At 36.4% G+C, this 269,149-nt stretch overlaps 1 protein-coding gene across 1 annotated transcript; it reads left to right on the top strand.

Annotated features, from left to right (window-relative positions):
* The first annotated feature begins 91,944 nt into the window (after positions 1-91,944).
* On the top strand, positions 91,945-211,411 carry LOC145688224 (F-box only protein 30-like). Its single transcript, XM_081762134.1, has 7 exons — positions 91,945-92,233; positions 160,647-161,170; positions 174,236-174,463; positions 188,930-190,007; positions 192,468-192,603; positions 197,188-197,288; positions 201,893-211,411. Exons 2-7 carry the CDS (start codon positions 160,747-160,749, stop codon positions 202,002-202,004), a joined length of 2,079 nt encoding a protein of 692 aa, XP_081618260.1. The 5' UTR covers positions 91,945-92,233; positions 160,647-160,746; the 3' UTR covers positions 202,005-211,411.
* The last annotated feature ends 57,738 nt before the right edge of the window (positions 211,412-269,149 follow it).

Raw genomic sequence — 269,149 nt, 5'->3', positions numbered from 1 at the left:
GTACATGATAACTTGAGAGAAATTATTCGAAATACATGTTGAAAATCTGAAATTCTTTCAATAAATGTCTTCAAACCTCTGTAAATGATGTGCACCAGGTAATAAACTTACTTCAATTAAACACAGCTGAAGTTGAAGAAGAACCAATAAGCATGACTACAAACATGAGCGATTTCGAAGAAGAATTACCCACAGGCCTATTCGTAACGATTGAGTTTGCGATAATCAGCACAGTAGTATAATTACAGTAGTAATGGCGTCACCCTAATTTTAGCGCCCTCGGATTGTGGCGCTAAAGCGTCCAGGTCAATGACCTAAGGGTACCTTGGACCATCCCCTCTAGATTTTGGCAGGGGTATCTTGGCCCACCCCCTAATATTTGGCAGAAGTTCATAGAACCACCTCCTTAAATTTTGGAAATTGTGAAATCTAAAAATTTGGTATGGTAGCCTAGGACCAGGGTATGTACACCTATAAGGTTCGGGGGTCCATCTCGTTCCCTTTTATGGCTAAAAAATTGTCAGAAACTCAAATTTCGGAGATTTTTGACCCAATTTATCCCATTTGATGAGGTCTCATTATCATATATGGTTATATGGGCGCATACAGGGGTCCATTTTCTTTCCTAAGACATGAATATGTTGTGCACACTTCTTAAAATTTGGGAGGGGTACATCGACCCACCCCTTAAATTTTGGAAATTGCAAAATTTAGAAATTTGGTATAGTACTATAATACCCTAATATATACCACTATAAATTTGGGTGGTCCATCTCGTTCCCTATCATGGACTTTAAATTGCTAAAATATAAACGTAAGCAACACGTTTTATCACGTGGAAGGCGTTCCATTGATATAATTTTATCTTCTTTGATGAGGTCATATTATCTTATATAGGGTCCAATTTCCTTTCATAAGGCATGGGTGTTTCCTTGGGAGAGGTACCTAGAACCACCCATGTTAATTTGGGAATTGTCCAATAAACTTGGATGTCAAATGTTAATACGGTCACGTGATCGATAATTTGACTTTTAATAAGCGAGTATGGAGATCCATTCTCTTTGATACGACCAGGGTACATTGTTGGGACCATCTCTGGTCATAAAACAATAAAACAATAATGTTCTCTACGACATTTGTTATGAGTCAAGTGGAAATTTTGAACAAGGTTCGTGACATTTAAAAAATGTTTTCACTGAATGAATAAAGTTACAAATAAAAACTTTTGAAACTAAAAAAATTGAAACCAAAATTTTCAAACAAATAGAAATATGAGTTTAAATTGTTTGTACTTGGTGTTGTTTAAAAATGCACGTGATAAGTCAAAAATCAAGCTTATGAGTTATCAAATTATGCCTGCGCATCCACTGTTTCTAAAAGAAAGTTACGCAGACGCAAGGAGAAATCTACATGGCTATTTACTAATTGATCTTTCAGATACATTCGATGAAATGCGATTTGGTACAAATATTCTTCCCGACGATTTATATCATTACGTTTACGTACCAAGAAAACATGTTTTAATTGCTGTGCATGTGAAAAGGATGATTTAATCTATTGTGACGTCTCCTACAGTGAAATACACTGAACTGCTAAGTGCTCTGCACAAAGCTAAACCGAGATTGCGTAGTATTATTATTCTCAATGCAAACGCTTCATTAATTTATAGTATTTGTGAATGTTGTTATAACGTCTTAAAAGGCAAAGTTCCTCTGACAAGTGCGCAGAAAGCAAGATTAAAACGCTAGAAGAACACGCTCCGTTCTTGGACAATACAAAATCATTGAATAATAAGAAGAAACATTTAGCCTAGAACGAAGATTCTTACCTGCGCTACTTGCACCTGTTGTAGGAAGTGTGTTATCCAATATTATGTTTAAACAATAATCATTTTGGAACATAGCAAGAAAATGGTTTTAGTACCATCAGAAATGCTTCAACGGACCATGCATCATCATCCAGTGCGAGTGAAAAACGTGAATCTAATCTCGATCGTGAAATGCAACAAATATTGAATACACCGTATTCAAGTGATGAAGAAAAATGGAATCTGTACAATAGAATATTACAGAAATATCTTTATGTTATACATAAACAAGAAGAACCAATACCACTTACAATTACATCAACTTAATCTGATGATGACGTTCCGAATGTTGATGAAAGCGCGAAACATAAAATTTAACCTGCCATACCACAGATATATAGTAGTAGGGACCGACGTTGGCGCGAATGACTCATTCTCACTCTCTTTTATGACCGGGATTTTTGAAATTCGTTCCCTTTTACGACTAAGATGAGTGCTTTGGTACCTCGATTCTGATTGGCTGAGAGAGGTCACGTGACTTTAGGCCCCGCCCACGCGGGAAATTCAAATTTCCAGGTCACGTGGTATGACGTCATGAGTCACCCTGCGGGGAAATCCCTCACCAGGGATTTTTGAAATTCGTTCCCTTTTACAGGTAAGATGAGTGCTTTGATACTTGATTCTGATTGGTTGACAAATGTCACGTGATCTTAGAGCCCGGGATATTTGAAATTCGTTCCCTTTTATGGGTAATATGAGTGCTTTGGTACCACGATGGTGATTGGTTGACAGAGGTCACGTGATCTTAGGCCCTGGGATTTTTGAAATTCGTTCCCTTTTATGGGTAAGATGAGTCCTTTGATACCTGATTCTGATTGGTTGACAGAGGTCACATGATCTTAGATCCAGAGATATTTGAAATTCGTTTCCTTTTACGGGTAAGATGAATGCTTTGGTACCATGATGCTGCTTGATTGATAGAGGTCACGTGATCTTAGGCTCTGGGATTTTAAAAAATCGTTCCCTTTTACGGATATTTTCTCTGATGAGTACTTTGGTATCACGATACTGATTGGCTGATAGAGGTCACATGATTTTAGACCCGCCACACAGTGAACAGGTTACATGGTATAATGTGGGGAAATTCCTCACTTTGATTTTTTGAAATTCGTTTTATTTTATGTGTAAGATGAGTGTTTTGGTACCTCAATTTTGATTGGTGGATAGAAGTCACATGATCTTAGCCCCCCCCAGTCCATGAGGGAAATACAGAGCGATATGACGGCGATCCATCCTAGACCGGGATTTTAGAATTTTGTTCCCTTTTTATGGTTATACGTAAAGTTCCCATGGAGGGTTCAACCTCCTCCTTAAATAACCCTTTTTGGTATCATGATATTGTACTGAAGTTTACCTTAAATATTATCATTCTCTTTGACAGATAAGATGATTACCAGTTTTCTTACCTTGAGGGAGAGACAGCTTGCCTTATATGTTTACGTATGGAGATCATGTCCATTAATTAGTTGCCTATGCCTCTGAAATTATACATTTATTTTAACAATGGTGAAAGAGGGGTCCATCCTTGTCGCTTGTAGATTTCTTATAACACATTGTTGTGAGTTTAAGAGATTTTTTTTAAACGCTCAGCGTTTTATTGCTCAGTAAACGCTTCATTAATGGAAACAGTGTGGCCAGATTTTTTCTTACCTAAACTGCTCCGATTCTTTTCGAAACGGTTCCGCAGAGTGCAAGAAATTTTAAACTAAAATTTTTTCGAACTAAAAAAAATTGTAACAAAAATTTTAAACAAAAATTTTCAAACAAAAAATTTTCGAACTAAAAATTTTGAAACAAAAATTTCAAAAAAATTTCGAACTAAAAATTTTGAAACAAAAATTTCAAAAAAATTTCGAACTAAAAAATTTAAACAAATTTTTCGAAAAAAATTTTTAAACAAAACTTTCGAACTAAATTTTCAAATCAAAAAATTTTCGAACTAAAAAATTTCAAAAAAATTTCGAACTAAAAAATTGAAACAAAATTTTGTCGAACTAAAACATTTTTTAAAAACAAAAGTTTCGAACTAAAGATGTAAATTACATCTAAAAATTTTCAAATCAAACTTTTTATCGAACTAAACTTTTGAAATTTTCGAACTAGAAATTTAAACCAAGTTTTAGAAAAATCCTAATAAATGTTTCTCCAGGAATCGAACTCAGGTCTTTCAAACCAATGATGTGTATGCTAACCGCTTAAATGAGATTGGATTTAATCATGCTTGGTGGGTTTCGAACCATGGTTCTTGAAAAGGATGCACTTATACTTTAAGGAAATAAATCTGGCAGGGTAACGCTTCCGTTCGTGGATTAAAATAAAATGCTGATAGACTTCTTTGTGTGTTGACATAGAAGCACATATGATTGAAAATGCAAACTTCAGCCGATCGTATTACTTTAGTTTTACTACGAACGTGTCAGCATGATTCATGAAAAAAGCAAACATTGACATTCTCGTATGGAATATGAGGAAAATGAAATGTCGTCACAGTTACGACAGGTAGTGACATGATCCTGACAGAAGGCATTTGGGATGATGTCATGATCGGAATTGCGATACTAGATGTTGTAACTATTGAGAAACGTGAATGACGTCACGATCGATTGTTACACATCGTTTTGGTTCGTGATTCATGACAAAAGCAGCGAGCGTTTTGATTGGTTCGTTGTGATGTCATTTTATAAATTTCCTCGTTTCTGATTGGTTGATGACATCGTTTTCACAGCGACCTAAATAAAAATCTAAATTTAATTTTGAAATCCTACACCGCTCTCAACTGTCAAGTGAGAAGGTCTACTTTTAAAAGTGTCTTCATTTAAGTTTTACTGCACCGACTTTTTGTTCATTGAATTTGAGGTAAGTTCAGTGAGATTTTATTTTTCACACAAGATTCGAAAAATCATTTTTATTTTATATTTGTGGGCGGATCACTAATACACTGTTTTACTTTTAGTACGAAATATTTAGACTATGTGGAATTAGTGGAATGGGAAAGTGGGAGTACGAATCAGGAACCCCCACACATTAAAACTAAGCACGAGAAATGATATGGTTTAGCGTCCCTTCAGCTTAATGTTGAATGTGAACTCCCGTCGGGAATTGAACCATGGTCAAAGATGTGTGTGCTTAGTTTTGAAAAGAATGCATTACAAAATTTCAGAAACTATGCCTGAGAATAATATTGTTCGATACCCTTTGAAACATTGTTTTAGTTTAGCGTCCTTTCAGGTTAACGTGATATTCGAGCAACCGCCCTGGATTGAACCAGGGCCAGAGGTGTGTACGTCAACCACTTAGCTTAGTTTTGAAAAGAATGTATGATAACGCGTGAGAATATTAAATTTCAGAAAAGGCTTGACAGCGATCCGATGTGAAAAGCAAAACCCACCGAGGATTGAACCAGGGCCTTCCACGTTAGAAAGCATGTACGCTAACCGCTTAAATAAAAAAAAGAGTGAATGAATATTTGGTTAAAAGATTTACGCTATACAGATTTTGTTTTGACAATTATGTATGTGTATCGTTAATGCTTGGTGAATCTCTTCAACTTGCAAACGCATCATTTAAAGGTCGTTGTGAGTAGAAAAAATGCTAACGCGTGCTTTATCACATCTCAGTACTGTTGAAACATTCATTCATGCATTCTTTTTATCACTATAGAATGGTAGGTCAGTTACATGCTGATGCAATGGTCTCGAGTATGACAGCAATAAAACACTCATTTCAGTAACATAATTATTTTTTTAAAAAACTTTAATTTCTAGTACACGTGTTTTCATAATGAGATTCTGAACGCCACCGCCAGGAATCAAACTCAGGACCTTTACATGAATTACTTAGTTAAGAATTTATCATGAATGTTATGATTTCCTGTTTATCAGATGATTAAGATTTTTCTTTCTTCTTTTCTTTTGTAGTAAATTCACGCTGCACAATTCCTTTTTTCCCATTACATATTTGTTTTACCGTACCTGTTTGTTTGTTTTCATTTTTAACCATGGCCGAATCGGGTTTTACTGTTCGCAATGAAATCACTCGTCATTATAGACGATTTAACATTGAGGGCAGAATGCTCGAAATTCAATTCAACGCACCGCCCGTAGGAACCGATATTATCCAATACGTGCATAATAGTTTCCAAGCAATGCTGGACCATTTGTTAGCCAATGTCGACGATGAGGCGATGGTTGGTTTATCAGTAATATCGCCACGCAACACCAATAAGCCATTTTGGGTGAGTTTTCGCCAAGCACGAAACCTAACACTGGAAACGATGTGGGCCTCGTTCGAAAGAGTTTTACAAAGTAACAATGCATTTCTCCTGCACAAACCATTCACCGTGCATTTTCATCGTGTCGATATTCCACGTGGCTATGGCGGTTTGCGGCAAGGAGTACTTCAAAATGAAGAATTATTACGAAGCAAGCGAGGGATTGTACGTGTAAGAAATCAAGATTCAAAATGTCTAGCGTACGCCCTTGTTATTGCTATTGGCCTGAAGGCATACAAGAATGTAGATATGCAACGATATTGGCAATATAAACGCCAATCGAAATGTGTTGTGGACGATGAAGTGAATGCGTTATGTTCAAATGCAGGAGTCACTTTGGATCATGGTGCCAGTGTAAATGAAATACGACAATTCCAGTCATACCTCAAAGAATATAAAATTACAGTGTATACCAGTTTCACAGGTCATGACATCATGTACGAGGGGCCCAACGATGAAAATCGCACTCCCATAAATTTGATTTGTTTGGCTGGCCATTTTGACATCCAATCCTTAACTGCTTGTTTTGCAACCAATTTCTACTGTGAATCGTGCCATAAAAAGTATAGTAAACGTAACAGACATGTGAAAAATTGTCCTGTAACTTGCTCCAAATGTTTACAAAGACCACTATGCGACAAGAATCAAACGCTGGTGCTGTGCAACGACTGCAATCGTCAATTTTACGGCGAAGAATGTTTTAATAATCATCGTAATGCTCCATATCATCAAGGGGAACCTGTATGCAAAATGGTGAAACAATGTACTAAATGTTACAGAGTATATTCTTTTGTACGAAGTGGACAACGCATTCATGATTGTAATGAGATCTTTTGCAATGTTTGTTAGAAGATTGTTCCAGGATCACATCAATGTTTTATGCTTCCCGATCGACAATGCTTGAAACCTGGTGTTCCTTCACTCATGCACGCAAAGAAAGCCTTGTTGATTTTCTACGATATAGAATCTATGCAGGACACGAATATTGGCGATAATACGTATGTACACGTTCCGAATTTATTGGTTGCACAACAAGTATGTTATGCATGTGTTGAAAACGATAATATCAAGCAGTCTTGCAGTACGTGTGGTCAGCGCCAGCATATTTTCCAAGGAGAGGATCCAGCTTATGATTTTCTCCAGTACTTGCGGGAACGTCGTCCCAATATAAATAGGATTTTCTGTCTCGCTCACAACTCGAAGGGCTACGATGGACATTTTATTCTAAAGACCATGGTCGAACAATGCCAATGGAGACCTGACGTCATATTAAATGGGACCAAGATATTGAGTTTAACGTTGAATAATCTGACGTTTATTGACTCGTTGAACTTCCTGCCTATGGCATTAAGCAAATTGTCAAAAGCGTTCAATTTACCCGCAACCAAAGGCTACTTCCCGCATTTCTTCAACACCAAAGAAAATCAATCATATATTGGACCACTTCCAGAAACGAAGTATTATGGTGCAAATGAAATGGCCGTCGAAGACAGGAACAAGTTCATGCAGTGGTACAACGATCATCGTAATGACACGTTTGATTTCCAGAAAGAAATTCTCAAGTATTGTATTCAAGATGTCAATGTACTGCGACAAGCATGTGTTTCATTTATGACGTCATTTGAAGCAGAAACCAAAGTAAATCCCTTCTTGGAGACGATCACGATTGCCAGTGCTTCCAATTTAGTATTCCGCCGGAATTTCCTCAAACCCAACACCATTGGAATTCTACCGGCACATGGCTATCGATGGAGAAGTACGCAATCGATCGCTGCAATGCAATGGCTGGCCTACATTGAAAAAACCGAAGGAAAACAAATCTTACATGCGGCCCGACAAAAAGAAGTGTTTATTGCGGGATTCCATGTTGATGGCTACTACCAAGATCCTGAGACGTTAGAGAAGCACGTCTACGAGCATGCCGGCTGTTTTTATCACGGGTGTAAAGTATGTATTACTACAGGCCGTAATCAGCCCATCTACGGCAATCCAGAAGACACCATGGAATTCCGTTATGAACGAACGCAACGAAAAAATGCAAGACTGCGTGAATTGGGGTACATTGTACATGAAATGTGGGAGTGCGAATTTAATCAGTTCTTAAAACAAAATCCAGCAATGGCGACGTATCTGAAGAATCACCCGTACATGAACCGTAGACCATTAAATCCAAGAGATAGCTTTTTTGGAGGAAGGACCAATTGTGTGAAATTGTACCACCAAGTCGACGAAAAAGCAGGAGAAAAAATAAAACATTTCGATATTGTCTCGCTTTATCCTTACATAAATAAGTGTGCTAAATACCCTGTAGGTCATCCTAGAATTTATCTACAGGGTGACGAAAATATACCACCAATAAATAAAGTCAATGGTCTGATCAAAATGACGATATTACCAAGTCGCCATCTTTATCATGGTCTCCTGCCTTACCGATGTAACAAGAAATTACTGTTTCCACTGTGTGCTGCTTGTGCCGAAGAAATGAACCCAGACCCTACAACAACGTGTACGCACAACGATCAGGAGCGGTGCCTCACTGGAACATGGGTATCATATGAAATACAGAAAGCAATAGAATTGGGATATCAACCGGTGGAGATCTTTGAAATTTGGGATTATGACATTGAACAATATGATCCCATCACGAAAACAGGTGGCTTGTTCACGGAATACATCAATACGTTTTTGAAATCGAAAATGGAAGCGTCTAGCTGGCCCAGTTCCTGTGTCACCGAAGAAGACAAAACAAAATTTATACAAACCGTCCTGGAGCGTGAAGGTATTGCATTGGATCCGACCAAAATTGAAAATAATCCTGCACGAAGAAGTTTATCTAAGCTTTGTGTTAACTCTCTATGGGGAAAACTTTCGCAGCGTTCAAACTTTAGCCAGACCACAATTATTGATCGGCCGGAAGAATTTTATGAAAAACTCACTTCCCCCGACATTAAACTCCATCAAATTGTACCCATCAATGATACGATGTTATATGCGTTCTGGGAGTACAATGAACATGTGCCTGTTCAAAACCGAAACACCAATGTCGTGTTAGGTGCATTTACAACATGTCAGGCACGTCTGGAACTGTACAAGTACCTGGAAATGTTGCAGGAACGTGTTTTATATTTCGACACGGATTCTGTGATATTTACAGAAAAGCCTGGAGAGCCAACCATTGAACCTTCAACGTACTTGGGATGCTTATCGGATGAGATGGAGTCTTATGGACAACGAGCATACATCAAGACATTTGTTAGTGGAGGGCCAAAAAATTACAGCTTAGAAATATACAATCCAGACACCAACATCACCAGCTACATATGTAAAATTAGAGGATTTACATTAAACTACAATGTAGGACAACAATTAAATTTCAACACGCTAAAAGAAATGATTACAAATCAATGCCGTGGACAAGTCACCATTACCATCCCCCATAAAATATGCAGGACCAAAGGACACCATTACCATCGTCACACGCAAAGAAGAAAAAATGTACAGCATCCAGTACACAAAACGTCGATTTAAAGAACTCAATTCCTATGATACGGTTCCGTACGGGTACGTTAAAAAACAGAAGTTGGAACTGGAAAAAGAAGAAGATGAAGAAAAAACTGTAAACACCCAATAAGACCGCCATTTCTTTTTTCCTTTTCCTTTTTTCCACTCCTTAATCACAAAGCAGTAACACCAAGAAGAAAAAAACGCAGTACCCAGAAGAGTTCATAAACCACCAACACCATCAGTGGAAGAAATGTAGTCATCTAGTACCGAAGGAGGAATCTTGACCATAAAGCAGCAACACCAAGAAAAATGCAGTACCCAGAAGAGTTCATAAACCACCAACACCACCATCAGTGGAAGAAATGTAGTCATCTCGTACCTAAGGGGACCTGGTCCCCGAGGAGGAAGATGAGCCTAAACAGATCCATCATTTACGAGTAAGTTTTATTTCTCTCTTATCAATATTTACTCGTTTTTATTGTTTCAGGAAAAAAACAAATTCATAAAGTAATCCATTGTTTCTTCTTTTTCTTTACAGGATACGTCTACAAGATTCGAAGATGATGACACGTCCAAAATATTCATTAACTAGATCCTGTATTTATTATGTTAATAAAATTTTATGAGAAGAGCACATACCTTTTGTTAAAATAGAAGCTAAAAAAAATTGTTTTATTATTTCTTGAAATCCTGAACACTTGTTTTCAAATAATGGTAATCTTGAAAATTTAAGGTGGAAAATATATCTAAGATTTGGATTAAATGATTTTGCTCGAAAAATTAAAGAATTTTTAGTGTCCAAAATTTGTTTTTTAATTTTTAGTTCGAAAAATGATTTGAAAAATTTTTAAACGTGGTTTACTTCTTTAGTTCGAGACTTGTTTTTAAAAATGGGTTTAGTTCGAAAATTTTTTGATTTGAAAATTTAGTTCGAAAGTTTTTAGTTTAAAATTTTTTGTTCGAAAAATTTGTTTAATTTTTTTTAGTTCGAAATTTTTTGAAATTTTTGTTTCAAAATTTTTAGTTCCAAAATTTTTTGTTTGAAAATTTTTGTTTAAAATTTTTTAGTTACAACTTTTTTTAGTTCGAAAAAATTTTAGTTTAAAATTTCTTGCACTCTGCGGAACCGTTTCGAAAAGAATCGGAGCAGTTTAGGTAAGAAAAATCTGGCAACACTGTTTCCATTAATGAATCGCTTACTGAGCGTTTAAAAAATCGCTTAAACTCACAACAATGTGTTATAAGAAATCTACAAGCGACAAGAATGGACCCCTATTTCACCACTGTTCCTTTCAGAGACATAGGCTACTAATTCCAGGACAGGATCTCCATACGTAAACATATAAGGTAAGAACCATCTTACCCATGAAAGAAAACGATAATATTTAAGGTGAACTTCAGTACATATCAATAAAAGGGAACGTAATTCTAAAATCCAGGTCAAGAGTGGATCGCCGTCATAGCACTCTGAATTTCTAGCATTGGGGTGTGGTTAAGATCATGTGACTTCTATCCTTCAATCAAAATCGAGGTACCAAAACATTCATCTTACACATAAAATGAAACGTATGAGTGAGGGATTTCCATGTAATCTGTTCATCATGTGGTGTGTCTAAATCATGTGACCTCTATCAGGCAATCAGTATCGTAGTACCAAGGTATACATCAAAGAGGATGCCTGAAAATCAAAAATCCTAGGACCTAAGATCACGTGACCTCAGGTACCAATGCACCCATCTTACCCGTAAAAGGAAACGAATTTCAAATATCTCTGGATCTAAGATCATATGACCTCTGTCAACCAATCAGAATCAGGTATCAAAGGACTCATCTTACCCATAAAAGGGAACGAATTTAAAAAATCCCAGGGCCTAAGATCACGTGACCTCTGTCAACCAATCATCATCGTGGTACCAAAGCACTCATGTTACCCATAAAAGGGAACGAATTTCAAATATCCCGGGGTCTAAGATCACGTGACATTTGTCAACCAATCATCATCGTGGTACCAAAGCACTCATGTTACCCATAAAAGGGAACGAATTTCAAATGTCCCGGGCTCTAAGATCACGTGACATTTGTCAACCAATCAGAATCAAGTATCAAAGCACTCATCTTACCCGTAAAAGGGAACGAATTTCAAAAATCCCTGGTGAGGGATTTCCCCGCAGGGTGACTCATGACGTCATACCACGTGACCTGGAAATTTGAATTTCCCGCGTGGGCGGGGCCTAAAGTCACGTGACCTCTCTCAGCCAATCAAAATCGAGGTACCAAAGCACTAAAAGGGAACGAATTTCAAAAATCCCGGTCATAAAAGAGAGTGAGAATGAGTCATTCGCGCCAACGTCGGTCCCTACTACTTATATCGTAAGAGAGCCGAATTACTATTTCATCGTTTAAAACAAGATGACTCACTTACGTGGGATCATAAAGGAACAGTGTACATCAAAGATAATAGCTACATGGATCCAATATCATAGATTTAATATGTGATGTGATTCGACCGAAGAAACATACAAATACACAAGGCATGGAATTGTTTTGCAACTACCTTGCATTGTCAAACACGCCTCAAGAATTGATTGGTAATCCACGAAGATTAAACTATATTGTAAAGCATAATAGTACAACAGCTTCTAAAGGATTAGTACCATCGAAAGTCCGCACCAGAATTGTTTTCTTCCGGAGAAGAAGAAAAAGATGATGATGATGTTTTAGAAGTCCGACCAAAAGAAAACTTATCGTTGCTCAATAGTCAATGTACAAACCATGAACAAAAAGTTGAAATCCATTTAGTATAATCCATCACATCCTGCATCATTTTCCACTGCAAAGAAATTGTGAGAAGCCAGAAGAAAATCTATACCTCTAGCAAAAATAAAACTTTGGTTAAACAAACAACCTACCTACACGTTACATCGTCCTGTATGTCGTCGTTTCCGAAGAGATTTTTATCTTGTCAATAATATTGATGATCAATGGAAATGTGATATAAATGATTTACAATCACTTCTTACAATAAATGACAATCACCGCTAAATGGATGTGTTTAGTCGGTACGGATGGGCTGTACCACTAAAATCAAAAATTTCGAGGATATAGTGAGTGCCTTTGAATTGATTTTCCAGGACAGAAAACAATTGTTGTACGTAGTGATCAAGGAACTGAATTTACCAACAAAACAGTACAAAAGTTTCTCAGGAAACACAACGTACAACATGTTACAACAAAGGATCCAGATATTAAAGCCAGTGTCGCAGAAAAAATAATTCAAACGTTGAAACATCGTATGTGGAAATCCTTTACAAAATATCAAATTAGATCAAATTAGATCAAAGTATTAGATCCAATTAGATCAAAGTATTACCTTTACTTCTAAAAACATACAATGAAAGTTGACATTTCAGTACTAAAATTGCACCTACAAACGTTTCTCAAGACAATTTACTGGACGTGTGGCATAACTTATACGACAAAAACTACAAGATACGAATTTACCTATTGGTGATACTGTTCGTATTAGTAAAACAAAACGTATCTTTGACAAGGGTCACCTCGAGAACTGGACATGGGAAATATTTAGAGTAAAAGTCACTGTGCCAAGAAACCCGCCAGTGCATCTACTAAAGGATTTAAATCATCAACTCATCGAGGTGTTTTCTACAGATAAGAAAGAATTACAACCAGTACCGCTCCCTTCCACGTTCCTCATCGATAAAATATTGCGTACAGGAACAAAAGGTCACAGAAAGGAGTATCTCGTTCAGTGAAAAAAGATATCCTATCTCATTCAATTCGTGGATCCTGCAGCTTCATTGAAGAAGAAAAATGGAACCTGATCAAGATTTTTACGTTACACTTCCCAGTAATAATTCCATGGATTATTTTCCAGAAAATACATTGATATCATACATTACGAAACTATAACGACGTGTGGAGTTTCGACAGAAATGGAATGTGGCAATTGTAGAGATTCATTCTCCACATTCTTTACTTAACAATAACAGTGAAAACAATAAAATATATTACAAACTATCGAGTAGTGATCAGGAACCTGGAGGGTTGTAACGATCCGTGTACGCTATTATAACAATATACGGGATCTTATTCATGCAATTAATACACATCATAAAGAAATCAAGTTATTTATATCTCATGATGCAAACTAATAATATATGTCTAATAAAACATTCCAATAACAATATCCATACTTCTGTACAATTATCACCAAGTGCTAGTTTAATGCTTGGATTTGAACCGAAAAGTGATTTAAAAGATATGCCAAGGGGACAATATACACCTGATGTACGATTAGGTTTACCATCACAAATGTACGTCTACTGTGATATTATTGAATCTGTCATTGTTGGAGATACAATGGTAACCTTGCTACGAATTGTCAACATGGATCCCGTGAATCATACCTTTGGAAGTCATGCAGTCAGTCTTTAATCCTGCGCATTATGTTCCGGTGGAAAAATGCATTTTTAGCAAATACAAATCGATATAAGGGATAGCACAGGTCATCGTATGCCATTCACCTTTGGTACGGTGTGTACAAAACTACATTTCCGTCGTCGTCGTCATAGCTGATCCGTATTTGAAATACTACCAAAAACGAGCGTTACCCGGTATCGGCAGCGTCTATGTGGGAAGTCCCTATCAAGTAGGACATGGCTTTGGAAGTTTCCTTGGTGGCTTATTTCGTTCAGTGTTACCACTTGTGAAGCAAGGAGCTAAAACTGTAGGAAAATAATTATTAAAATCAGTTGCCAATATGATTAATGATGTTGTGATGCCTAATCAACCGCTGGAAGAATCGTTTCATCAACGTATGCAAGAGGCAAAATTAAATTTACAAGAAAAATTTAAAAATAAGTTGAAAACGATGCTGGGAAGTTGATGTCATAAATGAAAGTGGAACGACTGCTCTCAGTTTGAGGTTGACCTTCCAACGATCAACAACTCCCCCAATCCTACTAAAAGACATAAAGTTTCACATAAGAAGAAGAAGAAGAGACCATTGACATCGTCACCAGATATTTTTTATTAATTCAACGACGGCTTTCTTGCATCATCAATCCGGTAAAATGTGTAAAGCATTAACTTCACATTTTTTCAACGTTACCCACGCAAACCAGTGTTCTGGACAATCGTATTATTGGCTACAAACCAATTAATTCAATAGCTGAAAATTCACCAATAGAATTTATAGTGAGTGGTAGCAGTGATGAATATATTGATTTACCACAAACCTTATTGTACATCCAAGCACAAATTTTAAAATCAGATGGTTCCTCCTTCACGGAAACGATTAAACCAATTGCACCTGTCAATTATTTTCTAAATGTCGTGTTTAGTGAAGTACAAATCTACTTGAACAATAAACTGATTTCATTTCCGTCACATAACCATCCATATCGTTTGTACCTGGAAAAACTGCTAAATTATAGTGATGGAGCTAAAAATACATATTTACAAACAGCAATGTCGTTTCAAGATACAGCTGGCCATATGAACGCAACCACCAGTGAGAACAAAGCATTTCAGCAACGCTATGAACTGACAAAACAAAGTATGAAATTCGATATGATTGGACATCTTCATTGTGACATTTTAAATCAGGATAAAATTTTAATTCGTGGAATGGAATTACGTGTGAAACTTATTCCTGCAAAACCAAACTTTTGTCTCATGGCCAGTGAAAGTGGTGTCAGTGCAAAAATCAATATTCTAGATGCATCGTTGCAAGTGAAAAAAAGTCAGCATTAGTCCTAGTGTCAAATTGGCACTCAGTAAAAATTTACAATCTACATCGGCAAAGTATCTACTGGCAAGAGGTCAAATGAAAGGATTTACCATTCCGAAAGTTATACAATCCAAAACTATTAATAACCTGATATGGGAATATTGCCAATATTGTAGGATTTATGTCGAATGAAGCATCCACTGGAACCATTACCAGCAATCCATTTGAATTTCAACATCTAAACATTAATTTCTTTACATTGTACATGGATGGAAATGCAGTACCTTCAAAACCATCGTAACCCAGCTTTGAAGAGAATCTCTACATTTCATCGTACCACAGTTTGTTCTTAAAGTCAGGCATACATTTTACCAATGCCGGAAATACAATTTCAAGAGCCGACTACAAGAATGGATATACATTGTTTAAATTTGACCTAACTCTCGATTCTTCTGCTGGAGATTGGCACTATTGGAATTTACGACATGGGACCATCGGATTGGAAGTTCATTTCCAAGCACCTGCAAACTGTATTGTGTATGTCGAGTTTTCCTCACTCCTAGAGATCGACCACAAGCGCAACATTATTCTGGACTTTTAAATAAGAAGGTACGTATACGTTATTTATCATTTCCAATCACGATGTTGAACACACTATAATTAGCTAGTGCCTTAAACGGTAGTCTATTATTCAGAAATCATTTTACCGTGGTATTTGCAAGCAATGATTTACCGTCTCAGATTTCTCTTCCTCTGGCAATCATTGTGAATACAGATTCATCAAAACACTAGGAAGCCACTGGATTGCAATTTATATTGATAATCGTGGTTATGGAAAATAGTCTGACAGCTACGGTCTTCCTCCTTATGTATCACAACACGTAACATTTTTAAAACTTCATTGTATGTATTATAAGTATAATAATAGTCAAATGCAAAGTCTTGGATCCTCGGCATGTGGCTATTATGCTAATTTTTATTTGCGCTGTAAAGCCCAAGGAAAATTCCTGCGGGAAATTCAATACTTGTTCACATCGGTACCCCAAGTCAATGATCGTAGACTGCTGCAATACACCTTTAAGGTAATTTTATCATATTTATCATTGAGAGTGCATTTTTACACGCTTTGTTTTATCTTAATCTATTTCTATAATAATAATATTTTCTCCTCGTTCTTTTTACAGAATTCACAATACGAAGCTTTGCAAACTAGTGCTATGCTGCATAACATGGAAACAAATAATTACAATCAAGAAGAAGGAGGAAGAGGAGGTCTAATCAAGAAAGCCGGCTCAATATGCAAAAATGTATATATGTAATGAAACAACATCTACAATATCTATAAACATTGTCAATACCTTAGTGTACCAAGAAAAAGGAACCAGTAAAATGAATAATATACAATTTATGCTTATCTGTGTGTTTTTATTTTTCATTCCATTTCAAATGTATACTATCAATATGGTACAGGAAACAAGGGGTCCTATTATTTTTTTTTTGTTTGGACAAGTCCTAAGGTGATAATAGGTACCCCTCCCAAGAAAATACCCATGCCTTATGAAAGGTAATTGGACCTCATCAAAGAAGATAAATTATGTCAATCGAACACCTTCCACAGGAATACTGAAACATGGAATTTTGGATAGGGTACATATAAGATTTTAAGTGAAGTGTTGACCCGACTACGGTAGGTTCCATAGTTTTGGAGCTATGGACCTTCAAAGTTCATATTTTCGTATTTTCGGCAGCCTTTAACTCCGAAAGGAAGCATTTGTTCACCCGAGTTGGTCTATACTTTTGTCTTATCTTGGTGTCAGGAATCACCTCCCAAACGTTGTCGGTGTTGTTTTGAAAGACCCTGTATATTTGTATATAAAATGTACTGTCGGCGTAAGACCCCTAGCACACCTAGGAGGAATGAGAGGGACTGAAATATTAAAATGATCGAAAACGGCCAATATTAGTGTCGAATCCAATATTAGTTTTCTGGGTCACTTAGATAAGTACTGACACTCTCGATGCCGTTTAAGTCCCATTTAAGCACTCATTAACACCCTGTAGGTGTTTTGAACTGTGATACGTAAAAATGATTGAAAATGACCGATGTTAGTGCCGAATCCATAGTTTTCGTGGTAAGTAAGTTCATTAGTGACAGTTTCAATGATCTGAAGGTTTAAATTCAGCCTCATGTAGTGGTGAGACCCCTATCACACTTAGGGAGAGTAGAAGGAGGCAACTTATATAATTATCGTAAACGACTGATATAAATGTAGGGTCCAAAGTGTTGGGGATCACTGATATAAATAGCGACACCCCTGATACCATTTAAATCCAAGTTCAATCCTATTAGTACAACCGGACGGAATGTTGAATTGAAAATAATAAACAAAAACGAAGGGGTAACTTACAAAAGAATTGAAATTTAACGATATTAGTATTGAATTCATAGTTCACGGGGTCTCTAAGGTGATTGGCGACACTTTTAATACCATTCAAGTCCACGTTTAACCCCCATTAGCACCCCTAGGGTGATGAGAAGGAGATGACATACAAAAATAATTGAAAAGGAGGAATATTAGTGGTTAATCCATAGTTCTCGATGTTGCTGAGATTAATAAAGAAACTCCCGATATCATTAAAGTTCAAATTCAGCACCCATGGGGGTAAGAAGAGGTGAAAAACAATATATATCAAATGATTGAAATTAGTGTTGAATCCATAGTTTGGGTATGTCAAGCTATTACGTTATAATAACGATGACATTTAATCCCAAGGTAAGGCATAAACGGGGCTGGATTGGGAATTTACAGGGGCAACACGAGGTGCTGCTCGCACATCTATGTATATATTAATACATTTGGATGAATAAATATTCCAGTAACTACGGAACGTGTGAGACAGTTTTAACTGAACTTGCTAGACGTACGACCTACAATGTAGAAAAAATACTATGGCAGTAAGACAATCCAAAAGGAGGGAATTGGAAGGAGTGACATGTAAAAATAATGCCATACAACTGATATTAGTTCGCAATCCGTTGTTTTCGTGATCGTTGAAATGGATAGTGATGCTCTTAATGAAACTTATATCCAAGTTCATCTTCATCAGTAGAGGGCGGAGAGGTGAAAAATGTATAAAATTACTGATTTTTGTGTGAAATTTATAGCTTCCGGGAATTCAGAAATCATTTGACCCGTTTTAAATGACTTTTGGAAGATATATAGTACCTGCTTGAAGCTGGATTTTTAATTATTTGAATTTAGGGACCTATTCTGTGGAGTAGGGTGTTTTAATATTTATGCCAAAAGTAAAGTTTTTTTATCATTACACTTTCAATGAAGTAAATATTCTAAGGGGAAGGGGATTCAAATATTTCCCGTAAACCTATTATTCTTCTACGAAGAATGGATATTTCAGCAAGTATTTAATTTAAAAAGTATATACAGTAAATTCTTTATAGGAATGAGGATCAAATAAACAATATTTAAATTATTTTAAAATGGAGTCTGCAACTTTGAATTATGGCCATTGAGACTTGGCAACATGGCGTAAGTCACAAAGCCTCATGTTACACTGTGTGCACGTGTTATCATTAGCATCATTTTCGCCTTAGCCTGCCTCAGAAAAGTCTCTTAAAAGCAGGCTCTTACATAGAAGGTATCGTAACGAAAAATGCTATCTTCCTTGATACGGCAGACGGGCCAAGACGAATTGGATGAGAGAGTGGAACCATTCAGCTCTGTGCTTGTTTTGCGAACTCCATACGATGAAGGTGAGGTAGGATAAAAGAAGTGCTGGTCACAGGAGAAAGAATTACTCATATTCTTTCAATGGCGACATAGCTTCACAGTTTGTTCTCGAAGAAGTGTTCTGATTTCTTTACAATGTTCATATTTAAATTATTATGAAGAAAAAAATAAAATGCATTCTTAGTCCATTTTATAGTTTCGGAATTTAATAACATATGATGTATGTTAACTTTTTTATACAGGGTGACTCTAAAGTAAGTATACAACCCATCAAAGTATGACATTTTAGTGTATTAAGATAATTATTTTATTTGCTTCTGTTTGTTCCAAGCTTAAGGTATGCGTGAAAAGAGATTAAGAACAAATAATAAAGAAACTAAGTCACTTTCTGAATGGATAACAATAAGAAAATTATATAAAATGTCATGAGCCCGTCAGTACGGTAGTGTACCTACATTTCGGCTACATTGAATTATTTTACTTCTTTTTGAAAAAAATAGAGAAGAAATTAATATTTATGAAATACATTTTATATTTTTTAAATTGATTTACCTTGAATCTAATTAAAACAAACAATTATATAATACCAATACAAAAAATAGCAGTAGTATGGAACCCATTTTGGGCGATTAGTCAGTATCAGCAACAATTTGTTGATCGCCTGGGGTCAATGACCTAAAAGGGTGGACCGGGATCAATAAACCTAGGGTTACATAGGACCAGTCCTCTAAATTATGACAATGGGTACCTTGGCCCATCCCTTAAATTTTGATGGATGTATAGGACTACCCACTTAAATTTTCGAAGTTGCCAAATTTAGAAATTTGGTATGTTAATATAGGCCAGGTTATGTACCTCTGTAAGTTTCGGTGATCTATCTCACTCCATTTTATGAAAAAATGCTAGAATGTACATTTTGGAGCTTTCTGACCTATTTTATCCCCTTTATTGAGGCTTTATTACCTGATATATTGTATGGGTGAACATAGGCGTCCACTCACTTCCATAGGATATGGGATCATCTCTTCAATTTTTATTGTCAAAAAACAAAATTGGACAAATGCTCTCTACTATTCGAAAATATATCTTTGTAAATTCGTATGATCCTGCTTATTCCTTTCTGGGACTAAAAAAATTGCCAATTATTTGTATTGTCATGTGTTAGCTATGGCAGAGTTGGTGTGATCCCCTTCTATCGGTAAAAAGTCGCCAAAATACAAACGTAAGCAAAACGTCTACCATATGGTAGGTATGGACTTAATTTATCTTTCTTGATGAGGCTTTATCACGATATGAGGTTATATGGTTGAATACAGGGTTCTCTTTTATTGAACATGAGTAGTTTCATGATATCATTTGAAAATTTGGAAGAGGTGATTTGACTACCCCTAAATTTAGGAATTGCCAAAAAACAAGATGTTCTCTAGAATTGGAATACGAATCTCTTTAGATTGGGGTCTTCCTGCTTGTTCCCTTCTATGGCTAAAATTGCGAAATATTAGTATTACCGGGTGTTTATCACGTGGTCGGTTATTGACCTTGTTTATCTTCTTAGATGAGATTTTATTACAATGGTTATGTGGTTGAGTACAGAGCTTTGTTATCTTTCATATGAGAAAACTACACTGAGCTATTCCTCTTAAATTTTGGGATGGGTTTACTGGCCCACCTTAAAATGAGGAACTGTCAAAATAAAATTTGATAAATGCTCTAAATGTCTTGAATATGAACATATGTAAATTTGAACAATACACTTTGAGTACTTCCATGATTAAAAAATGCCAGAAACATGCCTAAGTAACACTTTAAATTTTGGCAGGGTATTTGAATTTTAGATGGAAATTTGAGTTAGCAATAATCCGAATTTTCAACGTAGTGACCCACAGTTCACTAAAATGATGTATTATTGCAAGATGTGATCATATGAATAAGTATATTGGTTTTCTCTTTAATAGGACATGAGTACCATGATACACCTCTTTCAAGATTTGGAAAATACACTATTGAACTACCCTTAAATTTGAAACATTGTCAAAATTAGAAATTGGTAAATGGTCACTTGGACTAAGATATTTAATTTTGTAAATTTGGATTATCTATGTAGTTTCCTTCTATAGGTAAAAAATTGCCAAGAATTTAAATTTATGAGATCTGTGAACTAATTTATCTTAAATGATATAAATAAACACAGGATCTCATTTTAGTTCATTGGACATGAGTACCTGAAGACATCTTTCTTAATTTTAGAGAAGGGTACGTTTGGTCTGCCTTAAATTTAGGAATTGCCAAAAAAGATAAATATTCTCTATGACTTTGTTTGACATTTTTTGTAAATTCGAATGGTTCGCGTTGATATCTTACATGGATAAACCATTGTCAAACGTTTTGGGGAATTTTGACCTTATCTAAACTGAGAGATTTTACTATATCATATGATCATATGGATAAGTACAGGACACAATCTAAGATAGTTAGTGGAAAGTTATCTTGCTGAAATCTGATTGGTTGATCCCTACCTCTAATTCCAAATCCTGGGTTTGAAACCTGATAGGTACTTATTGTAACCTATTGAAATACATTAACAATTTCACACCTTGAATCTTGGGATTGTAGTTACGACTCATAGTCTGTCATTGATGAAAAAGATATTCTTCGTAAATGTGATTGGCTGATCACTTTCAGATCTTTTGTTTAATTTTTAAATATGTTACTAAAATTTTTTAAAATTATTTGATCACTGTTACGAAACTTTTTAATTTGAAAATTTTTGAATCTTAGTATTGTAATTACGATTAACAATCCAAGATCTTCGGTGAAAAAATTTAGAACTTCAAACGTATGTAATTATTAAAACTTATTGATATACAACAAAATTTTAAACTTTGGATTTAGGATTTCTAGATAAGATTCATATTTAAGATCATAGATGTAGTTGAATCATTGAAAACCGTTCATTTGTTAGTCGAATAGTTTAAAGCCATAAACACACTGACGATTAACCGTGAAACGTTTTTCTTATTACATGGTTTCTGATAGCAATGTCTGTTCTGTTAATGATGTATTTGAGTTTTTGGTAGTAGCTGATAGGTAATTATTAAAAACCATTGAAATGCAACAATAAGTTTGCAATTTTAACTTCACTTAGACCTCGTACTCTAATATAATTGGGGGAAATTATACTTGATGTAATCTGATTGTATGATCACTTTCACATTTTCTTTAAAATTTTTAAAATGTTCTAGGATGGTTTCGTTTAATTTCTTTAGTTTGAAAAATTATAAATCATTGTTTGTCTTTTTACTTTTTTTGAAAATTTTTGAACCTCAGTATTGTAATGAAGACTCATAGCCTAAGATAACTTGTGCAAAGTTATCTTTGGTGTAATTTGATTAGCTGATCATTTTTAAATCTATAAAATTTTTAAAAGGTTTGAAAATTTTTGGTCAAAATTTTTCAATCGCTATTTGATTTTTCAAATTTTTAGATTGAAAATTTTTAGTTTGACAGCTTTGGTTAAAAAATTAGTAGTTCAAAAATTTTGATTTGAAAATTTATAGTTTAAAAATTCTTGCTTGAAAAATTTTTGCTGAAAATTTTGGTTGGAGAAATATTAGTTTTAAAATGGTTTAAAATATTTGATCACTAGGGCAACTATAAAGTATAAAAAGCAGTAAAAGCATAATGGAATTTTTTACCTATGGTTGGAACCATATTTGTGATTGTGACCACTGTACATATCCAAATTTGCTTAGTTTATAAGCATAATAAAGCATAATTTACGGAAATAAAGCATAAAGGATAATGCTTAATGCTTTTTATTCCAGAACCATATGTATGTGTACAATAAAGAAAAATATGTTAATATATTTTGTACCAAAGGAAAAATGATCAAGAAAGGCTGTTATCAATGCCGCAAACAATAGAAATAAACTGCCAATTGCCTTTACGCGTAACAATGGAAAGTTCGAGTTCCCTCCTCATCGCATCTTCCGCTCAGAAGGATTTTCTTGATTCCTTACTTTGTGTTAAAAGGCAGGCAAGACTGGTTGTGCTTATTCCAAGATGCCAAGGTCAGAAGTATATGCAATCTCAGAGAGTATGAGAATTCCCAAGTGACTATTTCAAACTAGAAGGCGGTAATCTATTTTGTACTCTTTGTTCTGAATTCATTAAATATGAGAAGTCTACTGTGCAGCCACATGTTTCTTCTTCGAAACAGCGCTTAAGCACATCTGCACAAAATGTGGTAATATGCTGTATAGATGCAATTTTTACTGGGAAAATGAATAGCTTCGTTTATACATTTTTAATGCTTGTGTAATAAAAACGAGTAAAATAAAATAAATATGTAATAGAAATGGGTCAAAATGAAGTCAAGGAACAGCATATTAAATCATAATTATGAAAAAGGATAATGAAGCATAATGTAAGGAAAATTAAAGCATAATATACAGCTGTATAAAGCATAAAGTTAGTTGCCCTATTGATCATTGTTTGAATATTTTGTTTGAATATTCTTGTTTAAATTTTCAAATTTGAAAATTCTTGCACTGAGTGAAAGATGTTTGATTAAATTGTTTTTATTGACAATTGTTCGTAGTTGTTGAAAAGTATGAAAAGATTTTGATTAAAATTTTTAGTTTGAAAATTTTGTTTTAAATTTTTTGTTTTAAATTTGAAACCCAATGAAAAAAACTTTAGAAGTGTAAGAAAAGAATTGGAAAATCTTGAGTAAAGATGTCTGGCAATATTGTGTGCATTAATTTCTCGTCCTGATGCAATCATACACGACAAGTTTGTGTAATGTCAGTAGAATTGCATTACATCATGCATGTAGATTTTTGTTGCCCTAGTTAAGTATTGTTCAAACTAGTATTCATCATAACGTCATAATGAATACTTGTGTATAGTTTCTAAACACACGTGATGCGTTAAAAGTATTTAGGAAGATAACCAATTTAAACAGAATGTACACTCATGTCCAAAAATATTGTTGCATATCTATAAATATCTTGTTGAAGGAATATAATTTGATAACGAATTCGCCCTTTATTTCTTATAATGTTAGTGTGTGTATAATCGACAAAGACATGTATGTGGTAAATTTTATGTCAAAACAGCAGTAAATAAGAACAATAAAACGAAAATAAAACTTTCTTGTCCATTTAGCAACATTTTGTTTTACTCATTCTAATTTTCGTATTTATAATTGTTTTCCTATGAAATTTATAATAAATATACATTTCCCGATTATACACATAGTATCAGTATTAAAAAGCCCCTGCAAAATTATTATCAAAATATATTCTTACAAGAAGACAGTTATAGATATGCGACAATCATTTTGTACATGACTGTACCTTATAAAATTTTGTTTGGTCAAGTTATTGTTACAACGTTCGTACATTTCCTAGCGATTCTTGACGATTACATTATTTTTCGAGCATGATATGTATCTATGGAAGCACAGAATAAAAAAGAATTGTTAAGCTTCTAAAGCACCAGATCTGTACACTTATTCTACAAACGATTATTAGGAAGTTATCATTAATTACGGTTTAGTACACAATCCCATCAAAATGCCATTACTTTCAGTGTTTAGTGGGTCTGGTTTAGTGTTCATTAGGTCTTACAACGTTAGCAAGAATTCATTTCAATGACAGGGATATATATTTTACTACGTCAGCATGACACTATCAACATTGAAGTAAAAGCAATCTGGTTCATGATGAAGTCATTCTGGAGTAAGAGCATTCTGGTTGGAAAGATGTGCACCGATAACATTAAAGTTTACGAAGAATTGGTGTTTGATAAATATAGTAAATATATCAAAAACGAAGCATGTAACTCTTGCTATAATCGTTGTCTCATTTCAAACTATTATAAGGCTTGGCAAAGCAGAACTGTTTGGTGTGCAATGGGGCATTGAAGCGTTGCTTACTTTAGATGGCTATATTAGTGTGTATTTATTATTATAAATGAGACAACTTTGAAATTATTAGAGATATGCAATGAAGTGGTGCAACGTACAATAAAAGGAAGTCGACTTTTGTCGACAGAAACAAAATTTCCTTAACATGCGAATGTCGACTATAGTCGACGTGTTAAAATTTGTTTGTCCGTATCTTGGCTTTGTCGAGAGTAGTCGCCAAAGTTGTACCGTTCATTTTTTTGTGTTCTATTGTTTTCGATAAACAATAGAAATCACACAGAAAACCTTTGGCGACTACAATCGACAAAACCAAGATACAGACAAATTTTAACACGTCGACTATAATCGACATTCGCAGGTTAGGGAAATTTTTTTCCGTCGCCTTTCACAGTGAAAGGGTTAAGAAAACAATCATGCATATGCCTTCAAATATTTTATACGTGTCACAAACTGAGTGGAACAAAGTTAAAAGTGCTTTGGAATGTGAGAAACATTTTGTTGAGGAGTGTTGCAAGACAGGTAAATTTCTGGAAAAGTACACATGAATTGAAGACAGTTTCTTTGTGACAATATAGACATTGATTTTATATCTATAGATATTGCCATGGACTGAAGAAGATTTCAGTTCAAATTGAGATTTTACGCTTAAGGCAAACTGGTGCGAAAACTGCCAGTAGAACTGTATAAACATTATCGAAGTAATTTATCTGATGTGGATGAATATGGTTGACCAACCAGGGTCTACGTATTTTAAAAAAGTAACAATATAATTATAATTTTAATTATTTGGTGTTTTTTTATTTCTTATACAAGCAAAATACATCAAAATCAATTATAAGCGAATGTGGAGAGTTTCTGTTGACATTCCTTAAACTTATTCTGACACATATGATTGCATTATGATGACGAAATTCTTGTGAAGAGTATCGCCAGATGTCTTTATAATGAATTGTTCCGATTCTTATACTTGTAACTTTTTTGTCAAACTACAATTTTCAGGCAGTGAAATGTTTTTTGGACAAAACTTTCATACTCAGATTTTAACCAAAAATTTACAAAGATATTCAACAAATGCAAACAATTTTCTATCGAAAACATTTAAACAAAAAGTTTCAAATTAGCACAAAAATTTTCAAACGAAAAAATTCTAAAAATTTGTTCAGACAAAAATTTAAAACACTGATCGAAAAAGTTTTAAACCAGCATTTGTTTAAAATATTTTTTAAAAAATAAAAAGTTTTGAACAACAGTTTTCAAACTAATGTTTTCAAACTAAGAAATTTGTAAGAAAAATTTCAAACTCGGAATTCTCAAACAAAACTTCCTAACCATTTTAAAACTGATAATTTAAAAAATCAATTAACGCAAAAATAAGCAAAAATTTTAAAAACTTTTAAATAATTTAAACAAAGTAAACGTTATAAAAATTTTCGAGATGTAGGTATGGAGAAAGATGGAACAATATGCTGGAAAGATAAAATAAAAAATAAAGAAGTTGTGGAAATTGTGGATAAAGAAAGAAAAAAGAGGTAAATAACAAAATGGAAAAGAAATTGGTTGGGACACTGTCTAAGGATAAATTACCTTATAGGAGATACTTTGGAAGGATTGATTTCTGGAAGGAGAAAGAGGAGAAGAAGTTCCTGGAAAATATGAAGATCAAAACTTTTGATGCCTTAACAAAAAGTAAGGCTGAGTATAGAAATAAATAGAGAAATATTCGTTTGATGTAAGGATTTGTCAATGTGGCAAAACACTGATGATGATAGTAAGGTGCTCATATATGATAAGGTGATTGTGTCATGATGCTCATAATAAAATTCATAGGATTTTTTGTCTGCATTACAATGCATAGTAACATCCTTTCTTTGGGTAAAAGAATTAGGATTATTTGTGCGTTATATTGAAATTAAAAAATACACGTACGAATATAGTAAAGGATTGTCCTGATTTACGAATTTTGGTTGAATGGATATATAGAAAGTATTAGAAATGGCGAGAAATGAAGAGGAAAAATAGTCTTTAGAGGAATTCGAACCCTTAACTACTACTCTTCTTGACTGAAATCTGGTGTTTCAGACCATTGGGATATTTTTGAATGGCGAACAGCGGAATATAATAATATATTTTTTGTAGTGAGACGATGAGAAACAAATGTTCCAATAGAAATGATATTAAGTTGAAAATGTTCAGATCAAGCAATTACTAATAAGTATATTTTGCTTCCATATTATTATTAATAGTAGTGGTGGTAGTAGTAGTACTACTAGCAGTAGTTAATGCTGTTGAAATATAAGTGGTAGCAATGGTATTACTGGATGTTGTTACAGCATTTAGATAATAAGAATTTTAACGACCTGCTTGAGCAAATCGGGGTTATATGTTATGGGAATGTACAGTTTAAAAATATATTCTCGGGTATTTCTTTACAATTATATTATTTCATAAGGAACTAATATACATTATAGATTGTAATGTTTAGTGTTTTATATTGGAATCAAAATCTTGAGTATGGGGGAATCAAAATCTCAAGATCTGGCATGTTTAACCGTTGCCCGCCAAGCCGTGACGTGTGGCTCGCGCGCTCAAGCTTATGTTTTATATATATTATGTTTATTAAGTTATTTTGTAAGGGCACTTTTCTGAAATGCGAAAAACGAAGAATTATAATGTAAACAAACTGAAACTGAAGCCATTGGCTGTTACACCTCAAGAAAAGCTAAAATTATTTTTGAAATAAATAACACTTGTATTAACAATATCCATCATGGAAAAGTAAACGTTAAAGCACAAGATTATTTTCAAAGTTGTCACTTTTCCATATAAATAAAAAAGTAAAGTTTTAACTTCATATTAACAACTTATAACATTTAGCGTATATTTACAACTACAGAACTTCAGTTTTTTATATCTAATTTTTACACAAACGTTGACAAATCTTTAAAAATGGACTTTGTAAATGATGCTGTTTTTATAGGTGTTGGAAGTTGGCCCGCAAAAACGAGATAAAATTTAAAACTCTATATAGAACGATTGCCCATCGTTTGCCCATGTTTGCCCACCCAAAATTTTTGTTTGCCCACAAACAGAACCTAAGTTATACGTAAAAAACAATTTTAGGGCCAACTTCACACTGGCACAACAAAGTGTGAAAATAAAATATTGCAACATGCAAATCGATTGCCCATCGTTTGCCCATGTTTGCCCAACAAAAATTTTTGTTTGACCAAAAACAAACAAAAAGTTATAAACAAAAACTTTTTTACGCCTAATAAACATTACAAGCAAAATAAAAGATTTGTAAATATTTATATTCTTTCTACATTAAATATTAATTGCTCATATTTCTCTATCAAAACCAACAATTTTGTGCTACATAAACTGAAAATTATGGAACTGACTATGCATCCAATAGTAAAAATGACACAATCATATTACTGCATTTGTAGTATGCAAATTGTAATATTGCGGAATCTAACTTTTTTTCTATATGTGTAAGTACAAGAACTATCATTAAACAAACAAAAACATTTGCTGGGTAAACAAAATTATTTGCTGGACAAACTAAGGAAATCGTTGGGCAAGTCAAACAAGGGCAAACATAGGGCAATCAATATTTGTGATTAGAAACATTACCCGCTTGAATTATCACATGTAGTCTCAAAAACGTACGAAATTAGGTTCCAGCTTCTTTTCTATCGTTGGGCAAACAAAAACTAACGCTGTGCAAACAAGGGCAAACATAGGGCAAACAATATTTGTGATTGGAAACATAGCCCGCTTAAGTCTCAGAAACTTACGAAATTAGGTTCTGGCTTCTTTTCTATCGTTGGGCAAGCAAAATCTAGTGCTGAGCAAACGAAATCAAGTGCTGGGCAAACCGCTTTTGAGACTACATGTGAAAATTTAAGCGGGCTATGTTTCCAGTCACAAATATTGATTGCACTATGTGTGCCCTTGTTTGCGCAGTACTTGATTTCGTTTGCTTACCATTAGTTTTTGTTTGCCCAGCGATAGAAAAGCCTTAAATCGTACGTTTTCGAGATTACCTGTGAAAATTTAAGCGTGCTATGTTTCTAACCACAAATATTGATTGCCCTGTGTTTGCCCTTGTTTGCCCAGCACTTGATTTCGTTTGCCCAGCATTAGTTTTTGTTTGTCCAACGATAGAAAAAAAGCTGGAACCTAATTTTTTGCTTTTTGAGATTTAAACGGCCTATGTTTCTAATCACAAATATTGATTGCCCTATGTTTGCCCTTGTTTGCCCAGCACCTGATTTCGTTTGCCCAGCATAAGTTTCTCTTTGCAAAGCGATAGAAAAGCCTTAAATCGTACTTTTTCGAGATTGCATGTGAAAATTTAAGCGGGCTATGTTTCTAATCACAAATATTGATTGCCCTATGATTGCCCTTGTTTGCCCAGCACTTGATTTCGTTTGCCGAGCATTAGTTTTTGTTTGCCAAACATAGAAAAGAAGGTGGAACCTAGTTTCGTATATTTTTGGACTTAAGCGGGCTATCTTTCTAATCACAAATATTGATTTCCCTATGTTTGCCCTTGTTTCCACAGCACTTGATTTCGTTTGTCGAGCATTAGTTTTTGTTTTCCCTACGATAAAAAAGCCTTAAATCGTACGTTTTCGAGACTACATGTGAAAATTTAAGCGGACTACGTATTTAATCACAACTATTGATAGCCTTATGTTTGCCCTTGTTTGCCCAGCACTTGATTTCGTTAGCCCAGCATTAGTTTTTCTTTGCCCAACGATAGAAAAGAAGCTGGAACCTAATTTCCTACGTTTTAGAGACTTAAGCAGGCTATGTTTCTAATCACAAACATTGATTGCCCTATGTTTGCCCTTGTTTGCTCAGCACTTGATTTCGTTTGCCCAGCATTAGTTTTTGTTTGCCCAACCATAGACAAGAAGCTGCAACCTAATTTCCTACGTTTTAGAGACTTAAGCGGGCTATGTTTCTAATCACAAATATTGATTGCCCTATGTTTGCCCTTGTTACCCAGCACTTGATTTCGTTTGCCCAGCATTAGTTTTTGCTTGCCCTGCGATAGAAAAGCCTTAAATCGTACGTTTTCGAGACTACATGTGAAAATTTAAGCGGGCTACATTTCTAATCAAATATTGATTGCCATATATTTGCCTTTTTTTGGCGAGCACATGATTTCGTTTGCCCAGCATTAGTTTTTGTTTGCCTAACGATAGAAAAGAAGCTGGAACCTAATTTCGTACGTTTCTGAGACTACATGTGATAATTCAAGCGGGTTATGTTTCTAATCACAAATATTGATTGCCCTATGTTTGCCCTTGTTTGACTTGCCCAACAATTTCCTTAGTTTGTCCAGCAAATAATTTTGTTTACCCAGCAAATGTTTTTGTTTGTTTAATGATAGTTCTTGTATTTACACATATAGAAAAAAAGTTAGATTCCGCAATATTACAATTTGCATACTACAAATGCAGTAATATGATTGTGTCATTTTTACTATTGGATGCATAGTCAGTTCCATAATTTTCCGTCTATGTAGCGCAAAATGGTTGGTTTTGATAGAGAAATATGAGCAATTAATATTTAATGTAGAAAGAATATAAATATTTACAAATCTTTTATTTTGCTTGTGAATTTCATTAGGGGTAAAAAAAAGTTTTTGTTTATAACTTTTTGTTTGTTTGTGGGCAAACAAAAATTTTTGTTGGGCAAACATGGGCAAACGATGGGCAATCGATTTGCATGTTGCAATATTTTATTTTCACACTTTGTTGTGCCAGTGTGAAGTTGGCCCTAAAATTGTTTTTACGTATAACTTAGGTTCTGTTTGTGGGCAAACAAAAATTTTGGGTGGGCAAACATGGGCAAACGATGGACAATCGTTCTATATAGAGTTTTAAATTTTATCTCGATTTTGCGGGCCAACTTCACACAGGTTGTTTTTATCACTTTTCATTGTGACCCGCAACATTATGGATAACTGCTGAAGTGAGCCGATGGGTTCTAAACAATGTTGGGTATCCCTAATGTAGAGAGAGAGAGAGAGAGACGAAATTCATTGCCTTTTTATTTATACTTACATATATATAAACACACACACACACATTCAGACACACACACACACACACCTATATATATATATATATATATAAATTCGTTGTACAAAACGAAAAGGGTGATTCCTGGGAGCAAAACAAACAAAAAAGTTCCCATAAAGCGAGAAGCATGTTCTCTTACTAAACGCTGCCTAAAGGAAATCTCAATGCCTAGCAATAACACTAACGAGGAAGGTCCATAAACCGTGAGAGTTGAATTTTGATGAAAATTTGTGACAAGATTCAGTTCAAGTTGCTAAGTAACGTAGTAATAGTCACTCGATGCGCAAATGTTTCGTTGAGCTGCTACACCGACGCCATCTTGAAATCCAGTAGGCAATGTCCAAGAATACCCTTTTGGCACAAAAAAGAAAAAGCTTTTGATAGATCTGACTTCAGTATTGTAAACCAAGGTAGAGCATCTATATGTGGGAGTACTTCCAGTGCATGATCGCCATCTTGAAAGGCGCCATATTGAATCGCCGTTAAATATGATAATGGCAAGTGGGACATGTGGGGTATCAAATAGCACTGGAATTTTCTTCTGAATCCATTTCCGCAACCAAAGTTTACATATCTGTTTTCACTTCAGAGTTAAGTGCTCTCTTACCCACAGGAACATATAAAAACTGTGCGAGTTAGAGTTGTGTTATGAAACAGGGTCGTGCGAGCACTTGCAGGATTTTAACTAATGCAGTAGTCAGTGCAGTACAATAGCCACTATACTAATCAGATCTTGAGACTAGTAAGAGAATTGGTTTATTAAATTTAAATGCCTGTAGTGAAAAATGGAATAGCAGCATGCTACAAGTTATACCTATTTCAAAGTGCGATGGTTGATGATACACATGCCTAATAGTACTCACGAGCAGAGAATGCCAAGGGATTGTTCCGATATATATTAGAAAAGTGATATAAACCGATACATATTAGTTGAACCATCAAAATGGTTCAGATTCCACTATAATCAATAGGTCCACGTCTCCTTTAGCGTAGCAGGCATAAGTGTGGGACGTTAAACTGAATCGAACCAAAAATCTATTTTAGGCAATTTTACGTGGTCCATTTTAGTGTGTTAAGTTTTCTTCTCCAATCTTGAAACCTTACACAAAGACCATCATTGTTGCAAAATATTGCATTCTTTTCCTTGCATTCTCATACTCGACCATCAATAATTTACCCCGTATATTACGAAGTTAAAATACTTAATGTATTTATTGCCAGTTTGTCTAAATACAATCGATTTATTGCTGCCACATTGAACAATGAAGGTGATTTAAATATCAGTTCACAGCCAATTCTTAAAAGAAGATATACCTGGAAACTTAGAATTCACTTTTCTTGTGTCTGTTCTGCTATTAGTGATAAGAGAATGCATACACACCTGCTAAGGATAGATGGCAATAAAGATTATTACAAGATTCAATACCAAGTTGCAATCCATAAAACAAGCCTCTTTCTTGCTTTTTTCCTTCAATATTAAATAATTAAATATCTGCATCTTTCCACCTTTAACGATAAAACACTTGCTTATAATAAGGGCAAGACTAGTTTTCATATCAAGACTGTGATAAATAACTAATTGTAGCAGGTGTTCACTTGTTTGGTGTACAAGATATGGCAGAATTTTCATAAAGAAAATGCATTCTGTCTATGCATGGCAGATATGTGGGTACCGTAACAGGAGCAATAGTTGGTTCATTTACAAATGTTCTGGAGACTAGTAGAAAATAGTGTCTGTGATCATGAAGGTTGAGACGAAAGTGCATTTGTTAAGTGTTTGCACTACTCCATGATACTGTGTGCTAATCACTTCGATTTCGATCTCCATCATCACAACTGCAGAACAAAAGGTTAGTGGGTTAATATTTGCTTATGTGCACCAGTTTATATTATTTTCTAATAATTTTTCTATTATTTTTCTATTAATTTTCTAATAACTTCAAGACATATTCTTGTAAAGTCATATGTGCCGTTGCACTAACTTATATTACAGCATTTAAATGCTATGCATAATCGCAACACATATACTCATATATATAGCGCACTTTGAAATAGGTATAATTTGTTACAGTGCTGTTATTCCATTTTTGTACTACAGGCATTTCAATTTAATTAACGATTTCTCTCACTAGTCTCAAGATCTGATTGGTATAGTGGCTATTGTAGATCAAGTGACTACTACTGCATTAGTTAAAATCCTGCAAGTGTTCGCACGACCGCATTTCATAACAGAAAATTTACTAGTTCAGTTTTTATATGTTCCAGTGAGCGAGAGAGCTCTTAACTCTGAAGTGAAAACAGATACGTTAACTTTGGTTACGAATATGGATTTAGGAGTAAATTCCAGTGCTATTTGATACCCCACATGACCCCTTCTTATTTATCATATTTGACTGCAATTCAATCTGGCGCCTTTCAAGATGGCGGTCATGCACTGGAAGTACTCCCACATATAGATGATTTACCTTGGTTTACAATACTGAAGTCAGATCTATCAAAAGCTTTTTCATTTGTGTGCTAAAAGAGTATTCTTGGACATTGCCTACTGGATTTCAAGATGGCGCCGGTGTAGCAGCTCAACGAAGCATTTGCGCATCGAGTGACTATTACTACGTTACTTAGCAACTTGAACTGAATCTTGTCACAAATTTTCATTAAAATTCAACTCCCACGGTTTATGGACCTTCCTCGTAAGTGAAAAATCAATACTCATACACGCAGGTAAAAGATGCCGGATGAGGTAATAATCAATTTATGTGGTTGCATACTTCCTGAAAAAGATCTAGTAAAGGCTTACAAGAATTCATTGGAAATGTCAATGCAAAAATACGTACAACCCAAGAAGAATGTAATAAAAAAATAAAGAAATTCCGATTGCTGATCTGCTTATATTAACAACGTGTTACTACTGCTACTCTCGTTTGATTTATTTGTTTCTCAAATATACATACTCGTCTGTCATTCTCTCCAGTACTTTTGCAAGAAACAACGTAACTTGATATTTGTTTTGTTCTTTTGCTATTCCTTTTCTTTTGTCTATTGCACTATGCGTGCGCTTTAGTCATTGCACATGAGTGAATGAGCTGGTTTGTTCGTTGCGTGCGGAAGAACGAGGATCGACACTGTGGACAGTTAAGTGAATTCTCCTTGTTTAGTTCCTCTCGTGTGTTTATCATCAATGGTTTCATAAAATAAGAACTAGGTTTACCATGTCTGGTAAAAGATACGTTCGTTTATTTTGATTCATTAGAGATCATTGGACCTATAATTTGAATGTATTGTGTTGGGTGTGTTTCTTAATGATCGGAACTTGGTTTGAGACATTAAGTCTGCCTTAGAGGGCTATACGATATTTGTGAATGTGTGAAGGTACTACGTTTGTCGTACTAGTAGTGTATGCACTTTTCTGTCTTGGAATGTGGTATCTTCTCCGTCACGGTCTAGGTCTCGTATACACGACCCTAAAAGTGCATTACCACCTGCAATTCTCCTTTTCCTGCAATAGCAGGCAACTCAAAAAGCTCGGCGGTTGGGTTGGTTGCAAATTCGAAAGGCGTTGGACTAAACCTCAATTTTGTCACAAATATATCAGTGTGGCAAACTGCAAATAAGAGAATAAAACAAATTGTTAAGAATAACAATTTTATTATTGTGACGGACTTGGATGGCATCAAAAGTTACAAAATGACTTACTTAAGCAGTTCAAACAAGATGAATGGTAAGAAACAGATATAAGAAGAAAGCATTTCTCTCTTTCCCCTCTCCCCACCTAAAAAGAAACTCATAAAAAGAAAAAGTTGTATAATAAAAAGGTTTCATATAAAAGCCTTACAGCACAAAAACAAATAGCTAAACGAAACGAAAAAGAGACAAACACAGAATAGGGGACACCAGTGGCGTAGCAGACTTGCGGCTCTCCCATGCAAGACAAAGAAATGGGACCCTAGTTGTAAACCCCATTGTTATAATAATAATAATAATAATAATAATAATAATAATAATAATAACTATTATTATTATTAGTATTATTATTAAGAAGTTATTTCCTTTTCAAAATCTCTGATGCATATAGCAATCATGTGTGCACGTTTTGTCAAAGAGCGGTTCCAAAGGCCAAAAGGGGTGGAAATCTCCAAGAGAGAGAAATAAAAAACTTTCTTATGGTAAATTCTAGTTCAAAGTTCCAAGCACTTTCTTTTGCACGTGACTTTTTGTTACTTTTTTTAGGGAACAGAAAAGTTCTGGCGCCTAAGAAATTATACCATATAATATTGCAAATTTGCAAGTGGATGTATTTACATTGCAATTTGTGGTAATAAAGATATTATGATTAGAAAACAATACTGTAAAAAGTAAGTTTAATTTCTTCATCCATCGCAAGTCTTAGGGGTAACTTATACCTCGCCGCCCCCCGAATATCAATATCGAAAATTTAGAATGATATATTCATGTCCATATATTCGCGATATCGAATGTTGATATATGATAATAAAGATATCGACGATAGTGATGTATCGACATATCACAGGCCCAGGTCCGAGAAGTGATGCTTGAAATATACTGGAATCAACAATCAAATTCTAAATAAGTTTTCCATTTCCGTATTTAATGTTGAGGGGGAAGGGTGTGAATCCGAATAGAAATTTTAAGAAAAAGAAATGTTAAGATAAAAGTAGGTTTTCCGCCTCCCCTTGAATACAAAAATTAACAGAAAACTATTACTGTAATTTACCTTTTACGTCTGTCTCTGATTGTTATCACAAATCAGCGACAGTACACAAACTTTACATAATATAACAATACGCTCTATTACTTTTCACAACCCAGCAAGCCGGAAGATGAATTTCCTGTAATATTAAAGTGGAATGTTCTACAATATGTCATAATTCATTGGCCATATTTCTATCAGTACTTTGGTACGGACTAAGAGCTACAAGACTAACAGAACAAGAAATTAGAGATCTAATTCCTTTTTTCTCTCAGACTAAAAAGACTTCTGCATTTTCCTGAGATTTTCATTTTCTTAATATAAGTCCCCTATCCATGGCTAATTCTGGCTACCGCAGTTTCGAGGTAATCGGTAAAAGAAAAAGTAAATTTTGTCGACTATCAACTCTCGACAATTTGTGAGAAGATATTTCACAGTTCATGTTGTCATTTCTTCGTTACAAAAACACTTCTAGTTGACTCTATTCATGGTAAATTACTGAACTCATAAACACTTACAATTATTGAAAAATGAATAATTATTTTTAAACATAAACAGTCGTTACAGTTCAGCAGAATGCAGTAGTAGATGGAAGTGAAAGAAAATATTGTATATTTGTTGAGATGTCCAAACTGAATGTGAATAATACATGTTTCACATTCTCTTGTCCAGAGGCGGACCTACGATGGACTTCTGGGGGCTCGGTGGTTCATAATACTTCTACTTAGAGTTACTTTTAAGAGTTCCAAACTCTGGAATGGGTTTAATTTATATATAAAATAAGAAAGATTCCCATTCTGGGGGGCAATCGCCATGATTGCCCCGTAGAACCGCCCCTGCTCAAGTGTAGCAAAATTAAAGTGTTTAGTTTGTGTATGCCTCTGACGATGCTGATTAGGGATGGCCACATCTGGATAATTTTTTATTCTGATATTGCATAGAAACTTATCCGGATTTGCAATATCCGGTTGACGGATAACAAAACGGATTGCGGATAACAGATAATATCCGGATAACGGATGACGGATAATATGCAGCTGTTGGATAATATCCGCATAACGGATGACGGATAAGATCCGGATAACGAATGATATCCGGATGACGGATAACGGACAATATGTGAATGTCGGATAATATTCGGATAATGGATTTATCAGGATAATTTATAAAATTAAGATAGCGGATAATGTCTGGATAATAGAACATGCGGATAACTGATTACATCCGGATGACGAATAAAGGATAATATCCGGATAACGTATATGGTTTTAAAAAGACATAATAGGAGAGGGACGTATCAGTCTTTACTGCTCATGGAGTTATTAAAAGACGATCATCGGGCAGTGGTCTTACCATTGAAAAATATTGCTTCTTAAAATGTTTCCTAGTAACTTCCAATTTTCTTGTTCTTCTTATGGGGCACGGTGGCTCAATGGTAGACCGCTTACTCCGGTGCGTGTGGTCTTTATTGTTTCGACCCCGGACAAGTAAGTTTGCGGTGGACAAGATCGAATCCGTAGGTTCTCTCAGGGTACTCCCGCTTCTTGCCACTTGCATTCCATCAACTCTTCTATTATCGTTGCCTTGCTTTAATCATTGGGCGCGGTGGCTCAGTGGTAGAGCGCTTCCTCTCGTGCCTGGGGTCCTTAATTTTTCGAACCGCAGCCAAGTAAGATGTGTTAGGACAGCATCGAATAGTGGGTTTTCACAGGGAATTCCCGCTTCTTCCCGCTTTCCATTCAACCAATCCCTCTATTATCACTGACTTACTTTATTCATTGGGCACGGTGGCTCATTGGTAGAGCGCATCGTTTTGTGCGTGGGGTCCTTATTGTTTCGTTCCCCAGCCAAGTTGTGTGGTAAACATGATCGTATCCGCGGGTTTTCGCAGGGTACTGCCCCTTGTTCCCACATTTCATTCCACCAATTCCTCTATAATCATTGACTTGGTTTAATCATACGGCGCAGTGGCTCAGTGGTAAAGTGCTTCCTCTGGTGGACTGAGAAAGGATGTGGTGGACAAGATCGTATCCGTGGGTTTTCTCAGGGTACTCTCGCTTTTCACACTTATCACTCCACCAATTCCTCTATTATCATTGACTTGGTTTAATCATTGGGCGCGGTGGCTGAGTGGTAAAGCGCTTCCTCTGGAACGTGGGGTCCTTATTGTTTCCATCCCCGGCCAAGTAAGTTTGTGGGGGACAAGATCGTATCCATGGTTTTTTAGGCTACTCCCGCTTCCTCCCACATTTCATTCCACCAATTCATCTATTATCATTCACTTGCTTCAACCATTCGGCGCAGTGGCTCAGTGGTAGAGCGCTTTCTCTGGTGGGCCAATTAAGTTTGTAGTGGACAAGACCGTATGCATGGGTTTTCTTCAGGCTACTCCCGCTTCCTCCCACATTTCGTTCCACCAATTCCTCTATTATCATTGACTTGCTTCAATCACTGGGCCAGTGCCTCAGTGGTAGAGCGTTTCCTCTGGTGGGCTAATTAAGTTTGTGGTGGGCAAGATGATATCTGTGGGTTTATTTAAGGTACTCAGGTTTCTGCCTACTTTTCGTTTCACCAATTCCTGTTTATCATTGACTTGGTTTAATCATTGGGCGCGGTGGCTCAGTGGTAGAGCGCTTCCTCTCGTGGGCCAATTAAGTTGTGGTTTACAAGATAGTATCTGTGGGTTTTCTGAGGGTACTCCCGCTTTTCACACTTATCACTCCACCAATTCCACAATTATCATTGACTTGGTTTAATGATTGGGCACGGTGGCTCAGTGGTGGAGCGCTTCGTCTGGTGGGCCAAGTAAGTTTGTGGTTTACAAGATAGTATCCGTGGGTAATGTCAAGGTAGTCTCGATTACTCCCGCATTTTATTCCACCAATTCATTCCACGGTAAAGCGCTTCCTCTGGAACGTGGTGTCCTTATTGTTTCCATAACCCGGTCAAGTAAGTTTGTGGGGGACAAGATCGTATCCATGGGTTTTTCAGGCTACTCCCGCTTCGTCCCACATTTCATTCCACCAATTCATCTATTATCATTGACTTGCTCCAATCATTCGGCGCAGTGACTCAGTGGTAGAGCTCCTTTCTCTGGTGGGCCAATTAATTTTGTAGTGGACAAGATCGTATGCATGGTTTTTTAGGCTACTCCCGCTTCCTCCAACATTTCGTTCCACCAATTCCTCTATTATCATTGACTTGTTTCAATCATTTGGCGCAGTGGCGCAATGGTAGAGCGCTTTCCCTGGTGGGGCAATTAAAATTGTAGTGGACAAGATCGTATGCATGGGTTTTTTCAGGCTACTCCCGCTTCCTCCCACATTTCGTTCCACCAATTCCTCTATTATCATTGACTTGGTTTAATAATTGGGCGCGGTGGCTCAGTGGTGGAGCGCTTCGTCTGGTGGGCCAAGTAAGTTTGTGGTTTACAAGATAGTATCCGTGGGTAATGTCAAGGTAGTCTCGATTACTCCCGCATTTTATTCCACCAATTCATTTATTATCATTGACGTACTATAACCATTGCACGCGGTGGATTATTGGTAGATTGCTTCGTCTGGTGTGCCAAGTAAACTTGTAATGGAGAAGATCGTATCCGTGGGTTTCTTCACGGTATTCCCATTCTTTCAACTTTTCATTCCAGAAATTCCTCTATTATCATCGACCTATCTTAATCACTGGGCGCGATGGCTGAGTGGTTGAGCGCTTCCTTTGGTGGGCCAAGTACGTTTGTGGTGGATAAGATCGTATCCGTGGGTTTTGACTTGGTACTCCCGCTTCCTCGCACATTTCTTTCCACCAACTCTTCTATTATCATTGACTTGCTTCAATCATTAGGCGCACAGGCTATGCTAGAGCACTTCGTCTGGTGGGCTAATTAGTTCTGTGGTGGACAAGATTGTATCCGTAGATTTACATACGGTACTCCCGTTTCTTCCCAATTTTCATTCCACCAATTTCCCTATTATCATTCTCTCGGTTTAATCTTTGGGCGCGGTGGGTCAGTGGTAGAGTGCTTCTTCTGGTGGGCCAAGATCGCATCCGTGGGTTTTGTGAAGGTACTCTCGCTTCCTCCCACATTTCATTCCACCAATTTATTTATTATCATTGACATACTTAAATCATTGGACGCGGTTCCTCAGTGGTAGAGCGGTTCTTCTGGTGTGCCAAGTAAGTTTGTAATGGACAAGATCGTATAAGTGGGTTTTGTCAGGGAACTCCCGATATTTCCCACTTTTTATTCAACCAATTCCTCTATTATCATTGACTTGCTTCAATCACTGGGCGCGGTGGCTCAGTGGTGGAGCGCTTCCTCTGGTGGGCCAAGTAAGTTTGTGGTTTACAAGATAGTATCCGTGGGTTATGTCAAGATAGTCTCGATTACTCCCACATTTTATTCCGCCAATTCATCTATTATCATTGACGTACTTTAATCATTGGACGCGGTGGATTATTGGTAGAGTGCTTCGTCTGGTGTGCTAGGTAAGTTTGTAATGGAAAGATCGTATCCGTGGGTTTCTTCAGGGTACTACCATTCTTTCCATTTTCCATTCCAGAAATTCCTCTATTATCATCGACCTATCTTAATCACTGGGCGCGATGGCTGAATGGAAGAGTGCTTCCTTTGGTGGGCCAAGTACGTTTGTGGTTGATAAGATCGTATCCGTGGGTTTTTTAAGGTACTCCCGCTTCCTCGCACATTTCGTTCCACCAACACTTCTATTATCATTGACTCTCTAATAATTGGGCTCAATGGTTCACTAGTAGAGCGTTTCCTCTGGGGGCCAAGTACGTTTGTGGTGTACAAGATCGTATCCGTAGATTTACATACGGTACTCCCGTTTCTTCCCACTTTTCATTCCACCAATTTCTCTATTATCATTGTCTTGGTTTAATCTTTGGGCGCGGTGGGTCAGTGGTAGAGTTATTCTTCTGGTGGGCCAAGATCGTATCCGTGGGTTTTGTGAAGGTACTCTCGCTTCCTCCCACATTTCATTCCACCAATTTATTTATTATCATTGACTTACTTAAATCATTGGACGCGGTGCATCAGTGGTAGAGCGGTTCTTCTGGTGTGCCAAGTAAGTTTGTAATGGACAAGATCGTATCCGTGGGTTTTGTCAGGGAACACCCGATTTTACCCACCTTTTATTCCACCAATTCTTCTATTATTATTGACTTGCTTCAATAATTAGGCGCAATGGCTCAGTGCTAGAGCGCTTCGTCTGGTGGGCTAATTAAGTTTGTGGTGGACAAGTTTGTATCCGTAGATTTACATACGGTACTCCCGTTTCTTCCTACTTTTCATTCAACCATTTCCTCTATTATCATTCACTTGGTTTAATCATTGGGCGCGGTGGCTGAGTGGTTGAGTGCTTCTTCTGGTCAGCCAAGTAAGTTTGTGTTTTACAAGATCGTATCCGTGGGTTTTGTGAAGGTATTCTCGCTTACTCCCACATTTCATTCCACCAATTTATTTATTATCATTGACTTACTTAAAACATTGGACGCGGGGGCTCACTGGTAGAGCGCTTTCCCTGGTGTGCCAAGTAAGTTTGTAATGGACAAGATCGTATCCGTGGGTTTTGTCAGGGTACTCCCGATTTTCCCACTTTTTATTCCAACAATTCCTCTATTATCATTTACCTACCATAATCAATGGCCGCCGTGACTCAGTGGTAGAGCGCTTCCTCTGGTGGGTCAAGTAAGTTTGTGGTGTTCAAGATCGTATCCGTGGGTTTTCTCAGGGTACTCGTGCTTCTTCCCACATTTCATTCCACCAATTCCTCTATTATCATTGACTTTCTTGAATCATTGGGCGCAGTGGCTCAGTGCTAGAGCGCTTCTTCTGGTGGGCTAATTACCTTTGTGGTGGACAAGATTGTATCCGTGGGTTTACTTAGGGTACTTCCTTTTCTTTCCACTTTTCATTCCTCCAATTCCTCTATTATCATTGACTTCGTTTAATTATTTGGCGCGGTGGCTCAGTGGTAGAGCGCTTCGTCTTGTCTGCCAAGTAAGTTTGTAATGGACAAGATCGTATCCTTGGGTTTTTTCAGGGTACTCCCGATTTTCCCACTTTTTATTCCAACAATTCGTGTATCATTATTTACGTACCATAATCACTTGGCGCCGTGACTCAGTGGTAAAGCGCTTCCTCTGGTGGGTCAAGTAAGTTTTTGGTGTTCAAGGTCGTATCCGTGGGTTTTGTCAGGGTACTCGCACTTCTTCCCGCATTAAATTCCACCAATTCCTCTATTATCATTGACTTGCTTCAATCATTGAGCGCAGTGGCTCACTAGTAGGGCGTTTCCTCTGGTGGGCCAAGTAAGTTTGTGGTGTACAAGATCGTATCCATGGGTTTTGTCAGGGTACTCCCGCTTCCTCCCACATTTCATTCCACCAATTCTTCTATTATTACTGTCTTCCTTCAATCATTGGACGCAGTGGCTCAGTGCTAGAGCCCTTCTTCTGGTGGGCTAATTACGTTTGTGGTGGACAAGATTGTATCCGTGGGTTTACTTACGGTACTTCCGTTTCTTTCCACTTTTCATTCCACCAATTCCTCTATTATCATTGACTTGGTTTAATTATTTGGCGCGGTGGCTCAGTGATAGAGCGCTTCGTCTGGTGTGCCAAGTAAGTTTGTAATGGACAAGATCGTATCCGTGGGTTTTGTCAGGTAACTCCCGATTTTTCCCACTTTTTATTCCACCAATTCCTCTATTATCTGTGACCTAACGTAATCGCTGGGCGCCGTGGCACAGTGGTGGAGCGCTTCCTCTGGTGGAGCAAGTAAGTTTTTGGTGTCTTTGTCAGGGTACTCCCGCTTCCTCCCACATTTCATTCCACCAATTATTCTATTATTATTGAATTGGTTTAATCATTGGGCGCTGTGGGTCAGTGGTAGAGCGCTTTCTCTCTTGGGCTAAGTAAGTTTGTGGTGTACAAGATCGTATCCGTGGGTTTTCTCACGGTACTCCGGATTCTTCCCACTTTTCATTTCACCAATCTTTTTATTATCGTTGACTTTTTTCAATCATTGGGCACGGTGGCTCAGTGGTAGAACGCTTCATCTGGTGCGTGGGGTCCTTACTGTTTCGTTCCCCGGGCTAGTAAGTTTGTGGTTGGCAATATCGTATCCCTGGGATTTGTCAGAGTACTCCCCCTTCCTCCCACATCTCATTCCACCAATTTTTCTATTATCATTGACTTCGTTCAATCATTGGGCGCAGTGGCTCAGTGATAGGGCGCTTCCTCTGGTGGGCCAAGTAAGTTTGTGGTGGACAAGGTCGTATCCGTGGGTTTTATCAGGGTACTCCCGTTTCTTCTCACATATCATTCCACTAATTCCTCTATTATGTTTGACTTACTTTAATCATTGGGCGCGGTGGCTCAGTGGTAGAGCGCTTCCTCTGGTGGGCCAAATATGTTTGTGGTGGACAAGATCGTATCCGTCGCTTTTTTCAGGGTACTGCCGCTTCTTTTCACTTTACATTCCACCAATTCCTCTCTTATCATGTACTGGTTTTAATCATTGGGAGCGGTGGCTCAGTGGTAGAGCGCTTCTTCTGGTGGTGGTGGACAAGATCGTATTCGTGGGTTTTCTCAGCGTACTCCTGCTTCTTCCCACATTTCATTCCACCAATTTGTATATTATCATGAACGCTTTAATCATTGGGCGCGGTAGCTCAGTCTTAGAGCCCTTTCTCTGGAGCATGGGGACCTTATTGTTTCGATTCTCGGCTTAGTATGTTTGTGGTGGACAAGGTCGTATGCGTTGGTTTTCTCAGGGTACTCCGGTTTCCTCCCACATTTCATTCAACCAATTCTTCTACCATCATTTACTTGCTTTAATCATTGGAGAGGTCTTGTTCCCTTGAGCATTGCGGTGATGTCAGAAATCAGATACGGTTCCAAGAATTTGGGTTGTAATGTAAAACTTTCCTGTGTTTCTATCTCGGTATTTTATTACGCGAGATAAAAGCATTAATACAGCTATAAATGTTGTTCTATCTTGCGCAGCCAGGCATTGAGATTGAACCAATTCGGAAACACATTTCTGGCGCTTTGAGGCCAGGAACCAATTTCGGGCATTACGCTGTCCTCAAGCGACTAGGATCTTTCCAATGTTACCATCCGCGTCCAGCAACCCCATGTTTAAAAGGGGAATAGAAATGACCAGCATCTAAAACTTCGGGACCCAGTTTCTTAAGGTTCAAGGCTAGGGATCGATTTCTGACATCTCAATTGTGCTCAACGGATCAAAACCTTTCAAATGCAGCCAACGCCGTCCAGCAACTTCATCTTTAATAGGTGAATAGAAGGGACCCGAGCCCATAACGTCAGGACCCCATTCCTTGAGCTTCGTGGCCGGGGCCTGATTTCTGACATTACTACTGCACTCAAGGGAACCGGTCCTTTCCAACGCTACCACTCGCGTCCACCAACTCCATGTGTAACATGGTCCCCCTAACGTAGGAGAATCGACTCCATGCTTTTTTCATAATTATCTCAATGTTGATTTGTATACAAGGTAGTTTTGTCAAGTTTAGCAGCAGGTCTAAAATAAGCCTCTTGAGAGCGGCTCTTAATTGTTAAAGAATACATAACGATCGCTTTTGGCTGTTGCAATGGTCTGTCCAAGCACCTTAGTAAAATAAAAAAAATCAGCGTAGCAGCATAACAACAAAAAGGTGTTTCTCAGGATTTTATATGTTAAAAATAAAAACACAGAAAGGAAAAGTCAAAGCTTGGTAACGTGAGTGTCGGGGGACGCCGAATTCTACTTCGCCGCGGGCAACGAAATTTCTAGCTACGGCTCTGAGCTCCAAAACTTATCGGTCTTTCAAAGTCTTATCCCTTACCTACAACAACGTAGTTTGATTAACCTGTTATACTAAAACGTTTGGAAAGAACCTGCGAGTGTGACTTATTGATACCTATGCAATATAGTATTGACAGAATGTCAGTGTTCAGTTTAGCAACGAAATGCCCTTAGGCGATATATCACGTGGCTCTCTACTTTTGTCTGTGCCTTGTAAATCGTAACATTGTGTTTAAAGGCAAACAGAAACAAGGTCAGTTGTTTAGTACTTTGTAGAACAACTTGATAAGGCGTTCGTGTCTTTTATACAAATACTTTTTGCCAGATTGTTGTTTGAAGCCTTCTTGCATTATACACTATAAAACAACATATCCAGATTCAGAGAAGCACACAACAATGTTAAAGAAAGGTGAAAAATATCTTTATTATTCAGATGCTTTATTATTATTATTATTATCATTTACCAGAGTTAGTAGAAAAGCTTCTCTTTGTTGATAAAAATCGTAATTTGGCATTTATTAAAAGTAATATGACTGGGTCTAGAGACAGAAGAGAGGGGATCTTATTGCCAGATATAAAACTGAGAACTTTGTCCAACAGTGACTACGTATTAAATAAACAAACGTATTGATTGCACCTTTTTAAAAGAAAAATTAGTATAATTAGTAAAAAATGCATTCATTGAAAAACTCTGGGGTACCAAACGGTCACGTGCTAGCCACTAGACCAGCGGGGTGGACACCAACTCGCCCACATAGTTAGGTTAATTATTTCTGACATTACCATTGCCCCTGAGTGCAGTAGTAATGTCAGAAAAGAGGCCCAGGCAACGAAGCTCAAGGAATGGGGTCCTTGCGTTAGGGCCTCGGGTCCCTTCTATTAAACATGAAGTTGTTGGACGGCCTTGGCGTAATTTGAAAGATTTTGATCCGTTGAGCACAATTGTGATGTCAGAAATCGATCACTAGCCTTGAACCTCAAGAAACTGGGTCCCGAAATTTTAGACGCGGGTCATTTCTACTCCCTTTTAAACATGGGGTTGTTGGACGCGGATGGTAACATTGGAAATATCCTAGTCGTTTGAGGACAGCGAAATTGGTTCCTAACCTCAAAGCGCCAGAAACGGGGTTCCGAATTGGCTCAATCTCAATACCTGGCTGCACAAGATAGAAAACATTAATAGCTGTATGGATGTTTCTATCTCGCGTAATAAAATACTGAAATTGAACCACAGCTAAGGTTTACATCACAACCCAAATGATTGGAACCGTATCTGATTTCTGACATCACCGCAATGCTCAAGAGACCAAGACCTCTCCAATGATTAAAGCAAGTAAATGATGATAGAAGAATTGGTTCAATGAAATGTGGGAGGAAGCGGGAGTACCCTGAGCAAACCCACGGACACGACCTTGTCCACCACAAACTTACTAGGACAGGAATCGAAACAATACGGATCCCATGCTTCAGAGAATGGGCTTCACCACTGCCCTACCGCGCCCAAAGATTAAAGAGTCAATTATAATAGAAAAATTGGTGAAATAAAAGTGGGAAGAAGCGGGAGTACCCTGAGAAAACCCACGGATACGATCTTCTCCACCACAAACTTACTTGACCCACCCGAGGAAGCGCTCTACCACTGAGCCACCGCGCCCAATGATTAAAGCAAGTTAATGATAATAGAGGAATTGGTGAAATGACAATTGGGAAGCAGTACCCGGAGAAAACCCACAGATACGATCTTGTCAACCACAAACTTAATTAGATCACCAGAGGAAGCGCCCTACCATTGAGCCACTGCGCACAACGATTGAACCAAGTCAATGATAATAGAGGAATTGGTGGAATAAAACATGGGAAGAAGCGGGAGGACCCGCAGAAAACCCACGGATACGATCTTTTCCACCATAAACTTACTTGGCCCACCAGAGGAAGCTCTCTACCACTGAGACACTGCACCCAATGATTGAAGAAAGTCAATGATAAAAGAAGAATTGGTGGAGTGAAACGTGGGAAGAAGCGGGAGCACCCCGAGAAAACCCACGCGTACGATCTTTCCACCACAATCTTACTTAGCCCACCAGAGCAAGCGCTCAACCACTGAGCCACCGCGCCCAATGATTGAAGCAAGTCAATGATAATAGATAAATTGGTGGAATGAAGTGAGGGAGGAAGAGGGAGTACCCTGACAAAACCCACGGATACGATCTTCTAAACTACAAACTTAATTGGCCCACCAGAGGAAGCGCTCTACCACTAAGCCACAGCGCCCAATGATTAAACCAAATCAATAGTAATAGAAGAATTGGTGGAATGAAATTTGGAAGGAAGAGAGAATACCCTGAAGAAACCCACGGATACGATCTTATCCACCTCAAACATACTTGGCCCACCAGAGTAAACGCTCAACCACTGAGCCACCGCGCCCAATGATTGAAGCAGGTCAATAATAATACAAGAATTGTTGGAGTGAAATGTGCGAGGAAGCGTTAGTACCCTGTCAAAACCCACGAATGCGATCTTGTCCACCACAAACGTACTTGGCCCACAAGACGAAGCGCTCCACCACTGAACCACAGCGCCCAATGATTAAACCAATTTAATAAAAATAGAAGAATTGGTGGAATGAAATGTGGGAGGAAACAAGAGTACACTGACAAAACCCACGGATACAAATTTGTAAACCACAAACTTACTTGGCCCACCAGAGGAAGCGTTCTCCCAGTGAGCCACCACGCCCAATTATTATTGTAAGTCTATGATACTAGAGAATTGGAGGAATGAACACTGGGTAGAAGCGGGAGTACCCTCACAAAACCCACGGATCCGATCTTGTCCATCATAATCTTACTTGGCCCACCAGATGAAGCGCTTCACCACTGACCCACCGCGTTCAATGATTGAAGCAAGCCAATAATAATAGAAGAATTGGTGGAATGAAATGTTGGAGGACGCGGGAGTACTTGACAAAACACACGGATACAATCTTGTCCACCACAGACTTACTTAGCCCACTAGAGGAAGCGCTCTACCACTGAGCCAACGCGCCCCATGATTAAAACTGATTCAATGATAATACAGGAGTTGCTGGAATCAAAGGTGGGAAAAAGCAGGAGTACGCCGAGGAAACCCACGGATACGTTCTTGTCCAGCACAAATTTACTTGGCCCACCTGAGGAAGCGCTCTACCACTGAGCCAGTGCGCACAGTGATTGAAGCAAGTCAATAATAATAATAGGAGAATTGGTGGAATGAAATGTGGGAGGAAGCGGGAGTACCCTGACAAAACCCACGAATACGATCTTGAACACCCCAAATGTGCTTGGCCTACCAGAGCGAGCGCTCTACCGCTGAGCCAGTGCGCCCAATGATTGAAGCAAGTCAATAATAATAGAGGAATTGGTGGAATAAAAAATGGGAAGAATCGGGAATACCCTCACAAAACCCACGGATACGATCTTGTCCATTACAAACTTACTCGTCACATCAGACGAAGCGCTCTACCACTCAGCCACCGCGTCCAATGATTAAAGTAAGTTAATGAAAATAGAAGAATTGGTGGAATGAAATGTGGGAGGAAGCGAGAGTACCCTGACAAAACCCACGGATACAATTTTGTAAACCACAAACTTACTTGACCCACCAGAGGAAGCGGTCTACCACTGATCCACTGCTCCCAATGATTGAAGAAAGTCAATGATATTAGAGGAATTGGTGGAATGAAATGTGGGAGGAAGCGGGAATACTGTGAAAAAAAACATGGATACTGTCTTGCCCATTACAAATATAATTGGCCCACCAGAGGAAGCGCTCTACCAGTGAGCCACCGCGCCCAATGATTAATGTAAGTCAATGATAATAGAGGAATTGGTGGAATGTAATGTGGGAAGAAGCGGGAGTACCCTCGGAAAACCCACGGATGCAATCTTGTCCATCATACACTTACTTGGCCCACCAGAGGAAGCGCTTTACCAGTGACCCACTGCGCCCAATGATTAAAGTAAGTAGTTGACAATAGAAGAATTGGTGAAATTAAATGTGGGAGGAAGCGAGAGTACCCTGACAAAACCCACGTATACAATCTTGTAAACCACAAACTTACTTTACCCACCGGAGGAAGCGGTCTACCACTGATTCACTGCTCCCAATGACTGAAGCAAGTCAGTGATATTAGAGGAATTGGTGGAATGAAATGAGGCCGGAAGCGGGAGTACCCTCAAAAAACCATGGATACGATCTTGCCCACTACAAATTTAATTGCCCCACAAGAGGAAGCGCTCTACCAGTGAGCCACCGCGGCTAATGATTGAAGCAAGTCAATGATAAAAGAGGAATTGTTGTAGTGAAAAGTGGAGAGAAGCGGGAGTACCCTGACAAAACACACGGATACAATCTTGTAAAGCAGAAACATATTTGGTCCACCAGAGGAAGCACGCTACCACTGAGCAACCGCGCCCAATGTTTAAACCAAGTCAATGACGATAGAGGAATTGGTGGAATGAAAAGTGGGAAGAAACGGGAGTATCCTGAGTAAACCCAGGGATACGATCTTGTCAACCACAAACTTATTTAGGCAACAAAGGAAGCGCTTTATCACTCAGCCACCGCGCCCAATGATTAAACCAACTCAATGGTAATAGAGGAATTGGTGGAATGAAAAGTGGGAAGAATCGGGAATACCCTGACAAAAAGCACAGATACGATCTTGTCTATTACAACCTTACTTCGCACACCAGACGAAGCACTCTACCCTGAGCCACCGCGTCCAATGATTAAAGTAAGTCGATGATAAAAGAAGAATTGCTGGAATGAATTGTGGGAGGAAACCGAGAGTACCCTGACAAAACAAATGGATACGATCTTACCCACCTCAAACTTACTTGACCCACCAGACGAAGCACTCTACCACGGAGCCAGAGCACCCAATGATTAAACCAAGTCAATGATAATAGAGGAATTGCTGGAATGAAAAGTGGGAAGAAATGGGAGTACCCTGAGTAAACCCAGGGATACGATCTTGTCAACCACAAACTTCATTAGCCCACCAGAGGACGCGCTTTACCACTTAGCCACCGCGCCGAATGATTAAACCAAGTCAATGTTAATAGAGGTATTGGTGGAATGAGAAGTGGGAAGAGGTGGGAGTACCCTGAAAAAGACCACGGATACAATCTTGTCCACTACAAATTTACTTGGGTGGGGATCGAAACAATAAGGACCTCACGAACCAGAGGAAGCGCTCTACTACTGAGCCGCCGCCCCAATGATTAAAGCAAGTCAATGATAATAGAGGAATTGGTTGAATGTAGTGTAGGAACAAGCGGGAGTACCCTGAGAAAACCTACGGATAAGATCCTGTCCACCACACAACTTACTTGGATGGGGAACAAAACAATAGGGACCCCTTTTACGAGAGGAAGCGCTCTACCACTGAGCCACCGCGTCCAATGATTAAAACATATCAAAGATAATAGAGGAACTGGTGGAATGAAAAGGGGAAAGCGGGAGTACTCTGAGAAAATCCACGGGATACGATCCTGTCCACCACACAAATTACTTGGCTGGGGTTCGAAAAAATAAGGACCCCATGCAGGAGAGGAAGCGCTCTACCACTGAGCCACTGCGCTCAATGATTGAAGCAAGTCAATGATAATAGAGGAATTGGTGTAATGAAAAGGGGGAAGAAGCGGGAGTATCCTGAGAAAACACACGGGATACGATCTTTTCCACCACAAACTTACTTGGCCGGAGATCGAAACAATATGGACCCCACCCACTAGAGGAACCGCTCTGCCACTGAACCACCGCGCCCAATTTTTATAGCAAGTCAATTATAATAGAAGAATTGATGGAATGAAAAGTGGCAAGAAGTGGGAGTAGCCTGAGAGAACCTACGGATACGATCTTGTCCACCGCAAACTTACTTGCCGTGGATCGAAACAATAAGGGCCCCACGCACCAGAGTAAGCGGTCTACTATTGAGCCAGTGCGCCCCACAACAAGAACAAGAAAATTGGAAGTTACTAGGAAACATTTAAGAAACAATATCTTTCAATGGTAAAGACCACTGTCCAATGATCGTCTTTTAATAACTGCATGAGCAGGAAAGACTGATACGTCCCTTTCCTATTATGTCTTTTTAAAACCATATACGTTATCCGGATATTATCCTTTATTCGTCACCCGGATGTAATACGTTATCCGAACGTTGTATTATCCAGAAATTATCCGTTATCTTAATTTTATAAATGATCCGGATATTATCTGACATCCAGATATTATCCCTATCCGTCATCCGGATATCATTCTTTATTCTGATCGTATCCGTCATCCGTTATTAGGATCCTACCCGTCAGCCGGATATTATCCGTTATCCGTCATCTGTTTTGTTATCCGTCAACCGGATATTGCAAATCCGGATAAGTTTCTATGCAATATCAGAATAAGAAATTATCCAGATGTGGCCATCCCTAATCAGCATCGTCAGAAGCATACACGAACTAAATGTCTTCAAAGTCTGCTACACAAGAGCAGGGGCGGATCCTGGGGGCGATCATGGCGATTGCACCCCAGAATGGGAATCTTTCTTATTTTATATATAAATTAAACCCATTCCAGAGTTTGGAGCTCTTAAAAGTTGTTCTATGTAGGAGTATTATCAAGCCCCGGCCCCCAGAAGTCCATCGTAGATAAGCCTCTGGACAAGAGAATGGGAAATACTTATTATTCACATTCAGTTTGGACATCTCAAGAAATATACAATATTTTCTTTCACTTCCATCTACTACTGCATTCTACTAAACTGTAACGACTGTTTATGTTTAAAAATAATTATTCATTTTTTAATAATTGTAAATGTTTATAAGTTCAGTAATTTACCATGAATAGAGTCAACTAGAAGTGTTTTTGTAACGAAGAAATAACAACATGAACTGTGAAATATCTTCTCACAAACTGTCGAGAATTGATAGTCGACAATCTTTACTCTTTCGTTTACCGATTCCTCGAAACCGCGGTAGCCAGAATTAGCCCAGAATAGGGGACTCATATTAAGAAAATGAAAATCTCAGGAAAATGCAGAAGTCTTTTAGTCGGAGAGAAAAAAGGAATAAATCTCTAATTTCTAGTTCTGTTAATCTAGTAGCTCTTAGTCCGTACCAAAGTACTGATAGAAATATGGCCTATGAATTATGACATTTTGTAGAACATTCCACTTTAATATCAAGGAAATTCATCTTCCGGCTTAGTGGGTTGTGAAAAGTTATAGAGTGTATTGGTATACTATGTAAAATATGTGTACTGTCGCTGATCTGTGATAACAATCAGAAACAGAAGTAAAAGGTAAATTACAGTAATAGTTTTCTGTTAATTTTTGTATTCAAGGGGAGGCGGAAAACCTACTTTTATCTTAACATTTCTTTTTCTTAAAATTTCTGCAGGAAACGGAGAATTGCAGATAGTAATGCACTTTTGGAGTCGTGTATACATTTGCTAATCCTTACATATAAATATCGTCCTCTAACCTAGCAGTTGCACTAAGTTGCAATCTCGCTGTCTTCGACTTCGGACATCTGGAGGGAACATCTACCATTTCCGACTTTAATTTCACTTCACTTCATCGACATACGGTATGTGTGCTCAACGATTGTTGTTATAGATGTGATGGAACTGTAGACAAATGAGAAATTAGCAGATATTCTTCTAGCATACGGGAAAGGAGACGGTAATGGCCGTCTGGCACAAGGGTTCTACTGACAACAGTTTCCTAATAGTAGAATTCCACACCACGTAACTTTCCCCATTGCAAATTGAAGATTACGAGAGATAGAATTGCTGGAAGCACACAGGCCCAATGCTTAACGAAACAGAACTGTACGGACCATGTTATTTGAGGAGGACCTTTTTGCTTGGGTTCAGAGAAACCCGTCCACCAGCATACGGGTAGTAGCTGCTAAACTTAACGCCCATCACCGGCATTTTTGGAATGTGTTTCACGAAAATCAGATTTACCCTTTCCACGTCCAAAGAGTGCATACACTAAACGCCGCTGATTATCTACATAGGCGGGAGTTTGACCAGTGGCTAACTGAAAAACACGCTAATACAGCCCGCTTGATGTCTCGTGTTCTCTTCACAGATGAAGCTAAGTTTTCCTGTGATGGAGTGTTTAACACGCACATTTAATATTTGCAATCCGAGGCATACCCACATGAAATATCAACTCGTGCCTATCAGGAATGGTGTTCTGTAAATGTGTGAGCAGAAATCGTTGATAAATATTGCATCGGACGTACCTATTACCACAGCGCCTGACCTGGTTTGAGTATCGTATATTATTGGAAGAGACCTAAGAGAAATTGTGCCACTTTTCGTGGAAACATGTAATTTATGTACGACGGTGCTCCAGCACATTTTTCTGATGTTGTGCGAAATTGTCTTAACGCATCCTTTCCAAACAAATGAATCGGCAAAAAAAGGACCAGTATCGTGGTCAACTAGCTCACAAGACCTTAACCCCTCATATTTCTTTCTCTGGGGCCGTATGAAGTAACTAGTCCACGCGACGCCTGATCAATCACTGGAGGATATGGTTGCTCGAATTGTTTCTGCTGCCTGGAATATTCGTGAAACACGAGAAGTTTTTCAACGCATCCGCCTTTTCCATCGCTGCCGCAGTAACCTTTGCATTAAAGGGCTGGGATCATAGTGAACCTATCCTTTTGCACTGACTGTTCTGATAACTATCCATTTTTCATTTAAACAAAGACCCTTCTCCGTACCTTGGTCTCTACAAACTCTCTTCAGTATGCAGATCTGTTATACGAATTCGGAGCAGAAATGTTGCGCCCTGTTAAAGAGTGTTCTAACGTACTTTGCTGTTTGTCGAAGAAAAAATCGCAAGAATGGTAACATCTTGTAAGTGAGCGACTACGTGATTCAATTTCTGCCGATAGATGTCACCTCTACCTAGTAGAGGAGAGAGACAAGCCTAAAGCTGGTATGTTATTGTTAACACCTAAAAAATTTATCGCATCAAAATTTCAAATTGGTTTAACAATATTTTAAACTGAATAATGTCTTGGTGGTACGTATTGGCTTTAATTGTTTTGAAAAGGAGAAAGAAGGTCTAACATTGCATTTGACTGATATGAATATTGTTTGGAAGTATTTGAGAATAATTATTTTTTATTTGAAATGTTACGAGAGTGGTCGGAAGGCTGAGGTGCAGAAAATGATGATAATTCTTGTGCTGAGCGAGGAATGTTGGGATGTCGAAATTATTAACCTAATATGAGGTGAGGTGTAGCAGATTCTGAATTTATTTCGCTCTTCTATCATTCTTCGCTGGGCATACAAATTCCCCCGTGGGCTCTGATCCCAAAGTTAATTGAGCGCCTTTTGACTCATGAAAAATAATAGCCATAAATTAATGGGACATATTGAGTACATATTTATTAGAATTGTTAGAGCAATTGAAATTCATATATATATATATATATATATATATATATATATATATATATATATATATTGAGTTTTACGTCCCACGATTATGTCGGTGAGGCTAAAGGAGACAGTGATGATGACTAATGAATGAAATGGTTGAACGAAGAAAGTGGGAGGAAACGGGAGAATCCCGAAAAATCCCACGCACACGGTATTTGTCCACCACAAAAATACACACATACATACACACACGCAAAAACACACACACACACACACACATATATATATATATATATATATATATATATATATATATACAGTGAAACCTGTCTATGTTGGCCACCATCGGTTCCATTGAAAAGTGGCCAACTTAGACAGGTGGCCAACTTACAGAAAATATGTGTGATTGATGTATTTTTAAGATAGAACTTCTAGCATTACTTGATTGTAAAATTTTAATAAGCAATGGCAGCATAGCTACTTTTAAATAATGTATATAGAGTAATCATAACAATGTACAGTACTAGTAAAACTACTACAGTATGTTTAATATATGTACCTTTATCTTCTCGAAAACTAGTCTGGTACACTTAGTTATTCGGATTGAAAGCGCAATTACACAAACAACCATATAATAGAAACATACTCACGCAGTTTATTGAAATTGATATTGTAGCATACTGAGTTATTTAGATTGAAAACAGGAGCCGCAGTGGTTCAGTGATAGAGATTTCACTTCTGGTGCATGGGGTCCCTGGTTCGATCCCAGCTCGCGTCAAGTGAACTTGATACCGTGTGCGTGGGTTTCATCGGGGTTCTCCCGTTTCCTCCCATTTTCTTCTTTCCACCATTTTACTCATTTCTCGTTATCACCGTCTCCTTTAGCCTACCCGGCATAAACGTGGGACGTAAAGATTTAATTTCAGATTGGAAACAAGAAAAGCAAAATCATAAATTGAACAATTTATGCGTAGTTTATATGTCTTTTTTCGACAGTGACAAATATTTTCTGTAGATATCTTTCGAAAAAAATAGCAAATCAGTTATTATACAAATTTATTCATCATGGTTCATTCTAAACGTACTTCTTTTATTCTTTTTAGCGTTCTAATTATGTAGTTAACTAACTCTTGTTAATGAGCTACAAGTGTTTCCTCGTAGCAAAATATGTTTTAAGAAACTCTTATGGGAATTCATATATCAAAACTTCCCGTATCTTTCCACAAGCCGTCAGGTACCAATACTTGACAATTGGAACGGTTAGCTTTAACCTTGAGAATTTTTCGGAATTACTAAGCTCCCCACTGATGAAAGGAGCTGATATAGCTAGTGGTTTTCCAAAACAGACAGGGTAAACAAATACGTATAACGATTTCCTGAATTCCTGTACGTGCTTTTTCATATTCACCTCTTCCTTCTCCAACCCTTTATGAGGGTAGTGTTCTCGCCATTGACCTCCAAGAACAAATCGTGCGAATCCATGTTTCTTTGTGTCTAGTAACAAATACAGAACATCTGCCTCTCATATGGGAATAAGAAAGAGTTAAGAATAATAAAAAACGGTATTTTGCGTGGCCAAGATTCGCAGGTAAATTTATCATTATCATCATAGGACAAACATTGCTTCACTGATTCGAAGATAGACAGGTGGCCAACTTACAGAGTAATAAGTAACGAATGTCTTATGTGAAAATGCAAATTCAAGACGAACTAGGCCAAGATAAACAGGTGGCCAACTTAGAGAGGTGGCCAAGTTCACAGGTTTTACTGTATATATATATATATGCTGGGCCGTTCGTTGTAAATATACACTATCTAAAATTGGATAATAGCAGTGACACAGCAACACTTTTCGAAACTTTTTGCCACCATGTTTCCTTTTTGAGGCTTAAAAGAAAGTTCAACTTTGCAAAATCGATAGTTTAAGTTGATTTCCAAAAGGTTGAAGGAAAAGGATTCACCTCAGACAATCCTGGATCTGACCCTGTATGTATGTGTGTGTGTGTGTTTGGAAAAAATAGAATCTCAGAAATTACGTAAGTTACTTACGAATCACTTACCCAGTTTCGTATTGAGTAGTGTTACAAGAAAATGTCCGGATGTATAGAAATCGTAAATTCTATTGTTATATAACGCAAAAACAATGATACAAGGCTAAAATGGCTATATCACGCTATATAGCACCTATATTAGCCGTGATATATAAAAGAGACTAATAAAAATAGTGAATAAACAGCTTTGTAAATAAATTTGGGTCGTGTATGTGTTTTGTTCGTGTTCCGATTGTTATGACAATATTATTCTTTGATCCTTAGCGGTATTGAGCTCTATATAATTGTTATAATATTATGTAAGGGAATAATCAAAGTTATAGAAAAATATTTTAGGAAGAAACCAAATGGATAATGTACTTGGGTTGCCTGTACAACAATTGTTGAAATAATAATAACGCTGTTTCATGGTTACCGAGCGACCGAAATTGTAGAACCATATTGTGAAATTTCGCGTCCCTATATTGCTATGTAAGGCACAGCCGCACCAATTATATGAAAGTAACAGAATTGCATATATCACTTATGACTGTTTTGATGTTAGGCTTCAATACTGACTGCCTCTGGTGACTGGATTCTAGCAGTGAAGTAAAGAAAAAAGGATACAAATGGAGGTAAATTTAGGTTACCAAAAAGAAATTGTTATTTGTGTATGAAACACGTGTTGTTATTTAGAACGATACCAGCTGACCCGGTCTTTTCTTCAACCGCGAATCTTCCTTTATTTACATAAAGAAAACTAGATGGGATCATAGTGAACATACCTTTGTATTCATAGCTGATCTGAAATTTTTGCGGGAAAAATGAAACGCTATTTCTTGTTTTGCTGCTTTTTTGACGAAAGAACGTGAAGTAGTTTGCATTCATTGTTGACCCAGTTAAGAACCTCGAAATTGTTGCGAGATTGGGGGTGAATGCTCACTGAATAACTTGTTAGCCTACGTCCCGCCCCCTTCCCCGCGTTCCGTCCTGTTGCTTACCTTGAACCAGAGTTTTGTTTACCCCCCTCTCCTGGACATACATGTTTTTGGCACACAACTATCATTCTTTCTTTCTGTGCAAATATCACCCAACTCAATGCTGTTATTTCCATCTTCCCCTCTCTCACTTTCAAAACAGGATACGTTTGCTCGCTTTCTACCCCTGCACCTGTGAAGACTCACGAATGAAAATAGTAATGAATAAATAAATGTACAAATTTAATAATGTTGAGGAAAATGTATATATTTGGGGACTTGAAATAATAAAGAATTAATTTTGTTTCAGTATTTGTCCTGCCTTTTTGAATTTTGTGATTTCGTTTTGTGTGTTTATTAAGTTAGTTACTTAATTAGTTAAAAGAAGAGCAAATTGAATCCAATTGCGTAAGTAATTTGAATAACTATGTATTACGGATTGAAATTTAGGTGTCGTATTTCATTACAGTCAGTGTCAGACTTTGGTTTAAAGTATAGTTGATTTTATTGAAAGAAAAATGTCTCATCTCGTCTCGTGTGCAACATACTCGCATAACCTTATAAGACGCATTGAATCCGAACTACGTCTGAAGATACCGTTTTTTCCACTATATTTATACATACATTATTTGGTCAGTAAGCATTATTAAAATATTAGTATTATTAATATTATTGGCGATGGGATGTTGTACACACTAGAGTGCTAGTTTTGAAAAGTTGAGGATGAAAAGTAAACAAATGGAGAAGAAATTTATCTACAATAATTCTTATATACTGTGAGTTGGGATCAAACCCGGAACTGCTTGCATTGATCCATCGTGCTGCCGAGGAAACCAACGCACATGGCACTATAATTTATACAAGTCAAAAACATATTTTGTTATAAAATGTTAAAATAATTGTGGTGAGCCGAGGTTAAACCAAGCATCGCGTCGAAAGAGGGCAAAGCCGCTAGCAGTAAGCCAGTGTGTCCCGCAAATCATTTTCTGAACTTATTTTTCCGTTTGTTTGCGATCTATGAACGATCGGATATTGAAGGAATTAGAACTTGACATGACAGATATAATTATTGAATTATCGAACGGCAATTTTCTATTTTTTAAAAAAAACTAAACTATGAAAAATTTACTGACACGATTTTGTCCACCACAAAGCCGAACTGTTACGATCCAGGTGATGCTGAGTAATAATAGTTTTCAACCTAACATTTGTAGTTGATGAAACATGATAATTAAGGAACTTTTTAAAATTGAATGAACTAAATAGCTATGATGAAATTATTATTATTATTATTATTATTATCGGATATAGAGAGAGACCGAAAAAGAACACAGGTTTCAATGGCAAGAATAGAACGCGGAACAATTTTAACAATGCATGCACTTACTCACTTTATGTGTTTGCATTCCTATTTTAGTATTTAATTCTCTCACATATTCACACCCATACACACAATCAAAATCACAAACTCACACAGTAGATACTTTTTATTAAATTTTTATTAAAATTAACCTCTGCATATTTTTGACGTTCATTAGTTTACTTATGCACTTAACGTTCTTTTACACACTGCCTAGCGAACTAAGACAACGGGGTCGCGAAAAGCATATGCTTGTATGAAAGCGCGAATCTGATTGACTGCTAGCCTGCAACGCCAACCTGGTTGAGTAATGGATGGCTTCAGCTAGCACGTGTACGGAACAATAGCGTGGATTCTTTCTTGCTTTAAGAGAGAAACCAAAATAGCCGCAAATTGTAGGAAAGAAAATAAAACATTTTATGCTGTACTTATGAATAGATGAGATAAGACTATGCAAATACGCTAATTTTTTCTAACTTATAAATAATTCATTGAGCAATCATTGTTTTTGAAATTTTCATCCTTTTTTCTGTATATCAATACAGTTGATTCATACCAGAAGAAATACATGCATGTTTATTTTGGTTAATGATTGAATGGATGGAAGAGAGTTAAAATATACATACATACGACATAATAAAAATATACCTAAACAGGGGTTAAATCATATCTTACTTGTTGCTGTGGGGGGAGGGGGCACATTCTAGGTTGCTGGTTGGCGACTAAATGAACTTTTCATGTATATTTCTTTATAGAAAGCATTCATTGGATTCTCATTAACAGACGTTTATTGATTAATATTGAAAATTATTGAAAAATGCATTTTTATATGAAACGTGGCGGACAGGTGTAAATGTGAAAGAAAGTAAGACTTCGGGTAAAAAATAAACATCATAATAGAATTCGTGAGGTTCGATCATTAAAAGAGTCAAATAAAAAATAAAAAAATTGAATTTTCTCTTAGTAGGTATGTCGTAAAATGTACCCAAAGTGGTGACACCAAAAAATATCTATTGAGATCAAAGAGATAAAATTTCAAATGCTTTTTGGCTAAACTATACGCTATAGAGAGAAATAAATTCTAGCGTTCGACTTGTGTTATCGAAATCTATAGGCGTGCAAAGTTTGGTCGTTAGTTTTAAAAATTTGGTACTCATGATATTTTAACAGGGTATGTTATATATTTCAATGGTAATGCTAAACTATCATTCATAGAGAATACGGAAAGAAATTTTCGTGTTATGTTTGAACTAACCAATACTTTACTACATGTTAGATCACCATACCACCCATAAGAAAAATCATGTAATTAAAAAAATCATGAAAAACATGGCATTGATCATTTTTGGAAACTTTTTCATTTTACATAATTATTAATCCGTAATGTTAATTGAAATGGGGATATCAAGATTAAAATATTATTTTGAGTTACATATAATAATAAATTTGAATTAAAGTCTACTAATTTACTAAAATATGTTATATACATATCTTACTTGCAGTATATATGTATGTTAACTTAAAAGATAGATGTTTGTTTATATTCTGGTTTACTTGTAAACAAAAACTAAGGTTTTTTCTGAAGTCTTGTACGGAAGACTAAAGTTTAAACCATGTTATTGTTAGTGAAAAATCATAATGTAGGAACAACTAATATTGCAATGTTCACACGTAAACATTAACTTGTAATCTGATTAATTTCATTGCTTGACACAACCCAACTTATGGCGCTGAAGTCAACCAAATCTTTTACATACACCGTTTGGCGGCGCTAGTGTATCGCTACGAGTAACAGAGTAAATATGTACATTCCACTACCAGCAGAACGAATGGGGTGTTTAACGAAATTTCTGCCAGGTGGCAGGAAAAGTAGGTATTGATGTCAGAGAAGATGGTTTTAGCGTCCAATAAACTCAATTGATATCGAATTTCTTTCGTTAATTGTTGTGCGTTATTTTTCTTAGCAAAAGTTTTTTGATTATAACACTTTTTAAATAAATAAATCATTGTTTTAATATACTATTACAGTTGGTGAGTGATTTTGAGCGATATACCATTACAGTGATTTTAAGAGTGAGAGGCTGATTTCTACGATAAACAAGCGTCGAAGATTAAGGATTTTTCCACTGATTAAACAGAATTTGCAGATTATCTAGCAAGAAGAATGTAAGTTCTTTTATAATATAATTACATACTTGTTACGAAAGTAAGTTATTTTATAATATATTTACATACTTGTTAATTTATATTTCACGAATTAATTTTGAATTAATGATTTTTAGGTAACCTAATTTTAAATTTATACTTTATAAAATTTACTTTTACGTTTAGATCAAAGTGTTTTGTTTTGAAAATTGTACTTATTAGTTTCATATACGTACAAATCAAGTTTCGTTTTTCTTTAACATGCAACATGAATGAGAATTTAAAAATGCATTTCTATACATGTTTGTTACTTTAACGGTTTGCTTCCAATTTTTTCATTTTTGTACGTTCCATTATATGCAATTGTTTATACTTGCGTTTAACGAAAAATATTTAAACATGTCATATTATCATATGAATAATTCACATTTTTATTTCGTTTCATATTTTGTAAGTAATTAATTTATTAAAACTATTTTTTGACAATTATGAGTGACAACATTTTCTGACAAGTAAAACTATTTATTTATTTATCATTTACTGTTCAGTATTCTTATAGAATTTCACTGTTTTTATTTAATTGTTATAATTACTTTGACGATGTAAATAGCATTTTATGATATCGGAATTATTCCTTTTTTATTGCATATAATATTAGGTTTTGTTTTAACATACAAGAAACTTTCCAGTTGTAATTATTAATATGCACTTCAATACATGAAACTTTATTTGTAAAATATAACTTTGAAAAAAAATGTGTATTGTAAAAACATTAGCATTATGTTTTATATTTTGTGTTCATAGTTTATGTAGTTTTTAATATACTTAAAATTAATATTTATTTTCACAGATGGATTTCATCGGCGAATCATTCGTAAATGAATTCAACCAATTGGTCGAGATAGATTTAGCTGCAGTAATTGAAGGCCTGGATACCAAAGAGCGCGTGCTAGAGGCATGGTGGCGCATAATGGATAAGCAGCGTCAGGGACTGTGGGGAACAGAAAGGTATTATACCTTGCTACGTTCCCTTGTCCAAATTTATCATAATGAACAGCACCTCATATTGCAATATACCATGTCGACCGCTTATATCGTTGACTTGTTCGTGCATGGATTCTTCCGTGAACTAGTTACGTATAAGTGGGCGCATGATGAGAGTGGATTTAACTATTTTCAGCATGGAAATACTGATAGGATAAATGTGGCAGAGGTAGCCGATTTTAGCAATTATGATACGCGATTTCTTTCAATTAATATTGTGTGTCATCTGTTGCTCATAATCCTGTAACTTCTGCCCACCAAGAAATTCAACCCTTGGAAAAAACAGTTCAAGATGAAGATCTTAATTGATGAGATTATTAATGAGAAATTAATTTTAGATACAGATTGCTTACACATTAGACAAAATTCCGCTGTTGTTGTTAATCGTGATGAATTTGGAACATCTGATTATGTGGAGGCCTTGTTTAATGGGCAAAATCATGTCAAAATGGGCAACATCATATGAATGTTGTAAATGAAGTAGATTAAAGTGTAGAATGTTCACGAGACACTCGGTGTTACAGGAGGGTTTCTCCGCAATGTGGAACATCCGGCTATGTTCCTATTGCGCAACGTATCGTCACAGACATGTTCTAAGTACAGGGGAAGGTAACTTAGAAGTTGTACATGAAAGCAAAAAGAGTTTCGCTAAGTTTAACTTAGTGGAACAAGAAATTGCGGTAAGGCCAAGCAGAAATGAAGAAATCAGAAATCGTGGGGCCTTTATTGAAAACTTGATGAACTTCGCATTGAATAATGTATTTGGCGATGCGAGACCTAACGATTTTGTTGGAATGAACAGAGGAATAACAGTAGGAATATCAAAACAATGTATGCTCCATGGATACGCCGAAAAGATATATCTGCACAAACCATATTAGCTTCTATTACTAGAGTGTTAAATAGTAATGAAGACTTCCTGTTAAGTGATCCAGTCCTATTTCGTTTTCAACTAGTAAAATCGATGTTTGGTGCTGGAAGAAGTAAAGTAATAATACCTCAGTGAACAAATTTTTATCCCTGAAAGATTTTTTGGTTCAACATTTGGTAAAAGTTCCAGGAAGCGATACGGACAAGCTTTGTTTGCCCAAGAGTATTGGGGTATATCTAAGCATTGTGTTCCACGTCAAACGTTGGATTATATGTCAATTCCAAATTCTGATACATTAAAACATTTATACTATTGGCATCTGCACACGTGGGCCGCGTTAAAGGGAAAAATGGTCGCGATTCATATGATGTTGATTTATTTCAAAAGCATCTTAGTCCAAATTATGAAATTGTAAATTATGAAAGGGATCGTGAAGAAAATCGGAAATTTAGAATACGTTACCTAGAAACAAAAGAACAGCAAGTACCATCACACGAGCAAAGCCTATTTTTATTTAGTTAGATCAAAGCGACAACATTGGTCATTTTAGTCCAATTAGAACAATTACATTGTTTTAAGAAGTGAAAGTTAAAGCTTTGAATGTTTAATGGGTTTTAATGGACTTAAGCGGCTACATAAGTGTTAGTTAATGTGTTCATCCTGCAAGCATTTTCATGAAAAATTATCCATTTGGATAAGGTAAAATTTAATACATGCAACATATATTTTACTAGGGGTAATTGATTTGGCAACCACTTGAAGCGTAATAAAGCTTGTAACAATGTGTGTGAATATGTTAAACTTTGCAAACGGTAATGTTATGTATGATTTAAGAAAACGGAAATCGGATCATACATGTGGAGAATACTTTTGCAGTACATGTCGTGAACATGTACAAGATGACCGTTCATATCAACAGGTTTATTTATATTGTCTATGGTGCGGAAACAATGCTCAAATCGGAAAATGATCATAGGGAAAGAGAGCATGAGTTTTGCTTAGTATGCCTTTGACATGTATGTCATTCATGCATAAAGAAAGACATTGATGAGACCTGCAATACATGTGGTGATGAAAACTATAACTGCTTGTTTTCTTTTAAGACAATTTATGCATTTATTACGGATAACCTTTAGATAGACCTGTATTCAGCATGATTTGCGTAGTGGCGCATAATGGTTGTCGCTTTGATAACATCTTCCGTCTGAGATCTCTTATTGAGTCACAGCATATAATTCCAAACATTAATTCAGGGTCAATAAAATTTAAGTTTCTCTATTGCAAATAAAACCGTTATCAGAGATTATATTTTCCTCTGTGTTAAACTGACAAAACTCCAAAAGACTTAAGGCCTTAGTGAATTTATAGAACTGAGATTTCCCATATTTGTTTAGCACACATGAAAACCGAAGTTATGTAGTAGCATATCCCGAAATAGAGTACTATGATCCTGAATCGCGTAGTACAGAAAAACGACAGCGGTTGGATTCCTGGCACCAACAACGTGCGCCAGTGATGAGCAGTATATCCTGCAAAAGGAGATGATGGAATATTGTCGAAACAATGTTAAAACTTTAGCAGACTGTACCTAAATTTACAAGTATTATTGAAGAGAAAACAGGTTCATTCCAATGTTTTGTTATTTCGTCGACGATTGCAAGTTCAGTCATGCAAACGTATCGAACTTCATATCTTCCAGAGGAAAGTATCTCTATTATCCCACGGGGCGCGGTGGCTCAGTGGTAGAGCGTTCACCTCTGGTGCTTGGGGTCCCGGGTTCGATCCCAGCCCCCGCCAATGAACTTTGTGCTGCACAAACACCGTGCTCGTGGGTTTTCTTGGGGTTCTCCCGTTTCCTCCCAAATTCTTCACTCCAGGGTCCACCATTTCACTCATCTCTCATCATCGCCGTCTCCTTTAGCCTAACCGGCATAACCGTGGGACGTAAAACTCGAAGATTTCATTACATTTCATTTTCTCTATTATTCCACCTCTAGGGGTCCATCATAAAACAAAAATAAGTGGAAAAGCAACAAAATGGCAAACATATATGGAACACGAAATGGGTATAGAAATCCAGCATGCTGGACGGAATGGACAGCACTCTTTTGAAGAGTATAATGTTGACGGATACCACGTAGTGCTCAACGATGTCTTTAAATTCATAGGGTGTTACTGGCATGGCTGTAATATGTGTTCCCAAATAACCGTAATGGCGTACTGGATAATGCGCATGGTCCGTATACTACATTCAAAATTGGGAAGGAAAATACGGAACTCCGTCGTGAATATATAACGAAAATTTTACAAATGAATTTGTATGAGATATGGGAGTGTTCTTGGGATGATAAAGTACGCACAGATGTAGAGTTACATGAGTTCCTTAAAGAACATTGTACACTCTGTAAAGAAAAAATAGCGACACTCGCTCGGATATTGGTTTCGCAATATACTTTAATCAATATGATTTTTTACATGGATTCCTGATAATATTACAATACATATTCTTAATGAGAAGTTCATTCTTAATACTTGCGCCAGAGTTTCATGCCTTTGACATGAATTTAATGAATTTATATGCATATATAAGTAGCTATGTGTGTTTTGAGCAAAATCGTTTATAGGTAGAGCTATACATAAAACTGGAAAAGGTCAACAACAATAGCAGAAAACAAGAAATGGAATTCCTTAAGGGTAAGACATATTATGTGCAAACATCCGGAAGTACCATACACCAAACTAGTATTTTGTATGTGCACCATGGGCCTTCTGAAGTGCAGCGAATCATCGCAGCCCTTTGGTAACAAGGCTATTTCAAATGCAACCTCGATTTCACGGAATAACACCCGGATTATCTGTTCCTTGACTTCCATTCTGTTTGAGATAGTTGTCTATTGAATCTGCTGCTCATATTGATCCACAAAGTTTCAACTGGATTAATGTCAGGTGAGTTTGTAGACCACATGAGTCTCTAAATAGTCATATTCTTTCACCACGTATTAACGATTTTCGCTCGGTAACATGAAGTATTTTCGTCCTGGAAAAGGAAGTAGTCCAAATTTTCTTCAGAAAAGTCGTCTTTAGCTGTTGTAAGAACTTTACGTACCAGAATTTGAAGATATTTTCGTGCATCAAACGATCCTTCACATATATCCGTTGGTCTGATGTCTTTAACGGTGAACCAAGACCATACCAACACTCAGTAACTGAATATTTGCATCTCTTAAACAAAATCCTTGTCAAGTTCCGTGCTTGTTCGTATCCAAAACTTCACACCACCATCGTTTCCCTCTATTCTAAACTTCTTTTCAACGAAGAAAACGACGTGCTTCCAGTTATCATAAGTCCAAGTTGCATATCAACTCACAAAGCTACATGTTGAAGTCCTCTGTGTTTTGTCAATTTGAACTTTCTACGCGGTTTCTTCTTTGTAATATCCTCTTCATACAGTCAAGACAATACAGTTGTACGAGTAACTGCAGTTCCAAGATCATGTCAAACTACAGAATCGATTTTTGGGGAAATCACTCCTGAAATCGCCAGTGCTATTGATTTCATTTAGTAATCTGCTCTGGGTAATGCTTTCTTTCTTCTTGCACACTGTTGACGAAAGGACGATTTGTAATGCTGTTTCCACTTGTGGATTACTCTTCCTGCCGTAGAATCATGGATTTTCAGTATTCCATCTATTCTCTTAAAGATTTGCCTTAGCTGCGCAAAGCAATAATTATGTCTTGTTCTCATGGCAACAAATTTCATTTCTTACTCATCTTATTTGTTTACAGTCCACATGTAGCAACAATATCACACACAAACAACGCTGAACAACAACAATTTTGCCAATTGACACTGTTCAAACAATGAGAAAGCAAAGAACAATCATAAAATGCTATTTACCTCAGCCTATACATAACAAATGCAATGCAAAATTCTCACTACAATAATTTACGAGACGCACTCAGTGCCATCTAGCGACAATATTACTGATACACAAACAATTGGCAAGCGATGTCGTACACCACAGGTGTCACAGATAACGCAAATGAACTATCCCACTCTTCATTTCCTCCTATTCCTCTTCTAACGGGCTGCAACTATGGTTTTCTGTGTAAGTTAGCTTGAGAATTGAGGTGTCGCTATTTTTTCTTTACAGAGTGTACAACGGAGGACATACGAAAGTCTTTCGTTCGTATGTCAATTATACGGACGATGAGAAGATTTTTACTTTGATATTACATCGTTATATCTGCATGTTGTGGCAAGGAAACATCTTCCAGCGGAACCACCTAAGATACATAAGAGGCCGGACTTCCCAGGTGTATGAGGTATTCATGGTATTGTAAAATGTATTAACCTCCCCAAAACTTTTCTTTCCAGTTCTCCCGTCCGTGGCGCAAGGACGATTATTATTCTTTCTTTGCAGGTCATGTATGGAAGAAGAAGCTATTGTTGATTGCATACATTGCCATTCTGAACGTGCATTGAATGGAACTTTTTGTACACCAGAGCTTCACTGTGCTCTTGAAAACGGTTATCAAATCGTCAAAATATACGAAATTCGGGAATTGGAACTTATGGATTCTCAAGATCGGAATTAACCTAGTTTATTCCGTGACTATGTGAACACATTTCTTTAAATGAATGAGGAATCCTCAGGTTAACCTGCTTGGTGTAAAACTGGATAAGGCAGCAAACATACATTGACATTTATTATGCTCATGAAGGCATAAAATTAAAAAAAGAAAACAAAAGGACGAACCCCGGACTTAGGCAATGCGCGAAGTTATACCTAAATTCACTTTACGGTAAATGGGGACAATGTCTGTGTTTGTTTTTGTTGATAGTGGAACGAAATTTCATCGGTATCTTACAACACCGAGATATGAGGTTCAATGTGTTACTCCAGTGGTAAAAGTCCCCTTATTTTCACATATAAAGAATGGGCACTGAGAAGGTACCTTTGAAATTTTCCTATGTCATACTTGCTGGGTTTATTACCTCATGGGCCAGGCTACAATTATACGACTTGTTTGTAACTGTGGGAGCTGACGATGTTATTTACTATGACACACAATATCAAGTTTACGGAACCTGCCTGAAAGCTTGGAATCTATTTGGGCGATCTAACTGATGATTTAGATGAAGGGTGGTGTAACATTTATTGGGCTTGGGCAAAAAATTATTGTATGAGGCTTTAAAATGCCTCTGGGGAATTTAGGTATATTCACAAAATTAGGAGGATTATACTGAATGATATAACTTCTCAAAAATAAACTTTGAGAGCTTCTATGTCTTAGAGACTGGAGAAATTTATGCAACAAATATAGAAAATCCAAATAGTATCATGCGGAAACAGGGGTTCAGGATCTTTTCACGTAAGGAGACTAAAAACCAACAAGAGGTAAACAAAACGAAAGCGTGTTGACGACATGCATTATACTGCAACTACGCCAAAGACTCGAATATTAACTCATGGTTAAATACAACAACTTTAACCTGATCTATAAGTGGTAATGTGTGGGTGTTCTTTTGCTGCTTCGTTTCTTGTGGAAACTCTATAGTAGACTCTATTAGTGAGAATTATTAAAAATTAAGATATTCTTAATTTATTTTTATTCTTAATTTGTTGTCTTAATTTATTCTCTTAATTTATTTTATTAATTTATTCTCTCGGTTTTAAGGATATTTTCTTGGGAAACTCGTTGTTAAATATGTATCAATGTGTGAGTGTACGTATGTATATAAAGTAAAGTATTTGTTGTATGCATTCGTTTTCAAACAAGATGTTAAAATTTCAACATTCGTCTAACATTTTAATTGCTGGTCCTTCACGTGCAGGTAAAACCTGTTTTGAAAATCGCTTATTAAATAAACTTGATCAAATGTTTACTATAAAGTTTAAAGAAGTTGTTTGGTGCGATGGTGCAGTAATACCAAACTTAGATGCAAGTTTACAAATACGATTCGTCGAAGGTATTCCAGATATGAATAATTTTAAAATACAAAAAAAATTCATTATTAATAGTAGATAATTTAATTCTGAAACAAATGGTGATGTTGCGAATTTATTTGCAAATTGTGCACATCATAAACAATTAACTGTAATATACATTGTACAAAACTTATTTCCAAAAGGAAACCATGCACGTGAAATTAAGTTTAATTAAGTTTAATATTTAAAAATTCAAGTGATAAGTTGCAAATTCAATATTTATCTAGACAAATTATGCCACGTTATAGTAAACAAGTTGTGAATGTGTTCAATGATGTAACACGTAAACCTCACACTTATCTTTTATTTGATTTAACGCAAAAAAACAAATGATGCTTTGCGATTGCGTACAATTATTTTTATCCTGATGAAACACTGCATGTATATGCAAACGTAAAAGACAGTAATTTAGTCCTTTAGTATAGTTCAATATGTTGCAGGTGAAACAACACATTGATACTCTCCGAGCTTTGTGCCAATGTTTAAGTGCAAAGCGGAAACAAATACATGTACTATTATACGCCTTGCATCCGGTGATTTAACATGTACTATTTTACAAGTTTTTAAAAATAAAACAAAAGGAACATTGTGTTGAATTCGAGTCAGATGGAATGTTTACGTAGACATAAAAAATCTTGCGTGCTTTATCTGCTTAACGTACAGCATTTAGCAAGAAAAAAATATTACAAAAAGGTGGTGTGTTTTTACCAGTAATACTAGGACCATTACTTGGAGCAGTAGCAAGTAGTTTGTTTGGAAGGTCAGAATTTTTAAAAATGATTTTAATTCCTGAAAACGCAATGCAACATATGCATGCAAATATAAAATCTATAAATACAGATCAATCACGTTTAGATGAGGAAATGTATTGCACCTTAAATCTTAATTATCTTAGTATTGAAGAAAAATGGAATTTGTATCAGCAAGCATTACATCAATATTTAAATTCTACTTCACCAATTTCAAAACATCCAATTCCATTACCGATTATTGAAAAACAAGAACAAGAAACCGTATCTGAAGAAAATAAAAATAATTCTATTTTACACTTTGTATCGCACATTTTACAATCAGTACCAAAAGACATAGAAGGAAAACAGATCTATTATTAAAACGGATGACAATTTCAAATAAAATTCATTGGGATCGATCGGGAACTATACGTATTCAAGGAGAAACAACACCAGGCTTTAATATTATAGATCTAGTAAATGATGTTGTACGTACACGAAAATATTCCAGAAATCCAATACGTATTCATGAGTTTAAATGTTTATTAGATGAACTTAATGTTCCGAGCGAATTTATTTTTACACTGATAGTAAAATCACATGGTAAAATTAAAAAATCAAGAAGTCTTTCAGTAGTAGCAAATATATTTAAAAACTGGAAAGAATAAAAAATGTAAAAATGGTAAAATTATTAAAATTATAATATGGTTTTACGAATCCTCCTTCTTTATCATGTATTAAAACATTACAATAGAAAACAAAATAATCAAAATTAAAAATTAAAGATCCGTTACCATCTCATGATGCATATGCATTACATGGACCGACACGTAGAGTGTTTGAACGTAAACAATATAATGTTAGTGCACCGAATGAAACATTACAAATGGATTTAGCAGATATGCAAAATATTGCAATGTAAAACAAAAATTATCAATATATTTTATGTCGTATAGATTTTTTTACGGTACGCGTATTGTGCTGTTTTAAAAACAAAAACTGGTCCTGAAATGGTTAAAGCAATCACAAATCTTTAAAAAATTTAAACTACCCGTGCTTAATGTAAAAACTGATTTAGGTACGGAAGCTTATATTCAAGATGTACAACGTTAATTTAAAGAATATGAAATTAGTCATTACATTCTACATTCTGATAGTAAATGTGCGTTAGCAGAACGATTTATAAGAACACTAAAAGAAAAATTGTATCGCTATTTTACTGCTAAAAATACATATCGTTATATTGATGTTTTAGATTAAGTTGTAAAAAATTATAATTACATTTATCATAATGGCATTAAAATGGCACCTGCAGATGTAAGTGATTCTGATATCGATCAGGTCTGGAATAAGTTGTAAGGTGATAAAATAGGTGATAAAAAGTAATTAACATGCAAATTTAATCCTGGTTATTATGTATGTGTAAGTAAATATAAACATAAGTTAGAAAAAGGATATTTACCAAATTGGACAGAAGAAATTTTTATTATTGATAAATGTGTTCCATGAAACCCAATTACCTATAAATTTAAAGATTAGAATGGGTAGAAATTAAATGAATTTTTAAGAGAAAAATTACAAAAAGTAAATCTAAATTCAAACAAAACTTTTTTAATTGAAAAAGTATTAAGACGAAACAAAGGATCGTATATGTAAAATGGTTAAGCTTTCCGTCAAGTATGAATTCGTGGATTAAATCAAATTCTGTTCAGTCTTCAAAATGAGTTCAACGATAAAACATGATTTCTATGTGACACTACGTTCAAATGATAGTAGTTAAATTTCAATAATAATAATACAACATCTTCATTTACAGTAAAACTTGAACAACCTATTCACCTAAGTGACGGAGTATGGTATGTTGCATTAACGCAACTTAATATACCATTTCGTTCTTATAATGTTCGTGAAAACTAAAAATTGTAATTCAATTCAATATTGATGATGAAGTTGAAATTATTGATATTGATATCACACCAGGATATTATTCTTCCCTTCATTCTATTTTAGAAATGATTCTTGAATATGCACGTATGTTAAAATATTATAAAAATAAAAATCAAGTTATATATTCTTTATATATTCTTTTATATATTCTTTAAAATTAAAAGTTTTGTGTATAATTGGAATGACACATGGTTACATTTACTTGGATTTATAAAATAAAATACAAGTGATGTACAAGATACTATTTTTTTTAATCCATCTAATCAGGAAGCTCCTGTGATAAAATGTGTGAAATTTCCGTGTAATTTAGAATATAAGACACCAACCATTATTAATGTTTGGATTCATCTTGTAAAACAACCGGAAATCATTGGACCGATAGTTCGTGGTCAATGCGCAGAATATTGTACATGGAAATCTAAAATGTTTTCTATTTCACACACCACATTATGTTAAACTTGGAAACGCATATTTTACACAATCGAAGAAAAGTTAGAAGATAAACATGGTTTAAAATTGTCATTTGAATTTGGAACATCAAACTTGACACTTCACTTTAAACGAAAATGTTTTCAAATAGTATAGATGATAGTTATTACATGACGTTATTTTCCAATGCTAGTACTGATATATATCCTGAAATGATTTTTGCATTTTTTAAACCAACTAAAAATAATATTCAATTATCAGAAACCGACTGGTAAGTAGGATTAAGTGAATTACATGTTTCCTTAAGACATTATAATGATACTGATGGTGAAAATGTTGTTTGGTATAAATTAAAAATGATGAACCACAAAAAGTAAAATTGTAAATGGATATTAGCCACCCGTACATCATATCATTGAAGACTTAAGTAAAATATCGAAAGATATAAAATTTTTGTATTATATATTGTAAAAGTAGGATGTAGTGAAGTGTTGAGTCGGTTACTTTGTCACTAACATTAGCATTACAATTACGATTTCCTGAAAATAAAAATTTAGTACTTCATTCTCGTGGATTTAAACAACAGTATATTGATACTGGTTATCCACATCAAATTTTTATTTATACTGATATCATAAAATATTAGTGTTTAGGTGATACAAAAGCGGAATTATTACATATTGCAGCAGTATCAAATATTAAAAATGGTAAACTACGAATAATAATATTTCAAGATATGCATTATTTACCACTTGCAAGAATTTTCCTTCAAATCAATTAAAATACTACTAAAAGACCATGCAGGGCAAACTTTGCTATTTCGTTCTGGGACACTGAGTGTAACACTTCAATTTAAGCGTTCTCCTAATAAAATTTAATTAATTAACTTTATTTCAAAATGAAATTTAGACGCTATTAAGGTCATGTTATTCCATACTTTTCAGGACCTGTATTTCAACGAGGACTCGGTATAGGTTGTCTCTTTCAAGGATTTTTTTCGTATTGCATTACCATTTCTCAAACAAGGTGTAAAAACATTAGGTCATCAAGCATTAGAAACTTGTATACAAGTATCGGGTGATATATTAGAAGTTATACCATTTAAAGAAACTGTTTCTGCACGCGTAAAAAACCTGGTGAAACATTTAAGACAAATGATGTTAACAAAGTTGGTCAGTTTTTAAGTGGTAGTGATAAGAGACGGGCACGCAAACGTAAAGCTCCGACAAAAATTCGATTTGGACTTCCTACAAAACGTAAGCGCAACAATAACAATAGAAATAGTAAAAGAAAAGTAAAAAGGAAACAGTGTAGAATGTTGCACTAGTGATTTTGATTTATTTAGTACGCTAATGATAGAAACTGCAATTGAATCTTCAAGCACTGCTGAATGTCGACCAATTTCAACATTAACTTCTGATGTTCCTATTGATTATTTTATTCCCGGTGAAACATGAAAATTTATTTATACTGCATATCTTTATTTTTATGTACGTACTTAAATTACAAATTCTGATGATACATCTTTAGGTGAAAATGATGTAGTACCACCAACAAATAATTTCTTGCTTTCATTATTTAGTCAAATTGATATTTCACTAAATGAAAAATGAATTACTTCTTCATTAGGATATTATCCTTATCGTGCATACCTTGAAAAAATATTAAATAATTCATGTGGTGCTAGTGATACAGACATTAGGTATGTGGTACAAAGATACCGCTAAACTATTCCATACATTAGGTGGTAATAATGCAAGTTTTCAATAACGTTCTAATTATGTTAAAAATAGTAAATCTTTTGAAATGTATGGTCGTCTATATACAGATGTTACTGGTTTGCCTCGAGCAATTGTAAATAAAGTAGGTCCTCGTATAAAATTACATCGTAGTAAAGATGCATTTTGTTTAATGTCTCCTGAAATACTTCTTATAAAGTAAAACTTGGAGATGTAACTTTACATATACGATGTATAGATGTTGCACTCCATTTAGATATGGAAATCAATACTACTATGCTTCGTGAAACAACAAAATATCCTCTTACAAGAGTTCAAACAAGATCTTCTGTTCCTGGAAATGCTAATTCATACAATCATGTTAATATTTTATTGGGTAGCGTACCTAAATTATTGTCATCGAGTTTGTTTCTAATTCGGCATTTAATGGGAAATCTGAACTAAATACATTTCATTTTCAACACTTTAACGATAACAAACTGCAGTTACAGGTCGGATCAAAATATTTTGCTCCCAATCTCCTTACCCCCGATCTTCTAAAGATTTGTACCTTCTAAGTAACCATTCTATGTTTTTGGTACTGGTTTATATTATGAAGATGAAGCACATAATAATACTCCTGAAGCATATAAACACGGATATACTCTTTATGCATTTATCCTATCACCTACAGCAACATTAGATTATTGCACTTGGGACCTTGTGCGTGGTGCACTTGTGAATGTTAAAGTTTCTTTTGCTGAAAACTTAAATGAACCTATAACATTTATTGTATATACACAACTTGGTTCCCTAATTCAAATTGTTAAACATAGAAATATATATACCTATAATACTTCTTTAAATCATAATTTTAGTAAAAGGAGTACAAGTGTAATCATTAAAAAATTACATGTGTCCTACTAGTACAAAGTGTGTTTGACATTGTACATGGTAACAGTGGCTGTTTGTTATTATTAAAAGAGTTCCAAGGTATCATACCATGAAGTGTATCAAAAGTATTTTCCTGGCGTTAGAACCAATTATTATCATTGTTAAATTTATAAAAATATGTGTGAATAATATTTTCAATGTGTTATTTCAATTGATGAGAATATTTCATATGCGCCACTAAGTCTTCGAACATATGCGTATCTATATGAAATATTTTGTGATGTGATGTGATGTGTTTCAAATAGGAAAAGTGATGTACACCGATGGAATAATAAAAGTGGTACTTCGTGATAAACTTACTGATGCAAATGTGCATAGAATTTACGCACTTGGTAGAGTACCGTAAACTGTGCAACCACCATGTGGACTAATTATAAACCTAGGTAAATCGAATTCAACAGACTCACATTGTGTGCGTGTATACATTTATGAAAATCAAATACGATATTACTTTAATAGCTTTGTGTTATCACTTACGAAAGAAATAATCTTCTAAAAAATAGAAATTGTAAAATATATTTTTCAAATAATTCCGCATATCAAGATAATAATTCTATCTTTTCTGAATATTGTTTTATACTTTCTTTATTATATTGTACACAAGAAAAGCTTCAAAACATATTTAAATTTATTCAATAAAATAATCTTAAACAAAATGATAAAATTGTATTTAACCATGTATGCAAAATATTAAAAAAGAAAAACAAGTTGATTAGATTAATTAATTTTTTATTTACAATTTTAAATCTTGTCTTTTTTACAAGAACATACAAAATTCAGAAAGTATCATAACTTTCCAAATTCATTAGTTAATGCTGTTTATCTTTCATGTTTTAACCAAAAACATAATTGTTGTGCACTACGAAATGCACATCCTGATTTTCCAAAACATTATGATTATTAATATTATTTGTAATAGTATGAAACGAACGCAAATCATTAAATAGGTTCGCATGTAATGTGTTTAATGTTGGACATTGTTTACTTTCCAAATCAATAACATTATCTAATTCAAATTTTTTTTTATCTAAGGTGATTTTTCAGCACCCTTACAATAAAAGGTTGCATTATTTTTAAAAAGTTGATATATAAGTTTGCGTAAGTGTGATACAGTATAACTACACTTATTATTCCAAGTTTGTCCATGTAAGTTTAATGTCAACCATGCAATTTGTTTTTTACAACTTAACGGTAGTATATTATGTTATATTAGAAATATTATTAAATGATGCAAATTTACTGTATCATCACACACAGTTAAACAAAACTCATGAATGATGAATTCTTTATCTGAAAACTTAAAACCTTGTTATGTCAATGATATGTTGGTTTATACATGGTGAAATTTCATGTTTATGTTGCATGAAAAGCGGAATAATGTGTACAACGAATTTACTGTTCTTTAATAACACAAGCGTTTCGCGTACGAAGTTTATACTTGAGAGTTTTTTCACTGGATAAATACTGCAGTGCAAAAGACCAATGTACTCAGAATTTACTAGTAATGGACGAAATTGTAAGTATACTTTATTGTGTTTAGTACGCAAGTTCACTAATATGATTTTCATTTCATAAAACGCATAAAGTATTTTCTCAAAACATTTTTACACACTACGTTTTGTTATCCACAGTTCACTCACATGCACTGTATAAATTAAACATGTGTTTTCAAGATAAATGCGCACAAGATCTTCTTTTGCATTCATATCAACTGTTAGTTCACCATATGTGATATTAAAATAGTCTCTTGTTAAAAGTCCAATAAGAGGGGTTAAACCATAAAAATAAAATAATTCGTCGTGTAGACTTAAACTCACCAGCACAAACCATGCACGTAATCCTAGAATGTCGTCATCACAGTAATAACACTCATGAGACCACTGAAATGTTTCATTTCGATAATATGCAAAACATATCACATAAACATTGGGAACCCATTTCACAATGCAATCTCCAACACAGTTTACATCCACATAATTAACACAGCATTCACAGTTCCAAACTTATTCCGTTGGAATAGGTGATGGTGCCGGCGTAACCACGTTTGATACCACGGTTTCGTTTGATTCCGCCTCAGAATCCAGCTGATCCTCCGAAAACTCGTACGCTTCGTCATCGGGTAAATCATGCGCTTCATCATTATGTGATGCAAGCATAGGTTAATTTCTACATTATTATTTTCAGATCTTTCTAACATCCTTTCATTAAATGTTAATGAATCCGAAGAATCCGGATAATCTAACTTTTGCTTTCCACAGGAAGTATCAGATAATTCTGCAAATAATCTAATTTACTTTTCTTTTCTGCCTCATTAATCTTGTTCTCCTTCTCCTGCTTCTCAACGTCTTCTGCAAACTGACGGTTCTCCATGGCTAACAACACTATTCACATAAATTTTAACATTCATATTTAGAGAAAAATTTTAAATGACGTCACGTGTTCGTTCCCGCGCACACTCGTATATTCCGTTCGCGCATGCCCGTGCACGTAACGCTCACCCCGCGCCGCGTTTCCGGGATCGGCCGCCAGTTTGCGTGTTCAAACCAATTTTTCCCATCTTCCAATAATCTTAACAGCCTATAAATCGTATAGTGTTTTCTATGAATTCAAGGCATACGTACGGTAAGTAAATGTGTGGGTTTTCATATACATGAAAGGAATATAATATAATACTAATAATTAATTTCATTACATCTTTATTACATCGATGCTAACACTTCGAAATGTATTTGCTTATATTAAAAATTTTCTTTTCAAAATATCGTACAAAGAAAACCCATTTCCATTCTTTTAAAAACACCTAAAGGAAAGCAGTTGCGTTCTAAGAATATATCTTTCCATCATAAACTAATCCGATTATTCCATTGTTTACACAATAACAAAATACAACCTTGTTATTTCAGCTCCTTCCACTATTCCTTTATTTAAATACCGTCAAAGCCGAACATATAAACTTCTCTCACCCACTTCCATTATTCTCTTTGTTCACACGCCTCCAAAGGATTTTTATTAAACCCTTAACAAAAACTTTATATATACCCTATTCTTTAACATATACATTAACAATAACTTTTATGACCCCGTATTCTTCAACACATACAGTACGTTAACATTAACTTTTATGATATCCTATTCTTCTGTATCTACATTAACAAAAGATTTTGTGACCGGCCTTTGTATATAACAAAAGATTTTATGACTTCTATTCATCGGGACATTTTCCTGTATCACTACTGTATTGTAGAAGAAAAAAACTTAGCTAAATTAAAAATTAATGGTTGTCCTAAACGTTCATTTGATTATTGAAAAGTATGCTAAATATTCCCGGTTGGATTTTGAACACTGTTAAGAAATTTTTAAATCTTTATGTTACTATTTCTATGGTTTTCAATATTTCTCAAATATTTTACACTTCTTTTTCTTCATTTTGGGGGTTAGAGATAAATATGTGTTTCTTATTGAGAATCGTTTTTGCATATATTTGCTACATTACAAAAGAAGCTTAGTTGTTATTAGTATAAAAATAAATAAAATTGCAGACTTTTCTCTGCTACTGGAACAAGACTGTTTATTTTTCAACTAACATATAGTTGGGTTTGGTTTGGTGACTGGTAGTAAGGTTTGCCTGAGTCTTGTGAATGGGTCACTGTACATTGGACAAGGAATTGTCTACTATTATCCATGGCCAAACTAGCCACAGAAAAATGAGTGACAGTGTACAAATATCACCAACGGAACGAGTGTTTTCTATATCTCTTATTATATAAACGATTTATTTTTTATTCTCTACACACACAAATAAAATTTTCAACCATATCTTTCAATTACGGATCTCTTTTCAATCAATCCTACGTCCCAAACTGAGTTTCTTTTCGCACAACATTTTATCATAAGTTGTCTAAGGATCTCACGTTTCCTCCCACTTTCTTATTCTATCACTTTGTTACTCTGTTAAGGATCTACATCTTTTTGAACTATTCTAACAAACCAAATTCATTAATCAAAAGAATAACAAGAAAGCATAATTTTACATTCGATCGTAAGTTTTCCTCGAGTCCGCCCGTTTCCTACCATATTCTAATTCCATCAATTTTATCATCATTAAACTGCCTTAATCAACGTCTTTCATAGCCTAGCAACGATATATTGTGCTTTTGATCGTTGTAAATTGTGCTTAGGAAATTTGCTTAGGAGGTAATTTCACACATTTTGTTTTTAGAATTAAAATGGGGCACAGTGTTTTTTAAATAAAAACCTTAATGAAATTGATTATTTCTTTAAAACGTTATATTTCAACACTGTTTATTTTATTTTGTTGTTCTAAAATATTTTGTGCTTCAGAATGATGGCGCCACAACCTAGGACATCGTCCTTAATCATGAGGAACGATTTAGAAGTTTGGACAAATTATTAGATAAAGTTGATGAAAAGAATGGGATGAGAGGCGCTGGAAAAGGGGAGATGAAGAGGCCCGAAAAGAAAAATATAAAAGAGAGGAATAACGTTGTAAGAAGGTGATAAAAGCGATAAAAAAGCAGAAGAATGCCCGGTGATTAGCAGTGATAATACAGGTTGAAGAACCAGTGGTAGTTGAAGCAGCAGTGGGAGAACCAATGGCAGTTGAAGCAGCAGTACAAATAGTAGGGGAGGGGTATAATAACGAATTACGTCATTTGTTGAAAGATGGTTATTTTGATGACTTATTAATAAAATGTATGGAAAAGTTTGAGAAGTCGAATGAAAAAATGAAAATAAGAAAAAATCTGTATATATATGTAAGAAAATACTTTTTTTCGGTGAGGGGAATTAGTTTGCTTTTCTGTGTTTTTTCACCATTTTATCATTCAGTTCTAATATTTTGAAACATAGATATTTTCGTTTTTAAAATGGAAATTTATTTGCATTTATTAATAATATTAATACTATATGAGACATTAACCAATTGATGGGTATAAATCCGAATGACTGCTTATATGAGACATATAAACACTGAATAATGACATATAAAGAGTTAGTAATGTGTAAATTCGAATCACTGGCATATATGTACTGAACTCTGAAATGAAACACGAGTATTTGCGAAGGAAATAAGTCAAAGTATTTCACGGAGGCAATTTTAGAAAAAAAGATAACAAGAGGGAATCTTGTAGAAAATATTCATATTACAGCGTGAAGAGTTCTACATGCAATCACAAACAATAATAGTAAGTATTTTAAAATATATAAAACATCTTCTAAGAGAAGGATGCTGAAAGAAAGAATATGTATTTTCTTGAAATAATTTACAACTGTTTGAAACAATAAAATTATGTGGTATTTCAGAGGGATTTTTTTTTTGTTGAATGGGAAGATGTCGATATTAAGGAGATAGTTAAATGGCAAGAGCTATATCCTTCATTTTTTGAGGGTAGACTTGAATTTTTGTTTGTTTGTTTTACGAGACTTGGAAATCTTAGAAGTTTCGTACAGCACGAAACAATTTATGATTGGTTGTATAATTTGTAATATGACTTAAAATATATTGATAATGCATAGAGTTTTTTGACGGTGAATAGTTCTAGTTCATAACTTATTTTGGAGTTGAATGTACTCTCAAAGCAATGAAGCTATGTGAGACGTGGACGTACACACCTGACAGGGGGGATTCGAACCCTATTTGATATTATTAGGTTATATGTACAGCGTATATTGACAGTAACATGCAAACAAATAAATTCATACTTGCAGTCCATATGAGTAAAACACAATTATTATTGTTCAGTTGAGTTTAACGTCCCTTTAAGTACTGAGGCCATATGGAAATTAACCTAACACAAAAGCTTCTAACAGGATTCGAACACGGGTCTCTGAGGACACATACGCTTACGTACGAACAAACTGTGTTTACTATTAACTGGTAGAGCCAGTCACAAAAGTAATTTCCCCCGAAGTACTCTAATTCCATTACTTGGGGTCCAGGTCATTTGCAGTTGTGAGGACACCTAGACAGATGCAACCCAACTTACACGTAACTTTTCTCGTCACTGACAGCAGTTAGTAGCGCTGAGTCAAGTCTGTATGGAAGTAAAATTGTGAGTAGATGACGCACGAAACATTTCTCCATTGTGAGATCAATCTCTCTGGTTCAGAGCGTGTTGTCCAATGAACGTCATATGCTTATCTCATTATTGCTGTGTATGTAATGTATTTTTTCTTAATATACTGTATAATCAAAGAAATAAAAACACTGATCACATATGAATCAGAAAATGCTTGAAAGTAGCTGAAAATATCAAATCTAGAACAACTACTGGAAATAAGTTTTTAAATGATTGCCTCCATTGAGAAACCTTCCCCAATTCTTCTCATTCCAACATCTTCTTTCCGGAGGATAGAAGATCTTGCTGATTACACTGAGTATGAATTGAAATTGAAACAGGACAACTTGAAAAAGCTTCAGCCTGGCCGGGACTCGTACCTGGGTCCACCAAACAGATGTTCAATGCGCTAACCACTCACCCACCGCGCCATTTAAACTTCTATCCAAACTAATACCTAGTTAAATTTTTGTCTTGGAAAATATAAACAAGATACTCAAATATAACAAACACAAACAAATACAAACAAAATATAATAAAAATATAAATAAGAAAATATAATTAACTTGTGTGAGTCTCTGAATGACTTACTCGAGATTTCCTAGTTTAACTCAAAAACAAGTTATATACATGTTGCTCAATTAAGAAAGTCACGAAATGTTCTTCAAGTTGAGCCTACGTCATCGGCAGAAAATTTTTATCCAAAACCCAGGAAAAATCCAGGAGACACAACTTACCATCTAAAGATGTTAATTAGGAAGATTATTTTTTACAAGACAAACAATGAACCCATCAGTTTTACCATCCCAAGCAATAGATATGTGATCATCAAACGCTTTGCTTGCCCTTACTATTTTTTGCTAACCACCCTCGCAAATTTCCTGCAGACTACCGTCCTTCTTTATAACGATGTTCGTATTTCGTTTCTTTTTCTAGTTCTTCCTTGTTCATTTATTGTTTAGTAATTAAATTAACACTGCACTAACACACAAGTAACACCACTCAAATCACCAATGACACAAGCATTGCTTGACCACTAGCTTCATCCAACGGCGCCGACTTTCCAATATTTCTGGGTGTATATCAATGGCGGGGCGTGTTATATGTTTTTAGGAAAGTCTCGATATTTTATTGATTTATTTTCAGTTAAAGTCTTTTATGAACACTGTCATAAAGGGCTATGCTGTGATAAAGTAAAATAAACTGGTACTATAAGGATAACATGGAACTGCTCTTGCTCAGTCGGTAACACGACTAACTTAAACGCAAGAAAAATGGGTTCAAACCCTGGTCCAAACTAAAAATCTTGTGGATGTGCCGCGCCCACAAGAATATTTGTGTGGGTGCCAGAGCACCCACGTAGTCGGCACGCGTTGCTTAATCTATGTATCCTCGTCGCCAAAAGTGCCTTTACATCGCCGTGACGGGTATGTGACCGCGCAGTACTCCAAGGAAGGGATGGTTGCATAAGAAATTGTGATTGATTTTGAAGAGTTTTTATTTTGACTAGGAAATAACGTATGTATAGGGAGTAAAGAAACAGATTTGAAGCATCAGTAGACTGTCATCTCTGAAAGGATTCATATTCTCAGTTTTCCAGTTTATTATCTTCTATGTTAAGTTAATAACTTTTTACAATTCGTCCCGCTGTTGTTATTTGATAATGGAAACTGATTACACCGAACGTGAATATGTTTCGCTGTCGTAAAGCAAGGGCCGTAATAAATGTAAATAAGGTTCTTCTTATAAAATAAAACACAGGTGTATTTCTTGTGTGTATAGCACAATATAATACAGTAACTAAGCAACATGATAATCCTTAACACCAGCAAGATTTTTTTCCAACAGGAGGGGGGAGCAAAAGGCCGATATAGAGTTTTTCGATTTATTGCGCTATATATATTAAGTTAAAATTCATAACATTTATAATTGATAGCATATATCGTCTTACTTTTTAAATCGCCAATCATCTCCAGACATGATGTAGAGAGAAGAGAAAGAGATATGATCAGTAGCGTAACTAATTTTACTGCACCAGGGATCGATTAATAATCGATTTACTCATACCCGCCGCCTGCCTCACGCATTTCAGCTCCTGTGTTATATATATGGTTTTGTCAGAAGGGTCAGACGAAAGGCCGAGGACAGAAAAGCCCCGAGTCAAAGCAGCAACGATCAAAAGGGCTCGTGACATTAGAGCTCAAGGCAACACGGACCCTCATCAAACTGGCCCGTGTCAAAAGAGCCCTACGTCAAATGGACCAGTTTCAAAACGGGCCCCGCTACAAAAGGGACCCAGTCAAAAGAAACCTGGTCAAAAGGTCTCTAAAACAAAAGCGCCCGAGTCAAAACGGCTTCGCGTCAAGTGGGCCCGAGTTAAAACGGACCCTCGTCAAAAGAGCACGGGTTAAATGGGACCGGGTAACTGCCTACGCGAAAAAACGCCCCGAGAAAAACCGGCCCCGGGTCATAAGCTCTCCGCGACAAAAGTGCCCGAGTCAATACAATCAAACGATCCGGGTCAAAAGGGCACGCGCCAAAGTAGCCCTGGGTCAAAAGACGCCGGGTCAAAAGATCCCGCCTCAAAAGGACACGGGTCGAAACAACCCGTAACAAAAGGGCCCGAGTAAAAACGGCCCCGACTCTAAAGGGTCTGGGTCAAAAGGTCTCCGCGACAAAAGGTGCGAGTCGAATCGACCGCGCGTCAAAATGGTCCGGCTCAAAAGTGCCCTTCGTCAAAAGAGCCCGGCTCAAAAGAACACCGACTCAAAATGTCCTGGGTCAAAAGGGTTTCGTGATAAAAAGACTCGAGTCAAAAACGTCCTGCGTCAAACGTTCTCGAGTAAAAACGGCCCCGCGTTAAAAGAACGTAGGTCAAGATGTCTCTGAGTCAACAGGGCTCGGGTAAAAGAATCCAGAGCAAAAACAGCCTGGGTCGAAAAATATCCTAGACAAAACGGCCCTGCGTCAAAAGGGCCAGAGTTAGAACGGCCTCGCGTCAAAGAATGGCAGACCATAGGGCCCCGCAACAAAAGGGCACTAGTTCAAAAGAGGCCGGGTCAAAAGGACCCGCCTCAAAAGGGCACCGATCTAAACAGCCCCGCTACAAAAGAACCCGAGTTAAAAAGGCCCCGCGTTAAAACACCTGGGTCAAAAGTCTCTGCGACAAAAGGCCCAGAGTCAAAACGACCCCATGTCAAAAGGGTCTTGTTCAAAAGAGCTCTAGCAAAAAGGGCCCTGCGTCAAAAGGACCCCGCATCAAAAGGGCGCGGGTCAAAACAGCCCAGCCTGAAAAAGGTCCGAGACAAAATGACCCCGCTTCAAGAGAGCCAGGAATAAAACGACCCAGCGTGAAAAAGGTCCGAGTCAAATTGGCCCTGGGTCAAAAAAGGCCGGGTCAAAGGAGCGGTTTCTAAAGGCATGGGTCAAACGAGCGAAGCAAAAAGGCACGAGTCAAAACCGCCCAGCGTCAAAATTCTACGGGTCAAAAGGAATCGAGTTAAAAGGCCCTGTGTCAAAGGAGCCTGGGTCGAAAAGACCCCTCCTGAAAAGGACGCGAGTCAAAAAGACCCAGCGTGAGAAAGGTCTGGGTACAAAGGTCTCCGCGACAAAAGGGAAGGAGTCAAACGACCCCGCCTCAAAAGGGCTCGGGTTGAAAGGGTCCTGCGTAAAGAAGCCCCGGTCAAAATCGTAACCCGACAAAAGTCCCGAGTCCAAGGGGATAATAGATCTCGGATAAAAGAACCCCCCGACAAAAGTGCCCGAGCCTAAAAGGCCCGGGTTCAAAAGATCTCCGCAACAAAAGGGCCCGAGGTAAAAGGGCCTGTGTGAAAGTGTCTCCGCGACAGAAGGATCCGAGTCAAAACGGCCCAACGTCTAAAGGGCCCGGGTTAAATGGGCTTGAGTTAAAAGGGCCCTGCGTCAAAAGAGCCAGGGCCAAAAGATTCCGCGTCAAAAGGGCCCTAAGTTAAATGAACCCGTGTCAAAACGGGCTCCGCTACAAAAATAACTTAGCCAAAGGACCCGGGTCAAAAAGTCTCCGGAACAAATGTGCTCGTGTCAAAACGGCCAGGCGTCTTAAGTTCGCGGGTCAAAAGGATCCCGCGCCAAAAAGACCCTAGTCAAAAGGTTACTACGTCAAAGGGGCCCGAGAAGAAACGGCCCCGCGTTACAAGACCGCAACTCGAAAAGTCTCCAGGTCAAAAGGGCCTTGTGACAAAAGGCCCCGAGTATAAACGGCCCCGCGTGAAAAGGAGCCGAGTCAAAGGCCCTGCGACAAATGGTCCCTAGTTCGAAAGAGGCCGGTTCAGAGGATGCAACTCAAAAGGGCACGGTTCAAAGAGCCCCGCTAGAAAAGAGCCCGCGTCAAAACGGCCCGCATCAGAAAGGCCTGGGTCAAAAGTTCTCCGCGACTAAAGTGCCTGAGTCAAATTGACCCCGCGTCTAAAGGGTCCGGGGCAAAAGGGCTCGAGTAAAACGACTCTACGTCAAAAGAGTCCGAGTCTAAAGGACCCCGCCTCAAATGGGCCCGGGTCCAAAACAGCCCAGATTGAAATATCCAGGTCAAAAGTCTCCGCGAAAAAAGGGTCTAAGTCAAAATGACTACGCGTCAAAATAGCCCTGGTCGAGAAGGCTCGAGTTCAAAAGTTCCGGGATAAAACGACCCAGCCAAAAAAGGACACGGGTCAAAATGGTCCCGCGACAAAAAGAGCCGAGTCAAAACGGCACTGCGTCAAAATGGCCCGGGTCGAAAAGGCTCGAGTTAAAAGGGTCCGGGATCAAACGACTCAGCGTAAAAAAGACCCGGGTCAAAATGGTCCCGCGACAAAAAGAACCCAGTCAAAAGGGCACTGCGTCAAACGAGCCAGAGTATAAACAGCCCCGCGTCAAGATAGCCTAGAAAAAAGAAACATTAGCAATAATGTTTCCTCACCGGTTTTGAATGCTTAAGGCACCGACTGAGTTACGCGGCTGAGCGAGTGTAAATAAGAGCCCAGGTCAAAAGGTTTCCGGGCCAAAAAGCCCCGCGAGAAAAGTCTCTGAGTCAAAACGACCACGGGTCAAAAGATCTCCGCGACAAGAGGCCCGAGTCACAATGGCCCCCCTACTAATGGACCCGAGTCAAAACGGCCCGCGCCAAAAGGGTCTGGTGAAAGCTCCCCGCGACAAAGGGGCCCTACATCAAAATTGCACGTGTCAAAAGCGATCGAGTTAAAAGAGCCCTGCGTGAAAGTAGCCTGGGTCGAAAGAACCCCGCCTCAAAAGGGCCCGAGTCGAACGGCCCAGCGTGAAAAAGGTTTGGGTGTAAGTGCTCCGCGACAAAGATGCACGAGCCAAAATGGCCCCGCGTCAAAATTACCCGGAAAATACGGTTTCACGTGTACAAAGCTTGAGATTAAAGCAAGAGTGGAAATCAGGTATGCACGAGGGGATAATATCACCTTCGTAAGTTGAAGTGATTGTGCAATACAAGGAGAAACATCCCTAGTAATTATTAACAAATAGTAAATTTGAATGGTGATATTAATTTTGTTTTTTGTTAACCCTTTCCGGATCCTGGCTTTTTGGGCTATTTTTTAGACTTTCAGTCAAGCAGCTACTGTATCGTCCCTATTTATCCTAGAATCATGGTTCATACCTCATTCTCTTCAGAATAGAGCTGGCTTTCAAATGGTACCACTTGCATGCTCATACAATACACCAGAATCGGGAAAAAATGTCAAAGTGAAAGTTTCGGAGGGAATTTTTTTTCTCGAACTTTGGCCCTCCTGGACCCCCCTGTGTGAACGTAGCCATCTAAAAAAAATTTGAGAAATAGTACTTGGTATACTGAACGTGTGTGCCAAATTTCAAGTTTCTATCTTGAATAGTAAGGGAGGGAGAAATTTTATCAAAATTTCCCACAATGCCCCAAATTACCACAAATCACTATGATCTCATGGAAAAAAATTCCTGAGTCATTCCTAATTACCCTAGGGTCATGTGTCGCCCATATTTTCTTCTGAATAGAACTGCCTTTCAGGCGGTACCATTCACATGTCTCCATCATGTATCTTAGGCGGGAAATTGCAGAAAAAAGGGATTTTTTGGTCTAAATATCCCTTTTTTCAACTTTTATCCCCTCTGGTTTCCCTGTTTTAACGCAGAAATCTGAAAAAATCCGTTAAATACCACTCGGTGGACTGAATGTTTGTGCAAAATTTCAATGTTCTACGTAGAAAAATAAGCCCGCCAAAAATATTGAACATACGCTTAGAAAATGAGAAAAGAAATTTTTGACTTATGACGTCATCACCTCCTATGTCTGGACGCAGGACAGTCTGAAACCATACGTAATGTCTTCTACAAGGCCTCTGGACTTGGAAAACAAAAAAACCGGACGAAAAAGCTCAAATAGAAGAGAAATAACGCAATGTACCATGAAAAATGCGTATGGTACAAATTGTACCATAGGATCCGGAAGAGGTTAATTGTTCTGCAACAATCTCTATCGCTTAAGTCGTTCTCCATCATAGTTCGCTTGCACTTCCGACTTTCTGAATCAATCTTTATCTATTATTGACTTTCCCCTTAGTTCTAAAATTCCATTTCCACCCCTGGATCAAAGTATAGAATGAAAAATATTGTGTGGAAAACATTAGTTTAATGTTGCTCTGAGAAGACTTATGTGGATCTCTATACAGGACATTGGGACAGAACAATAATAATGACATGCGTGGAGGCATTGATTTGGAGTGGATTTTTTTCTTCTGAATACTCATATCCTTATACGGAATATACACTTGACACAGCGTGTCATTTAAATCTACGCAGTACGTGAATTCCGCCATATTGCATACCACAAAATATATTTTTAAATGTAAAAGGTTATGATTTTACACTGCAACCTAGTCTTGAATATTTCCACAAATGAGAATGTAACTAATTTCTGACACATCATCTGTTTGGGACAGTGAGTGTGTGTTTGGCATATGTAACTAATAGAAAAAAATATCGTGACAGGGCAGTAAAAAAGAGACGCATGGACGGAGGAAAAGAAAATGTTACAATTTGGCATTGGTGTAGAAACAGCGTTAAACGATTTAGTGTACATCATGGCAGCCATCTTGAATTCTGTATATTGTATACTACACAATATTTTGAAATAGATAGAGGTAATTAGATGCGTGTCACATAAATTGTTTCTAGAATCTTCATACAAACTACCTTCATCGTCCGTTTCAAGAGCATCGGAGTCTATATTACTTATTATTTCCGTAATCCTCCGGGCGAAAATACGCCACTATCATAAGAACCATGAGTTGTTCCTGTGTTATTCATAGCCAAAAAGTCAACTGAAGAGAGGATGTCAATCCTATGCAAACTACAAGAAGGGTGTTGACACAGCCATGCACACTTGTACTGGCTAATAGAAAAAGGAGAACAAAAATAGCTACATGTTTTTTTCTTCTCAGTACTTATATCTTTATAATGAATATATAATACTTTACATAGCATGTCATTTAAATCTATGCAGTAACTGACCTGTACGCATGAAAGTGATAAATATTCGTCAAAAGAAAACACAAAAGAGTAGTTTTATGTTGCTGTTGTTTTCTTCCGTCTTAGGAACTGACCTTGATAGGTACGCGACAACTAATATTGTCTCCTTGACTGAAAGCCTTCTAACAGGAGAGGAACTATAGTTCTCCATGGGTCTGACGTCTCATAGCTCTAAGTATTTGCAGCTATAAAGCCAACTGTATGCCTTCTGTGTTACTCCCTCTCTGCCCCTAGGTGTGGCTGTGTTTGCGAAAATATTGTGTTTTTCATCGGGGTACAGCACGAGAGTCTCAAGAGAAGCACTTCGTCGTAGCGAGTGACGTTACACAAAGTAGTGACACGCAGGCGCAGAATGTGCTGGACAGAGCTAGCCAGGTCAACACTAGAGTTCTTTTTTAAAAAACAAGTTGTTTTACAGAAATTTTTGTGACTCACTATATACATATATATACAGGGTGTTTCAAAACAACACCGACAACATTTGGAAAGTGATTCCTGACACCAAGATAAGTAAAAAAAAAGTATAGACTAACCTAGATGCACAAATGCTTCCCTTTGGAGTTATAGCCTGCCGAAAACATGAAAAAATGAACTTTAAAGGTCCATAGCCCCAAACCTATGGGATCTCTAGTAGTCGGGTCAAGGCTTCACTTAGGAACTAGTGTGTATTCTATCCAAAAATACATGTTTCAGAATCCTGCGGTTCTTCCGCAAGGAATTTCATACAAAAAATTTTGGTACGGGCATGCAATTTGAAACACTCACCAACTACCTCTATAAAAATGGTCTCGGAACTACCGCAGGATTCTGAAACATGGATATTTGGATAGTGCACACATTAGATCCTAAGTTAAGTCTTGACCCGACTACGGTAAGTCCCATAGTTTAGGAGCTGCGGATATTTAAAGTTCATTTTTTGCCTTTTCGGCAACCTATAACTCAAACAAGCATTTGTGCACACAGGTTGGTCTATACTTTTTGTCTTATCTTGGTGTTACGAATCAGCTCCCAAACGTTGTTGGAGATATTTTGAAACACCCTGTATAATAATTTTAAATGATACGCACTGAGTGCTAAGAAGACAGAGAAAGAGCTAAAACAAATCCTATCACATTAAAACTGTTATTGTCCGGAGAATAATGGTAATAAGAAACATACGTATCATATAAAAAATTCCTAGAAATTATATTTCTGGCAGAAATTTTAAGAGAATAATAGGTTAGTAGGATTTAAAGCTACTGGTTCTTCTAAAATTATTGCATCATTCTAGATCGCATAGAGAAATTTTTGTTTAAAAACATCTGATTAGAAAGAAATTATACTTCAAAGAGAAAAATTTAAATTCAATTTAACTTTTAGATACTTAATGAATCAAGCAAATGAAAACAAATGTTATGAAAGGTGACTGAGAAATTTAGTATTTGGAGAAGCAAAGAAGTAATGTGCAGGATACGGAAATTTCTCGTGTCGTCTCGGAAACGAGACGAGAAGTGTATGTTCTAATAAGAGTTAAGACAAGAGGTATATGTCCAAGTTAGAGACGAGACGAGAAACGGCAATTAAATCAAGTCTCATGGGCAACAATTCACTGAAGTCTTAGATACCAGTGTTTTAGTATTACATGATTCATAGTAAAAGTTCATAAATTATTACTGTGGTTGTACGAACACAATGAAGAGTAAAATGAAATCTTTCAGTTTTACGTCTACGCTTATGCCGGTTAGGCTAAAGGAGACGGTGATGATGAGAAATGAATGAAATGGTGGAATGAAGAAATTGAGGAAACAGGAGAACCCCGAGAAAAACCACGAGCACGGACAATGAAGAGTATTTATCAACATTTTAAGACACTTCAGTTATTTTATAATATACTTCAATAATAAATATGATTTAAATGTTGATATATTACACTCTTAGTGGACCTCTCGTGACTCGAATCAAAACGAGACAAGCTCCAACACTTAATTTAAGAGACGACAAGAGAAAACTTTATTTCTCGTCTCGTCTCGTGAACAAGCGTATGGTACGCAAACGCTCTGTAACTATTACTTTCTTTTATTTTCATCAGAATTGTGTGCAGATCACTTTTCCCGGTTCCACTCAATAAGCAATGATCGAATAGAATATTTGTTGACAAGTCAAAGTAGAATTATTATTGTTTTGAAAGGAAAGCAGCACAATCAAACACTCTTTCCAAAGCTCCAAGGACAAGTTACTCATTTGGCATTTTCTTGATTGTGATCTCAACGATAGGGATGTGACTTCATGCTTCACTTGTTGCAGATTTTTTCTCTCATTTCCAAAACTATCCCAAATCCCCCCTTTTTAAAAATAATTTGTGGAATAGTAATTGAAAACAAAGACCAAAGCTATGTATCCAAGTTTTCCCTCTCCCCTTTGTACCGGCATCGACCCCCTGATAGGGTTCTGCACTTTAGCTACAGTGACTGGATGAAAAGGTTGTGTATTATTGCATTCGTATCTTACTAGTTTTGCTTAGATTTTTAGAGATGGCAGGAATTTTTCCATTCGATATTTTAACCCTTATTGAACTTGTGGAATGTAGACCTTGGTATACAAGATGGTATAAGATAACACTCTTTCAAGGACAGAATTGAAAAGCAAAAAGCATGGCGAAAAGTTTATGCAAGCCTTGCCCAGGATCTTGAGTTCATAAACAAAAAGAAACGAGAAACGACAGGTATGAATGCAACAGCGCAAATCTGTCTTCAACATTGGGGGGGGGGGGGGGTAAGATCGTTCCCATATTATATATATAGCGATGTTCAAACTATTTCTGTAGTCGAGAAACAATGCTGAGGAGGGTCAGGGGAGCAGAGTTGTCTTCAACATTGGGAGGCGGGCAGATTTGAGGCTTATTCTGAGTGGACATTAATTTCATCTCACTTTCCTTTCTGGCGATCTGACACAATCAAATTTTTCTCCTAAAAAACACATTTCAAATCGGATTATTGGGGGGGACAATCTGCCCAGTTCCAAGATTGGAGGGGACATGTCCCCTTTATCCCCCCGGGATTTGCGCCAGTGTATGTATGGGGCAATGTAAAACAGAATTACTAATTCGAATCTTATCATTTAATCTACTATGACATTAATGTTAATTGCATGGAAAACAAAATAATATACATACAATATGTAACAGTGTTGCAACAAAAATTAAAACAAATATAGTTTGCAATGTACAGCAGCATCAATTCTCATCGAAACGAAAATAATATGTTTACAGCATCTATTTAAAACGGCACTGTTAAATCTAAACATGTTTAGGCATAGGACTATTTTTTCTAAGTTTTGTACCGTCCTCCACATCTCTTCAGTACAGTTTTTGTAGTCCTTGTTTTAAAAAATAATTTTTCCAATTATTATTTTTTTTATTTGTTTTCATATATGGAGAAGATTCTTTTGTGTGTCGCTTACTTCGCTCATCACCGGCAACGATATTGTCGGGGCTTCCACCGATATTGTCGGCGACGTGTGCAAAGTACGCCGACACCGACACCGATATTATCGGGGCTTCCTCCGATTTTGTCGGTATCGTGTGCAAACACGCTTATGGCTCCAAACAATACCACATGCCGTGGCTTATTCAGGTACAAAAATGTAAAAAAGAAGATGCATCGCGTGTTGGAACTAGGAAGAAAAACAAAGAACGCGGTGTACTTGTTTGCTTTTTTTTAAATACATAAACACAAAATTTTAAATGATATTTAATATAATTGTTTTTAATCACATGTATAATTAAATTAAATGAATCTAAAATTAAATAAAAATAGATATGAGGCAACAGTTACAAAATATTAAAGTACATAGTGAAAAAGTATAAAATGAGAGGTGTTACTACTACTTTGTACTTCCACCCGTGATAAGAATCCAGCACCATCTTTGGGTGAGAATATAAAATATCGTTAGAGGAGAACATTTAAATGCTTAAACTGCCAACAGAGTGTGCACGCTGCACTGTTTCTGGTTTAGTTATGAGCCTCGTTTGGTTTGATAGAAATAGAAAACTATATTGTGAGCAGTGCACTCTAGTGACAAGTGAGCACAGATTGTCAATAAGAAACAGCTGGGTAGTGTGGTGTGAATTTTGACAGACAGATTCGTAGTGTGCGTCTTTTGTGTGTGATCTGTCGTCGGTTGTAATAAAGTAATTGATGATAAGCATCAAATTACAATCTACGTGCTGCTACTCAAAAACTACTTCACACACGTCTTCGTATACAAAATAATCACTGGTAAGTAGTAGTTAAAATAGAATTTTGATGTGCCATTTGTAGAATAAGTACAATTTTTAACAAGTTTAAAATAATTTATATTCATATTAGAATTATTTTGTTGAATTAAGTGTACGCACTAAATAGAAAACGACACCCAGTAAAAGTAAATGAATATTTGATGAAAAATGCGGACACAGAACCATCATATCCTTTGTTATAAAATGATACAATGAATATAAAAGTACCAAATTTTGGATTTGTTTCCCATAGACACATATATGAAAAAGGGAAATTGTGGACAAAATGTATTTATTCATGACACATTAATGTGTTCGTGCAACCGGCATACCTGTAAGTATAGAGTACCTAGAAAGAAGGTACAGATTAAGAATCTGGATGCCTAGATTTAAATGATTTATGGGTTAAATGTATGAATTCGTTAGAAAACATTGTTTCTAATTAGAATAAATTAATGAGATATTTAGATGAAGTAAATGGGAGTGCATTCGTGATTAAATAATTTTAGGGGTGCTGAAGTGTTTGGATTTACTGTACATGAAATACGTTATTGCGTTTACAATTCAAAATATCTATTGATACGGAAAAAAAAAAAAAACAATCATGTAAAGACTCAAGATTCAAGAGGTATTAAGCCTTATTTGTCCTCCTTAGAGGGCTCGACTATGTAGCCTATCCTAAATATAGAAGTATATTAATCTTTAAGGAATACAGGGGTGAGTACTTTAGTTACATAGCTGTATTTTTGGATGTGGAGGTTCAAAATCAGTTTTGAGGGGTATTATTTAGTCTCTACCCAAGTCACTTGGTAGTATTTTTAGCTCACTTGGTGGTGATTGCGGCTCATTATTTGTAACTATGATGAGTAGGAATACAGTTTAAATATGTGTCTTAAAAACTACACTGCATAAACCAAACTGTGTGCGAGGTGGCCACTAAAAAGGACGAACGCTATCTAACCAAGTTAGGGAAAGGCGCCGAGCGGCAGCGAGGGATAAGACGCGTCAGCAATGGTGGGTATACGCATGAACAAAGTCGTTTACAACGGCTCACTGTATGTCACTTCGCTTCCGGGGCCTTCGAAGGATTTGGAGAAGCTGCTAAATGACATCCTTTTTTTACGTTAATATTTCTTACTTTCTTGGTATGTTTTCTGTATTTTTGCTAATTCAGGTTAGGTTAGGTTAATTTGGTACTGACCCCCCCTCCACAATCCTAACTGTTCCACATGCGTTCCATCAATCATTATATCTTTATTATTATTAGTTTCACCTAGGGCCAAGGAAAAAAAAAAAAGCAAAGCTCAAGTTGTTGCTTGCCATTCGAAATAGTTGTTGAAAATTATAACAACTTATTGTTCTCCAAAAGGTTTGCGCTGGTCGATATTACATTACCCAAGTTCACGTAGATAGAAGTCAAAAGGGCCATCAGAATAAATTGTTGAAAAATTAAAATTCTCATAAGATTTTGGTATAAATGCGGCGTCCAGATGTGTCATGAAAATTGCAGTGCAAAAAGCATAAAGCAACCTATGCTAGGTGGCCACTAAAAAGCGCGAGCGCTATCTGACCGAGGTAGAATAGGGCAAAACTGGTGGGCCCGTGCGATAACGCTGGGGTGCGTCTAAAAAGAGGCGCGTCAACGATGGTGGGTGTGCGCGTAAGTAATGATAGTGTAAACAAGTGGTTTTTGACAATGATACGAGTTTCAGTGGCACTTGTCATTGTATCGCACTAGTAACATTCCGCTTCTAAACATAAAATGCGGCATTTGTACACCATGCAAAAATACACTGCCGATAGAAAATAGTGTCTATTACAGTCATCTTTCGTATGCATGTATTATTATTATTATTTTTATCCGTCGTAAAGCACTAGTCATGATTTTACACTAGTAACTCTGTACTTGTAAACAGGGTTTTACGACCGAAGACCGCACATGTCACAAAAATTCGACAGCACTAATATATATACAGGGTGGATCAATTAACTTGCTGGGCCCTAGTAAATTTTAATCTAATTGACAAGAAATTCTGAAGTTTTTGTACAATGTAAGTACAATAAGCGGACATTGTTTGACTTGCTCTGTGGTACCATCATGTTAAGTGTTGCCAACCCAACATAATTATGTTTTTCCAAACAGCCTTACGACTGGTTATTTCTCATTTCTAATTTACATGTTAATCGATAACTTGCAATATGACATTTGTTACTCCGTGTTGCAAACTAAGGGCACTACAGTATCACAAACATGTTTTAGTGGTCTCTTCAGCAGTAATAACGCAAGTGAGACGGACCGAGCAATTACGCATCCAAAGTCCTTTAGTGTCTGGTATTATAATCATGATTCGATGGATATCGATTGAATACAAGCATTTATCTACAAAGGATTGAAATTTTGACTGTTTTCAAAAGCTTTTATTTCGAAATGCTGATTAGATAATTATCTCATCCATTTGCATAGATGGTTTTCAATAGATATGATGATTGTAGTTCTGTTTACAACAACTTGGTATTTTGGACCATTCTGTAAGTATGTTGAATACCAGTAAGGTTTGCAACACTGCATAAGTTCATGTAATGCCGAGAACTTGTAATTACATCTACCAAAAACTATTGTTCTTCAAGTCATAGAAGTAGTGTAATCAAAAGGTGCTATAAAAAGTTGCTACAAACACTACTTGCACACAACTAATGTATCAAATTTAACCATCTATTTCATATCTCCGGAATGGTTTGAGATATCGAACTGCTTTATTCGCCCTAATCATTTTTATGTCTATTGAAAAACAATGTGTAATTGGGTGTGATAATTATTCCAAATTTTTTTCTATATAAAGTCATTTGAAGAAAGTCGAACTTTCACTTCCTAGAGATTTTGTTTCTGCAAGTTCGAAATACGTCATATAATGACCGTAGTATTCGACACTAAGGTACCTTGTATATGCGTTACTCCGTCCTTGTCACTTGGGTAATTATTGTTACATAACCCTCCAGAATTTAGTTGTTTGTCGATGTTAGCAATACTGTAGTGCCCTTAGTATGGAACACTGTGTAATAAATGTGTAATTGTAAGTTTTCGTTTTACATGTAGATTTTAAATATGTAATAACCTGACGTAGTGCTGTTCGGAAAAATAACTTCATGTTGGGTTGGCAACACTGTATTGACAAACATTAAAGTTTATTTTTTTTATTTCATCTCTAATTCTAGCTGTGCAAAGCAGGCCCGTATTTAGGTGAGTGCTATTCTGTGCTCGAAATAAAAATGAAAATGGAATCTTTGAGTTTTACGTCCCACAATTATGCCGGTGAGGCTAAAAGAGACGGTGATGAGAAATGAATGAAATTGTGGAATAAAGAAAGTGGGAGGTAACGGAGAACCCCGAGGAAATCCACGCACACGGTGTTTAAAACTAGCAACCCGCAGTGTCCCGCGCAAGCGCTGATAATAATACTGTGTTTAATTCGTTCTAGTTACAGTAGTTACTAATTAGTTAGCTTATCTGATTATTTTTAAAAACTCGTCCTCTCCCACCCCCAGCGCAAGGGATGAGGATGAACTACCGTTAGATTAAAACTGTCACTATTTATCTCAGCGACCCCAGAAACTATGAATTCAACTCTAATATTGGTCGTTTTTTTTTTGGGGGGGGGTTATTTTGAGCACAGGGGCGCACAATATATAAATATGGGCCTGGTGCGAAGTAGTTGTATAAGTAAATAATTTTCTTTGTGAATGTATTAGTTGAAATGTGCGAATGGATATGTTTTAAAATATCATACGAAATGTTTAAATTAACGTCCCACCGTTATGATCTATAGGCTAAGGAGGGAAATTACTACGAAATGTGATGATCACGAAACATTCAGTGGAATGAGAAAATGGGGAAAAGGGTAGAACCTCGAGGAAACTCATGAACAACGAAGTTGTCTACAACAAGCTATTTTCGCTTGGGATCGAACCAGGGGCTCCTAGCATCAGAGGTGTGCGCTCTACCACTAAGAACCCGTGACCTTTCCTTCCTCTTACCTTTTGATCTGTCAAGAACTTTAGGTGATAAAGCTTACTGGCAACTTTCTGTCGTGCAACTATCTTGTTGTCCTGGCTAAATGCATTGAGTGTTATGGGAATCCGCTTACTGAGGCGACAGTAAGAGAAATGTTGCCGAGGTGTCGCCAAGCAGGGCAACAACTCAGCGACGGAACGGTTGCGCAACAACTAAAAATGCATTGCCTTATGGAAGTCCGTTCACTGAGGCGACGGCGACGTAAAAGTTGCCGAGGTGCGTCCATACAGGGAGCAAAAATTAATCTTTTTTGCAAATTTTTTCTCAGATTTCGTTCCTTTTGCAGGGCGTGAAAAAAGTGTTTCCAATGGGAGCTAATAGGTCTTTAATTAGAAATGAATACAATGAAAAATTGAGAAGTCAAGAAACGCCCAGCGTTATATATATATATATATATATATATATATATATATATAATATATATATATATATATATAAGAAAGTTTGCAAAAGTATTCGGATATAAATTTAACGGAAAACTTGTAGGAGGAAGTGTGTTTCGCTGTTATAAGGAACTGGAATGAGCTTCGAGGGATAATTGTCTAAATCACTGTACGAGTAAAACTTTCCTTTCAGCAATATGACACTTTATATAGGATGTACCCAGTATTTCTTTTTCTTCTTAAATTCAGCATTAGCACTCATAGTCCAGTCAACTTACGTAAAAAAAAAAAAAAAAAAAAAAAAAAAAAAAGACACTTTACTTTGAACAAATTGCAATAGAAATGAAACATACGCCAAAATGATGCTGAGCACATTGTAAGCAAACCTGAAAAGGTCCTCAAGAATATTCAATCTGGAAGGTCGTTAAATCCAATATGGCCGTCGTTGGTAGTCATTTACGACAGACATAATAACAAATGCAGTACTTGTGTGATTTTGTAATAAAATTACAGGCTCAATATCCTTGATAAAAGTTGTTCACCATTATGTGTCCTTTCGAATGAGGCATTGAACATATCTCTAATATACAGGGTGTTTCAAAAGTCCCCTGATATAGGGTAACTCTGTTATTATCAGAGTTACAACAAAATGTAAGAGAGCAAACCGTCTCCAAATATGATGTTTTCAATCTAAAGTGAGAGCTCCCTCGTGGTTAAGCGGTTAGCGTACGCGCGTTTAGCGTGGGAGACCCGGGTTCATTTCCCGGCGGGAGCTCATGTGGTTCGGATTCCACGTTAATCAGTAGGTCCACGTCTCATATAGCCTCGCTGCTGAACGGGACGCTAAACTAAAATCACCTCACCTCAATCTAAAGTGAAGGATTCTTTAAATCGGACGAGCCGTTTGTGTTGTACACTCTTCATGCGCCCAATGTTAAATGAAAACGCAACGTTGCCATTTACCGGAGGTGGATAAATTTTGTAAGAGTATAATGAATAGGGGCATGTTTAAAATGGGGGCTGGGCATCGACACGTTAGCGTAAAAGACAGTAACTTCATTCCAGGGTTTGAAAAAACCCGGGTTTTTTTGAAAAAGCCCAACCCACCTGGGGCCATGTGGGTTTTTTCGGAAATTTTCGGGTTTAATTGGTTTTTTTCGAAATATTTTAATGTTTTGGGGATAAAAGTGTTAAAATGTGATTTACATTTCAAGATTATCATTGTCACAACAATTTTCTATTCACTGCAGTTTTGAAAAAACGGCCGCTATTTTGAAATTTTACGTTGGATCGCTGCCAAAGAATATACAGCTAATTTAGAGTGTCTCGTGCTTCTACTCTGAACATGTCAACTTAAAAGACCAAAAATTGCACTTTGTAGCGTGGATATCTGCTATTTTGAAAAAAGAATGGCCGCCATTTTGAAATTTTACGTTGGTATGCCGCCAAAATCTATACAGGAAATTTAGTGTATCTCGTGCTTGTACCCTGAAAATTTAAACTTAAAAGACCGAAAGTGATACCCTATAGTATGTGTGGTACAGACAGACGAAAGAACAAATGTAGATCGAATCATCCCAGGAGCCTCAGTGACGTTCACCAAATATGAACACAAAATATATTAAGTTAAGACAAAGATATATAATTCGTGTTTTATAAAATAAATTTTTCAAAATGTCTTATATGACAAATATTTTCCAGTGTAAAATAAATAGTTTTATTGTAGGAGTCATGGGCGGCGATTAGGGGGGGCAAAGGGTGGAAGTTGCCCCCCACTTTTTTGAAATTACCCATTGACGTATATAGTTTCATTTGGAAATATAAAGTTTTCTATGTATTATTGGTTCATAGAATAAAAATGGTGCCATAAAATATTTGTCGTTCCATGAGTACGTATTGGTTGTCTTCCTGTGGAAGTAAGAAAGCTACAATTGCGTTTGAATTGCCACTAAAAATGGCCCAAAAATTAACCTATTAGAGCGCCACAATTCGAGCGTACTTTCATTTCTTCTTGCAAGGGCTCGATATGTTAGCTGCTCTGGAACTAATTGAGATAACATTTCGGAAGAAAAGAAGTCCTTCACAAGTTATTCTTTAATTGCACAAAAATCGACAGTTCCTAAAATGTATTTTCTTCTTTCTAATAATGAGGAATATTGTGATTTGAATTTTTTCAGTTTAACATCCTGTTCAGCAGCGAAGTTATATGAAACGTAGACTTAATGATCGAAGTGGAGTCCGAACCACGCGAGCCTCCCCCCCCCGGGAATCGAGCCCGGGTCTCCCACGTCAAAGGCGTGTACGCTAACCGCTTAGCCACGAAGGAGCTCAGTAAGGAATATTAATTTTGCAGTGTAATATACAAGTTTAGGGGTGTACATATACAGTTTTGTATATACAGATAAAATTTAGTAAATTCAGCATAATTCTAGGTTTTAGGGTTATTTTGTATAACTGAAATGTGGAGTGATTAAGTATTGTTGAGTTTTAATATATTCCAAGAAAGTGAAAACTGTACTTAATGGCAGCGAACATGTTTCGGGAAGCTGCAAAAGTATTTCTTTAAATGTCGTAGCATATACTTGTAGTATTCACTGTCATTCTAAGAGTAATAACACATATAATAGCATGCATAGAATTAAAAATATAAGTTGTTCATTAATTTCCAGTTTCAATATAACTTTTACAAAACAAGCCTCATTATTCATTACTATGATTATTTGATTAATATTAGCCTTTCTGTTTATTTGTTTTGCAAATTTGTTATTAAATAGGCCCCTAATCTGATCACACAATTTTCCAGACAGATATTCATGAGCAAGAAATCAAATCCCTTCTACACCTTCGTTGTTTAAGAGTACAAAGGGCTAGTACGTACTTGCGTTGCTCTTGTCAATTTATTTAATAAAATATGAAACAAGATATACGGTATTTTAACTGAAAAAGACAGTATCCTAATAGTTATACAACCTTTCGTCAAAGTGTTACAAGCAACCAGGAAAACTAACATTGATATCAAATATTCAGATAATGTCTTACCCCCCCCCCACTTTTAACGTCCAACCGCCGCCACTGGTTGGAGTTCACTTCCGATACTTTGTGCGTTCAATTACGGGAATTTCCCGAGCACTTGTTGCAAGACGGCTCTTTCCAGAAAATTAATTTAAAACAATTAACACAAACATAATTCATATTTTATAAAGTAAATGTCTTAAATGAAATTCAGTATCTTTCTTCGTAAAATAAATAGTGTTATTGTTGAATTATTCAGTTGCGACGCTTTGTGCGTTGAATTGCGGGAATTTCCCGAGCACTTTTGCGACTTTTTTTTTCTTTCTTCGAAAATGCAGCTTTTTCTTGGTGTACATCGAAACTTCCACTAGTAAGGAAGTTTGGATTCAGCATTTGAAATAGTAAGAGTTACGTAATCTTCGGAACTGCGAGCATTAAGCTTTTTAAATTTGACAAGAATTTTTACGCTATTGCTGGTGTTGATTCTGCAGAATGCTTATTTGAAGAGTAGCAACAAATAACTGAACTAAACTGTTATTGTTGGAAAACCAAATTTTACTGAAGAATACTTGTGTTACCACCAAAGGTACTAAAACAATAATAGTTTTACTAATGCACTACATATTTACTGGTAGTACCGGTACCTATGACCTTAAACCAGATAAGGGATAGCGTCCCTCGGCGTCGCCGAGTCAGCGAGCACACTTTTCACGGAAAGTATTTTCTAAAATATAAAACTGCATATCTTACTTCAAACAGGCTATAAGCATATACATTAATTTGTTTTATAATTACCTCAAGCTAAGTTTTTTTTTTAAATTATTTTTTTAATTCATTCAGTGCATTCAGAAGTTTATAAAAGTATTATGTTGTTGTATACCTTAACGTAAAAGCATCTAATTCGCCCAGGAAAGTCCAAAATCTGATAAAAATAACTTTCAATGTAATCACATCAGTTGTACCAACAATATACTAACAAAAAGCTCAAAAACCCAGGTGGGTTTTTTCAGGTGGGTCCAACCCGAAAAAACCCGGTGGTTTTTTTCGGGCTGGGCCCACTTGGGCAAACCCTGCTTCATTCACTTATGTTGTGGGTTCCGATAAGTATCAACGCTACCTTTTCGTTTAACACTGGGCGTATAAAGAGTGTATAACCTAAACGGCTCGTCTGATTTAAAAGATTCCTTCATTTTAGATTGAAAACATACTTGGAGGCGATTTTCCCTCTTACATTTTGTTGTAACTCTGATAACAACACTGTTACCATGTATCAGGGGACTTTAGAAACACCTTGTACTTTATTTATTATCTACACATAGTAGGCCATTTATGCTTCTTGTAAGTGTAAATGTAAAGTACATTAAAAAAAAGTAAAATAACAAACCTGGAAAAAAGTACATCAAGAATACTGAAGGAAGTATGCGAATTTCAGTCTAATCAAGAAGGATACCCAATCTAGAATACCGTCCGATGAAGAGACATCTGCAAGTATTCTGTGTTCAAATTCGCCATCATTTCATTTTACTCTTAACTGTTTGTTCTGTGATGAGCCTGATAGATGTGACGGTAAGTGGAAGGATCACTGTCTAATTCCACTAAAAGCTAATACCTTTCAAAAAACAATATTAAAATTATGTGAAGAACGCAATCATGATTGGGTCATGACTGTAAAGAGTTGTATTGAATATACCAGAGATTTGTTTGCAAAAGACGCAGTGTACCACACTACTTGCAGTGTAAATTTTAGAACAGGAAAGGGGATTGCAAGAAAGATGAGGAAGCGGATGCCATCAGGTGAATACGAACCGATGAAAATGGCAAGCCCACGCAGACTGAAAGAGATAATGCTTTCTTGCGAGTAGTTGAGTATTTGGGGATGAACGATGATACCAGGTTACCACATTGATTTATTAAAGGTTATGGAATAGGAGCTGTACTATTCAAAAGAGCAAACGTACTCTGTCAGATACATGAAAGCTAAACTATTGGAATTATTTGCGGAAGGAATTACTATAACTGAATTAAATAGTAAAGTAGAGTTGTTACTTTCAAAGAGACATCTGCTAGAATCCTTCAAGAGTTTTATGAGGAGAACATCAGAGAAGGTATCGCACCTCAGAATATGAAACGCAATACCAGTGACGGTACAGGATGTCGAATAGAAAGCGGGAACCAAAAAACGTGGTGCATCTTCAAAGCCCAAACCAACCTGCGGTGGAGCTTTCATCAGTTTTGGTCGAGATTATACTAACTGGATTATACACTGACCCAAGGAAGCTATTTGCTTTCAGTGTGTGCAAATGTAGCGATCTCTTTTAGAAATACTCTTAACACCTCAGGAAAAATGGCATAGCACTTTCAAGATTGTACCTGTCAGTGGAAGGGTAGTACTATTTTGAGGTTTCCATTTACTTTATTGCACACTTTTATTATCTTTGCTGCAGTTTGCACTAATCTCAACTGCTCCTCCACAGTATTTTTTCTGATCTCATAAAAGTCTTGAAGGATTCTAGCAGATGTCTCTTTGAAAGTAACAACTCTACTTTACCATTTATTTCAGTTATAGTGATTCCTTCCCTGCTATCATCATTCATCCCCAAATACTCAACTACTTGCAAGAAATAGAAAGCATCCTCTCTTTCAGACAGCATGGGCCTGCCTCTTTTCTTCGGTTTGTATTCACCTGGTGACATCCGCTTCCTCATCTTTCCTGCAATCCCCTTTCTTGTTCTAAAACTTACACTGCAAGTAGTGTGGTACACTGCGTCTTTCGCAAACAAATCTCTGGTATATTCAATACACTTTTTACAGTCATGACCCAATCATCATTGGGTTCTTCACATTATTTCAATATTGTTTTTTGAAAAGTATTAGCTTTTAGTGGAATTAAACAGTGATCCTTCCACTTACCGTCATATCTATCAGGCTTATCACAAAAACCAACAGTTAAGAGTAAAATGAAATGATGGCGAATTTGAATGCAGATGTTTCGTTCCTCCTTAATTTTGTTTTTTTGTTTTTTTTTTTTTTTTAAATTTATTTGGTAACTATTTTTTTTTAGTTGGAAAGAATAAAGAGGAGACGAGTTGTAAGGTAGCATAGTGTCCGAAAATGTTAAACTGTATTTTTATATTAACTAGTTTTTTTTTCTTTTAATTTTTATAAATTTAGAGGAGCCGTTTATGAAAAGTATGACTTTTATTATTAAAAAATGAAATTTTATTAGGTTACTGAATCTTAATTTTTACTTGACATTTACCACAAAATTATCTATATATATAAAAGAGAACGTACAAATCCTTTGTTCCCTCATCACGCTAATACGGCTGAACCAATTTCTTTTATTTTTGGGGGGTTATTAGGATTTGGACCCTAGATGGTTTTTATCATATCACTTTAATTTTTAATTACCAGTGTCTTGAGTTAATTGACCATTCAAGTGTCCATAACGTAGAAATCCTTTGTTAGTTCATCATAGGTAAAAATAAACGTATTTATATGCAACCCGCATGACCGTGTCACTCGGCGGGTTAACATAAATGACAGGCGATATAATGTTAACATTTACTGCAATCTACTATGGTTTTTATCATATCACTTGAAAGCGAAAAAGTAAAAATTATCTAAGTAACAAAGTTTATTGCGTTCCGGGGTGACCGCAGCGAAGCGGGGCGGGTTAACATAAATGACAGGCGATATAATGTTAAGATTTACTGCAATCTTCTATGGTTTTTATCATATCACTTGAAAGCGAAAAAGTAAAAATTATCTAAGTAACAAAGTTTATTGCGTTCCGGGGTGACCGCAGCGAAGCGGGGTGAACGCTGCTAGTTTACAATAAAATTTATTTTATTATTTTAAAATTTTGATTAGCAGGAGACCTGCTATTCTGTTTCTATGTGAGTTTTTATTTTGATAGAATAGATATTGCTGTTAATAAAAAGGTAAGTTTACAAAAGGAATATCTTCGCCATTTTGTCCCTTCTTAGACTATCACCAAGAGCAGCCTAGCGTATAGTCAGTGTGAATCTGCCTAACACTCCCTTCCAAAAGTTCCTCTCCAAAACCTCTCTTGAAGACTTATATAGGCCCTTCTTTTCACTTTTACATCCTTTATTTGTAGCGCAGTACCTGTTTCTCTTTCTGTTTTTAGTTTTGCTTTCTTTCCTTAACTTGAAACTATCTTGGAATTGGAAACTGTCCTGATATTCTTAAATAAACATTTTAGATATAGGATCTCAACAGGTAAACATGTTTTACATTTTGAAAGTTGTACCTAGGTTAAAAAATTCGTTTTTTTAATTTTTATATTAAACTGCACAATATCATTACATTTCTTTCCTTCGGGAAAAATTAAAAATTACCAAGTACTAAAATGTATTGGTTAGTTGAAAAATTCGTTTTTTCCTTTTTTTTTCAATAAACTGCACAATATCGTTACACAGAATACTTGCAGATGTCTCTTCATCGGACAGTATTCTAGATTGGGTATCCTTCTTGATTTGACTGAAATTCGCATACTTCCTTCGGTATCCTTGATGTACTTTTTTCCACGTTTGGCTTTTAGTGCAGCTGAACATTATTCACTCGCTTTCTGAATTCCTTGGCATTCCTTCTGAGATAAATACAATTAAAATCATCAGTTAAGTTCAGTATTCAACTCTTCAGCCATTTGAAAACAATAACCACGAAGTTACATTTACACTTGCAAGAAGCATAAATGGCCTACTATGTGTAGATAATGAATAAAGTACAGGGTGTTTCTAAAGTCCCCTGACATATCGTAACAGTGTTATCAGAATTATAACAAAATATAAGAAGGAAAATCGTCTCCAAATATATTTTCAATCTAAAATGAAGGAATTTTTTAAATCAGACGAGCCGTTTGGGTTATACACTCTTTATACGCCCAGCGTTAAATGAAAAGGCAACGTTGATACTTACCGGAACTCACAACATAAGTGAATGAAGTTACTGTCTTTTACGCTAACGTGTCGATGCCCAGCCCCCATTCATCATACTCTTACAAAATTTATCCACCTCCGGTAAATGGCAACGTTGCGTTTTCATTTAACATTGGGCGCATGAAGAGTGTACAACACAAACGGCTCGTCTGATTTAAAGAATCCTTCACTTTAGATTGAAAACATCATTTTTGGAGACGGTTTGCTCTCTTACATTTTGTTGTAACTCTGATAATAACAGAGTTACCCTATATCAGGGGACTTTTGAAACACCCTGTATATTAGAGATATGTTCAATGCCTCATTCGAAAGGACACATAATGGTGAACAACTTTTATCAGGAATATTGAGCCTGTAATTTTATTACAAAGTCACATAAGTACTCCGTTTGTTATTATGTCTGTCGTAAATGACCACCAACGGCGGCCATATTGGATTTAACGACCTTCCAGATTGAATATTCTTAAGGACCTATTCAGGTTTGCTTAGAATGTGCTCAGCATCACTTTAGCGCATCTTTAATTTCTATTGCAATTTGTTCAAAGTGAATCCTTATCTTGACTGAACTATCAAGGAATAGCATATTCTTCGATGTCCATCGTACTTTGTCCAATCCCGAAAATTGTAATATCAAATGCCCGGAAACTTTTCTGTTGCCTTAACAAGTGAGGGAGAGTGTGGCAATAAAACTGTTTGGTCTCTTGGTTGTAGGAGACAGCGACGAGATAGTTGCGCAACTATTTTGTCGCCAGTGAGCGGTAGACGTAAAACGTTGATGATACATAATGATCTCAGTTTCATTTTTGTTTCTTTGCAATGTGGAAAGTATTAACAATAATATGTGATGCACAATGTGTTTTTGTTTAATATGTAGATTTGAAATACGTAATAATCTGACGTGGTGATATTTGAAAAATAATATATCTTAGATTGGCAATGGCAAAACCTTAATCTGGTGGTATCGCAAAATGTGTCGCCGTATCTATATTTAGAACATATAGGACACCAGCGCTTTTAGTCTATTTATAAATTACAAGAGCGTTTCTGGTTAAATGATTCACCCTGTGTGTATATACTGCTTCTGTATATATATAAAAATAAGTGTTACGGTGTTCGTCTTCGACTCCTCTTCCACCATATTTGATAATCTTTGCACCTAACTTAATCGTTGTCTAGCTTAGATTTTTATCCTGTTACTTTGATTAAAATGCGTATCCTAGAAGAAGTTGTGGGTTCAATATATATATGCGAAAAACTGATTGCCTCAGGATGCTCTGAATTTGGAAAAAAACTTGGTATTTCAGTTGTTCATTTAAAGTAAGCGGACAGTGTCCCAACATTTTTGAACATTTCTGTTCTAAAGGGGGGTACGGGAACATATTCTATACTGATTAACGTGGAATCGGAACTACTTGAGCTCCCGCTGGGAATTGAACCCGGGTCTCCCACGCCAAAGCCAACGTTTAAAGGTTCTATTTTTGGGAGGGGATCAAGGGGCATCTTCTATGTATATAAAATTAATGTAATACTGTATGCCTCTGAACTCTTCCAATCTGTGCCGTTTTTATTTGTGGCACACGAGTGCACATTGTCCTACTGCATGTTTTTCACTTAGGTTTTGATACATTCGGCAACGAAAGAAGAAAGCTTGAGAAGGAGATATAAAAATTATCGAAAATGAATGATATTAGTGTCCAATCCATAGATTTGGGAGTTGCTTAGATTGTTAGTAACGCTCCCGACATCATTGAAGTCCAAGTTCAGCCCCATCGATATGGGTTGGGGCTGGAGGAGCATGACATAATGGAAAGCGATCGATATTCGTGTCCAATCCATGAGATTAAGAGTTACATCGCTAATGCAGTTTCAAGTCCCAATTCCCCATGCGTATCCTAACTGGGGAAGGGATTCAAACACATTATATAAACTTCCCGTGCGAAGGACGGATGTTTCATCTAGTATTCTAATTATTCTAATAGACGGTGTACTCACATACGCTAAATGCTTTTCACCAACATCGCCATCACCCGTACGATGCAATGTAGAATCGAACCCCCACCAGATGTGAGTGAGTGAGCAGTCGCCCACCGCGGTTCTTTCTCGGCCAATATTGTGCTGCATGTAGTTTTTAAAATTAACTTTACAAGTCTTCAGAAAAATAATTGCGTGATGAGATGACTTGCTTTTAATTAAACTTCGTTAAAATTCTATTAGACAATAATGAGAACGTCCATTTCTACGACGACAGAACTCTGGAGTCTTGACATGCAATATTTCTAAATGTTCTATAAAAGCGTTGTAGGAAATTCCACCATATTAGGGTTGTGTCTTATTTTTCAAGGTTTGAGTTAAACATATAGGAGATATATATTTGCGTCGCTAATCAAGGAGATTATTTTGGCAAAGTTTAAACTAGTATTATTTTACTTAGCCTTGAACTTGACATTTTCTTTAGAATGGTTTGTTTTCTAATTTACATTCTTATTGGGTACCTTCTTATTGGAAATCATATTTACTTCATCATGTATTTTTTAAATACATTTTCATTTACAAGATATCAGTAGCCTGCATGGCAGACTATTTGATAGAACAAAATGGATATAATCAGTATGGGAAATAATCCGCAAGAAAACTACAAATGTGACGCGCTTGGGATGGTATAGTGCTGTGCCTGTTGTAGTTAGTTTCAGGGCACCCGAAATTTAAGTTTTGAGGAACATCATAAACTAAAATGTCATACTTTGTTCCGATGTAGAGGGAAAAGACCTTATGTATTAGTTTAATGCCCCATGCTATATAACACTTTATCATCATTTAAGGGATGTGCTTTAGGATGCAGATTGCGACCGTGTTTTTTTTGGGGGGAAGCGTAATTTTTATTGAAAATTGCATAATCGAAGTTTAATTATACCATGCTGCTGCTTTTAATAAGATCAGAAGTTAAATTTATTCTACAAATCAAACCGTCTTGGTTTTATCACAACCAACTTTCGCCTTCTCTAGTATTTTTTGGGGGGGGGGATCGTAAATTTGGGGGGTATTGCGCCCAAGCATACATTTTCAACACCCTATACTGCCCCAATCGCTTCATATCCTTCGGGTTGTATCGCGATTATAACCTGTGACAGGTTGCGGGAACTGATTTGAATTTCTCAACACGTACTAGAACCTGCCAAGATTTAATTCACTTAATGAATTTTTATAATTTACAAACCCTCAGTAATACTAAAATCTCGTATATCAAAACGCTTGACCTAATACTCTCGAACCTTCACGGCCTAGAGGTCATACACGAATACCCTTCCCTTTTATCTGAGGATGCTCGTCACCCAGCCCTCCTAACTGAATATAAATATATTAACTCAACAAATGCTAAGTGTACAAAAAAAAGTGAAGTAAGATATTATATATTTTTTATAGCTGACTTTGATAAACTGTACCGCAAAATATTACTAACAAATTGGAAACCCATCAGAGATAATTTGACTGTGGAAGGTTCTGTGGATTCTTTCTATAGTATACTTTATTCTATTTTTGACCAGTGCATCCCGAGGGGAAAAAAAAGTAAATCCATTTATCCTATTTGGTTTCCAAGTGACGTAGATTAAGAGCAATTCATATCAACATTAGAAATGGAGGCAGGCTTCTCGGGACGTAATGTGTCACTACAATAAATTTAAGGAATTGAGACTTCTTTCTGAAAGAGAAGTTTCTAATGCATGCATGTGACGTATATTTAAACAACTCTGAGGCCAACATTATAAATAATCCTAAAACTTTCTGGGCGTATGTTAAGAATAAAAAGAGTAATTCGGGAAGCAATGTCTTTCATTATGATGGTCAAACTTCGAGTGATGATGCTGCTGTTGCCAATGCGTTTATGGCAAATTTTCAAGTGACACAATAAATCGAGCTACAATCTTACTTCTATGGAGCAACACAATAATTCGGAACTCCTGGATAGATGAATTATTAACTTTATAGAAATCGAAGATGTTAAGAATGCTATTAAAAAACTTAAACCACGGTCATCTTGTAGGCCGGACAAAATACCACCATATATCATTAAAAACTGCCCAGAAATACTCAAACGTCCACAACAAGGTATTTTTAATAAGTCAATAGCTTCTACATTTCATACGAAATGAAGATTGGTGAAGTCTGTCCCATTTCCAAAACGGGCTGTCCTACTAACCAAATAAACAATTATGGACTGGTAACCCTACTATCTCCCCCATTTAAGGTATTTGAAATTATTATAAACGAAAAAATTTACTCACGTGTGCAGTCAATAATATCTTCTTTTCAACATGGTTTCATGTCAAAGAGATCAACTGTAGCCAATCTTTCAGAACTCACACATTTTATAGCTAATCAGGTCGATAAAGGGATTCGATGTAATTAATCATGATATAGTTCTCAGGAAACTTTGTAACATTAAATTTTTCACAAAATCTTCAACAACTTATAGCGTCCTATCTTTGCCAACGCAAACATCGCGTTCGATAGCAGAATATTTTAACTAAGGAATATGTTGTAGACTCTGTTGTGCCTCAGGGATCGAATTTAGGACTTCTGTTTATACTATTTGTTAACGATTTACCACCTGTAATAACATCCTCCCACAAACTATTGTTTGCTGATGACCTAAAAGTCTATCGCAGTATCTCCACGGAATTAAACGCTCTTTGTTTGCAAAATGGCGTTAGTGCTATTTTCCAATGGTGTGAATGAAACAAATTGCTGCTTAATATTTAAAAAGTGCAAGGTAGTATCGTACACCAGGAAAATGAACTATGTACGCAATGTGCATCCTATTCATCAAACGCCAGTTGAGAGAGTTGATTACGTTTCTGATCTTGGAGTTACTTTGCAGTCAAACCTATCATTCGATATTCATATCAGCAGAGTAGTTGGTGAGGACTTTAGAAACCTTGGCTTTTTAATGAGATTAGGAAGTGATTTTTCTAACGCTAATGTCCGCAAACCATTATACACTGCTATGTAAGGTCTAAGGTGGAATATGCAACGATAATATGGGGTTCTAATAGTAAGGAATATATAAACAAAATCGAAAACATTCAAAATAAATTTGTGTGCTTTTTGACATACAAAAAACCGAAATATATCCAAAATTTGCGAACTACGAAGATCTTTGAAACAAATATTCATTAAAATCGCTTGAAAGCAGGAACATTCATTTCATTTTATCTTTCTTACATCAAATAATTCATAGTGCCATAGATTCAGAATATTTATTTTCAGAAATCAAAATTCACATCCCACATAGAGCAACGAGACCCCTTAGTGGCATATTCCATCTCTCAGCGCAAAGAACTAATGCATTGGATGTATCGTCTGTCAGAAAAATGTGTTTATTGTATAATAAGAGGTCACAAGGGCACACAGATATAGATACTCCATGCCGTAAGCGTCGGTGCACCACCGATGGGCAACTAGGGATATCTCGCCAAAAATTGGTGGCCCCACAGCGACGATCCACGGTGGCCCCACTTCCGTTTTGAGAATTATACCACCAGCGGCAGAGACGGGACGAAACGCCAATGAACAACAAAATTACTCCCACAAAATATGTTAAATCGCCTATATGCGTAATTTGTTTACATTAAGAAGAGTGAAAAACACTTTTAAAAAGTGTCCCGGAGTGGGCGCGAACCACCAACCTTTGGATTACTAGGCGTGTGCTCTTCCGAATTGGCCACGGAGGCGATGAAGGAAAAGTCGCTTGTAGAGGCATGAATTCTTGAGGTATTTTTAATTTAGCTAATCAGACTGCTCCTGTAACCATGTATATTCGACGATAACCGTTTGAGATCAGATCAAGTCCGTTCGCCATGTAATTTTACAACAAAATGATGCGCATCTATTTACTTTATTTCACGGTTCTCTCATATTCACTTTCAAATGATCGGCTACAGTTGTCATCTAAATTCATACAATTATACGCACTAATCTCAAGATTTTTCACTTCATGATGTAGAGCCAGAACCCGCGTAGCTCACTTTAGGAACAATTCGTCAGAAAAAAATAATATGTAATAACTACCGCATGCACATGAGTGGCGATATTTCGTATTGGCCCCTTCGTGATTCTCCGCGACAAATCGGAGAAACGCTGTCCAAAATGAAGTCCTCGCTGCTACGCGGTGATAACTTCAATACCCCGACACGAGATATCTATTTCGACTCGACGAAACACTGCCGCCAGTGGGACACTAGCGGCAGTCCTTCGACGACGTGTCGCTATAGCGACAATCGACATTTACTGGCAAGTAGACCACTAGGTGTTGGCGACGTTTATGGCATGGGGTATTTTTAGTTATAACCAAAATTTTCATTCGAAATGAATTAGTTATGTATCGTACTGTGTGTATTATAATGCATAAAACATGTATTTTACTATATTATTATGTCATTATATATGTGTTTTAAAGTTTAATACCATACAATGATTTAAAACTATAATTGGGCATTTACCTGTCGTTTTTCCTAAATAAATAAATACGTTTCATTTTGTACATAAAAGACTGAATTTGGATTTAAACTGCGTCGGAAGTGTCACTGTTCGTTTCAGCGACTCCGAAAACTATGGATTCGACACTAATATCGGTCATTTTCGATAATATATATATATATATATATATATATATATATATATATATATATATATCCCTTCCCCCAAATTACGGGGCTGATTTTGGATTTAACCGACATCGGAAGTGTCATTGTTCATCTCAGCGACCCAGAAAACTGTGTTTCGACACTAATATGAGTCATTTTCGATCATTTTAAAGTATTTCCCCTCCCCTAGGTTGTACCGTAAAAGTGAAATGATAAGATCCATCACAGGCCCGAACTTCAACTATATAGAAAATTTGATAGAGATCAGTCTGGTGGTTCAAGAAAACATGAAAAATGAAATTTTACGTTCCACGGCTATGTCGGCTAGGCTAAAGGAGACGGTGATGATGAGAAATGAATGGAATGAAGAAAGTGGGAGAAAATGAGAGAACCCCAAGAAAATCCGTGTACACGGTGTTCGTCCACCACAAAGCTCACTTGGCCCAAGCTGGGGTCAAAACCAAGAACTCCATGCACCAGTGGTTAACGTTCTGCCACTGACCCACCGCGACCTCAGGGGTGGTTCAAGAGTTATTGAGTCTCAAATACAATCACTGTCGTATTTTATTTATTTTATATATCTTCTTCTTCCCTACGTCGTACCGTCAAAGTGAAATGACTAAAAAAAAAAAAAAAAATCTTAGACCCAAACTTCATCAGTGTTAAAAATTTGATCGAGATCGGTCGGGTAGTTCAAGAGTTATTAGGTCACAAACATAGTGACTTTCATTTATATATAGATTAAACTAAATTCCACAATTGCAGCCATGTTTAACATCTGCCTTATTTGTTTAATTGTCTCAGACTGATGTATCTACACCATGTTTTTTTTTATATTGCACAACTTCATCCAATGCATAATCCTGTATGATACCAAAATATAATGTCCACCGTGGATCATTCGAACTTAACGTTTTAATATTCTTTTATATATTCTCTAACATTCCTTTTTCCAATGAAACTATCTTAGACATGATAGTGTAGTATTATAATAACTTATATTAACAATACCATAACATGGATTTGCATGTATGTGGAATAAACTTTTAAATATAGCTTTAAAAAAACGCAAAGTGCACAGTTAACTCCAGTCCTTCTACAAAAATTAGCAAGGAGACAAAAGCGCTTAGTAGGGCCACTTTCGCTCTGTGGTAGAGCGTTCACTGCTGGTGCATGGGGTCCTGGTTCGATTCCAGCTCGCGCCAAGTTAACTTTGTGGTGGAAAAACACCGTGTGCGTGAGTTTTCTCGGGGTTCTTCAGTTTCCTCCCGCTTTCTTCATTCCATCATTTCATACATTTTTTTATCATTACTGTCTCCTTTAGTCTAACCGGCATAATCGTGGGACGTAAAACTCAAAGATTTCATTTCATTTTACTTCAAAAACGCTTAGTAATAGAATAGTCGACTGGTGAGTTGCATAGAAGATACTTAAAAAATAAAACCCAAAATCGGTGGTTCGAGCCCTCCCAACGGCCTGCGAAAGTTTTCGAGAAAAAATATGGTAAGGGAACAGGGTATTAACGGGTGATGATGGTATGTCAAAAAAAAAAAAGTATAATCGCGTAATCTACTTCAACGAACATCTGCGTCATGCCAAAGAATTGTGTACAAGAAGTTACTAACAAGCTTGATTACTTTCTAGGTTTCATTTCTGTAAGTTGTAATGAGCGAAAGGATAGAAAGGTGCTGTAGATAGATTATGATGTATGAATATGATGTAATGATGTAACAAACTTAACATATGATGTTTGTTATAATTCCGTACTTCAATGGTGTAATAAGCTGTAATTACAAGTTGCATTTATATACTTGACAACTGTAGAACTTATAGGAGATACTCTCCATATTGTAAGGCAAAACAGGCAAAATAAATAAATAAATAAATAAATAAATTGGCTAACTGACGAATTAAAAAAGAAAAAAGAAAAACCGCGCTAAATCACACAGAGTATCTCCAAAGGCTGGAAAAACATTTTTTATGTTATTTTTGATTACTTTCTATTGTTAAACTTTGTAGCTATATTTGCTTTATGGAGTTACATTTTTTTAAATATTTTATTTATCTAAAAATGTATTATATGAAACTTACAAGTAGAAAATGTATTCAAATAAAATCATATTAGCTATTCTATGAAAAGTGATATTGGATAAGAATAAATTTTGAAACGATTGAAGTATATTTCAGTTTAATATTTTGAATTATTACATACATATACACAATCATACTGGTATGTCTATATTAAGTACAGCGTGATTCAAAATGGTGTGAACGATTACAACTCTTCATAACTTTTTTATTAATCATCCAAATAGTTTCAAATCTTACAGTTAAATGCTAAAACTGTCCAAGTTTTTGTGATAAAAATATGAAAATAGTACATCACAAATGTTCTATGTGGGCCATTTTTGTTAACTTGCATACATCTATTCGGTATTCCAATTCCGCCCAGACCCGTTACAACATGTTTGCGTCAACAGTTTGCACTGCAGCAGTGATGCGCTCTTTCAGTTCATTCACATCGTGGGGTAGATGGGGTTTGTAGACAATGTCTTTTAGATGTTCCCACAGAAAAAAATCGCAGGGGGTTAAGTCCGGTGATCTTGGTGGCCAACGTAGAAGCTAATGATCATTTTTACCTGACCGCCCAATCCAGCGGTGTGGCAGTCTGTTGTTGAGGAAATTTCTGATGTACATTGTGATGAAAGTGACATGGAGCTCCATCCCGTTGATAGATGAAGTTTGCACTGTCATGTTCGAGCTGTGGCATAAGCCACGTAGTAAGCATTTGTAGAAATGTTTGTCCAGTCACAGTTCCTTCGTCAAAGAAGTACGGACCATAAACTTTTGAAGATGAAATTGCACAAAACACATTCGTCTTCGGTGAATCACGCACAATTTCACAGATTTGGTGAGGGTTCTCAGTTTCCTAAATGCGAACAATTTGTTTATTCACTCTTCCTGTCACATGGAACGTAGCCTCATCACTGAAACAAAATTTGCCCAATAAATGATCATAAACACTGCACAACTCTTGAAATGACTCACGAAAAGTCTTGCGACACGTGTGATCATTAGGTGTTAAGTGTTGAAACAACTGCACTCGATACGGATACATCTTTAAATGTTTACGCACTACACGCCAAACAGTTGTTTGAGGCATTTGAAGCTCTTTGCTAACTCTCCTTGTTGACTTTTGTGGGCTTCGTTGAAAACTGGTTCGAACCGTTTCGACATCTGCCTCAGAAGTGGACGGCCTACCAGGCGATTTTTCTTTACAAATGCATTCCGTTCTGTTGAATTTGTCATACCACTTACGTATGGACTTCTTTGATGTTGGATCTTTATGAAATTTTGTACGAAAGTCGCGTTGAACACTAACAACAGACCGACAAACGTGAAACTGTAACACGCAAAATGCTCTGTCTGCACCACAGGCAGCCATCTTGGAACTAATCGCTCTGCCACCTAGCGGATAAATTTTAAACTACTACTCCCGTTCCGAACAAAACTTGAGGATAATATTGAAAGTATTTCCATAGAAATTTCATTGTTGATAGAGTATTATCATTTATAGAACGTTTCTTTATCGTTCACATCATTTTGAACCACGCTGTATTATTTGTATGTGTATTGTTTTTGTATTTTATCTTATAAACGAAAGGATAGATAACTAATCTAACAAATAGTTGTGTTCCTAAAGCTTTATAAGGACACTATCTAAAAAGCCAGTTCTTTGCAGGGGAAAGACAGGTCTATGAAAAATATTTGATCTCCTTTCCCAATTAAGATATACATTTCGGCGAAGGTGTAATTATAAAAGCCCATGAGGTACTCTATTTTCGGCGTATATTTCAAACTCATTATCTCATTAAGATGCATTCCTTAATCAATGTGACATGAGAAAAAATCTTGAGGCGGGACTTATATTCCAAAATTCATTTCAAACGGGAAAATCTTTTAGTGATGCGATCACAAACAACAGACAACGTCTATATCAATGTGGCGAAAATTATAAAAATCGCAACTTCCACCCCCTTAAAACAGGAATTTTGGTTGTTACCCATTCTGTCCAAGAATATATATTTGAGAAAAAAAGATAACAGAGAAAAGAAAGAAATAAAAATTAAATCTATTAGTATAACGCCCCACGACTAGGCCCTTTAGACTAAAGAAGATTCAAGATTGATGAAAGTAACTGGTTGTAAAATTATTTTTCTGCTCTCCCACGGAGAATCGAACCCGGGACCACGTGCACGATAGACATAAGACGTGAAGCACTTGGCATTTGGTTTAATATATATGATTTAACTTGCATCAATTACCAACTTCGCTGGGTTAAATTAAGGAAAAATAGTAATATGTTTCGTTAGTCAGTCACTTTTTACTATTACTAAAGCACTCCTTGATATTGGTCATTTTCGATGATTTTTATCTCTCTCTCTCCTCCCCATGTTGCGGGCCACGGCATCGGAAGTGTCATTGTTCATCTCAGTGACCCCGAAAAGTATGAATTCGACACTGATACTGGTAATTTTGATTATATATATATATATATATATATATATATATATATATATATATATATATATATATATATATATATATATATATATATATGTATATATAAAATATATCCCCCTCCCAGAATGTTTGTGGGGCTGAATTTGTATTTAAATAGCATCAGAAGTGTCACTGTTCATCTCAGCGACCACAAAAACTATAGATTCGACACAAATCGGTCATTTTCGATCATTTTTGTATGTCTTTCCCTTCCTTTAAGTTACATCGTCAAAGTGATATGACAAAAATCATCTCATGTTCAAACTTCATCTAGGTTGAAAATTTGATCGGTTGGGTGGCTCAAAAGTTATTAAGTTTCCCTTATTTCTATCTATTTCTCCCTTCCCCCACATCTAAATTCTACCGTTAAAGTGATACGACAAAAACACCTCAGGTCCGAAGTTCGAACCTCATGTGTTGAAATTTTTTTTAAAGATCGGTGAGGTGGTTTAAGCGTGATGAAGTCACAAAGACAGTCACTTTTATTTTTACTTTTGTTTTACATATATCTCCCTCCCCCCTCCCCTGGGGCCGCGGTGGCTCAGTGGTAGAGAATTCACCTCTGGTGCTTGGGGTCCCCGGTTCGATCCCAGCCCCCGCCAAGTGAACTTTGTGGTGGACAAACACCGTGTGCGTGGGTTTCCTCGGGGTTCTCCCGTTTTCTGCCACTTTCTTCATTCCACCATTTCATTCATTATTCATCATCACCGTCTCCTTTAGCCTAAGCGGCATAACTGTGGGACGTAAAACTCAGACTTCATTTTTCTCCTCCCTCCCCTTCGTTGCACTGTAAAAGCAAAATGAAGAAAACATCTCAGGTCCGAACCTTAGCTAAGTTGAAAGTTTGATCGAGATCGGTCGGGTGATTTAAAAGTTATTAAGTTGTATTTATTTTTATAGATTTCTCCTCTCCCCTAAGGTCTGCAGTTAAAGTGATACGATAAAAACCGTCTCATATCTGAACCTCATCTATGTAGAAAATTTGGTTAGGATCGGTCGAGTGGTTTAAACGTGATGGTCACAAAAACAGTCACTTTTATTTTTACTTATTTGACATATATATATCTCCCCTCTCTCCTCCCCTTCGTTGCACTCTAAAAGTGAAGTGAAGAAAACATCTCAGGACTTAACCGTGTCTATGTTGAAAGTTTGGTCGAGATTGCTCTGGTGCTTCAAGAGTTAAGTTTTATTCATTTTCATGTATTTACCCTCCTCCCCTCCCCTAAGATCTACTGTCAAAATGAAATGATAAAAAACTTCCCAGGTTTGAACTTCATGTATGTTGAAAATTTGATTGAGGTCGATCGAGTGGTTCAAAAGTAATTAATTCACGAACATAGTCACTTTTATTTTTATATTTATTAATTTTTATATATCTCCCCCTCCACCCCCTTCCCTACGTTGCTCCGTCAAAGTGAAATGATAAAAATCATCCCAGTTCCGAACCTCATCTTCATTGAAAATTTGATCGAGATCGGTCGGGCGATTCAAGAGATTGAGTCACAAACATAGTCACTTTCAATTTTGTAATATAGATTTTCTATATTGCGAAACTATAACTTATATTGCATCCGCTAACTACGAACTCACGAAAGCATGACTTCAGAAGTGCTAAGTGTGTGTTTATGTAGCTCCTTTGGTGATCCTGTTCCCTACAAGATTAAATCATCGCGTATCTCTCAGTATGCTAGGTTTTGACTTTTTATCTATTTATATATCATAACTCTTTTTGTTCTGTTAAAATTGTATTCTCTATGCCAATTATTTATTTATTTGGCGACACCGTCAAGATGGTCTATTACGTTGTAAGACTACGCATGCTACTCTATCAGAATGGAGACAAAATAAATTTCCCTGTAAGCCCAGGTTCGAGGGACAAAAAGACTTAGGTTCAATTTTTTGGACTTAGTCTTTGGAAGACAGTCTAGGTTTCTGTGACCAGAAGTGTACCAGTGTATATGCTAGAATTTCGTCTGTTGTGTATACTTTGTTTATTTCTCAAATTATTTTAGTGTTTGTCATCATGTTTTTATACATTTGGAAGATATATGGATAGTTTCTTTAAAAAGATCCTTGTCCCTTTATTTCAAGAATTTATCCTTGTTAGCATTGTTGTGAACAAGTAGTTTAGTGAACGCGATGTTTTCTTTATGACTTGAGAATGTAACTTCAGCGTTGGTCGTTGGCCGTAGAGTATTGGCATCGTGGGATTTTGCTCAAGGTCGTCGTCATTGAAGTGAGGCTGAGGTGAATGTCATAAAGAAAATACTCTTTCAGCGCTTATTGTGGCGTTCGTTGACTTCACTTTCTGATGTAGATGAGCTCAGCGGTAACAAGTTCCTATTTCTGCTGTTTCGAGGAAAATTGGAAGTAGTCATTTGCGGTTTTTTTTTTTTTTTTTTTTAATATATTGTGATGAGTTTTATTATCATGATTCAAAGTTCGTTCTAAATGTATTACTCAAAAAGAGTAAATGTGTTCAGCCTATCAAGGTCGTTAGCATATTTTTTTTTAAAAAATCTCCTTTAAATCGCTACTAAATACTGAGTTAAATCATTAGCATAAGCTTATATGAGAATGCCGCTAATATATATTAAAAATAAAATATTACAAATAAAATAAAGTCGACCGTGATACTGTTTTGCTCATTCCCCTTTTAAGTTACCAGTATTACAAAAAAGAATCAGAATGGAATTAGAACTGTATCCACCTAGTCTATGCAAATCCGAGCAGTCTTTTCTTTTCATTCGTTCTTTTTTTTCACTTAAAGTGTAATTTAATTATACGGTACGATTACGCTTCTTTCACATTGAGGCGGCGATTTGCCGTCGCCGCTCGCGGCAGTTTGCCGCGTGAGAAGTGTACCCTTTCATATTGCGCGGCGTTTTGCCGCGAATGAAAAATATGCGAGCAGGGTTGCTGTGCAACTGAAGAAACAAAACCTTGTGACTCTTATCGTGTTGTGATGGTTGCAATGGACAAACGCAAAACGTGTCTTCTACTCGCCTTCTTAAGACAGAGAGAAATAAATAAATAAAAATAAAAAAAAGTAAGAGAAACATTTGTTCACTTTTTTTAAAAAAGAGAAGTGGTACCTTGAAAGAGATTTTTCTATACTGTTTCTACAATTGATAGACTTGAGCAAAATAGCGGCAAGGTTCTGGATATTTAAAATACCATCCCGATATTCACCTGTTGTGACTGGGAAAACCAGGATGAAGTCCTTTCGGGATAGTCGGTGGTTGAGATCTATCCCAGGATCCCAAGTCAACACTCAACCACTGAACCCATGGCTGGTCTGTTGGTATTATTATTATTATTATTATTATTATTATTATTATTATTATTATTATTATTATTATTATTATTATTATTATTATTATACTATTTCGGGTTTATTCTTTTGTTTTAAGTGTTCGGACTATTGACTCAAGTCTCTTTAAAGCACTGCTCTAGTCCCTGAATTCAAAGCATGGGCGTCTCTGGCGGGGGGACGGGAGGGACGCGTCCCCCCCCCAAAATTTTGAAATACGAAATATTAAATATTTTATTTTAATTTAATTTATTTAGATACTCACTAGCAGTTAGATCATTTCCTTTGATGTCCCCCCCAAATTTTACATGCCAGAGACGCCAATGATTCAAAGGACTATTCAAGAAATTACAACCATAGAAGTGTTAAGATAGTTATAAAATATATATAACTATCTCGCCGCCTGAATGTGAAAGAAGCGTTAGTGTTTCGGGATGTCGTTGGCGTTCAATAAAGTGGTCGTTAATTAGGAAAAAGTTAGGAATCACTGGTCTAAAGAATAAAGCTTGCTGTATTTGATGGCCGGGCTCGTCTCAACTTGTATGTGATACTTTATTTTTCGGTAATTACTGTCCGGATCTGAATGAAATTTGGCGGGCAAGCTGTCTGTAGTTTGAGAGAAAACGAACGCTCTATTTTGTGGCCTAGCTCGTGCGGAAACAGGCTAGGCTGGGCAACAGAAGCTGTGTTCGACTGCTTTGCACGCCGTGAGCTTCTGAGTTCGAGTCACCTTGGCTTGTTATTAGTATTTTGCGTGAATGATTCTTTCCAGTCATTACTAGGGATGGCCATTTCCGGAAAAAGTTTTCCGGTTTCCGGAAATCACATTTTCCGTTTTTCCGGGAAATTTTCCGTGTCCGGTTTTTCCGGGAAATTTTCGATTCCATTTTTTCGGAAAATTTTCTGCTTCCGATTTTCCGGAAAATTTTCCGTCTTCCATTTTCCCGGAAGATTTTCCGTCTTTCCTTTCTAATTTTCCAGTTTCCGGAAGAATTATATTCCGTTTTCCCTGAAAATGTGGTCATCCCTAGTCTGTAGGAAGTTTAACCTTTTTAAGAGTTCTGGTATATTTATATACCAAGGCGTAATATCGTCTTTGACCGCTTATTTAGGTTCTATAGCAGGTATTTAAGCCGGGATTTTTAAAAATTTTTCAAGTCAAAGATGTACCAAAGAACACCGCAGATGCGTTTTGGAACCGGATGGTCAACTTGGAGGCTCCAAGTGGGGCGAAGGGGCGTGAATTTTTTTCTTAAGGCAAATTTCAAAACTTTTTCACGCCTTTAGTTTTCAAGATATCATATTGAAACTTTGCATAAGAATTGTGTGTGCCTTTGGGTATTTATCATTTTTTTTAGATCCCTAGGTGAAACCGGGGCCGGGCCTGAGGGGCGCAAGTGTTACGAAGGGATGATTTTTTTTAGAAAAAATGATTTTTTTTTTTCGATTTTTCCGGTTAAGGTTTATGGTACGGACACGTGCTACCGTTGTAAGTGTGCTCTATCGTAAAAAAAAAAAAAAAAAAAATGTATGAACCATGATCCTACGATAAATAGTAAGGGAGTAGTAGCTGTTTGAGTGAAAGTCTAAAATTTACCTCAGAAAGTGGAAATCCTTAAAGGGTTAAACTTCTTGCAATCTTACGCCTTTGTTACATTTCTATCTGATAATTCATTGTTGAGAGCTCCTCTTTATTCTATCAGTCTCTCAAGCATTCCAAGTATGCTGTTCCACCGAGTTTTAACTTGCTGTACAAGGGGATGTACTGCCAATCCTAATAACCTTTACTGTTTTTCTAGTTCTGACGTTGCCAACGTACTATGTTTAAAGTGGGAAACAATCCGACTAGCAACACTTAATATTTTCTCGATTTTTTTCTATTGCAAGACCCTTATTTATAGAGTTGTATAGTCTGAACAAAACAACATATGCTTGCATACGGAAATTCTCGTACCGCACTTGTGATATTACTAGCATTGTCATAGAGAATTGCATGTGTTTTATCTGAAATGTTACATTACTCTGCAACATGTGCTAAGTGCTGAGTTAGGTTTACCCTTGTGTGACACTTCTATTTCAATTATTTGAAGGACTGAACTTAGATGGAAGCATATAGTGGGCTGTGATTGTAAAAAATTTTCCGTAGCATGCGAAGTCTAGCTATCTGTTGCCAAATCATTCGATTCCACAGCCACACTTCTCCTTAGAAAACAAGGCCTCAATACAGCGAGTCACAGTTTGCTTGGATGGTGACTGGTAACTTGGTTCTATTTCATTCATAAATTCAAGAAACCGAACTGCTTCAACGAAAGGCAAAGGAAGAAGATCCTTTGGTACCATATTACTTATTTTACTGTCTAGCACCTCTGCTCTTGCGGGAGAACAAGGCTTAGGGTCTCTGAGATAAGACAGTATTCTTACGTACTACTATGTTTCCTTATTTGTAAAACATTTTTCCTGGGATATTTCTGTTACTTTAGATGCATTTGAGTTTGCAGCAGGTGAAGCGATAATCTGAGATATAGAGATAGAAAAACTTAGATTATCATCTACGTTTCTGATATATAAATAAAAAAAAACGCTTTGATTGAATTAAAAGTTGACAATTTAATAACAAAACTTGAATGTAGAATAATAAGTAAAACCTTCAAATGCTTACAAAAACATAGATAATAAGTCAGCATTGAGAACTGAATTGATGTATCGATGACTAGGTGGAAACGTCCTTCAGCTTAAGAGAAATTGGCGGAAAAAGTTATGAAGAGAATTATGTGGAATAGATCATTATATGAATAGCTGGCGCTAGTTTCAAGTAGTGCTACATACTATGGTATGTATAGTCAATAGTACCGGTATTTGGAATTCGTGACGCTTATAGTTGCAAGATCGTAACACTAGGGTACAGTGTAAAATTGAACTACATCAGTAGAATTGAATTTATATTATGGGTTTAAAAAGTCTGTGGCACAGGTCGGGTGTAACTGAGTAATAAACTTCCAAATAATAATAATAATAATAATAATAATAATAATAATAAAATAAAATAAAAAAATGCAGTCGGGACGGTAGGGCGCTCGAATCGAACCTCGGCCTTCTGAATGTTAATCAGATGTTCTAACGCCTGAGCTTAGTTGGAATCCGTAGTGTACTCCCGCCCATGAAATGATACAAGACTACTGCGTGTGGATTCTATAGAATCTAGGGCGCCGATCTCTCTGTAACTTTGGGGATCCGTTCAGATGCAGAAGGCATATATGAGGGTTTTAAAACACATTGAATTCAAATTATGCAAAATATTGTATATTTATAAATACAATGCGGGGTCCACATGAACTTTGGGGAGGGGGCTGCCCCCGGCCCCCCAGGATCGGTGACCTTGATAGATCACCGTGATCATGATAAGCAATGAAGAAATGGTTGGAATATAAACATACCAGTTGCACTAATAACACACTGCCAGCTCTCTTTACTGCCAGGGGTCTGCCCTCAGGCACACGCATAATCGGGGATTCCCCGAAACACACGCATGATCGGAATTTCCTGGTACAAACGAATGATCCGCAAGCTCTCACGTAAACAGAAAAGGTACGTGATTAAGGAAATGTACAAATACAGTGAGTGTAAAAAGTATTCATACAGGCAATATTTTTGTAAAAAATGTGATTTTGTCCCGCTTCCATGATATGTAGATCCAACTCACTGGGCAATTAGAAAAAGGTGTTCCGGAAAGGAAGACTTGGGGGAAGTATAAACAACAAATGCTATTTTGACCTTGGTTTACAAAGACAAAAATGGAAAAGTGTGAAAATTCATGTGCAAAAAGTATTCATACAGTACAACAACTCTCTCATAGGAATACCTCACTCTTCGTGTACAGAAACGAACGACAGGCCTGTAAAGGCACTGTAGTTTGTTCTACATTTCCGTGGAGTGCATTCAAGCTCACAACATTATCGTGTAGTTTGGAAGTGCGGCAGTATGAGGCATAAAGTTCGTGAAACTACAGAAGAGGAACGAAGAATTATAATGCGTCTGCATAACAAGTGTAAGTCACTTTCTGAAATCGCAACCATTGTTGGTAGGCCTAGAGGAACTATTCAAACTGTTATTGATAGAATGGGACAGAGAAAAAAGTTGAAAAATGCATATAGAACAGGTCGTCCAGTGAAATTAAATACGCGTTGTCAGTCATTGATAGTTCGAAAAATAAAAACGCATCCGCGTCTGAGTGTACCAGAGCTTGCAAGTGAGCTTTATAATGAACTCAAAGTGCATGTCTCACATTCTACAATTCGCAATTATTTGAGAAAGCGTGGCTTTCATGGTCGGGTAGCCCGAAGAAAATATTTTGTGAGTGAAGTCAATAGGAAGAAAAGTTAACATTTGGCAAAGTACACCGAAATACACTACAAGAATTCTAGAACCGTGTGATATTTACGGATAAAAGCAAATTCAAAATTTTTGCATCGGATGGACGAACTATGTTGTGGAGGCAAAAGAATTCAGTTTCGAAAACAAAACTTGAAACCTACAATGAAACATGATGGTGGCTTTATCATGGTTTGGGGGTGTATGAGTGCATCTGGTGTAGGGTCCTTGCACTTTATAGATGGTACGATGAACCATCATCAGTACATTGATATATTAAAATCAAATCTCCGTTCATCTGCTGAACAAATGGGCATTAGACAAAACTTCATATTCATGCAGGACAACGATCCAAAGCATTCCGCTTTAAACAAACGCCTTTGAATCTTGTACAATATGCCAAAATACATGCCAACTCCTCCGCAATCCCCCGACATTAATCCAATTGAGCATCTATGGGACTACCTTGACAAACAGATTAGAAAACGACCGATTTCAAATAAACAAGACTTGCAAAATGCTCTGCAAGGGGAATGGCAGAAAATTTCCTCATCAAAGACCAGACTTAGTAACGTCAATGCCAAAGCGTATTAAAGCTATCCTAGCAGCAAAAGGATATCCTACGAAGTACTAAAGTGGCCCAATCTGACGAACGCAAAGACACAAAATGAAATGTATGAATACTTTTTGTTGATTGATATTTCTTTCTTTTCACTACTTTTTTTGAATTTCCTGCACGAATAGTAGCTTCTTTGTTTGATACAGTCCTAATTTGTTTCATATCAGTGTATTTTTGTGTTATGTTTTTTAAACTTGAAGAAATAAAATACATATTTTCAGTTCAAGTGGTGTTTGTTCACCGTAATAAGTTACATGTTACCATTTTCCGAGGTGTATGAATACTTTTTACATTCACTGTAGATGTAGCAGGAAGGAATGTTTCGTCGCTAATTTGCTCGACCTTTCCTCCCCTATCCACTGTTAAGTTTGAGTTGCGTTTCTATAGCACTAGATGGTGAAGAGCATTGATTGCCTCATTTACAATGTTTTCGCGTAGCATTTTTCGTTATTTTTCTTAATGTAAGACGACCAATTCACTATTCCAACATTTTCATTTTCCGGAAAATTTTCATCTTCCGCTTTTCCGGAAAATATTCCGTCTTCCGTTTCAATTTTCCGGAAAAAATATTTTCCGTTTTTCCGGAAAATGTGGCCATTCCTAGTTATTACCAGCGTTACCAAAGTTCAGAATCCTTGTCAGCCGCATCAGCCTAAGATCCCTGAATTAAACATTCATTGGTGAATCATATTTTAGGAAGTATTAAGTTCCTTTTAATCCCAATACTCCCTAACCTGTGAACGTATTTTCGATGAAATTCATATGGCAACTGAACTTTTCTTTCTTGCGTTTAGGACCACCGAACTTACTGGGATCCCGAGGAATACAGACCCAAGACTTTGTCAGTCTACAATATCAAGGAAACACTGACAATTTTACCTATAGTTTTAAGTAAATTCGCAATTTCACAGTGTAAAATTATACAGTTTTCAAAATTCAAAACTTATTGTTAATTTTCCATGGGATGAGGATCGAAGAATGTACCGGCCCTGGTTGTGGTTTTCATTAATCTTTTGTTTCTTCCCAAACTAATCACTCAGTAGTTTTCTCATCATCGTTCACTTGCATGTATCAGTAGTTTCCTTTAGCGTATAGGGTGTTGTGGGGTGATCCATTTTTATAATTTCATTCATAAATCATCAGAAGAGTATTCCGAGAACCATTTTTTTATAAGTTATTCTAACATCACAATTTTGTTAGAATATCTGTATTGAGAAATAGACTAATTTGAATCTATTATCAAGTCTCCTAAAATGTATTTTCTATCTATAACATTATCAGGCTTTTGAGTGCTCATTTCTGAGTAGTAGATAATATCTTGAAGACATTGGCGACTTGGAAATGAAATGTATTGTTTCATGTCTCACATTTTTACCCTTCGGGCTAAAGAAGATGGATGAATAATTATGAAAAATTGGTTGGAGGAAACGGGAATAACCCGAGAAAGCCCACGGACACAATGTTATCCACCACAAACTTTCGTGGCTGGGGATTGAACCAGACTATTCATATCAGAAGTGAGCGAAGCAACATGAAGACTACCACTGAGCCACCATACCTCTAGTGGTGATTTGGAATTTTCTTTCCCTCGGTAGTTTTTCCACAGGCGCTGAAATTCTGACCCGAGTGAACTTCCATTCCGGGAATTTTAGCACCATCTTTATCAGAAATGTTTTCTTCTGTCTCTCTCTCTCTCTCTCTCTACAGTAATGTTAGCATATTTGTCGTGGAAAGCAGAACCATAAAGACAAATCTCAGGTAAAATACCTCAACCTGCCTCAGTTCTACAGTGTGAGAAATAGTAACGTGATTTATCCGTTGTCTCTGCTCAGATGTGTTTCATATGTATCCTTAGATATGATAACTCTCTAAGTTAACCCAAGCAACACTTTACGTGTAACTTCTGTAAACAGTTGATAGGAAAATATGATACTAAAATTTCTGCTGATATTCTGTTGTGAATATTTTGTTTTTATCGCGACATACATACACACACATTCAGCGTGAGGATCTAAAAGTACCACCTGAAATACTGAAGAATCAAGAAACGCTATATACAGTTTACGGTAAACATCATCAAATAGGGCTCACCAAAGATCAGTGTTTCTTTTAATAAGTGAGCCGGTAAGGATAACTGCCCAGAAATGGAAAAATAGCCCCGGCGAATTGTCAAAGAATATGAAGAGTCCTATTCTTATACCTCTAACTTTTAAAATATCCCCGATTTTTGCCCCCTGAAAGAAACAATCTTGGAAATGAAAAGAGCTTCACCTTCCTCGAGAAAACTCTCGTAGTTGCACTAATGGATATAAGTGTAGCTAGTTTTCAATGAGTGCCAAGGGATAACGAAACATGCCCAAATAATAGTAGACGTTATTAAGAATATTGATTCTGAAAGCCGTTCTTCTGGTGTCAAAAATTATTTTGTTTCTCTGTAATATAAAAATATTTTGCACGATCGCCTCTTCTGTAAGGTATACCACAGTATATTTTCCATTCTGAAGTACTGAAATAACCTCTGTGGATGTTCCAGCAGTTTTGGGAATAGCGTATGAAACTCGCCATGTTTCTCTCTTTCTTGAAAAATTGTATTTACATACTCGCTAGTATCGTCTTCTAATATTTTTAATAAAGGATTTTCTAATAGCAGCAGTTCCTTGCCCATACCAAGGTTACTAAAAAGGTCCATACTGTATTTCACAAGAAGTCTGTCTGGTTGACGACAAACCGGTTGCAGTGTGACCACGCAGTCGGCAGACACCGTCGACCAAAGTTGGCAGTGTAAAAAATTGGATGCACTGTGACCATAGTCGTATGTTTAGATTTTCCCGTTTCATCCCATTTCCTTTATTCATTACCATCTCCGTCTCTCTTAACCTTGCTGCATGATCGTGGGTTCTTAAGCTAAAAAGGAAAAGCATTCTCTTTTGATGGAAAGGACAGAATCGTGGCAGGGAGGTGTAATCACATAGAGACTGATTTTGTTTTAAAAGCAGGACGAAGAGACCGGGAGAAACTTCCAAGCGAAGTAGTCTTCTGTGTATTTTTTGCACGAGTAGGTTAAATTTGGGAGGATTGCGCCCATGTGCTTGCGTAGATGGGTACTGCTGGAAGAGAACGTAAATATTTTCATGTATAAATTTGTTATAACATGTAATAAGACATTTGAAAACTGTTACATGTGAATTATTTTGCTTGTGTCCCTACTTTTGTCGAAGTGAATTCAAAAACTGTTTTCCCTCTATCTGAAAGTATTAAGATTAGTATCAAAATTGTTACTTTCAGAAAACAAGGGATGTGCTTTGGAGAACCGTCTGCTTTAAGATCTCATGTGAAATCAGCAAGTCTTTCGATGAAGTTAAATCACGTGAACGATGTTGAGACTGTTTTCCCTTTCTCCTGCCACTTGCAAATATAGATAGGTTGATTTCTATATAATACATGTATATTTCGCGACTCTTCACGCATAAAAAATATTATGGCTATGCCCAGTAATTTCTTTAGTTATTTAAAGTTTAATGTTCCTTTTCAACACCGAGGCTACATGAGACATAGATGAATAGCTTAAACATAGGCATAGCTTAGAACGATATGAGATGCCTAACTCGGGTCTCTCACATCGGCAAACACCTTTACATGAAGTTATTTATCACTGTTGCCTGTGGTGCTCTCTTTGTTTTGGTAAAGCTAGTGTATTCTACGTCTTTCTGTTAGTTTGAATAAATAATAATAATAATAATTCATAAATTCAAGTGTAAAGAACCTTACCACAACTTATCTTTGTGCTACTGTAAAGGAGGTGATAGTGTTCTATCTTGATTACATGGAATTATGTGCGTAGAGCTCTAATCTAATCTAAAACGTTAATAGTGTTATTAACATATACATGAAAGGAAGCTTATTTTCTTAAGATAAACAGGTTTGTACTGTACTAGAAAATGTTTTAAATCTCTGTAAAGAAATTACGTACTTCTGAGGACAGAGTCTTTGGACTGGGAAGAAAATGACGAGAACCTATGTTTACGGTATCTTTTTAGCATTTGCCTTTTATAAGTATGAAGTCCCACTTAGCTAAATAGTTTTGATTTGGTGCAGAAGATCCGGTTTCACAGTTTATTCAGAATTATGTTATTAGGAGATCCAACGTTCAAAAATTGCCTGTACAATACTTAGATGTTATAAAATGATGACAAACCTGAAAAAATTCCAACATATCTCCTTAATGCGTTTTGAGACCACCGTTAGCATGTACAACAGCTCTGAGAATGTTTTCCAGAGCTGATCAAATATCTTCAATGATGTTGAGGTTTAGGGATTGGGAGGGTCAGTGGAGGTGTTGGTTACCGGTAGTTCATCCTAATATCAGTTCATCATAAAATCACGCCTTATCAGCTCCAGTTATGTGAATTAGCGCTGCGTGACTGGCCGGAAACATCTGGACCATAGAATTTACGTGATTACCTAAAATGTCCACATAATCACCGGCAGTACCAGGAAATTGCGTCTCAGGATCACAGATAGGCCTCCATTTTTGTAATAGGACGGGAATAGTTCAGAGCATAAGCTTCATTGAGCATCTGCCATACATGAACTCAGCCTGTTGGTGGAAATGGTAAAGCAGGACCTCTGTATCTGACCATATTATGCATTTCCTTCCAGTCATTGTTAGTCCATTTTGCATGTTCTAGGTACCATTTTGTTTGTGCTATAGCGTGATCCTTAGTTTTCGTATTACAACCCACCCATGGATGTTCAAATTATGCAGTTCGCGTTGAACTGTGGTTGTAGCATTAGGCTATTCCAGTTGCTGTTTGATTCTACAGTAACTTTTGCTGCATCGCTATATTGTCCTTGGTGAGAATCCTCTCCATTTCTCAGAGATTTCTCTCACTGATCGTTTTGTTTCGTCCATTATTATTCTTTGCCAATGTTGTTTTGCAATGAGTTCTGCAGGTCGTCGTCGTCTTGACCACTGATCCTCTGAGCACACCTTTGGAACTCCATTTTGTGCCACCATCGTCTGCTCGCTTCAACACAGTACTTTATTCTACTGTATCTCATGTACTACAGACAACCATCTAACGTACTACTAACAACGGCCAGTCGCTGCAGACGCATCCTCAGTGGTACAACCTTAGATGTTACGTGTTGCGAACTACCGATGTTTCCATTATTTTGATAGCCATCTATACATTCTCCTGCATGGGAAGTTTCCGATGTATATTTGGAGGGTATTGGGGAGTGTAGATAAATTGTCTGGTTGGGTTCCCAATCAATACATTTTGGGTACAAATACAACTTTAAACTGTAGTTCCACGTGCCGTAGCCTGGAGAGGGACGTTAAATTTACAATAAATTAAATATTGCAACTACTAACAACAGCAAGTCTGAATACGCAGTGCCAGAATTGATTCCGCAATTTTCTGATTGTGAGGCGTGCGAGGTAGCTATTGAATTTTTCGTTGCTCTTGATTTAATTGAATTCACAATTTACATTTCTTTGTAGTTTTCCGCTAGTGTTGCATTTGAATACTGAGCAGAAACGTGAGCGAATAAAACAAATATAGTAAATAAGGCATTGTGAAGGAGAACCTATCTATTGACCTTATATACTTTTACTGCAATTGAATTTCACGTAGCGAGAAACGTGAGTGAATAGTAATAACTCCAGACTTCCATGACGAGTATTGATTTTTATTTAGGCTTTATTCACGTGTTTGAACGCTTATACGCGAGGAAGAGGGAAGTAGAATCTATATGTCTCTTACACGAATATGGTGCATTTTGTCTGTTGTTCGAGCTTGTGAATGGATGAACGGGAGTAATAAATCACGTTGATAACTAGCAGTTATATTCGTGTCAGTTTGATTCTATTACGTTGAATTTCTTTTTGCATTTCTATACATCTTATCTGTGGTGCAGTAAATGTTAAATGAGCGAATGGCTAGCGTATTCGCTTTAGATACGTATAATTGCAGACTAGATCCTCTAATGGAGCATAATGTTCATTCACATACATGACGTTATATTTGAATGAAATATGCAGATATTTCTGATATTTCTTTCGTTGTTTTGTGTCGTAGTCAGTGCGTAAAATGGAATATTGCTAACACATTTTTAAAATTAGTCTTTCAATTCCTCGTTTAATGAAGATCTCACTGAAGATTGAATCATGCTTCATACACACAAAATGCTCTTCTTCCTGAGTTACCATTACTTCAAGGATTATAGAAAATAATGAAAGTAACTATCCTGTCACACATTTTTAAGAGGAAGATATTTCAGATCTTACAAGACTACCGGCAAATTTCAGGACACTTAATTTTAATATTTTTGAATAAGATGATCATCTAAATAATGAAAGTACCTGAAGTAAATTAACTTACCTCCTTAATACGGTGTGGGATCGCCTAACCGTGCAAAACAGATGTATATTATCATGTAATGGAGAGATATGAGACAAATAGTTTTTAGTGAGATAGTGTATGTAAGATTCCTCATACAATGAAGCACTCAGTTTCGTAAGCGAGAGTGGAGAAAGATACCTAGTCGCAGAGTTAGTTTCAGAATTGATCATAGGTCTCCAGTAATGTTAAGATCTGGGAATTGGGCGGACTAGGTGTTCATGAAATCATGCTTCAACATCGGGTTGCCAGACTTAGTAAACGAAAAACCGGGACACCAATCTCAGGCTATAAGGTCAGGATTCTTACTGATTTGGTCACGACAATTGATACCGGTACCTGTCCTTTCCAGGTTACTATTCACAGTTTTCAAGTTCATTCAATATACAGTTGACATAAATGAAGCTTGGCAAGCGATGTATAAAGAATGTGCAAATATAATATATGAAGAGCTGCATGGTGTCCTTTATTCCGATTTCTAATTTATTGTGTTTAACGGGTCCCATATATTGCGCGAATTTACGACACATCCTCCCATTTATAATTGAAGAGATACTTTTTTCTTTGTTGCGTCATCGTCTGAGTCTGAAACCTATAAAAGAAATTCATATTTAGCATTTAGTAATATATATATATATATATATATATATATATATATATATATATATGTGTGTGTGTGTGTACATTTACGCTAAATTCAGAACGATAAACAAAAAGTAAATATCTTTAAAGATTTACGCAGGTTCTCTAAAAGTTCGGCAGAAAAAGTCCAGTACCAAAACCTTTATATGTTTAATTACTACTTCTTGTGCTAGAGTAAGTTGTTCCGGAATTTTAACCTGAAAATTACTGAAAATTTGATTTCACACTACACCAAGAAAGAAATTAAATTCACTTCACTTCACTTGCAAAGGTATGTATACACTGGATAAAACTGTTCCTCAGAAGACGGCCTACAGGGCGAAATTGTAAGACGAAATAACAAATGTAATTTTCAAATTCCTTGCTGTTTGCTTAGTAAAAGTAATTGGCTACACAAATCTTCTGAAAACCTTACGTTTTTAGCTGAGACATACTAGTTCCTGCAGGTTGAATTTTTCTAAATTTGAAGAACGAAAACCGGGACAAACAGGCGTGACAGTTAATTCTTTCATTGAAAACCAGGACGTCCGGCAACCCTATTCAACAGCTCCGGCACTATGAATTGGCGCATTGCCATCTTTAAAAATTGCGCCAGTTGCCAGAAACATCTGCATCATAGGATGAACATACTTCAAAATGCGTACATAGACGTTGGGCGTAATCTATATTATAAAATTGAAAGTGACTATGTTTGTGATTCTTAATCTCTTGAACCACCCGACCGATCTTGATCAAATTTTCAATGTGGATGAGGTTCGGGACTGGCATGATTTTTATCATTTCACTTTGACGGAGCAACGTAGGGGAGGGGTGGAGGGGGAGATATACAAAAATCAATAAATATAAAAATAAAAGTGACTATGTTCATGAATTAAGAACTTTTGAACCACCCGATCGATCTCAATGAAATTTTCAACATATGAAGTTCAAATCTGAGAAGTTTATTTCATTTTGACGGTAGATCTTAGGGGAGGGGAGGAGAGGAAATACATGAAAATGAATAAAACTTAATAACTCTTGAAGCACCCGACCAATCTCGACCAAACTTTCAACATAGACAAGGTTAAGTCCTGAGATGTTTTCTTCACTTCACTTTTAGAGTGCAACGAAGGGGAGGGGAGAGGGGAGATATATATGTCAAATAAGTAAAAATAAAAGTGACTGTTTTTGTGACTTCATCACGCTTAAACCAACCGCCCGATCTTAAAAGAAAAATTCAACATAGATGAGGTTCGGACCTGAGGTGGTTTTTATCATATCACTTTAACTGTAGACCTTAGGGGAGGGGAGGAGAAATGAAATGAAATCTTCGAGTTTTACGTCCCACGGTTAGGGAGGGGAAGAGAGAAATATATAAAAATAAATAAAACTTAATAACCTTTGAGCCACCAGACGATCTTGATTAAACTTTCAACATAGATAAGTTTCTGTCCTGGGATGTTTTCGTCTTTTCAGTTTTACGGTGCAATCTAGGGGAGGGAGACGGGGGAGATATATATGTAAAAAAATAAATATAAAAATGACTGTGTTTGTGACTTCATCACGCTTTAACCACAGGACCGATCTTAATCAGATTTTCAATGGATGAAGTTCGGGCCTGGAGTGGTTTTTATCATATCACTTTGACGTTAGAACTTAGGTGAGGGGGAGGAGAGGGGAGAAATCTATAAAAATAAATAAAACTTAATAACTCTTGAATCATTCAACCGATCTCGATCAAATTTTCAACATAGATGATGTTCGGACTTGGGATAATTTTTATCATTTGACTTTGACGGTGCAACGTAGGGGAGGGGGAGGAGGCGGATATATATATGTAAAAAATAAAAATGAAAGTGACTGTCTATGTGACTTCACTCTTGAACCACCCAACCGATCTCGATCAAATTTTCAACCTAGATGAAGTTTAAATCTGAGATGATTTTTATCATATCACTTTGACGATGTAACTTAAAAGAAGGAAAAGACATTCAAAAATGATCGAAAATGACCGATATTAGTTTTTGAGTTCACTGAGATGAACAATGACACTTATGATGCCATTTAAATCCAAATTCAGCCCCGCAAAAATTGTGGGAGGAAATGGGGATATATAATCAAAATGACCAGTATCAGTGTCGAATTCAGTTGTCGGGGTCGCTGAGATGAACAATGACACTCCCGATGCCATGCCTCGCAACATGGGAGGGGAGGGGAGGGGAGGAGGATATATAAAAATCATCAAAAATGACCGATACCAGAGAGCGTTTTAGTAATAGTAAAAAGTGACTAACGGAACATGTTACCATTTTTTCTTAATATAACCCAACGAAGCGGGTAATTTATGCTAGTCTATACTATTACTGTTATATACTACTACAAAACGTAGAGCCCAGGCCATACTACTACTAAAGGTAGAGACGTGCAATTTAGAGAAAGTATTCCTTTGGTCACTAAAGTAGAGGATAAGGAAGGATTTTTGAAAATAGCCATTCTAAGGGGTAAAGGGGTCAAAACTTCCCCTAAGAATACTTTGTCATGAATACCTGGTGTTAGAGTTATTGTTATTGTATTGTATTTTAAATCGGAATAAAGATAAGAGGGGGGTCAAGGTGGTTTCTAAGATGCTTAAATTTTTACAAGTTCTGGAAGTCTTTATGTTAGAGACGTGAAATTCGATACATAAACTCTTAAATACAAATAATGAGACCCCTGTTTCAGCATTTTGGAAAATTCTGCTTCTTAGGGGAGAAAAGGCAGTTGTCACTGTAATCTCCAAATTTCCCATTCTTTATTGAGAAAGTGCAAAATTAGAGATGTGAAAATCGATAAATAAGAATATTTAAATATGCATTTGTGTGTCTGCAAAAATTCCGCTTCTAAAGAGGATAAAGAAATAATTTATTTCCCATTACTTATTCATAAAATATTCAATGTAAGGATTTGCTTAAGTTGGAAATGTGAAATTCGGTATATAAACTCATAATTAAAAATAAGAGGAACGCGTATTTCTGCGTTTTCGAAGATTCCCTCCCTAAGGAAAAGAGGGAGTGGTAATATGCACGAGGCCATATTAATATATCTAGAAACATGAGATTTGAACAGAAGACTAGTTTTGTTACAAGAGTAGTAAATAAGAAAGGATTTTTTTTTTAAAAAATATGTGTGCCAAAGGAGATAAAGGGAACTCAAATGTTTTGCCCAGAATAGAGTATTACATAAATCCCTGAAATTAGGCGGATGAAGCTCGTCATATAAACTCGTCATTAAAAGTAAGCATACACGTGCCCCTGCGTTTTTAAAAATTCCCGTTTTAAGAGGAAAGAGGGTTCTAATTTTTATCTCTCTACATTGAAATTAATGGCATTTGTGGTTTGCGATTGTATGAGGGGAAAATATTTGAAAGCTTTGAAGTTAAGTTTGGAACATACTTAGTATCTACTTGGAGCTAAGCTTCTTTGCGCACCCGTCATACGTCGATGTGGCTTGTTGGAAATGATGCGAAAGAGTACTTACTTTACCATATCACACGTTTCCAGTCATTGGCACTCTCTTTATGTGCTCTCAGCGTGACTTTGTGCTGAAGCGTCTTTGATGTTGATAAGCATTTTGAAAATTATAACCCGACTGCAAATGTTTAGGTTGTGTGACTTGTGTCGAATTGTGTGTGTCACAATAGGCTGTTGCATGCTGATTGAGTTTCGTGGTCAGTTTTGTCGCATTTTTTCGAGTGTTAATGACAATAATGCTCGGTAATCTCTGTCACTAAGACTTCTTATTCTCACTATTACTCTTTATTGATGATATTTTGCCAAGAGCTGTGGAAGCCGCCATTATTTTAGGCAGTTCTTCTTGCGACACAACACGTTGACCACCTTACAGACACTTGAGCCAACTAACCATAGAATCACAGTTTGTTTGCTCTTGTAGGAAGTCAAGGGAAGGCATCGTTACCGTCTTCTTAATGCACCATGCATCTCCGTCCTATTCTGCCTGACGTATACGGATGATCACCACGAGCAACGGACAGGCACTGGCATGATCCTCGAAAGAGAAGGCCGTGGCACTGGACGCATATTCTCAGTGTTACCACCTCGTTCGCTTCCTTTATTTTGATAATCATGTCTGGGTATGTTCAGTGTTGCCAATTTAGCGACTTTGTCGCTAGAACTAACGACTTTTGGAAGTGTCTAACGACAAAAATTTTTATTTAGCGCCTAGCGACAGATCTAGCGACATTTACGAATTCAAATATTTTGTTGTATATTTATATTAAAGTTTCCAAAATTTTACAGTTAGTGATATTAATAATTACTTTTACACACTCGGTTGTACCACTGCTATGAGCGACTTACTTCGTTGGATTCATCGCTGCTATGAGGATTATGCCCTTCTTCACTGTGGTTCGGAAATCCGGAAATTTCCCGTATCTAACTAGTTGCGTAATAGCTGGTAACCTCTTGCATTGCACAGTGCGTACAGTGACAGTGACGTTGGAGAACGTTGTGCGTTTCTGGTTCAGTGTAGTGCGTGTGATTTATATATTAATTTAACTGCGGTTGTTCTTATATAAATTATACAGAAATTTCGTGGGGTGAGTTCGGTGAATTGTTCCAATACTAAAACAACATGAATTTCCCAACCCCTCCAAAAAATACAATCGTACTCCATAAGAAGGAATGGGAAAAGGTGATCCAAAATTTTAAGTGTTTGCAAACTTTTAATGCTATATTTATTAATTTTGTATTCTTGAAAGCGCATAATGCAGTGGTTTTTGTCAAGATGGTCATTTTTTTAAAAAAGAAAAAAAGTACTTGAGTCTTCCATTGTACATGAATAATATTTAAATTATTTTAATTCCTTTGTAAAATTATATAGCGACTTTTTTAGCGACTTTGCAGGAGGCGTTTAGCGACTTCTAGCGACTTTAGAGTACTAAACTAGCGACATTTCACACTGGCGAGTTGGCAACAGTGGGTATGTTGTAAGCTAAATATTAGTACGAGGTTCAGATTTTACACATCTGGCTTGCTGAAATAATCGAGTGTAAACCGCAACTTATATACTCGTTAGATTGACTAAGCGTCTCTGATTATAGCAAATCTGTTAAAACCGTAACATAGCAATATAATTCTGTAGCCACCAGGAATGTAATAAAGCACATACGGGACTATAGGCTGTACACACACTTAAATTTACGAAAAAAAAAATAGTATGTACGAAGGTGGATATATGCTATATTTGTGAAAACTGACGACAGTATACCTACCAAAAATCCCAGCATTACATCACTGCCAGCCACCATGTAACTAAACTACCAAAAACTAACCAGTGCGCGTCAAACTACGTTTTCACATAAACATTGCGGCCGTGTAAATATTTCCATGAAATTTTCCTTTAAACGAACACTGAGTTTCGTTAGATAGGGGATAAGATCAAAGGTAAAACATGTTCCTTTAATGCTGAATCCATATCAAAAAGCTATTACTCGCTATCTCTTACTGCTTTTGCTCTGTGGAGATTAATATTGAAATCGGGAGTCCTAATTGATATATATCACTTCCGATTGCAAGAGAAGAATAAAATCAGTGGTGAAACATATTCTTCCGGTATTGAATCCATATCTGCAATTGCTTGTTGCTATATTTTTAAATTCTATCCATTATGCGATCAGTGTTGTAATTAAAGATTAAAAAAAAAAAATTCACAATTTTCGATTATAATAGATAAAAAGCCAAGGCAAAACTCATTGTTGGGACGCAACATTTGTCCCCCCCCCCCAAAAAAAATGATACATCTTATTGTTTTTGCTCCATGAAAATAAGTATTGAAACCAGAAATCCTGGTAAATTTCAACCACTTCAACTATTGCTAGACTTTTGCGGCTGGTATTGGTGTGTGCTTTTGAGGCACTGAATCGATTGAAAAAAAAAGAAAAAAAGAAACTTCTATATATATTACCGTTTTTGTTCTATGGCGACATACTTTGAACCGATTAATCGAACCGGAAGTGGTTGGAATTCACTAGTACTTCTGTTTTCAATACTTATTTCTGTAGAACAATAATGGTAAGGGATATCAAAAGGCGGGTTTTGACAGATTCAGTGCCCAAATAATGAGTTTGATCTCGACTTTTATCTATCTGTTCTATTGTTCTATGGCGAGAAACGTTGAAACCGGAAATGTATAATTTTATCCACTTCCTCTTTGAATAGAGGATTAACGTAAAGTATGGAACCTATTCTGTAGACACTGAATCGATTGCAGAAAACTGCTTCACGATATATGTTACTGTTTTCGCTCTGATACCTGTTGACGGACGGACGGACATAGCCGTTCTATAAACTTTCCGATACTTATGCATAGCATAATTTGGAAGTCTTAAGAGACATTCAATGAAAAAGTAGAGAAGTGAAAATCTATGACAACTTTAGTGATGAGCAAATGCAAGACCAAGACCAAGACCCGGGTGGTCTTGGTCTTGGTCTTGCACATGCGGTCTTGGTCTTGGTCTTGCACTGGAACCCTCGGTCTTGGTCTTGGTCTTGGTCTTGCACACCCAGTCTTGGTCTTGCTTGCAAGAGTCTTGCAAGTTTTGCTTTTAAGAAATCTATGATTTTCATAAGTAAATTTTACTCTGGATATAAGGGATAATAAATCCTACATTGCGTCAATAGTGAGGGAAATACAATGTATGTTTCTAAATGTAATATATTTTACCTTCGTGTAAGTGTGATGATACTGTATAACATAGGCGATGACCTTTACTTTTTTTTTTTTTTTTCAATGGGTGATCACGCTTCACTACTTAGAAGATAAATCACAACATTTCGTAATATATTTATATTTTAACAGATACAATACTCCACTGGTTCCCAAACTGGGGAGGCTAGCCCTGACAGTGAGACGCACGAAAGAAAACCAAGACGGCACAGATTACTGAAATACCATAAATTGCAAAATTATTTTTACACTCTAAAGGCGTCAGATTTTTTTTTCTTTCCAACCACGATTAGCTCATCTTTGTATTAAACAAACTCCCAATTAAATATTGATTTTTTTTTACTGATTCTAATATGTACTGTATGGGTCAGAAACAAGGACATTACGCAAAAACGATGAAACAGTTAGACTTTCGAAATGTGGGCATGGAGTAAAAAAAAGAGAATCAGCTGGGTTGAACGGAAAACGAATGCGAAGGTTTTAGAAATAGTAGCAGTAGGGGAGAAAAGAAGAATTTTAGATGTAATGAAGAGGAGGACATTGGCTGAGGAGGAACTGTATTATGAGGGACATGCTAGAGGGAGGGGGCGAAGGAGATTGTAGTTGAAGAAAGATATTAAGACAGAAAATTGCTACGTTAAGACGAAGAGACTAGCTGAGGACCACATCATCGAACCTTCTCAGCTGCAGCAAGTGACCTGTCAATAATGGCAGAATAGCTATTATTATGACGATGATGATATGTTTTGCAATATTGACCAAAATAGAGAGAAAAAAATAAAATAATAATAATAATTAAACCTCTTAATATTTTCGAACATGAAATGAAATTAAATTTGTGAGCTTTACGTCCCACGATTATGCCAGCTAGGCTAAAGGAGACGGTGATAATGAAAAATGAATGAAAATGTTGGAAAGAAGAAAGTGGGAGGAAACGGGAAAACCCCGAGGAAACCCACGCACACACCCAAACCCACCTTTGTCCACCACAAAGTTCACTTGGCGGGGGCTGGGATCGAACGCGGGACCCCAAACACCCGAGCTGAACGCTCTACTACTGAGCCACCGCGGCCCCAATATCTTAGAATAATTTGAGTGAAAACTGAAAATGACTCAACTGTCTATGTCTTTTGTGTAAACTCAATTTATGTAAATACTTTTGACCTACATTAGAAATACATAATAACGGCATCAAACTTCAAGTTATTTGAAATAAGTACGAAATCACTCTCAGTTGTAAATATAGATTATTTATTGCTGTATAATGTTATATCGTTAAATCCTAGATATGCCGTATACCTAAGGGGACTATAAGTTATATTGATAAACAATTATTCAACGTATAAGCATCCACCTATGAAATCAAACTTGCGGTCACATGCGCTAAGTTTTTGTCAATGTCATGAAAATGTTATTTCAATATTAATTTTATAAGTACACATTAAAAATTTCCAACGGATGCTTGAACCTCAGAGCCAAGGCCATACTCATGTAGTCGGCATGTATGGTGTACGGAATTGCCGATGTTCAATACTACATTTCTTTAGTTTTGGAAGGAAGAACACCATTAATATGTTTTGAAATGAAATGAAATATCTACTTTAACGTCCCACGATTATTACACTGAGGCTAAAGGAAACAGTGATGATGAGAAATGGTGGAATGAAGAAAGTACGAGGAAACGGGAAAACCCACGCACAGGGTGTTTGTTCACCAAAGAAGCTCACATAGCGCAAGCTGCGATCGAACCAGGGCCCCATGTACCAGAGGTGCACGCTCTGCCACTGAGCTACCGTGTCCATAACATGCTCTAGTTTATTTTTGCCTATTCACTTCTTATGGACACAACTATTCTTCGTATGATTTCCCAAAATCCAATCATGGGCCGTCGTGAATGATCAAATGATGACCAAAGTAAATCAGACACTGAAGTTATTATAGCTTGTAACAATTCATAGAATTATGCTGTCGGTCGTCTCGTGAACAACCGATTCAAAAAACGACATACTGTAGCTATATGTTACAGGAGCAGATCGACTCACATGGATTGCATAAACTACTGGGAACAAATTCACTCCGGCGGTATTTTTACTGGAGCCAAGAAGTTCACGTGAAAGATGTAATGATTTTTCCCCTTCCTTTTTACATTCTATAAAAAATCAAGTAGTACCATACTTGTGCAAGACTCTTGCGCAAGAGTCTTGGTCTTGGTCTTGCAGGTATGGTCTTGGTCTTGGTCTTGGTCTTGCAGGTATGGTCTTGGTCTTGGTCTTGCAGGTATGGTCTTGGTCTTGGTCTTGCAGGTATGGTCTTGGTCTTGGTCTTGCATCGGGATTCCTGGTCTTGGTCTTGGTCTTGCATGCAAGACTCTTGCAAAAACTGCAAGACCAAGACTCTTGCGCTCATCACTAGACAACTTTACTCGCTATAATGGTTATTTCAATTCTGGGTATCAAATATGCTAAGTTGTTTCGTAGTCCGACACGAGTTGCATGACATGATTAGCTGCGGTGGTTGTAATTTCCAAACCACTGAACGCCGCCAACAACATTCTAGTGCAAAGAAAATGGTGTAGAGAACATGCAAAATGAACTGCTGGTATTGGAAATGCACATGGCGGACGCCCAAATAAGTTTATACTTAGAATTATTTCCTCTCTACCGTGAAATATAGATGCTTTGTGATCCTCTGAACCATTATTGTTTAATATTCCTTAAGTCTTGTGATTACGCTCACAAGATGCCTTATTGCCAGAAATAATGTGCACATTTTAGGTGAATAATGTATATCCTGTGGTCAGATGTTTCCAACCACTTGCGCAATTTTTCAAGATGACAACGTACTATTTCATACTGCTGGAGTCGTTCAGTCGACTTCGTGAATATTTGAATGAACTACAGAACTTCAACATTCCCCTGGTCCGCTCAATTCGTAGACCGCGACATTGTTCAAAGTCTATGGTCAGTTTTGTAGTTTAGACTCTGGAGCAGGTATCCTCCTCGCCGTAGGGAATTGTATAATTCTTATTGTAAAAATCATTTATAACTTAATATACCTCCATTCCACGACTAATCGAAGCCGGACGGCTGTTGTTCCATAGCGTATTTTTCGCACAATATCTTCAGGTGTTCTCATTATTTTGATAATGATCTGTACGTCAGAATGACCTGCCAAACATTGTTTTCTTTCTGAAATAAAAAGTAATAGTTACCTACGTTAGTCATCATATGCTTTAGGTAACTGCTGTTTTGGTATTCTTTTCGTTTCTTATTCCTTAATTCTTTTTAAAAACGGTCAAAAAACAAAATAACTTTGTATAATGACCATATTACTATTTACAACGTAACGTAAAAAAGGAGGAAAAGAAAAAGAAAGAAAGGAACTTTGTTGAACATGTTTCCCATTGTGCAAGCTATTTTTAAGTTTTGCATATCTTCAATGTTTTAAAAGATGTTATTCTTAAGCAATATAAAGAAGACTGTACAATTATTTTAATTATATATAAATACTCGTAATAAAGGTCTGCGAAATAAATAAAAGAATGACAATAAGTTATACTTTTCAATTATTTTAATTCCCTTAATGGGCTTGTGAGCTACACCGTACGTATTTTCGAAAGGACACAGAAGGTGCTGCACGTCAAAGAGGCGTGATGAATAAAGAAGGTAATTGTGATTTTGCGCGAGATAATAGATGACATAAGACATCCGTGGCAGCGAAATTCTTTTGTTTTCGTGAGTAGGTGGATTTTTATTTTAAACGTAAAGGTGGAGCGACTTAAAACTTCCTTTTCATAGAGAGAAAAATTATGTATTCAGATTTTTTTTTTTAATCGAGTTAAATGAATGTAGTAAGTAGGCCTACAGGTGGTTTCGTAAGTTAGAAGTTTGACGTCATAGTCATATGGTGGGCTAGTTTGGAGAATACATTTTGTTATTAATAAACTTGGCGACGAACTATCTAATGGTAGGAGTTGGCAAACCTATACCTGCTAAAAATATTACTGATGTGTTGCGGTAGAACGTCCGATTAGGTTAATATCTTACGTTGATGAACGGCGGAAAATTATATGTTCCTATTATTAGTGTTAGATCAGCGAGATCCTTCTTCGTTGCGTAATGCCTCACCTGACATTATGTCTTTCGTCCTGTTTTCTTCGTATACGGAACACAGATTGACTCCTATTTCGAAATAAATTCTTTAATTTAGTTTTCTTCAGTTTAATCGTGATTCAACAATAGTCTGAACGTTAGAAAATAAGTCAGAAGATTTTTTTTAAATTTCTTTAAAAAAGTGCAAATAAAAGTTGTAGCATAACTTGACATTGTTTAATGTGTTGTCAAAAGAACTGGCAGTTTAAACCGTATGTGCTTTTGACATGTTTTCTTCAATGTATACAGAGCTAACTGAGATCCCTGTATCATTAGCAAAAATAAAGTCCTCTCAGTTTGTTGACGGTAGAGTGGTTCAGAGCATTATTTTATCTAATATCCTTATATCACAAATACTACGTACTGTTAAAATCTCAAATTTTCTAGCTTAAGGAGTTTGGCCTAGACGTTGACCAGTCAGTCATTACTTCTTTTATAAAAAATATATAGAGATGACTTTGAAGTCATGTCTAATGTGCGAGAGTTACTTGTGTAATATCCGTTGCAGTATTTGCGTAATATTTCGCTTAAACCTTAAACCATTAGCAGAATCAAAACTCTTTATGTGGAGAACTCAAATACTCTATTTATGTGGCAGTGCGTTAAATTAATTTTTGAACTTTTAAAGTTGTACGAGACAAGATACGGTACAAAAACACTTGATAATTTATTTGGATATTATGGTCTTCTAAGACCCGTGAATGATTCTCGTGAAACTATTCAAGGACCACGGTATGCTGTCCGAATTCCATCGGTTTCGCATTCAGATTTATTTCTTTCTTTTTCTTTTCTTTTTTTTCAATTTTACTTCATTCTTTACGTCCAAGAGGCTTAGAAATGAAACTTGGATGGAAAAGTTATTTATCAAATTTTATGAGTTGATTTGGAAAATTTTTTGAACTGAAGAATAATAGCTTTTCCTCAAAAAATGACTTTTTGTCTTTAAATTGCAATTCATATTATAAAGTATAAAGCGGATAATAACGCGATTTGCTTGTTTGTTTCGTTATTTTTGTGTATCAGTTATATCTAGCGAACGTGCAATGGTAGCTAAATTTGAAAGTCATCGCTAATGGAAGTGTCACCATTGTTCTCAGCGACCGCGAAAACTGTGGATTTGACAATATCAGTCATTTTGGGTTATTTTTACATGTCTTGTTATCCCCCGGTCCTCAGCCGAAGGGATGAATTTGGAAGTTAACGCGATGAGAGTTTTACTATTGATCTCAGCGACCGCAAAATCTATGAATTTGACACTAATATCGGTCATTTTCTACTTCTTTCACATGTCCCGGTAAACGCCACCCCCCCCCCCGTTCGAAATTTCAAAAAAAAAAACAAAAAAAAAACGCTTCGTCTTGCTCTGGGGCCTGGACCAAGGTACCCGTGACCCAAATTTGGTAACTTGCGGAACAGACAGACACACAAACAAACTCTTCATTTTATTTATGTTAGACCAAGTTTTACCTTTAGCACTTTACTTTCACTTGTTACGTTTTAAACATATCACTGGCATACAATTAACTGTTTGGTAATTTCACTTTTCTTTGATCTGATCTTATATTTTAAAAGTTTCCCTGGCATATATTTAATTTCCAATTTATAGAGAGTAATTCATTTCCTATAAACGTATTTTTGTTGTGCGAAGAACGGCCATTTTAGGTATTTTCTGATAATTTTGAAACCATCATTGTATTTTCAACGATGTCTATAGACATTATATTTTCTTCTTGTAAATAAATGTAATGGATCAGACTCCTGTCCATCGTTGCCTGTTAACTTTCTTTGGTGCTAATTGAGCACACTTGTGCCAAAGAGCATTAAGTAATTTGAAGATGAAACTAACATATATTTAACTTTTTGTCAATGTACCTCCCAGAAAAGTTGTTTTTCAGTAATTTATAATTTTAGTTAATTATGCTTCTGAATAAGTAATTCTTACCACATATAGTAGTAGTAGCTCGGATTCGGTTAAGTTAGGTTCTGTTGTCTGGCTCCCATCATCTAGACATAACCCCACCATATTCCTTTCAGAACATTAAATAGGTTGAGAAGAACCTGAGCATAATAACAATAATGATACCTGTAAACTTTAATAAAATGATCCCGTATTCTTAATGTGTACCTTCCTACTGGTGCACATTCTAGAACATTTTCGAACCTACAGGAAAATAATATAACACGCTGGCACATTCTACAACAATTTCGAACATTCTGGAACATTCTAGAAATCTTGGATCATTCTAGAAGTTTCTAGAGCATTCTGAAAATTCTAAAACATTCTCGAACCTTTGGGAAACTTCTATAATAGTCTGTAACATTTTCCAAGATTGTTGATAATTCTAAAATTTAACCTTTTTTTTTTTAAGCACAGTAATACCGTTGCTAGGGCGTTTTCTCCCTCTAGGACCCCTGCTGGTCCAAACCGAAACCTTTTTCATGGATGGGAGATACTGGACTACAATACCATATAACTCCCATGGGGCTCCGGGTCTTGGTTTCGTAGCCTTTGTGATACGCACGGACAAACCACACTTACTTTTATTATACCTAGTATATATTGATTTGTTAAATAATTATCTACCATTAATAAAAATAGTGGAAAATATATTTATTTACTCTTTATTGTATCTTTTAGTGTTTATTTATATTTCAATATTTTTGGGTAGGTCCGTGCCCACCCGCTAAAGTCGCCACTTATTTAAAGAACAAAAGGACGGTAATCTCTAAATCACCTTACCATCAGGTAAATGATGCTAAGATGTATGTATGTATTCTGTTTATAAAAAATCCTTCATATAACAAATTTATTGACTATGTTCAGAAGTTCAAAAGAAATTTCAATAGTTGTAAATTTTACTCCTTCAACTACCACTTCGGGATGGAAATAACAAATTTCACGTAAACAAATAAGATTTTTCGTAGTCTCTGTGTGTGAAAAAAAAAGTTTGTGTCTGTACGTATGTAATGGTTCATGAGAAGAAAATGTAATAATAAATTTCTCCTCCCGCCATCCATTGAGATGAAATTTACGAAGTTTGGACATGGTAGGTGTATTGTATGTTTCAAAAATTTTAGCAAAAACTAATTTCGTTTCCGTATGCACAACGTATCCATGTTCAGTTCGTCTCCACTATTTCGAAGAATGAGACATTCGTATTTTGTTCGGAAAACTTCTGAAATCTTTTCATTTATGTAGAGTGGATTCAGAAGAAACATTTAATAAGTTACGTTGCCCTTTGCCTATTCGTTAGAAGTGTAATTCTCGTCTTCTTTCACATTTTTCGTGTTTTCGCACATTTCTCACGTTAATCAATTCAGTAGGTTTTGAGCCATTCACAGGAAAGATATGCATACGCTGTACTGGCATTACCTCATTCATTAATTTTATATTAGTATAATAAACGGTAAAGGTCTCAGTCTGTGCGTCACGCTAAATCCTAATATCATGTAGTCACAGCGGATCGGACATAACATAATTTGACAGCTGACAGCTAAAGCTAGTAGATGTGCATAAAAAAATGTTTCAATTCTTATAATCTTGCCGTGAAAATGAATGAAATTTCCACAAAACTGCGCTACATTTTACAATTTTATTTCGATAAGGGCGCATATACTGCGCAGTTCCGTGGAGAAAATTATGCTGTTTATAGGCAAGTTGTGTCATCAAAAGCAACAGCCAAAACATGGTTCAGTCTCTTTTGTTCTTAGAATTTCGATGTTCAAAATGTTCTTCGCAGTGGGTGACCAATCACAGCAAACGTGGATGATATTCTGGCAAAAGTAGAACAAGCCCGACATGTAAGCAGCCATCACATCGTCAATGAGCTACACAGTCATCACTAAACAGTTGTAAACCATTTGGAGGAAGCTGGTTGGAGATAGAAGCTGGACATTTGGGGGGCACGCGTCACAAGTTCGTGCCACAGGGGAGAACAATATATTCATATCTGTACGGTCGACAGCGCGATTACACCTAGCAATTCAAAAGAAAGGTCCTTAACTGGTGAACAGAAAGGATATCGTATACCACGTTGACAACACCAGACCGCATACATCTTTAACGACCTGTCAGAAATTGATAAAACTTGGATTGGGGATTTTAATACATCCAGCGTATAGTCCAGACTTAGCACCATCAGACTATCATTTGTTTCAATCACTCTGAATGATGTTAAGTTAGTTTCAAAAGAGGCATTTGAAAACCACGTGTGACAATTTTTTGACCAGAAACCACAGTTCTGTAGCGATGCGGAAAAAATAGAATTTCACCGATCAAAATGGTATATATAATATTGTTTCGTAATGTTCTCTTCAAATCATAATAAATATCTTCTCAATTTTGACCTCCAAAGGCTCAATAGTTTTTATACAAATTGATAATAATGCCACGCTAATAAATGTGAAGTGTTCAACTGAGCAGGCAGTTCGCCGATTTAGAACTGCTGTGACAATTTAATTGCAACTTAAAAATTGTATTGTTTCAATTTAATTATTTCAAAATACATACTGATTATTTACAGCAACACAATGTTATGTGTAAGGAAGTCTTGGAATAATTTCTTATTGCATATTTATGGTGTCGAGTTTATGGTTACTGCTGGGTAAAGTAAAACAATGATAATAGTCTAATAAATTTGTTAAATGTAAGTAGTCAGAGCTTTTAATTAAAGACGATTTTAACCTATAGTGAACAGCGGGTGGAGGCTTGAGTGCAACAGCTAGTTAGTATAAATTATTTTAACATCTCTACTGTAACTCGCGGCGCTTGTTTTCTGTGCATGTTCAGTACATAGCATAAAAATAGCAGGTTTGCAAAACCATTATTGTAGTACGAAAAAAAAAAGGATTTGCGGAAGTGGTTCGTAGAAATGTAATATTTCCTTTTTATGTAATAAGTGTGTGGGGAAAACAGATGAACTCAGCTACTTAAAATGATATCAGTGCAGAATGTATTTTTAGTTATATTGGATTCTGTCCAACCTCCCTTCGACATTCACACATACAGAGATAATATACATACTATTGACATTTTGGTTTGAGTATCTTTCTTAATTTTTACCATTGTAGATATCTGATCATCTTGAATTCAACAAAATTAGCCCTGATCTATTGTTTTATATTAACACCATAATACAGCATACGATTGTAAAGAAAAACCACAAGGAAAATCTTCGAAGCTGATTCATCAGAGAAAGAATGGACGGAACATTTAATTAATTTATTCATTAAAAATAATGAATTAATTCAGTGTTTCGAAATATGGAATAGCCATTGTTTTTGGTATAAGTAGACATCATGTCAATCCTACAGTATGTATCTAATTTTATATGTACTCAATACAAGCTGCTGTAAGTTCTCAGAATCAGGGTGCGGATTAATGGTGTGGAATTAGGTCTCATTGTCACCGACTTACATTAGCTAGCTTTTTCCTATGCTGATAACAATAAAATTGAACCCGTTTCAGCTGAAAGTCGGAAATGGCTGACTATGATTTGGTGTATAGTTTCTAAAATTGACATCCATCAGTAACTGTACAGAAAGCTCAAGGATTATCATTTACTGGAACTAAAGGGCTAACAAAAAAAAAAAAAAAAAAAAAAAAGTAGAATCACTTTCTAAGACTTCGAAAGAGTGTTATGAAAATAATAATTTCTGGAGTATAACAGGGCACTTCAAATAATTAGTGACATTTCACTATCAGTATAAATTTCAAAAGACTGTATGAACCTGCTATTTCCTGTACTTGTTACCTTAAATTTACTTAGTATTATATTTACTTTCTATATCGATAACTCAAGACTTTTTTGTTTCAGTGTTACATACTATAAGAAACTATGAATAGGAAAAGTTTAGTTATGCTAAGACCTTATTTTCAGTCAGAGGCAATATCTATAAAAGAAAATATGTTATTCTTGTAATGCATTACATTTTAGTAAAACAGAAATTTTAGTAGTCATAATTTTTATTATTTTTCAACATTTTTAAGGTCTTTTGAGATTTTAATGTATGAATTCGCTATTTACAAATGCCACTTATATCTATACCTCTGTTATTGCATTTTGCTCTTTTTTTTAATGTCAGAACTCCCTGCAGCAAGTGTCGCGATTCCCCACAAAAGTTGGAGAAAATCGAAATTGCGTGCCTTTAGCATTTGTGGACAATTCAACAGATTACAATTACGTTTGAGGTACAAAAGTAGGATAGTTATGAGGACGAATGCATATAGCATTACAGTGTATGCAATCATTTCGATGCAAATAAATTGAAACTGTCTGAAGACGAAAATATGCTTATCGTGTCGGAACTACCCAAATGACCTTTTGTGTTTTATTGGTTGCCGAAATTTAATGTCAGGGAAAATGAAAGTACCATAAACCAATAAATAGATACAATACCATTTTTGGTTTTGTATAAACTTTTCCTTACATCTCGTTCTCTATTTAGGAAACACCCTGAGCTTCGAACATTTAACATAATTATACGTAAAGATTTAACGTAATTTAACATAATTATTCACAGAATTCCTTCTTTCTTCACTGTTACATCGTGCCAAATCTTTGAAATAAGAAACTTGTGAAGAGAGTGTTAAGCATTCTTCCCCCGCATTTTAGCGACCTCAGTAAATGAACTATATATATATATATATATATATATATATATATATATATATATATATATATATATATGGTGTTTCTTAACAACAACGACAACATTTGGGAGATGATTCCTGACACCAAGATAAGACAAAAAGTATGGACCAACCTGGGTGCACAAATGCTTCGTTTTAGAATTATAGGCTGCCGAAAACATGAAAAAATGAACTTCAAAGGCCCATAGCTCCAAAACTATAGAATTTACCGTAGTCGGGTCAAGTCTTCACTTAGGAACTAATATGTGCCCTATCCATAAATCCATGTTTCAGAATCCTAAGGTACTCACGCAACAACTTTTAGGGAGGGAGTTTCGCTAGGAGCATATAATTTGAAGTACTCACCAGCTACCTCTATAAAAATTGTTGCGGAAGTACTGGATACATAGGTCCCACAGTATTGGAGCTATGGACCTTTAAAGTTCATTTTTTCATGTTTCCGGCAGCCTATGACTCCGAAAGGAAGCATTGTGCACCCAGGTTGGTCTATACTTTTTGTCGTATCTTGGTGTCAGGAATCACCTCTAAAACGTTGTCAGTGGTGGTTTGAAACACCCTGTATATATATTAAATAGGGTTGACCATTTATCTTGACACGACCTTGTAACTTTTAAACTAATGTACAAAAATAGGATGAGTGCTGTGGAAATATCAGCAGGGGCATACTCCTCTGTGACAAGGTTAACAATGCTGCCAACCTAACAAAGTTGTATATTTTCAAATGGCACTACGTCAGCTTGTTACATATTTCAAATCTACATGAAAAACGAAAACATACAATTCCACAGTTGTAATGCAGTGTTGCAAACTAAGGGTGCAATAATATCACAAATATCGAAAAAAAAAGTAAATTTCGGAAGGTTCTATAACAGTAATGCCTGAAGTGAGACGGACAAGGTAATGCAGATCAAAGGTACCTTAATGCCGAATACTACGGTCATCATATGACGTATTTCGAACAAGTAGAAACAAAGAAGAAATTGAGAATTTGACATTTTTCAAAAGACTTTATTTCGAACAACTGTTTAGATAAACTTCACACTTAATAATGTAGGAATGTAGGTGGCTTTCAATAGATATAAAAATCATAATGCCATTTACAGCATTTTTATATCTCAAACCATTCGGGAGATATGTAAAAATGATAAAATTTAATATATTAATTAAAATGGTGTATTTGGGGGAACTTTCTATAACAATTTTTGATTTACTCTGCTTCTGTAACATTACAACAATATGTTTGATAAGTGTAATTAAAATAAGTTCTCGAAATTACATAATTTTAAGCAATGTCGCAAACTTTAACAATTTTTACCATATCTCTAGAAATGTTTGAGATACGAAATTGCTGTAAATGACATTGTGATCTTCATATGTATTAGAAACCATTTATACAATTCAATAAAGTGCTTAACTAAGCAGTTTTTCGAAATAAAGGCTTTGATGTCAAATTTTCAGTCTCTCGTAACTAGAGACCTGCACGGGCCGGGCCGGGCTTGGGCGGGCCGATTCTGTTATTTCTTTCGGCCGGGCCGACACTGATTTCTCTTCAGGTCGGGCCGGGTTGGGGCCGATTAATTGCAATTCTTTAATAATTATCGACTCGTTAAACAATAATTGGAATAAAGCCAAACGTTGAAGAAGTGTGCCCGTGAATAATGTTACAAAGAATGCAATAGCTACTTAAAGTTTGTGTTGCTTAGCGGCTCCACTTTCACTATAGAGGATTGCAGGCATTGCGCGGTAAATTAAGCTCTAACCTTGATCTTCGCTGAACCCAAAATATGACAAGAAGGGGTGGGAAAGTTTTGCTTGTCGCTGAACAATATTGCCATCGTCACTTTATGCTAAAATCAACTAAGTTAGATCTTGGTTACAGGAAATGGATTTTTTGTTCTCTCGATGATAGGAAAAGTTCTAGGAGGCAATCGTACCATTCGGGAGGCAAGCGTCAGGTTGTGAACCAGAGTTTAGAAAATGTTTCTGAGGGTTAGCTCAAGTTTAATACTAAATTTTGAGAAAGATTGGGGCTCGAGCTAAATTTTTAAAAAAATTATCGAGCCGGGGTCGGGCCAAAAACTTTTAAAATTTATCGGGCCCGGGCCGGGCTTGGGCCAAGAATTTTAAAAAACTTATCGGGCTGGATTGGGCTCGGGCCGAAAAATTCGGCCCGTGCAGGTCTCTACTCGTAACTTTGTTTGTATTCGTTCAAAATTCACTACATCATGATCATAGTGTTACACACTAAAGCACTTTGGATTTGCATTGTCCCGTGTCTCCTATGCGTTATTACTGCAGTAGAAGCCAACAAAATGTGCATGTTTCCGATACTGGTGCGTTCTGCACTGAACAATGAATAATAAATGTAACATAGTATGTTTTCGTTTAACGTGTAGATTTGAAATAAGTAATAACCTGACGTAGTGCAATTTTAAAAACTACAACCTTATGTTGGGTTGACAACACTCTTAACCTTATTGTATCATTAATATCCCAAACAGTGTCCTCCTGCCGATATTTGCGTGGTACAATGTTTCAGTGTCTTTTGTCCATTTAAAAGCTACAAGGTGTATCAACATACGTGACTAACCCTAAGATGTAACAATTAATGTAACAAACATCGGGAGGTGATTTCTGACACCGAGATAAGCAAAAAAATAAATAAATAAATAAAATAAAATAAAATAAAATAAAAATAAAAAATAAAAAATACTATAAACATAGAGCATATTGTGCATATTGGCAGAGTTAGCGAGGACCGAAAGCGTGGGAAAAGTAAGTTTGAAGCGGTAGATATCGAAAGCTAGTAGGCTTAGAGATGCCGATCTAGAAAGTCTGGAGATTGCGGTGGCAGGGCCGGCCTTAAGCCGATTGGATCGATTGCTCCCAATCGGGGCTGGCGCTAAGGGGGGCCCGCACTAGTGTGTTTACTCTCCAGTGCCGTTTGAACAGTATATTAGGCCCCAGAGCAAACAAGTGTGTTGTGGTCCCTATGACTACATTTTGCTCCTAATACATGTAATAAATACATGCCATTCTGATTGCGAAGCCCCCGGCCAAGTGGCTATGGTACCGTTAAGATGGCTCTGCTACTCTCGGTTGTCAAGTACACACAACAACGTATTGCAATACAGGTACATCCATGGACTCCACACGAGAGTATGGCCTCTCCTTAACAAGTAAATGAATAGTTTGTATTAAGTTTCTGGGCATAAGCAAGTATTTTTTTGAATTTAATGTGCAGTAGTTTTTTCTTTCTTTCTTTTCTTTTTTTGCGTTTATAACTTCTATTCTAAAAATAGATATTATGTCCAGGGAGTATTCTGCACACCCCTAACACTCCCCCAAATTTCCTTACACACACCCCTGGGGGTAAAAATATTGTTTTCTTTAGTTTGTGTAAAAATGTGTATCGTTATTCTGGGTGCACACCCTTTTTTATTTTGAACATCCCACTAAGTAAAAGTTCCTGGCGTTCTTACTAATTATGCCATGTGATACTGTCGTGAATACCGAGATGATATCAAATAAATCAGCCTCAGTGCGACTTCTTTTCATATCCTTTCTCTTATTATCTATCTATTAAAATGCTGCAATAGCAATTAAAAGCACCTGAGCTCCAACCTACAACTTTAGCTTTCAAATCTTTCGTTTACGGTTATGTGTGATTTCACTTTAACAGATACAAACATTTTAAGTATTTGTACTTTAAATAGTCTAAATTAGTTAACTATATCTTTCTCATAAAGTTTATGATATAAAATTATTGTTCAAAGCCTTTGTATTTTAATAAGCCTTCTCTAAAATCAATGCATGTGAGTTGTGCTTTCATCTTCCGAGTTCTTTTAAACTATGTTTATATGTTTGTGATCAATCCTTTCGACAATGAGATCTCGGAAATTACAGGCTCTAGAAAGATGACGTTTTCACTGATCGATTGGAAATTTTGCGTAGATTGTCCAGTTCTAATTGAATATTTTTTTTAAAAAAAAAAACATGGCCATTATTTCTTTATTACATTTTTTAGGGTACGCTGGAAGCGTCGAAATTAAAAAAAAAACATCATATCCTATGCGTTATACATTCCAACACCACAATGTTGTATATTGGGGTTTTATATGTTTCAGGCGTTTGTTCCATGGCCAAATAATAGTGAAAAAGGAAGGATAACCATTTCTCGAGTCTTAAGGTAAATCTTTATTTTTTGAGTGTTTTGCCCAATGAACACCATATATAACTGACATTATAATTAATTGTATATGTAATGTATTTGCTTATTACATACTGCATGCAAGGAGAAAGAAAACACTGGTCATATATGAATTAGAAACTCCAACCGGAAGTAGGCTCAAATCTTGCAAACGGTGCGAGATATTGAGAAAAAAATAATCGAAAAAATCTCTCCTTTATGATACTCCTTGCCGATTTTTTAAAAATCAAGACGTCTTTCACTTGTGTGTGTAAAGGGACATGTACATATGTTGTGAGGAATGAGAAGGAGATTTATGCTTATATGCGAATGATGCGCTGTGTAGAGAGCGCAGGTTCAGCTAGTAGCTATATTAAAAATACAAAACCAGAGGACAAACTTTCCCTTTCCTGCGAAAAATCCCGTGGATATATTTTTCTTAATCAAGTCAGGAAAACCTAATATATATATATATATATATATATATATATATATACTAGTTATATACTAGTACGTACTGAATAGGTGGCTGCTTATCAAGGTTTGTCTTCTAACTTGAATACTCCAATGGAAAATACGCCATCTTTCTTCCATCAGTTCCTTAAGGGCTTATGATCGTTTCATCATCATTTCATTTTTTCTGCAGTCGATAACGATTTCAAACTGATCATACCTTTCATAAGTAGCTACATACGATGTTGTCACTAGCGAACATTAGATTTTCTTGACTTGATTTTTTTTAAATGTCTTACAAATATAAACTTATGGGAACATAGACTTCACCATTGTATTTCTCGTAAAATTCTAGCCAAATTTGATATATTACATGACCCCGTTCCTATTTTAAAATGTTGAGTGAGATACAAGATGGCAGAGTTCAAGATGGCGGCCATGATAAACATACCCTCAAACTGATGTCTACTTCTTCCTGGTGTCGGTTAATGTGTTTTATTTGTACCCTTTTTACAAATAATATGAATACAAATGTTTTGAAACTATCTTTGCCGTTGTGTTCCGGGAAGTTAGCAGAAAAAACTGATGATGGTCAAGCAAGAAGCGATGCTGTATCGTTAGTTAGTCAAATGAGAGATTACAGGTTTCTGGTCTCGTTAGTCTTCTGGTACTCCTTACTAATTCAAGTAAACTATGTAAGTAAGGAACTTCAGAGTGATACCATAGATGTTACTACTGGACTTTCATCAGTCCAAAAGCTTTGTGACTGGCTAAAAACATACATATAAAAAGGTTTCGATAAAGCCTTGATTGGAGCGGGAATCGGACTCGAGATTATGTACACCACAGGCACACGCACCAACCACTAGACCAGTAGGGAGAGCGCAATATACATATATGTTGGTTCCAAAGACCTTGATGCAAGTTAATTGTAAACCTGTGGTCTCCCAAAATGTTCCCAATCGGGCCCCCGCACTACCTATGGCCGACCCGGTGTGCTTGTGTTCAATACGTAGATGCTTGGTTTACACAGAAGTGGCGCCTGTGTTCAAGATGCTACAGTACAGGAATGCGGTCATTCTACTGTGAGTATTGAGTAGGACAAGTGGCAGTGCTCGACTGAAACATGGTGCGTTATTCAAACGAGGACCCTGCCGATATGCTATTAATGTACGGTCGTGAAGATGGCAATCGGCGTGAAGCAGCACGACTCCATCAGAAACGTTTCCCTAACAGACTTCAACCACCATACAGAATGTTTGCATCAATTTACCGGCACGAGAGAACCTTGAAATGGATAATTGTGTGCTGTGCGTTGCATGAAAATGCCTTGTATTCATACCACCTGCAAAGATACAAGAACTGACAAGCGAATTTCCAACTACATGAGGCATTCTGTCAGTGGTTCATTCAACAGACCACTAGAAAACTATGGATTCGACATTAATATTGGTCATTTTTGATCATTTTATATATCTCCCCTACCCTTCCCCCAAGTTACAGTGCTGAATTTCAATTTAAGCTTCATCGGAAATATCACTGTTCACCTTAGCAACCCAGAAAACTATAGGTTCGACACTAGGATCGGTAATTTTCAATATATATCCGCACTTCCTTCCTCCAAGTTGCACCTTCAAAGTGAAATGGTAACATCCATCTCAGGCCCGAACCTCATCTAGAAAATATGTTGTAAATTTTTATCGAGATCAGTCTGGTGGTTCAAGAGTTGTTAAGTTACAAATATAGTCATTTTCATTTTTATACATATAGATAATTTGTCGCACTAGAAAACAGGTATTTGTTTACATACAAAATTTTGTACATAAAATTTATATTAATGTCTCTATTTGAATACTAAATAATTGTAATTATATGTCTTAGCATGCGCGCCGATTACGTGGGTGTTCCGGGGTTCCTGCACCCACACAAATAATCTTGTGGGTGGGGCGCACTCACAAGATGTTTAGTTTGGACCCGGGTTTGAACCCGTTTCTCTTGCGTTTGTCAGCCATGTTACCGACTGAGCTAGGTAGAGCAGACCCAACTTATTTTTATAGTACGGTATATTTTGCTTTATCACAGCATAGACCTTCGTTTGTGTTCATAAAAGATTGTAAACGTTCTGTAATTAATGCACAACCAGGAGTAAATGATGAAAAGGCACATAAAGAAAATGTGTGCAGACTATTAATTTTCAAGAATAATTACAACAGTTTTATTTTCGAATGGTTCTTTAAAAAAATATATTCACAATATTGATATTTCTCAACTTACAGTTTTCACGTGTTTGAAAAAAAAAACTGTTCCATTACTGGTAGAACTAACCTAATACAAAGATTTTTGTTATTTTCCCAATTTTTCCGGAAAGAAACCAGAAAAAAACGGTTTTTTACCAGCAGGTTCAAAACTTCCGGAAATTTTACAACACTATAGTACTCGCGCCGAGTCGTAAAGCTTGACCTAGATCTACCAATTTCACCACCCAATAGAACGCGAGGGTGTGTTCCGGTCGTCAACCCCCACCCATCAAATTGTGTTATAGATATACCACATTGACTTGATCCCTAGTCTTCCATTGCAAGCGCTGCTATCGGCTGAAGGAATTCCACTCGCTTTCTCTCGCTTAGCAACAGCTGAACCCTTATTGGCTCAACGCGTGGGTGTGTGAGGGTGTGAGCGTTAGTTCGCATTTTTGCCGCGGTTCAAGACATTTTGGCAGCACAATAGTGTCTTCTCTCGCGCTACACGGAAAATATCTCCCGAGAGTACAGTGTTGTCGGATTGACGTCAAGTTTCGTTTTGTTAATTCTTTTTAGTTGCGTTATGTTTTCGTTGTTACTATTTGTGATATTGTTACCATTTTAGACTAGTTGTTACAGTAGTTATTGTTGTGCAATGTTACCATTGGTAATTCTTAAATGCTTTTTTATTTACTCGTTTACTATGTCTTCAAAGTTTGGCAACATAGTTGCTGAATTTCAGGTGTTGGACGTTTCCCCAAGTATTAGCTCGGGAAGCGGCTGCACGAATTATACCGAAGTTTTTCGATGTGTTGGAGCCCAAGCAAATATTTCTATGATTGGTTTAGAGCCCAAGCTTCACGATTCGGCGCGAGTACTATAGGCGTGACCCAAAGCTACCAGACCTTTTGGAATTCGTGCTCCGGAGCAGCTTTCGGATGATATTGCCGTCGAAGTTGCACTTTGTCAGTTGGGTTTTCTATTATCTCCACCATCACCACCACCGCGCCATGGAAGAAACTTCATCCAGCTACTTTTCCCACCTGGCCCAATGCAAGAAGGCAAGCATCAGCCCTTACGAATTTCAACAAGAGTTTTGCTTCTTCTTACAGCAGTTTCAAAACTTTACTGTCTTTTTTACTGATGGTGTCAAAAATGCTGATTCTGTTGTATGTGCTTTTTTTTATTTTTTAATAAATTATACGATCTTATGGTTTTAAATTATATGCCTTTTCTTCAATATTCACTGCTGAACTGGTTGCAATTTTACATACTTCACGTGCTCTGAGTAGACTTCTTGATATGCAAAATAAACATTTTTTTCTGCCAGCAAATCACACCATGCCATAAATGATTAACACGAGGATGTAAGGTACAACTCTGCTGAGTTCCGAGTCATGCTGGTAATTGAAGAAGCAGACTATATAGCGAAAGTTGCTGTCTATGAAGGATGAGAGCTTATCTCTCTTATCCACCATGGATCTGCATTCACTTCTCAGTTACATCAACGCTGGTAGCTCGTGTGGGACCAAGTTGTCAACAAAAAAACACATGTACTCAAAATTGCACTTGGTGTCTGGACCATCAGCTCAAGATCTCGACATGAATTAATTCGACTTGCCATTAAACATTCACACTTAGCACATTGATTTCTACTTCGTGGCGAAAACTCATGATTGTGTATGGCCTGTGGAGTTATACAAAGTATTCAACACCTGCTTGTAGATCGTCCTCATTATTCCCAGCTTCGAGCAGACTTTGTCCTACCAGCCGACTTACCAACACTGTTCGGAGATGACCACCGAACGGTCGCTCAAGTTTTTCGTGGGTGTTTGTCTCCTTTCTATTGTTACTTAAAGCATTTTTCGTTTGCAGTTCAGTTGACATCCTGACAAGTATTTGGCTTATTTTCAGGGAAGTAATGGGGCGTATACGGGAGTACATGGCGTATACCTACCTAAAATTTTTATAATCCAGCGTATACTCACCTTAAATTTACGAAAGAATGAACGTATATTGGAGTGCGTATACGCCAAGTATTCTTGTGTATACACTATACTTTTGAAAACGATCGAGCGTATGCCTACCGAAAATTCGAGCATTACATCACTGCTTATTTTATCTTTTATACTAACATGGACTTTTCTTTACCCTTGCCGCGTAGCTCAGGCAAAATAAATTTAATTATCCCACTGTGTTACTAATTTTACCCCAGTGCAGCATCTTCCAACCTGAGGTCTGCAAGACGATTTTAGGGAGTCCTCATACCAACCTGAGAAAGGCACACACGCTGGTGAGAAATACACCATTTAAAGTTAAATGATCGATCACTTAAAAGTTTCTTCGTCTGACCCTGACACTTCCAAGTTAGTCGCTGAAAGACAACACCAACCAGCACATTGACTGAAGTTGTGTACCTCGGTGAGTCATACACGTATTATCATGTTAACTTTTTGAAGTTAATACAATTTTATTTTTTTCTATACCTGATGGGTAGGCTATTGTGGTTTAATTTTGTTTACGTTACTGGATTTATTTATATGGTTGCAACATCTTAGTCAAGGTGTCCGGCCCCAGGTTTGAAATCCAGGACCACTCGATAACGGAGTAGGCATCACACCACTCTAACATGATTATACCACGGGGGACGCGGTGGCTCAGTGGTATAGCGTTCACCTCTGGTGCTTGGGGTCCCTGGTTTGATCCCAGCTCGCGCCGTGTGGACTTCGTGGTGGACAAACACCGTGCTCGTGGGTTTTCTCGGGTTCTCCCGTTTCCTCCCACTTTCTTCATTCCACCATTTCATTCATTACTCATCATCACCGTCTCCTTTAGCCTAACCGGCATAACCGTGGGACGTAAAACTTAAAGATGATGTCTCTTATTTTTAGACTGTGTTAAAGTATTGAAAGGGTCTTTCCTAGTAAGATAGTGAAATCGGCCCTTGATCCAAATTGGGTCGCTATTGACCCAAAAGGTTACCCTTGACCTAAAACTACCTCAGAAAAATTTTGACCCCCTACCTCCTCCCCTTACCGAATTATCGTATCATACATGCTCAAAATTGAATATTTTTAAATTTTGGTGGGGGTGGTCGAAAAATTTTGAAAGTTTCACAGATTGTAGATACTATCTAGATGTAAATGTTCATTTTTTTTCAAAACCATAGACGCGTGTTTTCTTTATTTTATTTTTTTTCTTTGCTAATTGAAAATTTCAGAAAAATTGTAGAAAATTTTTTTTTGGGGGGGAGGAGACACGTCGTTGATTTTTTGGCTAATAATTTGTTATACCCTTAGGTACAACATAAATTTTTTTCGGGGCCTTAAAGTGATGGCAACATTGTTAAAAAGAAATCAAACTGAAAACAAACTTATTTTTCGCACAGTTTTCTCATCATTTTAGGGCCCTCAACGTGAGGGACCCTTCAAACAATCCTTTGCCAGAGTTCACAAGTTTCCTTTCTCTTGTGTCCCTTCCGATTCTATCGTTGTTCGGCTGCTTCGATTGTGTCCGTTTCGGAATAGAAACACCAAATATATCTCCGTAACAGTGATTCCACTGCAACCTACTATTGCACAACAAAGTTACAGAGCTCGCCGTAGAGAGCGCCACTGTGTGTGGCCACTGAAGCAAGCACTGATAGATACGAGGAGCTGACGCGGGGTGTGTGTAACTTCGTCGTACAAGAGTCGGTTGCAGTGGAAGCACTGTTACGGAGATATATTTAGTGTTTCAATTCCGAAACGGACACAATCGAAGCAGCCGAACAACGATAGAATCGGAAGGGACGCAAGAGAAAGGAAACTTGTGAACTCTGGCAAAGGATTGTTTGAAGGGGCCCTCACTTTGAGGGCCCTAAAATGATGAGAAAACTGTGCGAAAAATACGTTTGTTTTCAGTTTTATTTCTTTTTAACAATGTTGCCATCACTTTCAGGCCCCGAAAAAAAATATATGTTGTACCTAAGGGTATAACAAATTTATAACCCAAAAATTAGCGACGTGTCCCCCCCAAATTTTTTTTCTACAATTTTTTGAAATTTTCAACACGCAAAAAAATAACTATGGTTTTGAAAAAAATTGCACATTTGCACCTAGATAGTATCTCTACAATCTGTAAAACTTTCAAAATTTTTCGACCACCCCTACCAAAATTTTTTAAAAAATAAATTTTGAGCATGTATGATACGATTATTGGGTAAGAGAAGGGGGTAAAGGGTCATTTTTTTTAAAAGATAGTTTTAGGTCAAGGGTAACCTTTTGGGTCGATAGCGACCCAATTTGGATCAAGGGCCGATTTAACTATCTTACTAGGAAAGACCCTTTAGATCGTCGGTAATTTTCACTCTTAGTTGACCTTAACAAAACCGAAACGAGGATTTTTTTAAAAAGAAGCAAAATTTTCCTTATTTATTTAATATGCAGAAATTAATAATGGTAAAATAGAGAAACTTGTGTCAGTCACGACTAAGTTGATTTATGTTATATGTATTAAAATAACCTTGGAAATAAATTCGTAGATAGAAACATTAAACAAATTAATGTATACTGTTTCCTGGTGAAACTGAAATATGCACAAAAAGTCATTGTCAATTGATTGAGAAATATTCTTCTTTTAAAATATTATTTAAATTATACTGTATAATGTATGCTTCCATTAATGAAGAGCGAAGAAAATTTGCAATAAAATTTTCGTCCAAGGTTAATTTTTTAGCTTGTTCATGAATACACCTTGTTTTCTAAAACTGAATAAAGTTAATTAGTAGTGTGCTCGTTTTGTAAATCAAAATCCTTGGGTTGAATTCTTACACAACTATTAGGATTGATTGGTATCTATTTCATTCCAAGCCTATGTTATTCTCCGTATTTTTGGTCAAGATTTAGTTGCTAATAATTCCATATATGACATTCATAACTTATAATTGCCAGGATAATATATTTCACAGGAACAGCCATATAATATGTATAAGTTGCATGGTTTATTTTGTTCGAAAGTTGCATAATGGTGACATTAGAGTATATAACTACTTTCTTTGTTTATTTTCAGCTCTTTTTCACCAGCTGTTTGGAATGTCCAAATTTGTATTAGTAGTTTGCATTAAAGTACCAAGAAGACTGTAAAATTTTGATTTACTCAGTCCAAGAAAATGAGAGTATTTTCTGAGTTTATGAATGCGAAGAACAATTCTAGCGAGCTTGAAGGAGAGACTGAAACAGTTCATACACACTGTGATAACTGTGTAAAAATTGCCAAGTGTATTTCACAGTCTAACTCAGAAAGATATTGCGATGTAATTAAGTGTGAACTTAATTGTGGTGCACGATTTCATGCTTGTAAATTGGAAGAACACAAGTTACTATGTCCAAATGAAAAAGTGCCATGTATAAATTCGGAGAACGGATGTCCTATTCTGCTTCTCCGTCATCAAAGAGCTCAGCATCTTGAAACTTGCCCAGCTAGTGTTGTTATCTGCACTATGGAATGGAACAGATGGCCTGTTTGTTCTCAGGAACGACAAATGCACATTCCGTTTCGCTTGCCGAATCCACGAGCTAAGGAGGGACAATTAGGTAATTGGAAAGTCTTTTGTTCTTATGCAATAATTTAAGTGAAAATTTAAGGAGTATATTCTTTCATTGCAATACAACACAATTTTAATGATGGTAACAACAAATTAAAATCAGTTTCGTACTTTTTGATGTTTGCCAAAGATAAATCTTGTAATAAGTCTGGTTTGCATACTTCTGTAATGTTACGTCATTTCCGTTTGCAGATTGCTTCCATTTTAGTCATGCTGACATACCAAATTTTCTTGTGATTGCTCTTCAGTGCCAGTATATAACCACCAAAATGGGCTCACGAGTACTGAGTGTTTATCACTTGTGCCTTATATATGTGTGGTCTCGAGTTTGATTCCGTATAGGAGCAAAAGTGTTTCGTATCCTATTAAACTGTAGGGCATTGATTTAATCATCGACATTTAAAATTTACGTTCAGATAAATTACTAAAGTGAATGTTCAAATACTTATTTTAGTTGAATAAATGTTAGTAGCTTATCTCCTTGTTCACCCGCGAGTTTAAAGACAGTGGTGATAACAAGGGGTTTTAAATACAATTTGAGTGAAAGGAGTACTGTCAAAATATTGGTAACGCACGTTAAGCAGGACTAGAGAACATGTCACATCTATTCCCCTAACCAATTATCTCATACAGTTGCGGTAGATAAATTATTAGTTTTGTGTATGTCATTGTAGACGAAATGAAGATCCTTATTTTGCCTGATTCTCGTTTCACCTAAATTGTCGGATAATAAAAATATTGCGAAAATAAAATTGGAGGAAAATTTCAAAAGAAAATTTCCTGTTCTGAAGAACTGAGAAATTGATATGTAATATGTATGTACAGGGTGGACCATTTATCTTGATACACCCTTGCAATTTGTAAATTAATAAAAAAACGCTCATTTTATATCATGCTAATATCAACAGGGCAGGGACTTTTGCTGCATACTCTTTGATACCATCAGGTTAACAGTGATGCCAACCCAACATAAAGTTGGTGACCCCGCATAGCGTAGTTGCTAACGCTCTCGTCGTTGGTGCTAGCAGTCCCAGGTTCGATTCCCAGTGGGGATATTCGGTCGAAAAAGTGTAAAAACTTTTTCAGGCCAGCCATCCTCAGTGAAGTTTTCCTGGATTTTCCTCATTCACATCAGGCAACTGTCGGGATGGTACATCACATCAGATATCAGGTCGCTTCCTTCCTTCCCTTTGTCGGATAGTGTGATCGCATAGGGACATCATCCCTTACACATGACGGGGTAACATGGAAAATAATGCCGAAAGCCCAGAAATCTAAATTCAACCAACATAAAGTTTTATTTTTTAAAAAAACGGCATTATGTCAGGTCATTACATTTTTAAAACCTCCATGTACAACGAAAACTTACAACTCCACACATATTATGCAGCGCTGCAAACTAAGGACGTTAGAGTATCACAAACACAGTGAAACATGAAAATTTTGGTGGCCTCGAGAGCAGTAACAGCGCAGTGAGGCGAACGAGGCAGTGCACATCCAAAGTACCTTAGCGTCTAATACTATGATAATGATAAGACGGACTTCGAATCAATAGAACTAAGATACAAGTGATTGAAAAATTGGCTATTTTCAAAAGCTTTCATCTCCAGAAACTGCTTCAAGAAGTACCTCGCTTAATTGGATAGATGTTTTCAATAAATGTGAAGATCATAATGCCGTTTATAGCAACTGGATATCTCAAACCGTTCTGGAGATATTGTAAATACTGGTAAAGTTCGCAACACTGCTTAAGATTATGTAACTCCGAGAACTAGTTGTAATTATGCCTACCATAAAGTATTATGTACTCTAATTGAAGTAAAGTGAATTAACAAATGTTTTGAAAAGTTCCCTCAAATACGCCATTTTAAACAATATGCCAAATTTAACTATTTTTCATACCTCTGGAATGATCTCAGGTATCAGATTGCTGTAGACGGCATTATTATCTTTGTCTATTGAAAACCATGCACGTAATTCGATGTGATGTTTATCTAAACACTTTTTCCAAATAAAATCTTTTGAAAGAAAATCAAATTTTCAATTCATTGTAAGTTGGTTTCTACTTGTTCGAAATACGTTATGTAATGATTGTAGTATTCAACATTGGAATACTTTATATGTAATGTAACCCCGTCCGTGTCATTTGTGTAATACTGTTGTAGAATCCCCCGAAGTTTGGTTGTTTTTCTGTGTCATATTGTAGCGTCCTTAGTTTGCAATGCTGCATAATAAGTGTGGAGTTGTAAGTTTTCTTTTTACATACAGATTTGAAGTATGTAGTCACCTGAGGTAGTTCCATTTGAAAAAAAATACAAGTTCATAATGGATGGCAACACTGATTACCTTTTGGTATCACAGAGTATATTAAACAATATCTCCTTTTGATATTTGCATGGTATGAAATTTCAGCGTTCTATATTTATTAGTTTAAAAGTTACAAGGACGTATTATAAATGGTTCTCGCTATGTATATAGCATACTAGCTGAAATGTCTGTTTGTTGCACGGGGAGAATAGGTTTGTGGAAATTATTTGAACTCTGTTCCCTCCTTATGATACACATTTCAATGAAACTGTAATTATAGAAACCGATAGATTTTTGGCATAAATTTTGAGATTTGTTACCCCTCTTAGGATACACTCCTTTAACAATGTGACTATATATATATACAAATATTATACAGTGTGTTTGAAAAAGAACTCCCTAGTTTTAATGTGTCCTAGAATCTGTACAAAGTGACATACACTATTCTAGTTTGTAGTGGGGGCCGCGGTGGCTCAGTGGTAGAGCGTTCACCTCTGGTGCTTGGGGTCCCGGGTTCGATCCCAGCCCTCGCCAAGTGGACTTTGTGGTGCACAAACACCGTGTGCGTGGGTTTTCTCGGTTTTCTCCCACTTTCTTCATTCCACCATTTCGTTCATTACTCATCATCACCGTCTCCTTTAGCCTAACCGGCATAATCATGGGACGTAAAACTCAAAGATTCATTCATTCTAGTTTGTGGTGTTTGATTCATTAACTCTTCAAGTTTGGCTCCCCTGCAGTTGACAAGTCTGCTTGACCTTGGGACGGCACCAGTGCTGTTTTTTTTTTTTTTTTTTTTCCTGTTTCCTCAGTTCAGTCCAAGCCGGCCTGCAGTGCAGAGAACTCAGCAGCAATGTGTACTCCGCAACAGAAAGCGCAGTGTGTTATTTGGCTTGTGAAAACTGAGTCAGTTATAACAGTACAACGTAATTTTAGACGTAAGTATCGTGGTGAACCACCTACAGCACAAACTGTCCGTCATTGGCTAAAGTCTTTCAAGGAAAGAAGTCTTTCAAGTGGAATATAGTCTCGACGTGTGCAGGGCCACAAATGAATCCCACGTTGAAGTCTACCAACAATAAACAAAACTTGAAGGAATTCTCTTTCATGATATCTACTCATTGATGTAAGTTTTCATTCATTTTCCAATTAAATTTACACTTAAAACTAGGGAGTTCTTTTTCAAACACCCTGTGTATATATGTAATATAAACCTTGAGGCAGGAAATAACTGTTTCAAGATTCATTGCAAACGGATAATCGCGTTTTGGTTATGCAGTCACAAACAACAGACAACGCCTACTCCAATGTGGAAAAAAAAAAAAATCTAGAAATTGCACCTCCTCAGTTAAAACCGGAATTTTAAAAAGTGCAGGATCATGTGTCCGCTTATTTGTAATGAGTTTATACATTCATATTTTAATCTTCGTAACTTGAGGGGCTCATCAGATACTCTATTTTCCGCATTGATTTTTACCCCTTTAGGATACGCCCTGGAATCAAAGTGGTAGTTGAAACCTAGCTCGAGGTAGATACTAAGTATGTTCCAAATTTCATTTTAGAGTCTTCAGCTGTTTTACCTTGATTCGATCACAACAACAAACAACATAGTTTTCAATGCAGTTGGTAAAAATAATAGAAAATGCCTATTTCCTCTTAAAACAGGAATTTTTAAAATCAGTGGTACACGTGTCCGGTTATGTTTGATGAATTTATATGCCGAATTTTATCTCTAACTTGAAGGATTTACTCTGGGCAAAACATTTGAATCACCTTTAACTCCCTTAGCAACGGATTTCAATAAATTCCTTTCTTGTTTGTTGCTCTCGTATCAACGAGTTTTCTGTCCAAATATCTCGTTTTTAGATATATTAATATGGCTTTTGAATTTTCAATGAATCATTTCCAGTCTTCCACTTAATCGTACATATTGCTTTCCCCTTTACCGATCCTCGAAAACGCTGAAATACGTGTTCCTTTATTTTTTATTTAAGAGTTTAGGTAACGATTTCGAACTTAAGTGAATCTTTACGTTAAGCATTTTCAGAACAAATAATGGGAAACCTTAATATTGTACAAATTGTACCTCTTACCCTCTTCAAGAAGAGGAATTTTTGCAGACAAAGAAATACGTATTTCATTATTTTTATGTAAGTTTATATACCGAATTTCACACGTTTAGCTTAAGATAATCCTCACATTGGACACTTTCTCAATAAAGAATGGGAAATTTGTTTAGTACACAGTCGATTCCAGTGTTCCCTCTTAGAAGCGGAATTTTCGAAAACGCTTAAATATATGTTCCCGTATTTCTATAAGGGTTTATATGCCGAATTTCTCACCTCCAACTGAAGCGTATCCTCACATTCGGTACCATGTGAATAATGTGAAATTTCAGTATTATTGAAATTGCCTCTTTCCCCCTTCCTCTTACGTGCAGAATTTTCGAAAATCTTGAAACACGTATATCCCTATTCGTAATGAAGAGTTTATAAACCAAATTTTACAGCTTAAACTTAAGCGAATTCCCACATTCAGCGCCTTGTGAATAAATAAAGGGAAATTTCAATATTAAAGAAATTCTGCTTTTTTCCCGTCGTAAGAGCAAAATTTTTGAAAGCCCTGAAATACGTGTTCTCTTATTTAAGGGTTTATATACCAAATTTCACAACTTTTACTAAAATGAATCCTCACATTTTGCACTTTGTGATTAAACAAAGGAAAATTTTAACATGATTGTAACTGTCCCACTTTCTCCCCTTTGGAGCAGAAATTTCGGAAACGCTAAAACACGTGTTTTTTATTTTTAATGAATAATTCAGATGCCGAGTTTCGTCACTCAATTCCAAGGATTCGTGAGATACACTATTCACAGAGGAAATTTTTAACCCACCTTTCTCTCCTTAGGATGTGCATTTCCAAAAATCTCTCCTTATCCCTTAACCTTAGTGACAAAAGGAGTGTCTTATCCAAATTTCACGTTAATACATGTAGTAGCATGGCCTGGGTGATTGTAAGTCACTCACATCTGCTTTATATATATACCAGGGAAGCAAGAAAGTTCGTGCGCTTTTGAACCACTCCCGCTTCCATTTGGCTGCTGCGGCGACATCTGCCCCCGTAGCATGAAAGTTTTGACTGTTTGGGAAAGCTTATTCATTAACGCATCAGCCACGGTGAATATAACAACGCATTTGTCAGTGTAGTGTGTAAAAATCGCAAGTGATCATGTCAGTGTCAAATGAAGTTTTTATAGCTTGTTTGCTTTACGAGTTTAAATTGGGGACAAATGGTGCAGAAGCAACTAGAAAAATATGTGTTGCGCTCGGAGAGGGTGTAATAAGTAAATGTACAGCACAAAAATGGTTCCAGACCTTTTCAACTGGTGACGAGACCTTTCAAGATAAGCCTCGCTCTGGGAGGCCTAAATCAGTGGATATGGACCACCTGAAGGCCTCTATTGAAGATTATTCCAGTCAAACATGTGAGGAACTTGCTCACCGATTCGAGGTAAGCAGGAAAATTATTCGGGTAAGTCTGCATCAGTTGGGGAAGACCTGAAAACTGGGTCAGTGGGTCTCTCACGAGCTGACCGCTATGAGCCAAGTTCTAAGATTAAATATCTGTTCATTTTTGTTGACGAAACACAAAATCTGTCCAATTTTGGACCGTATAATAACTTGTGACGAGAAGTGGGTCATGTATGACAATAAAAAACTGTCATACCATTGGCTACCACCGAATGATCCGAAGCCTTTGACTGCAAAACGGAACATCCATCAACACAAGGTTTTGCTCTGTGTTTGGTGGACTACAAACGGTATCGTGCACTACGAATTCTTGGAACGTGGTAAGACAATTACCAAAGATGTGTACTCATCACAACTGAGAACGGTAGCCACCAAACTGACCCAGAAACAGCCAGCACTAGTGAACAAAAGAGGTGTGCTCTATAACCAGGACAACGCGCGCCCTCACACCGCAAAACAGGCGCTGGAAGTAATCCCAGAACTTGGTTGGGAGCTTGTATCTCATCCTCCCTACTCCCCAGATGTCGCCCCTTCGGATTGCCATTTATTCTTGGACATAGACAACTTTATGCGTGGCAGGCAGTTCAAGACTGAACAAGACGTCAAAAATGCAGTTGCTGAGTTTTCCGAGTCTCGGGAACAAATATTCTACAAAACTGGCATTTACAAGCTTGTTGAGCGCTGGGAGAAGGTTGTAGAAGCAAATGGAGGCTATTTTGCCGAATAAACAAACCGTTAAAACCCTGTAATTGCCAGTTTTCTTCCATAGTATAAAAGCGCACGAACTTTCTTGCTTCCCTGGCATGGTTAGAAAGACAAAAGCCATGGTGATTGGAACAAAGGGGTCTGTGTCAAATATAAAAGTAGGAGGGGAGAAAATAGAACAAGTGAGTAGTTTTCGATACCTGGGTAGTGTTCTTAGTAATGACATGAAATGCGAACGTGAAATAAAAGCAAGGATAGGAATGGCGAAAGAAGCCTTTAAAAGAAAGAAAAGTCTGTTTTGTGGGACCTTAAACAAAGAGTTGAGAAAAAGACTCATAAAATGCTTCGTGTGGAGTGTTGTGCTGTATGGGGCGGAAGCGTGGACATTGCGTAAGGGTGACGAAAATCGACTGGAAGCCTTCGAAATGTGGGTGTGGAGAAGAATGGAAAGAGTTAGTTGGGTCGAGCGGAAAACGAATGAGAGAGTGTTAGAAATGGTGGGTGAGAAAAGAACACTTTTAGATATTATTAGAAAGAGGAAGCGAAACTGGTTGGGACATTGCCTAAGAAGAGATTGTATCATGAGGGACGTCCTAGAGGGTATGGTGGCGGGAAAGAGAGGGAGGGGGCGAAGGAGACTACAATTAATGGATGATATTAAAACAGAAAGATCATACGCGAAGACGAAAAGTTTAGCGGAGGACCGTGGAGCATGGAAGCTTCTCAGCTGTGGCAAGTGACCTGCCAATAAAGGCAGAATACCTATGATGATGATGATGATGATATATATATATATATATATATATATATATATATATATATATATATATATATATATAGGGGGCCGGTGCGAGGGGAGGTCGAGCCGTGCCACCGCCCAGGGCGGCAAAACTTCTAGCGCCGGCCCTGTATATATATATATATATATATATATATATATATATATAATATATCGTCTTTGGTTTTTCATTGATGAAGGCATACCGTCTCTGGTTTTTCAATGATTAAAACATACCGTCACTGGAAATACATGCTAAATACCTTTAATAAATCCATTTTTATATAAAAACAGAAAGATCATACGTGAAGACGAAGAGGTTCGCGGAAGACCGTGGAGCATAAAAGCTTCTCAGTTGCAGCAAATGACCTGCCAATAAGGGCAGAATACCTATGATGATGATGATGATGATTATACAGAGTAATTGACGAATACCTTTGCACATAAAAGGTATTATTTCTTATGTAGAAATAATTACTAAGTTGACAACACCGACATTTTTATTACCTTTTTCCTACTTTATGTTTTTAAAATGAGGGTCTGCAAAGAAGTTCACCTAGTTTATGTTTTGATGTGCCATATTGAATTGTTTCTTTGTTATATATGTATGTGTATGTGTGTGTCTTTTTGCCTTAATGCATATAAATGCCGTGTTTTGAGCATGAGTGGGTTTAGGAGTTGTCTGCTGTGAGAGCGGACCTTCCTGGTGTTTGGAATACCTCACAGTCGAGTGGGGGACCGGGAGTTTTTCCACAGAAAATTATTAATATCCTCATTTGGTTTTTAAGCATTTTCAAATATAATTCTCTATAATACAGCATAAGGAGATATTTTTTCAGAAAGTTGGAAGGGATCAAAGTCTCTCCATGCTCCCTCCCCCGCGTTACTACAGAGAAACTCTCGAATGGTTTTCATCATTATGTAAATAGAAATTACATCTTTTAGGCAACATACCCTCACTGCATTTCAACATTTAGGTAGCCGGTATTCAAGTCAAAATCGTAATGAAACATACCGCTTCTGTTTTTCCCACTTCGAACACTATATATATATATATATAATATATTAGTATAGATTATTGATATTGGTATTATATTTATTCCTCCGTATATATTTTTGATTTTATGGAAAAATTAATCTTTATCAGCTGAACTAAAGGAAGTTGAGAAAACTATTAAGCGTTTTCAAAAACTAAGCTTGCTTTTATATTATATTGCTATGTAATATGAAAGGGCATCAAATAATTATGTACTAAAAGTTAACAAACCAATTCAACAAGTAAGCAAGAAAACCAAACATTTCACTGATCTCATTCGCTCACATTTTTTTCTGCAGTAATTAGATCATGTGCATACCGTCCTGTTTTAGATTCTGCAACTTCCCCAGTTAGAATTACTGTAGCTTTACACATTCCTGGTACGACCGATCATCTATATTTCGACCATCTCTTTTACTAGAAACAAATAACACTGACGCGTTTAAAGTTAACATGGAAAAGAATAATAATTACGTATAATCACTAGCACAAAATGCTAAATTTCAACATTGCACTCTCTTATGTAGGAACAAAAAGATCGATCCTCGTTTTCTGAAAAGTCAACATAATTGGGAACCGAAAACCCTGGAGTCAACATAATTGGGAACCGAAAAACCCTGGAGTCAACATAATTGGGAACCGAAAAACCCTGGAGTCAACATAATTGGGAACCGAAAAACCCTGGAGTCAACATAATTGGGAACCGGAAACTTCTGGTTGTTTGAAAGGCCATCGAGAAAATAAAGACAATTGTAATTTTCCTCGATTCCCATTACTTTTTAACTGTCCGCCATTTTAGGCGAAATGAGAATTAGGCAAAACAAGAATCCACCTGACCTAGAATGCAGATACATCCTATAATTTATTTATCATAATTGTACAAGATAATTGGTTAAGCGGCAGTGGATTAGGCAAAACGATGCAAGATCATCGGAGATCTGTGCCGGTGCGGTGGGAATTTAGTTTCCTTTGGACCACCCTCTGAAAACATCGTTGGTTATTGATGTGGGATCCGAACTACATACTCATTTTGCTCTCTACGTAGATTTGAATGCGAGTTTCACATACTGAAATCGTGAACACTAACCATTTAGCCACGGACTAAATTTATCAAATGATGTTAAAACTGTAAGAAAACAATAAAACATTTTAATGTGGTTTTTGAGAATTGTTCAAATCTAGTAATATTATTATATTTAATAGATATTCCATATTCATCTTTTTCTTTCATTTTTGTTCCTTCACAAAGTATGTGTGTGACCTACTGAGAAATACGTATAACAAATTACGTTTTTTATTATTAATATATTTTGAAAGAAACGAACAGAGACTCTTTAAGACAACAAATTTTGCTTTGTCGATTTGAAGAATACACTAGCACACACAAGTGTATCTGCTACATGTGTATTGGGTTTATTATAGTTTTATAATATTCTAGTAATTGGTCGTTATCCTACTCATGGTATTTATTCTTTAAGGGTTGCTGGTATTTAGTACTTAATAGCAGAGTTCCTCAATTTCTAGTCGTTTGAAAAATGAGTTCACTTAACATTTAATGTTGTAGGTCTTCTGCAATGTAGAATGCTGTAAACGTTGACTTGCTTAGACCTTCAACAATAACTAAAAAGTTTGTTTTCAAAACTAAGTAAATACAATAATAATGACTGTATTATTTTATTAAGGGAACAGTCAGTTATTGTTTAGCTTAGAGGTTACGTAGATACAGTTAAGACACGTAATTGTCAAGAAGTAAAAAAAAAAAAAAAAAAAAAAAAAAAAAAAAAAAAAGTACGAAAGAAAAAAATATTTCCTATCTGTAAATAACATAATGTGAGTGAAGATGATTTTGAGACAGTCTTTGAATTTGAATGCAAATACATATTTAGAATAGTGTATTAAAATCTGTGCGAAAAGATTTTTTTCCTCATTTTCGTTGAATAATAAATAAAAGTATTTGGTTGTATCTTCGTAATATTTCTTGAATATATTTAGACGTACGTATTTTTGTTGTATTGAGCATATTCCAACAGTCATCCTTGTTTATGTTGTGAAGCTGTATATTGACTTTTAATGTTATTTCCCCTTCTATTTTGCATACTCATATACTTCTTTTTAATTTCTGTCTTTTATTGGGATTCAGAGGAGTTCCCTTTAATTTATAATAGCTGACAGAGGATCTGCGGTCAATATACCCCTACACTGCCGAGGATCCATATCCAATGACCGGATAATATTTCCTAATTCATATGCAAATCTCAGCCGAAAGGACAACATAAATTTGTGCAAAAAAACTTTTTAAATATAATAATGCATGGCGTATTGCTTACATCGTAGATAGATATAGTTTTAAACTATTGTTGCAAAATAGAGAGAATATAACTTAGGAAAATCTAGATAAACAACTAATTATTTACTAGAAGATTGGTTAGATAACTCAAATGTATAAATCATAGGTCATACCATATATATATATATATATATATATATATATATTGTCATAATTTCCTGTAAATGTAGTTTTGTAATTTGTTAGAGTGTGTTGTTATTATTATTTTAATGGACTCGATTTGTCAATTTTTAACACTATAAAATTGTTCCTAGTGTCCCCGAAGAAAACTTGGTTCAGGGTGCTGTTGATTATACTGCTGGTGTCGGTGTTTGGGTCTGGATGATTGATTTGATTTACCTTTTTTTTAAGTATCGAAATAATTTCAAGAATATCGCATTTTAATTATCATTTTGTTTTTAGTTTAAATTTAATTTCTGTTATTCTACTTATCTGGAACAAGGAAAGAATTGCCACAAGAGTGGAAAGAATCAATCATTGTTCCAATTCACAAGAAAGGCGACAAAACTGACTGTAATAATTATTGAGACATTTCTCTTTAGTCAACATCTTATAAAATTCTTTCAAATATTTTATTAGCAAGATTGACCCCATACGCAGATGAAATTATTGGAGATTATCAGTGCGGATTTAGACGAAATCGATCAACTATCGACCAAATATTTACCACTCGCCAAATACTCGAAAAAAAGTGGGAATACAATACCCCGGTACATCAACTATTTATTGATTTTAGAAAGGCGTACGACTCGGTTAGGAGAGAAACATGATACAACGTTCTTACAGAACTTGGAATACAGAGAAAGCTAATTAGATTAATTAAGATATGTTTAAATGAATCCCAAAGTAAAGTCCGGATAGGAAAATTTTGGTCCCCGACCTTTCACGTCGAGAAGGACCTGAAACAAGGAGATGCGTTGTCGCCACTATTATTTAACTTTGTTCTGGAATATGCTATAAGGAAAATCAAAGATAGCAACCAGGGCCTAGAGTTGAACGGTATTCACCAGATTATAGCATATGCTGATGATGTAAATTTAATAGGGGATGATAGGAGAACAGTAGAAAGAAATGCAGAGATCTTATTAAACGCTTGCAAGGACATGGGTTTAGAAGTAAATGCAGAGAAAACAATACTTGGAAGTGCGTCGGAACCTTAATACGGCAAATTATGGATGCGTTAAAATATTAAATAATACTTTTGATAAAGTGGGTACTTTCAAATATCTAGGATCAGTGTTAACAGAAGAAAATCATATTCACGAAGAAATTAAATGTCGACTAAAAGCAGGGAATTCGTGTTACTACTCGGTTCAAAATCTCTTGTCGTCGAGAATTCTATTGAGGAATCTGAAGCTTAAAATATACAAAACGATAATCATGCCTGTTGTTCTGTATGGTTGCGAAACATGGTCGCTTACTCTGAGGGAAGAACATAGACTGAAAGCATTTGAGATCAAGATCCTGAGACGAATATTCGAACCCGAGAGGAATGGGAATGGGGAATGGCGGAAACTTCATAACGAGGAACTACATAATTTATACGGTTTACCCAACATTGTTGGGGTCATCAAGTCTAGAAGGCTTAGGTGGGCGGGTCATGTAGCTAGAATGGAAGAAATTAGAAACGCTTTGAAAGTCTTGACTGGAAGACCAATCGGAAAACGACCATTAGGAAGACCTAGGCGCAGATGGGAGGACAATATTAAGATGGATCTCGCAGAGATTGGAATACAAAGTAGAAACTGGATCCAGTTAGCTAAGGATAGAAGTCAGTGGAGAGGTTTTGTGAACGCGGCATTGAACCTCCGGGTTCCATAGGCCATAGAGTGAGTGAGTGAGTTAGTGTGTTGCTTCTTAGATTAAATGTCAAGTGTGCATAAATTGGTTGGTATAGGTGCAAGTATCATGAACCTAAAGTAGTTAGCAAATTGAAATATTTTATATAAAATTTCGAAATGCTCCTTGATGCAGAACATCTTCATGCTTTCTGTTCATCCTTTAGAGTAATCCTTTCTCTCGATCCATTGAAATGCCAGTACAGAGACTAGCTACTCATATGAGTTCATTATTATAGATTATAAGATAAACCTTATAGGATAAATATGCCTGTACGGTGATTGACTTAATAGTTTTGGCAAATGTTTCCATTTAAATGTTCTCATATTTATGTAGTTTTCTATTATATTATTATTATTATTATTATTATTATTATTATTTAAATTTAACAACGTGTTTTGTATTTCAGTACAAGTTAATAGTGACAGCGTAGTTGAAAAATTAATCTTTCATAGTAACCAGTAAAATTAGTCTAACTTCATTCACATGATATAACCATAATTTTTTTTCAGACATATCATTAGCACTACGGGACCAAAGAATGTTAAATGAATGGATGAAAGTCCCAAGAAAAACCAGGCGAGTTTTGTGCAATAGTTTGACGAAACGATTTCCCGCCGTCCCTCTTCAAACAAGACCTGTCTGTGATCCTGGGGAAAGTTCATTCATTGCCGAATCGTCCATATCAAAGACAATCGCTGAAGATGATGATGATACCTCATGGGACACGAAAGATGACGGTTAGTGTATTCATGTTGAAAATTGAAGTTAAACATTTGTATCAAATTGAATTTGAAGTTAGGTTTAATTATCAGATAAATATTCTTTCAGAAAGTTACAGCATTTGTCTGTTCATCAAATTCATGATGAGTAGATAAAGCTCATTTTTCTCCTTCCTTCCACTCCTTATCACTGGTAGTTTTCATTAAACAAGTGGCGCGTGCACTGTAAAAACAAGCAAAAATTTTTATTTAAGCCACAGGTTTTCAAAATGTTACTCTGAAAATTTTAATTATGAACTAGTAAAATGTTTTATTTTAATGTCCCACGGTTATTCACTTTAGGCTAAGGGAGAGAGAGAGAATTGATGGAGGTAATTAACAAAGAATGGCTGGAATACGAATGTGAGAGGAAGCAGTAGAATCCAATAAAACCGATTTACATCATGATGTTCAGTACAAACTCACGTTGCCTTCTATGGAGCGAAGAACCTCTCACACCCGAGGTGAACGCTCAACCACTGAGCTATCATGCGGTACCAACCAATAAAGGTAGTGCTTAAGCCTGTAAGGAAACTTGCTGTTTATATATGTAATGAAAACTACTTGCAAACATGTTCCTAAAGTTTAAGGTAGATTGACACTCTAGTATCTGACTAATTTTAACCCAAAACCATAAGAATAAGTCTTAAGACTTACACAAAATGCGTGTTATTTTTCATAGAAATTGGAGAAATTTAATTAAATTTATAATGAAATATGGGGTAATGTCTTCCTCGTATACTTTACGAATCTTCTCGTATACTGGGATGATTCTCAAGTCTCAAAAGAAATAATCTCAATATTGGTAGATAGGTGTATCTGGATATCAGTCCTCCGTGGACATCATCCTGATGGCTCTCTGATCGACGCAGGTGTGGTTCTCCTTTCAATGGGGATATTCGGCTTAGGATTGGCACTCAGAATCAGGAAAAAAACAAAGTTGATCCTATAGATCCTTCTAAAATAGTCACTGATTACCGACTAGAAAATTGAATATAGTAGCAGAGGACTAAATCTGCTTATGGTGTGATCAGCACAGTGATTATGTGAGATTAATTCAATAGAACACGATCTTCCTGAGAACGCGCAAAGAAATTGTATGTAGATAAGACGAAGTACTTACTGACAATTCGACAATTCTGGAGCCAACAGAAATATTGTAACCAATAATAATACAGAAGAAGCATTTAATCTTAATATCTACGAGTAATTTTAAGAAACATGATAGAAATTTACGAAGTAGATGGTTGATGGGAAATGCATGCCAGTGCTTTGCGCAGAATCTGTTATCGTGGTGGCTATTCTCAAGGAATTTAAAACTAAAATTTACCAATTATAGTGTATGGATTCTAAAGTTAAGCGCTAATGTACAGAAATTAACACAGGTTGTAGTACAAAAAGATAGTCTTAAGGAAAATATTCGGAGCAAAATTAGAGAACTCCATAGCACATACACGTCATCAAGGTATTGAGAGTAATTAAGGTTAGATGGGCGAGACAAATGGCTTAAATACAAGGTTTGACAATGAAATTCCAGACTTGTGCTGCTATCTGGAAAGTTGAAGTAACTGTGGTGTGGATTATTCAAACTAGTCTCCCCTTTTCTCAGTGCACAGACTTTCCGTATAAGGAAGTCTGTAAAACAGGTTTTGAAGTCATTGTCTGGAATACGATTAAGTTCTTCCTTTTGACGGATGCCTGGATATCCTGAACAGTCGTAAAATGCTGTCCCTTTAGTGCCAGTTTGAATTTAGGGAATCGGAAGAAATCTGAGTGAGCCAAGTTGGGAATAAGGGGGGTAGATGAACCTGGCGACCCCACATCACTAAGAGCTTTGTCACAATTACTTCTGAGCGAGAACGGTCATTATCATCCAGGAGAAACCAGCTGCCACGTTCTTGCATGTGTGGTCTCACATAGTGAACTCGCTTCATCAACCGATCAAGAACGTTGCGATATCGTCGACCATTTCACTTTCAGAAACCCATTCCTTATTAATAATGTCTTGACGTCAAAAGCGATTATTAACATAGTTTTCATTCGTGGCTTCTGGAAACGAATCTTTTTGGATGTTGATGAATTTGTTCGCCTTCAGTCTATACTTTGATTTTTTTGTTAATAGACGTTTCGTTGCTTGGGACGATGTGGTGAGCAATGAAAGGTCCGACTCCACGAACTTAACCAACTCTGTGCAGCACTCGACTCTCTGAACTCTTAACCCTTCAGTCAAAGAATGAAGCACTAATCTTCCAAATTTTCTTTCGATATCTGCTGGATCGTTTTGTGCTTGATGTGCAGACTTCCTTCAACACGTAGACCACCATACGACGATCGGACTGCCGCTGGTCGTGAACACATTCCACATTATCTTCTGAATCACTGGTTGATAGACGTTGTCTCACCATGACAATGAGAACCAGTGTGTCTTCGGTAAGAGATGTTTAGAAGGGCAGTTACTCTAGCAAACCTTATGTTCTGCAAAAGAAGAATATGATAGAATTAATGTCATATGTAAAAAGTTTTCTGTCTTCAGCAGTTACGTAGCACCGCCATCAGTTCTGGAACTTCGTTGTCAAACCTTGAAGAATATTCTAGAGAGGAACAGAGAATTTGTAGGAGAACTTTTCAGAAAAAAAGTCCCTTACGTGAGGCCAGAAGGAGGTGGGAGGGTAATACTGTATGAGACTAGCTCTGAGTGATGGTGGTAATAATAATCCTTCTATTAGTTCCTTTAGCCATAGAGGTAGTTTATACATTCGTACTCTTCATATAAGAAGTTCTACTTTTCTGCTACCATGGCAAACATAATTTTAATGCATGATCAGTAAACAAAAATTTACAGTTAATCACAACAATTCATTTTTTTAAATATTTATTTTTTTAAGGTCTGTACCATTAGTTTTATAAATATATTTTGAATTCTCTATATTTATTCTAAATACAGTATTAAATCTTAAAGATTTCATCTTATGTCTAACAGAAATGATACTCTTCTACGTATGCATTAAAATATATGTAACACGTTGCCTGTGTGTTATTCGTGACTTGTGACACTTTTGTTGAAACTAAAGTCAACCAACTGAAGGAGTACTTAATTTGTCTATGACTAATCCAGAGAACCATCTGTATTTCTACCATAGTATATAGTGCTAATTTAAAAGGCCGTACGTTAAATTCTGAAAAATTCAAAGCGAATTGACATACAAGTAGTCGTCGACTTATGACCAGTAGTATAAATTAGGGATGGCCATATCCGGATAATTTTTTATTCGGATATCGGATAGAAACTTATCTGGATTTGCAATATCCGGATGATGGATAAAATTCAGATAACGGATAATATCCGGATAATAGAACATTCGGATAGCTGATAATATCCGGTTGACGGATAAAGGATAATATCCGGATAACGGATATGGTTTTAGAAAGATCATATAGGAGAGGGACATACCAGTCTATTCTGCTCTGGAGTTATTAAAAGATGTTCATCGGGCAGTGATTTTTGCCTTTGAAAGGTATTGCTTCTTAAAATGTTTCCTAGTTATTTCTAATTCTCTTATGTTTTTGTTGTGGGGCACGATGGCTCAGTGGTAGAGCGCTTCCTCTGGTGCGTGGGGTCCTTGTTGTTTCGATCCCCGGCCAAGTAAGTTTGTGGTGAACAAGATCGTGTCCGTGGGTTTTCTCAGGGTACTCCCGCTTCTTCCCACTTTTCATTCCACCAATTCTTCTATTATCATTCACTTGCTTTAATCATCGTCTCCCTTAGCCTAAAGAGCATAAACGTGCGACGTAAAACTCAAAGATTTCATTTATTTTTTTCTTATGTTGTTCTGAGATTTTGACAAAGAAGATGGGAAAGTATCCCGCATCTGGCATGTTCCGCACGAGTAGACTATATATAGTTTTATTTTAAGTAAACTTTTAAAACTTGTATCTTCCTACTCAATCAACATTTGTGTGTGGCCGTTCAGCCCCGTAAACCTTATCCAAGTGTTATGAAATTTCGTATATTTCTCCAACAACCCCATTTTTGGGTCTACATTCCCCAGTAATAAGAATTTTAAAAGCAGTAAAATCCATTCGACTGCAGTATAAAATATGTAAAAATTATTCGATTTTGATAAAACATTGTATCAAGTATTTTAGGACATCAACATAATTCCGATCGGTTTATTGCAAAGACAAGTGGATAAAATCCAAAGTAGGTAGTCTTCCCTCAAATTTCGAAGTTTCCTCATTTAAATTATGATAAAAAATTCCTAATAATTCTCGCCAAATTCTTCTAATTATGACAAATGATTCTGTTCTGATGCAGTATGGCGCATATTTTCTTTGATGCTTATCAGTCATACCATGGTTGAGGTTAAAATCTCTCAAAAATATAAGATTAAACTCCTAAATTAAAATGAAAATATGTTTCACGATAATTTTAATTTAAAAAAAATACAATTTCACTTTGAAGAAATATGGCGCATATACTATTTCCTTTTAGGCTGTTTAATACTTTAGTAAAATATTCGATTTTGATGGACTATGGATTATGTTTCTGGGGCTATTAAATTCATCCTGAATGCATGTTTAAAAAAAAATCAGTGAAGAATTATGGAGTACTTCTCCCCGCGATCTATACCTATGTATTATTATATAAAATAGTAGAAGTTGGTAATTTCTCTATCCAGGGCTCGAAACTTCTCGAACAGCAGACTGCAAGGAGACTAGGTAGAAATGCGAATATAGTGGATATCTTCTATTTAACATTTGTATTTCTAATTTTACCTGCCAGTAGTTTTTTTTAAAATTTGAATGGGGTATAACAAAGAACAGTTTGAGGCCATAAATGGAATGAGGCAGCTTAATGTTTTAATGTTTATTAACGTGAATGGTCCATCACAAAAGGATTTAGAACCATAAAGAACAGTGAACAACTAGTGTCGCAGTTTCTATGCGCATAAAATACACACTGCTGTTTTGTGGAGCTTCACTTATAAGCACCCTATTGCCTTCACTTGCAATTATGTCAAGTCATTAAAAACGGAAGGGAAGGAGGCTGTTTAACACATACGTCGAAAAGAGTATCCTATTAGACCCCTCATATTAGGAAGATTAAACTTAAACTCTTTATTGAAGATACGTGGGCACATACCAAAAGTGTACAAAAATGCCAAGACCGCGGTGATTCTAGCAGACATTTGCTCGCAGACAATACGAAATCTTAGTGTTGCCAGTATACATTCTTAAAATTATATAAACACGCTATTTCTCGTACGAAGAGAAAAGGCCTCAATTTTTTCTGTTAATATGCATATAAAAGTGGGCTATGTATTATTTAATTACCATATGGACTTGGAAAATACATTTTTTTTTTTCGAAAAAAAATTAGCAAAATACTCCCTCCCAAAAAAAAGCTATATAACTCTAAGTGCCAAGTCAAAATCTAACAAAATAACAATTTTATATTCACCTAGAGGGTCCCTACTTTCAGTTAATATTCATATAAATGTGGGCCATCTACTATCTACTCACAATATAGACTTGGAAAAATATAACTTTTTTCGAAAAAAAAATGAGCAAAATACTCCCTCCAAAATATACACTGCACGGCGCCTCTGCCAATCCGCATGACTCGCAACAGCATGTAAGGGTCGACGGTTTCAAAACATTGCAGAATTCATTGCATCAGATGGTGGATATCACAGATGGATTCTTGATAAAACAGGTTCTTCAGATGGCCCCAGAGGAAGAAGTCGAGCGGCGGAAGATCTGGGGATTGTGGTGACCACTCTATCGGTCCCCATCGCCCTTTCCAATGTCCCAGAAATTGTCTATCGAGCCATTGGCGTGAACATAACGCATAATGAGGTGGAGCCCCGTCTTGCTGGAAAAGGGATGGGAAATCGCAGTCCTCATTCAAAAGAGCAGGTAACACATCATCCTCGAGCAGATCAGGATATTTCTCACCAGTGAGGGTGCCGTGGATGAAGTACGGTCGAATAATGCGCGTCCCCCAGATACCACACCACACTATCACGTTTTCCCAACCCACCTCTTTGCTTACTTGGCGCCAATCTGGGTTTGTGTCACTCCAGTAAATGTGATTTTGTTTATTGACCTCACCGTGGACGAAAAATAATGCCTTATGACTGAAATGAACACGTTGTTGGAACATGGGGTGCTCCTCACACCTTTCTGTGGCTCATTCATCAAACTGCACTCTCCTGTCTGGATCATCCTCTGTTAACCGCTGCTGGAGTTGCAGCTTGTATTTGTGCCACTTGTTCACATGCAGCACCTGTACCCTGATAGCTAACTGATTCCTGTTATGGATGCCACAAGACGAGAACTACGTTTTGGGCTTTTCACAACAGTAACCAACAGTGCCTTGTCGTCGGCAGTAGCGGTCCGTGGACGTCCAGATCAATCGTTGTCCTGCACCGAGCCCGTCTCGTGAAACTTCTTCAACAGCTTAAACACTCAACGTGTGAGATGGTCTCTCTGTCTCTCTCTCTCTGTCTCTCTCTCTCTCTCTCTCTCTCTCTCTCTGGGTGGGATGCATTATACTCAGCAGTAATCACCCTGGTAGATCGTCCATCACTTTTCTTCACGATCTCGATTCATTCTGGGATTGTTAGCGACACCTTTCATCATGTGGAACAGAGAAAACACGCTGTAGTGCCAAATTTTCACCCTTTGTGACGCAATAACTTCTTAGAGGCAGGTGAAAATGGACTGCGCCGCTATTTTCCTGAGATTGAGCTCGTGTCAAATGATACCCCACATACCCCTTCACATTTAAAAACCCAAAGTTGGATCCAAGATGGCCGCCATGGCAACCTCTCGTCAATATGGTCCATTACTCACCCGAACAACATATACCATGAACCGAGTGTGAATGCCAAGCCGTTCATGTGCACAGGAGTGTTAACCGACTTAAGCCTCACCCTGTATTTTAGTATTATGATAACCACTAAAATTATCAGTTAAACTGGACTTACTTTTTAAAAAAAAATCTACGTATTAGCCTATCATACGAGAAATGGATTGTTGCTTGTTCCAATTTCTGACAAAGTCAAATCGAAGGCCAAATATTGTAAAACTCTAAATTCAAATTTCGAGCTTGCATTTCTACTCCTCCCTAATGCTGCACTCTCCACGATTTTTTTCAAATATCGATTCCGTGACGGAGCTTAGGAAGTCAACACTTACGATTACTTTACTGTTAGATTACAGCTGAGTTGATTCACTATGTGCTACGTTATCAAACGAAGTATAAACATTACATTGAAGTTCTCCAGACAGCATTATTGGCATGGACAGCAAACTGTACAGCGAAAAGAAAGATGGAAAACTGAAGGGTTAACTTTAAAAAGCCCGCTCCACTTGAAGTGTTTATACAGACACGGACAATGACACGGAGAATAAGTCGTATTAGTAAATGCTGAAACAAATCTTCAATTATGAGCTTACCTTGACAAACGTGTCTGCTCATTACGGACGCATTCCCAGCATGTGTGTTAACATTAGCCAAGAGATAATATATAACTCAGATTTTGAGTACAGTTTCCAAAGTTCATTTCTGTAAACTGTAAAAGACAGTGATGCCCAGGCAATAATAGTTCGCTGAAGTTCTATTAAGTCTGCTTGTTCTATGTATTGAATATTATGAACATTATGGAAACTTGCAAACTAAAACGAAATATAACAAAAATTAAAACTAAGATTATTATCGATACAAATGTGAAGGATGAATATGACACGTCCGACCTTCGCAAAGTATGATGGAAAAAGCTACTTGTTTAGTTCTTCTTCGCCAACCGCTAAGAGCATTTATAATCCATATGTGATTTTATTGTGCGCAATTAGTACATTAGAATTCACGAACAACGACGGACTCAACGATACGAGGATACGGTTGCAAGTAACAACTGTAGTCATAATAATATAATTCAACTAAGCAATGGGGAAAATAATGAGGAAATTACAAATGACCAAAACTGATTGGCTTATATCGCTCATTTCGAAATACACCTAGCAGATTAAACTTACAAGAAATGACAAAAATCAGTGAAATTTGGCGTTGTACTAAGCATGGTTTGGGGGGAAAAGCGAGCATCCCCGTTGGGGATACTTCAGGGGGGGATGTGATTGAGGGGAAAATCCCCCCACCCCCGGTAATTCGCACCCTGCCCCCATCTCCCATTTCTTTGCATAGGAGCATAAATGTGGGTCGTTAAACTCCAAGTTAATATTTGTAATTTGTGTGCTGCTTTTCTTTTTCTTTCTTTTTTTCTTTTTATTAAATACACGTCGGAAAGAAACAGGCCACTCTGTCAACGCTCTATGGCCCTTCTCTCTGGTCTATTCGTTAGCGGTATGCTTCGTGTGAAGAATAAGACTTCCTGTGGAAAAATATTAAAACTAAACCGCAAATTATGGTGATTCACATTGTATCTGAAATTCTAGATCCAAGTCTAATACTGTATAATCTCGGTACTGGAAAGAGACGCTAAACTGCATCCAACAACAATCTGTGATGTACGGTGATAGTGACTCCACCAAGTGACTTTAAGAGAACGCATCTTAGAGCAACCCAGAGGCTGATCTAGAAGGTAAAAACTGGGCGGAGGGCAGCTAGAATCCATATTATGGTAAGTATATTATGAACTTACTATAAACTTTCAAAAGTATATAAATAAAGCTTAAAATTTTTGTCACTCAAAAAACTGGGACAAGGCCCCTCAGCCCCGGACAAGATCCGCCACTGGAGCAACCTACTCAGACAGGAAATATTATCTATCTTTATTAACAAAATATTTTTAAAAATTTGCTCTGAATATCCATCCCAAGAGGATAAAGCACCCTCTATAACCTAAATACACATAAAAATCAAACTTTACAACTTGTCCTGTTCAGATGGACATTAAATATTTGCCATCACGTTCAATGCCCACTTAACATCACGCTCACACTTCACAACAAACTGCGAGAATTTTTTTGTTTCGATTCTCGTCTCGAGAAGATTAATATCTTTTTTAGTTCGTGACGAGATGAGAAACAATAAATCTCATGGGGGAACTCGAATTCACCCAGGTCCTAGATCTCAAACACTGCGTTATTGGTATATGATTCATAGGGTATAAATTGATAAAGTGATTGCACGGACACCATGAAGACCATTTATCAACCTTTAAAGATACGCAAGTCTTATATAGTATACTTCAATAATAAATATGGCATAATGTTATCTAGGTACATCATACCCTTCCTGAACGTGAACCTCTCTGACACGGAAAGATTCTGATAAATTCTAGATGAAATTAAGAAACAAAATCAGGGCATTAAATTTAGTTGATTTTGAGTTTAACGTCTCTTTCATCAGCGAGGCTATACGAGACGGAACCTGCTGATTAACCTGGAATCCGAACTACATAAACCTCCGCTAGGAATCTAACCCGGATCTTCCACGCCAAAGGCGCCTACCCTAACCGCTTAGCCACTAAGTAGCTTGATAAAGTTTATGTATAAGTTTACGAGAACGAGAAAAGTTTTTCTACAATCGATCGAGACTAGACGAGAAAAAACTTTGAGAGTCGAGACGAGACAACAACATTTCAACAGACGACACTTTCACCAGACAAGACGAGAAAAACTTATTTTCTGAGAGTATCGTGCCAATACTACTAATTTTATACTTACGTAATTAATCCGACATTACACTTACTCGACCTCACACGCATCGACATTACGCTCACTCAACATCATGATTACAACATAACTCAAATATCATGCTCACAACACCCTTTCAACTTTATGCTCACTCATCCTCACACTCACATCATTTCGACAATCGACATCACGCTCACAACACCTTTTCGATCACACGAACACGTAACTTCATACTCACAACATTAACATCTGTCACATTCAACCTCACACTTAAAATCCTTTCGACCTCAGTCACTCGATCTTATACATCATGATCTTGACATCACGCTTAATAAGCTCATGATCAGTTCGTGAGGTTGAGGTCACATGCGCTTGGTACTGAGAACAGCAACTGCGTGAGCGCTAAAGTCAAGAAAGAATTGTAGCTCTTAGGCCTTCAGGGGGATCTCCTTTACTAATACATACATATTGAAATACCTTTCATAACGCGACTTCTATTATTAAATGACATATTTACGAATATACAATATGTTTGTCAGTTGGTGTTGCTCAAAAAACAGGAAATAAAATTTTCTCGTCTCGAGAACCATTGTTGAACTATTGTCTCGTCTCGATTCTCGGAATTATTCTCGTCCGGTCTCGATTTTCTTTTCTCGTTTTGGTAATTTGTGTAGAAAATTTATGCTCTGTTGGTTTCTTAATTTACTAAAGAATTGATCAAAATCCTTCCGCGGCGCGAGAACTCCTCAAAGAGTAAAATGTAACAACATTTAAATATGTTTATTATTACAGTATATTGTATAGTGACTTGCACATCTTCAAACGTTTATTAATGCTCTTCATTTTCTTCGTAGAATCACTCCATGAACTTATAGTTCTTATATTACGAATCGTGTAACAACAAAACATTGAGACCTAAAACTTGGACGAACCATTACGAGCCACGAGACTGCAGAAAATTTTCGTCTCGTCTCAAATTTGAAACTCTACTCGTCACGACATCCATCTCATTTTCGAGACGAGACAAAACATTTTGTCTCGTGGGCAACACTATTGCCTATTTTTTAAAGTGATCAGATTGAGGCAGTAAATAGTATGTATAAGTGAAAATATTGTATAAGTCGGGCCGTGAATTGACGGTTGCGAAATGACGATATTATTTAAACTCAAAGAATGGGGACAAAATGACTCAGTGGTAGACTATTGGAAGGGATATCTGGTTACCAGACCATGTTAGCTTGACTAGTCAATGTCGTATCCACGGATTATATCAATTTTTTTTTCGTTTTTTTATTCCATTAAACCACTTCATAATCATTCACTTTCATTAATAATGTTTTACGGTACAGGCTATAAGGCATAACAGTGAGTTGTAAACAGATATATCTCATTTTTCATTTACAGTTGATTAAATACATATCTTGTTTCCTTTTTTCCTACAACTTTTGTGTGTTTAAAATGCACACATGCACAATATATATATTATTCTGTAACTTATATTTCTTGTAATAAATTGAATTTAATAATCGATTGTAAAAACCCGAACAACGCTATCTCGCAATTATTTTATAGTCACCAATACACCAATAATTAACTTCCAGATAATCAATAATTATCTACTTATTCGTCACGCAAATATATCCGTTATCCGTAATTTAGATTTCATTCATTATCCGGATATAATTTCTTATTTGTCATTAGGATTTCAACCGTTATCCGAATATTATCCGTCATCCGGACATTAGACCTGTCCTTTATCCGGATATTATCCATTATCCGAATATTGTCTGCCATCCGATTACCGTAATTCGGATATTATCCTTTATCCGGATATTATCCGTTATCAGTCATCCGGATATCATCCGTTATCCGGATTATCACATTCCTCAAAAAGGATACCGGATGATTTTGTCTGGATATCCGTTATCCGGATATTTTGGTCATCCCTAGTACAGTGAAACTTGTCCATGTTGGCCACCATCAGTTCCATTCAAAAGTGGCCAACTTACGAGGAAACGGTCCCAAGTGTAAACAACGGATTTGGCTGGGGTCCGAATATGTGTTACGGGAGACCAAAGTAGGAGACACGTATTTTGGCGTTTAGGCCCATACGCAGAAATTTCCGAAATACGAGGCCCGAAAGTGGCCCTACATGCTATAACTAAGAAGCGAATGACGTTACTTGTACACAACCGATTTGGCTGGGGTCCGGATATGTGTTACGGGAGACCAAAGTAGGAGACACGTATTTTGTCGTTTGGGCCCATACGCAGAAATTTCCGAAATACGGGGCCCGAAAGTGGCCCTACATGCTACAACTAGGAAGCGAATGACGTTACTTGTACACAACCGATTTGGCTGGGGTCCGGATATGTGTTACGGGAGACCAAAGTAGGAGACACGTATTTTGTCGTTTGGGCCCATACGCAGAAATTTCCGAAATACGGGGCCCGAAAGTGGCCCTACATGCTATAAATAGGAAGCGAATGACGTTACTTATATACAACCGATTTGGCTGGGGTTCGGATATGGCTATTATAAGCCCAAGTCGAAGAGATGTAGTTTTTTTTTTTTTTTTTTTTTTTTACCTAACCTGACTGGCCCGCAAACTTTACTTCCGCCACTCTGCCAGGTTTCCTGACAACACACTCCGTATCTATTAAATATTAATGTTCACTCTCTTGCACAAAAGTGTTCCGCCCTGTTTCCACACATCCTAGCCATAGAAATACAAGCGAAAAATGCAAACATTCTTTCGCTCCGTTGACACCCTCGTGGTCAGCAGATCCCCTCTCGACGGCTAGTGCCAGCTGAACATCTGTTCAGAATGGCATGGGTACCACATACGCCAACTTCATGGCCTTATTGAAAATTTACCAATATGGGACCCTGTATATTCGACATTCCTTTTTGTGGGACCTAACAACAAACACAAGTCTCATACTTTTGGATATATTGCAACATATTCCAACCCAACCCAACCCAACATTCTGTACCTGTAACGTCATTCGATTCCTAGTTATGGCATGTAGGGCCACTTTGGGGCCCCGTATTTCGGAAATTTCTGCATATGGGCCCAAACGACAAAATACGTGTCTCCTACTTCGGTCTCCCGTAACACATATCCGGACCCCAGCCAAATCGTTTGTTTACACTTGGGACCGTTTCCTCGTTAGACAGGTGGCCAACTTACAGAAAATAAGTGTGTTTGTGTATTTTTAGAATAGGATATCTAGTATTACTTGATTTTAATAAATAATTCCACGACAGCTACTTTTAAATAATGTATATTGAGTAATCATAACAATTGCTACACAGTACTAGAAAAAAATACTACAGTATATTTAATGTATGTACCTTTTTCTTCCTAAAAACTAGTCTGGTACACTGAATTATTTGGATGGAAAACACAATCACAGAAACAACCATAATATCGAAACATATGTACGCAGTTCATTGAAATTTGTATTGTAGCACACTGAGTTATTTAGATTGAAAACAAGAAAAGCAAAATTATAAATTCAGTAATTTATATGCAGTTTATATGATTTTTTCGGCAGTGACAAATTTATTCATGGTGGTTCATTCTAGACGTACGTCTTTTATTCTTTCTTGCACATATGCTCATTCTAATTTTGTAGTAACTACCTCTTGTTAATGAGCTACAAGTGTTTCCCTTGGAGCGAAAGATATGTTGAGAAAATCTTAAGGGAATTCATATCTCAAAACCTCCGCTACCTATAGACAAGCAGTCAGGTGCCAATAAGTGACAATTCAGATGGTTAGCTTTAACCTTGAGAATTTTCCGGAATTACTAAAGCTCCCCACTGATGAAAGAAACCGATATAGCTAATGGTTTTACCAAAACAGACAGGGTAAACAAATACGTACAACCGTTTCCTGAATTCCTGTACGTGATTTTTCTTATTCGCATCTTCCTTCACCACCCCTTTGTCAGGGTAGTGTTCTGGCCATTGACCTCCAAGGACAAATCGTAGGAATCTATGCTTCTCTGTCTCCAGTAACAAATACAGAACATTTGGCTCTCATACGGGAATACGAAAGAGTTAAGAAAAATAACAAAACGTATTCGCGTGGCCAAGACGCAGGTAAATTTATCATTATCATCATAGGATAAACATTGCTTCAATGCGGCCAACTTCCAAGATAGACAGGCGGCCAACTTACAGAGTAATAATAACGAATGTCTTATGGGAAAATGAAGGTTCAAGACGAACCGGGCCAAGATAAGCAGGTGGCCAACTTGACAGGTTTTACTGTATAAATTAAGTTAGGTGGTTATTATTGTCATTGGTTATTATAACACTAATAATAATAGATATATCTATTAATGTTAGTAAGATTATAGTAATACAAACTCTTATGTGTACGAAAACAGCGAATACTGATACAATGTAACACAGCGAAAATCGTCGGCCGACAATTGACCAAAATGGCATTTTATACTGTACTGTATGATAGGAAACCACTTGACAACCTGACCGTGCAGTCAAAAGCGAATACGGTCGTAAATCGACGAATATCTGTACTCCAATTGCGTATTACATTTATCTTTTCGCAGATTTGCTATCGTCTGATTGAACTTATACATCATTGCATTATCTGTATGTAATGTTTATCTTTTGTTGGAAAATCAACATTTAATAGGGAACAGAATGGTAATTTTAATGTAATAATGACTAGATTTTCATTCATTGCTTTTGAAGTTTACTAAGCTTTGGTTGTAATTGACAATTATTAATTTACTCATATCTTTTACAGGTTTTGAGAAAAGCATTTGTGGAGATCTATATAAAGCAAGTCGTCGAACAAGTGAATCTCTAACAGCAGCGCTTAATATGATCACTAGTCACAAAAATCCAGCAGACCAAAGATGTTTAAGTGGTAGTGAAAATGTACAGGACGTAATGTGGAACGACTGTTTCGGTTGTGATGATAGTACAGAAAATGAACCCGTTCGTGATATGCCGGATAGTCAACATTTGAACCACGTAAATGAAAAAATAAATAAAACTGCTAATTCACAGATATCGTTTGAATGTAGTGAAAGTGACAATTCAGGGAATTCGTCTGAAGAAGAATTGTTAAATAAGAATTCAAAATCTCAGCTACCATATGAAAGCAGTGAAACTAGCAGATTGGGAAATTCGTCGGAAAAAGAACGGCTGAATCAAAATTCGAATTCGCAGATATCCCTTGAGCGTACTGAAACTAAACATTGTAATGACTCAGCGGAAGAGTCCGAGAAAAGCAGAGACTGTGATGTCTTATTTGTCGACAATACTCTGGTTAGTGAAATATTTTCAGCATCAATGACTGATCATGCAGCACCACCTCCTCCTCCTTCCAGCCCTCCTCTTATTGTGTCCCTTGGTTTAGACCTCACTCTAGAGTCCATTACGCGTTACCAGACAAAACCTAAATCTATGTATACTTTCCTTTGTGCTCAAGAATTTCGAAGAGATGAATATCCTTGGCACTATAAAAATGTACATAGTGATATCCATGGCGGCTTGAATGGCTGGCTAGAGCATCGGTGTCCTCTGGCTCATTATGGTTGCATGTTTAGTCTACGTCGATTTTATCCCTCCACAAAAGGATCATCTGTAATCTATAATGATATTCTAGAAAGTTTTGGCACCAAACCAAATGTTCATTACGAACACCCTATGCTCCTGAAAAATGGTTTAAATACCAAACAGCCTCGTGAGTCCAGGAAAAATCTACAACAAAGTGGATTAATAAAAGGCGATAGTAGACATCCTGATTCTCCTCTTATGCTGTGTCAGCTTCCATTCGAAGTGTTGCGACATGTATGCAGATTTTTGGATCCGTTCAGGTAATTTTGATACACTTTATTCAGTATTTTATTTAGTCATGATATAGTACTTGTAAAGCATGTAATGGAACGATAGGAAAGACGCAAGTGAGCAAACCTCAAAACACCACACTAAACTATCTGCTTAAAGACTCGAGTTCATTTTAGGTTGCTGCTAGTTAGTGACTTTACTACTGTTTCTGCTCCATGTGCTTATTTACTTATTTCAGTTATAGACAAAGTTTCGGATGCAGCAGGTCTATTGCACACTGAAACATCGTAAGAAGAAAAATAAAAGCATGTTGACTAGAGCCTGCATATTAAAGGTACCATTTCGCTATTAAACCTAGTAAGACTGAGAAATTCCTTGGAGAACTCCAGTCAAAATGACAAGCCTTAGGATTCAGCTTTTTTGGAATATCATGATTGAAATTTTAAATGTTAATCACTCAGATACACTCCCTCTGTTGTTGTTGTTGTTCTGTTTTAAGCAGAGAATCACGAGTACACTTACTTAGGTTATTATATATGTGATGATTTAAGCTTTAAAACGTGGTTACAATTTTTCTGTAGTGATTGAGATTCACACAAACGTTGTTGTTTGTAACTATTGAGGCAAAAGACAAAAATTATGATTTATATATATATATATATATATATATATATATATATACACCTAGGTATATAAAGGGGATAGAGAAAACATCTAAAAACACTTCATACAAGACACGTAAGTTTGACCCTCCTCTGTACAACACGTGTTGTGGTTGCCGATCGGCTTTTGTTTTCAGTGTGTCATGTGGACCTTCCTCTTCCGTCAGCAGTAACCAGTTCACCTGTGAGTATCTTGGTGTGAAAGTGGTGCGGTAAAATGGGCGACCTGATCAGACTTCCAAAGAGGCATGATCGTTGGGGCCCGTCTGGTTGGAGCTTCAGTGGCAAAAGTGGCTAACATTGTGGGGGTATCGAAAGGCACTGTGTCCAATGTCACGAGGGCATACACAATTCATGGACAAACGACGTCTGCAAAGCACAACAGTGGTCGAAAGACAATCCTGTCAGATGGAGGGCATTAAAACGGATTTTAACAGCTAAAAAGAAGACCACTGCAATGAAAATTACGTGTGAACTCAATTCCGGCCTACAGAACCCGTTTTCCTCGAAAACAGTGCGACGGAAACTTCGTAAAATGAAATTTCATGGCAGGGCCGCTATCGCCAAACCCCTGGTAACAGCATCAAATGCGAAGAGGTGTATCCAGTGGTACAAGGACCACAAGACGTGGACTCATGAGCAGTGGAAACACATATTGTGGTCCGATGAATCGACCTTCACCTTGTTTCGAACAACCGGTCGTGTTTACGCATGGAGAACACCGTCACCGGCCTATGATACAGACTCTCTGCTCCAACTGTAAAGCATTGGGGTGGTTCTGTTACAGTATGGTCAGTGATATCGTGGTTTTCTGCAGGTCCCATCATAGCCCTACATAGAATGATGATGCTAAGGCGTATGAGGCCATTTTGGGGGACCAGGTTCTACCCATGGCCCAAATATTGTTCCCTGATGGTGATGGCATCTATCAAGATGATTTGGCACCCTGTCACGCTACAAAAACGGTGAAATCATGGTTTGAGGAGCATGATCAGGAGCTATCACACCTCCCCTGGGTCTCATAATCACCAGATCTGAACATCATTGAGTCATTGTAGTCTGAGTTAGAAAGGTGTGTTCGGTCTCATTACTCTCCACCAGCATCCCTTAAGGAACTGGAGCATGTTTTGGAGGAACAATGGCACAAAATTCCACACACCACGATTCAGGAGCTGTATACGTCCATTCCACGTCGGATCCAAGCTGTTTTGGACGCAAAAGGAGGCCCCACACCATACTAGGTATGATTTTCACACATATGCAAACGTTTTAGATTTTTTTTTGTCCAACCCCTGTATATTGCACTCTTTGTGTGTTTGTGGTAGAGTGTGAAAATTGTGTTAGTACATGTAAAACTCATCCAAAAGATGTCATTTCATGAAAGTAGGTCCACAAAAACTAGATATATTTCAATAATTTCTTCATCTTCTACTGGTTAGCGTGTGTTTATTATTTTATTATTTTTAACCAAGTGTTGAATTTATATTTAACGTTTTGTTGATCTCTGAATCATTTTCCTAGAAATTGGGACTTATTCATTCCCCCAGCTTATTTTCTCAAGTACAACCTTCCAAAATTTCATTAGGTCACGCACTTTTGACATTTCATCGAGAATTTAAAATTACAATGTAACAACTAATGCTAGTATGCTTTAAATAAATAAATAAATTAATAAAAAGAAAATGAAAAGTACAGTCTTCCGCGTTTGTTTTGTTTTTGCTTTCTGTTCGTATGTTTCTGTGCTACATGTATACAAGTCTCAATTTACATGTAATAATATAGAAACATGTACAGTATGCAATTTATCTTTCAGTTTTTATATTTCAGCTTATGCAATTTATCTTTAACGTGCCATCTCCTTCGTGATGTTTGTTGCTCACTACTTGAAGAGAGAGGTATAGTTGTTCAGCAATGGCGAAAAGAAAAAAATGGATCAAAAGTGACTTGGAAGATTGCGTATAAGGTGAGAATCTTGTTTAGTTTGTGTAAATAATATAAGTCAAAATACTACTAATCTGACGGTTTCCGATATTATAATCTTCACTTGGTAATTTAAGGTCAAGAAAGAAAAGCTCTCTTAAACTTACTTGAATAAATAAAAAGGATACCTGTGATTTGTTCGCACAGAAGTGTGTGCGTATATTTTTATACAAATCGTATTTTCGATAACCCGCTTTGAGATTCCTTTTCAAGACTACATTTTTTATAGATAGAAGTATATATAGGTACATTTAGGTACATAAATTGCGTGTTGGGAAACAACACTAAAAAGCTTTCGGGTCGTGATTTCTGATACCAAAATAAGGCAAGTACGTAGTATAAACTAATCTGGGCGTAGAAATGCATCTTTTTGGTGCTATGATTAGCAGAAGATTTGTCAGAAAAATACAAAAAACAGCTATAACTTGAGAACGAAATGTTGAATGAAAGGGAACATTCATTATTTTTAATCGTAGATTTCATTAATACACAGTGTTTGTGGTGCGGGGGCGGCGAAAGGTAGCCTCCAATGAAATTTGATAATTCGTTGGATATTTTCCGATAGTAAAGTCAAAAGGTAAGGGATCTTTCAACTATGACAAGTCATATGACGCCAAACTCCTGAGTGGAGACAAGTCGCCACATTTACTGGATATAGTCGGTACCACGATTCTGCCGCGTTTACTCCCAGGTATCCACTTTACAGGGGCTGGCTGAACCCCTGTTCCTATTGGAACAAAAGTAGAAAATAATTCCCTCTTCTACCGGCGATTGAGTGTGAGTTGCCCAGTTGAAAAATAGACAGCCGACTGAGTACGCCACCATGGCTCAATTCTACAAAAAGTACAATGAGGTAAATAATAATCTAGTACAATATTTTAAGACGCAAACGCAATAGCACACTGTTCAAATTAGAAGAAAATGAATTAGAAACAGAAGACGAAAAATTTGATCTTTAATAGAATGTAGGTGTTTGAAAGATGTTCCCGTTTAATAGACTGTACGTTCCTTAACTTTTCTGTTCCCTCGTCGTCTTTTTTGGACATATCCTCTACGTTTCTGATTTTTTTTTTCTCTATTGCATTTTTTAAAGATTTTTCTTTCATCTCCTCTCTTAAAGTTTCTCTAACTTGTTTTTAGATGGCATGTGTCCTTCATGATGCCGTTCTACTTTGTGTGCTTTATATATTAGTATATTTATTTTTGCTTATGCTCTCATGTTCAACAACGAGATTACTAACGCTATCAATAGCCGTGTTTTCAAAGTTGCTTCGAAGCGCCCTCTATGAAACAGGACAAAAAGAGCGCTGGACGAAGTAGTGTTCGCTTTTTCTCCCTCACCATCCTCCCGACAATCGTAATCATACATTTTACATCAAATGAAAGCTTATTACAATTCCTACAACTTTCATCTCAATCACTTTTTTCGATTAAAACAAGTTTGCCGCTGTTATTTTGATTATAAATTTATAGTAGTGCATCAATATTAATATTTTTTTTTTTTTAATTGAATATAAAATTTTCGGCTTTTCCACAGTTGAAATTGAAAAGTAATTTCAGTTATTATAAGTGGGGTAAATATGGATTATTTTGGTGGCGCAACAGTTTTTGTAGGTGCAATCGTTGATTTTTAATAGATTTTTAATAAAAACGCTGTTTTTCAACTTTGAGGGAGGCTGAGAGTTAAGCGGCAGAGGGAGGGGTGGGGACTTTTCATCCTGAACACTTCTTGTATAGTACTATCGAATGAGACAGGTTTCGTTTTGTAACTAATTTTTCTTTTAAACCTCTATTTTTTGGCTTCGTTGACTGGCTGGTCTGTTTATTTCGAGATTCATTTAAACGTATCTTAATTAATGTAACTAGCTTTTTCGGTATTCCAAATGCTGTAAGAATGTAGTACAATGCTTCCCTCGTAACCGAGTCGTAGGTCTTTCTAAAATCAATAAATAATAGATGTACTACGGCATTGTATTCTCATTTCTGTTCGAGAATTTGTTGAATGGTAAATATCTGGTCGATAGTTGATCAATCGCACCTAAATTCACACTGATAATCACCAGTAATTTCTTCTGCGTATAGGGTCAATCTTGTTAATAGAATGTTTGAGAAAATTTTATATAATGTTGACGGAAGAGATATGTCCATAATTATTACAATAATTTTTTTCACCATTGGAGCAATAATTGGTTCTTTCCACTCTTGTGGGAAGTCCTTCTTGTTCCATATAAGGAGAATGAGTGTGTATTTTGTTCCATAATTTTTCGCCTCCAGCCAAAATTAACTTGGCCGTAATTTTGTGTAAACCTAGAGATTTGTGTTTCTTTTAATTTCTTTATAGCGATTTCTATTCCTGTTCGGTTAGGCTCTGGAATGTACGGCTTTGCTGTGTGCATTTCCCTTTCCCCACTAACATTAGTTTTCGGCTGCATATTAAGCAAATCATCAATGAAATCTTCCCATCTATTCCAAATGCTATCTGCATCAGTGAAAATTGTTCCGTCAGCTTTCTTTAATAGGTAAGCGCGATGTTGATAGCATCTCTTAAATTCGTAGATGCCCTTATACATATCCTGAATGTTTTTGTTTTACTATTATCTTCAAGTTCATTAGATTTAGATTTCAAAAATCACTTTCTTTGTTCTAAAAGTTATGGAAGTTTTCCGCCTGATGTCAATGAAATTTTATCGATGTAACGCCCGAGTCTATGTTAAACTATCTGTCTGCGTCTTAGTACTGAAAATGAATGGTCGAATGAATTATTCATTTGCTTTAGAAACGATCGGAATTAAATGCATACTTGTTCCAGTGCATAATGAAGATATTATCGTGTCTGTTTTAGAAGTAAATAAATAAATATGCGATAATCGAAGCTAATTAAATTTTCACTGTTACTTAATTTTTTGTATCCGTAATTACACTTCTGAGAATCTATGTTAATGGGTATGTAAGCGACTGATTTTTACAGAGTCAATTGAGAAGGTACACGATGGCTCAGTGGTAGGGCGCTTATCTGGTACGTGGGATCCCTGATTTGTTCCCCATACGAGTTTGTAATGGAGAGTATCGTGTTCATAGATTTTATTCGTGATCTCCAGTTTCCTCCACACATTCTCATTCCACCAATTATTTCATAATTCAATTTTCATTAATCCGTCTCTTTTAGCCTCGAGGCAGTAGCATGGGGCGTAAAACTAGAAATTCATTTCATTTCTAAAATCGATTAAGAAAAGACAGTTGAAAAAAATACGTTTAGTATTCGCAACGTCAATTGTTTTTCACTTGAATAACTTAAATTCTTTGTGCTGAATAAAGTACGTAAAGTTAAGCTAAGTAATTCTGTATCTAAGACATATTTATTGGAGATATGATTATATAATGAAATTTTTTCCTCCAATATTTGTACCTAATATCAGAATATAAAGAATGCCTTCAAAATAAAAATCACTGGAGGCCCCAAAACCAGGGAATGAGTTGGCAAGGCACGAGAGTAGGAGCGGTGGGAAGGTAGGTGCAAATCCAGTTTAACCGCTGGTGGCGATGTGACTTCTTTGTTGTAGAACTGTAGAGTCGCCACTGCCTTACCGTGTTTACGATTGTGATAGCAGATCCGTTTTTCATCAGAAGCCACAATGCAATGCAAGAGACTTTTTCAGGTTATTCCTTTCACTCAGAAAATTGCACACTTCAAGGTGGCGATTCTTGTTGGTCGGTATAAACTCATGTGGTACCCATGAGTCAAATTCTTTCACGTTATTGATTGCATGAGCCACTGAACAACGTCGTATGCCTGCTTGTCTGCAATGGTACGAACTGTTTTCACAGTATTATCCACTGTTAATTATTTTGCGGTCTGTTGAACAGAATGTCCCAATTTGAATTTATAAAGAAAAATCACTCTCAATTGAGTTTTCTCGATGGTACTCTTTCGCACGACCCTCTTCAACACGCACTGCCTCCTGACTGTTCAAGTACTTCACCCTGATAGCTAGGCGTGTACAGAGTTCGTGAAGTTAGACGTGTCACCTTACTCCACCTCTGTGTTGGCGTTCCTGAACTGATTTTCCCACTAGTGTCAAATCAGTCACTTCATTCACATCAACCTAATAGTTTAAGATAGCGTTCACTGTACATTAATCGGTTAATTTAGTGCGATTTTTTTTATTTTTTTTTAATTTTATCATGGAAACCATTATATATATGTGTGATATTGCAAGTGTTCGTTTAACGTATAAATTTGAAATACATGACAACCTGACGTAGTTCCATTTGAAAAATAATATATAACTTTGTGTTGGATTGGCAACACTATTAACCTGGTAGTATTACTGAGTATGTTAAACAATGTCCCCCTTCCGATGTTTGCATAGTACAAAATTTCAGCTTTTTTTCTATTACCAATTCGAAAGTTACAAGAGCGTATCAAGATGTACGCCCTGTGTCTATATGTAATATTATCATATTATCTTTATTGAAAGAACCTCGTACGGATTACCTGTTTAAAAAATTCCAGTGATTCTAAAAGTCTGTGCTAACAAGTTCCACTCCGTTTGTTTCTTTTTTACAGAGATGGTTATTCAGTACTGCTTTTACACCAGTACTCCACTGGGGTTTCGAAGATAATGGACATATGTCAAATCATCTTAAAAATTGTCTCTGCTTTGAAAGGTATGTTGAAAGCTTTGTTTTGATTTCAAGATTTTAACAGGATTGACAAAAATCGTAATAAATGCAAAGACAAAATAAAACTATATTATTATTATTATTTTCTATGTATGGATGTGATAAATCTGCAAGTGCTTCTAATATTGAAATAATAGAAAAATCTGATAGCTGGGCCAGCGGGAGATGAGCCCGAATGCCCTACTTACAGGAGATTCTCTATTGATTTAACTAGGATAGCCGTCAATTTTTTTCTGTCTCTTTGGTAGTTTATTATTCGAGCACCAAATAGCCAACCATGTGCTAGCAGTTACTTGTTGACACAGTTCACAGGGATATTACTTGTAGCAGATAAAAATATTTTCGTCCTTCATTTGATGATGTAAAAAGAATCAATCATAAGGATAGTACGCATCATACGCGTTCGATGAAACACATCCGATTTTGACCAAACTTGGCATGATGATAGACTTTGATTAGCTCAGTACTCATATGAAATAATATGGTATGCAGATCATTCGTCCTCGAGTTATTGGCCATAAAATTTGGGGTTGAACTTATAGAAATGAAGAAATTTCACTAAATTGCAATCGATAAAATCCATCCGATCTTGACCAAACTTGGAATAGGATAGACGTTGACAAGCTTCGCGTACATTCAAGTACATTGTATAATATTATGTCCTACATGTCTTTGGTTTCCGAGTTACTGGTCATCAAAGTTGGGTTTGAACACAGTATAACCAAGAAATCTTTACTAAAACGCGATTGATAAAACTCAATCGCGTCTTGATACAGTCGCGCTATCTTGACTAAAATTAGGATATTGATAGAACTTCACAAGCTTAGTACAAATCTGAAATATTATGGTGTGCAATCCTTTGGTTCCTTAGTAATTGGTCAACCAATTCGTGACCAATGAGTTAGTGAAAGGACTTTTTATTCGGCATGCCATCGACAATACTAATCCAATCTTGACCAAATTTGTTAACCGAGCAAAGTAGCTCAAGTGGTAGAGCGTTGGCTTCGCATTCGGGAGGTCGTGGGTTCGAATCCCGCTGCCGACCATCCTGACTTAGGTTTTCCAGGGTTTCCCTCAGTCCTACCAGGCAAATGCCGGGATGGTACCTACTAAACAGGCCCTGGCCGATACCTTCCCAAATCCTTTCCATTGTTGTTATTGTTGTTGTTGTTGTTGGATAGCCAGTGTAAAATGGCCTCTGAGCTGTATCTGGTGATTGTTAAATAAATAAATAAATAAATAAATTTGACATGGTAGTAGACCTCGTGTATCTTAGAAAGTATGGGAAATATTATGGTACGCAGAACATTTGGTTCTCGAGTTATTGACCATTAAATTTGGGTTTCAACTTAGGGAAATGAAGAAATTTCAGTAAATGCGATAAAATCCATCCGATCTTAGTTGGCATAATGCTAGACTTTGATGAGCTTTGTATACATTTGAGCTTTGTATATTTTTGAAATATATTATGGTGAACAGGTCTTTTGTTTCCAAATTATTGGCCATCAAAATTGAGTTTGAATTCAGTAAAATCAAGAAATTATATTGAAACAAGTTTGATGGAATTCATCCGGGTTTGACCAAGGCATGGTGGTAGACCTTTATGAGCTACGTATGTATATGAAATACACCCTGTTTCAAAAGAATGTACGTATTACGAAGAATTATTTTGTCCAAACTATCGATCGCTGCGCCTCAGCTCGGCTATTGGAGAAACGAATACATAGTCTAGTTTATATTAATAGCCGCTAGATGTCAGTTGTCTTCTGTTTTGCTTGGTAATCGTCATATGTTTAAAATGGCTACTCCGCAGCAGAAATAGTTTTTGTGTTATCGAGTTTGCGAAGTGCAATTCCGTGATTACAGTGCAAAGACGTTTCAGGTTAAGGTACCAAATTGATCCTCCGAATGGGTGGAACATTCGCAGATGGTATCGACAGTCTGTAGATACAGGATGTGTATGTAAAGGAAAGAGTCCTGGCCGCCCTCGTGTTCCTGAAGAAAATGTTGCACGAATTCAAATTGCTTTCCAATGTAGTCCTTCAAAATCAACTCGTCGTGCCAGTCAGGAGTTACAAGTGCTGACAACAACAATTTGGCGTGTTTTGAGACGTCGGTTGGTTATGAAGCCGTACAAGTTACAGCTGTTACAAGCTCTGCGTCCTAATGACAAACGCAAACGCGTGGCATTTTGTGACTAGATTCTGGATGCTATTGACAATGATAACACTTTTGCACAACGCATCGTGTTCAGTGATGAAGCGACTTTCCGTGGTAGTGGTCAGGTAAACAAACAAAATGTTCGAATTTGGGGCCTACAGAACCCACATGCAGTCATTGAACATGTACGAGATTCGCCTAAAGTCAATGTGTTTTGTGCGATATCCCGATCATCTGTTTACGGCCCATTCTTCTTTAATGGAAACACGGTTAACAGTCAGCAGTATCTCGCTATGTTACAAAATTGGTTGTTTCCGAGGCTGCACGAAGACAACTTCATTTTTCAACAAGACGGGGCACCCCCTTACTGGAGTCGCCAAGTGCGTGAGTATCTGAATGAAACTCTACCGATCCATTGGATTGGTCGTCAAGGAGCTGGCGACTTAGCATGTCTCAGCCGGCCTCCACGGTCACCGGATTTGAAACCTTGTGACTTCTTCCTGTGGGGTTTCGTTAAAGACAACGTTTATGTACCACCACTCCCACAGAACCTGTAAGAGTTGAAGAAACGGATCCGTACTGCCATAACATCAGTGACGCAGGACATGCTTGCCCGAGTATGGGAGGAATTTGAGTATCGATGTGATATTGTTCGTGTCGCTGATGGAGGACATATTGAACATCTGTAATTTGAACTTTGAACTGCAATTTGAACTTGAGAGGTTCAATTATGTGTGTAAAATTTCATATTCGTATGTCTTAAAGTTTAATAAATATATGCATTCAAAATACGTATATTCTTTTTGAAACAGGGTGTAATATGGTATCAAAATCTTTAATCCTTATGTAAAAGGCCATTAAATTCGGGGTTTGGACTTTTTACTAAGTCAGAATCCCAAATTTGATGGCCAAAAGATCTGAACCAAAAAAGCTGCACAACATAATTCATATTCCCACTAAGCTCATCAAAGCGGACCACCATTCCAGATATGGACAAGTGGGGTCGTTTGGTTCTCGAGTTTTTGGGGCCATCAAAATTGGGGTTTGGATAAGTCAAATTTCCGAGAAAAAAAAACAGTTGACCCATTTTTAACATGATGGTAATCCCTTATGAGCTTAGTAGATATATGAAGTATTATGGTGTGCAGATCGTTAGTTCTCGAGTTATTTGCCATCTAAGTTGGACATTGGACTTATTTGAGTCCAAATCCTAAGTGTGATAGTCCTGTATAGTATAGTATAATCCTGTATGGTTTGATAGTCCTCTATACCACGATATTTCATACACATATTAAACTTGTTAAGATCTACCAACACTTTAAATTTGGTCAATTGTATGTATGTATGTATAGATGGATGGATGGATGGATGGAATGTATGTATGTATGTATGTGTATATATGTAGGATCACTTGAAGCTATAATTGTCTTAGATACATGCTTGTATATTATTATATGCGAAAAGGTGGAAATGTTAATGATAAAGGGAAACTATTCTAATTCGATCTTTTGGAGAGAAGGGGATAATTCCTTACATCAACAAGGTCGAGAAATGTTTGGTTGCAGATGCTAAAATCATGGAGTTTCGTCGACAAAATATTGAAAAACTTGTAGCCGAATAGTTAATAAGCCTGTCTTAGATTTGCGTAACCCTGAATTCTATTCCCGATAGAATAGGGAAGTTCCATGTTGTGAGGTAGGTAAAGAAGTACTTGGATTACAAGTAATAAGGTCCGACGAAACTTGCCAGACAGCGGCAGTGAGAGCTGATGTGATCATCTCACGCGACTCTGCTGACAAGCTGCCTAGCCTAAAATTGCTTACCAACGATAGCTAGGAGATCAAAGAGGAATATTGTGAATGAACATGAACAATTCATTCCGTAACCTTATTTTTTTTAGAAGAAGGAGAGAATTAATGTATTCCACATCATCTTTTAGGAGTTGCTTTCAGCTCTATCCAGCGAAACTCTTCATACAAATGAATTCTATGGCTACGGTTACTTTCGGCGTTTTGAAATTTTATCTTGAAATAATTAATAGCACCATTGAAAGAACAAACATTAAAACTAATATAATAAAGCGATTAAGATACCAAACTTACATTTTTAGAGCCTAAACTCTGCGCACTCTTTACTTTTTCTCACCAGTAAATTTCTGCTGTTAGCTGTTATTTTAAAAGTGTACACATTAAACCTGAGGTAAACTCTTAGATACGAAGCCTTGAAGGATCTTTTATGAGAGTATGCACATATTTCAGCTGAATATTACAACTCAAATATTGAGGTAACACAGGAGTGATATTTTGGGGGGTTTAGGCTTTTCATGAATGAAGACAAAAAGAAACATTGATATAACATAAGAACAACAGTAAACTATGTATCCAATTAGTTAACCTGCTACTTAAACAATATTTGTTTTTTATGTTTAGGAATACTGGAAGTAGGCCGTATTTCCATCTGCTTGGAGAAGAACCAAATTCTGAACTTTCAACGAAGTTTAAGGAAATGTTCTCTGAAGATAAGTCTCAAACCAAGCTGTGATTTTTTGATTCATCCGTATAATCGTGTTATTGAGTAGACTATTTGAAATTATTAAAACTGTGATAACAACAGTATGTGAGCATGTTTGCTTGTAAACATAATCATCAAATTTAACAATATGCAATTAATTTTGTTCTAGTATGTGAGGAATTGTGTTAAACATTTTAATACAAGATCATTGTATGCAATAGTGAGAGAATGCTGTAGTCAAAGCACTGGCAGATGTCTTAACACAAATAGTTAAATAATTTAGAAGTACTATCAAATTGTATTCTGGATCATTCTGTGTCATAGAGTGTGGAATGTCTAGTGTATTAAAGTACAGAAAAGATGAATTGCTGTGAAGGCGGTAAAATACAAAATGTTATGTTAACACTACCAATAGCTTGTTTCGTGCATAAAATAAAGTTGTCGTTGGGAGAAAGTCGATAATAAATTTGTCGTATGATCCGCTGTGTTGCATGATAATGAGAAGAAGAAACTAATGTGATATTTCTCTATTGTTTCCTTGTATCAATATGTGATAATTCCGAAAGTAAAGAGACTGAAAAAAGTGCTTACAAAGGAAGTGTCTGAGAACTTTACTAAACAGATAAAACTTGGCAGCTGCACTGAACTGGGTGTGTGAAATTCAAAGATAAAGGTATTTTCTATGTCAAACTTTGCATCTAACCAATAGTGTTCCCTGATTCAGTAATCACGGATCAATAATTACTTACCGAGCGTATGGAATACATTTTAATAACCATAGTATACTGACACCTGTAATGTCCCTTCAATACGTATTTTTAACGTGTATTTCAATTGAACTATCGGTCAATCTTCCTAAATGTAAAGGGATTAAATTATTTTCCTACGCAGATCTTCACATAATTGTTACAACTATCAGTAGTAGATATATATATTTATTATACGTCCTTATATGAGGTATTCACAAACAATCTTTATATCTGACCAGTTAAGAGCTCTTAACCTTTTAATATTTTAATAAATTCAATTATTTTTATGGTTTTTTAGGAGTCATTCAATGCTGTTTTTTCACTAATGTTCACTGTATCCATCAACCCATGAGCGGTTCAAATTTCTAGAAATTGGGCGTTTCTAAAGAGCGACTTTCATAATTTGGTTGGTATGGGAATGTTTAAAAGTCTGTATGAAGACATCCAGTTGATATATAGAAGCATGCTGTTTTCACTTCGCGTTCATGAGAGGTTTTTTTTTTCTTTTCTTTTTTCTTTTTTTTATGCGAGGGTGAACAATTAGTATGCTAATACAATATTTCTAGATTGCGCGTCTGGTGCAAAAAGGCAGTACACACTGCTGCTTGTCACAAATTGACTACACCACATCAACTCGGTTGGTGAAACAGAAAGCTCATTCACTGGAAAAGCGCTGTAGACCTAATAAATACTAGGACAAATATAATAAATTAAATGTTTAGTCTCGTGACATTATCTTACATTTAATCCTTTGTGTCTCAGTGGTTACGCTATAAAACCACCTTTTTCAATGTTTCTTCTCAGTTCCTGCTGGTTACGTGGTGAAATCACTTTGCAGCACTAATTACTGCTGGCATTTGCCGTGCAGAAATGCAGCTCTTACCTTGAACAGTAAGAGAATACACGCATAAAAACAATAATGAAACATTATACATATTTTCTATATAGGAACAGTCTCTAAGTATGTTCCTAATTGGATTTATCCAAAATTAAAAAAAAAATAATAAAAAAAGAAAGAAAAAGAAAAATCTTTTCAGAATAAGTAGTTTTATGCATAGTTTTCAAAGTATAAACCAGCTCTGAACAGAAATACAAGTAGCCCTTACCTGGACCAGTAAGAGAAACCACGTACAAACACAACAGTGAAAAATTATACGTAATATTTTCTATATAGGAATAGCCTCGTGTCACCTGAATTAGATTTATACAAAACAATTCTTTTTACAGAATAACTTTTTATGCATGGTCCTCAAAAGGCTAATATTAATTAATAAGAATACTGTAGATATAAAAAATGAAATTTAAATTTTGGGTGAATCTCTGAAAACTTATGAATATTGAATGCTGGATAATCGGGAGTCGCTGTTGGTCAAACGCAAAGATTGATCAGAAAAAGACGTACCCCCTCATATCATATTTACTATATTCTCAACCAAAGTGTTCTAATTTATGCTTTACTTATTTGATCGTTCCGAAGTGTAAAATTTAATCATCCGCAATTCTAGTAATTCTTGAGAGTATTAGTTTATTGTTATTACTGATATTGAAAATACTGCTCAGTGGCAAAGTAATTTAAACTTTTTTTTTTTTTTTAATTTTAGTTTTCTGTCAAATTACTGAAAGCGATTAAAAAATATAGAAATATCCAACGTTCTAGGGAAATGGAAAAGTAATATTATAATGGCTACAGAAATATCGCTTTTCTAAACGGTAACTATTTTAAACCTAAACGATCTTTCTTCTCTTATGTACAGTAGAATATAATTATTAATCATATTCTGATATATATATATATATATATATATATAACTTTTTTTTGAATCAAATAAGAATTAAATATATGCTTAGCTGGTCGAAAGTCACATTTAAAACCAATGTACGGACGTTCAATGAATATTTTCTCTGATACACCATGATCTTAATGGAATGCAATTTGGCACAGTTTTGTTAGTAATTTTTCTAACTATATTGTTTCCTCCCATGAACTTCTTTCATCATTTTATGTAGCTGTGGGTATCTGTTTTGTAGAACTCACCAGGTTGGAATTGGAACTATGACTGGACCTTAATAATCAGCATGGCATCCATTAACAACTTACGGAGGGAAAGAGGAGGAAGTCAGGCAAATAAGAGAGAGTCAAAAATTTCGTAGTCACTAGAGGATGGCTTTTGAGACAAGAGCATTTGGGGAAATCCTAGCGAGCCGTTCTTGTTAATAACTTCCCTTAATTACAGTTGTAATGAGGCTTTATAGGCTCCTGTTATTGTGATCCTTTTTGTCAGGAAATCTTTCATCACTTCTCTTCTGGTTTCAAAAACAGCATTACCTAACCAGCATAGAGTTAGACACGTGCCTTTTTTGGAAGTGATGGTGTAATTTCTCCATTATTTACACTGGTCTGGTCTTTAATCTCTGGGTCATTGACATGAACTCTTTGTCTCATCCTGTGTAATTAGTCTGGGTGAAAAAGCCCTCTTTCCCATATGGCTAAAAAGTCACGGGAGCTGATGAGAGAAAATGAAGGAAATACCATCCTGATAAGTTTTAAATACGCAACTATTCTTAGTATTCTTTCAGAAACTTATTCTAACTGTGACTCTCTTAAGTGCTACTTTCTAATGTGATGACTTCTATCTTTTTGTCCACTTCGATTGTTGATTCTGGTCTACCAGAAGTAGGAAACCTTTCTACTGGCGCACATAAATGAGTTGTTGATACTAGTGCTGTATCACATCATAGGATGAGATCTGGTCGATACAGTGGCGTCATATGGAATATTTGTGAGGGTTTAGGGAACTGGGACCTGGTCACTACTTTGTATTCCACTCTTTCCATCCTCACACTTTTTCTAGATTTTCATATCTTTATATAAACAGTTAAAAGTTTGCTAGAACTTACATTGAGCGTCAATGTAAACCCGCATCTGTATTCATGTGCAGTTTCATCCTCCTACGGGTGCCGAAAGAGGGTGAGGGTAAACCTTTAAATAACGTCCCTCATAATTGTATAATAGTCTGTAAAAATATATTAGCATGAATCGGATTTTGGTTCTCTTAAGTTTAACGCCCCTTTCAGCAGCGAGACTATGTTAGACGTGGACCTACAGGCTCCGCCGGGAATCGAACTTGAGTCTTCCACGTTGAAGACACGTAAGCTAACCATATAACCAGAATGAAGCTCATGAACAGTATGAAGTTAACCGAATACATTATTGTTTGTTTTCCCGCATCATTAGGTAAATGAAATGGAAGACAGACAGACTTATTAACGAATGATCTTACGATGTCTAAAATATTGAACATCGAAATAAAGATGGATGTTATCAGTCTCTTTTTTTCGGATTTAATTACATAAATAACATGTTGATTTCCAAAGCAAATTTTAAGTCAGAAATTTCTACGTTAAGTGAATCTAAGTAATTCCAAAGATCTAACTTGTAGTTATTATTCTTTACGGAGCATTTTGATTCGTATGCTGCCATATAGTATTACAGTATCTAATATAGTGGTGCTATATATTTTTTTTTTCTAAACATTCCTAGCGCTTTTTGAAAAGTATTTTATAGTATTAATTTAGTTTGCCACGTTGGTCGCAACGTTAAAATTATAGTTCCAAAAAATAAACATCATTATTGTGAAATACATGTACCATTAATGTGAACTGATGATGTGTTGTCAGATCATTGTCTATATGTATATAAGAAAAAATCAATAAAAGAGGTCTCAGAGCACTAATTCAAATGTTCATTTTAACTTGAAAAATGAAACTTTTTTTTTTTTTTTTAACATGGTAAGAAAGCATTATTTTGATTATTTCACTTGTTTTACAAACTTCTTTTTGGTTTAACGGACTTTCTAACTTGAGCACTGGTATATTTTGAAACTTTAAGTCGGTAATAAAGCGTATGTTGGGAACGGATATTACTATCTCAGAAATCTACAAGAAAGTTTTTGAACGATCAGTATTTGTTTCATGTGCTCTAACTAAAAACTTATTTAACGTTTTATTTGTCTGTAGTGTAGCATTTTGTGTATTTTCCATAAATGTTAGTAATGTTGTTGTAGTTTCTATATAATAAAATTGTCATGATAAAATTGCTTTTCATTAATAGACCAGAATCTGTAGTTGCATTGACTTACATATTTTTAAAAAGTAATAGTGCTTTTTCTGTATTTTTCAGGGTTGTAATTTTATTAGTAATTATAATCAGTAACATCGAAGTTACCATTGAATATTAAGCTCACCCACGTTACACTGAGATATTCTAGTAAAACCTCGTAGGGTAGGGAATATTGTAGCTTAGAGGGAATTTCCTTTCTTCTTCTTCGTACTATATAAGGTACAGGTACTAACGACATAATGAATTATAAAAAAAGTTTCTATAGATATTGAAGAACGTGATTCTTAAGAGACAAAATAGTGTTCAGTATGTATTTAATATGTTTACAAAAATAAACTGTCATTATCCATATATTTTACTGTGTTACTGCTTTTCAGTATGTTTTTACTAAAGGACTTGTAAAAATTATGTTTAAACATATAATCAGAGTGTAAATCATGCCGTTATGTAAAAAGGCTTTTTTTCTGTTACGGAACGTTCACGTAAAAGGATGTGGAAACGATTTTAATTGCAATATCTTCCTGTAAAAAGAAAACTTTGTTTTCTCAAGCGTTTTTCAAATGTATGTCTAGGTTGAAACATATATGTGCAAGTCTCTCTTTTCCTGTAAAAGAAAAAAATAAAAAGAAAAATTTTGGAATAGTAATGAGAATGTGTTTTAAATTTGTAGCTCTGTCATAATAAGAAATGAGTATAAAATACTGCTCAAAGCAAGAAATACGCACATCAGTTATAATGTATTACTATTAACTTAGATGCAGGAGTTTGTATAGTATTTCTTGTTGAAAATTAAAAGTGAAATCCATTATCAACCTACATGTTATATCAATGTATTGTATTTAATAAACTTTTTACATTTGATTACTAATATATATATATATATATATATATATATATATATATATATATAATATGTGCGATGTCTCAAATTCATGTATAAACACAAACGGAATACGTCATTAATTAAAGCAGATGGGTATACAATTTTTTGTGTTCTCATGTACTTTAAGGTTGTAAATCAAAATGACCACATGTAATACTGTGTATTATTGTGTAGCACGACATAGAACAGTGCGACATTCCGACTGTATTGTTTCTGATAGTATAGCATCGCAGTCTTGCTCAGTTTGTTTCCTCAAGAGTTTCCAGTGTTGATTTTTCGACATACACTGTTCTTTACAGTTCCCAGAAGAAAGAAGATTAGGAGGAAGGTTAGACCAGAGATCGAGGTGGGTACTTAGCAGCACTTTCTCTTCGTGCGATCGAGAAAATCCTTCACATCGAGATGAAAGTTAGGTGGCACCCCATTCTGTTAAAAATGATACCCATCTTCATAGTTAAAAAACATTTACGTCCTTAAGATACACACCACTACAAAAAATATGTACTTACCTGTTATTAGTAAGAGATTCTGTTTTAAAGACTGTATATATTAATTTCAGACATCTGTGTATATACGTACATATATATAGGATGGGCCATTTATCTTGAAACATTCTTGCAACATAAACGTTATAGATAAAAATGCTGAAATTTTATACAATGCAAATATTGACAGGAGAAAATCCTTTGATATACTCCGGAGTATCACCAGATTAACAATGTTGCCAACCCAACCTAATGTTGATTTTTTTTTTTTTTTAATAGCACTATGTCAGATTATTGCATGTTTCAAATATACATGTTAGCCGAAAACTTACAATACTCTATGTATTATTTAGTGTTACAAACTAAGAACACTACAATCTCTCAAACATCCATAAATATTCGACTTCTGGAGGTCTCTACAACAAAAATAACGCAAGTGAGACGGGTGGGTCAGTGTACATCGGAAGTACCTCAGCATCGAATACTATGACGATGATGATATGTATTTTGAATAAATAAAAATAGAGTTACAAGAGATTGAAAATTTTACTTTTTTTAAAAGGTTTTATTTCGAAAAACGACTTAGATAATTATAATATCCAATTCCAGTACACTAAAGATCATAATACAGTTCACAGCAATTTGGTATCTGAGAACTTTTCAGGAGATATGATAAATATAGGTAAAGTTTACAACATTGCTTAAAATTGTGTAATTGCGAGAACATATTCTAATTACAACTCTCAGAAACTATTTGTCTAATGTTACGGAAGCAAAGCAAGGAAAACAATTATTTTTAAAAATTTCCACACATACATAATTTTAAGCACTATTACAATCTCTACCCATGCTTGTATCTTCAGAACAGTTTGAAATATATTGCTACAAGTGGCATTATGCTCTTCGCGTCTTTTTAAAATCATATGTAATTAGATGTGATACATCGAAACAGTTTTTCGAAATAAAATCTTTCGAAGTCATATTTTCTTTTCCTTGTAACCTAGTTCTTACTCATTCGAAACGCGTCATATCATGATAGTAAAATTCGATAGTACTATCGAATACTACTTTGGATGTACATTACCTCATCCGTCTCACTTGAGTTAATGATATTGTAGAGGCCTCCAGAATTTGAATGTCAGTGATACTGTAACGTCCTTGTTTGTAACTTTGAATAATAAGTGTATTGTAAGTTTTCGTAAGTCAAAGAATTTCCTCGACTCGAGCTTTGCATCGTACAAAATTTCAGTGTCTTTTTATTTATTAGTTAAATTTACAAGGGTGTTTGAAGATAAATGATCCATCCTACTCCTAGGTTTGAGTATCACAGAGAGGAATGTCAGTGCAATTTTACTTTACTTAGTACATATTAAAGTTGAGTACTTACATACACGAACTATGTATTCAGTGGATCTGGATGTGTTCCATCATGTTATACACACAAATGTATGCATCTCCATGTCTTCCTTGACATGTTGTGGAGCATCTAAGGAGTTATCGTCCGAAAGACTTCCTCCGCACAATTCTTCATCTGTCCTGTACCGTCGATAAGAAACATCTGACTTGATTATTCTCCGAAATGAGTTGTCTGATGATGTTAGGTCCGGGCTTTGTGAGAACCATTTCAATGGTGATGGGGATATTGGAGAACCACACTCAACCTAGCGACCTGGAAATTGTTCATGAACAAAATCACGCGCCTGAAAAGTAAAATTGGCTGTGCTATACTCGATCCGTGATTCCCTTGTAGCTGAGGTATCAACCATACTTGTAACATGTAAATAAGGATGCTCATGGTCTGAACAAGTATCGTGATGTCATCTCGGCTCATAACATGAAACAAGCTTCGTTCTAAGTCTTGTTTTGCACATAATGAGCATTTTTCTTAGACCAGAAGACATTTCTCCTGCATGAACTGCGATATATCGCACATTTACCTGAAAATAACACTCGTCAGTGAGGGACAGTATTTGGAAATTGTGTCAACAAAGCACTTTGGACTTCCAACACACAGTTCCATGTCGTTAGACACAAACATCAGTGATAATTCTTTCATATGTTTTTTTATGTGGTCTCGCATTGTTGAACGTGATATATTCAGTTCAGCTATGTTTTTGCGAAGCAATTTAGTTGAAGACCTCTCAATTTATGGAGTGACGGTAGCACATGTTTACTCACACATGTTATATTCCCTATGCGCCCTGTCCGTGACACATTCTGAAGCAAACGCAAGTTTCTCCCAATCAATCAGGGTTACTTTAAGAAATGGGTCTTTGCCAAAGCGCAGTTATTACCTGTATCATAATTTGCCCTGTGTGTGGTCATTTGTGCAGCCACACATGTGCCACTAACACACATGTACCACTAACACATGTGCAACTACTGAAATCAACCACTTGAAATGCTTCACGTGACTTTGAACGTAGGGATGCCAGAGTGTGCTCTCTCTGACCACGAAAGCAGTGTTATTAACTAAAATTACACTGACATTGTTTCTGAAATACTTAAGCCTAGAGGTAAGGGGAATTTGGAATATTCTGTATAACTTAATGCCGAAGGTCTAGTTTAATGTGTAGAACATTTGGTTGATATGATTATTTCATTTTACTTGCTTCATAAATTCGAAATTACTTCAGGCAACTTGTTAAAGAAAATTGGTTTCTCTGTAAACACTGAAAGGTCCACGTACTAATTAGTTGCCTCGGTAAACTAAAACGTTCAGAAAAACGATAAAACGTTCTATTTCGGTAAAGATTTTGCTTTTAATATTTACAAATGAAACAGATTAGGCACTGCGTAAGAGTAGCAAATTTATATTTTGTTTTTCAGAACACACACAGTATTAAGATATGGTAAAAAACTTAAGAAGTTATTAATGATAAGATTATTCATTGAGATTGTTTCATACTAGTGATTTTTTTTTTTTTTTTTTTTTTTTTGTTGATAACAGTAAACGTTTCTTCGTTTATTTCCAAATAATGTATCCACTAATGTTTTGTCAGGTGTCTTAGTTTATTTTTTGTAACTGCTAACTTGTGAAGGTGACTTTTCGTGACGTAGTACTACTGGAGTCAGTAATCCTCCACCGTATTAAATCCTGTCGAGTCGGGAGTATCAGTTTTATTGGCTCAGTAATGTTATTTGTGTACAAAACCTTGCCTTGCTTGCATCTTCTGATTTAAGTTCCAAGTTAAGATTTATAGATAGAATAATAACATGCAGTTGTTGTTGAAATGTAACAATCATTACACGTCTTGATTTTATCTATCAACTTGTCTCAATGTAGTTTGCTCAAATTATTTATCTTTGAAAGTTTTTGTTGTTCTTTTGTCCAGCACCGAAACCATGGAACGAGAGAACCAGTAATAAAAATGAGATTCGAAGCATGTATGCTCGAATTCCCGGATTCTATTCTTGGTGAGGGTACTTGCTTCGAATATAAAGCGGTATAATGGTTGTGATCCCATTTTAAGCATCAGGTTCCGTATCATATACCTCGGTGCTAAAAGGAGACCTTAAACTCCAAAAACAAACTACGTATCCTACCTAGGATTAAGCTCGATCCACGCATGCTAATCACTTGGTTATTCTAAAGGGTATGTGGCCAACTTTTATGTATTTCTTCAAATGCTGTAATGTAATAAATCTTAATGGATATTCATTTTATGCTCCTTCTTTGTATACATCAGTTACTATTTTTCGTATTACCTTATACGAAAAATACATTACTTTCACAGTTGCATAGTTATGTTTGTAATATTGTCGTGTATATTGATGACAAGTAATAGATTTTTATATAATTCTTAACTAATATTCAAACTATTTCTTTATGTGACATTAATGCTTCTGTGTTTTGTTTATTCTGTAAGACTGAAAATGATGACGAGGGACTAAGTGACAATATTCTTTTAACATTTTTCGTATTTAAAGGTGGATAATGATGATCATTGATACTTGGCATATTAATAGATGCATTTTCAAATTGTAAAACTTTAATAGAATAATTATATACTTACATAGAATGACTTGTGTTTATATTTTATCAACATTTTAATAAAATGTATGTCTAAGTCAGATAACAAAGTACTTTTCTTTCATATGTATTTTTCAATATGTCTTACGAAATTCACCTACCTGAAACTGCAGCAGGCTAATTTCTATTAAAACAAATTTATTGTAAAAATTCCTAACTTCAGTTGTTGGGTTGATACGATTGAAATGTCCGAGGACGCGTATCACTTTCATTGTTAGTCAAAGTAGGCTTCGGCTGTAGCCATACACTCGTGTCAACGATCGAATTTCATGACGAAAACTAATCTGGAGTCTACGACGTGGAAAAGTTCTCTACCGCACATTGCACCGCGCGGTTATCAGGAAAGTTCTTTCGTGACAAAGAGTGATTGAGGTGTCGGAAGAGGTAGTAATCGCTTCGAGATACGTCAAAAAATACTATGAGTGAGGAAAGGTTTCATACTGCAAATTATGGAGAACGTGTACCCGTCGTTTGAGTGAGATGTGATAACATGAGAACACCATGTCCGTTGAATTTCATTCTGTTGGTGGATGCTTGCAGATAAGTTTTGCAGTGCAATACATGGAGTTCAGCACTATAACGATTTGTATTGATTATTTAACCTTGGACGAAAAGAAAACATGATGGATTTCTCCCTCCTAGATCAGCATGCTCACAAGACCTTCTGCTGAATTATATTATTATTATTATTATTATTATGATTTGGAAGCCGTCCAGCCGTTGATCACAATCCAGCCACTGTCTTGACCCTTTACGATTGTCGTAGCAGATCCATTAGTCATTGGAAGCGACACTCCGATGCAGGAACCATTCACGATTTTTTTTTTTTTTTTTGTATATTTAAAGAACTTCACCTAGACACATCGATCATTGTTCACCGGTGTCAACTCATGTAATATCCATGTTTTTCACTATACCGATTGCGTGGAGTCGATGAGCGACTGTGGTATGGTGTATTCCTAACTCGTTTGCAAGTGCACAAACACTTTTCAGAGGGTCTCCTTCTATAGTGTTCGTGAGGAGCTTATTAGAACATGTTATTGTTCGATGGCTCGTTGTTAAATGGTGGACACCGGTACGAAATTTCACACACCAACGGTGTATGATTCAAATGCACTGTTTATGCTCTTTCATAGGTAGATGTCTAGAATCTCCCAGTTTGAACCTATAAAGGAAAGTCACTCGCAGTTTTGCTTCTCTGTGGTACACCTTTACACCACTCTGTTCAACAACACACTTCATCCTGCCTTACTGAGTATCCCAGCTTTTTACTGAACATGTACTGAGTTCGTGACGCCACACAAGTGATCTTGGTTACTTCAGTCACACCAACCCAATATTAGAAAATTGTGGAAAACTTTTAAGTTGAGAAGAGGTGAATTCATCAGCTTATCGTGGATGGATTTCAACTAGTAGGAAGAAATTTTAAATCTGAAATGTAATTCATTCTAGGTTTCATAAAAGTCATATTTTTTCTTCAAAGCAGCAAAAGGAATATGCCTTTTAAATGCAGGTGTGAAAACCCACTTACACTTAACTTATTTCAGTCCAAGAAATAGGAAGTATTTTTAATTGTAAAAGTAAACATAGACCGTATTTAATCAAAACGGATGTTCCTGGCCAGAGTTATCATAAGATGTGCTTTCTATCTGTGAGTGAATTCACTTTTTTTAAATTGCTGATCGATTTTTACTCGAAGCAACATTGGTTAGGCCCTATTAGCAGTCCTCGAAATTGGCCGATATGCGCCATACCGACACTTTTGTATACCATTAGTTTTCATCTCGGCACTTTTAGAAGTAAAAAGTCTACACTAGAGTACTAGAATTGTTCATATGGATTTAAAGTTCCAATACGAAACAACCATCACCATATTTTCATCGAGTTTAAGAAAGAAAAAAAAAAGAGAAAAGAAGTAACTGCAGATTTATTTGTCGGTACAAACACAACTGTGACCCTATATTACGTAAAATATTTCTTCCCTTTGTGCTGATTGTTGGCTGAAGGGAGTTCAACTTGCTACAGATAAAGATCTTAAAAATAAAATAATGTATTATAAAACACTTTCGGTCGACTAGTAAAGGAAAAGGAACAATAATAAACCGTTGTTTCTTTCTAAAAGCGAACTTATTGAATGCAACAGCAAACACCGAAACGGATCAAGAGATCAGAGACAGTGGATACTGATAAGTAATTTGTTTAAAAATTGGAAGCACAAACTATCAAAAACTAAGCAAACGAACAAACTGTTTAATTCAAACGTGTAAGTTAGATCATAATCATTGAAATGTTAGTGAATTACAACCATCAGATTTCCAGTAATTCGTGTCTGTTGCAAGAGAAAAAGTCATTTTCCAAGTGAAGCTAAAATTATTAGTTCGAGTGCAAGTGATAATAGTAAAGAAGAAGCTTCCCCAACTTACTGGACGAAAGAACCAAAAGAAATTTAAAGGAAAACAAATGGTTAGTTACTGTATTCTTAACGGAAAACTCGGGTGTTCAGTTTGTAAGAATGTAGGGCCTTTAAATGCACACAAATCCAAAGGACAGAAATTATCTAAAGAATGGACATATTGTAACATATTTTGGTTCGGTGACAGTGGTGATAAACGACGGAAGTCTTGCGAGAACGTCTATGATCACAAAAGTAGTACAACTCATCAATTGTACGTGAAGATATGGAAAAAAGCAAGTGAAGAGAAAGTGCAACACAGGAATACAAGTATCATAAACACACATGTCACGCTTTCAGAACTGTGTATACATTAGTGAAACTCAATCGAGCTTCCTCCGATTTAGCAGCTCTTCTAGACTTGCAGCCGTTGAATAGTTTGGATGCAGGAAGAGGTCTGCAGTCCGATCAATCATTTGCTGACATAACAAAACAAATAGCTTGATTTATGAAATATATGTTAATTGACTTAATTCTCAAATATGTTTAGAGACAGGCCCAATAATCAATGAACCCACTGCTGTAAGTAAGAAAACAACTTGGGTTATTTGCATATGGACAGTGTTTTCTGGATTTACTGAACCAAGTACTTTTTTTTTTTTTTTTTTTTGATTTAGTAGAACTTCGTTACGTGAATGCTAGCACTATATTAAACTCAATGTGTTGGAGTCTTTATAAAAACATGGAATAAGTCGGGAATTTCTTGCGAGAAAACCTATTTCCTTTGGTACAGACGGTGCATCAGTTATGTTGGGAAGGAAGAACAAAGTTTCTAAATTATTAATGGAAAATTTTCCGAACATTCTGGTTCGGTATTGTATCAATGATCGTTTGGAACTTGCAGTTAACATTGTAATTAACGAAAATTACTTTGATTAATCAGAAGACACATTTTTGACAAACTTGAGTTATTGTATTCGACATCATCAGAAAAACAACAAGAGTCGATAACCCGTGCGCATTCCCTAAGTGCGAGATTAAAATAAATTGGTCGTGTGTTTGAAGTTTGATGGATGGCATGAAGTGGTAGATCTGTACGTGCTATGTGGCAAGACCACAAGACGGTGAATCATTTCGATCTAACCAGTAACGTTAAAACGGCAGTGACTTCGCGTGGATTTTTTTCCCACGATGCGTTAGTGGTGAGCAGGAAGACCTATCACTAGAACTTCTGAAACATTTTACTATACTTTGTGCGCGTAATCTCTTAATGCAAAAGTGCAGTATTAGAATCTGTGTTTTCTAATACATACCCAAAAACCATTTTCAAATTGCCTGAAAAACCTTTGAAGAAGGATGCTTTCAGAACGTTAGCTTACATCCAGGGTAAGTCAGTCGAATGAAACAAGGTAAATTCTCTTGAAGCCTTGCCGGAAACATGAACGCAAGGATGTTTACACAACGCAAGATTCCACTAGTGAGGACGACACCATAAATAAGAAAATATACTCTAAAGTACTTCAAAAATTAGAAGATCTAGGCAACGAAAACGGCCTCATAGCCCGGATGTGTGTTTCGGTGAAAATCCAGTTAGATACGTTAGATACTTACTTAGGTTAGTTTAAAAATGTACACAACAGTGCATTCGAGGATTTAGAGAAGTGTTCAAATCAGATATTGAGTTGAAAGCCAATTGTAATTTTCAATCAATATTTGCAGTTGTAAACAAACCAATTGTATCTACAGAAAAGTGCGAACAAATTTTCAGTTGAATGAACGATATAACACTCAGTCATTTACAACAAAATGACTAAGTTTGAACAGAATGTCATCTAGTGTTTCAAAATCAGTAGACCACCACTAGAAAGCTTCAAATCGCAAGAATTTGATTTTGCATTGGGAAAGGAAGGCACCATGCAGATGGTACAGCAAGTTGATCTTGACTCTTTTGAGAAGAAAACAGAAACGTTTTCGCCTGCAATGGAAGCTGTCTGGAAGCTCTGATCTGGAGCTAATTTGGACTGACTTGCACAGAAGATGTAAGTACCTTTCTTAAATGTTGGAATAATAACTTTGATTTACATCACAAAATGAAGTACTTAATATTCTGGTGAAAACAAGTCTTTAAAATTTCATTGGACAAGGGTATAACAGGTGGGTGCATGGAAATTAGAAGTGGTATGAGAAACGAGTCGGCCAGGGCCATTGTTCAAGGTACCATCTCAGTATTTATATGATGTGGGTGAGGATAAATCACAGAAAACTTCATTTAAGATGGCCGGTCCGAGATTTGATCGCAGGATCTCCCGAATAAGAAACCTACGCTCTATAACATTATTATTATTATATGAACGAGAAAATTTGGGTTGTCTACTTTAATGCCAAGATTTGACATTTTATTGGACGGTATAGTTGAATATTGGAATAAGAAAATATACCGATACTTCTCATTTTCTGTTTCGAACACTGGTTATTGGTAAGCTTAACAGAAACCATACACTGTTTAATGAAAATCAGAAACAGTGTTTACGAAAGCTATAATGGAATATGTTTCTTTTTAATTTGGAGTAATTTGAATTTCACTTCCTTTACATTTTGGTCGATTTCAACACTAAACAATAGGTTAACCCACAAACATGTCATCAGATAACGTATACGATACGTGAAGAGGAACTTTTTCTTTTATTTTGTAAGTTAGGTTGAATTCCCTATTTCTTCGATCCATTTTAAAAACCAACATGAGAAGCTTGGTAAGCAATAATAACACTTGGTACATTTCATGAAAATTTAAACGTTTTTGAATTTTTTGTTGCAGTTTAGCTCTTCGGCGTAAGTATACGGGAACTTATAGTTTCATTCCAGAGGTAGGTAGGTAGGTGTGTGTGTGTGTGTGTGTGTGTGTGGTACTCTATTTCTTGGTAAGTATTGAGCGAATCTGAAGCAAATTTGGTGGCCAGGTACCAGGCCCGTATCCAAGGGGGGTCTAGGGGGCGAGGCCCCCTAAATTTTTACTGGCCCCTCCTAACATTTTCACGGTAGGCTTACAGATGATGGTGATATAATGATGAACTATAATATGGTTGGATCGCCCCCCTAACTTTTGCCGGGCCCTCCTACCTTTTAGGGCTGGCTACGGGCCTGCCAGGTAGTCCATGCTCCAAGAAATAGAGGTCCTCTATTTGGTAACCGGGTTTGTCCAGGGACAGGCTTGCCTTGTACTTGATACTTTATTTCTCGGTAACTACTGGCCATATGTAAGCGAAATTTGATGGGCAAGTAGTCATTGCCTAAAGAATAAAGCTAGCTAAATTTGGTAGCCGAACTCAGCGAGAGACAGGCTCAGGTTGGCTCGGCACGGCTCTACTCCTGATACTTTATTTCTCCGAAACTATTTATCGTATCTATCGTCCAAAAAATAAAGCTTACTGTATTCGGTGGCCAGGCTTGGCTCGGATTGCATTGTATGAGGTACTTTATTTCTTAGTAACTGTTGCCTGGATCTGAACAGAATTTGATGGTCAAGTAGCACATCGTCTAATTAACAAATCTCGGTATCTGATTGCCAAGCCTGGTCAGGAACAGACGCGGTTCGGTTTGTATGTGATACTTCATTTCTCGGTTACTACTGTCCGATCTGAACGAAATTTTGTGGACACGTAGCCCATAGTCTGAGAGATTAAGGTCGCTATATTTGGTGGCCGAGCTCGCTCAGGGACTCTACACGCTGGGAGCTCCTGAGTTACTAGGGGTAAATGTTTTGACAACCACTTAAAAGGTAATAAATTTGGCAAGAATGAGCGTGAACATGTTAAAGTTTGCACCAACTGTAATGCATTTTACGATTTCATTAATTGGAATTTGGATCTTCCGTGTGCTGAATACTTTAATCGTACATATCGTGAACATGTATAGACAACTTCAAAAGTGCATTCTCACCCGCGATTCTCCCTTTCCTGCAACAGTAGGCAACCCAAAAAACAGTCATTGAGATGGTTGACAATTGGAAAGGCGTTGATTTAAATCTGAACTTCTTTACAAATATATCAAATAATAATAATAATAATAAAATAAATTGTGAAGAATGAAGATTTTTTATGGTAACACCAATGGATGACAAAAAGTTACAAAATGATCTTTCTAAAACAGTTCAAACAAGATGAATGGTAAATAAACAGATATGAGAAGAGAGCAGTATCTCTCCTTTTTCCAAAAAAAGCTCGTAAAAAATGAAAAATGTTACATAGCGTAAAGGTTTTATATAAAAGCCTAAGAGCACAAAACAAACATCCACACGACACGGAAAGAGACACAAACACAGAATACATAAAGGTCCCAGTGGCGTAACAAACTTGCAGGCCTCCCATGCAAGATAAAGAGATAGGACCCTAGTTATAAACCCAATTGTTTATTATTATTATTATAAACTCGTTTCCTTTAAAAATCCCTGAGTCTGCGTATAGGGATCATGTGTGCACATGTTGTGAATGAGCAGTCCCAAAGGCCAAAAGGGATGGAAGTCTTCGAGAGAGAGAAACAAAAAAACTTTCGTCTGATAAATTCTAGGCCAAAGTTCGAAGCATTTGCTTTTCACAGGTGCTCATTTTTCTTTCTTTCGAAAACAGAAAAATTCTAGCGGCTAAGAAATTACAGTATATAAAATTGCAAATTTGCAAGTGAATTTATTTACATTGCAAGATGTGCTAATAAGGAAATTATCGTTTGAAGACATTACTCTAAACAATAAGTTTTATCTCTTCATCCATCGCAGGTATTAGGGGCCACCTATACCTTGGCCCTCCCCCCTTAAATATCGAAATCGAAAATTTAGGACGTTGATATATTAATGTCGATATATTTGAGATATCGAATGTTGATATGTGTGAACTATATCGACATATCGCACACATCTAGATCTGAGAAATGATACTTCAAATATACTGGAATCAATAATCAAAATCTAAATATGTTCTTCCATTCTCGTACCCAAGGTTGAGGGGAAGGGGAGGACCCGAACAAAAATTGTAAGTCAAGGAAAATTCTTAAAAGTAGTTATATTTCCCGTTAATAGAAAACTATTACTGTAATTTAACCTCGGTTTCTGATTGTCATCACAAATCAGTGAGAGGACACATACTTTACATATTATAGCAACGTACTATATAATTGTACACTTCTTCAAAATATAATTGTATGCCCGAATTTTTCTAAGTCCCTTAAAATTGTAGGTTTGGTAACATCGCAGTCGACGTAATGGTAGGGGAAGTGAAAAGAAAAAAAATAACGAGACTTCCCGACACAGCTCTCAGTTTGTTGTTTGAAATACTCAGTTGTCTTTTTATAACTTAATGTAATGATACATTTAGAACATCATAGTATTTGGTAAATGCAGAGAACTTGGTTGTAAGTAAAGCGCACACGCTTTTTGATCACAATATTCGTTAAAAAAAAGGGAGGGAGAGTTGTTAAGAAATTCGTTCTCTATTCATGAAGTAGGAATGGAACTTCATAGTTGTTTCGATAGCCATGCGAGCTAAGTTCTTGTTTTCTGTGCGGATTTAGTACTTTTCACCTAGTTCGAGTCCCACTTGATACTCTTACTTTTTTCATTTTGTAATTTTTAATTTATTTTTGCCGTACACTTTTATAGTATATGTATTTAGCGGAGGTGATGGACAACTTTCTAATTTATCCAAAAATAAGGTGTACAGGTGTTAAACCTTTTCTATATATCCCATTGTGATTCCTTTTTAGTGCAAATTACTTCTTGCATCGATCCGTACGATTTTCGTAAACCTCAAAATAAATCCGGAGTTCTAGTGTCCAGAAGATCACTATCAGCCCTAATACCTCCTTCATCACTACCAGAACGCAGTTGATATTATTATTATTATTATTATTATTATTATTATTATTATTATTATTATTATTATTATACTCTTCTTGAGCGTGGGAGACCCGGATCGATTTCCGGCGGAAGTTTACGTGGTTCGGGGCTTATGTAAAGCTGTAGGTTCACTTCTCATATAGCCTCGCTGCTGAAAGGGGCACTAAACTCAAAATCAAATAAATTATTATTATACGCGTCTTTGCTGTGGGAGACCCGGGTTCGATTCCCGGCGGGATTTCATGTGGTTCGGGGCCTACGTTAAGCTGTAGGTTTACTTCTCATATAGTTTCGCTGCTGAAAGGGACCCTAAACTCAAAATCAAATATATTATTATTATTATTATTATTATTATTATTATTATTATTATTAGGCATATTATTATTATGAGGAGGAAATAGAAAAAATGTTTTAGGGTACTAAATTTGGTGAGTTGTTTTATTTCCTCCCAGTTTGTTGTTACACCCAGCGTAGTAAATTGTGCGGGGCATCGGGCAACTGCCTCTTCCAGAGAAGCTCCCCGCCGTTGGATGGGGACCCATGTTAAGACATTTTTTTACTCCATATGCGATACGAAGATGAAATTGTAAATGAAGCATCAAACAGATTCACTACATTATATAAACAAAACAGCAACGAAAGGTAAATATAACGAAAATGACTCTCGGGCCCATTTCAGTAAAAAAAAAAAAATGTCTACTATTAGGTGCCCTAGAAATAATATGTATTGGTATGGCTTTGAGATTTGTCAATAGTGTCCTCTTAATTAAAATGTCATGTACGAAACGGGCTCAGGGGCCCAAATAATGGAACCGCAGACCTTGCCGTGCGGGAGGGCCCCACAGGTTCCGGGGGTCCATAAAGAATAAGAAAAAGATGGAAAGAGGGGCCCAAGAATTAGAAAAACAACTTTTCTATGGGACCGTAATACGCGTTTTAATGTTTGCCCCCTCCAGAAAAATCTAAGTTACGGCGCTAGTTACACCTATGGACTGTAACTTGTTATCTTGGTGTATGAGAACCATTTTAGATAGGTTTTCACGACGATCTCCCATTTTTTACTTAAACGTCTTAATAGCTCTCAATAGTATCACCGTTTGCTAGAGTCTATCTTACAAGAATGCCCTCAGTTTCATGAAACATTGGCCATCATCTTACCCTGAACAATCTCTCATGAGTATTTTGCGAGTGGAGATGAGGTGTTTTCTCTACTGCTTTCAAATCGGTTTTTTCAGGTTCCAAGTAGTAGTGTTGTCAACGGATAGAGCATCTCGGCTCCCGGCTCAGTCACCACCGAGTCGAACTGAGAAGTGAGCCAACCCAACAGCTCATCCAACCGTGCCGGCTCGAGCCGGTTTCATTCCAACTGAGCCAGCTCAAGCCAATGGCTTACCTGAGCTGAGCCGAACCGAGCTGATGGCTCACTCCAACCGAGCAGGCTCGAGCCGATGGCTCACCTGAGCCTAGCTGAGCCGAGCCGGTAGCTCATCTTAACCGACCTGGTTCTAGCCAATGGCTCACCTGAGGCGAGCAGAACTGAGCCAATGACTCATTCCAATCATCCCGACTCGAGCTGTTGGCTCAGTTGAACCGAGCCGGAGTTCAAGCTGCGCGGTGGCTCAGGGCTCGAGCTGAGCCGGTTGACACCACTATTTCCAACTCGATAAAGCTTTTGCATAGCAATCGTAAAGAATTAATCGATTTAAGCAGTGTTTAGTAGTTTTCATTGGTTCAGGTGAGTAGGGCCATGGTTTTCATGCCCCTTCTTTGGTTATGAGGGGCATGAAATCATATCCTTAACTATAACAGTTTTTTGAGCACACAGAAAATCAACTGAGAAAGGTGATAAATTTCCTTCTATTGCTTGTTGAAATCGAGGAAAGTAAGATCGCCTAGAGTAGACCCGAGAGACACACGTAGAAAGCAAGTATATAATATATTCACCATTTGCCAACATTATTTTAGTATGAGCAGTGATCTGAAAGTTACTTTTCAAAAGTAGCTGTTCTACACCTACATGATAAAAATTTTAGCTCGCTACGACTATTAGCTAGTTTTCCAGAAACGTATTCGCTACTTCAAGCTCTTGTCACAAATACAGTTTACTTGGCATCATGCATTATAATATATGTCATAGCATCTACATGCGTAACTGAACTTAAAAATCTGGTTAAAATATTACATAAATGCTTTGTCTGTCAATTTGCATTTCACAGTAAAGTATGCATTTTGTCTGTTCTTTTTAAACTATATATATATATATATATATATATATATATATATATATATATATATATATATATATATATATATATATTACCCCCTCCCCCCAAAAATGTATATGCTTTCGCTGATAGAATGGCATGTAGGTCTATTTTAAGAGTCATTATTATCCTTTTGACCGATAGTCAGTACACAATTTATTTCAGAAAATTTTCATGTAATATTGTTGCAAAATATTTGGAGACAGAAATAAAAAAACAATCATATTTCCTCCTTATCATCATATAAAAATTTACTAAAAATTGTGAGGAAATGTTGGTTACAAAATATTTTTGCGTCCTGAAAAAGGTTTATTTGTAGCTTTAGTGCAAAATTCGCTACACACTATAAAAATATCTAGCTCAACTACAGCTACAAGGTACAGGTTTAGACTTGTAGCGTCGTTACATCTAGAGCTACAAAATTTGTAGCTAGCTGTTGTAGCTTCGCTACAAATAGTTCGCTACTTCCGAACCGACTATGAGTTATATAAGCAGGGTGCGAATTTCCGGGGGGATGAGGGGGATTTCCCCACTCAATCACATTTTGTCCCCCCCAAAGAAGTCAGCTGAAGTATCCCCACCGGGGATGGTCGCTTTCCCCCCAAACTATGCTTAGTATAACGCCAAATTTCACTTATCTTTGTCGTTTCTTGTCAGTTTAATCTTCTAGCTGTTTTTCGAAATGAGCATGCAAACTATTCACTTTTGGTCATTTCCAATTTCCTAACTATTTTTACCGTTGTTTAGTTAAGTATATTATTATGATTACGGTTGTTACTTGCAATCATATCCTCATACCCTTCAGTTCGTCGTCGTTCGTGAATTTGAATATACTAATTGCGCATAACAGTCACATAATGGGTTTATATGTGCTCTTAGCGGTTGTCCAAGAAGTATACAAGTAACTTCTTCCACCGTACTTGGCGAAGGTCGGACATGCTATTCATTGTATTGATTATCATCCCGTTTTTATTTTTGTCGTATTTCATTTTCCAGTATATTCCTTGTTAGCGCATGGTTCTCATTCCCTAGTAGTTTGTGTGTATGCAACTCAAAAGTTGCGTTTAATTTGTGGTAATTAGTATAGTAGTTACTGCCTTTTACAGTTTACGGAAATGAACTTTTGAAATTGTACTCAATTTCTGAGATATATTCTCTCGTGGCTATATGTTAGCGGACACGCTGGGGATGCACTCCTAATGAGCAGACATGTTAGTGAAGGTGAGTAGGCGCATAATTGACGATTTGCTTCAGCATTTGCTAATACGACTGGTTCTCCATGTCATTGTCTGTTGCTGTATAAGCACTTCACGGGGTTTTTAAAGTTAACCTTTCATTTTTTCATCTTTCTTTTCGCTGTACAGTTTGCTGTCCACGCCAATAATGTTGTTTGGAAAACTTCAATGTAATGTTTATACTTTATTTGAATAACGTAACACGAAGTGAATCAACTCATATGTAACCTAATAGTAAAGTAATTGTAAGTGTTGACTTCCTGAGCTCCGTCACGGGATCGAGATTTTTTTAAAAAAGCATGAAGAGCGCAGCTTTTGCGGGGAGTAGAAGCGCAAGCTCGTAATTTGAATTGAGAGTTTTTAAATATTTGACCTTAGATTTGACCTTGATGCCAGAAATCGGGACCAGCAACAATCCATTTCTCGTATAATAGGTTCTACTTTTAAGCATACGAAAGCATACGTAAAAGTAACAGTAGAACAATACTGCAATACGTAGATTTTTTAAAAAAATGTAAGTCCGGTTTAACTGATAATTTTAGTGGTTTTCATAATACTGAGGTAGGTTGTCTTTTGCAAGGCTATGTGTAACAACGCAAAATGGAAGATTTCAATATGAATGGAAAAATTAACATATGCTTGTGATCATCGCTATCCCTCCGGCCTAATTATTAAGTAAATAAACCTTGGAGAGCTACAGACACAAGAGTGAGTACATTTGAATACGTTCAGAAAGGTTAGGTGTGATGTGTGCATGTCAGACAATATATACATACATAGTTATTGTCTAGATTCATTGGATTAATAAATCTCTTATTTATTACGATGTCATATTTATGTGTGTCGCAGGAGGTAATACATTGTCTCATTTGAATTATTGCACCTTCAAACTTTACGTCCTGTTGGCCTAATTATATCCCCCCAATATAGATTACCTAATTCGCACACTGTATATAATTAACAACTATCACCTAAACCCTGTTCGTCATAAGCTCTAAACTGCGATAAACAAAGCTACGTGAAACTAAATCTCGCTGATTTGCTGTTGGCCTACCGACGCTTGTACTCCTCCGCAAAATAGTTCATATGATTTGATTATTGCTTCTACTATAAATCTCCATATAAAACTACTATATTATTATAAATGACAAAAATATAATACGGATTATCTAATGGTACTGCAATCGAGTGTGGTTAATGAAACAATAGAAATAAACACTAAGCATGAGCAGTAATTATGGCGTCAATTCAACTGTGGAGGCGTGTTCTACTTTTAAGTCTGAAAGATGTCTTATATGAATCCCGGTTCAGCGTGTCTTGTGGTGAAACATCAACAAGGTAAACCTTTACTCACTAAGCAACAGTTGTTTACCAGCGAAATTAAAATATTTTTTTTAAATCTATCGAGTCTTTTTCTTTCTTTTCTGCTGCTGCTGTAAGTATCTGGACAACACGAGACAGTATTGTCAAAATGCACGTGTATAATTTGCTCCTCCCCGTGGGGAGTGGGAGTGATACATCACTAGCCAATCGTATTTGTGACAAGCGGAAGGATACAAATATTTTTTATCGGAGTTTAGAGGTTATGCTGAACAGGGACTAGTATAACTTGTGTCATACACTGTATATAAGGAAAAGTTGATGACAAAGAACGCGATACATTTTGAAAGTAACTTAACCAATAAATTGAACTCTAGACAAGATATTTCACGTTTCTGTCAAATTATATTTCTATATCATCATTTTGCTTTTAATGTGCCAATATTAGGCCTATTCAAAATTACCTTATATATATTCAAATGTTTGGACTACCTTTTAGAAAATTCATTTCTGATAATTCATGAATCTTCACGCTTACGCTGTGAAGCATGAGAGAATATCAGCGTGTCGTTGTTGTCCAAATTGATACTCATTAAACACTTTTACTGATATCTCCAACAGAACAGCAGAGTGCATAAACATTAAAGAAAGTGTGAGTTAATTGTCACTTGAATATCTTTTCTCCAATGAAAATCCTGCGGTGCTGTATGGATGCGAAACATGGTGTTGTAAACAAAACGTGTGAAGCTTTATTGTCAATAATAAAAAAAACATCGTTCTTTTTAGTGTTTGTTTCTCAAATGTCCAATAAAAACCATGGCACTAATCACCTGAATTGGTCAAAGCTACTGAACACTGCGTAAATCCATTAATTCTTCAAGATAGTTATACAAGAAATTTATCAAGTAGGAAATTTACACCCGACTTTACAAGAACTTTGTTTTGCAACAATCCTCTTCACAGCTGAACTAAGGATTTCTTTAAGGAGAGATCAGATACAGGAAGACTCACTAAGCCGGACATACAGTCACTTCCATAAAAGCGACAACCGATCTAACCTCTAGCGATGACGCTCGGTCCATTTGAATGCGTTGAATGAAACGTGCCGACTCTAATTGTGCAATTGGTTTAAATTGGTCGGCTCGCGGCTTGTTCACTACAAAGCCGAGCTCAGAAAGACCGCTCATATATCACATCTACCGAGATGTGGCGGACCTCAACCGAGCCGAATCGAGAGGATGGTTCATCTGAGCCGAGTCGAACAGAGCGGATAGCTCATCGCAACCTAACCGGCTCTGTGGTGCGCATTACCTAACTTTTATTGAGTACCTCTACTAGAAGGATATCACCCCAAAAATCCAACTAGATATGTGTCAACTGTTGAGGAACCGTTCAACTTGTAATGCTACTGTGAGTATTTGCGTTGCAGATTTCTAAAAGGTCAAAGTTATTTTTTAATTAACTTCGCTGCAGTGCACCTTCAATAATACTGACCCAGAAAACATTGATGTTACCCATGACAGTATTGCAAAATCAAATTATAGGCATTTTGTATCAGAAGTTACAACATCCTCTGATGAAGTCTTGAAGATATAAATGTGGCAGAGCATGAGGAAAATATTGACGAGGCAGGTTCCCAAATCTGAATCCTGAACTCAGTTAGCAGCGAGTTCAGTGCTTTTTTTTTTATAGTTGTACGTTTCCCCTCAAAGTTGAAACATTGCCCTGCGCAGGATCTAAGATGTACTAAATAGTGTCCCACTATGGCCTCAACTCACTTTGATTTCTTTTCAGACAAGCTTTTCTATAGAAAAAAGTGAAAGATATCTCACTTTTGAGCACATCATTCATCTTTAAACAACATTCATCTTTAAGGATACAACCTGTTTTTTTTAATATAATTTATGTATGGCTTACATCCACTACTTTGAACTTGAGACAAAACCGATTTGAAAACAGTAGAGAACACACCTCATCTCCTCTCGTAAAATACTAAGTGAGAATGTTCGGAGTAAGGTGATGGCCAAGGTATTATGTAACTGAGTGCATTCTTGTGAGATGCAATTGCCTCTAGCAAGCGGTGATAATATTGAGAACTATTAAGACTTTTAAGTGAAAAAAAATGTGAGATCATTCTGAAAACCTATATAAAATGGTTCAGATACACCAAGACAAGAATAAAGTCCATATTGGGAAGAAATAAAATGTCTCACCAAATTTAGTACCATGAAACCTTTTTTTCTATTTCCTACTTATAATAATAATAATAATAATAATAATAATAATAATAATAATAATAATAATAATCATAATAATAATAATAATAATAATAATAATAATAATAATAATAATAATAATAATAATAATAGTATATTTGATTTTGAGTTTTACGCCCCTTTCAGCAGCGAGGCTATATGAGAAGTGAACGTATAACTTAACGTAGACCCCGAACCACATGAACTCAAGCCGAGAATCGAGCCGGGGTCTCCCATACCAAAGACATGTATAATAATAATAATACGAATTGCGTTCTGGTAGTGATGAAGGAGGTATTAGGTCTGATACTCATTTCCTGAACACTAGATCTCCGGATTTATTTAGAGGTTTTCGAAAATTTTATGGATCGATGCAAGAAGTTATGTGCAGTAAGAGAGACTCACATTGGGATATATATATATATATATATATATATATATATATATATATATATATATATATATATATATATATATATATATATATATATATATATATATATATATATATATAAGAAAGGTTATACGCCTGTACACTTATTTTTGGATAAATTAGAAAGTTGTCCATCACCTCTGTGTAACACATATACTATAAAAATGTACGGCAAGGATGACTGAAAAATTACAAAATAAAAAATGCATCGAGTGGGATTCGAACCAGTAAAAAGTATTGCATCAACATAAAAATATACTACTTAACACGCATGGCTATTGGAACAACTAGAGAACGTTCCTTCAATAGCATTGATAGATAACGAACTCCTTAACTACCCTTGTTTTTATGACGATCTGTTTTTGTCTTTGTAAGTTTCTGTGTTTTCTTTTATAAAAAAGGAAAAAGTTTGCTGCATTAATACTAAGCTACTGTTTTGTATTAGAAGTGTCGTCATTAGAAGTAACAAAAGCAGTACTGAGAATTTCAAACAGCAAACTGTGAGCTGTGCTCATAAGTCTTGTTTCTTCTTTCATTCATTCCCCTCCTCTCACTCGGAATGCGTTGTTGCCAAACTTAGAATTTTAAGGGACTTAGAAAAATTCGGGCATGCAATTATATTTTGGAGAAGAGTACATTTCTTAGCAAAACAGAAGATGAAATTCCTGTGATATTAGAGTGGAATGTTCTACAAAATAATAATAATTCATTGTCCATATTTCTATCAGTACTTTTGCCACACAGTCTGAGCTACAAAACTAAAATAAATAAAAATTAGAGATTTTATTCCTTTTGTGTCTCAATCTAAAACACTTCTTCATTTTGCTGAGATCGTCACTTCTTTATATGTAAGTCCCTATCCCGGGCTAATTCTGGCTACTAGGGTTTCGAGGTTATCGGTACCCGAAAGTGTAAAGTTTGTCGACTCTCAAACCTCGAAAGCTTGTTAAAAAAGATTTCGCATTTCATGTTTCTTCTTCGTTACAAAAACACTTCTTCTTGACTTCATTCATGTTGAATTACTGAACTTACACATTTACAATTATTGAAAAATGAATAATTATTTCTAAACAAAAATCATTAGAGTTCAGTAGAATGCAGTAGTAGATGCATAAAAATGGAGAGGGAATGGAAATACCGTTTATTTGTTGAGATGTGCGAACTGAATGTGAATAATAAATGTTTATACACTCATATTCATGCGTGGCAGAGTTTGAAGACCTGAGGCTTGTGTGATTACTGCTCCTGCTTTCTAGGAATTAGCATAGGCAAGTTGGAGCGAGTTTTATTTGAAACTTGTCTCGACTTAAAAAATTTTCTCCAAATGTAGTCGAGTCCATTCAAAACGAAGTATATTCTGTGTGTAGTTTTAAATCTTATGGAAATAAGACATAAGAACATAAGACACAAGAATATGAAGAATCATCAGGATTTTAATGTCCACTGCACTGCAGATATAACAATTATATATATATATATATATATATATATATATATATATATATATATATATATATATATAGAGAGAGAGAGAGAGAGAGAGAGAGAGAGAGAGAGAGCACGCTTGAAACATTCATTACGTCATTTTCAAAATGAATAACAAATTTGGTCAAATAAAGTACTCAACTTCCAGTAAAACTAGATAAGACAAACATCTAGGAACAACAAGTATAACAAATGCTTTGTTTCCTCGTGGTTCAGTTGCAAATTCGGTAGTATTCATTGGACGCGGTGATCCGAAATACAATCTAATAAATCCAGTAGGTAGCGTAGGTCATACTTTCCGTTGCAGACTACTAATGCAAACTAAAAACAGAAAAAATAGAAGAAAAGAAGGAAATGAATGAGTGCTATTTTACTGCTAAATTTCTATTAGGTTCACCCTATACTAAAAGTCCAAACTGTATTATAATGAAAAGTTACAAATGTTCGAAAGGAAAATTGGATGAATCTCTGTTTGCAGCCATTATTTTATGCGAGAAAGTGATACTACCTGGCGGAGAGTCGAACGGAGATTTTCCATTTGAAAATTTTGAACGATACCACTATTCCACCAATTGCTCTAGCCAAACTTTGTTTAACAAATGATGTAGTGTTTCTGAGAATAACACGAAAAGTGTATACTGCAGACCAATGAAGTGTTTCGAATTTCCTGGTAAATTCTTTGTCCTTTTGCAACCGACATTCGTAATTCGTCTCTATCATGATACAGGTGTTTGCTTTCACATTCTTAAGGATTGCTCGTCTAATATGGAAAGTCGATTCCTTACGATCACTTCGTAAAAAAACACACCTTCGGTGTGCACAGGATTTGGACCTATGTTCGATGGCCCTACTACTCGTCAGTCCCTTACTTTGCCCCTACACTATATGTCCATCTAAAACTGAAACCCAAATATTACTAACTTCAGATCCGATCTTTGGGACGATACGGCTTCATTCTCTAAGGTCGTTTAGATCAAAGTGCACAAAGAAATTAATTTATTCGACGACCTGGAGACAAATTATTGCCCACTAATAAACGAAATAACACAATCTAGGAAAAATTACAGAAATAACATCACTATGCAATAATTTCACCTTACAAGTTCAAAAGTGCGCGAGTAATAATAATAATAATAATAATAATAATAATAATAATAATAATAATGGTTCACATTCACAGTATAGTTGTCAGTTATTATTATTATTATTATTATTATTATTATTATTATTATTATTATTATTATTATTATTATTATTATTATTATTACCATCAATTACCCGCATCTCTGGTTACATGAAGAAAAATAGTAATATGTTCCATTAGTCAGTCAATTTTTACTATTACTCAAGCGCTGACTCAAATCGGCCATTTTCAATTATTTTTATATTTCTCTTCCTTCCACTCCACCAAGTGGTGTGTCTGAATTTAGATTTAAACGGCATAGGAAATGTCACTGTTCTTCACAGTGACCTCCCAAGATATTTATTAGACACTGATATTGGTAATTACGATCATTTTTATATATCTCTACCTCCCCTTCTCCAAGTTGCAGGTCTAAATTTGGATTTAAACGGCATCAGAGATTTCAATGTTCATCTCTCACGATCCCAAAAAACTAGGGATTGCCACTAATATAGGTCATTTTCGATGGTTTTATATATCTCTCCTACCCGCCCTCCATGTTGCAAGGCACGATATGGAAGTGTCACTATTTATCTCAGCGACCCTGAAAACCATGGATTCGACACTGACATTGGTCATTTCCGATTATTTTTATAAATCTTCCTCCTCTCCCTCCCCCAAGTTGCGGTGCTGAATTTGGATTTGATTAGCATTAGAAGTGTTACTGTACACCTTTGGAATCCCCGGAACTATAGATTTCACACTAATATCGGTCACTTTCACTCATAAATGTTCCTTCCCTAAGTTGCACCGTCAAAGTAATATGACAAAACAATTTCAGGTCTGAACCTCATTTATGATGAAATTTCATCGAGATCTGTCGGGTGGTTGAAGAATGAGGAAGTCAGAAAAACAGTTATTTTCCTTTATATATACAGGGTGTTTAATAAGTAATGGTCATAAATTAAACCGTAGATAGTACACGCCAAAACTAACAAAAAAGTCTTAGTAAACATGTGTCCGCAAACTCTTCGTAACGGAGATAGGAGCTGTCGAAAGTGTGGGAAAATGAAGTTTAGAGACGAATATCTCAAAAAGTATGAATCGGACAGAGGGCGGTTCAATGAATGACTATCGAAGTCAGACCTGCGCTATGCAGAAATACATGGTTGATAACTCTGCTATGAGCGCGCAAGGGATTCCCCAAAGGAACGGAGGGATTCCTGGAAAATTGTCCAAGGAAAGGGGGCTCGAGATGGACACCGATAGCGAGTCTATGCACCATTAAGTAATTCATAAGTCATGGTACCAGGTCGAAAGCTCGAAAAGATACAAAATGGCGGACAATGTTTCAACGTTTACGTGTCATGTGTGGTTGCATAACCAGCAGGAAATGAGAGAGGCAATCGAAGAAAGGTGGTGGTGCATGTTGTGAACTACTTCAGAGCACATTCCTAAGACGAATGCACATGTGCAGAGTAGTCTTTTACTGTACCAACACCAAGGTAAAACAAACGATGCGCGAAAATGAATGGAATGACCGAAAGGAACACTGGTAGAACATGCAAGCCAGCTGGAAATACTGAATCGGGGTTGCAACAGATGTTGAGCTCACCTTGGGTGCATGATGTTGCGGGTTCAAATCCGGTGAAGTGCCCACTGAATGCAGTGGTCCTGATCCCAGATTTTCCAAATCATAGGTCCCGTCCTTCGAAGCTCCTAAGCTCGTTTAAAGCAACAATAACTCAATCAATCGAGCGCCTGTAGGTTGCTCATTATTTGGTTCATCCCCTGTATGTATACGTAAAGAAAAAAACTGTGCACGCAGTTCTTGTCAATCAGCTGGTAAGCCAGGAAATATGGAATGGAAGAAAACTACATTGTTTCGATTACAGACGTGAATTGGAAACATGCTCGCCTTTCCACGTTTGTTTGTTATGTTTCCTGAAGGGTTCTGCTACAGGTCTACATACTTTCGTCGTACCGGAGTAGTTGTCTTCACTTGTCTTTCTCGCCTACAGTGAATGTAGTAGTTCTGTGTGTTGAAGAGGTGTCAAATGCGCGTGCCTTTACAGTGTTGTGGATGTACTTACTTCACCGTATTGCGGGAAACAGTGCAATAGTTTCAGTCGTATTACAAAGCTACGGGGATACTATTGTGCAGTGTTAATTAGTGCTATTAGTGTATTGCTAAATTATTTTTTACCCTGCCATTGATACAATGTACAGTAATATTGAGTATGCTGACATGCACTTTATGTACGGCAAAGCAAACGGGAATGCGGTAGAGGCCGTTGATTTCTCCAACAGGATTTGCCGCTTCTACTCGAAGATATACCTCTCGATAGGTATCAGCGACTGTGGTTTATGCATGATGGAGCGCCAGCACATTTCTTTAACCGTGTCAGAGAACATTTACATGCCCGATTCGGACGAAAGTGGATAGGACTTGGGGGTCCTATTGCTTGGCCACCGCGCTCCCCGGACTTAAATCCTTTAAATATCTTTTTCTGGGGCCATGTGAAATCGCAAGTTTATTCTACCCCTATTGCAACATTAGAAAGCCTTCGAGGAAGGGTGGAACAATGTTGCGGACATATTCAACAGGATGCTGATATGTTATCACGCGTACGTGGATCTTTGAGAAGACGGATACGACCATGCATTCGCATGAATGGACGACACCTCCAACATTTACTTTAATGATAAAAGTAAGTTAATTTCTCATGCATCTCTTCTGTGGTTACACATCTGGCTACTTACTGTTACCTTATGATTAATACTGTACACATTAACAACATGACGATTTCTGTTTGTTGATGTCCATCATTTTTTGCTTCTTGTAATACACTTACGCGTTCAACATGCGGAATGTTTCAGATTCGAATCCCACACACTCGAATGTTGTCATGCTTTTCCCATTGCAATCCAGTTTGCGGTCCTATTGCTTGGCCACCGCGCTCCCCGGACTTAAATCCTTTAAATATCTTTTTCTGGGGCCATGTGAAATCGCAAGTTTATTCTACCCCTATTGCAACATTAGAAGGCCTTCGAGGAAGGGTGGAACAATGTTGCGGACATATTCAACAGGATGCTGATATGTTATCACGCGTACGTGGATCTTTGAGAAGACGGATACGACCATGCATTCGCATGAATGGACGACACCTCCAACATTTACTTTAATGATAAAAGTAAGTTAATTTCTCATGCATCTCTTCTGTGGTTACACATCTGGCTACTTACTGTTACCTTATGATTAATACTGTACACATTAACAACATGACGATTTCTGTTTGTTGATGTCCATCATTTTTTGCTTCTTGTAATACACTTACGCGTTCAACATGCGGAATGTTTCAGATTCGAATCCCACACACTCGAATGTTGTCATGCTTTTCCCATTGCAATCCAGTTTGCGGTCCTATTGCTTGGCCACCGCGCTCCCCGGACTTAAATCCTTTAAATATCTTTTTCTGGGGCCATGTGAAATCGCAAGTTTATTCTACCCCTATTGCAACATTAGAAAGCCTTCGAGGAAGGGTGGAACAATGTTGCGGACATATTCAACAGGATGCTGATATGTTATCACGCGTACGTGGATCTTTGAGAAGACGGATACGACCATGCATTCGCATGAATGGACGACACCTCCAACATTTACTTTAATGATAAAAGTAAGTTAATTTCTCATGCATCTCTTCTGTGGTTACACATCTGGCTACTTACTGTTACCTTATGATTAATACTGTACACATTAACAACATGACGATTTCTGTTTGTTGATGTCCATCATTTTTTGCTTCTTGTAATACACTTACGCGTTCAACATGCGGAATGTTTCAGATTCGAATCCCACACACTCGAATGTTGTCATGCTTTTCCCATTGCAATCCAGTTTGCGGATATTCGTTACGTTAACTGCTTAGCACATAATTCTTCATCAGTGCCTTGCATACCGTTTGATGTATCTAAGTGCTGGCACACTTGTACGTATGCATTAGTTGTAGGAATTCTTCCTGGAACCATTTACAATGTAAATCACCACACTTCGATTACCTCTCTCAATTCCTGCTGGTTATGCAACCACACACGACACCTAAACATTGTCCGCCATTTTGTATCTTTTCCAGCTTTCGACCTGGTACCACGACTTATGAATTACTGGTGGATAGACTCGCCCTCGATGTTCATCTCGAGTCCCCTTTCCTTGGACAATTTTCCGGGAATCCCTCCGTTCCTTTGGGGAATCCCTTGCGCGCGCATTGCAGAGTTATCAACCATGTATTTCTGCATAGTGCAGGTCTGACTTCGATAGTCATTCATTTGACCGCCCTCTGTCCGGTTCATACTTTTTGACATATTCGTCTTTAAACTTCATTTTCCCACACTTTTGATAGTCCCTATCTCCGTAACGAAGCGTTTGCGGACACATGTTTACTAAGGCTTTTTTGTTAGTTTTGGCGTGTACTATCTACGGTTTAATTTATGACCATTACTTATTAAACACCCTGTATATCCTCCGCTCCCCTCTAAAATGCATCTTTAAAATAAGATAATTCATCATAGGTCCGAACGTCATCTATGTTGAAAATTTGATTGAGATCGGTCGGGTGGTTAAAGATTTGTTTTATTTATTTTTATATATCTCCCCGTCTTATCTCCCTCCCCTAAGTTCTACCGTCAAAGTGATATGAAAACATCCCAGGTGTGAACCTCATCTGTGTTGAAAATTTGATTGAGATCTGTTGGGTGGTTCAAGAGTGATGAAGTCAGTAACTTTTATTTTTATTTTTTACGTATATCTCCCCCTCTCTCGCCCCTACGTTGTGCTGTCAAAGTGAAATTCCCAGGCGTCCGAGGTCCGCCCCTATGTTGGATGTTTGATCAAGGTAGGTTGGGTGGTTAAAAGTTATGAAGTCTTACTTATTTTGATATATATCTCCCCCTCCATTCCCTTAACCCTAGCTTCTACCGTCAAGGTGAAATTATTTTTAAAAAAACGTTCTAGTTCCTAACCTCATCTATGTCGAAAATTTGATTGAGATCGGTCGGGTGGTTAAAGAATTATTTAGTCACAAACGTAATCAATTTTACTTTTATTTATACTGATTATATATATATATATATATATATATATATATATATATATATATCTGCCCTCTGCCGCCTTCCTTAAGCTCTACCACCAAAGCGAACAGCTAAAAACACTCCCAAGCCAGAACCGCATTAACGACAAAATTTGATCGAAATCGGTCGGACGTTTGAAGAGATTAAGAATCACAAATGTAGTCACTTTCAATTTTAAACTATATATTATTATTATTATTATTATTATTATTATTATTATTATTATTAGTAGTAGTAGTAGTAGTAGTAGTAGTAGTAGTAGTAGTAGTAGTACTATTATTGTTATTATTATTCACATACTTTTGAAATTACTCAAAATGAAATTACTGCATGATTTCTGTAATTTTTCCTGGATTGTATGTTATTTCGTTTATTAGTGGGCAATAATTTGTCTCCAGGTCGTCGAATAAATTAATTTGTTGTGCACTTTTTTCTAAACAATCTTAGAAAAAGAAGCTGGTTCGTTCAAAAAATCAGGTCCAAAGTTAGTAATATTTGGGTTTCAGTTTTAGATGGACTGATAGTGTAGGGGTAAAGTAAGGGACTGACGAGTAGTACAGCCATCCAATATAGGTTCAAATCCTGTGCACGCCGAAGGTGTGTTTGTACGAAGTAATCGTAATGAATCGATTTTTCATATTAGACGAGCAATCCTTAAGAATGTGAAAGCAAACACCTGTATCATGATAGAGACGGTTTACAAATGTCGGTTGCAAAAGGACAAAGAATTTACCAAGAAATTCGAAACACTTCATTGGTCTGCAGTATACACTTTTCGTGTTATTCTCAGAAACACTACATCATTTGTTAAACAAAGTTTGGCTAGAGCAATCGATGGAATAGTGGTATCGTCCAAGATTTTCAAGTGGAAAATCTCGGTCCGATTCCACGCCAGGTAGTATCACTTTCTTCGCATAAAATAATGGCTGCAAACAGAGATTCATCCAATTTTCTTTTTGAACACTTGTATCTTTTCATTAAGATACAGTTTGAACTTTAATATATGGTGATCCTGATAGAAATTTAGCAGTAAAATAGCATTTATTCATTTCCTTCTTATCTTCTCTTTTTTCTGTTTTTAGTTTTTCATTAGTAGTCTAGAATGGAAGGTATGACCTACGCTACCTACTGAGTGTATTAGAATGTATTTTGGATCAGCACGTCTAATGAACACTACCGAACCACGTGCAAACAAAGCATGTGTTAAACTTTTGACATTGTCCTAGATGTGTCTCGGATATCTACATTTTTACTGGAAGTTGAGTATTTTATTTGACCATCACGTTTGGTATTGATTTTCAAAGTGACATAATGAATGTTTCCAGCGTTCCTCTCTATATTATTATTATTGGTATAGTTGCAATGCAGTTGATATTAAAATCCTATATGATCCCTCGTATTGTTGCGCATCAAGTCCTTATATCTCCTTTTCAGAAAATTTAAAACTACACACAGAATATATTTCGTTTCGAATGAACTCGAGTACAGTTGGAGAAAATTTTGTCGAGACAAGTTTCAAATAAAACTCGCTCCAACTTGCCTATGCCAATTCCTAGAAAGCAGAATCAGAAATTACACGAGCCTCATGTCTTCAAACTCTGCCACGCAAGACTATGGGTATATAAACATTTACTATTCACATTCACTTCGCACATCTCAACAAATAAACGGCATTTTCATTCCCTTTCTATTTTTATGCATCTACTACTGCATTCTACTGTACTGTAATGATTTTTATGTTTAAAAAAAAATTACTGATTTTTCCAAAATTGTAAACGTATAAGGTCTGTAATTCACGATGAATAGAGTCAAGCAGAAACGTTTTGGTAACGAAGAAACAACAAAATAAAATGCGAAATCTCTTTTAACAAACTTTCGAGATTTGAGAGTCGACAAACTTTTCACTTTCGGGAACCTTTTACCTTGAAACCCCGATAGCCAGAATTAGCCCGGGAATGGGAACTTATATATTTAAAAAATGACAATCTCAGTAAAATGCAGAAATAATTTAGTCTGAGAGAAAAAAGGAATGATATCTCTAATTTCTTGTTTTATTAGTCTTGTAGCTCTGAGTGTGGCAAACTAACGATAGAAATAAGAACGACGAATTATGATTAGTTTGTAGAACATTTCACCTTAACATTACAAGAATTTCATCGTTCCAATTTGCTTAGTTGAGAACAATTGTAGAATATGTTGCTATATGAAATCTTTGAGTTTTACGTCCTAGGATTATGCTGGTTAGGCTAAAGAAGATGGTGATGATGAGAAATGAATGAAAAGGTGGAATGAAAAAGGTGGGACGAAAAAGGAGAACCCCAAGGAAACCAACCGACACGGTTCTTGTCTACCACAAAGTTAACTTGGCGAGTGCTTGTATTGAAACAAGGACCCCATGCACAAGAGGTGAACGCTCTACCACTCAGTCACCGCGGCCTCTGCTATACTATGTAAAATATGTGTCCTGTCGCTGATTTGTGAGGACAATCAGAAACGAATGATAATGTAAATTACAGTATTATTTTTCTATTAAGGGGAAATATAACTATTATTATTTTAAGAAATTTTTAGATCAGTATATTTGTTCGATTTCACAACTTTCCGTCTCAACCTTGGGTATGAAAATGGAGAAACATTTTTAGATTTTAATTTTTTTCCAGTATATTTGAAGCATCTTTTCTCCGTCCCTGGACTGTGAGATACGTCGATATATTGAAATCGTCGATATTGATATTGATATACATCAACATTCGATATTGCAAATATATCGACATCGATATAACAACGTTCTAAATTTTTAAATGAATATTCGGGGGAAGGGGTGAGGTGTAGTTGCCCTAATCCTTGAGATTAACAAATAAAACTTAATTTTTATAATATTTTCCTACTCAAATTTTTATTACCACAAATTGTGTTATAAACAAACCCACTTGCAAATTTGCAATATTATGTACTGTAATTTTTTAGCCGCCAGAATTTTTCTGCTCTCGAAAACAAAAAAGTACCTGTCAAAAGTAAATATTTCGAACTTTGACCTACTATTTTTTATACGAAAGTTTTTGTTTGTTCTTATCTCTCGTAGATTTCCATCCCTTTCTGCCTTTGGATTGCTCATTGTCCAAAATGCACATACGATCGCTATATGTAGAGATACTCTTAGGTAGAGTCAGAGATTTTGAAAAGGAAGCCAGTTTTTAATTATAATAATAATAATAATAATAATAATAATAATAATAATAATTATTATTATTATTATTATTATTATTATTATTATTATTATTATTATTATTATTATTATTATTATTATTATTATTATTGTAATAATAATTATTATTATTACAATAACAATTGAGTTTACAACTAGGGTCCCATCCCTATCTTCCATGGGAGGCTATCAAGTATACTACGCCACTGGTGTCACTTATTTTGTGTTTGTGTCTCTTTCCGTTTCTTGTGGATATTTGTTTTTGTGCTGTTAGGCTTTTATATTGAATTTTTACATTATATAATGCATTTATTGTTTTACGATTTTTTTGAAGAAGGAGAGAAACTGCTTTCTTCTGATAACACTGGCAGACGTCAGTTTAGTTACAGAAAGGAAAACTTGTGATCCTGACTAATTTCAGGATGCTGAATTCGAAATTGATAGCCGTTTTACTACATTAGCTCGTATTTTGGCGGTATGCATTGTTGCCAATTTTGCCATTTGTAGGGACGGCTTCAGTTGCCATCGAAGTAACCGCTCTGATAATGCTATTTGAGTAAAAAATAAATTAGATTTCACTTTTTGTTGGCATATATGTGTTCCTCCCCCTCCTTTTTTCTTCTTTTTAGACCACTGAAACCGGTTTAAAAAATAGGGTCTATGTGGCAACAATGGGCGGCACGATGTCGCGGGCGGAAAAAGCGCCGACTGCGCCGTTATTGCGTGGCTCTATTTTGGTCTTATGCATTGCAGTAAGTAATCTCTCAAGTGTATAAGTATTTTGTCGGGAGAATTGACTTGGAATTTTTAAGTCAGTAACTTTAGTTTTATTTTACCCTACTTTTAGAACTGTTTGTCTGTCTTTTCAGTATCTTTTAATGATTTTATGGAATAAGTGGTTGTGCTGTTGCTCTAAGTTTCGCTTTCTTGTACAAAGTGTCAAGTTCTTCCCGCAGAGGATTTAAAAAGTCACCGGACAGCTTTTGTTATATCTGTGGCGTATTTATGGTTAAGTCGCAGATTAGATCGATAAATGATGACGTTAGTATAGCATATTATTTTTATTTTGGCTGGAAGATCGGTGATCAACATAAAAGTTGGGCCTTTCATGGGTGTTGTTTGATGTGTTATGCAACTCTGACTGCCTGGCTTAAAGAAACCAAACGAAGGATTCCTTTTGCTGTTCCGATGATATGGAGAGAACCCCGGAATCATTATGATAATCGCTATTTCTGTATGACAAATACAGCAGGAAGTAACAAGAAGAAACAACGTGCCATCGAGTACCCAAACTTGCAATCCGCGATCAGATCAGGAGAAAATTTACCTGTACCTACTCCTCCAAAAGATTGGGAAAATATCGATATTAAAGCGCCTACAGGAAGTGATGAGGACACCAACTCAATATTTGCAGATGAAGATCCGATAGAGAGTTCCACGTAAAAGATTAGCCTCATTTCATCCTACAACATGAGTTGAAAGATTTAGTTTGAGGTATTGAATGGTTTTGTTCAAGCTTTCTTGGATCGTCTACAAGCAGCATAAGATGAACCAGATAGTAGTCCTTTTGTCTGATGACTTTCCTTATAACAAAGGAACTACATGTCGGAATCTCCCTACAATCACTGTTGATTTATCCCCTAAATGCATTGATCAACAAAAGCTTGCACGAGTTGTCACTGTAACAAGTAATATGTGTCAGCCTGACACACATGCTTACAGAGGGCATACTCTTTCATAATACCAATACTTTGCCTCCTTTCATCAACATATATTACCACTGTACCTTATATTTGACTTACTGAAACTTATAACATGGATATCTTTTTCTTAAATAAAGTTTTACGTACCTATTTTTAGAGGCTTCTGTTTCCTTTGCAACAGGCAAAATTAACTTCTCTGCATATGCAAGTTGTCACTGAGAATCGACATTAACCTTCCACGGCGTGTATGATCACCAGCTTTGCCAGACCTTAGAAGTGTCGAGATCTCCCTAAATGACCCTATATATATATATACGGTATATATAGGTGTTTCAGATAAAACGTCCAGTGCTTATAAATCCGAAACGGCTGAGAATAAAAAGATGAAACAAAAACTGAGATAGGAAAATGTCATAAGGCGCATCACGTGGTGTTAATGTGGTGACCCCCAGGGCCCTACTTCAGGGGGGCCCAGGGGCCAACTTCAAATTTTCAAATAGGAACATGTATTGAGTCATACCTCATTCAATAGTACTTGAAAAACGAAACAACTTTTGTAGGAAACAATATTCGATTTGGGCCACCGTTTTTAAATGGCCGCAAAAAGTGAGTCCTGTATCAGATAAAACATCCAGTGCTTATAAATCCGAAATGACTGAGAATAAAAGGATGAAACAAAAACGGAGATAGGAAAATGTCATAGGGTGCATCACATGGTGTTGTCGTGGTGACCCACAGGGCCCTCCTTCAAGGGGGCCCAGGGGCCAACTTCAAATTTTCAAATCGGAACGTGTATTGAATCATACCTCATTCAATAGTCCTTGAAATACGAAACAACTTTTGTAGGAAACAATTTTCGATTCGGGCCACCGTTTTCAGAATTGCCGCAAAAAGTCCTGTATCAGTTTGAAGTTGGCACCTGGTCCCCTTCACGGAGTTTTCTGAGGGTCACTACAACAACACCACTTGATATGCTTTATCATCGTTTCTATCTCAGTTTTTGTTTCATCTCTCTATTCTCAGCCCTTTCTGATTTAGGCCTATAAGCACTGGACGTTTTATCTGATACAGGACCCACTTTTTGCGGCCATTTTGAAAACGGTGGCCCAAATCGAAAATTGTTTCCTACAAAAGTTGTTTCGTTTTTCAAGTACTATTGAATGAGGTATGATTCAATACGTGTTCCGATTTGAAAATTTGAAGTTGGCCCCTGGGCCCCCTTGAAGAAGGGCCCTGGGGGTCTCCACGATAACACCATGTGATGCGCCCTATGACATTTTCCTATCTCCGTTTTTGTTTTATCTTTTTATTCTCAGCCGTTTCGGATTTATAAGCACTGGACGTTTTATCTGATATAGGACCCACTTTTGCGGCCATTTAAAAACGGTGGCCCAAATCGAAAATTGTTTCCTACAAAAGTTGTTTCGTTTTTCAAGTACTATTGAATGAGGTATGATTCAATACGTGTTCGCATTTGAAAATTTGAAGTTGGCCCCTGGGCCCCCTTGAAGGAGGGCCCTGGGGGTCATCACAACAACACCATGAGATGCGCCCTATGACATTTTCCTATCTCAGTTTTTGTTTCATCTTTTTATTCTCAGCCGTTTAGGATTTATAAGCACTGGACGTTTTATCTGAAACACCCTATATATATATATATATATATATATATATGTATATATATATATATATATATATATATATATATATATATATATATATATATATATATATATATATATATATTTGGTCTAGGAATTAATTCGTGCGGGTGGACAAGAGATGGCGCAACGAACGGAGCGTCCCACAGTTCCGTGTATCCACACATGTGTTGCAAACCCCTGTCATCGCGTATCGTTCGTAGTATAGGGCAGTGGATTAAAGCGTCAACACCACCAGTTTGTAGTTAAGTGAACATGGCGCAATTTGTGCCTGATAAAGTGTTTTTGCGGGGTGTCCTGCTGCATTACTTTAACATGCAGAAAAGTGCGACCGAAAGTCATCGTATTTTGGTGGAAGTGTATGGTGACCATGCTCTAGCTGAGCGAACGTGTCAGAAGTGGTTTGCACGGTTTAGAAGTGGTGATTTCGGCTTGGCAGACCAAGAGCGAGCTGGACAGCCAAAAAATTTCAAGACGAAGAATTGGCAGCATTGCTCGACCAGGATTCGTGTCAAACGCAGGAACAACTTGCAGCAGCATTAGGCGTTGATCAAACAACAGTCTCCAAACGCTTGAAAGCCATGGGAATGATTCAAAATATGTCACATTGGGTTCCACATGAATTGAAAGACAGAGACGTTGAAAGACGAAAAACCATTTGCGAATTGCTGCTTCAACGACAGAACAGAAAGGGGTTTCTGAATCGAATTATCACGGGTGATGAGAAGTGGATCCATTACGAGAACCCTAAACGAAAAAAGCCCTGGGTGAAACCAGGTGAACCAGGTCCATCACAACCAAAACGAGATATTCACTGTGCAAAGGTTATGCTGTGCATATGGTGGGATATGAGAGGTGTGTACTATGAGCTGCTGCAACCGGGTGAAACTATGAATTGAGAACGTTATCGACGACAATTAATGCGTTTGAAGCAAGCTCTGGCCAGAACACGACCAGAATGGGAGAACAGACATGATAAACTTATTGTTCAACATGATAACGCTCGCCCACATGTCGCAAAACCGGTCAAAACCTATTTAGAAAATGTCGGATGGGAATTTTTACCCCACCCGCCGTATTCACCAGACGTTGTTCCTTCGGACTACTACTTGTTCGATTGCATGAACAACGATTTGATTGGACAGCGGTTTACTTCTTCAGAAGATATCGAAACATGGGTCTCTGACTGGATCGCTTCCAAGGATGAGGACTTCTTTTGCCACGGAATCCGTACATTGCCTGACAGATGGGCGAAAGTGGTGGCTAGCGATGGACAATATTTTTCTTAAGGTATTTATGTATTTTGTGTTTGTACTACAGCTTCAATGTGTGCGTACCAACCGCACGAATTAATTCCTAGACCACACATATATATATATATATAGGTAACCAAGGAAGCTCTGTCGCTTTTTGTGGAGGTCTGTGTTCAATTTTTCCTCATACCGTGAGTTGAATGCGAATGGAGATAAGGCGAAGGTCAGTTGTTGTTGTGGTATATCCAACATACTACCTGGTTATGGCAGTTCAGTTACTCCGTGAACTTGCGTAAGGATAGAGTGAACATGGAACCAAAACAGAGCGTCAGGGCGTGTATACTCTACGAGTTTAAACTTTGGTCAAACGCTGCTATGCCAGACCTTTGGTTAGGGTGTCGTGACTACGCGGACAATGCAGCAGTGGTTTAATAAGTTTAAGGAGGGTGACGAAACACTCGCAGACGCACCACGTGCCATGAAGAAAACCACATGTACAACACGAAGATCTTCAGGCAGAAATTTAGGCGAACATTGGCCAGACATGTGAAGAACTGGGACTACAATTCAGTGTGAGCGGAGAAACCATTCGGCAGCACTTCCATAACTTGGAAAGCACTACAAGTTGGGTCTGTGTGTCTCACGTGATTTGCTCCGGACCAAAAGGCAACGAGAGCAGACACTTGTGTTTCTTTGCTGTCTCGTCTGAGGAAAGAGACATTTCTCGACAGAGTGTTGAGATGTGATATGAAGTGGGTCCTGCACGAAGCTCCACCGCACCGTTATCATTGGTTAGCAACCCATAAACCAGTTCCTAAACAGCCGAAACCAACACTGCACCAGAAGAAAGCCCTCCTGTGTGTTTGGTGGACTCCTTGTGGCATCGTGCATCAGGAACTGCTACCAGCTGGTCAGAGCATTAATGCAACTGTGTGATATCAGCAGTTGAGCCGTGTTCAAGAAAAACTCAAAACTCTGGAACCAGCACTTCTCAATCGCAAAGTGGTCCTCCTCCTACAAGACAACACTAAGTCCCACGTGGCTAGGATGACCCGGGACACCATTCTACGCCTTGGATGGGAAACACTGTTGCATCCGCCATACTCTCCGGACATTGTACCGTCCGATTATCACCTGTTCCGTTCCTTGGACAATCACTTTAGAGGACATCAGTTCAAATCCCTAGTAGAGGTGCAAAATGCACTTGATACCTTCCTCGCTTCACGGCCCACCAAGTTCTACCGCGATGGAATCCATGACCTTCTAGAACGTTGGCAGAAGGTCGTCAATGCTGATTGGGACTATTTCTGATCTTCGAAGTACGTCTTAGGTGACATATCTATGTTCGAAGGTGGTGGGTGAAAAAGCGACAGAACTTTCTTGATTATCTTTATATATACAGGGTGCTTCAAACAACACCGACAACGTTTGGGAGGTGATTCCTGACACCAAGATAAGACGAAAAGTAAAGACCAACCTGGGTGCACAAATGTTTCCTTTCGGAGTTGTAGGGTGCCGAAAACACGAGAAAATAATGTTTAAAGGTCCATAGCTACAAAACCCAGGTGCACCCAGATTGCTCTATACTTTTGCCTTATCTCTATATATATACAAATTAGGGCAAATTTCAGGATCAACCCAACTAGTAGCTTCACCAATGTACCTGGCACATTAGTTTAAACATTTTATTAGGAAAATCTTTCGTTAGTAACCTCATACAACGAGGTGTCCCTATCAATCAAAGAAGATACAGGGTTGAAGACTTCTTGAACAACCCCGCTCATAACCTTGTTGGAGCTGCTACGTTTACAGCAACATCAAGTTCTAGTGCACCGCACCAACAGTCTGCTACAGATACGGAGGAACTCACGTAAATGACTGTAACAATCCCATCAGCCGTTCTTTCTGCGCTGCGTGCAAATAAGGACATCGAACAGGCAGCAGTAATTATTCGGCCAGATCAAGAGAACAAGACAGGAAGACGATGCCGAACATAATAGTTGCAACAACGACGATGGATAGCAACGACCCTTACCAGAGCCACGATCCTGTCCTTCACATTAAACCAATACCCGACAGAAGAAGAAGACAACCCAAACCATAACACAATTGGCACAATAGACTCTAAAATCTAGGTGCTAATATTAAAAGTGACCTGCAACATTATGACATGAGTTGCCTTGATCCGCACCATTACAACAGAGCCACGACAACACACACCAGAGTAACTACACAAGCAACATCTAATTTCTAGTACGCACTGGGATACGCACAAAGGAAATGCCTCACCACGGCGAGCTCTACCACGAGAAGAATAAACGTGAAGGAGAGGAGCGAAGGCCCACTGCAAGACAACAAGAACAATGGGAGCAGCTCTGCCTCGAATTCGAAGCGCAACCAGGACCAAGCGCAAACAGAAGCCTCACCAAGACATTCTAAGCCTTACTACAATATCCAAATTCCAAACAATCTACTATAGTAAACAGTAGCTGCTAGATGCCCTTTCTGCCGCTTCGTCTATGGTATGGTCCCATAAAAAGGACTCCAGTAAGCAAGATGACACACCGAGAGAAAGAATTGATAGATCCAGACCACTTAGAAGGATAGAACTCCCAATTAACGATGATCAATGTCAGCAGGAGGTTTTAAATTGAAGATATTCAAAGCCACATAGTACAAATGGTGGACCCTGTCGACATGGTAGTGACCAAGGGTGGACGCCAGCACTTCACCGTTCACTACTTATCTCAATCCACCAAACTAATATTATTCAGCACATCCAGTGTGATTGACTTTGGCTCTCGCGTCTGAATTATGAACGATGAAGAGGACTCAAAAAAAGAGGAAGATAGTCAACAAAAAGATGCAGGGCTTTATCGGGACCAGAAACCACACGACACTAATATAAATCAACACAAAATTTAGAGAAATGCATACATCAATCATTAAAACCTACACAGGTGAAAAACCAGCTAAATGCACCAGCACTGTAGCAAAACCAAAATTACGCAAGCAGAAGAAAATTGTGAATCACCGAATATATCGAAGCAGGGAAAATCAGAACAAGTAAAGAAAATAACTTCAATACCCCACCAATTAGAGAAGTCATTTCAACCCAGAACGTTCGGTCCTTATCGCGCCCGACGACCACAAACACAAGCTACCAGCCAGATCATTAACATAACAGAAGAATAGCTTTACAACAAAACAAGAGACGAAAAGCAACACCAGAAGAGCAGCGGACGAATATAAGGACCAGCTAACACCACAGACCTAAAATGAGAAAGCCAATAACCTAGACAAATAACAACCTGCCCTAGGAGTCTTCCCACTCGATTGAGGAATATTTCAAACCCCGGAAGATCCATTCCCCACAGCAGACAACCCCTCAATTCTCCCATGCTCAAAACACGACATTATACAGAGGTTGTTCAGTCTACATTTGGCCAATTTCGACTAAAAATTTAGAAGAATCCGTGGCGCCAGGTCCGTAAGTGCTCGATGTGTTTCCCTCAGTTCCTAACAATAGCCCGACAGCGTAATTATCACTGTAATAGGCTTCTCTGAAGAACTGGGAGGGAAAACTTGTCCCATTCCCTTTGCAAAGCTTTCCAAAGTCCTTCCACAGTTGTCACACGCCGTTGTCCCAAAGCCCGCTTCAGGAATCCAAATCCACAATAGACTATAGGACTTGCATATGGAGATTTAACAGGTACCTCATTCAAAGGTATCACCTGTATACCACTTGCCTCCTCCATCTCCCTGTAGAATGCGAGGGATGATCGTGAGGTATGTGATTAGGCCTTGTCCATGTGAATGCGCACCAGATTGGCGTCATTTCCGTACATTGTCGGAATCTCATGCTCGTAGATCGGCCGCATGATCTGCTCCTGAAAATACTGCGAATTTATTTTACAGTTCTTCGCCACCCTACGAATCTTCAGTTTACCTCGGTAACAGTAGCCAATAACGACCATGAATCCTTTTGGGAAGGATTCTTTACAAACACGGACCCGCCTTCTGAAGTTCTTGGCGCCTTTCTCTCGGTACACGATGGCTCTCGGTTTGCCGCAGTCGGAAAGGTAAATCCGTGCTTTATCGAGCGTTACGACGTACATCCATCTTGGTTTTGCCAGATGTCGTTCGTACAGCTTCCGGGCCTTACACTTTCGTTCCTTTTGGTGGGCATCCGTGAGAAGATGGCCGCGAGCTTTCATGACTTTTTCCAGCTTGAGTTGATGGTGAAACGTCCGGCTCACAGTCCCCAAAGACAAGTCAAGACGATTAGCCATACACCTTTGTGTTGGCGAATTTTCTTGCATTGCCATTTCGCGAAGTTTCCTCTGCATGGTGGAGATGGCCTTCGTGCATTCCCGCTTCCTAGGTAACGTCGTTGGTGATCCAAATGGTGGAGCTTCGTTGCCCTTGTATTTTTAATAACATTGTTTATTCCACTTAAACTGATGTTGCAACCATTCTTCTTGCACTGTTTTCTAATGACAGAAACTCTAAAGTGGGCGTCATAAAGAGCCGCAACATAGCCTTCCCAAAACCGGCTTAGTTTGGGCGGCATTTTGGTCACAGAGCGGAAACCCACACACTTGGAAACAAATTTAACACAACACTCACAACAATGGTTCTGTTTTGTGCGTTATTTTCGTCCGCGCGGAAAAACAACTCCGTTCCCAGGAAGCAACTTCACAACACTGCTGGACGCCACGAGCCAGGTCGGGTGAGTCCATTCTGCCCGGAAGGGGGAAGGAACGAAATCGGCCAAACGTAGGCTGAACAACCTCTGTATGCATTAAGGCAATAAGACACACGCGCACACATAAGAAAGAAGCAATTCAATATGGCACATTAAACTATAAGCTAGATGAACTTCTTTGAAGACATTTCATTTTAAAAACAAAAGGTAGGAAAAAGAAGATAAAAATGTCGGTGTTGTCAACATAGAATTTATTTCTACCTAAGATATAAGATCTTTTTACGTGCAAAGCTACTCGTCAATTACTGTGTATAGAAATGGATTTATTAAAGGTATTTACCATCTACTCTTCAGTGACGGTTTGTCTTGACCACTGAAAACCAGAGACGGTATGCCTTCATCATAGAAAAATCAGAGGCTGTATGGCATACCAACGCATACCGTCTCACTTTAACCACTGCCCCTTAGTGTTTTTCGCCTTAAATCTACGTATATGACAATTGAACCAAATCCACAATAATTCTTACCTGATTCTCAGCCTAGTAAAAACAATAGAAACTCATTTTTATGTAGCCGATTTTATTGTAAAATCTGAGGTTTTATTTTTCGATATGTTATTACTCTCTACTTATTGGTATTTTATAGTTATTTAATTTGAATTCCTCTCTTCCTTCCATTCAGCGCGCAATCAACATAGAATTTTCAGACTGGCTCGACCCTATTTCCTCCTCTCCTGCTCCCCGCAAGGACATAGAAAACGAAAGACTACGCACTATAAAAAAAATGTGATTACATTGTTTGTAAGGCCAGACGTTTAAAGGGCTGTTCTGTGACAGAGCGTATTCTAGAAATAGACAAGCTAGAATACGTAACCAGAAGGTAACATCAAGCATTGTTTCTTATGCTATGTTGTCATATCTCTCATGAGCATTAACGAGGGTTGCAGACTCCATGTTAAAATGGCTAAAATTTGTGTCCAGTTTTTGCTCATTCATATACAGAAATAAATGTCTGTAACTGTCTGTTTTTTTAAACATTTTTCTTTGTATTAAATAGTAAGACACGTGACTTTGTGACTACTTTATAGAGCCGCTTCTGGTTTTATTAATTGAATCAATCATTTGAAAACCCCGAATTGTTAAAAAAAAATCTATTTTTGTTTTATGGTTGAAATAATGTCTGAAAGAGAAAATCTAGCATTATCAAACGACATCCGGTTCAGTTTCCGGCGAGAGCTCATGTGGTTCGGATTCCACATTAATCAGTAGGTCCCATCTCACATAGCCTCGCTACTGAAAGTGACGTTGAACAAAATTAACTGAACTCAAACGACACCCGACTTGAGCGGTGCATGGAAAGTGTCTGTAACGGGATTGAAACTTCTGAAACCAAGAGAAAACCAGGACTAGTCGTGTTTCTCCTTGAACATTCTTCAGATCCGTAGGCGCGCGTGCGCGAACGTCTGTCTGTTACAATCATCAAGCACGTTCGTAACCTTCATGTATTAAAGTGATCTCGGAGAATGTTAGTATAGATGTTAAAATGGTCCGACAAATATGTACATACTTTCGATAGCAGCATCTTATCCATTTGGCCAGGTTCCAATCAACATTAAAGAAAATGGAATATTTTCAGAAGACGAAACAGTACTTACCTGCGATAATGCTTGTGCAGCGATTCTGGAAGAATATTTTCTTTTAGCTGTAACTTCTCATGAAATTCCTGCATTCATAAGTGAAGAGAACCAAGATGAGATAGACCTTTTTATATTTGGTAAAATTTTATCAAATTTTCGAGTCATGTTTTGCTCTTTCACACTTAATAAAGTGATGCACAGTATAAATTTGAAAGTGTAACATTATATCAGGTTTTGTCAGGAGAGGCTAGAATGTCCTCCGATATAAAATTTTCGCGTTTTTATTAGTATACAGTTTATTGAAAACATGTTTCTTAAACTCAGGGAGAAATTACTTTCTTTCCTCCCCAAATGATGCCCCTGATTCAGATCTTTGTTTATTTCATTTTTAAACTTTAATTCGCCATAGTATATCTGATAAAATAATATAAGACATTATTTGCGGAGACTTAGTTTTTTCATGATCAAGAGAAATCTCACTAGTCTAGTTTTTGAAACCAAAAAGAAAAAAATGTGAATTGCAAAGAAAACAAAAACATATAATTTAATCAAAAGACTTCTATGATATTCTATTCAAAGGCTCAAATCATTTATATGCCGAAAAATACGAAGCAGTGAATATAAAACTTTTTTTTTTTATTTTACCGAAAATAGTTTTATAGACAAGTCGGCTTTTTCGAACGATGATTCAACTACCATCACAATTTTTTAAGAAGACATAGTAGGCTGAATACATACACTAAAATACTATTAGAGAATGATGAATAAATTATTACGAAAAAGTAGTCATATTGTTTCACGTTTATAAAGTAACAAATAATTCTACATGTCCAAAGTAAACATAGTTCTGAAAACAATTAGAGATTACTTTCTTCACACTACTCAATTCATGAGTCCATCTATCCATATAGCCTACTAGTACCAAATGACAGAAACTCAACTTGAGACACGTAACACTAACTTCGAAGGATATTAAAAGTGCTATTTTAGTTTGATGTTTGATTCCAGAAAACAGCTCCTGAAACCCAACGATATAGCTACGTATAACTTCAGGCCAGCTAACGTTATAGTAACCTTGTGAAAAAAAATCCAAACAAATACCTTACAACATAAGCAAATTATTTCGTGTATTATTTTATTGATTAAATTATTTTGTTTATTATTACAGAAAAATAATTTGATATTTTTAATGCTGACATAGAAGGATAACGCTTGGTTCATTGAAAATACTTTAATTCGTTAAAGACCGTCGTTCATACATTAAAAGTATTCCATATTGAAGAACACATCACAATTTATGTTGGATTGTTTATAATCAGTTTATTTTGTAACCTATGTAGTTAACGTGTACTATTTTCAGAGCACGTTTTTTTAGTGGCACTACATTTAATGTATGAGGTCCCTTGTGTCTATATGGTTAACTTCCGCGTCTTCGGCGCGGGAGACTCGAGTTCGATTCCCGACGGGTGTTTATGTGGAAGGATCAGAAGATAAGCTTTAGGTCCACATCTCATATAACCTCGATGCTGAAAGGGACGCTAAATTTGAATACAACCAACACTAAATGTATATCATATGGTTCATATTTCGTGCTTCAAATTTCAATTCGTGCACTTTTGAGTTTCAGGTCCAACCATCGCTCAAACTTAAAGCTTATGAGATACATATTGTATTTAACATAAATTGGATCACATACTGGGGAACTTGTATAAAATTTAATTTGTTTCAGCAGTACTTGTTTATAAATTCATCATTGGTTTGCATTATGATTATAAACTTAAAAAACACGAACTCTTACAAATAGCAGTTTGTCTCTTGCAATCTAATCATGCATTTAAGAAATGTCAATGCAACACAGGACATATCAACTCACTGGCTGATTTTCTCGTAGTTCGCACGTCTGACTATCGTAATAGAATCATATAACCTTTATTATTATATATTGAATTCATATGTGCTTCATATTCACAATAACGATGATGTTATGGAACATAAATCCTTTTGTATCTGCTTTTCTCCCTTAAGTATTGTTTCTTTCATTTAGTTTGAATTACGCAACAGCATTATTGAAGAAGAAAAAAGCATCGAATGAATGATAGTTTTAGTTTAAAAACTATCTATCTGTATATGTAATAACATATTATTATTCTCCCATAAAATACGTTACAAAGCGATGTTTCTGTCAGAAGAAAACAGCAAAGGAAAAAACATACTTCTGTTTTTTTTAAGCCTTTTATTCTTCTAGTGTCCAGTCTGTTGCAATAAAGATGACGACGTATTCATTGCAAAATAATTAACTATCCAGGATGGTTTAGTAGTGAACAGATACTTTTCCGGAAGACAGATCATAATTCAGAAAAAGAAACACCTCAGATGCTTGTTTTCTAAGAGCGTTCCCCTTCCTTCCACAGTATATTCCCATACATTGCGTTTAATATCGTATTCTTTCCATATTTTATTTGCATAACGGTAACGTATACAATAATTGAAGGATAAGAGGGAAAAACAAGGAATGTCACAAAACTACATTCTCTAGAAAACTACTTTTCAACGAACTTAAAAAGTTCGTTACTGAATTCTCTATGTCTGTGTGTCTGTCTGTCTGTTATTTGCGATTTTTTCTTAAATTTTGAATCATGAATTGGATACAGCATCAAAAACTATCTAAGAAAGTGATTAAATTTTTCGCGTCACTCTTACCGTTCTGGAGATATTGGCCAAAAAATTGTCGATTTCCAGATATTTAAGGAGCCATATCTCGGGAACCTTAAATTGTGGAGAGATAATATTGATGTTGTTCAATATCTAAGAGGATGGTAAATATTTTGGTACCAAATGGTAACCGGTGCTTACACTCCAACTGGCTACTGGTTTGACCAACGGATAGTTGGCCAGTGATCATTAATTAATATCGGTACGAAAATATTTAACATTCTATTAAGGATTGATTAACATCAATACCATCTCTCTATGACTTCTCGTTCCCGTGATATTGGCCAAAAGGTAGTTCCGATTTCGGGAAATTTAAGGAACCAAATCTCGGGAACCGTAAATCACACAGAGTTCATATTGATGTTGATCAGTGCCTACGAGGATGGTGAACGTTTTGGTACCAACTAGTAACCGGGTGGCCACTGATTATCTGCCTAGTGGCCAAATGGTCATCGTTCCTCAGATATTGGCCAAAAAAGTTTGAATTTCTAGATACTTAAGCAACCATATCTTGAGAACTGTAAGACAGAGATGATATTTTGCTAATTTTTGCGAGAAAGAGAAGAAAGTGCGGATAAAAGGATTTGCTTTTTCATCTAGGAACAATGACAGTTATCCTTCCCACTCCATCTCTCCATTCTTTTTAAGTTCGTTCTGGCAATGCTCTTGGAGCATTCTCAACTCGTTAATATTGAAAACTGTGTACAAAATGAATAGGGTTGAATTACACGAGCTATCAATTAATAAAGTTAAAGGTTATTGTACACTTTTAAATATTTGGTCTAGGAATTAATTCGTGCGGGTGGACAAGAGATGGCGCAACGAACGGAGCGTCCCACAGTTCCGTGTATCCACACATGTGTTGCAAACCCCTGTCATCGCGTATCGTTCGTAGTGTAGGGCAGTGGATTAAAGCGTCAACAACACCAGTTTGTAGTTAAGTGAACATGGCGCAATTTGTGCCTGATAAAGTGTTTTTGCGGGGTGTCCTGCTGCATTACTTTAACATGCAGAAAAGTGCGACTGAAAGTCATCGTATTTTGGTGGAAGTGTATGGTGACCATGCTCTAGCTGAGCGAACGTGTCAGAAGTGGTTTGCACGGTTTAGAAGTGGTGATTTCGGCTTGGCAGACCAAGAGCGAGCTGGACAGCCAAAAAAAATTCAAGACGAAGAATTGACAGCATTGCTCGAGCAGGATTCGTGTCAAACGCAGGAACAACTTGCAGCAGCATTAGGCGTTGATCAAACAACAGTCTCCAAACGCTTGAAAGCCATGGGAATGATTCAAAAGATGTCACATTGGGTTCCACATGAATTGAAAGACAGAGACGTTGAAAGACGAAAAACCATTTGCGAATTGCTGCTTCAACGACAGAGCAGAAAGGGGTTTCTGCATCGAATTATTACGGGTGATGAGAAGTGGATCCATTACGAGAACCCTAAAGGAAAAAAGGCCTGGGTGAAACCAGGTGAACCAGGTCCATCACAACCAAAACGAGATATTCACTGTGCAAAGGTTATGCTGTGCATATGGTGGGATATGAAAGGTGTGGTGTACTATGAGCTGCTGCAACCGGGTGAAACTATGAATGGAGAACGTTATCGACGACAATTAATGCGTTTGAAGCAAGCTCTGGCCAGAACACGACCAGAATGGGAGAACAGACATGATAAACTTATTGTTCAACATGATAACGCTCGCCTACATGTCGCAAAACCGGTTAAAACCTATTTAAAAAATGTCGGATGGGAAGTTTTACCCCACCCGCCGTATTCACCAGACGTTGTTCCTTCGGACTACTACTTGTTCGATTGCATGAACAACGATTTGATTGGACAGCGGTTTACTTCTTCAGAAGATATCGAAACATGGGTCTCTGACTGGATCGCTTCCAAGGATGAGGACTTCTTTCGCCACGGAATCCGTACATTGCCTGACAGATGGGCGAAAGTGGTGGCTAGCGATGGACAATATTTTTCTTAAGGTATTTATGTATTTTGTGTTTGTACTACAGCTTCAATGTGTGCGTACCAACCGCACGAATTAATTCCTAGACCAAATAGTACCAAAAGTCACCAACAGATAGGCCAAAGCACTCGTTGAAGCACACACATAAACATTCGTGGTTTTCCCCCAAATCCTTCAATTGTTTTTGCTACAAGATTTCCTTCAACTTGTCTGACTTCTTTAATTTTTTCTAGGGTGGTTTTCCTTTATGACAATTTAATATTGCAATTCCGATTCAATCTCTATATGTTTACTCTTTTTTTTTAATGAAGCTATTCATAAATAATCGTAACGCAAATAACCCTTCCTTATATTCAACAATGTTATTGCTACTTCACTATCCCTCATGCGGCTGAGAGAAAAAAAATATATTCTTGCAGTGTGAAGTATGACATAGAGACTTCGTGAGAAGTACAAAATAAGCTAAAGGAAATACACAAATACTCAAGTAGCAGTGGGGTACGATGCTGTTTCCGATCGGAGGACAGGTCGTGAGTAGTAATACATCCTTCGGCATTGTCGAATATTAGCACGCGTTTTACGGATTTTTCATGTTCACGGATTTTTTCCAGGTTCTCCCGTTTCCTCCCACCTTATAATTACACGAACTCTTCCGTAATACATGCGCCTTCCTTAACCTAAATGACATAAGCATGTGATGTTAAAGACATCATTTCATTTTTACACATACCGGTACTCAGTCAATACTTAGGATGCTTTATTTCCAATAATATTTGTGAATCACCGAAACAATTTTACCACAAGTGACAGCGTTCAAAGATGCTATGCTTGTTATTTTGTGAAGTAATATTTCAGTAAAGGGAAAACTAAAAATGTCATGCCTTATTTTGTTAAACATTTCCTCTGTTACAGACCTACTTAGGACATTTCGAATGTTATTACAAAATATAGCAAACGTAGTTATGTTGAAAAAATTTTTAGCAACTTGCTAATCATATCTTATAATCAAACTCAGCTGTTCAGTGTAGTTGTTCTTGTTCATTGACTTGCTACCCTCTCTATGTCTTCTACGTTCTAATCCCTGCCTTGCTAAAAAAAAAAAAAAAAAAAAAAAAACTCTGGCACTAATTACTTTTACATTTCCATTAGTTTTAACTATCTCATAGTAATGTTGAAAGACTGATTGACCTTGGACCTTTGTGTAATCGAATGTCTTGACGCAGTACTTGGATGGAGATGGTTCTGGGACTATTTAGACACCCACTATTTACACAAAAAATGAATTCTGAGACATTCCAAGTGCCATTTTAGTAACAAAATAAGTATGACTAATAGGGCAATTTATCACTTGATGAACATCCAATTAACCGTTCGTAGAATTATGGTGACTACTTACAAAATGCTTAGTGCAAGACTTTATTTTTGTTTTAAATTCAGTAATATAAAGGATAGATCTATTATTTGAAACAATCGCTCATTAACATAAAATTCAATAAAACAAAAGAACACAATTTTACTTGATCTATCATACACTGATAGTTCATTTCTGTACAAGACAGTAGTTATGTTTTAGTAGGGTCGTTAAAGGTGCCGCCTTAACGATAAATTAATGGAAACAATTAGATAATGTGTAGAAAGTATCCTGTTAATTGCTTGGTACATGAGAAGAAAGTGTGTCAAGTTTTCTAAACGGTTTGAGTGTTTTCGTGGAAAGGTTGAATGACCTTTGATGTGTCCACACAGGAGCATGGCCCCTGCAGGACCACAGCTAGGCCCCTCCTATTTGTTGAAATAGTTCCCTTTGCTTTTAACGTTATTAGGACCATGGTTCATGGTCCCTGCTTATGTAATGTTTTTTTAAATGGTTCCAAATGGACCTCCTGTATCCTTGCGTTGCTAAGGACCACTCCAGCGATTCCCAATGGACCTCCTATAGCCCTGCATAGCTCAGGACCTCTCCAATGGTTCCCTGCTTATGTAATGGTTCTTAAAATGGTTCCCAATGGACCCCTCCGTGGTTCCCTGCTTATGTAATAATCCCTATAGCCCGTGTAAAGGGTGGTCCCTAACGGATTTCCTATAGCCCCTGCTTATGTATTGACAATTGGAATCGAACCTGGAAGCTGGTGTGGGTGAAGGAGCAGCAGGAGGAGGTTGGGGTAGAGCAAGAGAATCCAACAGGAATCGAACACGCGAGATGGAGTGGAGGAAGGAAGGAAGGAAGGAAGGAAGGAAAGAGGAGGAGGAGGTGTGGCTGAGCAAGAGAATGCAACAGGAATTTAACACGGGAGCTGGAGTGGAAGAAGGAAGGAAGGAGGAGGAGTTGTGGTAGAGTAAGAGAATCAAACAGGAATCGAACACGGGAGCTGGAGTGAAAGAAAGAAGGAAGGAGGAGGAGGAGATGTGGTAGAGCAAGAGAATCAAACAGGAATCGAACATGCGAGCTGGAGTGAAGGAGGATGGAAGGAAGGAAGGAAGGAAGGAACACTTCTTTATTCGTTTGTAATATTTATTTTATTGGATCATTTACTTTGCAACTTGTATTTTGAGAGATTGTATCTTTACTCGATGAAGAATCTTTGTGATTATGTTAAAAGCTCGTTGGTAAATTTATATGTGGACATGTGAAGAACTTGTTGGTAATAATCTGAAAGACGTCGCGAACTTTTGTGAGATTGAAAAAATATTTATTCATTTATTCATTACTTTAATGTATATAACATACTCGAACACTGTGTGACTAGTTTTCAGATAGGTTCTTCTTGGCCGAAGTCAGAACACTAAGTGATGTTTTCGCGTACTTTTGAAACCGGATGGATAGGCGGAAGTGAGAGCTGGTAGTGTAAGGTATTGACCTTATTGCTACGTGACATCACAGAATGTTGCCGACGCATTAGCAAACAAGTTGGCGCCGCGGTGAATGGACATCAGAAAAAGTCGCCGACTAATAGTAATAAGTTTGTTGCCGTGGTGAGTAGACATTAGAGAAAGCCGGTTACTAATAGAAAACAAGATTGGTGCCGTGGTGGGTAGGCATAAGAAAATACTGGCGAGGAATAAATCAAATTTAACATCACAGAATACCGACAACATGATAAAAAAAGAACTTTGGCACCACACTTGGTAGATATCAGAGAATACTAACGAAGAATAAAATCAAATTTAACATTATAGAATACTAAGAATGCAATAGCAAAGAACTTTGACGTTACGATAACTAGATATTAGAGAATAAAAAGAAAGAAAAAAGTTTAATGTCACAGAATACCAATGGAGAATAGAAAAGAAATTTGACTATGCCAGCGGTAGACATTAGAGAATACTAACTTAGAAAATATGCTTTATATTGTAAATAACTTATTTATACTTGAACAACATTAATGTTAGACATAGATTTCCTTTTTGAAAATATGCATACCTTTTATTTGCAAATGGATGGCATCGGAATGATGAGGTGAGTAACACTATTGATGAAATGTTGTTCTTGTTGAAAGCATATTGTGAATGAACGGTATAATTACCTGAATAACATTAATGAACGAAAGCTTTTGTAACATGACTTTCTTTTTGAGAACATAACGCTATGTTGTTGTTCTTTTAAGAGAATAAGTGATCACGTGAATAATATATGGTGGCATGATATTTGATTTTCTTATACCGTATACTTATGAAATTTGGGAAAATGAAAAAATATTTTAAATGTAGTAATAGGGAACCGTTTGAAAAATTTGATTTAAAGTATCACGTGGTATGACGTCGTTGGTAAAATTTTCTTTGTATATGGGTTTTGAAGAGAAGATGAGCATAGAATCATCATGGAGTCCTTTGACATTGAGGTACAACGAGAATTTGAGATTTGTAACGAGATAGATTGGGATTCACAATTTGATGTTATTGAAGCTCCCAAGAAAAAATTTGTTTTCAGAGGATTTTCCTGAGTTTTTCATAGAACATACGTATTTTTCTCAATCTCCAGATATCATTATAGAGGAGGAAATTATTAATCTAAGGAACGATCCTGTTTTAATTCCCACATCTTCAGTAAGATCTCCATCATTATTAGCAGTAGCAGTCTCTTTACATACTCCAGCTTTATCAAATCATTCTTCAGTAGCATCCTCTTCACATAGTGGAGCATCCCTTGGTTCAGCTTCATCAAATGAGTTTTCAGTAGCAGCCTCTTTACATATTTCAGCTTCATTAAATGGGTGTTTAGTAGCATTCTCTTCACATAGTGGAGCATCACTTGGTTCAGCTTCACCAAATGAGTTTTCAGTAGGAACTTCATCAGGTGTATCACCTGGTCCGGCTTTATCAAATGGGTCTTCAGTAGCATCCTCTTCACATAGTCCAACTTTACCTGGTCCAGGAGCATTACCAACAGCAGTAAAAATTCTATAATTGAAAAGGACTTTAGTGGAAAAAGAAGAAGAAGAAGAAAGATCAGCATTTTCGGACATATTTAGTGAGGGGGGAAAGAAAAATTCTTCGCTTATTTGATGAATTAGACGAATGTAAGGCAGATTCTCCCTCACCAAGTATTTCTGAAAATAATTCACGAAGTGAATCACCACTTGATTTTCGTATACACTCACGAACTGAATCACCACTTGATGTACGTATATACTCGCGATGTGAATCACCATTGTTATTTCATTGTGAATGCAAGTGTGATCTCGTACATGAAAGTTGTGTTAAACACAGTATTGTTAAATGGAAACTAAAGGACGTTTTACTGTGCCGCAGGTGTAGCATAAATGAATGCAACCAATTTAAACACAATTGTTTACTTCTAAATCAATACACACTTGAAACAAAAACGTGGTGTATCATGGCTAAAGACAGTATGAGAAACGCAGTGTACGAAACGTATGTAAAATGCCATTTTAATAAGAAAAATCAGGTCATTTTTAACATTGAATATTATAATTTAAAAAACCCTGATTATTTAAGAGACTTAGTTGACATTCTATTAGCAAAGGATAAAACATATTAATGTGTATTTTTTCGATTCCATGTATAGCTTATGTTTTTTCTTTTTTATCTATATTTGTATATATTATTATTATTTCATATATATATATATATATATCTTCTATGTTGTGTACTTGTTTTTGATTGATCTATGTGAATATATATATTATATTTTAGATTTTTATTTAATAATAAAAAAATTCTTGAATAAAAAGGTAAGATTGGTAAATGGAGACAAAGAACGGACAATTGTTAATTGTTGACACACCAGAAAAGTTTTACAGCTACTTATGGTCACTGTAGTACGAAGTACATAATGTACTAGTCATTGCGAAAACATGCTGTTGTCACATACAAGAAACCGTGGAAATATTGAATAACGTGCTTACTGCGTTCATTACATTATGGGCGCGGCTAAAGCTTTACGATTTGTTGACGAGTGTAGGATAAAAAGACATATTTTAGTGCTACATATTCCTGAGAAAAATTATAGTTACCGGTTAACAGAAATTCGGACGGGTAAAGTAAACTATGTATATAAAATACAAACCACTTTGGACAATAAAACAGGTAAAGAAAATTAATTTTGACCGTTTCTATAATTTAGTTTGAAATAAAAAATGAAAAGAAAGAGTTAAACTTCCCAGGAAGGATTGTACGTAAGAAAGGGTTTATAATTGTGTCCAGTCACGAAACACTGACAAATCGAGAGACAATGACTTGTGACAACTACATGCAATTATTAGATAAGGCAATTGATTTATATGATTAGGTTGTAGCGAAAGTACTAGTTGAACCTAACATTAACAAGTTTTGAGAGCTTTCTGCAAGTTCCTAAGACAATGGTTAGCACATTTAATTTCAAATAGTAGATACAAAATTCTGAGAATATGTATATTATGTGAAAAGCTAAAAGCCCAATGCATTAAATGCTGAAAACTTATGTTGACATAACTATTGAGAACACAAACTCAACGATAAAGAAAGCAGTATATATGACGTGCTGTCCGAAGTAAAGATTGAAACCGGAGGTCCTCTTCTTGTTTGTGACATTAATTGAAAATGATAAAAATATTTTATTTGAAGAATTCATTACGTAAAGGACAGTGTGAGAATCGAACTCTAACACATTCTTCAGAACAGTAGAGAACGTGCTTAATAGTAATCTTTGGAGTACACAATGTACATTCTCGCAAGGGAAGAAAACCAACATGTGGTACTAAGTATGTAGATTGATCTCACTATTTATTGACAACTGAGTACCATCTCGCCGAACAAGGATCTATACTGCACACACAAGAGCAATATTCTTGGAATGGCAATGGTTAAACACAGTCATAGATAAATATATGAATTAAGCAAACCATAAGAAATAACCATTGACGCAGATATAAAAATGTAAGAGCAGTACGGCTGCACTATTGATGATGTATAATACTATACTATAAATACCAAATCGTCATATATGAACAAAACACCAAAACAAAGTCTGAAATGAAAATACCATATGAGAATGTTTACTACAAATTATAGATATCAAAACTCTGATGAGTAAAAAGAACTGATGTAAGGATTATGAGATGGTCATTAAATACTTGGAATAGGGTTAACAAGATAATCATAATCTTGTCCTTTAATTTTCATTACATACATATTTGATGAGATTGTTATTATTAATAATATTTATTGACTACCTCTTTAATATATATATATATATATATATATATATATATATATATATATTAATATATATAAACACTTATTTTTGTTTTACTATCATAACTTTTTATTCAAATAGAAAAGCTATGCTTGATTGTATTTAAAAAGCTCCATAGGAAAACTTCTATATGTACAATATTTACACATTCTTCTTATTATTAAAAACTGTCCAGTATTTTTACAGTATACACTAAACATTTTATACAGCTATAACAGCAAGAATCACTTATCAGTTGAAGTAAATAAAATAATAAGAATAGTAAATAAGTTAGTAAATAAAATTCTATGAAATGTACCCACCCCCTCTTATTCAGAAGAAGAAAAATAATTATTCCACTGGACTACACTCCACACTAATCATTTTTAAAACTTTTTCAAGTTATAACAGGAAGAATCAGTTACTAACAGTTTTTGCAATGTCAAACATTATAACCGTTGAAACATATTGCTATTAATCGTACACACACTTTTAATCACTTTGAGTTCTAATTACATACAATATTTTCAGGTAAAAACGTTATAGAATCCTTTTCTAAAAATATTTTTATCAGTTCTTTAATAAAAACGTCATTTTCAATCGCCTGTTCATATATATTGAAACATTGTTGTAGCTTTTTAAATGTTTTTCCATTCGATTTTTGAAACACGTCCAAAACTTCATCCTGCATTTGAATATCTGTGACAAGCTTTATTACATTTCTTTTTAAAATATCCTTATGGATGATCATATATTCATGCTTAATACATTCCTTATATCCCTTTGAACATCCCTTGCATAGTAACAAACTTTTCTTAGGTTGCCACAAATGAAACGTCTTTATTAAACATTGAATGCTTATTTCATTTTCATTGCATTGGCAAATGAACACCGCTTGATCGGACATTTTCTTGTCTTCTATTCACCAATACGTGGAAAATACCAGAAGTACAAACAGTTTCTAATGTTGAATTTTATCCTTTCTTTAATTTTTATTTTTATTTACATGTATATACACAACTACGAAGAAGAAATCACCGGGTAAAACTATGGAATTATTTTTTAAATGACTATAATACACACACATTATTCTCTTTCTTTTAACGGTGGTATTTATATACTTTTTTTCATGACTTCATTACAGCATTGAGCTAGTTTTAGCGGGTCCTTTATATGAAACGCACACTTAAAAACAAGTTTTTTTCTGCAACCAATAGATTTCATTCTTTTTATGCTCGGTTTCAAAATGTAATCTTACGTGTTGTTTTATAAATTTACTTTTTTTCTAAAATCTGTTCCACTCGGCATTATAAATGCTATGGAGTTGTTTAATGATATGTATTCCATTCCCACGAAAATCTTAATACAGTTTGCCAAACCTCACAGAATACGTATAATCCGATATTTACTTTTCTTTTTCTTTCTAAGGTCACAAAAGATTTACAATGTCTTTTATTCTTAGTTATCTGGTTCTAGTTTCTAATTTGTATTCCTATTTCTGTGAGCCCCGCCTGACGTGAGTTTTCTTAATGCATTATTTTCTCTTTTATCGGTTAAAAATTTCGAAGGGTCCCATTCTGAATACATTATTTGACCACCTGAGTCTCCTAACTTGAATATTCTAACTCTCTTTGGTGAACAATATCAGTTCGTCATTATGAAATTTCCAGCCTTACTTCTGCATCCGTCTTAGAATCTTTCAGTTTATGTTCTTCTTCCCTCAGAGTACTGGTCTAATTATCATTTTTACATACAAGGCCATATATAACATATATATTAAGCTTTAGAAATTTTTAAAAATATTCGACATCATATTTTGAACTAAAAACATGAATTTAGTACCTTTAGTCAACATTTAATTTTTCGTGAAACGTTAAGTTTTCTAATGGTCAATTTCATACTTTGAACATAACTATAATTTTTCCTAGTTTTTGACCATTACACATTTTAGTAAATATAATAATAATAGTGCTTACAGGTATATCCTAGTCGAGCTGTATGCTTTTACTGTATATGGTGATAGCGATCACAGGTTCACACCAAGTATTTATGGCTTGCTAAAAGCATTTTTTCAGGTTCAATCATTTACAGTTGATAAATTTCCAATATTGTCTAACATTTATTCATAATTTATTTCCCCCAATAGATCAAGATATTTAATATATGGTTAAATGGAACGAATCCAAAATTCCGTGTAGAAACCTGTGTGAAAAGTGTACCTTTCCCATTTTCTTTTATCTTGCTTGTTAGTGTCCATCCTTCTGATTTACACATTATGACTGGTCTTGTACTTTCGGTATTTCTAGATATAGATTTCACCTTTAGTAGCTTTGTTAATGAGTGTTAGGATTTGTTTCTTGTTGTTAGTCTTGCTTTTATTTCTCTTTTTATTTCGTTATTGTGCTTAAAATTTTTAAATTCCTGTACTCTTTTTTATATTTTTATTCTAATTACTGTAACGTGATTCTGATATAAAAGATATAAATTGATAAAGTAATTGTACGAACATGATGAAGACGACCTTTTTTCAACGTATAAAGATAAACAAATCATTACACAATATATTTCCGTAACAAAGATGCTTTAAATATTATATTACACTGTTCGTGGATTTTTCGTGACCAAATGATTCTGATAAGTTTTATATAAAATTTAAAAAGAGAGAAAGAGAAAAATCAGAGCGTACATTTCCACATAAATTTAACAATCGATACAAGATGAAAGCATATCCATAAATGTTAAAGGAGTTCGTGGGCTCAGTGGTAGAGCGTTCACTTCTGGTACCTTGGTTCAATCCCCGCCCAGTGAACACAACACCGTGACCGTAGGATTTCTCTGGGTCCAAAAATTCTTCCATTTTTAAAGTGATCTTTTTTAAAGTTATGTAATAAAATAGCCTAACGGGTATCATCATTAATTGTAAACTGAAGGATTTTATTTTATTGCATTTTTCAATAAATGTTAAGATGGACAGATTATAGAATACTGTAATTGCATGGTAAACTGTTTGTTCTTTTTACGTCATGCGTAATTATATTTACTGAAAAAAGAGCGTGCATATTGTCATTATGTTGGTAACAAGAGAACATGCATATTATACATTTGATGGCGACATACATATTTCCACGTAATTGTTCTACTATGTACTAAATTATATGCTATTATATATTAAAACTTATTGCATACAAGTATCTTTGTTTACAAAAGATGGTTACCTTATCAATGATGGTATCTATTTTCCAAAATTTATTTCAAACTGTTCAGTGTTCAGTTTTTCTTTTAATGAATTTTGATTACTAATACTCTATATATTGCCATTGCTATAGATGAATTTATCCCATGGTAGTATGAAACATATCTGTACTTAAAACTAAACCTGTTGGTGTGCTATTCACTTACTTACTTTCAGTACCCTAAGCAAACTCTCTCACGTGATGTACATAAGGTGCTGCTTTATATATATATAATATGTACTAAGTTTTCAAGAATATATCTTACTATTTCTCTTTGATTAATATTTCCCCTTCAGTTGATATCTACAAATTTTTAAGGCTAACTAGTTATGCTTTTCTTAAAACGCATATTAACTCGCTTCTTGACAGTCGTTGGTTTCTTGTGAACATTTATATATTTATTTAGCAAAAGTGGAGGTCTTTAGGAGATTATTTTCTGGAACTTTGAATAAAGAGTTAAGAAAATTATTCATCGAATATTTCATGTTATGGTACTCAAACATAGCTATTTACCTAAACAATGTGAAAAACAACTGAAAGTTTGAAAATGTGGTTATGAGGAAGAATTGGAAAACAAATCAAAGGGTGTTACACATGGTGGGTGAGAAAAGAACAAATTTTATTATTATTATTATTATTATTATTAAGAAGAGGGAGAGAAATTGATTTTGACATTGGTTAAGAAGAAACTATTATGAGGGAGGGTCAAAGAATCTGTTTGACAGTATTAAGACAAAAAGCTACCTGAGCAATGGAAGTTTTCAATTGCCTGCAATTAATGCTGGAATACCTACAATGATCACTATATATACATGTGTATTCCCAGTTTACAATTTTTTTAAATACAGATAATATTTGTGAAGGTCTTTTTTTAAGCATCAGAAAATCCTAACGGAATTCTACACAAACCTCCTTATAATCTAGTTAAATGTGCATATATACAAGCGAAACGTTCAGCTATATTAGTCTAATGGTTAGCGCATTTGAGTTTGATGCCAGTGGAATAAGATGTTTGAACTGACGAACAACGTTTTGTAAGTTTATGCAAAATACGTCCTTGGTGCTGAAATCAATATGTACATTCTTCTCATAATATACAAATCATATAGCCACGCTTCTGAAAATGGACGTTAAATGAACACAATCAATAAGTTGTCATGCAAGATTTATATTTTAAACTATACATCTTTGTAACTATACGCATACTGGTTCATTGATAAAGTGCTTTGCTTTGGTGCTTGGGCTCCTTAGTTTAAACCATTACCAAGTACGTTTGTAGTAAAGAACGTTATGCTTCTATATTTTCTTTCCACTTTTATCATATACTTTTTTCAAAAGCTTTTCTTTTAATTCTTATCGAAGGAATATGTGGTTCGGATCCAACATCCTGCTGTAGGAAACCATCACTCCAGCCTCACTGCTGAACCGGACGCAAAAACTCAAATAATCAATCAAGCAATCTTTACTCTCACATACTCATTATAGCAATTATTCTATTATTATTTGTCATAAAAGCTGACTTTTTAAAAAATGATGTGATGTTATATAAAATACTCTAAAACATAACTGTCGTACGTTAAACTGAAAGATCTCATTTTATTTCTAATGATGTCGCAAAAAACTCGTGAAGACCTCTCATGATTTTGTACGTCCTTTGCTGTGAAATTCCAAGTAGGGGCTTATGTGGTTCGTATTATTCCTCACGAGGAATGTTCTTCTGAAAATCTACAAGAAAATACCCTCGGAGCTAAAAATCATTACGTACAGTCTTGTGATAATATACAAAACACTATTTCCGGTGGTAGCACGTGTGCTTCGGATGCAACATCGACATGTAGGTAGTCCTAACGTTTATCCTCGGTGCTGAACTAAATAATAATAATAATTAAAAAGTCAAAATTTATCCGTCCATCGAACATAGTTACTTACCATAATTTTCAAGTAAGAGTACAATTTGCAGTATACGAAAGACAATTGTTTCATCACATAATATTTAGAAACATTGCTAAAATACCGCGGCACTCTTAAGTAACTCTATCAAAGTAATAAAAGCTAAATACTAGTATTACCTTAGGTTTTAAACAAGAGAGGTAAAATTCAGATTTTTATATTCCCTACACATAGACAACACAGATTTATTTTACATTATATACATCTATCTACAAGTATTTCTGAATGTTTTCCTGCAGATTTTCTCTTAATTTTTTTATTTTTTCTAGTATCTGATATTTCTCCGAGGCCAACACTTAAACATCTTCTTCCCCGTCACTTAAAAAACACCTAAATCTTCTTCAAAATTCCCCTCCCCCCTTACTACTTCATTCACTTATTTTTTTGATACCGGTGGTACTACTTCTGGTACCGATGGTGGTGCTGTTTTTACCAGTTTTACTACTGGTAAATATCGTTTTCTTTTATTATTCTTTTCTAATGGTAGTCCATCTGTTTTCCTTTTTTCTCCCTCAACTTTCTTTAATAAGTTGTCCATTCTTTCAAACCAATCCTCGCAGTCGAAAGAGGTGGAAGGTCTACCTTGCTGTTCCTTCTCCATTTTTTCTGCAGAATAATGAAAAAGTGATATTAGTTCAAATTATATTTACTTTTAATGTGTACAATATGCACCTATACTAAAAAAGTAACCACAGTAACAGTTCTTCTATAAACTATTGCTTTTTAAAAAATATCTTTTACCACGGGAGGCCACTGTTTAATTTTTACATAAAAACTACATAAAAAACTTTTACTTCGGTGTGGAACATTGTTTTAATTCCTAGTGAAAGTTTGTGTGGTCTTCTCAGTCAATTCATACGAACAATATACAAATATATAAAGTTACTGATGTCAAACCTAAACCTAATTCAATTGGATCTGATTGTATACATACAAACAAAGTTTTATAAGAATCTGAGACGATATAGCATCGCTGTTCAACATTATGTTAATCCGAAAATCAGTTCAAGTCAATCTTATATAAAACTTATATTACTGTTACCGCCATGTTGTATATACCATCGCTGTTGAACCGAAAATCAGTTCCAAGGCAATCTTAGCTAACAAATATATTACTTATACCGTCATGTTATATATGGCCTTGCTGTTATACCGAAAATCAGATCCCAGGCAATCTTAGCTTACAATTATATTACTGGTACCGTCATGTTATATTTATCCTTACTGTCGAACTGAAAATCAGTTGCAAGGCAATCTTAGCTAACAATTATATTACTGGTATCGTCATGTTATATATGGCCTTGCTATGGAACTGAAAATCAGTTCCAAGGCAATCTTAGTTAAAACTTATATTACTAGTAGGCTCATGTTACATATGACCAGGCTGTTAAAGCTTACTCCTAAAAACTTTTGTAATTCAAATTATTTGCAGCAAACAAATTATTGATATTATAAAACCCTAAAGTTCAGCGCAAACTCGTTTATGGATAAGCAGCTAGCGTACAACCCTTTGACGTCAAAATTTTTTATTCCCACAAACTTTGTTTCTAATCCTACACGTTGAGGGTTTGATTTTCGGCGGGACTTCATATAATTGAAAATAATCCTTTTAAGTATTGTCATTATTATTATTATGCGAATTTAAAAGAAATTAGCATCACTGCTGAACGGAACAATAAACTTAAATCAATTCAGCCAAAAGTCTAACGGACACTCGTATGTTTATATCACTGAATAATACAAAATTACCTAATAACAATCGGTATACTAATAAAACATTCAGTTTATATGATTAAAGTTCTTAGTTCGATATCAACATTTATTTTTATAACAAAACATGTTTCGGATTTATGTAATTTATCATGGTCAACCATCATATGTGTGATTTTCCCAGTTCTTCTTTTTCATATACTTTTTCAATAGCATTCATAAGAGGAAAAAAACTACAAAAACCGATATAGTGTCCTTCAGCCTAATTAGCGGACGTAAAACTTAAAGGTTTTATTTTTCTTTAACATTTCATACTTTTTTAAAAATGGTTCATTTGTTGTCTTTTCCTCTTCCTCGCTCGCTGCCTGTCTTATCCTTTTGCTGGATCGTTTCTTCAGAAGATCGGTGTTAAAATAGATTATTAAAAAATATTAAAAATTCCTACAACATTATCACTGTCAAAATTCTAACAATAATATTTAATTAATAAAACTATCATGTGTACCAACAGGACTGTCCGTAGCGCTCTCTAGTGTCGAGTTTTAGAACTATTCAGTTTACTGTAACCTAATGTTCATGCCGGATGTCAAGCAAACTTGCTCTCGCTCTCTCTCTCTTTTTGTTTAGGAGAGTAACCTATTCTATGCTATATCATATAAATTTATTATAAATTAATAAAGATTTAAAACAATTATCCAGATTTGATAATCAGAGGGTCTTGCGTTAATTACGGGGTGGGGTCCCCTAGTACATATGTCAAGGTTCGTATCCAAACAGTCCATAAATTATTAGTATTTTCGAAACATTCTTCATATTATCACAACTGTTTTAATACGATCTCAAATAAATTTGTTCAGAGCTTGTAATAAAAGATACTAACTGTTCGTCAGAAGCGTCTATTCACCCGTCTTCTATAGCTTCTATTTAGCACGTCTTTTATAAGTTCAAATCCCGGTGGAGGCACTTATATTGT

The sequence above is a fragment of the Thermobia domestica genome, chromosome 6 (genome assembly GCF_964235325.1).
Source record: "Thermobia domestica chromosome 6, izTheDome1.hap1.1, whole genome shotgun sequence".
Classification (NCBI taxonomy): domain Eukaryota; kingdom Metazoa; phylum Arthropoda; class Insecta; order Zygentoma; family Lepismatidae; genus Thermobia; species Thermobia domestica.
The sequence above is the reverse complement of the archived record's forward strand: the minus strand, read 5'-3'. Positions and strand labels throughout refer to the sequence as shown.

What these genes read in the sequence shown, in the direction of transcription:
- LOC145688224 (XM_081762134.1), top strand. Translation starts at nt 160,747, where the DNA reads ATGAGAGTATTTTCTGAGTTTATGAATGCGAAGAACAATTCTAGCGAG. An exon ending in ATGGGACACGAAAGATGACG is followed by an intron (nt 174,464 to 188,929) that starts GTTAGTGTATTC and finishes TATCTTTTACAG; the next exon opens with GTTTTGAGAAAAGCATTTGT. An exon ending in AGATTTTTGGATCCGTTCAG is followed by an intron (nt 190,008 to 192,467) that starts GTAATTTTGATA and finishes TTTATATTTCAG; the next exon opens with CTTATGCAATTTATCTTTAA.